Here is a 288358-nt window from a genome sequence, read left to right as displayed (position 1 = left end):
TGCGCGGGATAAGATGTCTATATTAATGTTGAAAGTATATATTATGATTATGTATAACATGAGGTATACTTTAAGCGATAGTTAGATAGAACTAAAGGTATGATTGTTATGAGGGGCGAAGCCATAGACTTTTTATAATGAGTTTACTAATATTAAAATTTAATATATGGTGTTTGCAATTTTGAGAAGAAGCTTTGAAAAATATTTTTTTTATATTTCGCCTATCACGTTGTAGTAGTTATGAACTTAGGGATTTAACAAATAAAATCAGAAAAGGTGGATCAATAACATATTATAATCAAAACAATAATTGAGTGAAATAAAAGAAGTGTAGATCCTTTAAATTCAGAAAACATAGTTGCATAATAAAAGAAATTTTTGACCCTCTAAATTAAAGGTTGTTCCAGATGCGACCATCACGTGAGACTTGCCGGTGGTTCGTTCCTGGAAGTCTCATCTTCAAGGTCGTCTAATGCACAGCTCTCATGACGGCGAAGGTGGTGACACTTACATGCTTATATTGCTTGCTCGGGAAGACTAGTACACTAAGCCGAGACGATTTATAGTGATTCAGTCTCCTCGAAACAGAGATCACCTCATCGAGCAGTAACAAAACCGAGTACGACAGATTTATCTAGAAATAGATTTTCAACGTCCTCTTTCAGTAATGAGAGGCGGTTCTCAAGAACGTGAGTACTCTGTTAAATGCATGAAAGTAGGTATGGAGAAAAGGGTTCTTTCATTAACATTTGGCATCGTACTAAAGTTTCATCGCTTTGTCGTCTCTACGGATCTGTCGACTTAATGGCGATAGATCAGATGGGTTACCGTTTTTAACAGAAATATATAGAGGAATAAGGAATCTTTATTGAAGCTATGATTATATTGAGAGGACTGATAAATCAACTAATCGAACTTGAAGCTGAAGGTTTATCACGTAAAAGTGTTCGTCAAGAAAAGTATAGATGGTATGAAGTTCTTTTAAAGAAATGTTAGTGTGAACGCATTAAATTCACAGTTTTGGTGAGAAACGTTTTCTGCGTGACACCTAAGCGTTTTACTAAATAAAAGCTTCTCATGAAACCACGTCACCATGTCACATTCCTTGCTAGTAAACTTTTAAGGTAAGTTTTGAAAGTGATTATCCTTTAATATATAGGGGATTTTTTTTAATTACTAGATTATTGTTGATGCCCAAAATGTCCTTATTTTCCTTGTTAACAAAAAAACTGTTTACACAAATGCCATTAATTTTTTTTTACCACATCACAAAAAAATAAAATTATTTTCTAAATATATAAATAAGTCTGCTATTAAAAATCTGCGATACTTGACGACAGATTTATTAGTATCTAACAGATTTGTTTCTTTACGCATACCTATTATGGCAAACTTAAAATCGTTACAGACTTTCCGCAATAAGTTTACCACACGTAATAGTAGATTTAATTACGTTAACAGGTTTATTTTTAATTGACAGACTTTTATGGTAGGTTTTTTTCTTATGATGACAGGTTTATAATATGTGGTAGACTTTCATAATAACATTTCGTACACTTTTTATAATTTGGCAGATTTTCCTATTCATGAGATCGCAGACTTATATTTTCTTCGTTCATAAACAACAAACTTTCTGAATAAGTATGTTTCATTGTAGACTTATTAATTACAAAACTAACTTTTATCCGATAGCAGACTTTACTGTAAGTTATGGCAAACTTTCCAGGAGTTATATGTTGTAGCAAACTTATTTGCGTCAAAATCGGTTAACTAATTAGAATTAACAAAATCCGGGTTACTAAAGGGACCAAAAATTCGAACAATAACCACAACTAGTTACTAAAACCTAGTTTACCCGTGAAACTTCTTCTCCAAACCGTGATTTTATATTTTTGTCAAGTGGCAATTTTAGGTTAATCCCAAAAAAATCCGATGGAGCAAGTTATAGTTGTTTGTGGCCAGTGGTTATTCAAATACCTTAGTTTGGGACATTCACTCGCTATGTAGTAGAGTCTAGTGACAGATTTAAATACTTTTTAATTGCATTCGGTGCAAGCATCAAGAATTTTTCATTCATGAGAATAAAGTTCACATACTTATCAAAAACAAAAATTGTTGTTATTATTGTGTAACCGACCACAACTACTTGCTTATATGTTAAGTCAGAAGGTTCAGTTGCATGAAAAGTTCCCGATGGTTCCTGAGTTCAACGGGAAGATGTAACCAATCAAAACAAAAAGAAAAGTTCTGCTGTTTATAACTATATGCCTTGAACTTTGTTTTTGTTCTCTATGTTCTGTCAATGTTTTCAATCTTGGTCTGTAATATTAAAAAGCTTATGTTTCTTATAAGTACACAAACAATATATCAGTCTATAGATTTGACGTAAAAGAGGTTCTGTTGGCTCAAAGCTCTCACTATATCATATTTTCAGTCGCTCAATCACGGAACATAACTCAGATATCAAACCGGAGAGAGGAGCTTCTGGTTTCTTATTTTAACAACCACAGCTTCTTGCTCATCTTTCTCGCTCTTCTTTCTCTCTAGAGCTACGTTTCGGGTTTTTGGTCTTTCTTCTTTCTGATGTGTCGAAGATCACCATGCATGTTGAATAAATCCCTGGAGTAGCGGCCTCCTAAATTTATCTGCAATACATCCAACAGAGAAAGAATTGGAGATTAGAAGGCCTAGAATGGTAAAGTAATTCACCAGCAGGTACCAGCAGCCTGCTAATGATTCTATTACCTTGCGTGGCATCATTCCAAGAAGCTCCATCATCAAAGCCAAATTGTCCTCTTAGATACAAACAAAATTTTGGACATAAATGTCACCAGTAACAACAGGCTATAGCTACATAAATGATAGAATCAGGAAGCCAGACCACATTACCTCATTTGTGTCAGAATTGCCTTCACTGTGAGGATCTCGATCCGTGCAACCGCGCGGTTTTTTGTTTTCATTTATTATTAGATAAATATTTTGTTTTCATTTATTATTATATAAATATTTTGTTTTCAATTCTAAATTGGTATATATTATAATATATATGTGTCTATCAATTTTTAAAACATAACATATATTTTTTTCATTGAATAGATTGTTTCACATTTTCACATGTATTTGTATCTTCTTCTTCTATATATATATATATATATATATATATATATATTCAGATTATCATTTTATTATTAAAATCGTAACTATATATATAAAGATTAGTAAAATATTATTTTATTATCATATTCAAAGATATTGTAACATTTCACAAATTTAGGAAGTTTTTAAAAAATTAAACTTTTCGCTTCATAGATTTATATTATCGAGTAAATAATTAAACATTTAGTTTTTGTTTAATTTTTAAAATAAACTATATAGTTTAAAATTTGTTTTCATTGGTTTAAGGTAGTAAAAATTAATCATTGTTAGATAATATGATTTTTGTTATTTAAAAAAAATCTTTATAATTTTAAAGTTAACATGGACAAATATTTAAATATTTAGCATATACAGATATAGTATTACAACTTTAAATTATATCTATTTAATTTATACTATCTATAAATCCAATGAATCATCTATTGTTTAAATCCAATTATTGATAGCCCAATAAAAATTTATGGTAGGCCCAAAATTTAAATGATAAGATTAGATATTAAATGTAACATGATTTTTATGGAATAGGTCCATTTTTTTAAAAAATCATACATGAATCAAGGTTGTGACTTCTGTTTTAATATATAAGATGTTTCCTAGTGTATTTTTAATTTAAATTTAATTCATCGATGGAGTATTTTGGACTTTATATTATGTTTTTTTTCTTTCTTGGTTTTTGTATGTTATTCTAGTCATTACACAAAAAATGTGTGTTATCATAGGTAATCTCTCTAGAAACAATACTTTGATTATTGGCAAATTATGATTTAATAGTTTCCAGAAGTCGCGGATCGAGGTGAACACATTCAGCTAAACCATATATGAAGTATATTATGCGAAACACAAATGTTTAAAACAGTTCCTGCTTTCATAGAGAAGGTTAAATTGGACTACAATAGTGATACTACAGAACTACAACTCGTGGTATGAATTACTTATTCGCACCAAAAATCAGTTACTTTTTTTTGGCATCAAAGACTGTTCTATATCTCAATTCCGAGGTGGTCTGGAAAATCTATGCCGGAATATAACAACCAACAAAATTTATATTACGATGAAAAAATGAGCTATCCTAGGTAGACCATCAGCTGTCCTATTCCACTCTCTTGGTATTTGGAGAATCTTGAAGTTTAGAAACGTCTCCTAAAGACTGTTATCTCCCCTAGCTCCGTCGAGAAACTCAGCCATCCTTTCGGATCTTGAATCATTGATACAATGTCTTTGCAATCTGTCTCAAAATGCTGGCAATTTGTATGTTGAAGCATGATTTTCATTGCTCAAATTAACGCCTCCAGTTCTGAGTTCTCGATTTTACTTTCTTCGCAAATGTCTCTTGATGCTTTTCCGTGACTCGCTTAGTTCAACGGAAATTGAGAGCAATGCTTTGATGCTTGAAGATTTCTCATATAATTTTTTACTTTTATAAGAAACTTGTTTATTAAGTTGAAAAGGTCTTCAAGACTTTGGCTAATCATCGAATTTCAATTTGATATTAGTATATGTTTTCTATACGCATGATTGAGACAAGAAATGGTGTATAGTCCTCGAGATTATGTTCGTGATCGTCTGGATACGTTGCTAGCGTTTAGACGAATCTTAGATTGTCGTTTGCCTTTTTGGGACGATTTAAACGAGGCATCGCATTGCCTAAGTGTTTTTCTGCCTTTTGCTGCGAGAGTTTGCTTTGCTTTGTCAAAAGCGTTTTCTCGATGCCATGGGAGTATGAGAGTATACGAGTATAGTATACGTACGTACTCCCCCTTTTTTTACGAAAGAAAACGGTTGAACCGATATTTTGAATGGTTGTGTAAGTTTCTTCTTCCGGGGATTGGAATGATCGACAATCTGGGTCGATTTAAAGACGACGCTGGGACTGTGATTTGGTTGACGACTTGGAATATGCCGGTTTTAAGAAAATCGCTAGAAACGAATCGGTTTTAAGACGACGTTCGTGTCTTTAGTTCTTTCTTTCTTTAGGAAGCAAGCTGAATATGTGTGGCGATCGTTTCGCGATTTTCAGAGAGTTTAGATCGGTTTGCAAGATCTGGCTGATCAGTTATGGAACGATATATCGAGACAGGAAAAATTGCCTAAGACTGAGTTCGCTAGACTATCCACATAGGTTTTAAGTTCCCTAAAGTTCAATGGCAGTCTTAGTTCTCTCGAAGATTTTGGTTTACCTCTTCTCCATTTTGCTTGCTCACTTCCCCTTACTCTTCTCGTGTCTGTGCGCCCCTTTGGATATTGGTGTTTATCCTTTCAAACTTGACAATTATCTTCCGAACTTGACTTTTATCTTCTCCATTGATACAACGTCAATTTTTATAAAAAGGTTCAAATTACTCGTATAGTTGAGGCGGCTAAGGTGTTTTACAACATATTCAACATATTCAACGGTCCATAAAACATTGTCGAGTTTAATTTTACAAAACTTGTTTTCAAAAAATGTTGTCGAGCTTTTATGAAAGTTATTCCGCAAAATATCATGAGTTTAGTTTTGCGAAAGTCGTTTCGTAAACATGTTTTTGAGTTCGGCTGTAGAAGACTCCTTTTTGAAAAAGTCATGTTTTGCGGCTCTTCCGAAACTTTAGTTCTGAGTTCAAGTATCAGAAACATTGGCTGTGACGAGTTATTATTGGGGTCAAACTTCCTCATTTCCCTAAGATCGATCTGAGGGAGTATTGAGTACTATTTTCGAAATAAGCTTGGTAGCCAAGTATCAAGAATTCGCTGAATATGTTACTATAGAATCAAAGCTTGAGTTTTTACGAAACCTTAGGTTTCAGAAGACGTTTAGCAGTGAGGAATACGATCTCCAGTTTTGCTTAGTTTAGTCTTCGTCAGCCGTTTTAGGTTTCGAGTGATTCAGTAGGGATCAACTTCGTTTCTTCGAAAATTATTCGAAAGAAATACAACAGTGGGGAGTTGGCAACTCGATTTTCTGTTCTTCTATTTCTGCGAGTAACCTAGATTTTCTCCACGACTTCGGGAAGTCAAAGCGATTTCTCAGAAGGCTTTTACGGAATTTATTTTTGAAAACGTTCAGCGGTGAGTTACGAACCCGATTTGCTGTGCTTCCTTTTCCCGAGGGTAACCTAAGGTTTTTCCAAGGTCTTGAGGAGAACAAAATTTTATTTTTCCGAAAAGTTCTCGGAAAACGTCTTTTGCTCAAATTCTTATGCGCTGAGATTTCTCCAACTCGCTAATGAGACAAGTTTTGCGGGGTTTGGTAGATTTTATCGTTGCCCTTTCTGTTTAGATAGAGAAATCGCGACTAGGTTTTCGATTTTTTTTAGCGCTACGGCGTTTGCGTAAGCGTTGGCACTAGAAGCAGTCGCTGCTGGAGTTGTTTTACCAGCGTTGTTGCGAACTGCGATTTTGTCTTTCGTATTTCCAGACATCGTTTTGATTAAGCGTTTTGCGGCTATGAGTTAGATTAATCCGTACCCCCTACTTCTTGCGCCAAACTGTGGGAAACAAAATCCGCACTCTCGATTTCCGTTTAAATTAAGAAAGTCAAGAAACCCTAACTTTCCCAGAGGTCCTGGATTCTCTGCGAGAGCCAACGGCAAGTGACCAAATAAATGCGGAAAATATGTAAAGACAATAAATAAGTTTAGAAAAAGTTGATCTTATTTCAAATCCGCGTAAGAGTGTTGCGATCATTACAAAAGATGAGATCGAACTACCTGGGCGAGTTCGTCTAGTAATCGAGTGCCAGTCATAGAAATAGAACATGTCGAGAATAGTGAGAGTTCTAAGAGTAAAAACAATTGTCTTTAGCATCTTCAACCTCGACATCCTTATATACTCTCCAAGAGGCGGTTTGCACTTTTCCTTTCTGCCCTCGGTCGAGTTTATCATTTCGCGAAAATATTTCATTTTCCTTCGATATTCATGTTTATCTTTGGAAACTTCACATTTATCTTCTGAACTTGACATTTATCTTCTCCTGCATAAGAAAAGGATAAACCGTCATAACGATTGGGCTCGATTTCGCATAAAATCATGAGTGGGATTTTTGCCGGGTTATGGATCCTTTCAGACCGTTTTTCGACTTAAGCATTTTTATGATTTTATAGAAATAGCGTTTTCAAAACGACGTCAATTCCGAAGAAAATCAAAATTCTTCGTATAGCGTAAGCAGTTAAAGGTGTTTAGTTTAATTGTTGCCGTTTTATACATCAATCCAAATTTTCTTCGAGAGAACGAGTTCTTTGTGGTTTCCAAGCTGTAAAGTTCCGATGGTGACTCCGATCGGGACGAAACAAGAGTCAGTTCGATCCGATCAGAGAAAAGGGAGCTACGAGTATGGGATGAAGGCAGCTTACGCAAAACGGGCGAGTTGGATGTTGTGGTCGGTCCAACTCGCTCATTTGACGAGTTGGACGGCGTGGTCGGCCCAACTCGCTCATTTGACGAGTTGGACGGCGTGGTCGGCCCAACTCGCTCATTTGACGAGTTGGACGGCATGGTCGGTACAACTCGCTCATTTGTCAAGTTGAACGGCGTGGTCGGTCCAACTCGCTCATTTGGCGAGTTGGACGGCGTGGTTGGTCCAACTCGCCCATTTGGCGAGTTGGACGATGGGTGTTTTGCTTCCCGGGATCCGTTGTCTGAGGCTTTGAGCACCCTTTCTCGAAGATTTATTGCATGAATCTTTTTCGGATTTGTTACGAAACTTGACTTAGTTTTTCTCGCTTCTCTATTCTTTTGAATTTTATCTTTCTTTTTTCGAAGAAGATATTTCTCGGGAGATTTCCGACATTGATTCCGTCGTGACCGATTTTGACCCCAACAATAATTCCACCCCAACATCTTTCATTTACCTAGCATTTATGCCAATATGGACTCTTTCTTCTGGAGAAAGAATAACAATGTTGAACAGAACTGGACATGGATCCTTAACTTTGGATAATATGGTATACCTTCAACGTTCGGAATGACAAACGTTTTAGGGGGATTGACAGAGATCCTTTGGAGCTAGTCAGATATACAGAAAGTGAATGTCAAACATGGTTTAATGCAAATGAGACGGTCACTCCCGCTCCACAATAGCATAATAGTGAAGATCTCAGATCATAAGCCTGGATAATATATGTATCGTGGATGGTAAATGGACCTCAACAGAACAGTTCAGTGGTTGTGGCAGTGTTGTAAGGATAATCTTGGAAAGATTCAGCTCATGGGAACACGAAACTTAAGGAGATGAGAGGCTACTTTACATTCGGAAATAGAAGCGATGCGCTGGGCAATGGAGAGCATGCTACAACAGTCGTTATGTCAGCGCGTTGGGACAGACTGTAAGGATCTGATCACAATGATAAATGAACCTCAAGCTTGGCCTACTTTTGTAACAGAATTGAAAACGATAAAAACGCTGCAGATATGTTTTCTACGGTTTGAGATATCTCATATCCCAAGGGCACATAATGGAATTACGAATTCTTTAACTAAGATTGCGACATTTCAAAGAGAGCTTTGTTACATTGATTATTCTATTCCGGTCTAATTATCCAGACCATCTCAAATTTGGAGTAATAAGATAGTTGTTGGTAAAAATAAAAAAAACTAACCAAGAAAAAAGTCTTCAATGTAACTTTTCTGTTTTAAACAAATGCAATCGTTGGTCACGTGGCTCTAACCACAACTTTAAGTCTTTAACTAACTAACTAACTAAGCACCGTCGATAGAAAACTCAGACCAAACAACAAGACATCGGTTTGGTTTCTCTCAATGGCGAATCCCAAATCTCACCTCTTCTCTCTCCTTCTTCTCATTTCTTCTTCTTCACTTCCCCACCGTTTCCTTAGCACAGACGTTATTCTTCTTCGGCGATGGTCTTTACTGTTAGAATATATGATTAGATATGATTAGATATGTAAATATCTTTGTGATACATATCTAATCATATCTAATCATATATTCTAACAAAGACGAGCTACTCTCACTTAGGGTGGAGTGGTAACATTTGGTTAGGACATAAGGCTATGGTATCGCAGATTGAACTCTCATCCATCAGAAAATTAAACCTTCTTAGTTACTTTACAAGGTTGGGCCGCCTATAGCGACACTCTTTCTCCCTGAAAAATTGTCCAGAACTCTCTTGTCTTCCCAGCCGTTCGTTTACGACTGCAAATGTCTGTTTTAGTGGCTTCTACATTAGCCACGAGTGTCAAAGGCTAGTGAAATAGTGGGTGAGCATAAGATAGTTTCCATATTTTGGAAGGATGAGGCACAATTTTCTGTATGGATCTTTATAGCTCTTATTGGGACAAGAATTGGTTGTTTAATAAGATCCCCCTCTCTGCAACTGCTGAGACTCAGAACTTTGCACCTCTACTCTTGGGGAAGAAGGTTTTACCATTAGAACTAGCAGCTTCGGATAAATGTTTTGTAATGCCTAAGTAATCATGCTCCACCAAGAGTGATGTGTTCGGAAATTATGTTGAATATGAGTGAAGAGCATCGTCTGAAGATTAAAATTCTATATATCGTATATTTAGAAAGAGGATGGTCGATGATTTACCCTATAAGTTACATTTCTCTTGTAATCCGATCATTTATTATTACCGAAAGAGTTAATAGCTGAATTACAGTGTGAATTTATATGTGTTTACAGTTTAGACCCAAAATACCTCTGATAATCTTAGATCTTGATATATTATATGTGTGAATTTATATGTGTCAGTCTTTTGATGATTTTTATATAGGTTAAGTGATATTTGAACAATACCTTTTAAACAATATCATTACAAGATTGGTCTTTTTTTGGATCAAATATTACAAGATTGGTCTATGCAAAACATATCACTATATTACTATTTTATAAGATTAATAAAAAATAAATATTTTTAAAACATACTATTCTTTTGTCCAACTATATTTTATTTAAAATGGTTTAATTTAATATCAAAAACATTTAACAATTTAAAATGATTTACGTAATTACTTTTAACACTCTGGTTTGTCAACCCCTTTTAACTCTATTATGCTTTGTCAACTACGAGTTAAAAAGGAAATTATTTTGAAATATAACATAATCGCAAAAATGAAAATGTAATGAGTTATTAAATTTTCAAAGATTAACTAAAAACATATATATAATTACTAGAATTTAAGAGATGGTTAAATTTTGGGTCCGTTAAATTTATGAATAGTTAAGTACAAGTCACAAACAAAAAAACAAAAAAACAAAAAAAAAGTTAGGTACGCGTGGAATTAGTTTCAACCAATAACACATATCAAAAACGTGAGACTGAATAGTGAACACTTCACATTCACACCGCTGTCACTTTGTTTTTTATATATAATTATATTTTTTGTCAGCATATATATTACAAGCATTATTTCTTTTCTGCAATTTCACATGTTTTAGACATGTTACATTCAACAAAACTTGTCATTTAAAACTGTATTATTTATACCTATTTTTGCTTCAAATATATATATAAATCTAGTAGTGGACACGGGAACTTATCAAACATATCTTACCAGCCTCTGTTCCACAACAATGGCAACCACCTTCAGTTTAGCGAGTGTTTTAGGGGTACTTCTTGTATACACACTGTTCCACAACCCTATCATCGTCGCCGGACAAAATATTCCGGCGGTGGCATTGTTCACATTCGGAGATTCCAACTTTGACGCCGGAAATAGAAAGTTCGTTACAAATGGTACACTTCCTCAAAACTTCTGGCCTTACGGTAAATCCCGAGATGACCCCAACGGCAAGTTGTCGGATGGAAAAATCGTGCCGGACTTTATTGGTAAGTTTATTGTTTTTCTTTTTTTTGAACAACATAATTTTATTGTTTTTTTACTTAAATATTATTGTTTTTGTTTTTTCTGTTTTCACCTTTAATCCTAGAAACAACTATTTTTTTCTGATCGAAAAAAAAAACTGGGAAAACATATAATTTATGGCGTATTTATTTTAATAAAGAAAAAAAAAGCCATAAATTATATGGCGTATTTGTGAGCTTATATATTAAATCAATAAATAATTTAAAATAGAGTTCTAATGCGAAAAGATCAGAGACATAGAGTAGTTCATGTTTTGCACATCATCGTATAAATATGTGTAAAAATAGATTTGTAATTAAAGTACATAACATTAGGCCTCGGACTTATTATCCGAGATCCGGATTCGATCCGAGATCCGCTCCGAAAATAGGATATCCGGGGTGCCCGGATCCGAATCCGGATAGTAAAATCTTGGATCCGTGCAAACCGAATCCGGATCCGGATATCTTAATTTTTAGGTCCGGATATCCGGATCCGGATCCGTATTTTTAAAATACATTAAATTTTTATATTTTATTAATATTTATATTTGATATATTAATATTTATACATGAATTAATCTTATAATATTATATTTTAGTTTTCACAATATTATAAACATATATAAATATATTTATAAATATTTAATTTATGTATTATATTAAAAAAAAATTGTATTTTTTGTTAAAAAAATTATTTTTATTTATTTTGACGGATCCGGATCCGGATCCGGATATCCGCGGATAATAGAATATCGAGACGGATATCCGAAACCCAGATATCCGGAAACCACGAATCCGGATCCGAATATTAAATCCACGGATCCGACGGATCCGGATCCGGATCCGGATACCCTAAATTTCCCGGATATCCGGATCCGTCCCAGGGCTACATAACATTAATGAGGGGTGAATAAAATGACAGCAAAATTCATGGGGATTTCACACGATTTACCGCCGGCGCTTAAACCCGGCGCCGATGTCTCACGAGGAGCTAGCTTTGCCGTAGACTCCGCTACTATACTTGGGACTCCCAAAGACTCTGTAAGCTTCGTTAGTTTTATATATATATATATATATAGGTACAGTGTATTACTATTATAATTATTATCAGTCATAATTGTCATAAATTATTGGTTAAATAATTATAATCAAAATTCTAGTACCTTTTGTAACGCATCGTTTAATTTATTTATTTTTTTTGTAGTTGAATCTGAATCAACAAGTGAGGAAATTCGCTCAGATGAGATCAAACTGGAACGATGATTACATTCTGAAATCATTGTTTATGATATTCATGGGTATGGAAGATTACTTAAACTTCACCAAAAGCAATCCTACTGCCGATGGCTCTGCTCAAGAAGCTTTTGTCACTTCAGTCAATAGCAGACTAAAATACCATATCGAGGTAATTAAGTCCTTTTACACTTAAAAATGAATGGGAAAATTAGTTAATACTTAATAGTATCCATAATATTCGTTACTGTAAATAATTTATGTGAATATTGCAGATGTTGTATTCATTCAGAGCTAGTAAGTTCGTTGTATATACGTTACCGCCTCTAGGTTGCTTACCTATCGTGAGACAAGATTTTAACACTGGTAACGACTGTTACGAGAAACTCAACGATTTGGCTAAACTGCACAACGCTAAAATCGGACCGATGATGAATGACTTAGCGACAGCCAAACCGGGTTTCCAATTCACCGTCTTCGATTTCTACAATGTCATTCTTCGCAGGACACAAAGGAACATGAATTTCCGTAAGTATTATAATATATACATACACTAGTAATAGTTAATATCGTTATTTAGAACTAGTGTTTGATCATACTTGTTGTGATTGACTAGGTTTCTCCCGTACCGATGTATCGTGTTGCGGTACTGGGACTCACAACGCATATGGTTGCGGTTTACCCAACGTGCACTCGAAGCTGTGCGAGTATCAAAGGTCTTACCTTTACTTCGATGGACGTCACAACTCAGAGAAGGCACAAGAATCATTCGCTCATCTTCTCTTTGGAGCCGACCCAAACGTTATCCAACCCATGAACATTCGTGAACTTATTACCTATCCTGTTAATACAAATATGACTGAGGTTTGGAAAGAACCAGTGGAGAAGAATTCATCGTTAGTCCACGACAATGTCGTCAGTGCCAGTGAATCTATGTAGCTCGTCTAGTTCGGAGCTTAATAATTTTCTCTAAATAAAATGTTATCCTGTGCTTTCTGTAATAAATAAAATGTTCGTGGTTTTGTTAAGGGCGTCACTATTTTTTTTTTGAACACAAACAACTTATATTAAATCAAACCATGAAATAAATCATGTGGTGAGTGCAGCATTATAAAGGGCTGATTTAGCAAGTAGATCAGCCTCCAAGTTTAGGGAACGAGAAATAAAAGACAAAGTGCAATAATCAAACAAGGAGGATAGAAGTTCGATGTCGCAGACTAATCCGTAGAGTTCGACCGGTGATGACTTCGAACAGATTGCTCTCACGAGCACTTGACAGTCTGAAAAAACACAGACTCTGGTGTATCCCAGTGAAAGGGCGTGTGAAAGGACCAGACAAATCGCTAAGGCTTCGCCAGTAAGGGCAGACGCGGTGTTGTCGAAGCATTTAGACCCATGCTGAGTACTCTGGCGGGTTGAGTCTTTAAAGATCCACCCACATCCAGTAGCGCCATCAGAAGCTCTCCATGCTGCATCTGTAAACACAGAGACACAGTTGACTTCTGCATTTAAAGTTGGAATTATCAGGTTGGGTTGACGGGGTGCCTTCATTGCTGTGGGTTGCGCCAGCCACCATTCTCTTGCACTTGTGATCGAGAGGGACAAGACCTCAGACGCTGAGAGGACCTTGTTCTCAAAAATCAACTTGTTTCTTGATGTCCAAAGGCACCAGCATATCCAAGGGAAGATGGGTTGTGAAACACCCGTTGGTGGTAGGCAAATGGTTCTCATTCCCGACAGTAACGCCTCGCTTAAGGACGAGAATTGATCAGGGTCAAAACTGTACTGGAGGGGAGCGTCAGTCCACACTTGCTGTTTCTCGCTCTCCACACCTTGGGCAGGTAACAGTTGAGCCGCATCCTCGTTTCTCCAAGTTCGCACCAAGCGGCAGAGCCCCCTGCATCAGTTTCCACATGAATAATTTGATTTTCGGGAGACACTGAGAGGCCCAAACCTTCTTACTCCACTCGAGAACTGGTAGTGGGGATCCTCCGTTTTCAAGTAGAGAGTTATACTTTACTGCACTAGTGTACCCTGATTTTGTGGTATATTTACCATCTTTGTTAGGTATCCAAATAAATTCATCAGGAGCTCCCAGTAAACTTGGGATGATGCTTGTAATGCATGAAGCTAAGGAGGGGAAGAGGTCTTTAATCTTTGCAACATTCCATTCATTAGTCCCTCTAGTCAACAGGTCCGAGACCATGAGGTCGCGATCCATTTCCTTCGGTGGACCTACTGGTGTGCCCGTATTGTTACTCAAAATCCAACGATCTTTCCAGACTCGGGTTGAGTTTCCGTCTCCTACATCTTTTCCCAGTTGGGTGATTAGTAAATCTCGCCCCTTAAGTACACTTCTCTAGTCGTGAGACGCATTTGACGTTGGTAACACATCTACAAAGCTGCTGTTCTGGCAATATCTTCCCAGGAGCACGCGTGAGAGTAGACAGTTGGGGGCTGTGACGATTCGCCAGGCTTGTTTGGCTAAAAGGGCGACGTTGAACAACTGTATGTCTCTTACCCCCAACCCTCCCATGAGTTTTGGCAGCATTATTTTACTCCATGCTATCCAGCATATCTTCTTTTGATCAGCCGCGTCCCACCAGAATCTTGTAAATGCGGATTGGATCCTTTTGCATAGACTTAGCGGGAGTAGGAAGCAAGAGCTAGCGTGTGTAGGGATGGTCAATAAGACTGCCTTAATCATGATAAGCTTCCCCGCCGGGGAGAGTAGCCGTGAGGAGTAACTATTGGCTTTAACTCGAATTCGATCGACGATAGATGTGAATAAGTCTTTCTTCCTCCGGCCAAAAAGTTCGGGAAGGCCAAGATACTTGCCTGTTCCGCCTTCTTTGACAATCCCAAGGAAAGATTTGACACAATGTCGTGTCTCCTGAGACGTTTTTGTCGCAAAGGTGATGGAAGATTTGGTGACATTTATCTTCTGTCCCGAGGCTTGTTCATAGCTGTGGAGAATATTAATCAGAGCCGTGCAGCTATCCTGGTATGTCTTGAGAAAGAACATGGTGTCGTCAGCGAACAGTAGATGATTTATCTTTGGCCCTCGTCGACCTGCGCTGATTCCCTTGAGATGGCCGCTGTGCTGAGCCTGGCTGCATAGGCCGGACAAGACTTCGCTACAGAGAATGAATAGATACAGGGAGAGCGGATCCCCTTGTCTAATTCCTCTAGTCGGGATAATTTTGCCATGAGCCGAGTCGTCGAGCAAAAAGGAGTAGGACACCGTGCTACAACACTGGATAATGAGCTCTGTCCAAGTATCAGAGAAACCCATCCGTAGCAACACTTTGCGGATAAATGACCACTCGAGCCGATCGTACGCTTTGCTCATGTCCGTTTTGACGGCCATGGCACAATTTTTAACAGCTCCCGATTGCTTCAGAAAGTGCAGAAGCTCATGCGTAATGAGAACATTATCCGTAATTAATCTCCCCGAGACAAAAGCAGATTGATTTTCGGATATGAGGCTCTGGAGAACCGGTTTTAAGCGCAGAGAGATCAACTAAGAGATGATCTTGTAGGTGACGTTGCAGAGTGCAATAGGACGATATTCAGCAACCCGCTTAGATGTTGTAGTCTTTGGTATCAGGCGGATATGTGTCTCGTTGATGCTCGGACGAAGTTGGCCTGAGGCAAAGAATTCTGTGATGTCCCTAGATATAACAACTGCGACAGTCTCCCAATTGGCTTGGAAGAAGCAGGCCGAGAATCCATCGGGACCTGGTGCTTTGTCCGGATGGATAGCAAACAAAGCTTTCTTGATCTCAGTGGTCGTCGGAGTCTCCAGCAATTTGTCATTAATCTCTCTCGATATACATGGTTTGATGGCTTGGGCTATTGTTGCATCAATCTCAGCCTCGTCTATACCCGTCGCATCAGAGGAGAAGATCTGTTGAAAGTACCTGACTATTTCCTGCGCTATAAGTTCCTCCTCGTAAAGGACCGTACCTGCTGCATCCTCTAGGACCGAGATTTTATTCCGGGCTCCTCTTCCTTTAGCTACTGCGTGAAAGTAACCAGAGTTCTTGTCCCCCGCTACTAGCCACATTAGACGACTTCTTTGCCGCTAGAATTCTTCTTCTGCTCGATATGCATCTAGTAACTCCCCGTTTATAGACGAAATCGTGAGGTTGCAGCCAACCGGGTTGGACATTGAGTCATTTATTTCCCGATAGATTCGGTCGATATTGAGCTTGCTGTTCATTGCTTGTTCTCTACTCCAGGTTGCTATAGCCCTTCGACAGAGAGAGAGGCGATGACACACTGAAGCTTCCGGTTGCGCTTGCCAGGCCTCAGCTATCAGTTGTTTCACTTCCGGATTGTCCCGAAACCTTCTATCAAAGCGGAACAGAGCTCTATTCTTCTTCCTTTTGGAGTCAAAAAAGGAAATGCGAGGTCGATGATCTGATCCTCGGAATTCCATGTAGTGGCAGCGTCCGTTGTGGTAGAGCTCGGACCAGTTGCTGTTGACTAGGGCTCTGTCCAGTCTACAATAGACTAAGTGTGTTTCCCTTTTACCTCTCTAAGAGAGGAAGTTGCCCGAATGTTTTAGATCAAATAAATCATTATGGGCTAGGAAGTTTCTAAACAACCCAAATGAACCTTCTGCACGTAGAGCCCCTCCTGATTTCTCGCCATTTTCTAGTATCTCATTGAGGTCTCCCGTGACGAACCAAGGTGAGGAACGTCCAGAGAACGTTTGTGACAGCAGGTTCCAAGTAGCGCTTCTATTAGTGACATCCGATTCACCATAAATGAAGGAGGCGTGAAACGTTATTCCCTTATGGGAGATAATCGTGTCGATGAGATTTTTGCTGGAGTTTAGAATTTGAACGTTAAGATCTTTTCTCCACAGTAGAATAAGACCACCGCTTCCAGAATCAGACGCGGAAACAATAAAATGCGAATCAAACCGAAGGTTTTTTAGTTTATCAAGAACAACACTATCAGCATTCTTTGTTTCCATGAGGAACATAATGTCGGGAGAGTGTTTTTTGTCGATCTCCCTAATCTGCTGGACTGTTATAGGGTTCCCCAACCCACAACAGTTCCAGCTGAGTACAGCTAAGGAAGAGGAGGACTTCGCCGGTGAAAATCCACCGGATTGTCTCCTGATGTCGTGGCATCTGATGTGGGTGGGAGAGGGGGGAGTTGCGCTGAGTTCTGTCCTGCTGTTCGAACAAGATTCCTTCTGCGCGATGTTCCTGCACCACGAGACGTTTTAGAACCATGCGGCGTGCCAGCAGCACCTCCCGAAGATGAGTGGATGCTTGACATGATCCGTCTGCAAGAGGAAGCACCAGTAAACGTTTTTGGGCTTATTCGTAGATCCCTTGTCCTGGCTGGACGTCCCCTCTTCTTACCAGTGATGCCCGTAGTAGGTTGTTGAGTACTTGATCCTATCCTATTGGTGGGTTTAGCCGGGAGTAGAATGATCGGGGCCTGAGCCAATATCTCTTCCTGAAGTTGAGTTTGAGCTGCTTGTGCTTTCTGGGCTGCGATAAAGATTCCTTGTGCTGTCTCCTCCATGAGGCCCTGAGCGTCACTGACAAGAACTCTCTGTTTACGGGCGGCGCTCTCTACGGGGTCATCACAACTTGTGTACAATCGAGTAACTAGCTGTAGTTCCTCCATGACTTCCTCCGTTGTTGGGATCAGAGGCAATGGGGGGAAGTCATGTGTCTCCAGATTCCTCCCCACAGGAGGTCTAGCACTCCTAACTAGATTTTGAGAATCCTCTTCAAGGCGTTCCTCTGTTGGTTGCTTTTCTCTCCATATAGCCGTACCCTGGATTTCGGGTGTGCCTCTTGTAGAGTGTTCTTTTCGGGAGTCAGACCGCTGGGTCTGTCTGTCTACTCTTCTAGAAGAGTAAGGGGGAGAGTTTCCGTAGTAATGTCTACTGGGGTAGGCTCTGTGTTGTCTCTCAGATTCTCCAAGATCCCCAGGACGGTTAGGGACTGGGGTGATTTTGTTTCTCACGCCAACGGTTTTGGAAACAGCAGCCACTCGTTGTCCAAACGGGTTCCCATGTCTGTCAACTCGCTGGTGGAAGTGGTCATTGGGAGCTTTGTAGTCATTGGGGGCGCCAGCTCTGTGTTCATTAACGGCATGCTTAGCGGTGTAGGTCTTAGTGGTTCCAGCCCTATCGTAAGCTGATGGAGGGCTAGGTACCTTATGACTCAAGGCCATACTCTGTTCTCGCTCTGGACATTTCGATCTGAGGTGAGTGAGACGATTGCAGTAGGAGCAATGGTTTCCAAGATTCTCATAATCTAGAACCAGATTGGTTTCCTCTCCTGAGTCAAACTCGAGGATAGTCTCCTTGACGATGGGCTTTAGCCCATCCAGTAGCAACCTGATCCTGGCCGAGGTTTTCGTGAGTTGGTATGCTTCAAGCAGACCCAGTTCGATTCCAATGTTACGGAGGACCTTCTTGTGCCAGAAGTGTAGAGGAACCCCTTTGATATTAATCCAAAAGGGTATTTGCGATGGGAAGGTGGGCGAAATTATTGGTTCCCAACGTTGTAGTATAATCATCAAACGACCAAACTGATAAGGTCGTTCGTTGATGACCTTTTTTAGTTCTGATTCTTCGTCAAAACAGAATTGGAAGCACTCATCTCCTAGCTCAGATCCTATAACCCTTCCTAGGAGATTCCATCTCTTAGGCAGATAGGAAAGAACTGAAACCATGTTCTGTTCACTGGGGTTTGTGAGCCGGCCAATTAGCGTAAGGGTGTTATCCAGAATCAGAGAAGATGGGTCGAAGTCTGGTGCTCGGATTCTGATGCGGCGAGGTTCAAATTGTTTAGTTGCTATCCCTTTACCTTTCTCCTCAGCTGTGAGACGTTTTGCCATACCTTAAACTCCGGACAAGTATCTAGTTCTCGAGGGCCAATGGAAAGTAGATCGGTATCAGAAGCCTCGTAGTTATCTTCGGATGTATACTGCTCGACGGTTGCTGTTCTACGCTCGGAGGAGTTTCAGTCGACTCCGAAGGCTTGTTTCTCTAGGTAGAGAGAGAACTTTGTCTTCCAATGAACCAGATGTTATCCATTGCTATCCGACCCTCTTTCGTTGGGAAATAGAGCTCCATTGGTGATCTTCGACGGTTGCGTACCGGAGTTCCGGCGAGGGAGCGAGGAAGAGACCGCTGGGTAATGACCGTTAAGGCCACAGCCCCGGGGATATTACCAAAAGGAGATGGGGGTTTTTGAAAGTGGGGGGTTTTGTATCAGGGAATCTTTCTAATATGGGCAAGTCAACTTCAGGAACTTTCTAAAAACCAGCGGGTAAAGACTCCTCTTGTTGCTCGAGCCAGAGAGAATTCTATAACTTTCTACTTCTTTCCTAAGGGAATGTGTCCCTAAGGGCGTCACTATTAAAAATCAAACTAGAAGTCTAACGACATCTATAATAAGCCATTAAAAGTAAAAAGCAGTCTCATTATTTGTTTTTACAACCTCGTAAATAATTTATAATTTGTCTTTGTTGGTTACACAAACCGGAGCAAAAATATTTACAAAGAAGTATTGTACAAACATGATACTGTTCAAAACGATGTTGTTGGATCATTTTGTGCTAGTGTGGTCTTAGCATTGATCGGGGATAATTATCTTCTGATGTTACTGTTAGTTCGGATTCGGGCTATATTTATGTTTGATCGATGAGAATAACGTAATGGTATGTAAATGCGTAAAGTGAAGAAGACACATAGTTTTTTTCACGAGATTCGGTTGTCCCTACATTTCTGGAACCTAATCTAGAAACAAATCCACTCGACAAAGAAAACAATTACAATTGCAAATGGTATTAAGTACACTTAGTTTGATCTACCGTTATTTTCTACATGGATTATGGAAACGGTAACAAGCACATCATGCTTGACTACCACCAGTAGCATTAGTGCATCAATGTCTTTTCCGACAATGAAGTCTCCTTAGAACTACCAGCACCATATCTCATCTTTTTGTCTGATGGGACGATGTCACAGACATTCACCGTGCATCTCAAAATAAAATCTTAGACGTGTGAATATTTTTATATTTCTATCTTACAAGAAAAACACCTAACTCTCGATGGCAACAATTCTCATAGGGTTGTTGGAATCAACTATTCGGGTAAATATTCAAGAAACGTCAAATCATCGGAGTTTGGGTCTCGGAAAATCATAGTCGTGGCTAAGTTCTTGGAATGTTACTGACATACCATGTTCTCGGTATGATGGTTCAAACTTTTGACGAAAATTTATTGGTAATTTCCGAGGTTCCAATGAAATTCATGATCACAAAATGGATTATTTGAAATCGTCGGAGATTTCTGAAGTAATTTATGAGAAAAGTTGTCAATATAAATATCATCAACACATTGGATTTGGGTTCCTGCTGAATCTGTACCCAGATTTGGGTAAGGTTGTTTTCTATGCTTCTAAGACAATTATTAAGTCTTTCATGCTCTGTTTTTGAGACAGTTCTTGAATCGATCATGATCTGTTCTAAGATAGTTCTTAAATCGTTATGCTCTGTTTTTGAGTAATCAGCAATCAATTCTTTAAGAAACAGAACAAAATTTCCATAAGCATCTAAGTACTACAACAGAGCATGATGCAGTGGAAATAAAATGTAACAACCCACCCCGTGGGAATTACAAGCTCCGTGGGCCCCATGCTGACCCTGCAGGGCATCGATCCCAACCCTTTGCTTATGAACCCTCATTGACTTCATAATTAGGTTGTTTATGCAAATCAATTGGTGACAACTCATCGCGTAGGAGTGTTGCTAAAGGGAGAGATTTTGGTTTGAGTAACGCCAAACACATCAATAACCTACATGGAGGAGTCAGTGAGCACTTACATGTGAGGGGTTAGGGTCGGTGCCCCGCAGGGCTATGAGCAAGGTTCCGAGTGAGGACGGGTTGTCACATAAAAATTGAAAGAAAATTATACATATTATAAATAGTGAGATTATAGTGACTGAAGAGTAATGAGAGGAGTTATTCTCGTGTTACGATGAAGATGAGATTATACTCATTCATGTAGCCAAGCCATTGTTACCTTCTTCGTTGTCTGTGGCTTTAGAAATGAGCGAGTAATTGAAAATTAATTGAGAAGAGATGAAGTAAGAATATTAAGAAGTTGTGGCTTGTTCTTTGTACTAGCTAGGATGTTATTGACAGACATGTTTATCGATATTCTCTCAGAAATTAAAGCACTGAATTTTAACCGGGATTTTCAAGAGTTCGAAATTTCTAAGCGCCAAACACAACTTCAGTTTCAGAGAAAATACTGAAAACCGGGGTTTAATGTTCAAGAGTACTTTCCTGCCTACAACAAGCCGTCTTCGATAATTTGTTTTCAGAAAAAGCAGTCGGAGTTGATGTATTTTTTCCAACCAAGGGCATGACACCCTAAACCTTACCGCCTTAGTTGTCTTAAACACAGGAACCCCACCAATAGAAAATATCTTCAATATTTCTAACTTCCTTTTCTCATACCATCACACTCTTTGATATGATGAAATAAACTTCTTCTCAGGGGCGAAGGCAGAACAAGGCTTATGGGGTCGAGTGCATCCATAATTTTATCGATAAAAAAAAATTGTATGTAAACGATTAAGTTTCAACTATAGCTAAAATGGAAAAAATCTTCTTGTGCACCCATGGAATCTAATGTTCGATCTCAGCTATATGTCATTCATTTATATGTTTTTTAATGAGTTGTGCATCTACCCATTAAACATTATAGATTCGCCCCTGTTTCTTTTCCAAGCTACACCAATCGTAAGCAACATACGAAGGAACATTTTGAAATATTCTTTATTGCCACATCATTTTCTCGTATTTGTCAATAATTCTACTTTTGGTACAACAGAACATTAGCTTATGTTGATTGGAGAGAGCCGTGGATGCTGTGCACAGCCTCATTTTTTTCCACAGCACCAAAACTAAAGTAAGCAAGCTGTTATTTATTTTTGGAAACCTACAGCCATAATGAACTCACTCTACAATATACGACTTTGCACGGCCATTTTCCTAGAGCACTAGTTTAAGTGCTTTGAAATTTTTTTCTCTTTCTTTTGACAAATATCTTTCTTTCTCTCTACTAATTATATAATGTATATTTACAATATAGATATAAACTACTAGAATATTATAATTATTATGTAAATATTATGTATAACATATAAATATAAATATAAATTTTACATTTAGTGATTAAATATCATATATGGAATATATATTTACACAATAACCTTTTATAGTTATACAATAATAATTATACAATAATAATTTATATTAATTTAGTTTTAATTTTGAATCACAACTTAATATTTAGTCAGCTGCATATAACAACTGTTTCAAAAAAATCATAATCGAATTTTGATAATAATATTAAAAAAATCTATAATTTAAATTATATATTAAAAAATCTTAATCTACAATTCAAAACCTACAGCTTAGATTCTACAACAAAAAAATCTAAAACTACAGCACAAAATCCTACAGCTTACATTCCACAGTAAAATATAAAGCTACAACAGTAACCAATCAGACCCGTTGTATCAACATGTCACTGGCTTACAGTGTGTGACAAATAGCTCCTTCGTCTTACGCAATAAAACATCACCTTCTTTCTATCAGCACCAACTCTTTTTGTCTTACAGACAGTTCTTCTGTACTAGAGATATCATATGTTCTTTCAGTAATAGTTGATAAACAGATAATAAACATCCGTCTACTTGGCAAAATAAGAAAATGCTTCGTCTAAAGACCCCAATAAGATCGCTTCCACTGTGTTGCTCTGACATGCGTCCGTGTTTCAAGTGAAAAAAGGTGTGAAGATAGCTCGGAGAAAATATGGGTTTCTCTAAAACGTCTTCTAATGTCTAAGTTAAACATCAATCGAGTGAGAGCGAAAGTTCAAAAAGTATATGTAGGGGTAAGATACGGGAACTACATTTATGGATCAGATTTTCTTCTGAATGTTTAGTAATATGTCGTGTGTTGGTTCATGAATCATTTTAGGGCTGTTTTTCAAACAATTTGATTTGATTTTCTTAAATGTGAGTAAAAACAGTTTTTTATCTATAAAAAGTTTCAAACATTTTTTGTTTCTAATCAGTGTTTTTAAAACCGGACCGGCTAGCAAACCGGAAATGTTTTGGGTCATGGTCATTGTTGTTCGACCGGGTTTGAACCGGGTTCGATCAGGTCTACTTAGATTAAATTAAATTTAATGATATTTTATAAATAATATGCATATTCTTCAAAAAAAAAAGATCAAATTAAAGAAAATGTTTAAATATCCATAATGCGTAGAAAAACTGAAAAATAACAATTAAAATCTAAAATCAATATGAAAATCACATTTAATCTTTTTTCGTAGATCTCATCACTCAAAATTTTCATCACCTTTAAAAAAAAATTATATACACATTAGGTAAAAAATATATTTTGAAATACAAATTTCACAAACGTAAATGTTTCAATTATTTAAAGTCTTCAAAACAAGTGATCATAAAATAAAATTTAAACAAAGTGAGAAGTAGCCACAAACAATATGTTGACGTGAATATTAAACTTTGTGAATCTTGTAATTTATGAGTTGTAGAGACGACAAAAGAAAAAGACGAGAGACGATACTTTATTAATCTTTAATAAATCTTATTTTTACTTAAAAAAGAAGAAAAGTTAATTGTTTCATTAACAAAATTTTGGCTTATATACGAACCAGGTTTGACCGGTTCATTAGGTCGCCGGTTCCTGGGTTTTTGACGGTTCGATAGGGGTTTTTAACTGGTTTGATTTTAGTTGGGTTTTATCATTAACCCAACCCGAATTATTTTTGGTTCATGGTTCAACCCGGTCCGACTGCCGGTTTGGTCCGGGTTTAAGAACACTGTTCCTAATTGATAGATTTTACTGACATAATCTTATTTTTAAAATTAAAATAATAATACTATATTAATTTATAATAGATTGTAATCTAATTACTAATTTAATTAATATAATGTGAATATTGCAGATGTTGTATTAATCGCGACCTAGTAAGAGTCTGATGGTTCAAGCGTAGCGGTTACGGTTGCTGTTGCGGGAGTTTGCGGATGCGGGTGGTTGCGGTTTCTAGCGGTTTTAAAAGATTTGTACGACTGGTACTGCGGTTAGAAATTGATGCGTTTGTGGGATACTTATGACTTGTTAACTACAAAATGCAGCCGCGGTTAAATAATAAATTAACAAATTTATAAGAGAGTAGCGACTAGGGCTTCTGGCGATGGAGAAGGCGACTTTCAGATCTGATCATCTCTGAGGGCGATTTCTTCATACGGTTCTCACGGCGGCGGCATCATCATCACAAGGGAAACTCTACGACACTCCTTGTGGCGTCTCTTTTCGTTCCTTACAATACCACCGGTGGCGTCTTTCTCAAGCAACTCCAAACACTACATGTTTCCTTTGTTCTACGCCCACACACTTTGGGTTGTTTAATTGTGTACCATCATTGTCGACACGATCTGGTTGACAGATACTTTGTCACGACGTCTCTTGACGTTTGGATCAATTGAAGATCAGAGTTTGATACGACGACATCATTTCAATAGATCGCCTTCCTACGATCCATCACACCAGTACTGTGTCGTTTTCGTTGTCTCAACAGCCATCCAAACATCAACCTTTGTTGGTCTGGATTTGTTTGATTTGAACTGTGGTAGTTTGAATTGCTTGCTTCGATCGTAAGTTGCAGCGTCCAGCTCTGTTCTCTTTATATCTCTGTACCAGAGATATCAGAACCTCGTATCTTCGTATGGGGTCATCTTACCGGAACAAGTCCAATCATCTGGCGGATATTAAGGGCAAGGGAATTCTCTATGAAGATGATGATGAACCGATCAAGCTTTCGGATCAGGATAATGCTCACAATATCAAAGAGTTCCGGTTGTCACTGATTGGCAAGATTCTCAACCCAAAGAAACAAAATGTTGAAAAGCTTCTTCAGAAAATGCCATCACAATGGGGTATGGATGATCGCATTGTTGCTAATGATCTGGGCAATGGGAAATTTCTTCTCAACTTCTCCTCAGAAGATGATCTCAACTCTGTTCTTCGATAGGGTCCTTTTCACTTTAACTTCTGCATGTTTGTCTTGGTCCGATGGGAACCTATTGTCCATGATGACTACCCTTGGATGATTCCTTTTTGGACTCGACTGATTGGTGTCCCTCTGCACCTATGGACTGAAAACAATATGCGAGAAATAGGTTCTCGGTTAGATCATGTCAATGTCGACACATTAGAGCTTGCGGAGGGCAGGATGCTCATCGACATAGATACTCGGCGACCTCTGAAGTTCTCAAGAAATGCTGAATCACCGGAAGGAGATGAGGTTACGATCGAAATCAAGTATGATATGCTGTTTAAGCATTGCTCCACTTGTGGTATGCTTACTCACGAGAAGGAGTATTACTCTTCACTGGGTATAAAGGACAAGACACTTCCCCAGCTGGACCGTCCTGACGTCTTCGCGCGGGTACAGTTACCAGCTGAGGGATCGCAGTATCAGCTTGTGAAGAAGGAATATAGGATAAATGCTAGGCCTACTCAAGCCTCGATTTCCTACAAAGATCGTACCGATCGTAACTACAACAGTTCGAGATATGGCCATAGTAAAAGGAAGCCCGAATTCGAAGCTCTGTCGTCTCGCAAGAATCACAAAGGCCATGCTGATAGGATCATTCGACGAAGGAATGAATATGAGTTCTCGTTATGGTGGAGTCCGAAATGGTAAGGGCCCTTATGATCGTCACCAGGGAACAATTTGGAGGGAGAAGCAAAGGGTGGAGCACCAAGGACCATGTTCGAGTGGAGCACCAAAGACCAGGGACCAGGATCGTGTGGAGACATCTTCTGTCGCTAGAGATGCTGTTTCTTATGGACATGCATCGGCTTCAAGAACTAATGACCCACTACTCCATGAGACCAAGAGCTCAGAGCGAAAGAGTACAAGAGAGGCTCATAGCACTAGAAGACTGGCCAGTACTATTGTCACTCCATCTCGGATTGATCTTGAAATGGAAGAGAATGCTACTAAACGTTCTAAAGGGGCTCCTCGGTCACTATCTTTTACTACTTTGGGTGATCAAGAGCTTACAAATGTAGCTGGAGATGATCAGATTATTGATGCGCTGAATGGTATGGATATTGAGGATCAGCAAGATGGTGGGATGGTGGATTGCGAAGTGCAGAATGATGATTTACTAGGCATGGAACTGGCGGAGATGGAGGATAATGACGTGCAACCTGTTTTACACAAGCCACAAAAACATGATGCTAAATTTCCGAGGAGCAGTAAGCATGGCCTCAAACAGAATGTTCCTTTGGGCATTTAAAATAAGAAATTTGAGATTCTTCTTCGGGGATCTCCACACAAGAGATCATCCTCGTCTCAATAAACTCAAACTGCTGGTGAAAAAGGGAAGTCAAGAAGTCATCACCACAGTTCAAAGAAGCAAAGAGTTAGCTCGTCCAAAAATGAGGTTTCGATGGGTTCCAAAAACCCATTCAACCTTTATCAATGAGGACACTCAGTTGGAACTGTCGAGGGATTGGGAACGACCTCACAGTTTGACGCCTTACAGAGATGTGTCAGAACCATCGCCCAGGACTTGTGTTTCTTTCTGAGACGAAAAACAGGAGGCTGCTGTTGAAAAACATTCATGCTGACTTAGGATTTGATCACTTATTTACCGTTGAGCCACTTGGTCTTAGTGGAGGTTTAGCTCTTTTATTTATGGATGAATTTCAAGTTAATATTTTATTTTCGAATAACAGAATGATTGACATTGAGGCAGTCATTGATGGAATAAAAGTCTTTATGACATTTGTTTATGGAGACCCTGTTTTAGAACGTAGGGATCAGGTTTGGGAACGTCTTACACATTTCTCAACAACACGAAATGGACATTGGTTCATGATAGGTGATTTTAATGAAATAACTGATCATAGTGAAAAGGAGGGAGGCGGAAGATGGTCTGATAGCTCTTTCTTGCCTTTCAAACAGATGCTGAGTGATTGTGGCATGCTGGAATTTCCATTTACAGGGAATATGCTTTCGTGGGTTGGAAAAAGATCGGGAGGGACAACTGTTAAATGTCGATTGGATAGAGCAGTGGGGAATGAGGATTGGCATGAAAAGTTTCCCCATTCAGCTGTCAGGTATCTCAGGATTTGGGGCTCGGATCATCGTCCGGTCCTAGCAGACATTCTAACAAAGCCAGTGAGGAGGAAAAAAAAATTTAAATTTGACAAACGCTGGCTGGATAACGAGGAACTAAGGCAAGTCATCCTGGAAGGATGGAAATCGGAGGATTTGCCTCCTGAGGCGAATATAATGGAACACATTGCTAGTTGTAGAAAAGCTTTAAGTCAATGGAGGAGACAAAACAATGTGAATTCGGAGATGTTAGTTGAAGAGATTAAAGAGAAGGTGGAGGACCTATATTCAAATGATGATGCTACCTCTGAGGAAATAGCAGATGCTTTGAAGGAATTATCTACTGCTCTTAAGGCAGAGGAGATGTTTTGGAGACAGAAAAGTAGGGTTCTCTGGTTAAGGGAAGGTGATAGGAACTCAAAATATTTCCATGCGTTGGTGAACAAGAGAAGAGCAAGGAATAGGATAACACAACTCTTAGATGAAAATGGAAATGTGGTGGAGGATGAGGAAGGATTAGTAGCCATTGCTACTAGTTACTTCCGACATATATTTAAGTCTTTCAACCCAGAGGATATAGTTGATGCGTTACAGGAGATCTCACCTACGATTACTAGGGCAATAAATGATGATCTGGCAGCTCTAGTAACTGAATGGGAGGTCAAATTAGCACTGTTTGCTATGCACCCAGAAAAAGCTCCAGGACCGGATGGAATGACAGCTCTCTTCTATCAAAAGTTTTGGGATATTGTCAAAGATGATTTAACTCGTATGGTTAATCAGTTTTTTTTTGAGGGAACAATGGCACAGAGCCTGAATGACACGAACATTTGTTTAATCCCTAAGACAACAAAGCCAAATGAGATGACAAAGTTTAGAACTATCAGTCTATGCAATGTCAGCTATAAGATAATATCTAAGGTCTTATACCAAAGATTGAAGAAGGTTCTTCAACAGCGGATATCAGAGACCAGTCAGCCTTCGTTGATGGTAGACATATTACGGATAATATCATGATAGCTCAGGAGATGTTTCACGCTTTGAGAACTAAACCGGGAGGACGGGTTAAACGAATGGCCATAAAAACTGATATGAGTAAAGCATACGATAGAATGGAGTGGTCATTCATTGAGGCAGTCATGAGAAAAATGAGTTTTTCAGAAATATGGATTGACTGGTTTATGCGATGCATCACCTCGGTCAAGTATAAAGTCCTCATGAATGGAGAACTATGGGGCTACATTGTCCTTGTGAGAGGTTTACGGCAAGGAGATCCTTTGTCTCCTTTCATATTTATTCTATGCACGGAAGCGCTCGTTAGCCTTCTTAATCAAGCAGAGAATCAAGGGAAGATAACGGGGATGCGAGTCGCATGCGCTAGCCCTTCAGTATCACACCTTCTCTTTGCTGATGATATCCTTTTCTTCTGTAAGGCAGAGCCCCGTGAATGTGAAGAAGTTATGAAAGTAGTCAGGAAATATGAGAAAGCATCAGGTCAACGCATTAATTTTGACAAATCCTCATTACTCTTTGGTAAAAAGATTCCAGCGAATAATAAACAGCAGATTAAGGATACTCTTGGTATACAAAATGAAGGCGGTATGGGCTCCTACTTAGGAATCCCATAGTACATCAGTGGATCAAAGTGTAAATTATTTATTTTCTTAAAGGAGAAGCTCTTACACAGAGTGAATGGCTGGACTGGTAGATGGTTATCGAAGGGAGGAAATGAGGTTTTAATTAAATCTATATTGTTAGCTCTTCGAACCTATGTCATGTCCAGCTTTCTGCTTCATTTGGAGATATGTGAGAACCTAGCAACTGCCATTGCACAATTCTGGTGGAGCTCGAATCCTCTAAAAAGAGGAATCCATTGGGCAAAATGGGAAAAAATGTGTGCACCTCGAGAGGAGGGAGGAATTGGTTTTCGTATGATCCATGAATTTAATCTAGCTCTTCTAGCTAAACAGCTTTGGCATCTTGTTAAATTTCCGAATTCACTAGTAGCGAGAGTTCTTCGAGGAAAATATTACCGTCTGAGTTCGCCGTTGCGAATTGGCACAGAAGATACCCCATCATATGTATGGACAAGTATTATTGCCGCGGAGAAGCTATTACTTCTGGGCATCAGAAGCAAAGTGCATTCGGGGTATGAAATTAATGTGTGGGAGGATCTTTGGATCCCTTCAACGCCAGCTAGAACGGCTCGCCCCCGGGCCCCAGCAGTAAACCCAAAGATGACCGTAAGCAGTCTTATCAATCCTGTTTCAAAGGAGTGGGATGTTCGATACTGGAACAATATGTAGCTTAAGAGGATATTTCGATGATTCTGAGTTTGGCCATAAGCCCTACCCATCGACGTGATATATTTTGCTGGAGTTACACAAAGAACGGACAATATACTGTTAAGTCAGGATATTGGGCTGCTACAAACTTGATGAGAGATGAGGAGGATATATAAGTTCTACAACCCAGCATTACAAAACTTCAAGCCTTTGCTTGGAAGGTGAATGTGCCACAGATCTGTCATCTTATATGGCAACTAATCTCAGGACAGGTAGCAGTAACAAAGAATCTGATACGCCGTAATATGCGTTGTGATAATTATTGCCCAAGATGTGGAGCGCCAGAAGAGACTGTTACTCATGCTATCTTTGAGTGCCCACCGGCCTTACAAGCTTGGGAACTATCATCAACACCGTCGAGCTCTCAAATCTTCCATGTACCAAGTATTTATGCTAACATGTACTATCTTTTTTGGAGAAAGAGTAGTATTCTGGAGCCAGAAGATGATAGAGATCCCTATCCTTGGATAATTTGGTACATCTAGAAAGTTAGGAACGATAAGTTGTTTAGAGGCATAGACAGAGACACATTGGAACTAGTCAGGTATGCAGAGAGTGAGGGCCAAGCTTGGTACAATGTAAGAGACATTGTACCGGTTCCGCCACATGTACAGACTGCTGAAGAAACACAAGCCTTAAGCTTGGATAATATTTGTATGGTGGATGGTTCATGGACCTCCACAGCTCATTTTAGTCTAATGGAATGGGTTTGGAAGAATGCCATGGGGAAAATTCAACTCATGGGGTCAAGGAACTTAAGGAGGCGGGAGACACCTTTACACTCGGAACTGGAAGCGCTACAATGGGCAATGGAGAGTATGATACAACACTCGACCTGTCAGAAGTTTGGGATGGACTGCAAGGATCTGATTGCAATGATAGAACAGCCACAAGCTTGGCCCAACTTCTCAACTGAGCTGGAAATCATTCAAACTCTTCGGTTGTATTTTTCGGACTTCAAGATCAGCTACTTTCCAAGGACGCAGAATGAGATTGCAGATTCGTTAGCTAGGAATGCACGTTCTTTTTATAGACCTTTATGTTTTATTGGTTGTTCTATTCCGGTCTGGCTTCCCAGACCAGCTCAAGCTAGAGTAATAGAATAGTCGTTTGCTGCCAAAAAAAAAAACGAAACTCTAACAACAAAGCATACAAGCTAGATGTTGAGAAACATATAAGATAGAATGACAGAGAAGCTCGAATGCGTCAGAGCAAGAAACATGGCAGCGTCGGAGACTTGAGATTTAATCACTGTGTATCGTGACGTTAATATCCAATCCGCACCTCGAAATATCATCAAAACGATATCCATTGTATCTTCAGATCCCGAATAGACTGCTATACAAAATAGTAAAATGATTATAGATAAGGATACAAACCTCCATTTTACACTAGTAGTAGTTAATATCGTTATTTGGAACTAGTATTTGATTATACTTGTTGTGATTGATACGGTTTCTCCGTTACCAATTTATCTTGTTGCGGTATTAGGATGCACAATGAGTATGATTGCGGTTCATGTCACATGTGTTTCACATTTCCGGATTTGGGCTGGAAAACAAAAGATCGGGTCGAGCAGAATTGATTCGAAGCCCAAGAGAAGCTAAAGCCGATCCTAAGTCCAGGTCTTATACTCTCCATTTCGAAGGGTACTCATGAGAACAAACCATGGACAGGCCATGTACGGCGTCCGTTACAACGACCTGAGCTGGCATATGCAAGTTCACATAGGGAATCAAAAGGGGAAATAAGTTAATGTTCGTTTTTTATGCTAGATGATGCATCAAGATGCAATTTAATTTACACACCCGTTCTCTTAAATGACTACACAAGTTTCTAAAACTATCTCATTTCTCTTTAAAACTCTTTCACTTCTATCTAATCTATTTGAATTTGAAGATGAACATTGGTCTAATTTCCTAAAATTTTGTCAAATATCTTCAATCCTATCTTGTGTTTTCTTATTCTCATTCATTGTTTTCATCTCTCTCTCTCTTAAAAATGTAAGATTTAGATCTATTGATAAATGTGTAATTTTGTGTTTATATTCAAATAAATTATAGATTCAAACCCTATGTGTTTTATTTTCCACTATTTTATCTTATAAATTCTATATTTGAAGTTTGTTTTAGATTTTAAATTTATTTTCACATTTTAAAATGTAAATATTTTTCAGATCATGATATTATCCGTTCTAGTGAAATCTACTTAAAATTTAAGACTAGTAGACCAATAGTTTTAAGAGTGCTTTATTAGAAATCTACTAAAATATAATTTTAATCGTTTTTTCTTTATGTATTTTTCATAATTTTATTTTATTTTACAGATATTATTTTCCATTGTTTTCGTCTTCAACTTCCAAGAATGTTAGATTTAGATCTACATATTTTAATTGTGTACTTTGTGTTTATACTCAAATAAAGGTATAGAATCAAACTCAATGTTTTTGTTTTCGTACTATATTAGTTTAAACTTTTATTTTCTGAAGTTTTTTTTTCAGATTCAGGGCTATTTTCACATTTTATCAATGTACATATTTTCATATCTGAACATTATTCTATACAGCAGACTTCTGATGAAGTTTATTAAAAGTTAATTCTAATATACTTAAAATTTTTATTTTATTTTATTTTGACGGTATATATTCTAGTTTATGGTTTCGTTTCCCCTTTCTAAAAATGTAAGATTCATATATATATATATATATATATATATATATATATTGATTTTAAATGTGTGTTTTGTGTTTATACTCCAATGAAGTTATAGATTCAAACTGTGTGTTTTTTCTTAGATAATATTTTAGCTTAAAATTTATGTTTTGAATTTTTTCAAATTTGAAGTACTCTTTTACGTTTTCTAAATGTACATATTTTTGAAATGCAAAATTAGTGAATATGGTAGACTTATAATGAAATCTACTTAAAAAATAAAGAAGTCTACTCAAATGTGTTTTAAACTTTTTATAGCATGTTTTCTTATATAATTTTAACCATTTATTAACATTATTTTATCTTCTTTTGTAAATCTTGTTGACATGCGGAATTTGAGCCATCAAGTTCATGAATAATCAAACAAACTTTAGAAAAATAGAAAATTTTCTTTGTAATAATTATCATCATAAAATATTTGTTTGTAAATTACTATTTTGATGCATAATCCTTAAACATAGTATTCTTTTTACTTGTGTTTGATTAATATTATTAATTTTTGTTAGCTATCAAATTTATCAGAACATACTCTAACTAACCAAAAATCTGAATCCACGTGATTGTAGTACATAAATTGTCAAACTCACTCATAAGCAAAATTATTATAAATATATTAAAAATGAATTTTTAGTAAATTGAATCGCAAAGACTTTCCAAGAAGTCTCAAGAGTATAATACAAACAAAATCCCAAACAAGTCTTCCACCACCCCTTCTCCATACACAACATGTAGCTGAACCATTTTTGCAAAAAAAAAGAAAGAAAACACGCTAAACAAAATTAGCTAACAAATAGTTTCATGTTTGATAAAATTACATAAAAGAAATTTAATGAAGTCTACACTTATTAATTTACAACCTAATCAAATAATATATTTGATAGTTCCATAATTAGAACAAATTACTTTTTGAAATTCATTCAATGAATTTACAATTCATTAATACACACTTTATAAACAATAAAATCAATAAAAAAAATGATGAATAAAACCCAATTGCAATCTAATCAAATTTGCAAAGCAGATTTTAAGTTAAGTCTACCCCATTTGCACAAAATAGATTTCCTTTTTCAGTCTACTCTGGTAGACCGCCATGAAAGTCTTTTTATTTAGGTTATTTTTTGCAATCCCATAATTTGTAGATTATTTTGTTGTATTTAAAAAGATTGAAATTTTACATATCACCCGAAGTCTTAAAAATATCTTTTCTGCAATTGATCAAAATTTACCTAGAATTTAATTTGTCAGAGCATATTTCATCTGCAGTCAACTTATTTTTTTAAAAAATATAAGAGGCTAGTTTTGCAATTGAAAGTTTGACTTTCTGGGATCATATTTTTTTTTAAGAATTCTGCAACATGAAACAGTGTAAACTCCATCTGAAGTCTATACGCAAATCAAATATTTTAGTTTTATGTTTGATAAAAATCTTGATTAATTAAACATTAGATTTCTGTTGAAGTCTACATTTCTTTTTGTAGCGAAGTATAAATCACCAGAAATTTTCATTTTAATTACTTAACAAAAAACTAACACATCTTTATAGTTCAAAATGGACCTAAGTCTACTGGATGCACATCTCGGTTGAATTCTACTTTAAAAAGCAAATGATCTAGTTAAATGCAAAACTAACCTCCTTTTTTATTATTATTTTTATTTTATTTTTTGATCGAAGCAAAACTAACCTCCTATAAGTAGATTTCTTCGTAAGATTACCTAATTGTTTTTTCAAAGGTAAGTGCGACTTCTAGTGAAGCATGCAACGCAAAATATAAATTTGGTCAATTGTAAAACTAACATAGCAGTCTGTAGTTTTAAAAATGAAGTAGATAATGATTTTTCTAGTGTAAGCTCGTTAACAAGTAGAAATGTTTGGAGTATTTATGGGTTTTAGCAATTTTTGAAATCATAATAAAAATAATTGCATTTTTTAAATATTTAGAAAAGTTAATGATTGTACTGGAAATAATAGCAAAATATAGTTGAAAGAAAAAAATACTTATGTGTTTGACTTCAGTTTTCAGCTCATTTTAGAGAAACCCCCTTAAATTATATCATATAACTTCTAGAAATCCACAAGATCTAAAATAAAATTCAAAAAGGTATATTTCAAAATAGTTGATTAATAGATTAACATTTATGTCTGGACTTATATAATCTATTAAACATAAAATTCTAATCAGACAACAAAATTAAATATAAAAATTAAATTAAATTATATATACTACCAAAATTTAAACAATGTATTATATAGTTTCATAAATACAGTTTAAATTACTACTATAAATCATATTTATTTATAATTTAAAAATAAATGTTATAATATTTATGCATCTTTATAGGCATAATAAATGTATTAAGATACAAATATTATTAAATAACTCAGTATCAATTTGTTTTTTTAAACTGTAAAAATAAACTTAAACAAATACACACAAAATAGTATGAATTCATGAATTTTACAGTATATATTATAATTTATATAAAATTTTAAAATAATAGAACATTTTCATTTATAAAATAAATTTTCTTAAGTTAAATTATTAAAATTATATCATTATATATATTTTATAAAATTAAAAATGAAATTTAATCTAATACACCAAATTACAGTTTATGTTTTTGATCACAATGTTTTTATCTTTATTAGTTTTCTTCTAATTTAATCTAATACACCAAATTACAGTTTAAATACATCAAATTACAGTTTATGTTTTCTTTGCAGATGAATCAGGCAGGCAGTCGGTCCATATCTTGAGAATTAACAAGAATCGTAGATTAGTTGAAGATTAATTAAAAAAAACAATGTTAAGTTTATTTAAATAATTTTATGATAATTTATTATAAATAATTTTGTGATAAATGTATTTTTTTTTTACGACCTTATGATAAATGTATTTATCATCAATGATGTATAGAAAAGGAACATGTTGTTTGTCGTAGACTTTGGTATCACTATATAAGTTACTCACTAAAATTCTTATTAGTTTAGTGGCTAAAATTTAATTTTAAAAATTAGTCTGCACAGGTTCGATCAACTTTCCCTCATGATTTCAACTTTCTTTTCATGTAATTCAATTATAGGTCAAATATATTTTTATATAACAAATTTGTTTTTAACATTTTAGACTTTATCTATGATACAATTTTAATATGGTTAATTATAAACTCTGTCTAAACCCTCTAAACGTCTTGGCATAACTAACTCACATTAATCATAGTTAATAAATAAGTTTGTGTCAATAATTTAAATTTGCCATTTATACAACCGTTACATTAACTTTATGATCTAAGTATTTTTGAAATATAGCTCAACATTATTTTTGTTTTTATGACCATAAAAACACATTCCAACATTTGAGTAAATACATTACAAATGAATTTTAACATATAATTTCAAAAATAATATTAACTCAACTTTTTTTTCTTATATTTTTAATAAGCTATTTAAGAGCATAACAAAACTATTTATATCTATATATTGTGCTTGTGCTATTTTCTGTATAAAATAAAAAATAAAATAAACAAAAATCACAAAAGATGATGAGTAATAAAAAATTTAAAGCTATATTGTTGTGAAACTTAGGATTTAGAACTGTAAGTTTCTGTGTATTATTAATGAACTAGATTTGGGCCCGTGCGTTGCAACAGGCTTTATTTGATATTTTAATTTAATAAAAAATATTAAAAAATCATTTTATTATTTTTTAAAAATTGTTTTTGCATATGTTATGTTAAATTTATTTTATAGTTAAGAACTCGTTTTCACACATAAGTTTCAGTTAATATTTGTTAGAGTTAAAAAAAACATCCAAAAGTAAAAATTTAAGCCAGATTCAACCCAAAATAATAATTATAATGAAATAAAAGGAAATTTAGAAGTTAAATAAGGCCAAGAAGAAATGACAACATTATACACTTTCTTATGTACTAATTTAATGTTTTATTAAGCTTATCTAATATTAAATAATTTTTTTGATTCATTATTTATTAATGATATATTTTCATAATAAAATTTTAATTAAAATGAATTATAAACTACTACATATCAAACATGTGTTTGATTTTCGTATAACCAGACACATAAATACCAATCACGACAACATCCTAAGTTTTGATTTTTGATAATTTAATAGCTTTACCATCATACTTGTCATCAAATATTTTTTTTTTAAATACTATCAAGTAGGTATGTTTACTTTTGTTAGGATTTACAATTAAAAAAATAAAAACTATCAAATAATTTTTTATATTTTTGTTTAGGATTATAGAAAAAGAAAAGTATTATCATATAAACTTTTACAATTATCTTCTGTTTAAAATTTCAGAAAAATCTTATTCCTATCAAATAATTATTTTTAGTTACTATTAAATAATTTTAAATTATGATTTTTACGGTTCATATCAATACTATTTTTACACTTCATTTTTAATTAAATAATTTTTTGTTTCATGTTGATCATCAAATTTTCTATACTATCAAATAACTTCTTACAATTTTTTTTATACATATCACTTATTTTATAGTTAGTTTTTCTATTTGATTTTTATTAAATAATTTCTTGTACTTGTACGATTTTATAATTCGTTTTTTATTTAAACTTTAAAAAAAAATATATTTTCTCTTATAATATCTTTCTTTAGTATCTTTAAAGATGAAAAATATACAAAATATTTTAAAAAGAAAAAAATACTTTCAAATAGCTTTTTACAATTATTCTTTGTTTATAGAATTTTCAAAAATTAAATTTACCATCAAATATTTTTAAAATATTATAAAAAGAGCCATACAAATATAATTGTAAAAGGCTATCTAATAGTAATTTTCCTTTTCTTAACTCATAAAAAGAATAATAAACTATATTTTTGTAATAATTTTCCTTTTCTAGTGTCCAAAATAATGTAACAATAATTTTTTTCCTAAATCTTTTTAAATCCTAATAAAAGAGAATTGTAACATATTTTTGACACATGTCACAATCTTAATAAATTAACTGACACATGTCGCGATCATGTTATTTAGAAACTTTGAAGAACCAAACTTTATATAATAAGAATTTTCAAAAATTAAATTTACTATCAAATATTTTTAAAATATTATAAAAAGAGCCATACAAATATAATTGTAAAAGGCTATCTAATAGTAATTTTCCTTTTCTTAACTCCTAAAGAATAATAAACTATATTTTTGTAATAATTTTCCTTTTCTAGTGTCCAAAATAATGTAATAATATTTTTTTTCCTAAATCTTTTTAAATCCTAATAAAAGAGAATTGTAACATATTTTTGATATGTCAAAATCTTAATAAATTAACTGACACATGTCGCGATCATGTTATTTAGCAAATTTGAAGAACCAAACTTTATATAATAAGAATTTTCAAAAATTAAATTTTCTATCAAATATTTTTAAAATATTATAAAAAGAGCCATAAAAATATAATTGTAAAAGGCTATCTAATAGTAATTTTCCTTTTCTTAACTCCTAAAAAGAATAATAAACTATATTTTTGTAATAATTTTCCTTTTCTAGTGTCCAAAATAATGTAATAATAATTTTTTTTCCTAAATCTTTTTAAATCATAATAAAAGAGAATTGTAACATATTTTTGATACATGTCACAATCTTAATAAATTAATTGACACATGTCGCGATCTTGTTATTTAGCAACTTTGAAGAACCAAACTTTATATAATAAGATAAGTGTTTCTTTTATATAAGAGTTAGAAGAGAGATAAATGGAAATACGAGAATAGGAAAGATTACAAATCATAAACATAAAGGAAAATGGGAAATCCTAATCATACAAGGAAAAAGAAATTGAGTTTCCTTTTCTCCTAAACTATATAGCCATCTCTCTCTCTCTCTAAGTCTCGCGGCCGCCGCCTCTCTCTCTAGGGTTGGGCTGTATCTCTCTCTAAGTGTATGGGCCGGTTATGGACCGGGCCGGTTATAGACATCCATCAATTGATTTATAACACTCCACCTTGGATGACATAACCATACAGGGATTGTAATACGCTTACTGTAGCCTCATTAAAACCTTATCAGGAAAACCCAGTGGATCAAAACCATGATGAAGGAAAAAGAGTACAACACGTACTACTCCCCCTGATGTGAACCTCAGTGGAGGTCTTTCAGCCTACGCATCCCAATCTGATGCGTGAGTTTCCTGAACGTGCAGGTAAGAAGCGCTTTGGTGAATAGGTCTGCTGAATTGTCACTGGATCGTACTTGGACAACCTGGACCTCACCGGCTTTCTGAAGCTCGTGAGCAAAGAAGAACTTAGTCAATATGTGCTTCGTCCTATCACCTTTTATGTAACCGTCCTTGAGCTGAGCAATGCACGCAGCATTGTCTTCATACATCACGGTTGGCTCTTTGCTCTCGGCCATCCCGCAATCAGCTCGGACGTGTTGGGTCATCGACCTTAACCAAACACACTCGCGGCTGGCCTCATGTATGGCCAAGATTTCCGAGTGATTAGCTGAAGTGGCCGCGATGGTTTGTTTCATGGAACGCCATGATATGGCTGTACCTCCATGTGTAAAGACATATCCTGTCTGTGATCGAGCTTGATGTGGATCTGATAAATAACAAGCATCAGCAAAGCCAACTAAACCATCTTTGTTATGGTTAGTATAAAACATACCCAAGTCTTTCGTTCCTTGCAGGTAACGAAGAACGTGTTTGATCCCGTTCCAGTTCCTTAGGGTCGGACAGGAGCTGAACCTAGACAGTAGATTCACGGCAAAGGCTATATCAGGCCGTATGTGAGTTGCCAAGTACATTAAAGCTCCTATGGCACTGAGATATGGCATTTCGGGACCTAGGACATCTTCATCGTCCATTTTGGGACGAAATGGATCAGTGTCCAGACCCAGTGATCTCACGACCATGGGACTGGTCAGAGGATGGCAATCGGCCATATTAAACCTCTTGAGTACCTTTTCTGTATATGCCATTTGATGCACAAGGATACTATCATTTCAGTACTCAAGTTGTAATCCCAAAAAAAAATTTGTTTTCCCGAGATCTTTCATCTCGAATTCTTTCTTAAGGTATTCAACCGTTTGGGAAATCTCTCCAGGGGTTCCAAGGATGTTCAGATCATCAACATATACTTCTATGATCACGAACCCTTGATTTTCGAATTTCTTAATGAAAATACATGGACTGATAGGGTCATTTCTATATCCCTCTTTCACTAGGTACTCACTGAGTCTATTGTACCACATTCGTCCGGATTGTTTCAGTCCATAAAGAGATTTATTCAGCTTAATACAATGATGTTCTCGAGAACTCTCTTTGTTTTTCAATTCGATACTTTCTGGGACTTTCATATAGATTTCATTATCCAGTCTACCATATAGTTATGCGGTTAAAACATCCATTAACCGTAAATTCAGACCCTCTCTCACGGCCAGACTGATTAAAAATCTGAAGGTCGTAGCATCCACCACAGAGGAGTATGTCTCCTCATAGTCTATTCCAGGTCTTTGTGAGAACCCTTGTGCAACAAGTCATGCTTTGTATCTCACAAATTCGCCTTTCTCATTTCTCTTTCTCACAAAGACCCATTTGTATCCCACTGGTTTAATATCATGAGGTGTTCGGATTATTGGACCAAACACACCTCTTTTTCTCAGTGATTCTAACTCCACGTTTATGGCTTCTTTCCATTTAAGCCAATCTGGTCGTTGCATGCATTCATATATAGACGTGGATTCATAATCCTCGTTATCCATAAGTTCAAGTGCTACTTCATAAGCAAATAAATCATCCATGTCGACATATTTTTCTGTTCCACTGTTTTCCAGACAAGACATAGTTTATTAAGATCTCATTATTATCTGCACCATCAGTATCATGAATCTTGGCGTCCCAAGAATCATTGTTTGGCACATCAGGGCCGGCCACATCAGTGGCATCAGTACCGGCCATGTCTAAAGCCGTAGGGTCGGACGCAGCCACATCACGGGCTGGATCGGCCTCGGCCTTGTCTGGTGTCTGAACAACCTCAGTTTCATTTTCTGCACCTTTCTTTGTTTTCCGAGGGTTCTTATCTTTGGAACCTGTTGGTCTACCACGTTTAACACGTTGTCTAGACTCTGTAACAACTTGATTGTGTCCCTCTTGAACATCAATTCTTATTGGTGCATTACCAGCTGGTATATATGACTTTGTCACTCTTTTCGGGTCAGCAAAGGAATCTGACAATTGATTAGCTAGCTTTTGTAAATGAATGATCTTTTGAACTTCTAGATCACATTCTTGAGTTTGAGGATCTTGCCAAGATATGGATGTTTGATTCCATGATACTTCTTTTACCATTTTACTGCTATCTCCCCCTAATGTTGGAAGTTCGGATTCATTGAAATGACAATCCGCGTATCTGACCTTAAACAAATCACCCGTAGTTGGCTCAAGATACTTTAAAATCGTGGGGGAATCAAATCCAACATATATCCCCATCTTCCTTTGAGGTCCCATCTTTGTTCTCTGTGGTGGAGCTATCGGAACATAAACGGCACAGCCGAATGTCCTAAGATGGGATACGTCTGGCTCATGACCCGTAAGTAATTGTAATGGGGAATACTTATGTTCACTTGATGGGCTGATGCATATGAGCTTGGCCGCGTGAAGGACGGTATGTCCCCACGCTGAGACCGGAAGTCTCGACCTCATGAGTAATGGTCGAGCTATGAGCTGTATGCGTTTTATAAATGATTCGGCCAAGCCGTTATGTGTATGTACATGTGCCACGGAGTGTTCCACACTTACCCCCATGGACATACAGTAATCATTAAACGCTTGGGAAGTAAACTCACCAGCATTGTCTAGACGTATAGTCTTTAAAGGAAAATCTGGAAAATGGGCTCGTAATCGAATTATCTGAGCAAACAACCTGGAAAATGCCAAGTTTCTGGTCGACAGGAGACAAACATGTGACCATCTAGTGGACACATCAATGAGGACCATGAAATATCGAAATGTCCCACAAAGTGGGTGAATTGGTCCACAGATGTCTCCTTGAATTCTTTCAAGAGAGTTTATAGTCTCTTTAGTGACTTTAACTGGTGATGGCCTAGAAATGAGTTTCCCTTGGGAACAAGCAACACACGATAGGTGCTTAGGGATAATTCATTTTTCTTTAAGGGAATGAGTGTTTGAGTTCATGATCAGTTTACGCATCATGGTCGAACCGGGATGGCCAAGCCGGTCGTGCCATAGAGTGAAATTGTTGATTGCCTCTTTATTAAAAGTGGCATTAGCCTCGATCATACTGACTTTAGTATGGTCAAGACCAGTAGATAGTGCGGGTATGGATTTTAAGACTTTCTTATGACCTTGGGCGAGATCAATGATCTGGAGGAACTCTTTGTGTCTTTCGCCCTTGGTTTCAATATGATAGCCATTCAATCGAATTTCTTTAAGGCTTAATAGACTTCTCTTAGATTTGGGTGAGTACAAGGCATCTGATATCTCAATATGTGTACCCATAGGCAACATGATATTTGCCTGGCTGTGCCCCTCTATGAGACTAGCAATACCCGCAATGGTGGAGATGGTGGCGTTTTTTAGAGTTAGGTTTATGAAGTATCTCTTATCTTTTAAGATCGTGTGGCTTGATCCACTATCCACAACGAGTACATTCTTGTTCTCGTTCATTTCTAAAACAAGATTCGAAAGGATGCTACTTAGAGACTTCATATAAAATCATTTCATTTCTTATTAAGTTTTCAAGTTCAAAGAAATGACAACATAGAAACACCAAAACATAGAATTTTTTAGATTACAAATGTCGAAATCATACTTCAGTCTTTAAGACAATCTGAAGTTTCATAATCCATAAGATCGTCCTTCTCATGATCGAAGTCTTTTTCATTGTCTTGATAGATCATGTGGGCTTCAGGATTCTTCCCTTTCAAACTCTCTTGATAGAGATCAACTAGATGCTTGGGAGTCCTACAAGTCTTAGCCCAATGATTGCCCATACCACATCTATGGCACACTGATTTACTTGAGTTGGTCGAGTGTTGAGGTTTGAACGAAGATCCATGGCCGCGACCATGGCCTCTTCCAAATGAGCCACGATCACGTCCATGATCTCGTCCATTCTGATTCCCTCGTCCGCGACCAAAGGAACTTCGGCCAAGACCGAAGGAACTTCGGCCACGACCAAGTCTGTTTCTACTTCCTCGACCATGGCCATGATAGCCGTTTCTTTGGACATGGTGGGACTCTTTATTGTCCTCAGTGGTGTGTGCTTCAGGTGGTGCTGCTGAGCCAACAGGTCTCATCTCACTGTTTCTAATTAATAATTCATTATTCTGCTCAGCAAGCAAGAGACAAGAAATAAAATCAGCATAGGTCTTAAAACCTTTCTCACGGTACTGTTGTTGTAACAGCACATTGCTTGTGTGGAAAGTGGAAAATGTTTTCTCAAGCATATCCTCATCTGTAATACTTTCACCACACAGTTTCAATTTTGAAACGATCTTAAACATGGCCGAGTTGTACTCGTCCATAGACTTATAGTCTTGGATTCTTATATCTCTCCAATCAGACCGAGCCTTAGGTAAGATCACCGTTCTCTGGCGATCGTATCTCGATTTCAATTCGTTCCAAAGATCTAGTGGATTCTCAAAGGTTAGATATTGATCCTTGAGACTCTCAACTAGATGATGACGAATGATCATGATGGCTCTGTAACGATCCTTCTCATTAGGATTACTGTTCTCGGTGATACATTCACTTAGACCCTTGGATTTCAAGATGATCTTAGCATAGACCCTTGGATTTCAAGATGGTCTTAGCATCAAGCGCCCACTGAAGGTAATTGTCTCCAGATAGATTAAGGGCAACGAAATCAAGGCTGTTGATTTTCGACATCTGAAATCATAGATTAATATTTTAGATCTTTAGTAATAGTTTTTAAGTTTAAACGATTAGGGTTTTAGGTTCAAACAATCAAACAATGCCTCACGGCCAAGATCTATGCCTTACGGCCAATGAGTAAGCCGCACGGCCAAGTTAAGCCACATGGCTATGGATGCATTCGGTTCACTCTTATGCATTTAGTTTGTTATGTAATTGCAATCCTAACATGGATTCTATCAGTTTATACGAGATGAAAACAAAACAAGAAACCTCTCGGCCAAGCAATAGAACAAGCCACATTGCTATTTGGTTTGATTCAATACCATTCCTAACATGAGATTCTAAGTTCAATTTCAATCAATCAGTTGTGGTCAGGTTTAGATATGAATGCAGCAAGGCCACACGGCCACGGGTTATGATCTAGAACAATTGACGTAGAATGTATCAAGGCCACACTGCCACAATCCAAATTTGATTTCAAAATAATCTAGACTATGTTATTTAGGGTTTCAGTTTAAACAAGACAAATTCAGATTCAAGTTTAAACAATCCTAATCAATAGTTCTAGGTGATCAATCAATGTTCAAATTCCAAACAATACAAATCGATTTTTTTTTCAGATTAGGGTTTTGGGAATTTGATTTGATCTTAGATCAAAGGAGTTTAATTTTGAGATTCAAAACCTTCAAGATTCTGATTTTAATTGATCAATGGATCAAATCTCGATTTTAAGGTTTAGATCGAACTTATAGAGCTTCGATTTACTCATAGGGGATTGATTTATTGTCCTATGGCTTTCATCTTTTAGAGATTAGGTTTTTAGGGTTTCAATCTTTACAAAACAGCCAAATTCGATTTCATGTTTTCAGAATTCGAATTACCTTTAGGTTTTGAAGATTGTAGAACCGGACCACCAAGAGAACCTCGAGCTGGACGATCGGACGCGAGCTGGAACGAGCTGGAACGCGAGCTGGAATGCGAGCTGGAACAAGCTGGAACGGTCGCGTGATGAGGCGTGAGCTGGAATGGGACGCGTCTGATCGGGAAAGCGAGCAGGCTGCTTCCTATCGTATCGCGAGCTGGCTGATCGGGGAACGCGAGCTGTAGCTGTCCGGGATGCAAGCTGAGAACGGATGGGGTCGTCTGAGCTGAGATCGTCGGAGTGCTGAGTTGAGACGGAACAGGGAACGCACCGGCTAGGTTTAGGGTTTTAGGGTTTGCGATTTTGGTTTCTTAGGCTCGGGGTGTTTAGAGACTATCGTGCTGATAACGTGTTGTGAAACTTAGGATTTAGAACTGTAAGTTTCTGTGTATTATTAATGAATAAGTGTTCCCTTTATATATGGGTTACAAGAGAGATAAATGGAAATACAAGAATAGGAAAGATTACAAATCATAAACATAAAGGAAAAGGGAAATCCTAATCGTACAAGGGTTTCCTTTTCTCCTAAACCATGTAGCCGTCTCTCTCTCTCTAAGTCTCGTGGCCGCCGCCTCTCTCTCTAGGGTTGGGCCGTCTCTCTCTCTAAGTGTATTGGCCGGTTATAGACCAGGCCGGTTATGGACATCCATCAATTGATTTATAACATATATTAAATTTTTGGCATCATGCCCCAAAATAGCACAGCATACAACTAGGCCTAAATACAACCAAGGGTGATACCAAAGTGGGAACAGTGCAGTGGTGTACATGAATGCATGTGCACCCAGTAATTTATAAATTTTTGTTTTAAGGTTAAATAAAAAATGCTAGCTAAAAAATATTTAGAGTCGCCCCTAAACTAAGCATGCATACGGTGGGATGGAGAGGGTATGAGTCGGTTTTTAGGTCTGAAGATTTTAGCCAGATCTGTTTTTCTTTTTTGAGATCTACGCCGGAATCTTCACAACTACGGCGCATGGACCGGAGTAGACGTCTCCTCAACAACGATCTAGCTTCCCTTGCGGCGGTGAGACAGTTGGAGCTGTGGTGCGATTTGGCGGCGAAGAGAGGCTCGACCTTTGGCTCCCGGAGGCGATGCGCGGTGAGGACTCTCACCGATGGAGTTGTCAACCAGAGGTGAGGTCATCGGTGGTGAAGCGCGGCAGGTTCATACTTCCCAGGACCGGCGAGTCCGGTTGTATGAACCACACACCTACTCTAGTCGCAATTTAGTGTTTGCGTAGTTAAGGACCGAACTTCAGTCCGAACTTCAGTCCGAACTTGGTGTTCGGTTTTATGGCTTAGGATCAGGAAGGTGACGGCTAAAGAATTGGGAATCATATTGGAATGCGCCAGAGGGTGTTGCTACTGTGGTTCATGTACTGAACGCGTATTAATTAGGTGACCATTAGTGTGTGTTTGAGTTATAACCGGTTTGATTCCTAAGGACTTATGCTTAGTTACTATTCTTGTATTTCGAAGTCGAATTTAGGAGTCTTAAAAGACAGCTCTTCTTAAGTCGTAGGATGAGTTTGTTGTCTCTCGGGTGGAATTACAACTGAGTGTTATGTCGGGTAGCGTAGGATCTAAGTATGTGATGCTAGGTGATATTAGACAACTCACTTTGTAAATGTGGTTGAATCACAATGTGATGTAAATCATGTAAATCCAAATATGGTGAATGAAAAGTCGTCGTTGAGTTAAAAAAAAAAAACTAAGCAATGCATTGGTAGAAGTGAACTGAGTAACCAAGTACTATTTGATCATTAGTTTGGATTTTTGGTGACTGATCACATGGTTCGCATCTGACCAAAACAAGTTTTAAATTTATTTTAATTAAATAATTTATCACTAGTACTCTATTCTGAACCCATTTTTTGGATCGGAACTTTTTCTGAACAACCATTCCATTAAAACCAATTATTTAGTACAAAACACAAGAAACAGAGCATAGGGGGGGCATTAGAACTAAAATCAGGATGTCCGCTATCGAGATCAAATCAAGATCGAAAAGGTACTCAAATCAAGATATTCATTTTAGATAATGATCCCATACGCCTACCCACGTGAGCAGAAGAAGACAAACATTTGTAAAGGATGTTACTTGGACGCACCTATCTAATAATTATTTAAACAATTCAATTTGACATAGAGAAACTATTAATTAACCCGTTTCATACGTGAATTTACTAATCATTTGTTATATAACAAATTTATCTTTCAAACACCGAAAGGCAACTTTTGGACTATAAAATTAGTTAAACCTTTAAAAAAGCTCAGAAACTACGGAATAAAACACAAAACTACTAATTAAACAGCGTGTCGCGCGAGGTTAATATTTCTGATACAACAAGTGCGCACTGTTAGAAATATTCTCATCAGGAAGAGAATGTTTCTATACCATTATGTGGTCTTAAGATAAACTTAATTATATTGAGATGGTTAAATCCTAATGATACTTGGTAACCAATAAAATGGTAACTAAAGGAGTTTAGTTTCTAATGTTGATGATTAAGTAATTGATTTTAGAAGGTTTCTCTGACTCATGAAACATGTGTCATTATAGGAAAGCATATGAAGTAAGTTCAATGCATCAAAGGAGAACAAGTTCATTGTATAAATGAATGTTTCTAGAACACTAAACACTCGTCATTACTCAACCATGATGGATGATTGAGATTAAAGAAGAAACTTGCCAAGAAAGTCATCAAGACTTGGTGAGAAAGTTTTTGATCCCTCTCCCCATTTATATATAGTGCTCTTTGGACCATCACAAAGACACATCAAGAAAATCTAAAGAGAAACACATAAAGAAAAGTTGTAGGCAAGGGGAGAGAAGATCTAACTCCAACTAAAAGATCAAGAGATCATCTTGGGGAGAGAAGGGTTAACTCCAACTTAAAGTTCATGAAATGATCTTCCATGATCATAACCGTTCAAGAAAATTTCTGCAGTCATGAATCGAGGTATTCCGAAAAACTTTCTTATAATTCTATTATGTGATTAGTCTAGATGTTAAAGATCTTAGGGTTCATGTAAAATCATGTTTTACATGTGGTATCAGAGCTAATGGTTATAAACATCTAGCTAATCCAGAAAGTGTAATAGATTATGTTTTAGAGAATTAAAGTAAATCAATTCTAAAGTAATGAAAATTAGATCTAAAATAATGTTTAAGTTTGTCGGTATAAAACCGATGAGAGTTTTCGGAAATCTTGAATCATATATTATATGTATGTATTCTATTTCGATCTCTGAAATGAGAATTAATCAATGCATAAATTTTTCTATACATAAATCGTATAGAAATTAAATTAAGTAATTTATGCATAATTTTATAAAACAATATTTTTATATAAAGAACAAAATTAGGATAAAGATATCACCACAGTGACTTTATTCTAAAATGATTTTCGAAATGAAAATTATTGTTCAAATAAGTATTTGATATTTTGAGTAATAAGTAGTTATCCACAGGTAGACTATATACACAAAATATGATCAAATAACTTATAGAGTGTTTGTATTGTGAGGATTAAGTATATCCACAGATAACCTAATCTGAGTAATTCGATACATCACTCATAAATGTTTTCGAATACTATGATTATTGATGAAAATATGGTGCTACCCACAGGAGCACCATAATTTCTTGGCATAAGTATTCAATAAATATATGTGTTGATTATGTTTAAAAGCCTAATTTAAACTTGTGTATCTCAAAGCTATAAATTTTTGAAAGATTGTGATGTTAGGAGTTTTCAAGGCTCCTAATCAAATGTTGTAGTATAAAAGATTGTCGAACCAATCCTAAGTGATTCTAAAGCAAAGGGAATGCAAGTTCATGCTTAAGTTAAGTGCAATCTGGTTTTAAAGATTGTATGAACTAAGAACTAATAAGCTAATGCAATAAAGTAATGATTTTTTTTTCTCAATATGAAGCAAGAGGACTCATGGAGCTAGGCATTTGATCTTGGGTGATGTAGATCCAATCTAAGGGTGGCAAGCTATCAATCAAACACTTTCCTTATGCCTAGACACTAAGCTAAACAAGCTCTATCTCTAGATGAATGTTCTTTTGGTAAAGCAACTCAAGCATCTAATCTCTTAGGTTTAATGTTACTAAAGCAAACATGGAGAACAAGTCTAATAGCAATCTTAACTCCTTTAGCAACTAATCTCTTAGGTAAAGCAAGCTTAAAGCATTGAAGAGTTTGTTCAGGCATTTCATCATACACCTTGTGGGCAGGAAATGCCTAGAGATCTATTTTAGTATGATCAAGACTAAAATAGCATTGAGAACCCTCAACAAGAAAGGAAACAAATAAATCTAACACTAAACACCCTAGATCTTCTCTAATCACCCTTAATACCCCTAACCCATGAATCCAAGATTAGTCTACTCACTAATAGACATGAATAACCCCAAAACAATGGATGATTCAAGGTTAAACATGATTAGAGAGCAAGATAATCACACAAACACAAAGAATATAGATGGAAATTGATTCAAGATCCAAATTTTCTTTAAAGAGGTTTATGTGTTCTTAGAGAGAAAAGAAGATAATTCCCAATTTTGTGATCTACAAAGTATTTATATGTCTTTGGCAAACCTAATGGTTTCTATTAAAAAGTCTAAAAATCCTTTTAAAAACACTAAAATTCGACCAGCTGAAAATGTGACCCGGGTAGAGGTCGGGTCGCCCAACCCGCGCTGGTCTACCCGCGCTGGGTCGTCATGGGTCGTCCGCGCAGGGTCGTCCAACCCGCGCTGGTCTACCTGCGTCAGCTTCCGTCGTCCAGCCTTCTTCGCCCACGCGGGTAAGGGAACCCGCGGTGGTCTACCCGGGTTCGACCATGGTTGATATGCCTCTAGTAAATCGATCATAACTCCTCCAATACAGCTTCAAATGACTTGAAACAAATTCCATTAGATAGCTAACTCAATTTACTATGTCCTCCCAAAATATTAGCAACAGAAGATATCGTTAAGACTTTCATCCATGTTCATCTTTCACCCTTTTGCACCAGAAATGTCTCAAAACAGCTCCAAAAACTCGATAGGACACACCAACACCTGATAAAGACTTAAGAATGCAAAATAGATCCTAAAGATGCCTAAATCTATTCTACATGATCAAAATATACAAGAATGGATTATTAAAAACATGTAAATATGCAAGATATCAACTCCCCCAAACTTGTTCTTTACTTGTCCTCAAGTGAACTTTCAAGAACTCATAGGAGAAGAGGTTTGAAGGTGGGAGCTCATAGCCAAAAGAAACACTCAATGCACTCAACTTGACATCCTAAAGAAACATAGCAAATATCATGAACACACTCTCTTATTATACTCTAGCTTCTCTAGGCCTATAAATACTCTTATGTCTCTACACAAGATGCAATGCTTTTCAACCAACATGCTCTCTCCACCAACCCTCACATTGATTCATACACACACACACAAGGTGAACTCTCACAGATGGGCGCATGATATCAATCATTTGGCTAGGTGATCAAATGGTCTAATATAGATGAAGAGGAGGGTTCAATGCAATCATTTTAAGGTGGCAAAAACTCAAGAATCAAGGAGCTTGATCATTATGCAAAATTTGTCTAAGACTAGGAGCAATTCATGCATACATGGATCCATCCTCATCATTCTACCCCATTCCTAAGTGATTACAAATTCTACACCCTTTTCATTCATCCCATAAACCAAAATGAAAAACACTCACATCACTCACCCAATGAACAACATTCTTTTCTTAAGACTCAACCACTAAGGACCTCTTATTTACTTTTCATATTTCTAGCTCTAACACTTTTTATTATCCCTTCCCCACTATCTTATTGAATCTTTTTTTTTTTTTTTTTTTTTTTTTTTATAGAGGGGGAAGGTCTCAAACAATACAATCAAGAGCTTTCTTATCTTTCTATTTTAGGTCCCTATGGCTTTTCTTTCTCATGACAATCTTTTTTTCATCAATCTCAACTTTGTCACTTCCCAAACCCAAGATATAAACATTTAAGGAACAAAGACCCCATTCACCATCCTAGAAGCTAGCTCAAATAATGACCCTATGCTAGCAAGATATGAGAACAAATTCATGTCGCTCCCAATACTCTCAAGATTTTGCACATGACAAACTATCAAAAGATGTCTCACTCATGCAAATCAATGTTGGCTTCAAAGAATGACTAGGGTTCAAGGGTAAGGAAGTGCCATTTGGGTTAACAAAGAGTGGTACAATGGGGAAAGATAACCCAAATGTGTATGAGACCCATGATCAAGTATGCAAATGCCCATATGCAAGAGCTATTAAGTTCATTAAGCCCTAGTTCATTTGGAGTTGGTTTCAAGAACAATGCCAATCATCAAGCAAACAACATGTTTCAAGAAGAGTTTTCAAGGCTCGAAGCATGCAAGCCTTTCAAATGATGCCTAAGCTACTTGATATGTTTAACTAGGGTGTCAAATTCAGTGCAAACAAGTGTTCTATACAAGGCAATATCAATCAGCTGCTCCATATGCAAGTGAATGCATCATATATGCTCTAGACTCAATCTTAAGAATGCAAGTGATGCAAATACATGATTCAAAAATTTCAATTTTTTTTTGTTTTTTCTATCCATATAAGTATAAATACAATGCAATGCATGAGACTCAAAATCATCAAAGCAAACATGATCAAATACTTGGTACCTCCTCCCACACTAAAATCACACAGTCTCTGTGTGAGTAAGGGAGAGATGCCCAAAGGAAAGCAATATAAAAAGATAAACTGGTATGTACAAAATTAAGGTGAAGGAGTACCTCTGATGGAGTGTTGGAAAAGGCAGTGGTGTCTAGGGAGAAATGTCTGGCCGCTTTCCTCCTCAGCCCAAGGGTCTTAAAAACGAAGATGCCACTGATTGTTGGGGTCAAAATTGGTCATGACGGAATCAATATCTGAAAGTCCGTAAAAATCGGCATGAACGTTTTTACGAAAAATAAATCTTCGGAAAAGATTTATTCTCACGAAGAGCCCTGCGGAAGAAACACGAGATATCGGAGAAAAGCCCAAAAAAGGTCGCACGGTCGCTACGTAGCGACCGAGCTCGAGCCAAGCTCGGTCGCTACGTAACAACCGAGCGTCCGTCCCGCCTGGTCGCTACGTAGCGAACGAGCGTCCGTCCCGCCCGGTCGCTACGTAGCGACCAAGCTCGAGCCAAGCTCGGCCGCTACTCGAGCCAAGCTCGGTCACTACGTAGCGACCGAGCGTCCGTCCCGCTCGGTCGCTACTCGAGCCAAGCTCGGTCACTATGTAGCGACCGAGTGTCCGTCCCGTTCGGTCGCTATGTAGTGCTCAAGCCAAGCTCGGTCGCTACGTAGCGACCGAGCGTCCATCTCGCTCGGTCGCTACGTAGCGACCGAGCGTCCATCTCGCTCGGTCGCTCCGTAGCGACCGAGCTCGAGCCAAGCTCGGTCGCTACGTATCGACCGAGCGTCCGTCTCGCTCGGTCGCTACGTAGCGACCGAGCGTCGACCGAGCATCCATCCCGCTCGGTCGCTACGTAGCGCTCAAGCCAAGCTCGGTCGCTACGTAGCGACCGAGCATCCGTCTCGCTCGGTCGCTACGTAGCGCTCAAGCCAAGCTCGGTCGTTACGTAGCGACTGAGCGTCCGTCCCGCTCGGTCGCTACGTAGCGAACTAGCGTGCGTTCCGCTCGGTCGCTACGTAGCGACCGAGCTCTTCCGAAACGTCGATACAACACGAATCTATGCATTCTCGTCTACCCTTCGATGCTGTCTCCCGAAGACCGTAGCGAACCCATTTCATGTTTTCCACCATTCGAAGTCATCAATCAAACTTTATGATAAAAACCGCGGAAATTTCGTTTTTATCGAAAGATGTCGTAATAAACGCTTCAAGTCGAAAGACGGCCCAAAGGGACCTAATTCATGACTCGAAGCCCACCTTACGATTTCTTAACCAGCAGCCCGTAAACCGTGGGACGGTTTATGCTTGATTCGCAAGGAAAGATAAATGTCAAGTTTCCGCAGATAAATACTAAATTTTGAAGATAATTACGAAGATTGGGAAAAATAGAATATCTCCATTTTTAGGCTATGACGGCTTAAGGGCATAAGTGGAAAAGCGTAAACCCACCTAGGAGCGAGTATATAAGGGGTCCTAGGCGAGAGGCATGAGGGACAACTTTTTAGACTCAGAACTCTCGGCACTTAGAAACTCTGAGGTATTATTCTCGACATGCTCTGTTTCCATGACTGGCACCCGATTACAAGACGAACGTGCATAAGCAGTTCGATCTCTTGGTTCACTCTTGAACTACGTTCAGCTTGATCCTCGAAAGGGGTACGTAGGCAGCCTTTCATAAGGTTCAGTCCGAAATCAATCAAAAACCTTTTATGTATTTTCTTCGTCTTTTGTTATCGTGCTGCGAGTCAACTAGGTTTGTGATTTTAGGCCGCGAGAATTAGGTAACTCGCTGACAGCCTTTGCGGCCAAAGCTTTTATGATCTCTTGTAATGATCGCAACGCTCTCTCGCGGACTCTAAATAAGATCTACTGTTTTCTCTAAACTCGTTTGTTATCATTTCATGATTTCCGCATATATTTGGTCACTTGCCGTTGGCTCTCGCAGAGATCCGGGACCTCTGGAAAATTAGGGTTTTCCTAGTTACCTAATTTAAACGTAAATCGACAGTGCGAATTTCGGTTCCCACAGTTTGGCGCTAGAAGGAGGGGGGGGTACGGATTACTCTAACTCATAGCCGCAAAACGCTTGATCAAAACAATGTCTAGAAATACGAAAGAGAAAATCGCAGTTCGCAACAACGCTGGTAAGAAAACTCCAGCCGCCACTGCGCCTATGGCCAACGCCTATGCAAACGCCACAGTTCTTGAGAAAATCGAAAACCTTGCTGCGACTTTTCGCCACAGGAAATGCAATGAAACGAGCTCGCGATTTCTCTTTTTAAACATAAAGGGAAACGATAAATCTTATCAAACCCCGTAAGTTTAGCTCATTACCGAACAAAAGAAATCTCAATGCGTAAGGGTTTTACCAACACACGTTTTTCGAAAATATTTCGGAAGGGTAAAACTTGTTCTCCCAAAAACCGCAGAAAACCCCTAGGTTAATCGCAGAAAAAGGAAGCGCAACAAATCGATTACACAGCTCGGTTGCTACGTAGCGACCGAGCAAGCACACGGCTCGGTTGCTACGTAGCAACCAAACTCAAGCCAAGCTCGATCGCTACGTAGCGACCGAGCACGCACACAGCTCGGTCGCGACGTAATGACCGAGCTCCATCCAAACTCGGTCGCTACGTATTGACCGAGCACGCACACCACTCGGTCGCTACGTAGCGACCGAGCACGAACACAGCTCGGTCGCTACGTAGCTACAGAGCACGCACACAGCTCGGTCGCTAGGTAGCGACCGAGCACACACACAGCTCGGTCGTTACGTAACGACTGAGCACGCACACAGCTCGGTTGCTACGTAGCGACCGAGCACGCACACAGCTCGGTCGCTACGTAGCGACCGAGCACGCACACGGCTCGGTCGCTACGTAGCGACCGAGCTCAATCCAACTCACCACTCGCTACGTAGCGACCTGTCAGGCCTAAAAAGGGTCCTCCTTTGCGTTCTCTTTTGAATCCTCATCGTAACGCATTTCATTTCGTCTCAATCGGAGTTTCCGTTGAGATTTTACGATGAAAACAAGTAGGACTCTTCTTGGCTTGCTTCCACTCGCTACGTAGCGACCTGTCAGACCTCCACTCGCTACATAGCGACATGTCAGGCCTCAGATAAGTCCTCCTTTGAGTTCTCTTTTGAATCCTCATTGAAACGCTTTTCGTTTCGTCTCAATCGGAGTTTCCGTTGAGATTTTAATTCGAAAACAAGTAGGACTCTTCTTGGCTTACTTCTACTCGCTACATAGCGACCTGTTAGATCTCCAGATCGCTACATAGCGACCTGTCAAAGCCTCAAAAAGCTCCTCCTTCGTGTTCTCTTTTGAATCCCGATCCAAACGCTTTTCGTTTCGTCTCAATCGGAGTTTCCGTTGAGATTTTACGACGAAAATAAGTAAGACTCGTCTAAACTCCTTCGCTTACTCCTACTCGCCCTTACCTCCATCTTTGTGTTCTCCTTCAAATCTCAATCGAAACGTCTCTTGTTTCGTCTCGATTGGAGTTACCATTGAAACTTTACGATAAAAAAAAAACCCGCAAAGACTAGTTTTCTCGCGTGGATTCAGATTAATCGTATAATACGGCAACGGTTAACTTAATACCTTAGCCGCCTCAACTATACGATTACGTTGAACCTTTTTATTGACTTCGTATCAGTTAAGTTTGGAAGATAAATATCAAGTTTCAAAGGATAAACACCAATATCGAAAAAGGCGAACATACACAAGAAGAGGAAGGGGAAATGAGCAAGCAAAACTGAGAAGAAACAAAACTGCATCTTCGAGAGAACTAAGGTATTTGCGACTTGAAATTTTTGAAATCGTTACTTGGAGTTTTCGTAGGAAATTACTAAGAAATAAAAACGCCTTTGAGACTGCCATAGAACTTTAGGAAACGTAAAACCTAGGTGGATAGTCTAGCGAACTAAGTCTTCGGTGATTTTTCCTGTCTCGATATATTGTCCTATAACTGTTCGTCCAGATCTTGCAAACCGATCTAAACTCTCCGAAAATCGAGAAACGATCACCACGCATATCAAGCTCGCTTCCTAAGGAGAGAAAAAACTAGAGACATGAACGTCGTCTTAAAACCGATTCGTTTCTGGCAATTCTCTCGGAACCGACATATTCCAAGTCTTCAACCTGGAAACAACCAAATCACAGTCCAAGCGTCGTCTTCAAACCGACTCGGACTGTCGATCTTTCTATTCCTCGAGAAAAAAGGGACGGAGTAGGTGCGTATACTATACTCGTATACTCCCATACTTCAAAAACATATTCAAACAATGCGATGTCTCGTCAAGATCAAGAAAACGCTTTTGACAAAGCAAACGACAATCTGAGATGCGGAAAAATATTCATACAATGCAATGTCTCGTCAAGATCATCCTAAAAGCAAATGACAATCTGAGATTCGCCTAAACGCTAGGAACTGATCCAAACCATGTTGGAAAAATTCTCAAAGACTATACAGCATCTATCATCGCAATCCTTCGTTTAGAAAACCTCTGCCAAACTTCAGAATGAAAGTCGATGATTTGCTGAAGTCATAAATATCTTTTCCGATTTGATAAATCGAGTTTCGTATAAGAATCATTATACGAGAAATCTTCAAGCATCAAAGCATCACTCTCATTTTCCGTTGAACCAACCGACTCACGGAAAAACATCAAAAACATTTGCGACAAACCAAAATCAAGAACAAAAGTAACAGAAAATACGACAAAGAGAACACGTCCTCCCCGCTCGTCGACTAAGCCTATCGCTGTTTAACTGATTCATTCAAGAAACCTACAAAAACGTTTTGCGACTAAATCTCGGTGAAATAACCTTTGGTAAAACTCCTTGAGTGACTCAGAGAAACTTTCACCGAAAAATTAAAACAAAAGCGAAAACGTTTCTCAAAAATCTGCGGAAACATCGTTATTTTGACATCTCCATATGTCGCGTCAATTTAATAAATTCGTAAAAACCGGTCGTCCGTTACTTACGCAAAAAATCCTTCGTATAATCAGATCATATCATACGAAGTAACTTTCGAAAGTAAACATAACAGGTTTTACGAAAAAGTACTTTCCTTATAGCAAAAAACCAAGCTGTATGATCCGACATTGGACGACCAATATAAACTTTACTTCCTCGCACCACGATCTGAAAGGTCTCATTCTTTAGCCCCGCGACTCACTGGCATCCGCTCTCATTCCACTTGGTCACGTCCGAGCAGGAAATCACCCCGCAACTGACTCCGCACGGGCTCTGTATCGAGCTTCTTAGGCTTTATCTCCCTCGGAAACAAAGGAAACAAATTCCATACGAATAAAGGAAACATTATACGAAACTTTCATCGTATAAATTAACCCTAAAGTGGAAAAAAGTTTTCTACCACCATGGGCATACTCGGCCTATTAATCTCGATAAACGCCATTAGTCACTCGCCTAATTACGCCTTTCCTTCGAAGCCGAACTAGGTTACAGCATTTCCTTTAAGGACGATTCTAACCGACTTGACCTTATTGACAGCATGAAAGTGTCATGGTCTAATCCTTTGGCAACAACGTCCTTGGCTATAAAGCTGAGCACACCCTTCATGCAAAGCCAAAACAATTGAGCGACCACCGCTCCAATAACTTGAAGGCTAAACGCTAATCCGGAATTTGTCTTGAAACGCGAAGTAACGATTACACAAACAATTATCGTACCACCCAAAAACGGGAATCATACGGTAAATTCGTCATAACAAAACTCAGTCCTAACAACCAAACAGTTAACGGAAAGGTTCCACTTGTCAAAAATTGACCAAGTTCCATATACTACGATTCACTTTAAGCCCGCTGTGTTTTACTCGTAAAATGCGGCATGTAAGGAAAACTCGTAACAGAGCTCCTATAGCTATACGGAACATCCTCAAATAGACACGAAAGAAATCTCGGAAGGCCAACACCACACAAAGCACGGTAAAGGAGGATGCCTCTTTCCGGGGACAAATTTACGCGACCCCTTGGTCCTAACTCCTCGATCGCAAATCAAATCCAAACAAGAACAACAATTCTGGCTGCGAACATCCGTAGTCAAACCAGAATTTTTCCCAAATGCAAGGCAAAGACTAATCCCTTGCAACATCGCGAAACATCTTCAAGCCCGCGAACATTTCAAGCACGAAACGCGGCATACGAAAGAATAACAAATCTTCAGCATCGCGAGACGTCGCAGACGCCTAAAGATTCGTTCTTCGACGAAATTTTCTTCCTCGATAAAAACACTTTCTTGGAAGACCAGACAGTCATTCGCACTAATATCTTCTCAAAACATATCCTTCGCGAAGACTCGAAACGGTAATTTTAACCATTAAGTTTGTTTCTGATCACAACAAACTCTTAACGTCCTAAACAGACTTAGCCATCTCGTAGAGTTGACTCTCGTACATCCGACACAAGGATAATAGCGCTATAAAAGAAACCCAAAATTTTTGGTCAGCACTTTCAGGAGGCTTAAAAATTGTCCTTGGAGAGATGCTCGGTTCCAACCATACAAGTCGTATAAGCCGAGAACCTATCGCGGACTTTAAATCGATATGGAATCAGGATGAAACTGAAATGGGATACGTAAGTCGAATTAGTCATCGCACCCTCTAAAACCAGGAGTAAACCTAGGTCTTGCCCTAAACCCAGCGCACTGGTCTCTAACATCTCTAGGCATAGTATCAAAAACCTTGATGCGAGATCCCAAAATTTGTCTCATTGCCAATATTCGAGCGTCTTCAGAAATCCCGCAAGTTTACACACTGCAGAAAACTCTCGAAACAGATCACGGATATAGCAGTTCACACAGAGTTAGATTACGAGATGACAACTCGTAGTCTTCCTTCTACACCCATATAAAATGCCATCGGCAGCAACACGCCTGATAACCTCTACATAAAAACCAGACCGTAAAGGTCTCGCTGGAAAACTAGTCATACAAACCTTAACTCCAAGACGAACTACAAAAGGCTTGATCCCTTCAACAAGGGTACGTAGGTAGCTGTCATAAGGCGCAGTCCCAATCTTATCGCGTTCTACTTATAGAAGAGCGAGAAGACCACTTACCACAGACCTTTTCAACCATAAATTCCGCCTAACTCACCTAACTTGCCTAACTTGCCAAGCCACTCGCTAGAACCTCACGCTAGAAGCTCATGGTTCTAACAAGCTGGGGGGCTAACTGTTGGGGTCAAAATCGGTCACGACGGAATCAATGTCTGAAAGTCCGTAAAAATCGGCATGAACGTTTTTACGAAAAATAAATCTTCGGAAAAGATTTATTCTTACGAAGAGCCCTGCGGAAGAAACACAAGATATAGGACAAAACCTCGAAAAAGGTCGCTACGTAGCGACCGAGCTCGAGCCAAGCTCAATCGCCACGTAGCGACCGAACACACGTCCCGCTCGGTCGCTATGTAGCGACCGAACACGAGCCAAGCTTGGTCGCTACGTAGCGACCGAGCACACGTCCCGCTCGGTCGCTACTCGAGCCAAGCTCGGTTGCTATGTAGCGACCAAGCGTCTGTCCCGCTCGGTCGCTACGTAGTGACCGAGCTCGAGCCAAGATCAGTCGCTACTTAGCGACCGAGCGTCCGTTCCGCTCGGTCGCTACGTAGCGCTCAAGCCAAGCTCGGTCCCTACGTAGTGACCGAGCTCGAGCCAAGCTCGGTCGCTACGTAGCGACCGGGCGTCCGTCCCACTCGGTCGCTACGTAGCGCTCAAGCCAAGCTCGGTCGCTACGTAGCGACCGAGCGTCCGTCTCGCTCGGTCGCTACATAGCGGCCGAGCTCGAGCCAAACTCGGTCGCTACGTACAACCGAGCGTCCGTCCCGCTCGGTCGCTACTTAGCGAACGAGCGTGCGTTCCGCTCGGTCGCTATGTAGCGACCGAGCTCTTCCAAAATGTTGATACGACACGAATCTATGCATTTTCGTCTATCCTTCGATGTTGTCTCCCGAAGACCGTAGCGAACTCATTTCATGTTTTCCGCCATTCTAAGTCATCAATCAAACTTTACGATAAAAACCGCAGAAAGTTTGTTTTTTTCGAAGGAAGTCGTAATAAACGCTTCAAGTCGAAAGACGGCCCAAAGGGACCTAAGGCATGACTCGAAGCCCACCTTACGATTTCTTAACCAGCCGCCCGTAAACCGTGGGACGGTTTACGCTTGGTTCGCAAGGAAAGATAAATGTCAAGTTTCCGCAGATAAATACGAAATTTTGAAGATAATTACGAAGATCGAGAAAAATGGAATATCTCCATTTTTAGGATATGATAGCTTAAGAGCAGAAGGGGAAAAGCGTAAACCGACCTAGGAGCGAGTATATAAGGAGTCCTATGCGAGAGGCATGAGGGACAACTTTTTAGACTCAGAACTCTCGGCACTTAGAAACTCTGAGGCATTATTCTCGACATGCTCTGTTTCCATGACTGGCACCTGATTACCAGACGAACGTGCACAAGCAGTTCGATCTCTTGGTTCACTCTTGAACTACGTTCGGCTTGATCCTCGAAAGGGATACGTAGGCAGCCTTTCATAAGGTTCAGTCCGAAATCAATCAAAAACCTTTTATGTATTTTCTTCGTCTTTTGTTATCGAGCTGCGAGTCAACTAGGTTTGTGATTTTAGGCCGCGAGAATTAGGTAACTCGCTGACAGCCTTTGCGGCCAAAGCTTTTATGATCTCTTGTAATGATCGCAACGCTCTCTCGCGGACTCTAAATAAGATCTATTGTTTTCTCTAAACTCGTTTGTTATCATTTCATGATTTCCGCATATATTTGGTCACTTGCCGTTGGCTCTCGCAGAGATCCGGGACCTCTGGAAAATTAGGGTTTTCCTAGTTACCTAATTTAAACGTAAATCGACAGTGCGAATTTCGGTTCCCACACTGATATGTACAGGGATAGCCATGGGACTTCCTCCCAAGTGAGCTTGTTTTAAGTCTCTAGCTTGACTTTCCTTCCTTTGGCTAGTGAGAGGGAGGGTTCTTCCCACCTTCAAGAGTGATGGTGAGGACGTGGGAGAGAAGCTCTTGAAGCTTGATTGGATCATTTTGGAGCTGAGGAGTGATGATGGCCCTTGCACTTGAGAATGGCTTAGACCTTCCCTTGCACTTGATTTTGTACTCAATGGCCCATCCTTAAGCTTCATTGGGTGGAGAGTGAGAGTGTGAGGAGTCTTATCAAGAGGTGGAGGATGAGGTTCTTTCACAATCTTCTTCTTATCATGAGCAGCCTTTGTGGCGCTACTCACCTCCTTTTTAGCACTTTCCAAGTGCTCAGCACACAGCTCTTTAAAGGACTCTCCAGCAAGACCTTCTTTCTCAATACTAACCCCTTCAGCCTTGTCTTTTCAATGGAGGATGCTCCACAAGTGATTGTTCCACAATACTCAGCATTCATCTTTGGGGATTGTAGTGGATAGGAGACAGCTTTGTTCACATTTAGGAGTGTGACCTTCTTGTTGGCAAAGTCTATGCAAGCTCCCACTGTTGTGAGGAATGGAGTGCCAAGGATCAATGGGACTCTCTTCTCAGTTGCCATCTTCAGAACAGTGAGGTCTATAGGAATGGTGCATGCTCCAATCTTCAAAGGGAAGTCCTTGATGAGACCAATAGGAGTTGTAGAAGAGGAATCTCCAAACTGTAGGGAAGATGTGTTTGGCTCCATGCGCTCAATCCCTAGACTCTTCATCATCTCCATTGAGATCACATTCACACTTGCACCAGAATCAACAAGAGCATCATCAAAAGTGAGCTTACCAAGGTAGCAAGGCAAGGTGAACATCCCTTGAGACTCAAGCTTAGGGAGGGACTTTGGAAGGATTGGTGGATCAATCTTCAGAATGGAGATGTCCAAAAGCTCGGCCACTTCCGCTTGGTGGTCTAGAATGTCGTTGATGAGCATCATCTGGACATGAGCTTCACGCATACCCGAGATTTCTGGAAGCCTGACCCCAACATCACTAAGATCTTTCCTGAACTTTGAGAGCACCTTCTTCTGAGCTTTGGTGAGAACTCTTTGGGGGAAAGGGAGCTTATCATAGGGTGATATCTCAACCTCAGTTGCTTCCTCTAGCTTAACCTCTTTCAGCTTGTTGTCAGCTCTCTTCTCAACTTGTTTCTCAGCCTTGTGCTCAGCTCTTTGCAGATTCGTTGCTTCAACCTTCCTGGCAGCGTACTTCACAATCTGTGCTTCAGCTGTGGCCACAACAAATCTCTTAACTTCCCCAAACTCAGTTCCAAATACCAGTCTTTCAATCTCATCTTCCTCTTTCTTATGATCACTCAGCTCAATCTCTGAAGAAGTAGTGGAGAAGACAACATTGCAAGACTCCTTGAAGTTCTTTTCTGGTTTCCCTGGTAGAGACCCCATTGGCTGCTTGGAGGATGCAGGCATAGAAGCAACTTGACTCTCGAAATCCTTGAAGTGAGAGGCAAGTTGTAAGAACTTGTTCTTAAGGTCAGAGTAGTTCTCATCAATCTTTGTGTGGATGTTCTTGAACTCAAAAACCATTGTCTTCTCATTTCTGGTCTGAAATTCCAAGAGTTTCTTGAGCATGGAGTCCACACCTGAATCTGGAGCTTGAGCTTGGGAAGAGCTTCCATGAGTCTGAGGAGACTGGTTGCCTTGGTTGGTGAAACCTTGAGGATAATTCTGCTTGGCTTGGTAACCTCTTTGTTGGTTGTTGTAGAGTGGCCTTTGCTGGTAGTTGTTTTGGTACTGAAAGTTGGGTTCTTTCTTGTACCATGTGCCATTAGCATTGATGACGCACAGCTCCTCTTGGCCTTGTAAACCATCAACCTCATTGATCACTGGAGGTGCCTCTTGTTTCTGGTCACCAACAAAATTCATCTTCTCCTGCTTAGCCTTTTCTGCAAGAAGTAGATCCAACTTGGCTTGGAGAGACTTCAGCTCTTTCCTGGTTTGCTGATCATCACCTCTGTTGCTTCTATCATACTCCTCACTGTAGACTGAGTCACTCTTAGCCATGTTCTCCACCAGCTCTTATGCATCCTCTTCAGTTCTACCCAAGAAGAAACCATTGTTGGATGTGTCTAATCTGCTCCTGAACTCTGGAAGAGCACCTCTGTAGAAGGTACTGAGCAAACTCTCCTTGGTGAAGCCATGATGTGGACATTGAGACCAATAGCCCTTGAACCTCTTCCAGGCTTCACTAAAGCCCTCTAGGTTCTTCTGCTGAAAGCTAGAGATCTCATTCTTGATCTTGGCCGTCCTTGAGATAGAGAAAAACTTCTCTAGGAATGTCCTCTTGCACTCATTCCAAGTTGTGATAGAGTCACTTGGAAGAGTCTTCTCCCATTGGTGTGTTTTGTCTCCCAAAGAAAAGGGGAACAGCTTGAACTTGAAGGCATCTTCAGAAACACCATTGGTCTTGGACAAGCCACAATACTTATCAAACTTTGTCCAAGTGATCAAATGGATCTTCAGCAGCAAGGCCATGATACTTGTTGTTCTCTATGGTGTTGAGCAGCCCTGACTTGATCTCAAAGTTGTTGTTCTCCACATCTGGTGCTCTGATTCCCAACCTATGACCACGAATGTGAGGTTGATCATAAGCTCCAATGGCTCTAGCTCGGCGCTGTAGATGTTGTGGCCTAAGGTTTGCAGCTCCTTGGGCCACTCCATCATGAGGCTGATTCTGATTGTGCTCCATTTCAAACCCCAATCTTTGAAAGTGAGCTTGTTGCTCTTCTTCTCTTCTTTTTCTTGCTATCTCCCTTTCAAGTGCAACTATGTCTTCAACTCTTGGAACTAGGCTTGATGAACCTCTGCTCCTCAAGTTCATACACCTGAAATGCAAAGGGAGCGGAAGAAAGAGAGCCAGTAACAAAATAAAAGAAAAATGACTTAGTCTCAAGCAAGTGACTAAATCCCAATGTCACAATCAACCTAGAACTTGGCAACGGTGCCAATTTGATGTTAGAAGTTTTCAAGGCTCCTAATCAAATGTTCTAGTATAAAAGATTGTCGAACCAATCCTAGGTGATTCTAAAGCAAAGGGAATGCAAGTTTATGCTTAAGCTAAGTGCAATATGGTTTTAAAGATTGTATGAACTAAGAACTAATAAGCTAATGCAATAAAGTAATGAACTTTCTTTCTCAATATGAAGCAAGAGGACTCATGGAGCTAGGCATTTGATCTTGGGTGATGTAGATCCAATCTAAGGGTGGCAAACTATCAATCAAACACTTTCCTTATGCGTAGACACTAAGCTAAACAAGTTCTATCTCTAGATGAATGTTCTTTTGGTAAAGCAACTCAAGAATCTAATCTCTTAGGTTGAATGTTACTAAAGAAAACATGGAGAACAAGTCTAATAGCAATCTTAACTCCTTTAGCAACTAATCTCTTAGGTAAAGCAAGCTAAAAGCATTGAAGAGTTGGTTCAGGCATTTCATCATACACCATGTGGGTAGGAAATGCCTAGAGATCTATTTTTGTATGATCAAGACTAAAATAGCATTGAGAACCCTCAACAAACAAGGAAACAAATAAATCTAACACTAAACACCCTAGATCTTCTCTAATCACCCTTAATCACCCTAACCCATGAATCCAAGATTAGTCTACTCACTAATAGACATGAATAACCCCAAAACCATGGATGATTCAAGGTTAAACATGATTATAGAGCAAGATAATCACACAAACACAAAGAATATAGATGGAAAATGATTCAAGATCCAAATTTTCTTTAAAGAGGTTTATGTGTTCTTAGAGAGAAAAGAAGATAATTCCCAACTTTGGGATCTACAAAGTATTTATATGTCTTTGGTAAACCTAATGGTTTCCACTAAAAAGTCTAAAAAGCCCTTTAAAAACACTAAAATTCGACCAGCTGAAAATGTGACCCGGGTCGAGGACGGGTCGCCGAACCCGCGCTGGTCTACCCGCGCTGGGTCATCCTGGGTCGTCCGCGCGGGTCGTCCAACCTGCGCTGGATCGTCCTGGGTCATCTGCGCGGGTCATTCAACCTGCGCTGGTCTACCCGCGTCAGCTTCCGTCGTCCAGCCTTCTTCGCCCGCGCGGGTAAGGGAACCCGCGGTGTTCTACCCGGGTTCGACCAGGGTTGATATGCCTCTAGTAAATCGATCATAACTCCTCCAATACAGCTTAAAATGACTTGAAACCACTTCCATTAGAAAGCTAACTCAATTTACTATGTCCTCCCAAACTATTAGCAACAGAAGATATCTTTAAGACTTTCATCCATGTTCATCTTTCACCCTTTTGCACCAGAAATGTCTCAAAACACCTCCAAGAACTCCATAGGACACACCAACACCTGATAAAGACTTATGAATGCAAAATGGATCCTAAAGATGCCTAAATCTATTATACATGATCAAAATATACAAGAATTGATTATTAAAAATATGTAAATATGCAAGATATCAGATTGTCATATAAAGTCTCGTCTATTTTAGTCCTAACCGGAACAGAATTCTCAGAATGAAAAGAGAAAGTTGAGTTCATATTAAGAGTACTATACAGTGGGCATAAGGGAATTTCAAGACATTACAAGATATTGTTCTCTCACAGATATGAGTTCACATGGGCCTCCTTTCACTTGGTGTAATAAAAGATAGGAAGGGCTAATCTGCAAAAAACTTGATAGGGTGCTGATAAATGATGTTGCTATGCATGGGTTGACAAATGCATATAGTGTTTTTGAATCTGGAGGCTGCTCGGATCACCTCAGATGTAGAATTCATTTGGATGAAGTGGTACAAAAGAAGCGGAGACCTTTCAAGTTTACAAATATTATAGCAACTATGGAAGAATTTCACGCTACAGTGGAGGGATACTTGAAGGAAACAGAGAAACTATTTCACTCTACATCAGCAATGTTTCGGTTGGGGAAAAAATTGAAAGGTCTGAAGCCGGCTTTAAGGGCTTTGAGCAAAGAGAAGCTGGGAAAATTACCAAAGAGGACAAAAAAAGCTTATTTGGTTTTATGTGAGAAACATAAAGAAACGTTGGAAGGCCAGCTTCAGAAGCCATCAGAGCAGAAAGTGAAGCATTGGAAAGATGGCAAAGGGTAGCTGATTTGGAGGAGGAGTTTTACAAACAAAAATCATAAATGCACTGGATGGAGGTGGGCGATAGAAAAAAATAGATTCTTTCACAATGAAGCAAAAATAAGAGAAGTTTGAAATGCAATTACAGAGGTACATTGCCCGGATGGTAGTATTGCTATTACGAAGGAAGACATTAAAACGGAAGCAGAAAGGTTCTTCACAGATTTATTAACTTTCAGACCACCAGACCTTGAATATCCTAATGTGGAGAGACTACAAAGCCTTCTACAATTTAGATGTAGTGAAGAAGATCAAGCAAAGTTGATCAGTGAAGTCACAGCAGAGGAAGTTAAAGCAGTTGCATTTAAAATGCCATCAAACAAATCCTCTGGTCCATATGGCTATACTGTAGAGTTCTTCAAGTCAGCTTGGCCAATCATTGGTGAAGATGTAGTTGTAGCAGTACAGTCATTCTTCATCAAAGGTTTCCTCCCAAAAGGTATCAACTCCACTATACTGGCACTTATACCTAAGAAGGAAACTGCTAAGGAGATGAAATACTATAGACCGATTTCATGTTGCAACGTTCTATACAAGGTGATATCCAAACTGCTTGCCACAGTTCATATCCAACAATCAGTTTGCTTTCGTCAAAGACAGGCTGTTGATAGAGAACCTACTACTAGCCATTGAATTGGTGAAAGACTATCACAAAACAGAGATATTGGCTAGGTTTTCTATGAAGATTGATATCTCCAAGGCTTTCGATTCAGTTCAATGGCCTTTCCTCCTTGCAACTCTGGAAGCACTTGGGTTTACGGCAACATACATCCATTGGATCAGTCTGTGCATCTCTACAGCATCTTTCTCCATTCAAGTAAATGGAGAACTGGCGGGTTATTTCAATAGCAATAGAGAACTGAGGCAAGGTTGTGCACTATCACCATCTCTTTTTGTGATATGCATGAATGTGTTATCCAAACTACTGGATAAAGCAGCATTTGAGAGACTAATTGGTTATCACCCAAAGTGTAAAAATGTTCATCTGGCGCATTTGTGTTTCGCGGATGACATAATGGTTTTCTCAGATGGACAGAAGATATCAGTTGAAGGTATATTTCTAGTATTTGAAGAATTTGCCAAGCTATCAGGGTTGAAGATCAGTTTAGAGAAATCTACACTGTATATGGCTGATATTACGCATGAGAATCAAAATGCTATCCTGATGAATTTTCCCTTCGTAGCAGGATAGCTTCCGGTCAGGTATCTAGGCTTGCCACTACTTACACGGAAGATGACAGTAGCTGATTATACATCATTGATGGAAAAAGTCAGGATAAAAATGTGTAACTGTAATTGGAGGTTTTTATCTTACGCAGGTTGACTTCAACTAATCCAATCGGTGATAATGAGTTTGACAAATTTCTGGCTTACAGCTTTCAGAATTCCTAAGAAATGTCTCGGAGAAATTGAAAAAATGTGTGATGCATTCCTTTGGTCTGGCCTTGAGATGAACACAAAGAACTCGAAAATCAGATGGATGGAGGTTTGCAAGAAGAAAACTGAAGGAGGTTTAGGAATAAGACCTCTAACTGAAGTAAACGATGTAGCATGTCTCAAGCTAGTATGGAGGATTCTCTCAGGCAAGAACTCGCTATGGGTGAAATGGATTCAAATATATTTGATACGCAAAGGTTCATTCTGGGCTATTAGAGAAAATACAACAATTGATTCCTGGATGTGGAGGAAAATTCCTAAAGTAAGGGCAGTTGCAAGGGGTTTTCATAGGGTTGAGGTCAAGAATGGAGAAGCTACCTCTTTCTGGTATGATAAATGGAGTTCTATGGGATGTTTATGGAAGTTGCTGGGAGCAAGAGGATTTATTGATTTGGGCATATCAGCTACCTCAACTATGGCAGAAGCAATGCAGAATCATAGAAGAAGATGTCACCGTCATGCAATTCTAAATGAAGTGGAAGATGAAGTAGAGAAGCCAAAAAATGAGAATCACCAAGCGGAAGACATAGCTCTATGGAAGAGTAATGCTGGGAATTATAAGTCATCTTTCTCATCAAGGAACACATGGCTAGAGATAAGGAAAGAATATGCGACTCATGGAATGGAGTAAAGGAGTGTGGTTCAAAACCGCTACACCAAAATATTCTTTCCACATTTGGACAGCAATGAGAAATAGGTTATCAACATGTGACAGAATCCAGAAATGGAACCCATCTATTAACCCATATGTTTTTTATGCCAGCAACATGAGGAGACAAGAAATCATTTGTTCTACTCATGTTCATATTCGAGTTGGATTTGGCAGAGTTTGGTGAAAGGTCTGCTTCGATATAGATACACATAAGATTGGGAGGAGATTGTAGCTCTGTTATTGGAGAATAGTCTGGACAATATAAAGATGTTCTTGCTGAGATACGCTTTTAAAGCATCTGCTCATGCGATATGGAGGGAAAAAAATAGACGCAGGCATGGTGAAAAGGAACTACCGAATACACTTCTGATCAAAACCATTGACAAAAATGTCAGAAACAGATTATCTACTATCAAAAGACAAGGAGATCATAAAATGAATGCAGGGCTGTCCGTATGGTTTGGATCAAGAGAATGATTTTAAGATAGAAGATTAGTCAAATATTTTGCTTTTCTGTCTCAAAGTTACATATAATGTACAAAAAATTTGGATAAATAAAATTTAACATTTATTCAAAAAAAAAGATTGTATTAATTTAAGTTATCTCCTATAAAATCCACGTCTAGCAGTAATCATTGCAATATGTCGAAGATCTTATGTAAATATTTTTCATTAATTATGTTTTCTATGATTCAAAATGCCGATTGTTTTTTTTCTTAAACCTCAAAATGCAGATTGTTTTAGTCAAACTATTGAATTATGTGGATTTCCATCGGTGAAAGAATTTAGAAGATCAATAAAATCAAATGGAAAAATTAACAATAAACATATCAATATAAATAGTTTTAAAATAGGAATTTAAATTAATAAAATAGATAAAATAAGTATGAAAGTTTTTTTAAGTATGAAAAATATATATAAAAGAGAAGTCTTTCATACGAAAGATTCAAAAAAGTTTGAGATACTGCTTGTAACTTGTCTTACTATATTGGTCGTAAAAAAAAAAACTTGTCTTATTATATTGGTTCAGTTTTATTTTCAGAAATTAATTATAAATATTACTCTCTCTCTGTTTTTTAAATAATGCATGTTTTAAATTTTCACAAATATTAATAAAATTTTAATATTTAACCATCAATGCATTAAGTTTAAAATTATAAAAATTTCCCATAAATTTAAACCAATAGTAATTTAATAAATCCAAAATTGATAATTAATATTTCTTGAAGTTTACAATTCACTATTAAAAATACATAGAAAATCTAAAACATTGATCTTTTAGAAACAAGTAAAAAGTGCTAGAATATGGATTATTTAGAAACAGAGTGAATAAGTTATATTAATATATTATCGTGTGAAACGGTTCTTTTGAAAATAATCAAAATACCAATGATGGTGCCCTAATGACACTTACAAACTATTACAAGGAAAAAACAGTACCATTATTCAGAGTGTGATGGCGAACTCAGGTCCGTGTTCTTGCTTCAGCGATGGTGGTGAATGTATATTCAAGTGCTCGCATTGCTCAGGTTATATACCCGTATCTCTCCCTCCTCTATCGTCTTGTTGCTATTTGATGGAGACGATTACAAGCCTTATGAGTTCATCGGCGGCCAGTTACTCCGGAAGCGGCATGGGAAGTCCGGCATCCGAGGCAACGAGGTGAATATCTCACCTTCCCCTAGTCCCGATAATGGTTGATTTCTGCAGTACCTCGACGTGACATGAGCGTGAAAGGAAGTCGGAATAGGAGAGCACTAATCTTGGGGTGGGCTTACTACTTAGATGCTTTCAGCGTATCACTCCCTTTAAAAAAACGGCCATTTGATAAGACCCATTTGGTAGCATATTGTATAACACTGATACAACTCAAATTACCCTAAGGAGTGAATTACTCTCTCAAATAAGAGGTTCAGTTGCAGTACTTAGGGATCGAATCCACAAGGAGTTAGAGAACCTATTAAATCTAGTCAGGTTATTAATTCTAGGTGTTTGTTGTTTTATGGTTTAAAAGTAAATAGCAATCCTAATTGAGCAAGTCTATTGCTCGACTAACAAGATGATTGGGGATGTAACTTTATTGGAAGATATTAGATGCAGGGTTTCTATTCAGGTGTTAGAGATTATAATCCTATAGATGCCTAACAGTTGCATGCATGATATATTAGAGCTCAACTCCTTAATCACAATGATCAGCGATGGCAATGTTTCACTGGTTAACTAACTAGATCGTGGATCTCAACTGTCTTCTTTTGATCACAAGACAGTGTCGATCGATGATCCTATATGGATATCGATCGATACACCTTTCGCAATATGGATCGATTGTCAGAAGATAATATCGATCGATAGCTTTTAGCTAAGCCCCTAGGCGCGGGTTGATAATGCTCACTAGTCTCCTAGATCAGCGGTTAGCTCTCTCTAGCAGTCCTAGCATGACAGATTAGATTCAGGATAGGATGATCAAGGATGCTTGACACATGGAAATTCCTAGGTTCATTTTCTAGTTAGCAAGGTTAAAACAAGCATTAAGAACAATCAATCAATGAATATCACAAGTCAGCAAATCTATAGTTGGGACAAATCCCTCTAACCTATTTGAACCTTGAATCTAACAAGTAAACTACTCAGACATAGCTAAGCAATTCATGACACAAAATATAGATAAAAACTGCACAGAATAGAATAGATGAATCAATGGAGTTCCAATCACAAATCTCTCTATGATTTTCTCTCCTAAAACTCTCTCTCTCTCTCTCTCTCTCGCTGAAAGTAAGAATACAATGGTCGCTCCCAAAAAAATCTTTGCCTCCTAACACTTAGGAAACTATATACCTATTAGGTTAAAAACTCGTCAGTGGTAATCTTGTAATTTGGTGAAGCTTTGGGTTTAAAGTCGGCTGGAACCAAGTCGCGCATCTCGCGTCTCGACATCGATCGATAGTACATGATGTACATCGATCGATCATAATTTTCAATCGTCGAGGCTTCTCTTCTGTATCGATCGACGGCAATGGATGTGCATCGAATGATTGCTTCTTCTTCGTGTCGACCTCTAATGGTCAGCTCGGATGAAATCTCTTTTAAGCTCCTAAATGCTCCATAATCATCACTTTACTCCAAGATACTGCTGAACCTGAAAACATATCTAATAGGATATAATATATAATATATAGATAGTAAAAGACTTACATACCATACCATAGATGAAAATGGGTAAAATCCATGGTATATCAAACACATAGATTCCTAAAAACATGACAGCCGCCGATTCCTTAAAATATTGGTAATACACTAGTGGAACGCGTCGGGAGCGATGGATCGAGCGAAGCTAGTTAGAAACCTTTAGATTCAGGGTATTTTGTTTGAGTCTGTTTGTAATCGAATCCTAAATTTCCATTTTCAGATTGATTTATAATTTTATATTATTTTTAAAAAATATGTTTCCTTGATTGTTCTATTCTGTTCCGGTTATCCAGAGCACTTCTTGCTTTAGAAATAAAATGACCTTTTGCTATAAAAAAAAAATTATATATATATATATATATGAACTTATACCAAGAAAACTTTCGGATAATTCTATTGTGCAACAAAGTACTAATCAAACACGAAATACTGACAATTCTATTGGATACATGTCAAACTAAATTAAATAGTTGAATTATATACATAATCAAATCGAAAACAAAACAAAAATTTCTTTAAAATGGTACATATATATATATATAATTATACCTAAATCCGAATAATAACCTAAACTATCCATTATTGATTCAATTCTACTATCAACTTTATACAGTAAGAGTTGGAACAAAAATCCATATTTAGCACACCCCTGGCTTTCAGAGAAAACAAAACTTAAGAGTTTTAACTTTAAAAACAGTAAAGGGCTTTAATTTATATAATTCTAAAAAACAGAGAGTCGTTTATTTCACAACGGCAAAAAAAATCAAAATGGAAAATCTGTTTTCTATAGAAGAAAAAGGAATATCAAATAAATAAGGGAAAAAAGGAGAAAACTAAACTAAAAAGAAATTATGAAGAAAAGGCAAATAAGAAAAATGGAAATCAGAAAATTAGGAAATAGAACTTGACAAAAAAATTATGAAATAGAAATTAACTATTATTATTTAAGATTACAACTTTATAAATAGAGAACTAAGCTTAAGGTTATTGTCTTCGGAACAATAATCATAACCAAAGAGAAAGATCAAAGAAAGAGAGTTTTAATAATAAAAGCTAACACCACATAAGAAATCCCAACAGTGTTGCGATGAAGATTTCTATCAAGACTCAGAAGGGAAAGAGCATAAACCTAGAGGTTGAGGATAGCTTCGGACCCATTGACATCAAGATCCATGGAGAGGCGATATGTGAAGTGATTCTTTGTCTTGAATCGGGTAAGGGTCAGGGTGGAAAAATGTGTAAATGCAAGAACTAACCCACAAAGTAAAGCACATAGTACATCAGAGAATATCTCTACAAATATGTGTGTTATTACTAGTATTCTTTTAAAGTGAACTTACAAGTCTCTCTTTAAACAGAACCCGAAGATCGAATACAAGATCTATAGAACCTTTACCCCTTAGCTCTTAGTGTTATTCACTCGCTTACGAGCTTAGTGAACTCCACTCTTATGCTAAGAATACAATTCTCTCGACTACCCTAATCCACAGGTCGAGTATGATTATATATACAATACAGCCAAGTCGGCTATCCGCGCCTATCTACCCAATATTCACTATCTACCCAAATAAGGTCAGTTCCCTAAAAACCTCTCCAAAGTTTTTAAGAACTTCCCATCGTGAGATCTCCCTTCTCCAAGGTGAATCTCTTCAAGCTTGCTTCCCAAGATGTCTTCACATTAACTTCGCCTTGGTCCGCAATCCATTCTTCAAGTCGCAATCTTCATCTTGACGTGTTCATCCGCACGTAGACTTCTCTGTTGCAGACTCTGCTCCATTCGCTGATGTACTTACGTATGTATCAGACGTCCATATGATCTTTGCATCTACAATCTCCCCATTTTAGCTTTGGATGCCTCTCAAGTACCTGCACAGATCCGCTCAAACAACCACACACATTCGAACACATATATCCTGAATAATACGTGCATTAAACACGAAATGGAAGTTCAAAACACGTGAGTTCAAGAGTTAGAGCTAAACATAAAGCCAAAACCAAAAACCAGAAACATTGTTTTATCTCTAACCCCCCCCCCCCCCCCCCCCCATAATTAAAAACCCAAGAAAACTAAAAATTTTCTCCCCCATAATCCAGTTCTCCTGGTCATCCAGCTGCTGCGGATCGTCTGCCTCTTCTTCTCCCCCTGCTTGAGAGCATACATGGTTAAAACTCATAAAGATCAGAACAAATAAAGAACCAGATAGAAGACTTAATTGGGTACAGCATGCTTGCAATCTGTCCAACGACGTTCGTCAGGGTTTGCATTGCAGTTGCAAGCTGTTGGATTGCTGCATAAACCGTATCCAGAGCCAGCTTTGCCTCGTCAGCATCGATCGGTTGTCCTGGAGCTGCAATAGTTCCAAGATGAAGGATCTGGAACTTTCCAGCAGACCGCGGAGACTGTCTTGGTGGCACATATCCAGATGGATCAGTCCTTTCGGGACGAGGAGTGTTTGGAGGTGGTCCAGATGAGGGTATTGCTGTTGATGTTGATGCATATTTTCCTTTCTTCTTGGCCTGCCTATGAGCCTTCTTTGCAGCTTCTCATGCTTCCTTTTGATTCTTGAGATAAATCTCCCCCAGACGAGAATCCTTCATGTATGGAATTACAGCAGAAAGTTTCTCCCTTGGCTTTCTCTGCAGCTCGAACTGAGTCTGAAGCACACCAAAGATGGTGCGAGGAAGAATTAGCCAGCGTGTGTCTTTCTTATTTCCCTCCTTCTGAAGTACCGCTAGGTTCAGAATCTGTGAGTAGAACATCTCTCCAACATCAACTCTTATTCCTGAAACATCTTGTAGATGAGTCGAGCACGATCAGCTGACATAGCATTCTTGTCAGAGGATGGTACCCAGTTGTATGCTGAGAGGATCACAAGTGCAGCCTTGCACGGAGACAGATAGCGCGTTGTGAGATTCCTGAGACTCAATGTGCCTTCTGTCAAGAAGTCTGCCAACTCATCGATCGTGAGTGCATCAGCCTTCTCATCAGCTTTCACTTCTTCTTCTGATAGTGGCATAAGGTTCAAGTACTCATTGATCTTGGTTGGAGAGAATTCAAACCCGTAGCCTCGGATGGTCACTTCCACCCTGTCCTTGGATGCTCTGGTGATTTCTCCAGGCAATGCAGCGTAGAACTCCTTCACAATTTCTGGAATATACCCAACGAGACCCGTGACAGTTCTCTCAAGATGACCTTTCTTGATGATATCATGAAATCCCCAGGTGTCTTCAGCTTCCAAATCAACAGATCTCTCTGGTATGATTTCTCTAGAGGAGAAACTTTCATACCTATGCTCAGCCACAAGTTCTGCATTCGCTGATCTCCTTGTTGTCCTCGTTGAGGATCCTTCTGCTATAGTTAGTGGTGCAGGTGTTTGAGTCTCCGCGACTGATGGGGTAGACTTTCTTACTGTCTTCCTCACTGGATTATTCTTTTGTATCGATGTTGTGGCCTTCCTTTTCTTGTTTTTGGCATTCTTTTTGATGATGATCAGCAACTCCACATCCTCAACTGCAACTTCTTCAACTTCTTCTGACTCAGTTTTCTCTGAATCATCTTTTTCTTCAGTTTCGTTACCATCAGTCGTCTTGACCTGAGTTGATTCGAGGATTTGCTCTGCATGGTCCGATTTCTCTTCCATCTGTTCATCCTCGGTGTTAGGCTCTGCTGGATCTGATTCAGCGTCTGATTCAGTGTTGAGATTCTCAGCCGCAGTGCCGAATACATCCGATCTGGATTGGGATGTCTGACTTCCCTTCGGAGTCGTTTGCTCCTCATCATCGGAGTAATCCACGAGACTCAACGGCGGTGGGCTCGAGGCTTCACCGGCGGCGGAAGTGTTTCTGTTCATCGACATGGTTTCTTGGGAGAGAGAGAGAGAGAGAGAGAGAGTTTTCTTTCTTTTGGGACTTTTGAGCTTTGAGAGCAAAGAGAATTGAGAGAGAGATAAGTTGGCGTCTAGGGTTTATCAAGGGATAATTATTTCCTTTTCGGTCCATTACCCCATGATCTCCTAGATATTCGCCATATCTCACACTCTCTCTAAAATGGAAGTTTTTCAAATTTCAAAAATTGAAATCTTCCATTTAATCTCACACGATCTCTCTTTCCTTTTCTCTGATGTCGGCACGTATTATCCAAGCAAGACTTGATTGAGCCGAATCTTCACTGTTCCACTGTGACACTTGATGACATAGACTCGTAGCATTACTCAATGGCTTTCGCTGACACAACCACTTAGACAAAAGAACATTTAGTACGTCAAACATGCAAGCAATGAGAGAACACGTGTCACACAGATTAATTATCAATTCTTTAAGTACAGAAGGATTTTTGTTTTATCTTTTCCCATTGACAACTGTTCGTCGAGTGATCCAGAGGCTGACATAGCTTCTGCTACAGATGCACCCTTCTTCTCTACTAGATCATCATCTGATCATCAGGCTTATTTCATGTCTAGCTTTCACACAAATATGCCTTTATCATGTCCTGACTCAGTTTTCAGCCTTTATTCGTCATGAGAGAGCTGGGGGTTGTTACTTCTTTTCTTCTTTTTCTTTTCTTTTCTTTTTCTCTTTTCTTTTCTAAGAGTTCTCTTGTGCTCCTTTTTTGATGATGGGAAACACAGAACATGTTCTTCCCCTTGTTATTTGATTGCTCTCTCGATGCGAAACATGTACCTTTTGAGATCATGATGGCATATCTGGCAGCTCTTTTCCACTACTCGCTTCTGATGTAAGACAAAATCTGAGCTTTGGGTGCCTCTGCATCAGCCCTTCCGTCATCCCCTCTACACTTACACAAACTTGTTACATCTCACAAACCCCAATGGAGTTTTGAAGATTAACAAAACGGTTAAGATCTAGAGGTTTAGTGAAAAGGTCAGCTAGTTGCAATTATGTGACAACGTGTTCAATCACTACCTGTTGTTCATCGACTAGTTCTCTGATGAAGTGATGTCAAATGTCAATGTGCTTGGTCCTTGAGTGTTGCACCGGGTTCTTTGATATGTCGATTGCACTCTTGTTGTCACAGTAGACCATGAATGATCCAGTATTCATGCCATAGTCAGCAGCCATTTGCTTCATCCACATCAGCTGCGTGCAGCAACTCCCCATAGCAATGTATTATGCCTCTGATGTAGACAATGATACAGAGTTCTGCTTCTTGCTCAGCCATGCAACCAAGTTGTTTCTGAGAAAGAAACATCCCCTATTGGTACTCTTCCGGTCGTCTACACTTCCCCAGTCTGCATCACAGTATCCAGCAAGATTTCCATTCGATCCCTTTGAGTAGTAGATCTCAAGGTTAACCGTGCCTTTAACATATCGAATGATTCTCTTAGTTGCCTCCAGGTGAGACTTCTTCGCTTTTGCTTGATACCTAGCACATATCCCCACACTCAGACTTAGATCTGGTCGACTAGCCGTAAGGTAAAGTAAGCTCCCAATCGTTCCTCTGTACAGCTTCGTGTCCACTGGTTCACCCTCATCATCTTTGCAACTTTTGTTAGTAGAGCTCATCGGAGTTTTTGCCTCCTTCCAGTGATCCAGTTGAAACCTTTTCAGTAGTGCCTTTGCATAGGTACTTTGCGAGATGAAAACACCTTCCTCTGTCTGCTGAATTTGCAACCCAAGGAAATATTTCAACTCCCCCACCATGCTCATTTCAAACTCTTTAGTCATGTCTCGAGTGAAAGCATCTACAAGTCGTTTAGATGTTCCTCCAAAGATGATGTCGTCAACATAGATCTGAACCACCAGCATCCATGTTTCATTCTTCAGCACAAACAGTGTTTTGTCAACACTTCCTCTGATGTAGCCTTTGTCAACCAGAAAGTTTGTCAGCCTTTCATACCATTCTCGAGGTGCTTGCTTCAGCCTGTATAGGGCTTTGTTGAGTTTGTACACATACTCAGGATTAGTTGCATTTTCAAAACCCTTAGGCTGATGAACATACACTTCCTCAGACAGTATCCCATTCAGAAATGCACTCTTAACATCCATTTGGTACACTATGAAGTTCATGATACACGCCATACCAATGAACAGTCTGATAGATTCCAATCTAGCCACTGGAGAAAATGTTTCTTCAAAATCAACTCCCTCGATTTGCGAATACCCCTGGGCCACCAATCTTGCTTTGTTTCTGACCACAATTCCATTCTCATCAATCTTCTTCTTGAAGATCCACTTAGTTCCAACTATGTGACCATCAGCTGGCTTCTTCACCAACTCCCATACATCATTTCTGATGAACTGTTCTAGTTCCTCCTGCATGGCTTGGATCCAGAACTCATCCGAGAGTGCTTTGGTGTGGTCTTTCGGCTCAATATTTGAGACAAAACACGCAGACTGCACCATTTCTCTGAAGTTGATCTTCACACCTCTTGTTCTTCTTCCTTCATTCACCTTGCTAATAACATCACTTGATGAGTGATTTCTGTGCACATTTGGAGTACTCATCTCCTGAGTTAACTCTGAAGGTGGCGATGTGTCATTCTTTGATTCAGTTGATGGATCCTTTGATGCATCCGATGATGGATCCTTTGATGCATCCAATGGTGTATCCGTCTTCTGTTCCTCATCGTTTTCCCATTGAACTGTTGTGACATCATTGAACACGACATTTACTGACTCCATGATCATCAGGGACCTCAAGTTGTAGACTCTGAATGTTGGGCTGTTCGTTGAGTACCCCAAGAACATGGCTTCATCGCTTCTTCCATCAAACTTGCCAAGATGCTCTTTGTCGTTCAGAATGTAACACTTGAACCCAAAAACTTGAAAGTACCCCAAGAACATGGCTTCATCGCTTCTTGCATCAAACTTGCCAAGATGCTCTTTGTCGCTCAGAATGTAACACTTGCACCCAAAAACTGTGTTTTACCTTTCCACAGTTCATACGGAGTCTTGAAAGTTCCTCTCTTGACATATACACGGTTTATGATGTAGCATGCGGTGCTAATAGCCTCAGCCCAGAACCTCTGCTGCACATTGTTACCATGCATCATAGCTCTCGCCATCTCCTGAAGGGTGTGATTCTTCCTTTCTACCACTCCATTTTGTTGAGGAGTTCTGGGTGCAGCAAATTGCTGAACTATTATGTGTTGTCCACAGAAGTTACTCATGGCTTCATTCTGGAATTCTCCCCCATGATCATTGCGAATCTGCTTCAGTCTTCTCTTCCCATTTGTAACTTGAAGAACCCAGATCTTGAAGCTTTCCAGTGTATCAGACTTTTCACGAATGAATCTGACCCATGTGAACTTTGAATAATCATCAACCAGAACTAGAACATACATCTTCCCTCCTATGCTTTCTGTCTGCATAGGACCCATGAGATCCATGTGTATCATTTCAAGCATATCCTTTGACTGAATATCTTGAATCATCTTCTGTTGAAATTTGACCTACTTTCCTTGATTGCACGATCTGCATATTGTCTTCTATGTTTCCTCCTGCTGAGGAATGCCTCTGACTGCATATTTCTTGATGATGTTAGTCATATGCCTCATATTCATGTGACCAAGTCTTTGATACCACAGATTTGTTTCATCATGTGCAACAAAGCACTGCTGTACCTTCTGCCATACATAGCAGTTGTTAGCATATCGTACTCCATGTAGCATGTGAATTGGACCATCAACCCTTCATCACATAGTTGACTGATGATGATTAGGTTTGCTTTTAGTCCCTTGACTAAGAACACATCCTTCAGAGGCGCTCTGGATTCAACTATCTTCCCTTTGCCTTTTATCGCTCCTTGGCTTCCATCTCCAAATGTGACTCTTCCTCCTTTCAATGGCTTTATATCTCTGAGATTCTCGCGTGCCCCTGTCATATGGCGAGAACATCCACTGTCGAAATACCATGGTTTTTCATCTTTGGACACCAATGCCACTGCTTCTGATACAAGTGCCATGCTACATCTCAGACCTCTGTGGATAGGTCGTTGAGTAGGTTTCACTGTCGTATGTCCTAAATCAGATTTCCTGATCCAGGCTTGATTTCGAGAGCTATTCCACCAGTACTTTCCTTGTCTCAGCAACTGATTTACTTTCTCCCGATAGTGATAGCATTTCTTCTTGATGTGACCTGGTTTTCCACGGTACTAACATCCTCTCTCATGCTGAATCTCTGGTCGTAGCACCTTCTGGAGATTCTTAACTTTCTCAGCAACAGTCTTTGAGGTAGTACCTTCACTTGTTATTCTTCCCTCGGAGTTGGAGCTTGGGACAAATTCGATGGGTCATGTATCACTCTTTCCATACCCAATGTATCCTAGACCTCGAGGAGTCTGATCCTGTCTCCCCAAACTCAAGATTTAATCAAGTTCCTTTGACCCAGTGAGCATCCTGACAGTCTTGTAATGATGTTCCAGCTTGGCATTTAAGTCAGACGATCGGGCCTTCTCATTTTTCACTTGTTTCTCTAGTACTTCAATTTGGACAACAAGCCGTTCATTCTCCTTCTTCAGATCTGAGGTATTTTCCTCATTTTTTCTTCCATCATCGAGTTCTTTTCTGAGATTTATCACCGTGTCTTCCAACCAGCTTTTCTCCTTTTTGAGACATAGATTCTCCTTGCCAATCTGAACTACTGTCTGACACAGTTCTTGATAGTCAATTCCATCATCACCGTTTGCGCTTGACTGATCATCGTTAGTTTCAGTTTCTCCTTCCACGAACTCTGTGATGCCAATGAATGCTACGAAGTTAGCCAGCTCCTCTTCATCATTGTCTTCTTCTGAGTCTATCTCATCAATTCCGATCATCGATTTCTCACGTTTCCTCTTCTGATCATTGACACATTCCAGCTGAGTGTGTCAAATTCCTTTGCACTTGTAGCACTTGATTTCTCTCCTTCGGACAGTTGGACATTCAGTCTTGTAGTGTCCATACCCCCTTACACTCATGACACTGAACCTCCGCTTTCTGATCGTTCTTTTCTGACTCAGATGTTCGTTTCTCACCTTCTGCAGCATATCGTGATGTACTTCCTCTTCTCTGACCTGATTCGGCTCTACGAAGGACTTTGTCAAAACGCCTGACTAGCATACTTACTGGATCATCGTCATCTTCTTTGTCATCTGATTCTTGTGATACCAGAGCGACTCCCTTTCCTTTCTTTCCTCCGTCAATCTCCATTTCATGTGCTCTCAGCATCCCCACCACTTCATTAAAGCTTATCTCATCTGTGTTTAGAGAGACTGACATAGCTGCCTTGTACGCGGTATACTTAGATGGTAGACACCTTAGGAACTTCTTGACCAGCTTCTTATCCTTGTACTTCTTTCCCAGTATCAAGGATTCCTGAGCTATGCCACTGAGTTGTGAGCTGAATTCTTCAACTAACTCATGTTCTCCCATTTTGAGATTCTCAAACTTGGATGCTGGATAATCCAATCGTGAGCTCTTCACTTTTGAAGTTCCTTCTAAGTGAGTTTGCAGTATTTCTCATGCTTCCTTGGCTGTCTCACATCCCTGAATCAGCTCAAAATGCTTCTTCGTAACACTAGCATGTATAGCTGAAAGTGCTCTGGAGTTGAACTTCGCCATCTTGAGTTCCGTCTCGGTCCAATGTTCTTCTTCTTTGTTGGATTCAACACCATTCTCGTCCTTGACCTTTGGATCTCACCATCCAGTTGTCACAGACTTCCACGCCATGGCATCAATCCTTCGAATGATAGATCTCATATGTGACTTCCAAAGTCCATAGTTGGATCCATCCAACATCACCCTTGTGCTTAACACCAGCTCATGATAGTTCTCTATTTCTTCCGCAGGATCTCACCTGTTATATAATCGAACGGGTGACCGCTCTAATACCACTTGTAAATGCAAGAACTAACCCACAAAGTAAAGCACAGAGTACACCAGAGAATATCTCTACAAAGATATGTGTTATTACTAGTATTTTTTTAAAGTGAATTTACAAGTCTCTCTTTAAACAGAACCCGAACAAGATGAAGACCCTTCTTGACTTGTCCCCCTACCCTCACACGTCCTAAGATCGAATACAAGATCTCTAGAACCTCTACCCCTTAGCCCTTAGTGTTATTCACTCGCTTACGAGCTTAGTGAACTCCACTCTTATGCTAAGAATACAATTCTCTCGACTACCATAATCCACAGGTCGAGTATGACTATATATACAATACAGCCAAGTCGGCTATCCACGCCTATCTACCCAATATTCACTATCTACCCAAATAAGGTAAGTTCCCTAAAAACATCTACAAAGTCTTTAAGAACTTCCCATCGTGAGATCTCCCTTCTCCAAGGAGAATCTCTTCAAGCTTGCTCCCCAAGATGTCTTCACATTAACTTCGCCTTGGTCTGCAATTCATTCTTCAAGTCGCAATCTTCATCTTGACTTGTTCATCCGCACGTACACTTCTCTGTTGCAGACTCTGCTCCATTTGCTGTTGTACTTGCGTCTGTATCAGAACGTCCATCTGATCTTTGCATCTACAAAAAGAGGCCCGCCAGTGAAGGAGCAGAAGCTGATATTTCAAGGCAAGGAGTTCGAAAAAAGTCACAGATTAGCTGACTACAACATGAAGACGGATGCATGTACATATTCTACTTCAACTCGAACAATGTTTTGAGATTACAACGTGCAGTAACATTAGACGGTCCACTCCAAATAAGCTCTGCAATCTGTCGATGAGCCTTCTCCGTCAAATGAAATGAGTCGAAAAATAAGTATTCGGTATCGTTCTCACATAACCCATAACCTTGTGATAGTCCCGAAACTCCACAGTCCCACAACATGCTTTTTTCCCTTCTTTAAACCCTTTTTAACAAGAATAAAAGTCTTTTTTGCGCAACGGATGTGGTTTCAGTGTTGCCTACTCAGCAAATATTTCTCATGTCATAAAAATGTTATTATTTACTGGTTTGGTTCAGTTTTTCGGTTTGGTTCATTGATGTAATTGAATTAGATTTGGTTTGATTTTAAGTATTAGTAAACAAATCATTATTTTTTTTAACATTATAAACTAGAGAAAGTTATGTGTCGTTATTATGTGCTAACATGAAACTTGTGGTTTCACTGTTGTTGAACCGTGTCGTGTTTTTTTTAATATGTGCAATCGAAAGGTGTGATGCCCAATCTATCTTGGACCCAGAGCCCAATATCATGAGAACAGAAAATACCCATTAGATTAGCTATATTCAACAACGACTCTTTTTAAAATCCTCGAATAAAGTTACCGTTTTACACAATTCTCAACAAACAAACAAAAAAAACGCTCTTCTTCCTCCGACTTGTATCTCATTATCTCCCACAAGATATCACTCAGGCTTTTGAAGGTAATCCGTCTGATTTAGGTTCGGATGAACGCAGCTAAACACACAACACACACTAGTTCTCTCTCAACATGTATTGTTGGATACATCTCAAAGTGAAGGGGTTTGCCATCACTTTTTTTTCTGTGAAACTATAATGTGTTAGATTACGTTTATGTGATAATGATGTGGGCCTCTATCTGTTCACGCCTTTTGTAAACTTTGTTTAAATCGTCTTTACTGCCATAGTGTCATCTTTTAATTGTGACATTATGATGAGGGTTTAAGTGTTGAAACTTTTACATTATATAGTTTGAATATATTGTTATAGACAGTTTGTAACTTTTTAAAAAATGTTGCAGTCTCGATAGCCTTATAATGGAAGCAATGTCCACTAGGAAAGAGCATGGTTGCTCTAACAAAACATCAATTGGTACTTACATTGAGGTATTCAGTAGACATTATGTGTTGTCAAATTGTTGAGCAGCTAAGTCCTATCGTGCTACATTCCAATCTGATGATCCTCTGTGAATTAATATGCTGTTAAATAGATTTTGTGACGTCATTGACTGTACCTGTGTTCCTTTTATTTGGTTGTATAGGAACAATATCAAGCTCCACCTGACTTCAAACATCTTGTCCAAAATTTATCAAGGTAAGAGTTAAATACAATCAATTGACCGTAGGTATCATTTGCATATATTCTTTGTGAAATCAACTTGGAGAGAGAAACTAAATGTGTTGAGAGAGAACTATATTTATAGCCACCGGAGAAGCAACATTCATGATTTTGCACGCCGCTCTGGCTGGAGTCGAAGGGGAGCATCTGTAAGGCTCTTCCCTTGGACCTGACCAAGTCACATCTTCTCCGACAAATACACAGTCGCATTCCGTGAGGTATAACTAAGTAAGCATACCCGTTTTGGTGTTTTTTACGGCATATGTATAATTTTTTATCTTTTTCTCCTGAAAAATTCTAACATTTTTCAAATTTCTATATCTATTTTTTCTTCTTTCATTTTAAAAAAATCTTAAGTTTTGGTGTGTTTGAATCCGGAAGCTTAAACCCATAATGTAAAATCAAACATGATATCCTGTCAATTTTTTATCGTTAGAGATATCACGTATATTTTGTCATCATATTCTGTTCATTTAGCTTCCTAATAGATCTCAAAATGTTTATTTCAAGTTTTTTTTTCTTTAAAAGTTTTTGATTATTTTTAAAAAAGGTATTTTGTATGATTGATTACGGAAGCAGAAATGCATAATGTGAAAAACTATGATATCCTACATGTTTTTGATCGTTAGATATATAATGTTTGTTTTGTATTCATAATATGTTCATTTAGCTTCCTAATCGATCTCCCTGGATGTTTTTCCAAGTTTTTTCCCTTAAAAGTTTTGATTTCCAATTTTTTTTACTTTAAAAATATTCGATTTAAAATATTTTGTAAATTTTTGTATGATATGCTTAATTTGAAACTAACCGAACATCGTATCCTGTCATGTTTTGATTGTTAGAGGTATCACATTTGTTTTGTTTTCACATTATGTTAATTTAGTTTCCTAATCGATTTCAAAATGTTTTTCCAATTATTTTTCATATATACTAGTCTTGTTTAGCGTTTAAGTCTTGACTCCTATTTAATTTGACCGAAGGCTCTGTAGTTATGTAAATTTCTTTATTGTTCATATTATAAGTAACATTCATTAGTTTTTATTATTTGCAACACAACAAAAAAAAAGATTACAAGTAAGACTTGACAAGATAATGATCTCCTCTCTTATTTTTCATACTTACCTATGCATGGACAAATTCTACTTCAACTCAAACAATGCTTTGAAATTATAAGGTCCAGTAACATTAGACCATCCACTCCAAATAAGCTCTGCAATCTGTCGATGAGCCTTCTCTTTCAAATGAAATGAATCGAAAACAAATATTCCGTAACGCTCTCGTATAATTCATAACCTTGTGATCGTCCCAAAACTCTGCCTCCACAAGTATTTATTCCCCTCAATGGTCCAGTCCCACTACATGCCTTCACTCCCTCTTTAAACACTTTGAACCAAAAATATATACAAATCAGAGGTTTCTTACATAAACAGTTACATGTAGTTACCATATGAGTTGACTTACCATATTTCGATTCTTTCGGATAGAGAAGTGTGCTAATCGTGAAGGACGTATTTGAATCCAAATAGGTCACTCTCTAGACCCTCTAACACATTAAGAATCTTCTTGTTGTGTAGATCGATCAGATCAGTGATTGCCTTAAAACTAGATCCTATATTTGTTCGGTCTATGATCAATGAGGCTGGTTCACAATCATACGATCCTATATTCAAGAATTCAAACTTCCTTCCTCCAACTTTATACACGTCCTAGAAACACATAAACTCACTCTCTCATTTTCAAACAAACATACAAATATTATAAAAATTAGATTTTAATCAAGTATCACTACAAGAAAACATATTTTTTACGAGGGAAATATTCGTTGTAATTTCATCGTAAACGGGGTTTTACGACGAATTAACCTCGAAATACGTTTTGTTGTAAAACGTCCGTCATAACGGAGATTTCTTCGTAAACGACTTGTTATGTTTACGACGAAAATAATTCATCGTAAAGCGCAGGGCAAGGTTTCGTCGTAAACGAGACGTAACTTTTCGTGGTAAACTCCACGTAACTCTTTCGATGTAAAGCAGACGTAAATATTTTTGTTGTAAAGGACACGTAAACCTTTCGATGTAAAACCCTCGTAAATCTTTCGACGTTAATCACTCGTAAAAATTTACATGAAGTTTACATCGATTCTTATTATTAATATATATATTGAATTTATTTTGAATTTATTTAATATTCAGAATTTAAAATAATTTAAATTTTAAAACGAAATATGAAAATGAAAACCATATTTTTAAAAAAGCATTTAAAAGTCATACAATAATATTTAAATTCATAATACAAATAGAAATATAAAAAAACTACATATTCTCGAAGTAGTCGGTGGGGTTGCTCGGCTGTTGACGGGTTGGATCGGACTCTTGGGGATCTCGTACTTGCAACCCAAGAGTGGCTCGTCTCTCACTCAACATTCTCTGCATAACCGGGTTTCCCACGGCCATCACGTCTAGCAAATCCTCAAGAGAGTCTAAACGAACATGCTGGCTATCCATTCGAGCTTTCATCTGAGCAGTCTCTTCATCCCGTCTCGAAGTGTATGACGAAGTTGTCCTTGCAACTTCCTTAACAGAGCCTATACCGACTATCCGTCCCTTCTTTTTAGGAGCCACCTATAAAATCAAAACATATATTAATATAGTTAATTATGTTAAAATATTAAAAATAATGTAAACAAAAATTTTAAGTTGTACCTCTTCGAAGATTCTGTCGGCCTCTTCGGTGGACAATGTGACTGGTAATCCATCGGGAGACTCCTGGGTTAGTTGCGTCTCCTGTTCTTCAATCCGACCAGCCACTGCTTGGAAGAGTTTCTCAGATGTAGGATCCACAAAAACTCCGTCGGATGTGGCGTGAGTCATCTTGAATAGGTCAGACAGAGATGGTAAGACTCCAGTCTTCTCGAACTACAAAAAAAAAATTAAATTAAATATTAAAAATTATATTAATTGAATATTTTAAAATATATACTTAAAACAAAACTTGCGGCTTCTAGACGGACTCATGCATGAGATTTTTGTCCGGTTCTGCGAAGCATGGGCAAATGACCATCTTTATCCTTTGTCCTTCGAGAAGCCGAGCACGAATTGGCCTTTTTGATCGAAGAGGGTGCTCCCAATAGCCGATGAGGCCATCCCACACATCCGTCGTGAGCTCAGTGGGCTTTCCCTCATACCCGTAGATCTCCCACTTGTCCTTCCAATCGAAGACTGTGCTGCAGTGGCGGATCTTTGCCTTTGCAATGAATTCCGCCTTCACCCTCTCGGTGATTCCCAAACACCAATGCCACTTTTGCTGAAACACAAATATTTTGAAAAAATTACAATTAATAATAAATATTAAATATATATATATATATATATATTTATATATTTAAAAGTGAAAATTTAATTAATTTTAAAAATCTTACCGCAAAATATTTAAACCACGTGATCTTAACGTGATTTGGTGTCTTGCTCCAGTTCAGATATGCCCCGTCGTAATAACCCTTAATCGTCGCCGAAACGCTCCGGCTAACACGGTTGTTAGCCCCAAACCTGAAAAAAAACAATTTAACCGTTAGAAAATAAAAATAATTTAAATTTTAATGTAATAAAAATTAATAACTTACCAATAAGTTCCTCGGGGTCTATCGGGGTCTAGAACATTCAAACCCTCCCGTCCAGGCTGGGCAAGCAAATCCTCCACCGTATATCTTGCGAATGAAGCATATGAAGGCACACGCAAATCCGGATGAACTGCACCTTCTGGGACAGGCTGAGGTGCAGCCGCTGGAGGAGGAGGTGGAGGCATATGCGGTGGAAGAGGAGGACTCGAAAAACCTCTTTGAGAAGTTTGAGAGTCTGGAACTGCATCAGAAGACGATGGACCAGAAGAAGATGTACCGGAACCATCGCCAAACAACTGGGCATAAGTAGGTGCTGTTGGTTTCGCATCTAAAAAAAATTAAAATAAATTTAATCAATTACGACGACATAATTAAAAAATTATTCCGTTACCTAACTAATCACCTAAACTATAGTAATCCATCATCTAACTAATCACCTAAACTAATTACCTAAATAATCACCTAAACTAATTACCTAACTAATTAATCACCTAAACTAACTTTAAAAAAAATAGAAGAGGAAAGGGAGTGTACCTTAGAGGGAGAGCAGAAGAGTATGGGAGGAATGAACGAGGCAACCTCGTTCTCGGCGTCTCAATATATAGAAAATGGTTCATCGTAAACGCGACGTAATATTACGACGAAGTTACCAGACCCGCGTTTTTCCATTTACGACGAAGTTACCAGGCCCGCGTTTTTCGGTTTACGACGAAATTACGTCGAAACGTCAGTTTACGACGAAGTTACCAGGCCCGCGTTTTTCCATTTACGACGAAATTACGTGGAACAGATTTAACGATTTACGATGACTTTACAACGCTTAACCCTAAACACCGAGAATGAAATCCCTAAACCCGAAAATCACGTATCATCTAACATCATATCTTCTTCTCTACTACTTCTTGCTCTTTCTCCAACTTAAACTCTAAAACCCTAAAACTCCAAATAATTTTTTAAAAACTAAAGAAATACATATTATATAAAACAACATTTGTTACACATAGATTAAGATGGTAAAAAAAATATTTCTTTAAACATACGTTACAATAGAGAAATACAACATTTGTTACATATATTACATCACTCTAAATCGTTTTCGTTCTCATCAATATTACATCATTCTAAATCGTTTTCATTCTCATCACTATCATTACAATCATCATCGTCGCTTCTCTCGAACTCGTCTTCACGTGCTTCATCTGTCGCATCTTCGAGAATATCTTCATATTGAAAGTTTTGCGGGTCGATCAAAAGGATTTCGTCAGTTGGTTGTTCTGGTACCTCAACTTCATTGATAGCGTCTTCTTCTTGCAAGGGCGATTCTTCTCCAGCGACAATGCGTCCACGAGGTGTAATTTTGATAGCAGCCAAACAGTTTATCCCGGAAGTTCGAAGCCGAGGATAAGGAATGAAGCTAACTTGCTCGGCTTTTGAAGCTAAAATGAAAGGCTCAAATTTGTTGTATCTTCTCCCAAAATTGACATCCACAACACCAAATTTGTTATGTCGAATCCCTCGGTTCACAACAGGATCGACCCATTCACATTTGAAGAGAACGCATTTTAGCTTCAATAACCCCGGAAATTCCACTTCAATAATATCCTGCAAGATCCCGTAAAAGTCTGTTTCACCTTTCACACATATTCCGTAGTTACTCGTTTCCCGATGTCTCCCATACTCGTATGTGTGAAAGGTAAATCCTCGTGTGAAATACATAGGTGATGTGGTGACCTTTGCAACTGGACCTTGAACCAATTCGTGAAACCATACGGGATAATAAGGATCGTCATAATCAACCAGCAAAAAGCAGATATTCTTAATTAATATTGAAGTATCAAAACACTTACTTAATTAATCAATGTATGAGATATATTACGTACCTGTGATTTTAACCACTTGACAAAATGCTTATCTTTACGTGTGTCCACATCAGTAGCAGATATTCCTGGTATTGCTTCTTCAACTTGAGATACAAACATGCTGCAAATTAAACAAATAATCAAGTCATACATAATTAACTTCAATTCATATAATTAACATTCACAAAAATATTTACCTTTCAAAGTAACGGGTCACTGCATCCTCGCAGTTGAGCAGAATATAAGTGTGGGCACTATGTTTATCCTCTTCACATGACCACCATACTTCTTTCGTTTTACCACCAAACCGTCCAATTTCGCAGAAAATGTCAGGAACACTATCAATTGGATATGATGTCGGTACTCCACCATCATCATATCTTCTAGGAACTCTTTTTCTCGTACGAACAGTTGGAGCAAAGTATTATGATGTGAAGTTAGATGTTTCGGCTGTCAAACTCCCCGCAACTATTGAACCTTCCACCTTTGCAATATTTCTTGCTTTCCCCTTCAAATGTTTCATCTGTCGCTCATATGGATACATCCATCCGTTGTGAACAGGTCCACGAAGCAATGCTTCATACGGTAGGTGGACAACTAGATGCTCCATGACGTCAAAAAATGAAGGAGGAAATATCTTCTCCAGGTTGCACAATATGATCGGAATGTTCTGATGAAGTTGTTCGATGACTTCTTCCTTGAACGTATGTGTGCTCAGATCTCTGAAAAATGCTCTGATTGCTGTATATTGCAAAAGTAATCAAATTAATAACATTTCATAACATATGTATATATATTATAAAATTATAATTACATGCAAGTGCTTCATGGACATTTTCTGGAAGGAGCTCGGCAAAAGCAAATGGAAGTAGTCGTTGCATAAACACATGACAATCATGACTCTTCATTCCGGAGAACTTTTGACCTCGTTCAACACATCTTGATAGATTTGAAACATAACCATGAGGAAACTTAACTTCTGATGCAACCCAGTCAAACAAGGTTGTTTTGCCTTCTGATGACAACCGGAAGATGGGAACAGGAACGTTTCCATTGCTCTTGATATGTAACTCACTTCTTGAGAAAATATCAGGTAAGTCAATCCTTGACTTTTTGTTATCTTTTGTCTTCCCAGGGACGTTAAGTAATGTATTCATGATGTTCTCAAAAAAGTTCTTCTCAATATGCATGACATCCAGATTGTGGCGTAAGAGAAGATCATTCCAATAGGGTAGCTCCCAAAATATACTCTTATTATGCCAATTGTGAGAGACATCATACCCATCAGGCATATTTCCAGGAACATGCCAATTACCTCCAACCTTAATTGTTTCATGAGCTCTGCAATAATCAATGTCTGCTTCGATCTGCTGGCCGGTGAGATATGGAGGAGGACCGTCTCTGACAATTTTTTTGTGCCGAAACAATGTTTTACTAGGATAAGACTTGCGCCTTGCGCAGGGTGAGTTTATTTGTATATATTATCGATAGTTTCTTTTATATATTTGATCATTTTATTTATATATATAATATTTTTTGTTGTTATTATATAATTTCTTTCCGATGGATCGGATCAATTTTTATTAAAAATAATGGAACAAAACTATAATTAATACATCATAGGTTGATCGGATTGGACATTAAACAAATTATGACATAAAACCTTATTTTTTCCATCAAACACATTCTTGAAAAAAGTGAACAGTATTGTTTTCACCGTTGAATTATTTTGACTTTTATCTTCCATATGGTTTTGAAAGCTTTCAAATCAACCATCAAATTGATACATGTCATTTTAATATTTTTAGTCGTATACTTAAAGAAAACTTACATTTTTGTAGTTTAAAATCATTTTAAAAAATTCAAAATATAACATATAAGAAAAAATCTAACATATAAGAGAAATATAACATATAAGGTGTCCTAATTTTTGTATTTTAAAGTTGTTTAAAAAAATAACATATATGGTTTCCTCATTTTTGTAATTTAAAGCTATTTTAAAAAATTCAAAATATAGCATATAAGAAAAAATCTAATTTTTTTATTATATGGTTAATGTGATTGTTTATTTTTTTAATAATATAAAATTAAACAAAATGAAGAAGGATGCAAATTTTTTTATCAAATCTTTATTATTCATAATCATTAATTGTCATATATATGTAAATCATATTAGGTAATTTTGTAGCTTTTATTTAGGGAAAGAATACACACTTCTTATATTTTAGGTTAATATAATGTTCTCTAGTGGACATTAAACAAATTATGACATAAAAACCTTATTTTTTTCCTCGAACACATTCTTGAAAAAGTAAACAGTATTGTTTTCACAGTTGAATTATTTTGACTTTTATCTTACATATGGTTTTGAAACATTTCAAATCAACCATCGAATTGATACATGTCATTTTAATGTTTTTAGTCGTATACTTAAGGAAAACTTACATTTTTGTAATTTAAAGTCGTTTTAAAAAATTTAAAATATAACATATAAGAAAAAATCTAACATATAAGGTGTCCTCATTTTTCTATTTTAAAGTCGTTTAAAAATATATAACATATAAGGTTTCCTCATTTTTGTAATTTAAAGTCATTTTAAAAAATTCAAAATATAACATATAAGAAAAAATCTAATTTTTTTATTATATGGTTAATGTGATTGTTTATTTTTTTAATAATATAAAATTAAACAAAAATGAAGAAGGATGCAAAAATTGTTATCAAATCTTTATTATTCATAATCATTAATTGTCATATATATGTAAATCATATTAGGTAATTCTGTAGCTTTTATTTAAGGAAAGAATACACATTTCTTATATTTTAGGTTAATATAATGTTCTCTAGTGGACATTAAACAAATTACTCTAGTGGACATTAAACAAATTATGACATAAAAAACCTTATTATTTCTATCGAACACATTCTTGAAAAAAAGTGAACAGTATTGTTTCCACAGTTAAATTATTTTGACTTTTATCTTCCATATGGTTTTGAAAGCTTTCAAATCAACCATCGAATTGATACATGTCATTTTAATGTTTTTAGTCGTACACTTAAGGAAAACTTACATTTTTGTAATTTAAAGTCGTTTAAAAAAAAATCAAAATATAACATATAAGAAAATTCTAACATATAAGAAAAATATAACATATAAGGTGTCCTCATTTTTGTATTTTAATGTCGTTGTAAAAAAAATATAACATATAAGGTTTCCTCATTTTTGTAATTTAAAGTCATTTTAAAAAATTCAAAATATAACATATAAGAAAAAAATCTATTTTTTTTATTATATGGTTAATGTGATTGTTTAATTTTTTAATAATATAAATTTAAACAAAAATGAAAAAGGATGCAAAAATTGTTATCAAATCTTTATTATTCATAATCATTAATTGTCATATATATGTAAATCATATTAGGTAATTCCGTAGCTTTTATTTAAGGAAAGAATACACACTTCCTATATTTTAGGTTATTATAATGTTCTCTAGTGTTATATAATTATGGAATAATGTGACACCATTAGATTAAACTATACTTTATATTAGATGCTCTAGAATTCTTTGAAATAGAATTTAGAAGGCATTTAGAGTGCCACCTAGGATTTGGGGTTTTTTTTAATTAATACAAAATTAAAGTTTTAATTTTTCAAATGCTTCTCAATTAATATATAGGGGATTTCTTATGTACGGATGGGCAAGTGGAAGAAAGCGACGATGACAATCTAACCAACAACTCTTCCTACCATTCTTCAGTTGAAAAGCATCCGTCGATCCAAGACAATATGGACAAGATAATCTTCCATGTGCTGTCCAGCCAGACAACATCCCATAAGCAGGGAAATCACTTATCGTCCACAGCAGAACTGCATCGTAAAATTGTTTTTCAAGGAACAATCGTACGTCCTCACCCCTTCTGACCACAATTGCTTTAGCTCTTCTATCAACGGTTGAAGAAAAACATCAAGAGACCGTTTTGGATGCTTCGGCCCAGGGATTAATATGGTCAAAAATAGAAATTCTTGTTCCATGCACATATCCGGCGGTAAATTGTACGGCGTAAGAATGACTGGCCACAAAGAATATTGTCTACCAGACATTCCAAATGGACTAAATCCATCGGTGCATAACCCAAGATAGACATTCCGAATATTTGTAGCAAAATCTGCGTGTACCTTGTTGAAATGTTTCCACGCTCTTGCGTCTGATGGATGTGCAACCTCACCATCTCTCTAGACATGTTCTGCATGCCACCTCATCGACGCAGCAGTCCTCTCAGATTGATATAATCTTTTCAATCTGTCTGTAATTGGTAGGTACCACATCCTTTGGTACGGTACCCTATTTCCTCCCACGGGCTTGCGGTTTGAATCGTGGTTTTTTGCAAAATCGACACTCTTCTAACTTGTCATCTTCTTTCCAGTAGATCATGAAGTTGTCGATGCAAACACCAATCATCTCCGAAGGTAACCCAAGACTATAAACCAATTTCTGAATCTCATAATAAGATTCAGCAGACACGTTGTCTTCTGGCAAATACTCTTTAAACAACTCTGCCCATGCATCCATGCAATTCTCAGGTAAATTATGATCCGTTTTAATATTCATCATCCTAGCTGCTAGAGACAATTTAGAGAGACCTTCTCTACAACCAGTGTAGATTGGTTGATTTGCAGCATCTAGCATTTCATAAAACCTTTTTGCATCCAAATTATGTTCTTCTACATTTCCAGTTCTATCAGCTATTGTTGTAGTTGTTTCTAAAAATGCATCACTAATCATATCTTGAACCCTATCATGATCTATCATCTGCTCCTGATCTTGATGAGAATTATATTCATTATGCAAATGATTCGGTTCTTCACTATGATGAGCATCCTCAAAATTATTATTACTACTACTAGCTTCATTTCCTCCATAACCCTCTCCATGTTGATACCAAATGTAGTAATGTGGTGTAAATCCTTTGTTTACTAAATGCTTCCATACAGTTTCACTACGTGCAAATTTTGAATTCTTGCATTTCCGACAGGGGCAGAACATCTTACCGCTTTCATGCGTGATACGTGTACAGCCCGCCTGGTGCATGAATGTCTCTAGCCCGCTCAGAAATGCGTTCATCACCCTCCCGTCGGAATCTTTGTGCAAATACATCCAACTTCATAACTCGTAAATACTACCGCCACCGGCCATTTTTTTCTTAGATTTTTTTTTTGAAATTTTTTTTTTCTGTTTTTTTTTCGGATTTTTTTTTTGTTTGTGTGTTGTGAGGAAGAGAGTTGTGGGAAATGACATATATATAGAGAAATTTTCGAGTTGGGTAGTTGAAATATAACAACGATTTTACAATGAATGTTTTACATGGATTTTACATGGTTTTAACATAATATTTACAACGACTTTACGACGAAATTAGGTAAGTTAAAGCGCATTGAATACACGTTTTCACCTAAATATAACGGTAACATGTTTCGTTGTAATGTCGATGTAATGATTACGACGTATTTCTCATTCCAAGTACTTTCGTCGTAAACTTACATGGATTTTACGACGAAAATATTTCGTCGTAAATTTACATGGCGTTTACAACGAAAGTTGGTCTCCTCGTAACTGCGTTGTAAACACCATGTAAATTTACGACGAAATATCTTCGGTCTTATGGAAACGTTTTCTTGTAGTGTATTATTAGCTAAAGTAAACTGTAAAGTTTAGAAATCACATGATCAAATGATGACTGAGAGGATCGCTTTATCAGCAGACATGTGAAAGACAACATCTTGTGATATTATTACAAAACATTCATCGATATTATTATTATTGTGAACACGAAGTATATATATGACCAACAAGATTGGATAAGCTATATATTGATGATCTCGACTTTATTTTCCGTGATACATTGGCGATTCTAATTAAATTCAAATAAAGCTTTGAGATTATAAGGTCCAGTGACATTAGGCGGTCCGTTCCAGATCAGCTCTGCGATTTGTCGATGAGCCTTCTCCGTCAAATGAGTGGAATCGAAAAACAAATAATCGGTAACGTTTTCGCATAACTCGAAACTTTGTCCCATACGGTTCCCACAAGTATTGATTCCCCTTAACGGTCCGCTTCCACAACATCCCTTCTTCCCTTCCTTAAAACCTTCAAAAACAAAACAAAACAAACAATGCACAAAACTTTCAAAAGCTACTAAAGGTCAATGTCTTATATAGATTTACTTTTAGTTAATACCGTATATCGAAGGATTGTTGATTCTTTCTAATAAAGAAGTGTGATAGTCATGAAGGGCGTATCTGAAACCGGATAGTTCACGTTGAAGCCGACTTAGAGCATCCGCAAACTTTTTGTTGTGTAAATCGACGAGCTCGGTGACTGGTTTGAAACATGATCCTATGTTTGTTCTGTCCAAGATCGATGCGCCTGGTGCACAGTCGTATGCTCCTACATTCAAGAACCCGAACTTCCTTCCTCCCATTTTATACACTTGCTGAGAAACATAACACACACACACACACACATATATATATATATATATCAATTTTAGTCCAAATGTTCATATACTTGAGTAAGATTAGGTTTTAATTTTACCTTGATCACGGATGTTGTGTTACCAATAACAAAGTCAACGAATTTTTCTATAGAATTTGATTGAAAGAGTGACGAGTTTGCACTAAATGGATAAAATAAGTCGTTGCCACCGATATGAAACAAATAAACAGCTCTTGAAAAAATCTTCTTGACCTCTGCGTTTCCTAGTTCAGATCTCAGCATCCTTTCAACGTTCATGAAGCTATTTAGTTGTGTTCCCAAATTTATCACCTTGAACGGTTAAGAAGGCAAACAAGGGAAAACGAGACAGTTAAATTAGTCAAATAACTATATCATCGGACACCAGTTAAGTTACTTAAGTAATAGTACTAATGTTTAATTTATACATGTATATATCTCAATTCTATTATTTCTCAGTTTCAATAAATTTTCTGTTTAAAAGTAATTATCGCTTTAAAATTTTATCTAACTCTTTATCACAAATATCTAGTTTGTATATTCATAATTTATATTTGATTTTATAATTGATAGTTTGTATATCTATCTTTAAGACTGAAAGTATAATTTATTTAATCAAAACAGTTTTATATCAATTACTAGTTTATATATGAGGCTTAACAGAATATAATTTTCTTGTTAAACTACACATTGCTCCGTTTTGAAAGCTCGTGCTTCAAACCAAGTAACTAGGCCATTGTTATTCGTTATATAATCTTGATTTCCCATTGTTTTGATAAAAGCAGCATGTTTCTAATATCTTTGTATATTCATAATCTCAATAATTGATTCTTTAAAAAAAGAAAAGTTATTATAAAATATCAGTAAAAAAAAGTTGTTATAAATATGGAATAGGACGGAATTTCATAAGTTCATTGTTTTCTAAAAACATGTTGACATATTTAACCTTTTCATTAATTATTCGCATGGAAATATTAAAACATTGATGGAGTTGTAATAGTTGATGCTATGTACCGTTCCGGGAAAGGTTTCGACCAAAGATCCGGCACCGGCGGAAGCAAAACTAACTCCATAGGTAAATTGATTGTTACTGTTGCTTGGTTGTAGATTTGGTGGGATCAACGGTAACCATGCGTTCTCAGCTATCACGTCAGAGACCATTTCAAAAGAAAGTGTTTAAAACTACAATTCAAAAGAACACAAGTTTTTTTTTTTTTGTAAACTGCATTCAAGACAAGTTTCTGATCGAGTCAAAAAAAGTATGTTACCGATGAAGTCAGGAATCAAACGTCCGTCAGAGATTCTTCCGGTGGGGAACTTGAAAGTGGTTTGACCGTAAGGCCAGAAATTAGATCGGAAGGTAGTATCAATGTAGTTGTTGTTTCCGGCATCGAACAGAGAATCTCCGAACACGAACAAAGCAGTTTGGTTTGTTACCAAATTATTATTATTTCCTTTGCAGTTGATTGAGCTGCTAGATAAGATTATTGTGTAGATGAAGAAGATGATCGAAATTGATCGAGAGCTTGCCATGTTTAATGTTGTTATGTTTTTTTTTATGTAAAGCTTTGGTTGACTTATATAGATTATCGGAAAAAACGTTTTTATTCCACGGATTGTTTGTTTTCTTTTCCTTATCTTGTTTATTATGGAACAGTGTTCTTGTGGTCAAGTTGGTCTTTCAAGCAAAATTTTCAAATGCATATATTTAAATGAAAAAGGACGTGATGTTTTATCTTACAGATAAAAAATTATTAAATTGACCAAGAAAAGTTCTATATATAATAAGTGATTGTAGTTTTTGTATACTGTAGTACGAGTGTGAAGAGTTACATGAAGATTTAAACTGGTCAAATGAATTATACAAGTTAGATCAATGGAAAAGAAAACAAATTTTATCAAACAATAATTTTCTTTTTCTGGAAATAAGTGTCCTTATACTTTTTCAGCACCTATGTTAAATATTTGGTATGTACCCGGCTTTTGGCATGTCAAAAGATCCATTTGCACGGGATCTCAAAAAAAGTACAGCTTTTTAGTTAGAATTTAAGGTCATTTTCACAGTTTTAGGGTTCTTTTTTACCAAACTCTTGTACTGTTTTCTTAAACTCAAATTTGGACCGAGTCCAGACAAAGAATGAGTCATGCCGCTTTGGAGGGGTGTCTTATAGGAGTGGGTCGTGTTTAGTTTTTAATTGTAGAAGTGGATCGGCCCAAGTTTTTATTTGTGTTTTGTATATACTTAGTGGAGAGATAAATAATTGATGACACTTTTAATTTTTTGACCCATAAACTTTATGTATTTGACCCACTATTTTAACTTTTTGACCCACAAACTTGTTTATAGTATACGTATAAAATTGACCCTAAAACTTAAGAGTGGTACGTGCGAGAGAAATCAAGTCGATATTAAACCTCAATTGACCACTTTGCCAATTTTCTCCGCCTTGGAGTCTTTTTCTTTTTTTCTTTCGACCGCCTTGGAATCTTAGAGGGCGTCAGCCAAGACTTTTACATGTTCTTCCCCGCAAATTATTACACGCTGATTATTTACAATAATATTAAGACAACGCTTGAAGGCTGCCTCGGAAAGACCATGCCACTAAAATTCTCAGATTTCGATGCCCTTTTCACTCTTTAGGTGTTGCGATGAAGATTTCTATCAAGACTATGTAGGAAAAGAGTATAAACCAAGAGACTGAGGATTGTTCCGAACCCATCGACATCAAGATCCATGGAGAGGCTAGTCTTGTTTAAAATCACCTTAGTATTAAAAAGGAATCCCCTTAGTATTAAAAAGGAAGCACAAAAAATAAGAAACCTTCAGATGGTAATATATTTACAGGAGTACCATTATGTCAGACAGATAGAGCTTTTCAGACTCCTTTTAAAAACAGCCACAGTCACCCTAGAAATTTACTATTACTGCCATTGGACAGACATTCCATATTTGTATCTTGATTTCTTAAAACAAGAATGTCATTTCGTCAAAGCTGTATACATTAAATATAACATATTTAGGTGCTTGGTAGTTGCTGTAGGTGCTGTCCACAGCCTTATTTATTTCTAAAGCACCAAATTCAGAGCAATCAAACTTTAAATTTTTTTTTGAAGCAACAGCTCTAGAAATAACCTACAGCTGTACAAGTGCTCTGCAGAGCCAAATATCCAAAGCAAATTTTTAGTGCTTTCATAAAATTCTACAGCAATAAAATTTAAAGCCACAGCAAAAAATCTACAGATTTTTTTCTACAGCAAAAATTTTAAAGCTACAGCCATTACCAATCGGACCCATAGTTTGATATAGTATATCTGCTCCTTCTTTGCCGTCTTTATATAGTTTGATATAGTATCTTGATCGCTATTATGACTCATTTTTATATATCATTTGGAATATTCACATACCAAGAATCTCCTACTTCCTATCTCCTATCTCCATTTGATATTTTTTTTTCTCAATTATGTTTTTTTTATGATCATTTGTATTTACTAATACAAACAAAATTATTTAATTTCAAAATTATTTCAACCAATGAAAATCCTATAAATTAAATTTGTTGCTAGTCAAAAATATTGAAATAAATTCCGGGAATTGAAAATCAAAATTTCTATATAAAATATATGTAAAATATGGGTTCATTTCATTAATTCATAATCAATATTTGGAAGTTTATGATGTTTGAAATATTTTTTAAAATAAAAAAAATTTATGCGATTATAATTTAGGATAGAAATTAGTGTTATTTTTGGAAATATGGTGATCTCAAACGAAAATTAAGGTATTTATTTTGGTCATTTTTTATAGTAAATTTGGAAATACTTGATTGCAATTATACAAATTTCAAAGATTTCTACAATTAATGCTAATTGCCGTGAATAATTATACCTTCTCAATCATTATATCAAAAACGGAATCCTTTATTTTCAAGTTTAATATTAACCTAAAATAGTCCTAAAAGTAATACATTTGAATATATCTAAACTTGCAAATTGCCAATTAGTATGATCATAAGTATATTTTGCGTATCTTTCGAATTTATGTCGTAATAAATTGAAACTTATATAAATAAGGAGATGGCCGTGTTTCAACGATATCGTTGTCTCTCTATTTCTTTCTCTCTAAGTTTCTGTGACTTTATATTTTATTCTATTTAAAATTACCATGCTTACTGTTACTTTGGATTACTTACGCAAGCTGTCCGTTTTAACGTGAACCATTTATTATCTCATCGGCCAGATCTGTATGGAGAAATGGTAGCGGTAGGAGATATTGAAGGAGCTGAGATAGAGAAGCATAGTCTGCACTTCTCTTTAGTCAATATGGAGTCCGTTTCCTTTATCCTTTGTTTCTAGACTTATCTTCACTGTTTTTTCGTATGAACTAAAATGGTGTTACTTTACTCTAACTGACAGGTATGAACACATTAACTGTATAGCATATGCAGAAGTTGCTCTGTTCTTAGATGATTACTGGAACTCAACCAATGCCCCTGTTGCCCTATGTGTGTTACAATTTTGGGAAATTGATTGGGGTGTTGGTAACTTTCAGTTCTAATTCTATCAAACATGTATTTGTTGATTTTGGTATTCATTTATGCTGACGTTTACTTTTTGGATCATGATCAGGTGGATTCAAGCACGTGAGAACAATTGATGGATTTTCGAGAATTTTATTTGAGCCTGATGATGTTCCAGAGATCCAGTCTTTCAGAATGAGGTAATATAATTCGATTGTTCAATAGACATTATATTTATGCTCACTTATTTCTATATTTTTTTAATAGGATTCCATACTATGACTACTGAAGAAAAGAATCATGGATGAGCTGAGCTGGTTACGAACTAAGTTATAATGGTGTCGTTTAATTATGTTTTGTTGCTTTCAAATATGATTTTTCGCTTTCATATTTGGTGTTCTCCTTATGTTTTCTTTGAATTTAAAACTTGAAGTTATAATATATTTTTCCCAGATTTAATTTAGTAATCACAAAAACTATCTAAACTGCTAAAAGAATAAAAATTTAGCGTTAATTATTCAATGACTCCATACTATACGTATGTAAACTGTCGAAGATGAGATGTAAAATCATTTCAAATGGACACATATCAAAACTGGGTAAATTATTGGTATTATAATCTTACTTTGTAAATAGAGAGATAGATAAAAGAAATTTTTTTTTTTACATTATCAAATCTCGAACCTGAATATTTCCAACAGTTAGGATTGTAACCTTCAATCAACCCAGCTACACGGATCAGAGTTTTTGCATGTTGGTGATACTTTCTTGAGACCTCCGCCTTCGGTTTAAATTGAAACAAAAAAAAATAAGTTATTAGATGTTTCAATGAACAGAACGACATTGTCATTGAAGAATCTCAAAAGCTAATTAAACAAGGAGATTTAAACGATAGGAAATCACCTGGATGATGTACTGCCAATTGCAAATCATGAGGTACGAAATCCTAACCCCCCCCCCTCCCCCTCTTTCGCCATCGTCTCCGCCTTTTTCTTTATCAATTTATTTTTGTGTTGGTGATTAAGCTAAAAAATTTTACAAAATTACAACTTCTGGGTCAATAAAATTTTGGCTTATAATTTTGTCACGAAAGCCCAAATTAAAGATGATTTAAAAGGCCCAAAATATAATGACGTATTCTCTGTGGGTTTCTTTTCAATCGTAATAATAATTTTGGAAAAATTAAAATTTAAAGATCAACGTGTTATTTGTGTGGCCCTTAACCTATTTCACGTAACTTGAATTTTTTTTTAAAGAAAGATTACTTTTCTTTTTGATTTTATACTATTATGAAATAAGGCCCAACAAAATAAAATTATTCTATACACCAAAGTTAAAACGAATTTGATTGTATAATTTTAAGAATTAATGTGTATTACATAAAGTCCACTATATTTGCTTTTTATAAAATATATACTTTTAAGTTCTATATAATACACTTTATATTATACAAACCATGCAAAATACAGTTTCATAATTTTAATATTTCATTTTTATAAATCATTTTTATATTTATCTCACTCCGCGCAGGGCGCGGATTTAATCCTAGTGTATGGTATAATAACTACATACTGGACATGCAAGTCTTATTTAGCGTTTAAACCTTTTCGTTGACTCCTAGTTAAATGTGATTGTAGTCATAGAAATTTGTTAATTTGTTCAAATTTAAGCAATATTCATCAATTTTTATTATTTGCAACACACAAAAAACACATTACAAATAAGACTTTGCAAGATAATGATCTCGTCTCTTATTTTTCATACTTATCCATACATGGACAAATTCTACTTCAACTCAAACAATGCTTTTAGATTATAAGGTCCAGTAACATTAGACGGTCCACTCCAAATAAGCTTTGCAATCTGTCGATGAGCTTTCTCCATCAAATGAAATGAATCGAAAAACAAGTACTCCGTAACGTTCTCGCATAATTCATAACCTTGTGATAGTCCCAAAACTCTGCCTCCACAAGTATTTATTCCTCTCAATGGTCCAGTCCCACAACATGCCTTCTTACCTTCTTTAAACCCTTTGAACCAAAACAAAATACAAGTTAAGAGGTTTTTTACATAAATAGTTACATGTAGTTTACCATGAGTTGACTTACCGTATTTCAAAGGGTTGTTGATTCTTTCAGATAGAGAAGTGTGGTAATCGTGAAGGGCGTACTTGAATCCAGATAGGTCACTCTCTAGACGCTCTAACACATTAGGAAGCTTCTTGTTGTGCATATTGATCAGATCAGTAATTGGCTTGAAACATGATCCTATCTTTGTTCGGTCTATAATCAATGAGGCTGGTGCACAATCATACGCTCCAATATTCAAGAATCCAAACTTTCTTCCTCCAACTTTATACGCTTCCTAGAAACACATAAACACACTCTCTCATTTCAAACAAACAAACAAATATTAATATAGAACTGTTTTTAACCAAGTATTATTAGCAAAACTGTTAAATAATCAAAGTAAAGTTTATAAGTCACATGATCAAATGAATACTGAGAAGACTGCCTCTTACTAAGGGGGTTCTATTCAGATTCTTAATATTATATGATGTGATTTTAATCTCGAGATTATAGGAGTCCACAACCTCCTAATAATAAAAAGCAGTTTGAGATGAATTTCCATATGATTTTTACCTCGATTACGGCGGTTATGTTACCAAAAACAAAATCGCTGAATTTCTCTTTGGAAATGGATTGGAAAGTGGAAGAATTTGCAAATAAAATGGGATAAACGTAGTCGTTGCCTCCAATATGAAATAGATAAACAGCTCTGGATATAATCCTCTTGGCCTCTGAGTCTCCTAACTCAGATCTCAACCTTTTTTCAACGTTTTTAAAGTTATTTAACTGTGCTCCCAAGCTTATCACCTTAATTGTCAGAAACAATAATAATGTTAATTAATAGTCAACGACTTTATATTTGATGTAATAAGCTGTCAACAGTATGTACCATCCCGGGGAAGGTTTCAACCAAAGCTCCGGCACCACCTGAAGCAAAATTTACCCCAAAGGTAAATTGATTGTTACCGTTACTTGGTTATAGATTTGGCGGGATTAACGGTAACCATGCATACTCAGCTGGCACGTTAATAATCAGTCAAACTGAAAAATGACAAACAGAGAGTATAATCAAGAATCAAGAACATATTTAGTAGTGTTACCGATAAAGTCAGGGATCAAACGTCCATCGGAGATTCTTCCTGTGGGCGATTTGAATGTTGTTTGACCGTACGGCCAGATATTAGACTTGAATCTTGAGAAAGTATCTATGTAGTTGTTGTTTCCGGCGTCGAACAGAGAATCTCCGAACACGAACAGAGCAGCTTGGTTTGTTACGAGATTGTTGTTGTCTTTGCAATTGATGGAGACGATGGATAAGACTACGGTGTGAACAAAGAAGAGGATCGAAACTGATCTAGAGTTTTCCATGTTTAAATGTTGTGTTCTTGGAGGTTAATTATTGTAAATGATATGGTTTGTTTATACAAATGCCTATGTTTCGTCTACAGATTAAAACAAGTGATCATTCCTCGTGGAAACTTCGAGTAAATGTATTTTTTATGTTGTGAGCTTTGACCTTTCATATAAATATATTGAAATTTACGTCGTCAGTTAGTATTAAAATCTAAAATCACCTTTCGTTTCAAAGTTTATCACAATTGAATAAAGCTATGAATTGGATGGAAGAAGCGGTTTCTTGTGGATCATTCTTGTGGATAAAGTATTTTATCAAACATGACAAAAAAAATTATGTTTTTACTGTTTAGTAATGTAGAAGAAGAAAGATTGAACCAGAAGACACAAATACATAATTAATTCAATGAATATAGAGCCCACCATAAGTAAAAAAAAAACCAGAGCGGAAGAAAAAAAAAAGAGTCGTCGTCTCTCCATCTTTTCCGATCAACGGCGTCTTTCCGTTACTTGGTACAGTGAGAAGGTGAATGATTTTTCTTTCTTGTTTCAGTCCACTTAAGTAGCCTAGATGGTTCCAAATCTGGTCAGAAGTTTCAGTCTTTCGGATTGAAACGGAGAGTTTCAAATCGGATTCCATAGACATGGATCTTGTCAGATCTATGATATGTGGTGGTTGGTTTATGGTTACTGGCTGTATTGAATAAGAGCGTGTCAGGTAAGGTTCGGTTGGCCTTGCTGTAGTGTGGAGCGTAGACGGCACGTGGTGAGCCTGTACGGCGTCCAATGGCGAGTTTAGTTGGTTTTGGAAGGTTTTAGTGGAGCATATGTGACAAAAAAAAAAAGACACAAATACATACTCCGGATTAAAGCCACATTATTATAGCATTTTCACTGAAGGTTTTCAGATGAAGTTCTAATTACTACTAAAATAAAAACAAGAATTAAATAATACTTTGGAGATATTAACTTATGATTTCGTTGACAAAAAAAAACTTATGATCTCAATAAAATAATTGTTAACGTCCATCGCCCACGGCTAATAGATCACCCATGCCCGCTTTCTCGGTCCGTAGGCCCCATCTTGTTCCAATGGTCGGTTTGTTAATTTTTTCCGAATGTTCGAAATCATTGTTTACGGATCCTGCAATCACCACATGACTTTTCTCCGTGCTTTGGCCTCACTCGCACACGAATGATTTCCCGATATGTCACCCATCATTCTACTACTCCAGCTTAAACACGCTTAACTCTGGAGTTTTTAACGGCTGTGTGATGGAAAAGGTAAGTCAACTTTAGTGACATAGGTAGCCAAGTCAATCCTCTTAAGTCTTTCCATTATCACAACTCGGGATGTTACAATTCACCATTTCTCAAAGAACGTAACGTCCTTGTTGCGCCCCATGACAGATCTCAAGACGTCTCTCGGTTCAGAAACGAGAGGCTAACCAGCTCTTACACACTTATAACGTCCCGACCGCCAACGACTAAAGGGCCACCCACGCCCGCTCTCTCAGCCCGTGGGCACCATCCCGTTCCAACGGTCGGTGCATAAATTTTTCAAAGGCTCGAAAGTCATATTTACTGACCTTTCAATCACCACATGAAATTTTTCCGTGCTTTGGTCTCACTCACACGGTATCGCAAATTACTTTCCGATAGGTGATATCTTGTATATTTCCATTATCTTATCCATTCATCCATGTGCATTTTGATCATATAGACTAGGATTTAGCCATGTTTAGGTTGCATTTTGCATACATAAGTCTTTATCAGGTATTGGAGTACCACATGGAGTTCTCGGAGACATTTGGGTGTGTTTGGAGCTCGAAAGAGGTGTAAAGATGATCATTGGACGAGCAGAGCGTTGGGAGCGACTTCCCGGAGCGACACCAGCAAGTCGCTCTGACCTGCCTTTTCAGAGCGACCTTACCAGAGCGATGCGGAGAAGTCGCTCGCCATTTCATCCCGGTGGAAGCCGAAAACTGACCCGGAGCGACCTATCAGAGCGACCACTCCAGGTCGCTCCCGAAGCCCAGAGCGACTTGGCCAGAGTGACACCCCGAGGTCGCTCGCATTTCTATCGCATGACGACAACACAATGGAGCCAGAGCGACCTCTCGCAGCGACACAGCGAGGTCGCTCCCGAAGCATGGAGCGACTACTCCGAGCGACGAGCGGAGGTCGCTCGCATTTTCATCACTCGGGAATGCGAGAACGAGTCCGGAGCGACCTCTCGCAGCGACACAGCGAGGTCGCTCCCGAAGTGTGGAGCGACTACTCGGAGCGACGAGCGGAGGTCGCTCCGCGTCTTATTTCTGCTCGAACTTATGATTTCTCAAGGGCCTTTTGGTCATTTCATGATGCACGTTTTTATTTTCTAAACCTATGTTTTAATACTCTGTAGCCACCAGAGAGATTATCTTTGGATCTATTGAGAAATACACAAAAACTCTCTTGAGAAGTTCATCTCTTGGATTTTGATTGTTATGTTCTTGTGTTCTTGTTGATTTCTTATCTATTTCTCTACATGATTAATCTGAAATCCAATATGGGTTTAAGAGGAATCATGGAGATTAGTGAGTAATCACCTTTTGAATTCATGGGTTAGGGACATCAAGGGTGATTAGGTTAGTTCTAGGATGTTTTAGTGTAGATCATTCTTGTTCCTTGCTAGTAGAGTATTCTTAATGCATCTTCTGAGTTGGCCACTCAAAAGTTGATCAATAGGCATTTCCCACCCGAAAGGTGTTTGATGAAATGCCTGAGACAACTCTCCTAGGCTTTTAGTATACTTTGCCAAAGACATTTGTTGCTAAAGATGCTAAGATAGCTAATAGACTTGTTAGTAATGATTGCTTTCATATTATTCAACCAAAGACATTTGATGTTTGAGATATGTTAGCAAATGAGCATTCATCTAGACATAGAGCTTGCTTAGAATTGTGTCTAGACTTAAGGTTGATAGTTTGATTGATCATTTGCCATCCTTAGTTTGATACTTGATCACCCAAGGTCTGATCCCTATGCCCATGAGTTCTCTTTTCCCTTAGTCAAGAAAATATCATTCTGTTATTGATTTCTAGTATTAGTAGTAGTTGAAAACACATCTAAATCATTGGTTGCACTTAGATTAAGTGGGTACTAGCATTCTCGGTGCTTTAATATCCCTCAGAGCTGGTTCGACAATCACTATACTACAACATTTGTCTTAGGAGCCTTGAAAACTCCTAACATCAAATTGGCGCCGTTGCCAAATTCTGAGTAGATTTAAACATTGAGATTTAGTCACTTGCTTGAGACTAAGTCATTTTAATTTTGTTTTGTTACTGATTCTTCTTCTTCACCTACCTTTCACTTTCAGGTGTATGAACTTGACGAGCAAAGGTCCATCAAACCTAGCTCCAATAGTAGCAGACATCAGAGCTTTCGAGAGGGAGTGTACTAGAGCTAGAAGAGAAGAAGAACAACAAGCCCACTTGCAGAGATTGGATATTGATATGGCAGATCCACCGCAAGGGGCAGAACACCAACCGCGGGCAGCTCGACCCATTGGTACTTATGACCGGCCCAACATTCATGGTCATAGACTAGGAATCCGAGCACCGGCTGTGGCAGCCAACAACTTTGAGGTCAAGTCAGGACTCGTCAACGTGATCGAGAACAACAAGTATCATGGCTTAGCTCTAGAGGACCCATTTGACCACTTGGACAAGTTCGACAGCTACTGTGGGTTGTCAAAAACCAATGGTGTGTCCGAAGATGCTTTAAAGCTCAAGCTATTCCCTTTCTCTTTGGGGGATAAGGCACGTCAGTGGGAGAAGTCTCTACCCAGCGATTCTATCACCACTTGGGATGACTGCAAGAGAGCATTCTTGGAGAAATTCTTCTCATCCTCAAGAACTGCTAAGCTGAGAAATGAGATCTCCAGTTTCCAACAGAAGAACTTGGAAGGATTCAGTGAAGCCTGGGAGAGATTCAAGGGCTACCAAGCTCAATGCCCACACCATGGTTTCTCTAAGGAGAGCTTGCTGAGCACATTCTATCGTGGTGCTCTTCCTAAGTACAGGGCCAGACTGGATACAGCTAGTAATGGGTTCTTCTTGGGGAGAACTGAGGAAGATGCAGAGGAGCTGGTTGACAACATGGTAAAGAGTGATGCAGTCTACAGTGGAGACCACGACAGAAGCAGTCGAACAGATGATAAGCAGACAAGGAAGGAGTTGAAAGCTCTACAGGATAAGATAGACATCCTCCTTGCTGATAAAGCCACACAAGAGCAGTTGCACTTTGTTGGTAACCCAAGCCAAGATACACCACCTGTTGTCCATGAGGTTGAGGGTTTGGAAGGTCAGGAAGAGCTGTGTTTCATCAACAACAATGGTAGCTGGTACAAAAAAGAGCCAAACTTTCAGTACAACAACTACCAACAGAAATCCTATCCCAACAACCAACAGAGTGGTTATCCGCCTCGAAACAACCAGCAAGGCAGCTATCAACCTCAGCAAAACCCCTCATCTGGTTCCTCTGCTCCTCAAGAGAGCAGCACTGACACCCTGCTGAAACAAATCTTGGAGTCTCAGACTAGAAGTGAGAAGCATGTTGGATATGAGTTGAAAAACCTTCATTCCAAGATTGATGGGAGCTACAATGAGCTCAACAACAAGTTCTCACATCTTGCTTCTACAGTCAAGAATTTAGAGAATCAGTTTGCTTCCATGAACACTCACCAGACTCGCCAGCAAGGATCTCTACCTGGAAAATCTGACCAAAACCCCAAGGAGGCCAAAGCTATCACCCTTAGGAGTGGTAAGCAGTTACCTCCTACAACCCTCACCAGGGATGCTGAGAAACTAGGTGAGGAGGTGGCCATCAACTTAGATGATGAAGTGGTGATTGTTGATGAGAAAATCAATGATGAAATCTTGGAGAAGATTGTGGAAGCCAAGGGTAAAGGAAAGGTTGGGGAAGAGAAGAAAACAGTGAAGGATGGTGAAGTTCTTGCTCCAGCAAGTGAGAATTCTTTTGTTCCTCCTCCCTATGAACCCAAACTACCATTCCCTGGTAGATTCAAGAGGCAGCTGCTAGAGAAGTACAAGGCTTTGTTTGACAAGCAAATGAGTGAAGCTCAGGTTGCAATGCCCATCATCGATGCTTTCATGTTGATTCCTCAATACAACAAGTTCCTGAAAGATGTTGTAGCTGCAAAGAAGAAGGAAATGGAAAGCATGATGATTCTTACCCATGAGTGCAGTGCCATCATCCAAAGGCTTGATGTTCCAGAGAAGTTAGAGGATCCAGGATGCTTTACACTACCTTGTGCTCTTGGACCTATGGTATTTGAGAAATGTCTCTGCGATTTGGGAGCTAGTGTCAGCGTGATGCCTTTGTCTGTTGCAAAGAAGCTTGGATTCACTCAGTACAAGAAGTGTAAACTCTCTCTGGTGTTAGCTGATCGTTCAGTGAAGTACCCTGTGGGCATCTTAGAGGACCTACCTGTGAAGATTGGAAGGTATGAGATACCTACAGATTTTGTGGTGCTTGAGATGGGTGAGGAGGCTCAGGACCCATTGATTCTTGGAAGGCCATTCTTAGCTACAGCAGGAGCAATTGTTAAGGTGAAAGAGGGCACGATTGATCTCCATTTGGGTAAAGGGCATGTTCTCCACTTTGACATCAAGGAGAAAATGAAGAAACCAACTGTGTTCGGGCAAGCCTTCTACATTGAAGAGATGGGCACTCTTACTGATGAGCACCTTGAAGAGTTACCACCTGAGGACGACGAGGAGGGAGCATCTCCCTCTACTCATTCTCCATAGAAGGTAACCCACTACTTTCCCTTGTATATACCATTTCGTTTTTGCATATTAGTTTTCTCTTTTTGGGTATCTCTCTCTCCTTGACAACACAGAGACTGTGTCATTTAAGTTTGGGGGAGGTACCAAGTATTTGATCACGTTTGCTTTGATGATTTTGAGTCTCATGCATTGCATTATACATATATATTTGCATAAAAAAAAATTCATTCAGTTAGCATCATTGGCATTTCTAGGAGAGTCTAGAGCATATAGGTTGCATTACTTGCATTGGGAGCAATGATTTGAAATGCCTTGTAAAGAACATTACTTTGCACCTGAATAGCTTATGCACCTCTCAAAAACACTTGTATGCTTCGAGCCTTGAAGACTCTTCCTGAAACTTGTTGATTGCTGAAACTCAGTCTTTGAAGCCAACTACAACCTTATTTGAACTAAACGAACTTAATGCTTCTTGCTCATGGTCCCTTGTGTACTGAGTCATGGCTATACACACCTGAGTTGTCACATCCTTTATGCCAATCTTATTCTGACAAACTCTAGTGGTAGACCACTCCCAAAACCTTTCCCTCCTTTTAAGCTTTCATTGTTTGATGAGTGAGGCCTTCTTCGGAAAGTCTTACATGTGCATAATGTTGAGAGTATCGGGAACGACAATGCTTGATCTTCATTCTTGCTAGATTGGGCACTCTATTGTCTAGCTATAGGTGGGAGGTGAGAGTTGTGATTATGATTTGGGAGCAATGAAAAAGGAAAAGAAATGACTCTTTGTGTTTAAGTGAATTGTCTTATTGGGATAAGTAGAAAAACCTCTAGCTCAAGTTATGAAAAGTCTTGGCCCCCATCTAAAAAAAAAAAAAAAAAAAAAAAAAAAAAAAAAATAAAAAAAAAAGAAAAAGAAAGAAAAGGGGGCTAGCAAAGTTGTTAGGAGCTAAGTAATGTTTTGAGGTTGTGAAAAATCCCTTGTAGATTTCAAAGAGAAGGAGTTAATGTTCTTAGGATCTTTTGGTGAGAGATGTGAGTTGGGTTTGGCATTTGAGAATGATTGTGTAATTGTATGTTTGGGAAAAGGGTAGAACAATGGAGATTGAGCATTGTATGCATGAGTTGATCCCTTTCTTAGATATATTATGTGCAATGTCAAGGCTACTTGTTTCGAGAGTAAACCACCTTAAAGATTTTATGTTTCGAACCTCTTGAATCACTTGAATAAAAGTCTTCCCTCACCCAACCAAATGACTTGGACCAACTTACCATTTGCAAGAATTCACCTGATGTTTTGTGCTTAATGAATGTGAGAGTTGGTTGATTTGAATGTGTGGATGCATGATGATGAGTGTAGGGATGAAAAGAGTTCAGATAGACCTAGAGAAGCTAGAGTGTAATAAGAGAGTGTGCTCGTGCTGGATTAGATGTTGAATCGAGTACTAGTTGTGTTTCTTTTGGCTATGAGCTCCCACCTTCAAACCTCTCTCCCTATGAGTTCTAGAAAGTTCACTTGTGGACAAGTAAAAGAACAAGTTTGGGGGAGTTGATATCTTGTATATTTCCATTATCTTATCCATTCATCCATGTGCATTTTGATCATATAGACTAGGATTTAGCCATGTTTAGGTTGCATTTTGCATACATAAGTCTTTATCAGGTATTGGAGTACCACATGGAGTTCTCGGAGACATTTGGGTGTGTTTGGAGCTCGAAAGAGGTGTAAAGATGATCATTGGACGAGCAGAGCGTTGGGAGCGACTTCCCGGAGCGACACCAGCAAGTCGCTCTGACCTGCCTTTTCAGAGCGACCTTACCAGAGCGATGCGGAGAAGTCGCTCGCCATTTCATCCCGGTGGAAGCCGAAAACTGACCCGGAGCGACCTATCAGAGCGACCACTCCAGGTCGCTCCCGAAGCCCAGAGCGACTTGGCCAGAGTGACACCCCGAGGTCGCTCGCATTTCTATCGCATGACGACAACACAATGGAGCCAGAGCGACCTCTCGCAGCGACACAGCGAGGTCGCTCCCGAAGCATGGAGCGACTACTCGGAGCGACGAGCGGAGGTCGCTCGCATTTTCATCACTCGGGAACGCGAGAACGAGTCCGGAGCGACCTCTCGCAGCGACACAGCGAGGTCGCTCCCGAAGTGTGGAGCGACTACTCGGAGCGACGAGCGGAGGTCGCTCCGCGTCTTATTTCTGCTCGAACTTATGATTTCTCAAGGGCCTTTTGGTCATTTCATGATGCACGTTTTTATTTTCTAAACCTATGTTTTAATACTCTGTAGCCACCAGAGAGATTATCTTTGGATCTATTGAGAAATACACAAAAACTCTCTTGAGAAGTTCATCTCTTGGATTTTGATTGTTATGTTCTTGTGTTCTTGTTGATTTCTTATCTATTTCTCTACATGATTAATCTGAAATCCAATATGGGTTTAAGAGGAATCATGGAGATTAGTGAGTAATCACCTTTTGAATTCATGGGTTAGGGAGATCAAGGGTGATTAGGTTAGTTCTAGGATGTTTTAGTGTAGATCATTCTTGTTCCTTGCTAGTAGAGTATTCTAATGCATCTTCTGAGTTGGCCACTCAAAAGTTGATCAATAGGCATTTCCCACCCGAAAGGTGTTTGATGAAATGCCTGAGACAACTCTCCTAGGCTTTTAGTATACTTTGCCAAAGACATTTGTTGTTAAAGATGCTAAGATAGCTAATAGACTTGTTAGTAATGATTGCTTTCATATTATTCAACCAAAGACATTTGATGTTTGAGATATGTTAGCAAATGAGCATTCATCTAGACATAGAGCTTGCTTAGAATTGTGTCTAGACTTAAGGTTGATAGTTTGATTGATCATTTGCCATCCTTAGTTTGATACTTGATCACCCAAGGTCTGATCCCTATGCCCATGAGTTCTCTTTTCCCTTAGTCAAGAAAATATCATTCTGTTATTGATTTCTAGTATTAGTAGTAGTTGAAAACACATCTAAATCATTGGTTGCACTTAGATTAAGTGAGTACTAGCATTCTCGGTGCTTTAATATCCCTCAGAACTGGTTCGACAATCACTATACTACAACATTTGTCTTAGGAGCCTTGAAAACTCCTAACATCAATAGGTCATCCATCCTTTCACTATTCCAGCCCAATCACGCTTAATTCTGGAGTTCACGGAAAATGTAAGTCAACTTTGATAATATAGATAATCAAATCAATCCTCTTGAACATTTCCATACATCCCAAGTTGGGATGTTACATAATATAATTCAGTAAATTCTCACCAATTAAAATATTCAAAAAGAAGAAGATAAGTTTACATATTTTGTCAATATACTTTTTGATATATATTTGTTAAGATACTTTTTTGATAAGTTTCTATCTTTTTGGTGATTCAAAAAAAAAGAGAGATACGTTTGTATCCTTTTTTTATAGGGTCTTGACATAATACCTTGTACTATATATATTCTGCTTAATATCAATATACAATCAAAGAATTCCATTAAATTTGGCTAGATTCAGAATAAAAGTTGGATCATCTTTGGTCTTACAATTCGATTTTCTGTACGTTTTTCAAATTATCTTGTTCTTAAACTTTTATTTACGTACCTTCACTTGCGAGTACTAGGTTAAATGCAGATTTCTATTAAGAATGTGGATGGAAAAACAATGTTAAACGTAGAAGTCGACAGCTCCAAAGCCATCGACTTCAAAATAGACGAAGACACAACCCTTATTCATGGTAAAGCCACGAAGATTTCCAAAATGATTGTGGATGGAAAGATGACGATAAACCTAGAGGCGGCTAGCTCCAAAAGCATCAACCTTAGGATCAGTTAACTCATGCAGATTTTTGTAAGGAATTTGAATGGAAAGAGCATATCCATAACAGATGTGGCCAGCTTCGACACCATAGAAAACGTCAAGGCTAAGATCCAGGATAAAGAGGGCATCCCGCCGGACCAGCAGAGACTGACATATGAGAGCAGAACGCTCCACGATGGCTTCACCGTAGCAGACTATAACATCGAGAAGGAATGACCCTTTACTTGTCACTGCGTCTGAGGTCTTGTTTTTGTTGCGAGTCTAAATGAGATTAACTTCAATTTCTTAATAATCGTCTGAGAAAGAGTTTTTGACAGCTAAACCAGCTTTGATACATAGTTTATGGAAGTGTTTTTCACCTTTTTCAATCTAAATATTGAAACTAACAAATAGCTTGCCAAATATACTACAAATAGGTCAGGGTACGTGTGTCATTGTTATCTTACCTCCGCCTTCTATCATCTAGGAGCTTTACGTTTTTCTTTTCGGTATTGTTAAATGACTTTTTCTTGGGTTCACCCCCTAGGTTCACCAACCAATAGAAAATTGTCATTTTAGATCTACTATCTTTTAATTAAGGAAACAAAATAACTTGCCAAATTATATTATGTTTTTAAAATAAAAAATAAAAAATTAAATAAATAAAAATAACAATAGTTCTAAAAAAAGATTATTTAAAAAAAAAATATTTATTTTTAAGATTTAGAGTTTAGTGTTTAAGATTTATAATTTAGAATTTATCCAAATGTTTAGTGTTTTTCCAAGGGTTTAGGGTTTACCTAAGGGTTTAGGGTTTACCCAATGGTTTAGGGTTTACCCAAGGGTTTAAGGTTTTCCCAAGGGTTTAGGGTTTAGGATTAGAGTTTAGGGTTTAGTGTTTTGTTGACAACATGTTTAGTGTTTTCCAAGGGTTTAGGGTTTACCCAAGGATTTAGGGTTTAGGATTTGAGTTTAGGGTTTAGTATTAGAGTTTAGGGTTTAGTGTTTTGTTGACAACCTTTTTTTTTTGAATTCGTTTTTTATATATTATTTTTATTTATTTTTAAATTTTATTTTGAAAAAAATAATATAGTTTGCCAAGTTATTTGGTTTCCTTAATTAAAAGATACTAGATTTAAAATGACAATTTTCTATTGGTTGGTGAACGTAAAGGTTCATCCTAGGGGGTGAACCCAAGAATAACTCTTGTTAAATTTACTGGATTTTAAATTCGAACCAATTATATATCGTTTCGACTAACAAGAAGGCGAGCGACGTTGATCAGCCGTTGGTGGAGGCGAAGATTCCGTTTAAGATTCATATCGTTAATAGGCCTTACCACTTTGCAGAAAAGGGAGGTTCGAGAGCGTTAGTGATTACTCTGTTGTGGTTGTTAGGATTCCTGATGATAAGGACGGTGAAGATGAACATAATTTTGCAAAAGTTTCGGTGAAAATGATTGGCGAAATAATTGGCGATACGGAAGACGACAAAAAGTGCAATAATGGAGGCAACACGAAGGCTGAGGGCAGGGCGAAGGCGGACGTCGACGTGAAGGTTGACGGCGGGGCGAAGGTGGACGAAGGCGTGAGAGACGGCGGAGGCGCTGGCTCATCCTCTACGGCAGGGGCAGGAAGAAACAACGAAATCGACTTGGAGGAGCAGCTCCGTTCTCCAGCGGCATGGGCGGGGACAAGCAAGAAGATCGATCTGGAGGACCGGATCGCGTCTCCACGAACGGATGGTGGAAAGGGCATCAAGGATCTGAATCCACCTAAATCGGATTCCAGTAAAGGGAAGGAAGAGATAGAGGAGGGAAAGGTGTCTTACTCCTCTGCACTTGTTGCGGGGTCATCAATGGCTAACATAAGCCTAGAGTTTGTAGTGGAAGATGGAGTTGCAGAAGTGGAAATTCCAGAGGAACTTTTTGAAGGTGTTGATCCTTTATGGAGGTCTTTTGTTGTGGGTTACTTTATGAACGATGCTCCCCACATCGGTCCTATTCATGCTACGGTTAACAGGATCTGGAACACACCAGGGAAAAGATCCAAGATTGATATTCAATTCATAGGAAAAAACGACAGTTTTGTTCAGAATCGAGGATGCAGCCACGAGAAACAGGATTCTTAACCGTAAATTCTGGCATATCTCGGAAGTGCCTTTGATGGTGGGAGAGTGGACTCCAGAGACAGCCCGTTCCCCCCCGGATCTATCTGCAATGCCTTTGTGGGTTGATCTATTGAATGTTCCAGGTTATCTATATTCAAAGAAGGGCCTGAGTTTCCTGGCCAGAACATCAGGGAAATTCATCAAGCTCCATCCCAACACGGAACGGTGTATACGTATGGATGTGGCTCGAGTTCTTGTGGAAGTTGATTTGACTAAACAGTTACCTAACAAGATCAGTTTCAAAAACAGAGAAGGTGCCCCCGCTCTAGTCTCTATCAGCTACCCTTGGCTCCCTCCTCGCTGTCCAGCCTGTTCGCGGTGGGGACATCGTGAAACGGATTGTCAAGCCCAGAACCGGAGAGAAACAACTCCACCTGGGAATGAGGAAAATTTGATAGTAAATGACGCTGAAATATCTGAAGATCCCTACAAGAATGAAGACACAGGGAAAGCTAGTAAGGAGATCGTAACAAATCTCCTAGCAGAGCTTAAATCTCTATCGGAGGAGGGGAACCTATCTGGTGAGCGGGTCTCAGTATCTCCAGGTGTTGCGACAGACTGTGAGGAGAAGGGGGACTCCACTGATCAGGAGAAATGGGCCTTAGTGACGGGTAACGGTGGAAAAACTTCACCAGCCAGAGAAGTGGAAAGTTGCCACTCACCAAACGGGTTCCAGCTCCTTCGAGATCTACAGGAGGAAGGTGAGATTTCTGATGATGATAGCTCTCAGAGTGATACTGCAGAGGAGACTTTGGACGTTGCATTGGAAAAGAACCCACAAGGAGGTGATGTAGTTGGTCTGACGGGGCAGACACGGCGACCAGCAAATGGCGGTTCAAAAACGTCAAATCAAAAACAAAACACCGTGGTACGAGGTCGAGGGAGAGGTTCTAAGCGACACACAGTTAAAGCTAGGGATCTGGTACTGGTCGCAGCACAGCAACAGAAGGGTCAGCAGCCAAGCAAGAAGGTTTCCTCCCGGAAACTATGATGTCCTCAATTTTTGCATGGAACATGCGTGGGTTCAACAAACCACGCAAACAAAAGGCAGTTCGGTATTGGGTAAAAGATGCTAAATTGTCTTTCGGATGTCTGATTGAGACTAGAGTAAAGGAGGAAAATTTTCGAAAAGTGTTTGATGCTACTTTTCCGGGCTGGAAATTTGTTCACAACTATTCCAACCATCGGCTGGGTCGCATCTGGGTTTGTTATTCTGATGAGGTTGATGTGCACTTGGTTTCTACCAGTGCGCAAATTATCACCTTGTGGGTGAAATACAAGGAGTCAGGAGACACGTTCCTCTGTTCCTTCGTCTACGCGTTCAACAAAGCAAACGAGCGTAGGGAACTATGGCGTGAGATGGAGATTATTGGGAGGTCTGTCGGGCAAAACCCGTGGATCATACAGGGTGACTTTAATGTAGCACTAACGTCACAGGAACAATCTGGTTCTATGAACAACGGAGTGGACAGGAATGCGATAAAGGATTTCCAAGATGTGGTGCTGAAATGCGACATGATGGACATCGCTAAGGTTGGCCCAACTTTCACCTGGACAAACTGCCAAGACGACAATCCCATTAGTAAGAAGCTAGATCGGGTCATGGCAAATAGCAGCTGGATAAATGTTTTCCCCCAATCATTTGCTACGTTTGAAGCGGGAGGAGTCTCTGATCACCTACGTATGCACGTTCAGCTGCGTGATATATCTCCGAGTAACGCAAAGCCATTCAAATTCTTCACTCACGTTACCAGCCATCCTCGATTCCTTGAAGTTGTTGGACGGATATGGAATGAGTCTCCACCTCTCTTCCACTCACGCGCTGCACTTGGTAAACTCCAGGAGAAACTGAAAGCTCTTAAAATGGAAATGCGAGGTCTGAATAGAGATTTATATGGTGATCTACCCGAACGGGTCAAAATGGCTTACGAGGATCTGTGTGCTAAACAGACGGAGGCAATGGAGAGTCCCCAAACGTCCACTTTTGAGGCTGCATCAGATGCGTGGGAGCATTGGCATCATATATCGGGTATTGAGGAGCAATTCTATTATCAAAAATCTAGAGTACAATGGTTGGGGCTTGGAGACAGGAACTCAAGATTTTTCCACAAGGTAACTCAGAGCCGGAACATCGGCAATACGATCAGAAGAATTGTAACTAATGACGGTGAAATCCTAACAACACCCTCTGAAATAAAGCGTGAAGCAGTGGACCATTTCAAGACTTTCTTAAATGGATCCCATCAGGTGGAGATGAGAACTACGCATGAGGAGCTCAGTCAGTTGATTGAACACCGATGCACTAATGAGGACGCAATAAAGATGCAGGCTCCGGTGCAACCGGCGGAAATACAGGAAGCTCTCTTCTCTATGCCAACAAACAAAGCTCCGGGACCAGATGGCTATCCGATGGAATTCTACAAAGCAGCTTGGGCAGTGGTTGGAAAAGACTTCATCACCGCTGTTCAGTCTTTCTTCATCTACGGGTTCATGCCTCATGGTATAAACGCTACGATCCTCTCCTTGGTTCCTAAGACAAAGGACGCGATAAAAATGACAGATTTCCGGCCTATTGCGTGTTGCAATGTCATTTATAAAGTTGTGTCCAAGATCATAGCTCGTAGGCTAAAGGTTACACTTCCGGAGGCTATTGAGCTTAACCAGTGTGCTTTTGTGGAGGGACGGTTGCTACTGGAAAACGTCCTCCTAGCGACAGAACTGGTGAAAGACTACCACAACGACTCGGTTTCACCGCGATCAGCTATCAAGATGGATATAGCCAAAGCCTTTGATACAGTCCGCTGGTCATTCATTGAGGAGACATTGCGAGCAATGAACTATCCGGATCTTTTTGTCACATGGATTATGAGATGCATAGACACGGCGGCGTTTTCGGTATCGGTGAATGGTGAGTTAGAGGGTTTTTTTACGAGCAGCAGGGGTTTAAGGCAGGGATGCTCCCTGTCACCGTATCTATACGTCATAGTAAGTAATGTTCTCTCGAAGCTCCTCAATAAAGCAGCAGCGGAGGGACAAATTGGATACCACCCGTACTGCAAAGAGATCAGGCTATCACACCTGAGTTTCGCTGATGACATAGTGGTTTTCACCAACGGGTCTACAGCATCGCTTCGAGGTACACTATCAGTCTTTGATAAATTCGCAGGTATGTCTGGCCTGGAAATCAATGCTGCTAAATCGACGGCATTTGCAGCGGGACGGGGGAAACATGCTCTGGAACATGAGGCATTGGCTGTGGGGCTCTCAGTTTCGGCTTTGCCAATCCGATACCTTGGACTCCCTCTCACTACAAAGATAATGACAAAGCAGGACTATGAACCTCTCCTAACCAAAATATGTGCGCGTCTCCATTCGTGGACAAGCAGAGCTCTTTCGTATGCGGGTAGACTTCAGCTCATCAAGTCTGTCATTGCCAGCATCACAAATTTCTGGTCAGCGGCATTCTGCTTGCCACAGGCTTGCATTGACGAAATAGAAAGTATGTGCTCGGCGTTTCTTTGGAGTGGTTCACCAAATAACACGTCCATGGCTAAGATAGCGTGGGTGGAGATTTGTAAACCGTTTGAGGAAGGAGGACTTGGCCTTAGGCGTTTAACCGATGTGAATAAGGTATTTATCTTGAAACTAATCTGGTGGGTAATGTCTCAGGGTTTATCTCTATGGGGCACTTGAATAAATACCTACTTCGTGATGAGACCCTATGGGACGTCAAGGATACTGGTCTTGGATCATGGGTGTGGAGGAAACTGTTACGGTTCAAAAATCACGCACGCAGTTTCATCCGTATGGACATAAAAAGTGGTATGACAGTGAGGTTTTGGACAGACCTATGGCATCACAGGGGTCGATTGATAGAGATTACGGGAGAGATTGGCACGCAAAAGCTGGGCATTCCTAGGAATGCAACAATAAATGAGGTACTCGTTGACAGAGAATGGAGATTTAGAAGATGCAGAGACAGACAAATCCAAACGCTAGTGCAAGAGGTGCGTAGGTCTCAGGTGACACTCTCCGCGGGTGTAAATGATGGAGTTCTATGGAAACTCGGGCCAGATGACTATGGAGATAGTTTCAGCTCTAGCGCAACATGGCGGCAGATAAGACAGCAACATGATAAGGTCCTATGGACTAAACTGGTTTGGTTCGCGCAAGGCGTTCCCAGATTTGCGTTCATCACCTGGCTAGCGTTCAAGGACAGGCTCGCAACTGGTCAGCGTCTCCGTAAATGGGGCCGCCTTCAAGGGTGTCTATTCTGTGGAGAACCGGAGGAGTCGCGCGATCATCTTTACTTCGCGTGTCCGTATACGTTCACTCTATGGCTGCAGGTTGTGGGGAAGTTGATAGGAGTGGAACCGAACCCGGATTGGGAGACAACTATTCTACAGATGCTCTCTGGAACGCATGACCGACAAACGTTTATATTGCTTCGATTGGTGCTGCAAGTTTCTATTTACTTCATCTGGCGGGAGCGTAATGATAGGAAGCACAAAATCACGGCAAAGCCGGTGGCACAGCTGGCTCGAGTGATCGACAAAGCGGTGAGGAATTGCATCATGTCTACAAAATATCATATGAACCCAAAGTTGCGGGAACTAATGGTTCGTTGGTTTGAAGCTCACATGGCATAGGAAGCCAACAGAGCTGCGATAGCGTAGCGTACCCTTTTATTACATTAGTTTAAAAGAAAACACAGTCATGTAAGCACTTTTCCAACGTTGATCAATAAATTGAAAATTTCATCAAAAAAAAAAAAAGATGAGATATCCGGCGTCGATAATGCGGTAGAAGATGACCGTAGTGAGATAGTGATAAGCTGAGGAAGAAGGAGACAAGGGTGAGTATCATAGATGCTTCGGATGAGCAACAGCAAAGATGACTTTGATGAATGCCGGTGAATTTCAATTTTTCTTTTGCTATACTGAAGAATGTGACATGTTAGAGGAAATGTGTTTAGACTAAGATTTTACCTTTATAATATCTTCTGTCTTTTAAGTTTTGTAGAATGGAGATTCATTTTTTTTTTTTTTTTGATAAGTATGTGAATGGAGATTCATGTGTTTGTTGATAGACTTTTCCTGAAATGGACTTTGCTTGCATCTTTCAGAATCACTGTTTTTTTTTTTTTGCTTTGTCCTCTCAAGGGTGGTTTGTTACCAGAGTCTAGTGTTTCTTTCATTTAAGCATTTCTAAGGAGTGTAGTGCACAAAGATGATGTTAGTTGTAAGCTGTGGTTTATTATACATTCGTTCTTTGAATCTCAGAGTACGTAGTTTTTCTATCCATATGTAAAAAGCTATTTATCTACAAGCTGGACCAATCAATGATGTTTTTTTTTTTTTTTGTAACTTGGCTTTCATATATTAAAATGCATGAGAATTAAAATGTTTACAAGCCCAAAGCTAGTTTAAGTAGGTAAGACCAGTTTTTGTTAAACAGAAATCAGAAATCAAAAGAGTAATTAGGCCCATTAAACCAGTTGATGCCCATTAGGTAGGAGGTTACGGAGAGTGAAAGTTACGGAGTTTGCGAAGGGCAGAGCGATCGTGAAGAGTCTCGATCATTCAGTTGAAAACCAAATTTGCATCAACTTGGAGCTTATTGCTGGATTAGATGGTCTGAAGGAGGAGATCCTGTTTGTGACTTGAGTGATGATGTTTTTTGTAATGGAGTCAGTTGAGCGGAAGACTGAGCGGTGAAGACGAGAGTTGCGTTATGTCCAGATCGCATAGGTCGTTGCTTGCCAGGCTATGATTACAAGACGACGATGGAGCTTACCCGTTCGAAGAGAAGTCAGTTGTAGGATGGTTTGGTCCCAGTCAGGTAGCGCTTGAAGAGAGCATCGACGGGATAGGGCCGTCCAAATTGAGAGGGAGAAACAGCAGTTGAAGAGGAGATGGTTCCTGGATTCAGGCTCAGTAGAACATAGGAGACAGGTTGGGTCTGTTTGCAATCCCCAGCTAAGTATACGGTCCCTAGTAGGGCATCACTGGTTCATCACCAATCAACGATGTTATCTTTCTGTTACACGACTGATTCTGAGTTCATAACTTTTGAAAAAAAGGCTGAGCTATACTTTCCTACTTTTAACCGTTTATATGTAGTCTTATGGTTTTCGGAGTTACATTATTATCACAATTCTTTGTTATAATTATTTTATTCTATTAATTATATATTTTTATTTAATACTATTTTAATCAATTTAAAGATATTTTCAATTACGTTTTCCACAATAAATACACATTCTATATGTTTAGACATAACCCTTATCAACAATTAAAAATGCTATGGGTTTATACGGTTGTAGCAATTTCTCATCATATATATATTTTTGTTTGTTTCCTTCTTTTTTTGTAAAAAGACATTAATATTAAAGACATTCATATTGAAGACAGGATAAATAAAATGTTTTACATGCCTAAAGGCCATAGTTTAAAAGGACAAGGTCCAGTAGAGTTAAATTAAAGTACATGGAACTTTTCCGGCCCACTTCATTAAAAAAGGCCCAGTGGTAGAGAGTTACGGTGGGAAAGGAAACGACGATGGAATCTATGATCTGAGAAACCAAAACCAAAGTTGCATCATCGCGGAGGAGGCTCGAGGGTTTGAGTAGCGAAAGCTCTGGACACGATTCCTCAGCTGTTTATCAATGGTGGAGAAGATTTTGTTTGTTTCCTAATAACGGCAATCTTGCAAAATAGTTTGGAGTCGTACTAAAACATTTTGGTCTGTAACAAATTTCATTATTTTGTGTATATTTTTGTAAAACATTTTATTTTATTAATTTCTTCGCTTCCTTAGACCATGATTATCGCAAGGGATCCTTAAGTTTTTTTTTGTGTTTTCTAAAAAAAAAAAAAATAAACCAATCGCGGGCAGTCACGTGTCGGTAGGGCCCGTAAACAGTACCAAAATCCCCCAATTACCGATCTTTATTTGGTGATTTTAGGAAGTGGTTTTTAAATTTTTATGAGATCCACGCGTTAGTGGAGCCCATATTTTGTCAAAAAATCTCCCTAAGAACCTTGGGATGTTCATGCTCTTATAAAAGGTTTCAAAAGATTGGCCCTGGAAGTCCACTGGATCTTGCAAAAGATAAAAAAGGTATTTTTTGAAAAACGAGGAGGTATACTATATATCAGTTCGGGTTCGGATCGGGTATTTCGATATAGAGATATAGAACCCGTTCGGATATTTCTGTACTTCGAATTGGGTTCGGGTATTTTTAGTTCGGGCTCGGTTATTTCGGATCGGGTTCGGATATTTAGATTTTGAAAAAAAAATTTAATTTTTCATTTCTCAAATTTCTTGTATTTAAAAATATAACTTTCACTTTACTAATTTTTTATTTTTAATAGATTGAATGGTTAATAGATTTGGACATAACATTTTGAAAACTAAAAAGACATTAATTTTGTTATTGTTTTTAAATTTTGGATGTAACTTTTTGTTAATTCTTTAAATAAAAAGTTTGACAAGCATTTTAAGTGAGTAACAAATTATTTTCTCGTATAATTATATGTATATCATATGAACTTAAAGTATGTGTAGTATCAATATAAATATTTTATATAAAATGAGATATGTAAACTAGAAATATATGGTTAATTATACATTAGGTGATTTTCCCGTGCTCATGCACGGGTATACATATTGATAAGTAAATATATTATAATAATTTATAAATATTTTATTTTAATTTTTAATTATTATGTTATTTATATTGTAATCAAAATGCAAGGCTTATTTTAAATAAAATTATGTTATTTTAGTTAGTCAATTAGACGTATAATTTTGGATATATAATATCTCGACTGTTTAGTTATTATTTGGATATATTAGAGAACATTTATTTTTCCAATTCAACTAAAATATTTTTGTTACACAGATTAAAATTTTGATTAGTTTTGTTATTTCACGTAGTTTGATTATTGTCTTAGATTTGTAAATATATTTTAGTAAGATTATTTATAATTTAATATATGTTATTTTGAGAATCAAATAGTAAAAGTACACTAAAGTGTTGATTGATGCAAAGTCACAATAATAAATATATCAATTATAGTCTTTTGACACCTTATGCATATATATAAGTCATACAAAATACTTAACTGTAATAGTTGGTTAATATATTTATAATATTATTTCAGAATTTCATATTTATTTAGTAATATGTTGAGTCGTTCCATAATTTATAAGTAGAAAATATTTTTTAAATAAAATATATGATTTATTATTTGACTTTGTATAAAAAAATTGGATTGATTTAGTTACTCATTTTGTGGGTATATTTTGTTACATATATTCCGTCAAATTCATGTATAATATTTCTAACCTAATTCACCAAATTATATTAACTGTATTCATTGTATTAGTTTAGTTTTACAGATGTGTAATTATTTTTTTGATTTCTTAGTAAGTTTGTATATGTTGATTTGAATAAAATTTTAAAAATAAAGTGAATATAGATACAAAGTTGCATAAAAAAATAACCGATAAAGTTTAAAAGGGAAAATTAATTATTTACTTTAATATCAAGTTTATTTTTCTAAGCTCTCCTTTTTATGACATCACATTATATATATATATATATAATATTTTCGTTTAAGTTTTAGAAATATTTTATTTATCATATATGCTATTTGAAAAATATAAAAAGGAACTTAAATTAAAAAAAAGAAAGATTAAATAAAATTTTATTCATTAAAGATATCTTAGTTTATGTTAATTAAATTATTTTGCAATAAATTGAGAAATAGATTGATTTAAATAAAAAGCTTAAATAAATTTAAAATATGTTTTATGTTGTTTAAGATTATATTTTAAAAGGGAATATTATTTCTTTACTTTAAAATAAGGATTATTTTGTGAACTTTCCGTATTATGAATCTCTATAATATTATTTGAGAAGTCAGTTTCCTACGTGTCGCGCTCACGTTGGTTGATTACGATGATACCCTTAATGAATCAAATATATCTAATTATCATTATTAAATATTTATTATATTTTTTTCTTTTTATATATATTTCGTTTTTCTTTAATTTTTTCAAATAACCAATATAACAAAGAAAATTTATAAATTTTAAAAACGAAAATATCTTTTATATATATAGTGTAATTCATAATAAGGGAAGTTCACAAACTAATCTTGATTTTAAAGTAAAGAAATAATCTTCCATTTTTAAAGATAATCTTAGCAACATAATATATATTTTAAAAGTATTAAGCATTTTATTTAAATCAATCTATTTATCAAATTATTACAAAATAATTTAAATAACATAAATTAAGATATCTTAAATGAATAAAATTTAATTTAATATATCTTTTTTATTTAAGTTCTATTTTATATTTTTCAAATAACATATATGATAAATAAAATATTAATAAAATTTAATTTTTAACTTTTAATTTTTAATAAAATATTAATAAAATTTAACATATCTGAAAAATAAAGAAAAAGGAAAGATAAATAAAAAAAGGAAAAATAAAATAATATTTAATAAATATTTAATTATTATAATTATATATATATTTGATTCATTAAGGGTATCATCATAATCAACCACCGTGAGAGTTAATGTGAGTGCGCCACGTAGAAAACTGATTTCTTTTAAAAAAATTATTAAAAAATATATTATATAGGTTATTTGGAAAAATAAAGATAAAGGAAAGATAAATAAAATAATATTTTAATGAATATTTAATAATTATAATTATATATATTTGATTCATTAATGGTATCATCGTAATCAACCACCGTGAGAGTTAACGTGAGTGCGCCACGTAGGAAACTGACTTCTCAAAGAATATTATAGAGATATGTTCTTATCTTCGGATATCCATTCGGGTTCAGATATTACCCGTTCGGGTTCGGATATCCAATCTCTCCTAATTCAATACTCGTTCAGATATTTTGCTACTTCAGTTCGGATTTCGGTTCGGTTTTTCGGATCGGTTTCGGATATCGGGTAAAGTGTCCACCCCTAACATCAGTATATATTCCTTTTTGATATGTATATATATTTGTCAATATACTTTTTGATAAGTTTGTACTATATATATTCCGTTTAATATCAATAAATACAATCAAGGAATTCCCTTGAATTTGGCTAAGATTCAGAGTAAAAGTTCGATCTTCTTTGGTTTTATATTTTGATTTTTTTTACGTTTTTCAAATTGTCTTAAGAATGCATATTTCTTTTAAGAATGTGGATGGAATTAGCAATGTTAAACCTAGAAGTCGATAGCTCCAAATCCATCGACTTCAAAATCAGCGAAGAAGCCACAACCCTTAGTCATGGTAATAAAGCCACGAAGATTTCCAAAAAGATTGTGGATGGAAAGATGACGATAAACCTAGAGGTGGCTAGCTCCAAAAGCATCGACCTTAGGATCGATCAAGTCATGCAGATTTTTGCAAAGAATTTGGTTGGAAAGACCATTGTCATAAACGATGTGGCCAGCTTCGACACCATTGACAACTTCAAGGCCAAGATCCAAGACAAGGAAGGTATCCCACCGGACCAGCAGAGATTGATCTACTCTGGAAAGCAGCTTGCGGATGGTCACACCTTGGCCGACTACAACATTCAGAAGGACTCGACCCTTCACTTAGTACTGCGTCTGAGGTAGCGTGATGCAGCGTTGGAGCACGTTCCTTACCATTGGGCTTTATTTCAGTTGTTGCTTTCAGTTATTTACGTGGCCTTTTTCTTCTTGTATACTTTACATTTTTTCCATTACCTTCCCTGTTTAAGGGCTTGTTGTGCGTCTAAATGGGATTCAATTTTTAATAACCGTTTAAGAAAGAGTTTTTGGTAGCTAAACGAGCTTTGATTCTTAGTTTATGGAAGAGTTTTTAGTTCAATCTAAATGGTGATTTTCTTCATTAAAGTTCAAACCAGATCACACACCAAACCATCAAATATCTCTTGTGTCGTTGTTAACTTACCTCCCCCTATCTATCAGTAACGTCTCATCTACGAGCTCTACATTTTTCTTTTCAGCATTGTTAAATTTACTGGATTTTTTATTCCAAACTCATTACAGTGAATGAAGTGGCTCATGTATTAGTATAAAGATCATCTCCAGTTTCTGATGTGCAATATTTCTCACAGTCTAATGATTTCCAATACATTTAAAAGGGTTCTTCTAGGCCATTAATAACGATATAAAAATCATTAAGATTTAGATCAGACAATTGAATAGTAGAAAGACCCGTTGGTTTCTCCATCACATGGAAACGAATCACAGAAGAAATGGTCATTTAAAAACTTCTAATGCTTTTATATTAACACTGAGTCCAGCATAAAAAAAAAACACACACACACACACACACCTAATTTCCCATTCCAGTTTATTAAAAGCGAATCACGCCCATCACCATCTCTTTAGCAATGTCAATATATGTCTAACCTAACGTCAACACAAACATCTTACTGACCTGCGGAAAGGTTGAGAAATTATGCTAACAACTTTTCTCAACCTTAAAGTAATGTGACTTTAATAATGGTATATATGTGGCGTATTTGAACTGGTAAGTTAAAAATGATATACGGTCTGTTTTATTTTTACAATTGTTTACAGAATAGTAAAATCTCGGATAAGGAACCGAAGAGGCACCATTTTCTTCACAACGGTCGACTCAAGACTACGTTTTCCAAAGACAGTCATAAGAATAAGGGTTTTCTGCGAAAAAACCTTCGAAGATGATTTTTTTTGCATATTAAACCGCGAACTTGAAAGGTCAAACCACTAAGTGACGGTCAACCCGTAATATAGCCATCAGTCGTGTATAGGTGTATAAGAATGTGAATGTGTATATTTTTAACTGAAATAAAAACCACCTAGTTTTGAGCAATTTATTTTTTCTGTAAAAAATACGAGAATCGAATCCGGATCACTGGTAAAACCAGGATTAACCAAACCATTTATGCTGTCATGTTTCTTTTGTTAACCGTTGAACACTTTCTTATTTGATATATTTATTCTTCTTCTTCTTTCCTCTGCACATGATTCTCGAGTCTCGACACAGCCACTAAATCTATCTCAAACGTAATTACAGAACAATGAACATTTTAAGAAACATGAACTAAAATAATTAATTAAAGAATACCGCGTTTCACACATTCCCAAAAAGTATCTTCTAAAAGTCTTTAATTAGCATCATTAAACATGAACTAAAATTCGCATGAGCACGTATTACAGACACTGCTTCTCTCCCAAACACAAATACAGGCCCGGCCCAGAGCACAAGCAGCATAAGCCACTGCTTAGGGCCCCAAGTCGTTTTTTGTATTTTTTCTTCCTAAAAATTTTGTATTATTTTAGTTGGGCTTTAACAATGGGGCACATTTTTCTCATTTTGAGTAGGGCCCCAAATGGGGATGTACCGGTCCTGACAAATACAGAACAACAATATTGAGAATTCGCAACTCTGCACTCAGATCCTAAGTTTTTCAATATTCAATTTCAAAAACTTATGTAGTGAGAGAGACCATGATTAGCGAGATCTAGAGAGGAGCAAGGAGAGCGAGGTGGAGCGAAAGAGCGGCACGGAATCAGAAATCTCCACAACTCCTCCTTCATCCTTAGGGCTCATTTGACAGACGAGGAAGGAGGAAGAAGAAGAATACAAGTAGTATAAGTGAGTTTGTGTTCAACTGTTAACAGAAGAAACATGACAGCATAAATGGTTTGGTTGATCATGGTTTTACCAGTGACCCGGGTTCGATCCTCATATTATGCATTTTTTACAGAAAAAATAAATTGCTCAAAACTACGTCGTTTTAATTTCAGTTAAAAATATACACGACTAAGCTATATTGTGGGTTGACCGTCACTTCGTGGTTACCTATGGGTTTTCAAGTTCGCAATTTAATACGCAAAAAAAATCATTTTCAAAGGTTTTTTTCGCACAAAACCCAAAGAATAAATGATATCATTATGGGAAATTGGTACACAAATTAATTCCTCCAAACGTCTATAAAAAGAAACCTAAGAGTTGTATCTTCTTTAGTCTCATATTTCAATTTTGTTTAGCATTTTGCAAATTATCTCGTCTTCAACTTTTTTTTTCTTAGTACATATAATAAAATGCAGAGTTCTGTTAAGATAGTGGATGGAAAGTCAACAAACAGCTTACAAGCCGATAGGTCCAAAACCATCAACCTCAAAGTCGACGAAGAGCCAACCCGTCGAAACATTGAACAAGACCCTCCTCATGGTGATGTCACGCAGGTTTCTAAAAAGACTGTGAGTGGAAAGAACACTATCAACATAGAGGTGGATTGCTCCAAAATCATCGACCTTAAGATCAGTGACGACCAAACCCGTCGAAATTCTCGATCAAACGTTCATAATGGTCAAATCATGCAGATTTTTGTAAGGATTTTTACAGGAAAGTTAATCCCCTTGAATTGTAAAGACGTCAACACCATCGAAAACGTCAGGGCTAAGATCCAGGATAAAGATGGCATTCCGCCGGACCAGCAGAGACTTATCTTTGGTCACAAACAGCTTGAGAATGGTTGGACATTGGCTGACTACAACATCAAGAAGGACTCGACCATTTACTTAATTCTACGTCTCTAAGACTGGTGGCGATGTTGGTGCTTACTGTTCTTCGTGTTTCTTTCGTAAGACCTATGCTAACTAGTGGAATTAGCACATAATCCTACTTCTTGTGACTTGCTTTTGTTAAAGTTTTCATATTTTTCCTGTCTTATCTTTCTAATTTAAGCGTCACTTCAGTTACTATTTGTGTTGAATTGTTTTAAATTATTGGTTGCTTTTCGTTCTCCTTCATTTCTTGTTAGGGTTGTAAAAGCAAACCCGAAGAACCTGTCAGCATCCCATAATCCCTTATATACTAAATCGCAAATCGCCTATCGAATCAAAATCTGCCACGTAATTACTATTTAATTTAAAAAAAAAAAATCAGTCAAAACTAGAAAACGCCTAGAACAAATATAATAACTACCTACTATTTTTCTTCTTCATCCACGATCTCTTATATTTCCATTTAAAACCGCTAATTCAAAATTAGCATAAATCATTCACTTTAAAATCCCGAGTTTTTCTCATCCAAAACCAATTGATTTCACGATCTCTAAAACCGTTCCGGCTCCTTCTATTATAAAACTCACCATGAACTTCATCTTTCCTACCTTCTCTTATGTAACTTTTTCTTCTATTCATGGATTCTAGGTAATTGCAGTTGTAGAGGTTTAGACACGTCTCTTTTTTCATCTCAATTCAATCTTCTATACATATTTTCATCCTAAATGTACGTGACCCTTTTTTGTAGGAAACATATCAAAACTTATACTTAAGTTTCCGTTCTATAAGAATCTAAGGAGAAAAGCTTGAACGTTTTCAGATATTCAACTTATAATGTTCAGGTGAGTTATGAAATTAGCACTATACATATGGATCTCAAACCATGTTCTAACAAGTAAAATTCATTTTGAATAGGAAAATACTTTACACTGATTGATAATTGATCCTTCATGCTTTGTCTGCAGCAGCCTCATGAAAAATAAAGCTTTAATTATGTTTGGTTTTTAATATAAAACCAGGTTATAACCTGATATGAAGTCATTGTTAAATCCATTCCGGAAGTGTATTTAATTTTTGTATATCAAAACAATATGCGATTAAAAATACACTTATAGGATATATATGTTCGTATTTATTTAGGTGTTCTGTTCCAACTTTAAATCTGAAAAGTACATAGTTGTATTGTATGTCTTATATTTAGGTGTGGTTTGTCATATTAGGAGGATTCCATCAGGAAGATTTGAGGAGCAATAGAGGAACAAGATACGTAAGCATGTATATCTTTTTACAATTTTTAATGCCATTTTGGATCTTGCTATATGTTTTGGTTTTTACTTAATCATCCCGAGTCATTATTAACTACAATGTGCATGTTGTGGTTGAGATAGATTTTGTCTCTGTTCTGCAACTATATGTGTTCCTATGGTTCATCTTCACTAAAGCTGGAAAGATAATATACAGTGAGAAAGGTAATGTTTCAAAGCCCATAACGTTCAAAAGAGGGATATTTATCACGGAGAATTTTTGTCATACTTAGAACATTTCTAACATATTTTCAGGCACTATGTTGGCAGTTGAGCTCTTAAAGAATCATGTCGTTCTTCTAACATAGAGCTGCAAACAACCTTTGAATGGAGTCCCTAATTCCCTAGATCAGATTTCTTGTCAATGTAAGTGTCAATTAAGAATACGCTTTGATATGTGTCAACTAAGAACAGATTTCTTTCATAAAGCCATTTTGATTCGAGTTTTTAATGGATGTTTGATGTTTGATGTCTCAATCATATCTTGTGTATAATTTATCATTTGTCAGTTAGAATTTAAAATTATAGCAGCATACTTTGGTAGTAAAGATCACATATTCTCAAACTAATGTGTAAAGTAGTTTAAATTACGTGTTACATGCTGATTTTTTTTTAAGGTCTTATTGTTTTGATTGGATTTGTAAAATTGTTTTTCTGACCTTTGATTTGTAAAATTGTTTACAGGGAGATTTTTAATGAAGCACTAGATTGAATTACTGGAAACAAGAAGGAAAGGACATAAATTGCTCATAAACATGTTAGGAATTAGAGAAAATACAAGAAAATCCTAAGAGCAAGAAAAAATGTAGTTAAGAAAGCTTCAAATTAGTATTTGCCTTGGACAAAGTAATTTATGTCAGTATTGAACTTAAAACGATCGAAAGTAATATTTATGTTTATTTTTATTTTATTCTGCTACGTTTTATATATGTAAATGATGTGTGTAATATATAGTTTTTTAACAGTTTATAAATTTAACTAATCAGTTTTTTTTGCAAGAAAAATTATTTCCGTGCTACGCACGGGGCCTAAACTAGTATAATTTGAATACCGAAGTAATTTTTTGCTGTATCTTTAAAACCATTGATGAGCAAAATATGGTTTACCAACATGCAAAAGAACGAAACATAGATATGCTCAGATAAAATATTCATCAGAGCTGCATGCCATGGAAAAGAGTATTACATAAATATGCTTAGATCAATTCATTTTTCTTTGCATATTCTAGAAGCCACATCATATTTTCAGTGATTTTGTATTTAACTTTTTGAGTCCAGAAAGAAAGAAAAAAAAAACTAATTTACCCTTCCAGTTCACCATCTCTTTAGCAATGTCATTAAAACTGAATTTCTCTAACCTAACGTCAAAGCAAACATCTTATTGATCTGAAGTAAGGTTGAAAAAATTAAGCTAAAAACATTTATCGACATTAATACGGTCTGTGTTACTTTTAAAATTGTTGGCAAGTAATTTGTAAAATATTGGATAAGGCACCGAAGAGGCATCAGTTTATTCACAACGGTCTCAAGACTACTTTTCCAAAAGGCAGTCAAAAGAATAAATGATATCATTATGGGAAATTGTTACACAAATAAATCCCTTCCTTTCCCCAAGCCCCAAACGTCTACAAAAGGAAGCCCTAATAAGAGTCCCAAGAGTAAACAATTCTTTAAAAAGAAAAAAAAACTCTAGTGAAAGTTAGATCTTCTGGTCTCAGAATTCGATTTTGTTTGGCATTTTGCAAATTATATTAATTTTTTTATCATTCATCTAGTAAAATGCATAGTTCTATTAAGATTGTGGATGGAAACACAACGATCTGCTTAGACGCCGATAGCTCTAAAACCATCAACCTCAAAATCGACGAAGCTCCAACACGTCCATACATTGGACACGACCTTCCTCATGGTAATGTCATGCAGATTTCGAAAAAGAGTGTGGATGGAAAGACCACTATCAACATAGAGGCGGATTGCTCCAAAATCATCAACCTTAAGATCAATGATGACCCTACCCGATCAGACGTTCGTAATGGTCAACTCATGCAGATTTTTGTGAAGACTTTGACAGGAAAGTTCATCTCCTTGAAATGTGAAGACGTTGACACCATAAAAAACGTGAAGGCCAAGATCCAGGGTAAAGAGGGCATTCCGGTGAACAAGCAGATGCTGATCTTTGCTAGCAAACAGCTTGAGGATGGTTGGACTTTGGCTGACTATAACATCAAGAAGGACTCGACCATTCACTTGATTCAGCGTCGTTAAGACTTGTGGAGATGCTGGTGCTTAATAGTGTTCGTGTTTCTCTCTTTTTTTTGTAAGACTTATGTTAACTAGTGTAGTTAACACACGCAAAAATCAAGACTTCTTGTGTCTTGTTTTTGTTAAAATTTTCATTTTCTTTTCTCTTTTCTGGTGGCGATGTTGGTGGTTGATGTTGTTCGTGTTTCTTGTCTTTTTTTTGTTAATGTTATGTATTTTTTATATTTTTTGGAAAGACCTACGTTCACTGGCGGAGTTAACAAATTAAAAATCAAGACATTTTGTGTCTTGTTTCTGTTAAAGTTTACGCTAGTTTTTTTTCTTGTCTTGGTTAATTTTCCCATCAATCTATATGGTGATTTTCTTCATTTAGTTCAAACCCAATCACACACCAATCCATTGGATATCTCGTGTGTCGTTGATGTCTTACCTCAGGGGCTCAGTGAAAGGACCCGACCCATTTTTTCGTAACATCAGTACGAGTCTGGCTTGACTTCCTCGATCAGACTTGGGTCATTTTCATATTTTTCTTTACTTAGAATTATTTCAGAGTGTTAGTTCTTTTTCACACAGTCAAGTAAAGAATAATACGATTTGAATAAATAATCTAAGGTTCTAGTTAACAAGTCAGTTTTCTATAGGCTATTACATGTTAAACTCGTCCTATATCTATCCAAACCCACCATCCTTCCTTCCTGCCTTTGTCTCGCGTTCAAGCTATGTCTTTACCCTTTCGGGTCTGGTCCTGATCTGCATCCAAACAAGGAGGCATAAGCAAACAGTATGCGTAGTGAGAGCGGTCCACTACAAAAAATATCGGCATTAGTAGCGTCGAGAATGTACTACCATATCGTTTTCGTAGCGTTTCCATGAACGCCGTGACAGCCGCAGCTATAATAGACCCCCCACTTATTATAGCGTTTTTCGTGTGCTATAATAAATAGACATATTATAGCGTTTATCGTCAGCTATAGATTAATTTTCTATAACATTTGATTCTTGCTATGATATAATTTTTCATAGCTTATTTTTAGTGTTATAAAATATTTTATAATGATGTAGATATAATGCTATAATTATAAATTAATTAATTAAAAATAAATAAATTAGTTGATGAAAATTAATTAAATTAATTGATTAAAATTAACTAATTAAAATTAATTAATTAAAATAATTGATTAGAATTAAATCAAAACTCAATTTACAAATAAAATTTCAATTTTATTTATTAATTATAATCTTTTTACAAATAAAATCAGTTTACACATTAAACCAAAACAACATTAAACCAAAATTGGTTTAATTGTAAACCAAAAAAATTAAACCTAGAAATCCCTAACTCTTTGCCCCTCAGCCTCCTTTGCCGTAGAGCTCCCACCTCTGCCACCTTTACCGGCTCCTTCACAATCGACTCCAGCACGTTCCGACTCCACTCCCTCTTCGACTCCGGCGCGTTCCGACTCTGGCAGGATATCTCCTTGGAATGGCATCGAGACAAAGACAAAGACTTTCTATGAGAATATCACCTTCACACCACGCTTGACGGGAGACATTGCTATGTCCCACCACTGCTTCTCCTTCCCTGCTTCTTAATAAATCAGTACACAAAACAAAAATTAATCACACATTTATAAGAACATGATGAGAACGTGAAGTTGAAATGTGTGGTGGTGAGGAGGTGAATACACACGGCAACAACAACGGTGGTGGTACAATAAACCCTAATCTCATGAACCAAACCGGATCCCTTGGACGTAATCCCTACCTCAAGGAAGATTATCATCAACAACAACATGATGATTCGAGAGATCTCGAAAAAAAAGAGAATGAAGAGGATTTGATTCCTCATAACAGAGATGGAGGGTATAGATTAAAAGTTATGAAAATTTGTGAGAGAATCAAAAGAAGAATCGTAAGAGAAGGAGAAATGATTTTTTTGTAGATCTAGAAAGAAAAATGAAAGATTCGTAGAGAATATTGTAAGAGAGAGAAAAGTGTTTCATCTTTGTGCATTTTTGTCCATTGGATTCACTTCTATCGACGGCTATTATTTTATAAGGCTTGATCCTCGCACTTAAACGTGACTGGCCGATATGTGTTGACCAATCAGATTGTTTTGTTGTTTTTTTTTTATTCTTTTTTTCTTGGAACACCATTTTTTCCTTTTCTATTTTGTGTGTTTAATATATAGAATATTTATGATAAAATTTTGAGAAAAAAATAAGATTTAGATTTCACAATTTAAATGTTAAAAATTAATCTTTAGAATTAAATTTATAGTTTTAAATTTTAAATTTTAAACTTTGTTATTGATATTGAGGTATATGAAATAGAGTTTAGGGTTTAAGTTGAAAATCAGAAATTAAAGTTTCGAAATAGATTTAAAGTTTACATTTAAGATTTTGAGTTAAAATGAAAATAAATAAATTTGGAGATTAGATTTATCATTCAGGGTTTAGAGTTTGGGGGATGATTGTTTAAAGTATATATTTAAAATATGAAATTAATCTTTTAAAAAATAGGATTTTAACTATTAAATGTTTTTATATATTGGATATAAGTTCTATTAGGTACATGGTTAAGATTTAGGATCAAGTATATGGTTTGAGTTTTTGAATATAATTGGAGTTTGGTTTTTAAATTTATATCATAGGTTTGAGGTTTGGGGTATTAGATGTAGGGGGTAGATTAAATATTTAGTGTTTGAGATTTAGAATTTAAATTTAAGATTATATTTTATAAATTATAAATTGCAAATTGCAAATTGATTTATAACTAAAACATATATTGCATTAAATTCATAATAGATACATCTTACATAGAATCTTTCCAAGTATTACACTGACATCAAACATTAGGGTTTAGGTTTAGGTTTTGTTTTTTTTTTTAAATTACATGTTGAAAATTTATATATTTTTTAAGTAATATGCTTTTGTTTTAGTTATAAATTTCTACAAATGTTCATTTTGAAGTTTATTGTAAGTGTTGGATGTTGGAATTTATGGTATGTTTAGGGTTTAGAACTTGAAGCAAAAAAAAATTTCTAGTTTATTATTAGTGTTAGATTTTAATTATATCATATTATTTGTTGGTATATTTGGATTTTATGATTAAATATTAAAAATTAAGGGTTTAGAGTATGATTAATAGTATTTTAGATATACATTTATATATCTTGTATGTTCTTGAATAATTAATAAACTAAACCATCTCAAGTGCTGCAGCGTGCACTAAAATATACATAAACCTCCCCAACGTGTAATACATTACTCCCATCCGTGAATCAGTTGTGAATGTTTAAGATTCCTAATGCTTATAAAAGATATTACATATAAGAACCAACTGCATGACATATTCAGCTAGAGTCTTTAGCCTTCTGGTTCTTCTCACTGTTGCAAACCCAATGTTCAAAGCAAACAGCTCACGTGTAGAAACACCACCAATCAACTCCAAGTTTCTTCAAAAACTCAAAGTTGACTCTCACTGTAGTTTCAACATTAAAAATTCAGGAACACTTTCAATAAAGAGAAACGAGCAAAGATAACATATATATGTACTTACTTCACCTCTTTATCCATAGCGACAGAGTTAGTACCATCTTCCAAGTTCCAATGCCCACTACTTGGTAGCAGCACCTGTAAGCAAGCGGGTTAATTAATCCAGTTCTTGAATAGAAAAGATAATATCATCCATAGAAATGAAACGAAACAGAGGCAGTGCTGCTCTAAGATTTCATTCATAGATTCACGCAAAGACACAAAGTAAAAGAAGAAATACAAATGCAGAGACTTAACCCCAGATACACACACTCCAAACCAAACATACACTACTCATGAAAAGAGCACTTAGAAGGCCAATGCAAAGCCCTGAAACCTCCTTGTCACTTGTCAAACCAGCTCGCTTTTTTCCTCGTATATAAACCTCTCCCTGAGAAATACCAAGCATTAGAGACAATCCAAGGCTACGGGAGAGAAAAAGGAAAGACTTGCACACCTTGTCTGGAGGAAGAAGAATCATCCTCATGCTCTAAATTTTTAAGCAAACCTCCTCCTCCTGACTTTGATAGACTCTGCAGATATCAAAATATTAGCCAACACTGTCAATTTGCAGAAAAAGGCAGCAACTTTGTGAAATTACAACGAATTTGGTGGCGGTGGAACAAGGTGATACTTCTTCTTGCTGTAACAATGGATTGGTGGGAAGAAGCATGGAAGTGTAAACTTGAACGAAGCAACAAAGGGGAAGATAAAGAAAAAATCATTATGGGTTTTGCGATCTTGAAGATTGGTACCGATTTGGAGAAACTGAACCACAAGAATCAACACTGATCAAAGGTTATGAACCCTAATTTCAGTGAGGAGTTGGCAGTGAGGAGAGAATCCTAGCAGCGGCGAAGCGGAAATCTCCAGTTGCAACACCGTAGTAATGGGGTTTCAGTCAATCCAAGCAACGTCGAAGCAGAGAAGGAAAAGGAAACGACTTTTTTTTGTCAAAGTTGAAGAAAGAAACCCAAATTAATTAGAGAAATAAGTTCGACTATGGAGGAGGAGAAAGATGAGAGAATAGTTTTTTTTCTATGAATTAGAATGAGTGATTTTTTTTTGTAAAGAAGAAATAAAAACTCTACCTAAATGGCACAAAAGCTAAAATTTTCGCTAAGTGTTTTGCCTCCAACATGACTTTTCCGCTATAGTGGTGATTTTTAGGCTTTATTAAGTGAAAATATCCGTAGCCCGTTTTTAATGCTACGATAGAGTTAGGATCCGGATTTTGACACTTTTAGTAGCAGTTCGTGAATTCGTGCTACCGCGAACTGCTACCAATACCTATATTTCTTGTAGTGGTCATTCCGTCCCACTCAGCCAAGTAAAGCAATCGAGTCAATCAGTCAATAAACGGACATGCATATCATCAGTCAGTTACTTAGCCGACACAATCGTTCCAAGCCAGCACGCCATCAGATTCAGTCAAGCCTTAGTAGGCCAATACGGCTCTAGGTGAATGATCTGATCCAGATGTGTCGATGGAAGGAACCGACTGCTCGGACCAAGCCAGAACTTGGCAGATAATTCGAATTAGACAAGCAATCAGTACATAGAATAATTCCTATCAATCAGACTATGATTCAGTACGATAGGCCACGGTCACGCACTCACCTTTGTCTTAGAGTCGGTTTGTTCTGTTTGATTCGGTCTCTTCTGACACCTCTTGAGCGGTTTCCGTCGGATCTACGAACGTTCAGACAGTCGGATTCACCCCACAGACGATCGTTCTTGACTTGGACTTGATCAATCCAGCCAAATATCAAAAACTCTCTCTTAATCGGACTTTTCTCTCTCTGAGTTTCTCTCTGGTTCTTTCTTCCCGTTTTTCGTACATAAATGGCGGAATAAGACAAATGAGACTATTAAAATGGGCAGTTGGGCGGTTTAGGCCCGAGAAACTGCCAAGATAACCATTCCCGCTTATTTTACACGTGGCTCTTAATCTGTAACCGCCACCCCGCGCTCCAAAGCGTTCCAGCGCGAGTTTTCCCCCTTTTCAGACTTTAACTGTTTCCGCCAGTTTTACTTAGACGAAACTCGAGCTAGAGCTGACTGATCCAGTCGACAACTCTAACTGCCTTGTCCCAATCAGACTGATACTACTAAATCAGCTCAGCTTCGCCGACAGTCTTAACCGCCTTGTCTGATTTCCGACAATCGCTGTCTAGCCGACCAGTTCAACCGTCTTGTCCGAATCCAACAACACTTGTCCGGATCCGATCATCGCTGTCCGAAAATTCCGCTTTGTCTGGATTTTCATCGAGTTGTCCGAACATCCTGAGTTCCACAAACCGAACAGCCTGTCCAATAACCCGAGCGTAAGACCGACTGATGGAGCTTTGTTTGGCTCAAAAACAGATCCGTTCTTAGCTTTAATCGGGTACATGGTTCCGCTCTAGTCACTACTAATCAGGCACCGATCCAAGTTCTCCCATCCACCCACGGAAAGTCCTTTGAACTCTGATCAGCTCTTTCTAGCATCATCCAATCCATTCAGTACGTTCTCACAGTTCGGCCAGTCAGTCCTCAGATCATCCTAACATCGATCTTCGGAACACGGTCGCTACAAGTTCTCCCCCACTTGGCTCAGACTCGTCCTCGAGTCTTTCTTCCTGAATCTTCCGTGAGTTTGTCAAACCACTTTGGAAACTCAGCTTTCATTCTCGCCTCTGGCTCCCAAGTCGTTTCTTCCTCTCCATCGCAGTCCCAAACGACTTGGATCATTTTGATATTCTTTCTGCCTTCAGGTTTGGTTTTTCTACCAATGATCCGAACTGGTCGTCCCTCCACAGTAAGGTTCTCTCTCAAGTCAGATGGTGGTTCAGGAACCACATTGTCTTGATTCCTTATGCATTTTCGTAGCAAAGATACATGGAAGACGTTATGGAACTGAGCCATCAATGAGGGCAGCTCCAGTTTGTAGGCGACCTTTCCAATCCTTTCCAGGATCTTGTACGGCCCCATGTATCTTGGACTCAGCTTGGCATTCTTTGAGGATCGGTCCTTGCCTTTGTAGGTGACGGTTTTGAGATATACCATGTCTCCTACTTCGAACTCAAGGTCTTTTCTGCGTCTGTCTGCATAACTCTTCTGTCAGTCCTGAGACTCTTTCATCTTCAGTTTCAAGACTCGGATTCTTTCAGTTGTCTCTTCTACAAAATCTCGGCCAAATATGTTGCGCTCCCCCACTTGGGTCCAGCATAGCGGTGTCCTACACGAACGTCCGTACAATGCCTCGTAAGGCGACATTCCAATGCTTGCATGATAGCTGTTGTTGTAAGAAAACTCTGCCAGATGCAAGTACTGAACCCATTTGTCTCCCCAATCTAGAACACAAGATCGCAGTAAGTCTTCAAGTGTTCGGATTGTCCTCTCTGACTGTCCATCCGCTTGCGGATGATATGCTGTACTCATATGGACCTTGGTCCCCATCGACTTCTGCATAGCTCTCCAGAAGGCCGAATAAAACTTGGAGTCTCGATCTGACACTATGCTTACCGGAACTTCATGAAGTCTGACGATCTGTTCCACGTATAACTTGGCTAACACCGCTGCATTGTCTGTTTTGTTGATAGCCAAGAAGTGTGCGGACTTGGTCAATCTGTCCACTATCACCCAGATAGCGTCCTTGCCATTCCTGATTGGCAAGCCAGTCACGAAGTCCATCGTGATCTTATCCCAAGGCCATTCTGGGATGGGTAAACTCCGAAGTAGTCCACTCGGAACTTGATTTTCTGCCTTAACCATTTGGCAGATTGGGCACCCAGCTACCCATTTTGCAACATCACGCTTCATTCCAACCCAATGATAGTATCTCTTCAAGTCTCGGTACATCTTATTGGCTCCTGGATGTATCGAAAACTTTGACTGATGTGCCTCCTTTAGGATCTCATCCCGCAATCCTTTGTCGTTAGGAACACACACTCGGCCATTAACCAGAATCGTCTCATTGTTTGAAGTCTGATACTCCATCTTCTCGTTCTTGGAAGCTTTGATCAGATCTTCATCCTTTTCCTGTGCAAGGCGAACTCGGGACAACAAATCCGCCTGATCCGCTGCACCAAGACCCAACGGTTCCAATTCGTCAGCCAAGGCAGCTAATCATAAGGTTCCAACCATGTGAACCAGTTCCTCCATGTCTTTCTCTGAAGTCGAAGCTACTCTCTTCCAGCTCAAGGCATCCGCGACCAGATTCGCCTTTCCCGGATGGTAGGCAATATCCAAGTCGTAATCCGCAACCAGCTCCATCCAACGCCTCTGTCTAAGGTTCAGCTCTGGTTGAGTTAAGATATACTTCAAGCTCTTATGGTCCGTGAAGACTTGGACCTTAGCACCATAGAGATAAGACCGCCATATCTTCAGCGCAAACACGACAACAGCCATTTCTAAGCCGTGTGTTGGATAGTTCCCTTCGTGTTTCCTTAGTTGTCTAGATGCATACGCGATCACTTTGCCTTGCTGCATCAATACGCACCCAAGTCCAACTTTGGATGCATCTGTGTACACCATGTATGGCTCGCTGTCCATAGGAAGAGCCAATACTGGAGTAGTCGTCAACATCTTCTTGAGTTTGCTGAAACTCACCTCACAGCCTTCTGTCCACACGAACTGAACATCTTTCCTGGCCAACTTTGTCAACGGTTGAGCCATGCTGGCAAATCCCTTAACAAACCGTCGGTAGTATCCAGCCAGTCCGAGAAAGCTCCTGATCTCTGTTGCGTTCCTTGGTCTGGGCCAGTCCGCAATGGCCTTGATCTTCTCTTGGTCCACGGATACTCCCTTGTTCGAGACCACGTGACTCAAGAAACCAATTTCTCTTTGCCAAAAGCTGCATTTGCTGAGCTTGGCGAACAACTTATGTTCCCGCAGCTTATCCAAAACCTTTCTCATATGGTCCTTGTGCTCTTCCTGATTCTTTGAGTAGATCAAGATGTCGTCTATGAAGACTATAACAAATTCATCCAGGTAATCTCTGAAAATGTTATTCATCATCTTCATAAAGGCTGCAGGGGCGTTGGTCAATCCGAAGGGCATGACCACAAACTCGTAGTGGTTGTATCTCGATCTGAAGGCTGTCTTACGGACATCCTCTTCAGCAATCGGAATCTAATGGTATCCCGAAGCTAAATCAATCTTGGAGAAACAAGTAGCACCTCGGAGTTGGTCCAATAACTCGTCTATCCTTGGAAGAGGGTACTTGTTCTTCACTGTGACTCTGTTAATCCCCCTGTAGTCAATGCATAGCCTGAAGCTACCATCTTTCTTCTTCACGAACAGAACCGGTGTGCCCCAAGGTGAACTGCTTGGGCGCAAAAACCCTTTCTCCATCAGTTCATCTAACTGTTTCTTAAGTTCTGCTATTCAGCCGGAGCCATCTGGTACGGAGCTTTCGAGATTGGCTTTGTGCCCAACTCAAGCTCAATCGTGAAAGGATCAGAACGGTCCGGTGGTAATCATGTCAAGGATTCAAACACGTCATCATACTCCTTTACAATCGGAATCCCTTCCAACTCAGCATCAGGTCCGACTTCCACAGTTGTGATTGCAGCCAGATAAGCCTCACATCCTTTTTCTAGCATTCTTTCTGCTTGAAGTGCTGAAATGATCATACTCCCATTGGTCGGTCTGACCCCTTGATAGACAAGCTTTCCATTGCCGATTTCGAACTGAACTCGGCCACGATGACAATCAAGATGTGCCTTATATTTACTCAGCTAATCCATTCCAAGGATCACATCGTATGATTTCACTGGGCAAACGACCAAGTCGGCTGGCATGTTCACTCCTCCGATCATCACAAAGACGTTTCGGATATTTCCTGAAGTGTACATGATCTGACCACCAGCCACCCGAACCAGTCTTACTTCTTCTTCTGGTTCTTTCTGGAATTCCCCAATTCCAATTATCTCGGGTTGCACAAAGCAGTGAGATGCACCGGAATCAAACAGAACATGGGTTGCCACTCCACCCATGACTAAAGTCCCTACATATTCACCCAGAACACTAAGGACCTACTCTACAAGCAAGCAATTTCACACAGAAATTCTTAAGGCAAAGGTGAGAGATAGGATGACTCACCAGTGATCGGACGAGACGTGCTTGGGTCCATTGACTCATCACCGATTGTGTACACCCGCGGCATGATGGCCTGCCTCTTTGCTACCAGCTGAGGCCCATCACTCGGACGCTTCCCAGCAGATTGCGCGTCCTTCGGGCACTGATTCTTGTCGCTTCGCCGCAGTTGTAGCACACACGTTCCCCAGCACCCTTGTTTTGGCTCTTCGGCCTTAGATCTTCCTCAAGGCAATCACGCACCTTGTGATCCACACTTCTGCAACGGTGACAAGCACCCGTAGCAGCACGGCAGACACCAGAGTGCATCTTCCCGCAAGTCGAACACGCACTGCGACCTGTTGCATTCGGCTTGCTGGAAGAGCCAGCCTTCACTGGCTTTTGATTCTTTCCCGCATGCTTACCAGGATGGACATGTGCCACTGTGCCAAACACCTTGGCTTCCTCACTGATTCCAGCTTCCTGTTCTGCGGCCTTTTCCACCAGTTCGGCCACAGTATCATAGTTGCGGATCTTACAACGAGTTCAGAGATCAACCCTGAGTCCGCGAATGAATTTGCGGACCAAGGAGATTTCCGACTCAGCCTCACGCCCAGCATACTTCTTGAGGCTGTTGAATTTCGCTTCATACTCCCTTACAGTCATAGATCCCTGTTCTAGTTTGAGAAAAGCTCCCTCGAGCTGGTCAAATGCTTTCGGCGGAAAATACTTCCCACGGAATTCGGTCTTAAAGTTGGCCCACGTGCAATGCTCAGCACCAATCCGAGCCGCTACACCTCGCCACCAGATGTGCGCATCACCGTCCAAGTAGTGGACAACAATGTCCTTCTTGTAAGCAAGAGGACAACGGATCGACTTAAAGTTCCGCCATATCCTGTCAATCCATTGATCTGCTTCCTTTGGTTTGGAACCATCCGAAAAGAACTTTGTTCCCAGTTTCTGCATGTGGTCTATAACCTTGAGGTAAGACAGATTCCTAACAATGTGTGCTTCTTCTCCATCAGGCACCACGTTCTCCACTTCCTCCGCAACAGGTGGAGCCACTGGAGGTGCCGCCGCAGCAGGCAATCTTGCCAAGACTTGCACCAACATAGCCAAAACGGCTTCCAATCCCACCGGAGCAGCATCAGCTCCAGCAGCAGCTCCAGCAGCAGCACCAGCCGCAGCAGCATTGTTCAAATTCGCTGCATTCTGAGCAGCATTACGAGCCTCTTCCGTACCAGCTTCTTTCCTGGCCACGTTGCTCGCAGACCCCTCAGCGGTCTCATTCACAGTCCTTCTTGTGTTACGGTTACTTTTTGCCATCTGCAACAAGATCACAGGCAAGTTAGTCAAAACTAACTTGGGATCAGGACTCGGAACACAAAATTTACAGCGAGACGTCAGGCTTGGAAGGATGGTTTACCCCAATAACCCACTATACTTAGATTGTCCTAGATCTCGACTCCGCTCTGATACCACTTGAAAGGACCGACCCATTTTTTCGTAACATCAGTACGAGTCTGGCTCGACTTCCTCGATCAGACTTGGGTCATTTTTATATTTTTCCTTACTTAGAATTATTTCAGAGTGTTAGTTCTTTTTCAGACAGTCAAGTAAAGCATAATACGATTTGAATAGATAATCTGAGGTTCGAGTTAACAAGTCAGTTCACTATAGGCTATTACATGTTTAACTCGTCCTATATCTACCCAAACCCACCATCCTTCCTTCCTGCATTTGTCTCGCGTTCAAGCTATGTCTTTACCCTTTCGGGTCTGGTCCTGATCTGCATCCAAACAAGGAGGCATAAGCAAACAGTATGCTTAGTGAGAGCGGTCATTCCGTCCCACTCAGCCAAGTAAAGCAATCGAGTCAATCAGTCAATAAACGGACATGCTTATCATCAGTCAGTTACTTAGCCGACCCAATCGTTCCAAGCCAGCGCGCCATCAGATTCAGTCAAGCCTTAGCAGGCCAATACGGCTCTAGGCGCATGATCTGATCCAGATGCGTCGATGGAAGGAACCGACTGCTCGGACCAAGCCAGAACTTAGCAGATAATTCGAATTAGACAAGCAATCAGTACATAGAACAATTCCTATCAATCAGACTACGATTCAGTACGATAGGCCACGGTCACGGACTCACCTTTGTCTTAGAGTCGGTTTGTTCTGTTTGATTTGGTCTCTTCTGACACCTCTTGAGCGGTTTCCGTTGGATCTTCGAACGTTCAGACAGTCGGATTCACCCCACAGACGATCGTTCTTGACTCGGACTTGATCAATCCAGCCAAATATCGAAAACTCTCTCTTAATCGGACTTTTCTCTCTCTGAGTTTCTCTCTGAGTTTCTCTCTGGTTCTTTCTTCCCATTTTCCGAAAATAAATGGCGGAATAAGACAAAGGAGACGATTAAAATGGGCAGTTGGGCGGTTTAGGCCCGAGAAACTGCCAAGTTAACCATTCCTGCTTATTTTACACGTGACTCTTAATCCGTAACCGCCACCCCGCGCTCCAAAGCGTTCCAGCGCGAGTTTTTTCCCTTTTCGGACTTTAACTGTTCCCGCCAGTTTTACTTAGACGAAACTCGAGCTAGAGCTGACAGATACAGTCGACAACTCTAACCGCCTTGTCCCAATCATACTGATACTACTAAATCAGCTCATCTCATCTTAGCCGACAGTCTTAACCGCCTTGTCTGATTTCCGACAATCGTTGTCTAGCCGACTAGTTCAACCGTCTTCTCCGAATCCAACAACACTTGTCCGGATCCGACCATCGCTGTCTGAAAATTCCGCTTTGTCTGGATTTTCATCAAGTTGTCCGAACATCTTGAGTTCCACAAACCGAACGGCCTGTCCAATAACCCGAGCGTAAGACCGACTGATGGAGCTTTGTTTGGCTCAAAACAAAATCTGTTCCTAGCTTTAATCGGGTACATGGTTCCGCTCTAGTCGCTACTAATCAGGCGCCGATCCAAGTTCTCCCATCCACCCACGGAAAGTCCTTCGAACTCTGATCAGCTATTTCTAGCATCATCCAATCCATTCAGTACGTTCTCACAGTTCGGCCAGTCAGTCCTCAGATCATCCTAACATCGATTTTTGAAACACGGTCGCTACACTCAGCCCCATCATAGTGTCATCTACGTGGTTAGCTTAGCTTCTTTGACGAATAGAGCAGAGTTGTTGTTGATAAACGCAGAAGAGATGTCCGGAGTAATTGGAACTTATCACTCCATCCAAACGCGCGCGTTGAGTTACTACCCCTGGTCTAAGCTAAAATACTGATGACACCCATCACCACCAAACTGACTGTTGTTGTATTTACATTTAATTAGTTTAAGTTATTGGGCATTTAAATTGGAGGGCTTTTAACGTATACTAGATGATAACCCGCGCGCATGCGCGGAGTGAGTTTTTAAACTAATGTTTGTTCATAAAATGATTTTAACATTTTACAAAACTACAATCTTTATCGATTGTAAAATGACGAATACAAATGTTGGTTTCTTAAATGTATCATTGTTGTTGAAGAGTTAACGTATTGCAGCTCATCTTAATTATTTTTACGACTTTATATGCACAAAAGGAAATTAAGTTTTATGGATGACACAAATCACCAAAACCAGATAGGCAACATCGATTGTAGAATGACGAAAGGGGATTAGGTTTTCTGCTTTCGATTTGTTTACTATTGACTCTCCATAAGTGATTTCATTTTCTACATCTATAAAATTGTGTTTTCGTCCTCGTTTCTGTTTCATTGATATGAATTTAGTTTTTTTTTAACTTCTTCTATGAATTCGGTGAATTACATAAGTGTCAATTTAAAAAGATGGACATGTGTAAAAATTAGTTTCATTCCAGATACATATCTAAGAATAAAATTTTTAAAGAAAAAATCACTGGGAAACTCTATTTACAGGTTAGTGGTCAAATCTAATATATCAAACTGATATACAATATAAGTGCAGACTCAAAATATAAATGGTTGTCTAGTATTTATTCTAGAATAACAAAACAAATTACTTATTTTATTAACCTATGCTTTTGAGATTTAGTTACTTAAGAGTATACCGGTAAAAAATATATATATATAATACTTTATCATTCTATTATATGTAAACTATGTATAAACAAATAACTACTTGATTTATTAAATGATAAAACAGAAAACTTATAATAAATAGTTCAAATCTCTCATTCTTACAATGATAATAGCTGGATAGTATATTAGGGAGAAACAAATATTAGACAAATGATCAAATCTCTCATTCTTCGAACAAACTCAAGAGGTGATTGGAGTCTTGTCATGATATTTCATTAAAAGCTTTTTAGGAATAAAAATCAAGACTAAATTATTTAATCTGAACGAAATAAAAATATAGTGCTTCCATTATTAAAAATTACTTCGATTTTAAGAAGTATATTTCTGCGATTGTTAGGATCAAATAATATATTAAAACCTCTTATTTAAAAAATAATTTGTATACATAAAAATATATACATTAGAGTAAGCACATAAATCAAAACCAATACCTTTTGTTAATTTACAATCATGTTTTTGGTAAATAAATAAAAACAATCATTTTATTTACTTTATATGATATATAAAATTTAGTGATATTGATATAGATGCATATAGTATATAGTATATATTAATATAAATATTTATTATTGACAGTTCCAACTCATATGATTTTATTAACATTTGTATATTTTCTAGGAACAAAAGTTTAAACTGTTAATCACAAAAAATTTAATTTTTGATTTTTCAAGATAAATTTTAAAATTAAAATACTATGATCTCGATAAATTTATCACTGCAAATTTTGAAATTAACATATTTTATATAGTATCTAATTTATTTTAAATGATATTAATATATATATATATATATATATATATATATATATATAAATATCTATTAATGAGACTTCATATTCATATGATTTATGATCATTTGTATCTTGATTGAATAAAAACAAGTTAAACATTTGATCACAAAATTTTCAATATGAGACTTTTACCATTTTTAATAATTTATAGCCGTTTTAAAAAATTCAAAATATAACATATAAGAAAAAATCTAATATTTTTTTATTATATACTTAATGTGAGTTTTTAATTTCCTTTAATAATATAAAATTTAGAAGAAAAGAGATATGATACAAAATTGTTATCAAATATGTCTTGTTCATAATCATTAATTATCAAATATATATTAATCATATTAGGTAATTCCATAGCTTTTATTTAAAAAATAAAAAATAAATTTGATAGTTAGTTTAATAAAAACTATAATATATATTTATATGGATCAACTTATTTTTCTAAGGATTCTGAGAATTATCCCCGTGATGACATGTGGCTATGAAAACATGTTCTAATGCATTTTGAGTAATATCTGAATCCGAACGGGCAATATCTGAACCCGAATGGATATCCGAAGATAACCAAACATATGTATACTTAATTCTATATTTCTAGTTTATCTCTCTCATTTTATTCAAAATATTTATATTCAAAATATTTATATTAATGATTTTTATTTCTAAAAATTAGATAATATACATATAATTAGGACAAAATCATTTTCTACTCACTTAAAAACATATCAAGTTATTGTTTCTTGCATTAACAAAAGTTGCATCTAAAATTTCAAAACAATAACTAAATTAGTGTCTTTATATTTTTAAAGTCTTATCTCCAAACCTATTAATAGTTTAATCTTTTGAAAATTAAAAAAAAAAATAGTTAAGTTAAAATATATTTTAAATACAAAAAAAAACTTAAATTTATTCAAATTTAAATATCCGAACCCGACCCAAAATATCCGAACCCGAACATAAATATCCAAACCCGACTCGAAGTGTAGAAATATCCGAACGGGTTCTATACCGTTATACTGAAATATCTGATACAAACCCGAACGTGTATCCGAACGCACACCCCTATGAAATATGATCATTTGTATCTTGCTTGAACAAAAAAAAGTTAAACCATTGATTACAAAATTTTTAGTGTGAGATTTTTACCTTTTTTAGTAATTTATAGTCGTTCTTAAAAATTCAAAATATAACATATAAGAAAAAAATTAATTGTTTTTGTTATATGGTTAATGTGATTGTTTAATTTCTTTTAATATTATAAAATTAAACAAAAAAGAGAGAGCTTAGAATTTTTTATCAAATATGTAATATTCATAATCATTAATTTATCATATATATGTTAGCCATATTAGGTAATTTCGTAGCTTTTATTTAAGGAAAGAAAAAATATTCTTTTGTACACTATTAATTAATTTGATAGTTAGTTTAATAAAAGTATAGTATATGTTTATATGGACCAACTTATTTTTCTAACAATTCTAAAAATCATTCTCGTGATGATCCGTAGCTACGAAAACATGTTGTATATTAATGCTTCGGGATTAATATACAAGGGATTGTAAGCATGTCCCAAAGTAGGTATTCACACGTGACAAAATCGATACATATCTCAGACCAAGGTTTGTCTACGTCCATACATAAACAAATATCTCCATGTCTGAAAACAAATCGAATCAGTAAGTGTCTTTCCACGAAATATATATATTCTATCCACTTCATATCCGTCACGCCGAGATCCAATCTAAATATGATATTGCAAAAATCATAGTTGGTTGTGGTTTGTGAATATGACTTTTAAAAAATTGATTCTCCTTAATATAAGTTCAACTGCAAACAGTCTAACATTATTAACAGAAATAGATTATTATAAATTATTATATTATAAATTGTTCATTATAATGTTTGTGAATTAACTAATACGAATATCATTATCTCAAAATAATAACATGTACCTAGAATGACGTATATCATCTATACGTGTAATGCAATTAATAAGACTCATTTCATTGATATTCATGTAAAAACATATATCATTATCTAATAATTCATTAATAAAATATTAACATTTATTTGTTATTATCTTTCTATTGGTAACATTAGTTACGATGATTTAGCACAAGATTAATATTACTTGATGGCATAGTTCCTCTTTTCTTACATTCATGCGATGTTTTTCACTGTTGACAAAGCTCAGAAAACACTGAAAACATAACTAACATAAAAGAAATTTCGTGATGTTAGCAATTATTTAACAATAACCATCAAGCAACTTATTAGTACTTCATTGTTGATTCTCATGATGTATGTAATATTAATTTTTTTACAAAGGTTATGCCCACGTACGCGGGCAAGGGCAATACATCAGGGGTTATACGTATATAAAATAAGTAGTTATCCCATTCCCATTTAAGATCACCCATACATAAACCATCCAATTAACAGTTGACAAATGAGATACAATTTAATCAATATATATCGCTAGCTTTCGCTATGTTTTAATTATGTTATTTTATCAGCTTACCGTTGAGTATTTCTCCGGTTGTAATCCATCGACCGTTTAATTTAAATATAAGTATTTGTTGTTAAAAAAAAGATACAATTTAATTTATATATATGTAAGTTGTCATCCCACCTAAGATCATACCATTATATAAATCATATGATGCATCAAGTAAACATCTGACGATGGAAATACAAATTATTTAACAAATATATTTTCTTTATATCTAGAAATGTATTAGTATGTTGTTTAAAACTTAGTATAATGAAGTTGATGATTGCTTCAAGGGACTATAAATAGCCGGCATGGCCGCCGGAGATCATCCACCAAGTTACGATTCCCAATTTTTCCGGCGCCAGAGTTACAACGTCGATAAGATGCAATCATCATCTTCGTAGAAGCCTCTAATTCTTTCCTCTCATCCATCAAAATCTGACTTTCTCTACACTCTTTGCTACAAAATCCCAAGTCTCCTCTGTTTTCACCAAACAAATAAAAAAAATCTTTAGATTATCAATGGGTTTACATAGTCTGATCAATCATGATAAAGGTTAGAGAAATTCGTACTTGTACATGTAAACATCTTTGTCTTGAGCGAATTGTTTCAAACACAGATGACATGTTTTGAGAAAGCAGAGCTCCGAGATGTTTGGAATGGACCGATTTGGTCTCAGTGAAGATTTGATGACTATGTTGTTTAGCTTTTCTTTAGAATCAGTTGTCACAAGTTGCAATCCAACAGAGACTTTCGTCATTCTCTCTATCTCTAGTTACAGAAAGGAGAAGGAAGAAAGAGATATGAAGTGGGAGATGAACTAGAATTTAGAAAATATATAAAAGAGGAAAGTGACTTTACAGACTGTACTGTTTATAGAGTAATGTGTCTTTTTATGTCTCACTTAAAACGTGGTATTTAACTATTTTTCCGACGTGGACCTTTTTCTTCTCGGAAATTACTATTTCTAGTGTTTGCTATCTATGTTTTTTTTTTTTTGACTAAAGTTTGCTATCTATGTTATTATAAAAATATATAGCAAATAACATACACTCATATACCCTAGTTGAAAATAAATTGAATACACAACTATCATCTATATATTAATTGAGCAACATTTGAAAAGATGTAACTTCAATTTTGTAATAATTTAAAAAGATCTCTCGCTTATGTATCAATCAATTAGGTAGTTAATTAGTCTTACGCGTCAGCTTCACATTGAAATTGAAAAACATGTTGGTCCAATTCAATTTTTATATCTCATTAGAAACATTTAATACCAACTATATGATATCATATGATATTAAGTAAAAGCAAGGTGACTATTTATTATATATTATTTCTTTAAATAAAACTTACGGAATTACCTAATGTGATTATGATATATATAGTAATTAATGATTTTAAATAATGAAAATTTACTAATAATATGTATGTTTTCTATCATTTTTTTAATTTTTTACTGTTAAAATAAATTACACAATTACATTGTTATATATTAAAATTTTAGTTTTTTTTATATATGTTGTATTTTGAATTTTTCAAAACCAGTATAAATTACTAAAACTGTTAAAAGTCTCACATAAACTTTTGTGATCAATGTTTAAATTTTTTTCTATAATAAGATACAATGGTAATAAAATCATATAAATAAATAATTTTATTTTAATAGGTTTTTATGTTAATATATATATATATATATATATATATACTTCATATCGTTTAAATTTAATTATATATCATATATGATAGATAATATTGATTGTTTTGATTTATTTATTCTAAAATGATTGAGAATAAACGAGCGGTCATTTGATTTATATGTGCAAGCCAATTTATTACATAATAGTAACTGATTTCTTAGTTATTTAATATATAATTATTATTTTATTATTTCACAATATGTAGAAAAATATAAAATAAGTATTTATTCTGTACAAGGCGCAGATCTTAACCTAAGCATGTATCTTTTTAATAATTTTGAATCTTAAACATTTTCTAAATCTCAGACCAAAATAAAAGAAAGAAATGAAAATAAACTCAAAAATCAATATTTATATCGAGCAATAACCAAAACGACACAAAAAGGAAAAAAATATCGAAAGATAGATAGGATTGGCACGTGAACGTAAATTTTTCATAACCATAATTAACTTTTAAATTGCTAAATCATGATATAAAACCGGGCTGACATAGTTTCATTGTAACCAAATAGTAGAAATGAGATTCTTCGTCCTAAACGTTAGGTTTTTATGCGATAAATAATTTTTTGACCTAAAATATTTTAAAAATTGGAATCAGTTCATTAGTAAACAAATTATGTAATTAAAAAAAGGTTTTAAAAAATTGTTTAAGAGCCAAATATATTAATTCAATCAATAATATAATTTTTTTCCATACGATATTTCTTAAATAATTTTCATATAAATTTACCCTGCGCAAGTCGCATGTCTTATCCTAGTTTTGTGTTATATTCAAAATTCCAAATTAACACCAATGATTTTTTAGTTTAGCACGACTACTAAAATCAATTTTTTGTTAAAAAAAAAAGACTAGTAAAAGCAAAACTATTGATTTTGTAATTCAGAAAACGTGTTTTGTGAATCGTACATCTAGGCTTTGCCGTAACTTACAACCCGAGCACTAAAACAATAATTACAATCTTTATTTCAGTCACGTTTCTCATGCTTTCTTTCTCAAAACAGTCATATCATATAATAATGTTTATGTTACATGTAACACATTATAGGGTCATCTACCACTTCACTACAACAATAGTTGGTAAACATCCATTGTGTATCAATCACTTCTGTTCAACTTTTAAAATAAGCTAATAAGAAGCCAACTGATTCTATAAAGAATACACTTTTATATCAGTTTTGAGTGAAGATTACAAGTCACAATCTCTCTGTCACACCAAAACCTTCTACATAAGCAGTAGAATCAGAGACAAGCTTATGTCTATGTATAGCCAAAAAAATTGGTGTTCTAATTTTTATACAAAGAAATGAAAGTTCCCAGACGAGCTTTTACTTACAAGTAAAGCTGAATTAGCTCATCACTAACTACAGAGGGAGTGAGAACACCAAGATCAGTGAATAGCATAGTCAAGTACTGAGGTGGAGTGTAGTCTCTCGCAGATCTTTCTACCTCAACCTTAGGAGGAACAGGAACACCAAAATCAACAGGTCTCAAGGCCGGTTCCAAGTCCTTTTGATCCAACGGGTAGAGGCGTGCAAACTGCAAGAAAACAACAACTTAGATGATGAATCACATTCAAAAAATGTTAAAGCTTTGAGGTGTTATACCTTGTAACTCTCTGCAGCTACATAGACTGGTTTGTTCATAGTGTGTGCAACGAGAGCGATTTGGTAAGTACCCATCATGTTAATCACCCCGCCACTTTCAACTACTCCGTCGGCTCCAAAAATCACCATGTCTACTTCATCCATGCTATAGGCCACAGCTGAATCAATCAGAAGCTTCACTGGAACATCTAGCTTTGCAAGCTCTTTAGCTAACAGTACACCTGTTTTGTCTGGCCTTCCCTCTGGACGAATCCAAATGAGATGATCAGAAAATGACAGAGCGGATCAATCTCAAAGTTTTAAAGAAGGCACCTACCTGTGCACAAAACTCGAAAGAGTTTCTTGTTCTGAGCTGCTGTCTTTAGTATTTCAAGAACAACTCTGGAGAAGCCATGAACCAGTATAGTACACCCATCAAATATGAAATCTTGACTAAGTACTGCAATAATCTTCCGGGCCTGGAGACGAAACAAAAATGCAGTTCCCGTTAAAACTCTCCTTCTGTTTTTTTTTCACCAATACATCTAATCTTTTCTATAGTAAACCACTGACCTTGTAAGATATTTCTCCGAACTTCTCAGCACGTCCAAGTACGCGGGCTTTTGCTGCATTGAAATCTTCAAATTCTAAGGCAGATGTTCGAGTCACGTAGCGCATGAATAGATCACATCCCGCTGTTAAGGATATAGAAGTTGTGTCCCATGACTGAAAAAGTGAAGATAAAACATACATGTTTAGAGTTCAACGAACCTTCTACTGTGCAAAATCACTTGAAAGCTACAAGATGAGCGAGCAGGACTCAGATATAGAAATCCACATTTCCAAAGAGGATATAGCCTCGCAGAAGAAGTAACTACAACCAGAAACTCGCAGAAAGAAATGACAAGAAGAAGAATTCACAACTCTACAAGATCACATCTAACATACACGCCACACGCTAAACTCGAAGCTAAGTTTCAAAACATTTATAAAAGATTATCATACATCTGTAGAGTTCAACGAACCTTCTACCATGAAAAAAGCCTCGCAGAAGAAGTAAATTACAACAAGAAACTAGCAGAACCCAATGCCAAGAAGAAGAATTCAAAAAAAAACGCCACAAGTTCTCATACAGCAGCAGTGCAATGCCACGATCACATCTACCATTTACGCCACAAGCTAAACACTCGAAGCTAAGTTGCAAAACATTTCAATGAACCTTCTACTATAAAATAAGACTTGAAAGTTAGGAGATGGAGCAGGACTCAGGTATAAAATTTGCATCTCCGAAGAGGATATAGCCTCGCAGAAGAAGTAAATTACAACCACAAACTCCCAGAACGAAATGCCAAGAAGAAGAATGCACAACTCTACAAGTTCTAATACAAGCTCAATGCAATGCCACAATCACATCTAACATTTACAGGTTCAAGATTAGAGATTAGAGATTAAAGCTTTCTTGATAAAGACTCAAAGCTAAGTTGATCCTAGTAGCAGAATCGTTAAAGATTAAAGCTTTCTTGATAAATAATACGCAGTGCAATGCCCCGCCCACATCTACCATATAAGCCACAAGCTAAAACCTAAGTTATCAACAGAGGGCACTGAAGCAAAACACTCAAAGTTAAGTTGCAAACCTTATAGCATATTCCTTAAAGATTCTTTTTTTTTTTTTTAACATTCGTTAAAGATTCTTACTTTCAATGTATCCGAAGCTTTCTTGAGTTCGATCTCGAGCTCCATCATCGTAGTCGCCTCGCTAGCCCTAATAACCGCCGCAAGAGCCCGAATCGCCGCAACCGCCTCCGCCAAATCAGGCTGCTGCCTCCAGTTGTCGAACTCCTCAATCACGCTAAACGGTCTTCTTCCCGCGACGGGAGAATCCTTGTCGGGGTAGCGAACCACGGCGGCTTGTGCCTGCTCTAGCCAATCGCTCGTCACGATCCCGTGGTGCTTCGCTCGCGTTTGGTAGTAAGCCGAAACAGGATTAGGGTTAGGGTTTACCTCCGCCATCGAATCGGAGAGTGGAGGAGGAGAATCGAGGGAGGGAGTTAGAGAGATTGGTTTGTTGTTGTGGTGCTTGTCGAGGACGAACGACGCCGATCTTCTCCACATCGTCGTGAATGAGAATTCGATTTCGAGCGAGCGAGAGAGAGAGAGAGAGACTCAGAGGGGCTTTGTAGTGACTCTTCTTTAAACGTAATTGATTTTAAACAGTATATATATCCTGGCTCCCTCAATATTTGTGTATCTTCGTTTACTGCTCTAGATTTACAAAATGAATCAATCTCACCCACAAAGGAGCCCACAAAGCGGAACAATACCAAAACCCCTGCACTCTCTGGGCTCCCACACTCCATTCCCTCGACCTCCTCGTGAAGGGGACGTGAACCACAGATCAGCCTCAACAGCCTCAAAACAAAGATCAGGGGAAGGTAGTATAAATTCTCAAGAGAGAAGGTCAGCTCTCGAACGGTTTTCACTACCAAAAGAAAGGGTATCTCTGCTCCAGGATGGTGCTCCAAATGCGGAATCTGGCAGACTTCAAGAGGTCCCAATACAACAGTTGGAAGAGGTGCTACCGCTGCCCCATTCGGGAGGAAGTAACCTGCCTTCTAGCTCAAGAAATCCAATTAGGACAAGTGAAGAATTTGATCCAACCCAAGATAGATCTCCCATCCGGACCCTCAGTGAGGATAGGGTACATGTCTTGCTCAGACGGGGACCGCTGTTCCCAGATGACGAAGATGATCAGCAAGACTTAGGTCCTAAGACAGAAAAAGAACTAGCATCCTCTTCTCCTCCGAAACCACCGCTGGCTAATAAGCGGGGCCCTCGAAGCCCGCCTCAGTGAGTTGCTGTAAAAAGAAGAAGAGTCACAAAGACACAGAGCTCTCCCAAAAGAAGAGGGACTACAGAGACAAGGAAGAGTAAAACGGCTCAGCCGCGAACCTCAGGAGGACAACCGCGAGTAAACATCATTCCAGCATCGAGGAAGAAGGGAACGGATTTTTGGTCCGGTCCACTTCTTCTTCCTTAGTCAATCTGAGCTGGAACTGTCAGGATATTGGGAGCGACCTGACAGTTCATCGACTCCGAGAGTTTCGCACAAAAAACTCTCTGGAGATCATGTTTCTGATGGAGACAAAACAGAAAGATGAAGAGATCTACAAGATGTATAAGGGGATAGCATTTACAAACCACTATACTGTACCGCCCGAGGGACTCAGCGGAGGCTTGGCTCTCTCCTGGAAAGATACAGTTCAGATCGAAATCTTGTTCTCTTCAGCAAATTTAATTGTAATTGATACAAAAATTGTGTTCAATGGAAAAACCTTTTTTGTGTCATACATCTATGGAGCTCCAAATAAGGAAGATCGACCAAAGTTCTGGGAAACCTTGACAGATATAGGAGCACAACGGACCGCACCATGACTACTCACGGGAGACTTTAATGACTTGCTTGACAACTCGGAGAAAATAGGCAGTCCGTTGAGATGGGAAGGCTCCTTTTTATCCTTCCGGAACTTTGTGTCCCTAAATGGCTTATGGGATTTGCAATTCTCGGGTAACTCCCTTTCATGGTGAGGAACCATATATACACACTTCATCCAATCTAGACTAGATAGAGCAATGGAAAATATTGAATGGATGGAGATGTTCCCAGCGGCCAGAAGTGAATACTTGAGGTTTGAAGGTTCGGATCATCGCCCGCTGTTAACCCACTTTGACCAACACCTCAAGAAGAAAAAAGGCTTGTTTCGGTATGATCGAAGACTGAGTGAGAAACCGGAAGTACGCGAACTAGTGGAAACAACCTGGAACTCCTCTAGTACTGACTCAGTCTTGACAAAGATCAGTCGGGTACATCGTAACCTGATTGAATGGGCGAAGATACAGACAGCCGCAGCAAAAGAACATTTACTCTCCCACTAGACGCTATTGGAACACGAGATGTCTAACAGCAACCCCAACACTGAACGTATCGAGGAATTGAATGCGATCTTAAAGAAAACTTATGCGGAGGATGAAGAGTTCTGGCGCCAATGGAGTCGCATCCAATGGCTAAATGGAGGCAACAGAAACTCGACCTTCTTCCACGCGGTTACTAGAGGACGCAGAGCCTGCAACAAATTTTTGATAATTGAAAATGAGGCAGGGCAAGCTTTCTTCGAGGAGAATCACATAGTCCAGACCTTTGTTCAGTTCTACCATCAGTTGTTTACCTCCGGGAACACATATGCGAGATCGGTGGTAGAAGAAGCTCTCTCACCAAAGGTTACTACTATGATGAATGAGGATCTAACAAAAATCCCAGATATGGAAGAAGTTCGAGCAGCAGTATTCTCAATACACCCGGGGAAGGCACCAGGGCCAGATGGCTTCTCGGCCGGATTCTATCAAACGTTTTGGGACGTAATTGCTGCTGACATTTTCCGAGACGTCAAGGCCTTCTTTGAAACAGGTCAGCTGAACCCCCGACAGAACGAGACTCACCTTAGGCTCATTCCAAAGACTATGGGAGCAAAGGAGGTATCGGACTACAGACCCATTGCACTATGAAATACACTTTACAAGATAATTGCGAAGACCCTATCTAGACGACTCCAGTCACTCCTACACTCTCTGATCTCGCCATCTCAATCAGCATTTGTTCCCGGGTGGGCGATATCAGATAACGTGTTAATCACGCATGAGATACTCCATTTTTTGAGAAAATCAGGAGCAAGGAAATGTGTGGCCATGGCTGTCAAGACTGACATGAGCAAGGCGTATGATAGGATCGAGTGGAGCTTTCTACGAGAGGTACTGAGCAGATTGGGCTTCCATGACACGATAATCTCTTGGCTAATGGAATGCATCTCCTCGGTGTCGTACTCTTTCCTGATAAATGGAGGACCGCAAGGAACCATTAAGCCCTCGAGAGGCCTCCGACAAGGTGACCCACTCTCACCGTACATGTTCATCCTATGTACGGAGGTCCTCTCAGGACTATGTCGACAGGCGCAAGCCAAAGGAACCTTACCGGGAGTAAAAGTAGGACGACACTGCCCACCCATAAACCATCTCCTCTTCGCGGATGATACCATGTTTTTTGGGAAATCAAATGCCGCTAGCTGTTCAGCTCTACTCTCTATTCTACAGAAGTATGAGATGGCTTCCAGACAGTGCATAAACCGTGGGAAGTCTGCTATAACCTTCTCATCCAAAACCTCTCAAGAATGCAAAACGAGAGTGAAAGCTGAACTCGATATAAAACAAGAAGGGGGAATAGGGAAGTACCTCAGTTTGTCGGAGCATTTCGGAAGAAAGAAACGGAAAATTTTCTCAAGCATTGTTGATCGTATCAGATAAAAAGCTCAAGGTTGGACAGCGAGATACCTCTCGGAGCAGGGAAGATGGTGTTGTTGAAGGCGGTGTTGGCAGAGATGCCTAACTATGCCATGTCGTGTTTCAAACTTCCGAAATCACTATGAAAGCAAATCCAATCCGTGCTCACAAGATTTTGGTGGGATGTCAAGCCGGAGATTAGGAAAATGTGTTGGATCTCTTGGGATAAGCTTACTCTCCCGAAGAGCGCGGGTAGTCTTCGATTTATAGAAATTGAAGAGTTTAATGATGCTCTCTTGGCAAAGCACACATGGAGACTGCTGAAAGACCCTTCCTCCCTGCTGGGACAAACCCTCTTGAACAAGTACTGTTGCTATGAAGATTTGCTCACGGTATCAGCCCCAAGCTCTGCCTCGCACAGCTGGAGAGGGATATTAGCATGTAGAGAGATCATAAGGAAGGGAATGGGTTGGGTAGTAGGAGATGGAGAAACTATCAAGATATGGAGGGAAGACTGGCTATCTACGGAGGAGCAAGCACGCCCTGTTGGACCCCCAACTCTCTCATCACAAAACCTGACAATCAATGAGCTATTCCGGAGGCACTCGACGGAATGGAATTTAGAGAAAATCAAACTCCACTTACCTTAGTATGAGGGAGAGATACTAAAACTGGTGCCTAGTTCACTTGCGATGAAGGATGAAAGGGTCTGGCTCCCTGAAAAATCTTGTGAATATACCACACAATCGGGCTATGCACTGGCGAAGATGAACAAGGGTAATAATATTGATTCTTTCAACTGGAAAAAATGCGTGTGGAATGTCAAGTGCTCGCCCAAACTGCAGCACTTTCTGTGGAAAGTAAAATCAAATGCACTTGCCGTGGGTGAGACACTAATCAAGCGTGGGATCCAAATTGAGGGTAAATGTAAGAGGTGTGGAGCTAGGGAATCAATACTTCATGTGATGGTATCATGCCCCTATGCACAAAGAGTGTGGAAACTAGCACCAATCTTAACACCTCCCAGTACCAGTAGTGATGCATCTATGGCGGAGATACTACAAGCATGCACTAGGATGATCAATCTACTACCCACAGGTCTGGTAACTCCCCTGTACCCATGGATTTTATGGGTCTTATGGACTAGTAGGAACCAGTTAATGTTCGAAGATAAGCCTTTCTCGGAAACAGAGACGGTGCTCAAGGCAATAAAGGCGGCTGTGGAATGGCAGGAGGCGACCAAACTCCTAACCGCAACCAAGCTCCCTACCAAGAAACCAAACTCTGTCGTTGTAGTATAGTGGTAAGTATTCCCGCCTGTCACGCGGGTGACCCGGGTTCGATCCCCGGCAACGACGTCAATTTGATGTTAGGAGTTTTCAATGCTCCTAAGACAAATGTTGTAGTATAGTGAATGTCGAACCAGTTCTGAGGGATATCAAAGCACCGAGAATGCAAGTACTCACTTAATCTAAGTGCAACCAATGATTTAGATGAGTTTTAAGCTATGACTAAAACTAAAAAGCAATAACAGAATGATACTTTCTTGACTAATGGAAAAGAGAACTCATAGGCATAGGGATTAGACCTTGGGTGATCAAGTTTTGAACTAAGAATGACAAACGATCAATCAAACTATCAACCTTAAGCTTAGACACAATCTTAAACAAACTCTATGTCTAGATGAATGTTCATTTACTAACATACCTCAAACATCAAATGTCTTTGGTTGAATAATATGAAAGCAATCATTACTAACAAGTCTATTGGCTATCTTAACACCTTTAACAACAAATGTCTTTGGTAAAGTATGTTAAAAGCTTAGGAGAGTTGTCTCAGGCATTTCATCAAACACCTTGTGGGTGGGAAATGCCTAAAGATTAACTTTTGAGTGGCCAACTCAGAAGATGCATTATTACTACTCTACTAGCAAGGAACAAGAATGATCTACACTAAAACATCCTAGACTAACCTAATCACTCTTAATCTCCCTAACCCATGAATTCAAAAGGTAATTACTCACTAATCTCCATGATTCCTCTTAAACCCATATTGGATTTCAGATTAATCATGTAGAGAAAATGATAAGAAATCAACAAGAACACAAGAACATAACAATCAAAATCCAAGAGATAAACTTCTCAAGAGAGTTTTTGTGTATTTCTCAATAGATCAAAAGATAATCTGCTTGCCGGCTACCAAAGATGTTTAAAACATAGGTTTTCGAAATGTAAAACGTGCATAATGAAATGACCAAAAGGGCCTTAAGTAAAATAGAAATCGACCCAATAATAGACGCGGAGCGACCTCGGCATGTCGCTCCGACAAGTCGCTCCGGCCTTCGGAAGCGACCTCAGTGGGTCGCTCTGCGAGGTCGCTCCGGGCTTCGCTTCGTGTCGTCTCGCCATAGAGACGCGAGCGACCTCGGGGTGTCGCTTTGGGAGGTCGCTCCGAGAGGGGTGTGAGATGCGAGCGACCTCGGTGCGTCGCTCTGGGAAAGTCGCTCTGGGCCTCCAACGGGATGAATATGGCGAGCGACTTCACGGGGTCGCTCCAGCTAGGTCGCTCTGAGAGGTGCTTTGGAGCGACCTCATGACGTCGCTGCGGAACCTCGCTCCCATCCTCTGCTCGTCCAATGATCACCTATTTCACCTCCTTTGAGCTCCAAATGCATCCAAATGCCCCAAGAACTCCATGTGGCACTCCAACACCTGATAAAGACTCATGTATGAAAAATGTAACCTAAACATGGCTAAATCCTAGTCTATATGATCAAAATGCACATGGACGAATGGATAAGATAATGGAAATATGCAAGATATCAACTGTCCACTTATGAACTTAGATCCGCAGATACCAGCGAAAGCCTCAGCACTGTATACGGATGCGGCTTGGAACAACACATCACTGGCAGGAGGACTAGGATGGGTAAGCACAAAAGCTGACGGCTCGGTTCTGTTCAAAGGAACTGAGGATCGTCGAAATGTAGCTTCAGCGCTCCTGGCAGAAGCGATGGCTCTAAAAACAGCACTCTCGGAAGCTGTCTCTCATTGTATAACAGACATAATATGTTTCTCAGATTCTAAGTGTCTAATTGACCTCATCACAGGAAAGAAAACTGTGGTGGCTCTGCAAGGATTACTCCATGACCTCGGCGTGTTGAGTGACTCTTGTAAATCTATCTCCTTTTGTTTTATCCCTCGGGGCCGCAATAAAGTCGCAGACTCTCTTGCTAAAAATGCCATGTTTCATATGTCTAACAACCCGTGTGGAGTTAGCCACTCTGTTGTAAACTCTGTTACTTAAGTTGAAATGAAGTAGGCTTGGCCAAGAAAAGAATCAATCTTACCCAAATATAATAACCACAATTTACTTCTCTTTTTTCTTTATAATAAAATTGATTTTTAATTCAGTGTGCATCTTTCTAACTTGCTCTGATGTCAAATATTGCAAGTTTGAGTTTAAGTTTTTCAGTTAAAGATGAGTGGATATCTGATGCTTATATTTAACTCTTCTTAGATATATTGGCCCTTGAATGTTTGTGTACTTTCATTTACAGCACTACATTTACAAAGTGAATCGATCTCACTCCCAAAAGAGCACAATTTACATTTAAGAAGACCATAAGCATTGTCCGGTTGAGTTGCATCCTTCGCAAATAATCCAAAACTTTGTTGAAATTCAAACAAGACTTCTCCGTATAAGTCCATAAGGTACACTTCACCACAGCTCTTGGAATCATAGTTATCCACTTGATAGATTAAGTTTCCTTTGGAATCATAAACTGTGCAGCCTTTGCTATGGTACACCAGTGATCTCATCCAAATCGTGAAACTCTCTTGCTCCGTCGTCACGTACGGCGAGCTCTTGACTTCTCCGACGCCGGAGTCTACCGGTACTGCTTGGACAGGATGAATCTGCACCATGTTTCTCAGCTGGACAAACCTAGATACTGTCGTTGCTAAGTATTTGTATGTTTTGAAAAACTTCTATATTGATAATATGTGTCCTCTTCGTATATATACTGTCTACTTTATCATATAAAAAGGATGAGTCTCTGGTTATGATTAAAAAAGGATATATACAAAAAAAAAGAATATATACGAAGGTTACATCCACATGTTCAATGTGAGATACAACCAAAAATATGATAAACTATAATTTAACGACGTTAACTAATTAAAATATCTATAACAATAAAGGGGAGTTTTCTCACCTCATGCAGCCACGTCACCCTATAGAGTGAGGCATTTCGCGACACGTCTCAATCTTCCATTGGCTGAAGGGTGTTTTTAACTTGGTCTTCGGCTTCGATTTGGGCTTGCTTTTTATTTGTTGTTTTCTGAGTTAGGCTTGAATTTTATTTTTATGAAATTCGTGAGGCTTTAGTAAGTTGCCCAGTTTGAATAGGTATAGCGTCTTCTTGCGTTACCTATTACGATGATCTGCATTTAAGGCCTAAGGTTATCCGCCACAACCATCAAATTCGTTGAGGATGAAGCGAGTTCTAGGGTTGTTCGAGTTCAGCAAGATGACCAGAGAAGGAGAGGGAGGAGCGAGAGAAGATCGGGTTCGGTTCGAGTGACCAGGTTGAGAAAGCTGTGATGAACCTGGTGGGCTCAAATGGATCTTCCTCGTCGACCGGAGACGGTTGCGGCGGCGTATGGAGATCGGAAGTGACGAGGCAGAGAGGAGTGTCTTGGGCGCAGAAATGAAAGAGGTGGTGGTTTTGCGTCTGACGTTCTTCATCTACGCGACCGCATGAGGAGCACTCAGTTATCGATCTGCCAGAGCTCGTAGTGGCGCACCATCCTTGCGTCGATGAACAGTACGGACATTTTTTTTTTTTCTCTTTACTCTTTTTGGTTCCTCCGCCTGTGTTGTTTCGTTGTTTGTCTTCACGATTTGATCATGTATAGCTCAGTTCTTTGTTTTGATTGTGTTTTCATTACATAAAGTAGATTGCAACAATGGATATGTGGACAAAAGATCTCAAAAGAACAAGTATATCACAATTTCACAAGGATCCGATGTTTCAGCACATCATAAAAGTATTTGTATGTAATTACCAATCGATAGAATTCAAAAGGGTCATCTTTTGGCTTCAGAAAATAGAAATGACCTGAGGTTTATATGTCAACATGTTGTTGCCAATCACCATCAGCTACTTGCTACTAGGTTTGTGTAGAATCTTCTTAAAGCTTATTCCCAAATCCCTTGCTCTACTAACAATCCCAAATGTAATAAAAAGAGATCTTAGTCATTCCACTCAACAAAATCGAAAAGAAGAGACATCTAAAGAAGAATTATTATGTTTATCAAGAAATTAACTTTGGAATGATGGAAAGCGCTAACATATGTGACCAACCAACTTCTTTTTTTTTCCATCTGAATTTGATTTATAAAACTGAGTAACATACAATGGTGGAATCCAAACCGGCGGAAACACTTTAAAATCCTCGGAAACTTAGCCCACAAAAGGAAAACTAGAACCCAAACAACAGGCAACACATAACAACTACAATGATCACTAGATAAAGCCACACTCCTACATTCAAACCCATAAACAATCCTAGACAAGGAGAAAGAAGAAAGTCGTCTAATCATTGAAACAGCTGGAACTCTTGCCGAAAACCACACAAGCACAAGAGAGAGTAATTGATGCAGTGACCAACACAACGAAACCAAACTCAACATACCTGAACCTCTACTTCACGGTACCAAGCCAGAACCACAAAGCCTACCAAATTCGAGAAGAAACAAACACCTGAGATTAAACGCCCCTTCTCAACCAAACCTTCGTCGGCAGGCCTAAGACCTCAACCTCTCTGTATTGCTTAAACAAACGAAGCCACCGAGGAACGAGAAAAACATAAGACCAACCAACTTCTCAAGTGGTATTTTAGAATAAATGCAAGAAACAAAATCGGAAGATATTATGCTATTAGATAAAAACCTATTTTTATGATTTAAGCATGAAATCTAAAGAATCATTTGTTGTTCCAAAAGTAGAATAATGCTTTAGCATCATTTTACTTTTTTTTTATTTGTTTCCCACTATGAGTTCTTTTAACTTTCGATATAAATATAATTCAAGTTCTTCATAATATTGGGATATGTTCGGCGATAGTTTAAAAATAAAGAGATCATGAATAATATTAATTAGTAACAATCTATGAATAACACTGAATAAGCAGATTATATATTAATTTAGACATAGACGGCTCTAAAATTATGTGTAATTTTCTTTAAAATTTTTGAGATTAGAAACTAATGTTTCATTGGACTTTTCCAGAACCGGCCATAATCTTAGAGCAACGGTTTAAACCAGCCAGACGCATACTAAACTTATTGTCACAAAATCAGCTTTAAACTTATACACTCATCTCATCTATGATTCCAACATAAGAATAAAACAATAAAAATCTGTTGAAATTAGATTTGATGAATGCGTAGAAGAGATCCTTCACTAAACCACCTTTTAAAACCTTCCTATGTGTAACGTTGACATTACAATATTACATGAATGATATTGTATAATTTAAATTGTTTTAGTAAATTTGTTAAAATTAGCTTTCCCACATAAGTTTTACATGAAAGCAAACTATACACCATAATATTATCATATTACATTATATTTTAAACTGTTTAGTTTCGAGATATATTAATTATTTATCGTGAGAAAATTAATTAGTGTAATAATATTTAAATTTGAAATTCTTAAAAAAATGTGTCAGTTGTTTTTACTTTAGATTTTCTTCAACTATATCAAAATGATATAAAAATCAAAAGAAGAAATATAAATTATTACATTTTTCTTAATTTTGTAAATAATTTTGTGTTCACAGTGGTTTTTCAACTCAGACCAACAAAATTTAATAAAAATTACAACATGATCTTTGAATTTTAAAACATCTGGTTTATTATTTTTAATTTTAAGTAATTTTTAAAAATATTTATAAAATAAAAATGTATTTTAAAATAAAATAATTTTACTGTAGACTTATCCGCCCGTAGGGCGGACCAACCTTTAGTTATACATATACGTGCAGAAAGGTCGTTAGCACAGCACATGGATAATGCGAGATTCGAATAATTTATAATAAAAATTCTAGAGGATAACCATCTTTTAAAGTTTTTGGCACAAAATAACCTTTAAACCAAAATAAATTTTACTAAAGAATAAAAATACATTTTTACCCTATGGTTAACTAGTCTAGACTTAGAGTTTAGAGTTAAAGGCTAGGGTTTTGGGAAAAGGGTTTCAAATTAAAAATAAAAAAAAAAAAAATTCAAAATAAAAATGGACTATTTTGGTCATTTTTTTAGGGTTATTTTTGTGACAAAAACTTAAAAAAGCTATTTGAGAAAATTGCTCTTTTATAAATATAAATGCATATATAATACAACAATAAAATAGTTTCAATTATTAGTTTTTTTTTACAATTATTAGTTGTGAGCCTTAACTGGTCTTTGGTTTGGGCTCATTGGATTTGCATTGTCCTCGTTAGTAAATGCTGACAGTTTCTTGGAATGATACTGCATTCACACAAAACAGTTATGAGTCATGACTAGCAGACTAACTCCTGTTTACTAATGTTTTCAACTTTTATTTGTTGCAAATAATTAGCATTTAAATTTTGTTTTTGCATACAATAGTTAAATATAAATAAGCTATCACATAAACGTTCTCAAAAGCATAATGTATTTCTTAACAAGTTTTATGTATACACATCTAGTGGCAGACCTAAGTAGGCCAATGGGATGTCAGGTGACGCCCCTTAAATCGTTATAATGTTTTTTGTTCATAGAACAATGTAAAATTAGTAGTTCTCTTAGTAAAGTTCATCACCTGACACCCTCCTAAACCATGTATCAAACATAGTGACACTTTTTACTTGTTTTCCTTTTTTATGTAAATAGTTTGACCCAGGTTAAATTCAATCACAGGGTTCGATTTTCAGTTTTTTTAAAAAAATTTATTCGAGTTTATTAGATTTAGATAATATTTTGACCCCAAAAAATATTTAGATGATACACGAAACTCAGAATATTGTCCTTTAATCCATTCATATATGTTTACTGCTCGAGTCAGACAGAGATTAAGATCTTTTGGATTACATACAAACTGAGTTACAAAAAAAATATACCTAGATTAAGTTCTTTTTTGTTAAAAAGAAAGCGTTTAAGTTTATTTGTGTTAAAAAAGGAAAAAAAAGTTTAGGCTCTTTTAACTAATAAACTAGATCTAGATCTCGATCCGCGTAACCGCGCAGGTTTTTGTTTTCATTTATTTTTATATAAATATTTTGTTTTCAATTCTAAATTGGTATATATTATAATATATGTGTATATCAATTTTTAAAACATAATAAGTTTACTATATATTTTTTCATTGAATAGATTGTTTCAAATTTTCACATGTATTTGTATCTTCTTATATATATATTTCGGATTATTATTTCATTATGAAAATCGTAACTATATATATAAATATTAGTAAAATATTATTTTATTGTCATATTCAAAGATATTGTAATATTTCACAAATTTATAAAGTTTTTAAAAAATTAAACTTTTCGCTTCATAAATTTATATTATCGAGTAAATAATTAAACATTTAGTTTTTGTTTAATTTTTAAAATAAATTATATAGTTTAAAATTTGTTTTCATTGGTTTAAGGTAGTAAAGATTAATCATTGTTAGATAATATGATTTTTGTTATTTTAAAAAAATCTTTATAATTTTAAAAGTTAACATCGACAAATATTTAAATATTTAGCATATAGAGGTATAGTATTACAACATTAAATTATATCTATTTAATTTATACTATCTATAAATCCAATGGATCATCTATTGTTTAAATCCAATTATTGATAGCCCAATAAAAATTTCTGGCAGACCCAAAATTTAAATGATAAGATTAGATATTAAATGTAACATGATTTTCTAAGAATAGGTCTATTAGGTCAATTTTTAAAAAAAATCATACATGAATCAAGTTTGTGACTTCTGTTTTAATATATAAAATGTAGTATGTGATATTGGGTATATGTATTGTCATATGTACCGATTATGGTTTTATATCTGAACCTATTTGAATTTTATAAGTATGGTTATGTAAGTATTAGTAAAGATGAATATAATCCGGTTGGATCTCATAAGAATATGTCAATTTTCTCCCAAAGTTAGAGTATGGTAATACATGTTTATAACGTTCAAAACTTGGTTTATATGAATATAATTTTTTTAACACAGAGAACATGATAAATTGTCTCCATTATTAATCATGAACTGGTTTGGTCAGAATTCAATTAAAGGTTAATGAATTATTTAAATACAGATTTGCTAGTTTAGGGGAAAGAAATATTATTTAAATTAATTTAAGAAGATTCTCGTTAAAGGTGAGACATACATGAAATGTTTTTAATTAATGATTTTCTAAGGATTGTACATTTTAAAAAACATCACACGTGAAAAGAAGTTGTGACTTCTTTTTTAATATACAAGATCTAGCATCTCTTGGCTCTCTCAATAGTTGTACTTGTATATTTCATCTACAACACTAAGTTTACAAATAACTCAGTCACGTCCAAAAAATAATCAATCACAATTTACATTTGAGAAGACCATAAGCTATAACAATACCCATGATGAAAGAATGGTCTACTTGTGGCTCCACCACCATTGTCAAGACATCTTCTCCAAAATCCAAACCATTAACGTTCGATTGTTTCTTTTTAACTTCTGCCATTAATCTTCCCGATCCATCTTCAATAATGAAAACTGATCTGTGGTTTAGAATCTTATAACAAGATTGTTGATCATCTTTACTAGATTCCATTACAGCTTTGTAAGACGAAGATGAACCTCTTGGCGAAATCTTGAAGTTCTTTCTTAGTCGAAATCTTGTCCCGTTTGAGTTGCATCCTTCACAAGATTTGAATAATCCAAAACTTTGTTGAAATTCAAACAAGACTTCTCTGTATAAGTCCATAAGGTAAACTTCACCGCAACTCTTGGAATCATAGTTATCCACTCGATAGATTAAGTTTCCTTTGGAATCATAAACTGTGCAGCCTTTGCTATGGCACACTAGAGATCTCATCCAAATCGTGAAACTCTCTTGCTCCGTCGTCACGTACGGCGAGCTCTTGACTTCTCTGACGCCGGAGTCTACCGGTAATGTTTGGACAGGATGAATCTGCACCATGTTTCTCAGATGGACAAACCTAGATATTGTCGTTGATAAAGTATTTGTATGTGTTGGAAAACTTCTATATTGATAGTATGTGTCCTCTTCGTATATATACAGTCTACTTTATCATATACGAAGGATATAAGTCTCTGGTTATGATTAAAAAGGGATATATTCGAAATTTTCATCCACATGTTCAATGTGAGATGCGACCAAAAATATGAAAAACTATTATGTAACGACATTAACTAATTAAAATATTATACATATACGTGCAGAAAAGTCGTTATCACATGGATAGTGTTAGATTCGAATAATATATAAATGCATATACAATACAATAGTAAAATAGTTCCAAGTTATTAGTTTTTTTTTATATAATTAATCGTTCTTGGTCTCTGGTTTTAACTGGCCTCATTTTGCATGCTCCTTGCTGGTGAATGTTGACAGTTTCTTGGAACGATACTGCACACAAACAGTTATGACTAGCAGATTAGCTGTTGTTTACTACCCCCCAAGTTTTATATTATATGTCGTTTAATTTTCACATATATGAATGTTCTTTTTATCCCTAATTTATATATAAACTAGAACGCTTCATACGCCACACACAGTGATAATAATTTTTAAGAAATACTAGATCTCGATCCGCGCAATCGCGCAGATTTTTGTTTTCAATTATTTTTATATAAATATTTTGTTTTCAATTCTAAATTGATATATATTATAATATATATGTGTCCATCAATTTTTAAAACATAATAAATTTATTGTATATTATTTAATAGATTGTTTCAAACTTTCACATGTATATGTATTTTCTTCTATATATATATTTTTGGATTATTATTTCATTATTAAAATCAAGATTAGTAAAATATTATTTTATTGTCATATTCAAAGATATTGTAACATTTCACAAATTTATAAATTTTTTAAAAAATTAAATTTTCGCTTCATAGATTTATATTATCGAGTAAATAATTAAATATTTAGTTTTTGCTTAATTTTTAAAATAAACTATATAGTTTAAAATTTGTTTCCATTGGTTTAAAGTAGTAAAAATTAATCATTGTTAGATAATATAATTTTTGTTATTTAAAAAAAATCTTTATAATTTTAAAAGTTAACATCAATAAATATTTAAATATTTAGCATATAGAGATATAATATTAAAATATTAAATTATATCTATTTAATTTATGCTATCTATAAATCCAATGAATCATCTATTGTTTAAATTCAATTATTGATAGCCCGATAAAAATTTCTGGTAGGCCCAAAATTTAAATGATAAGATTAGATATTAAATGTAACATGACTTTTTAGGAATAGGTCCATTAAGTCCATTTTTTTTTTAAAATCACACATGAATCAAAGTTGTGACTTCTGTTTTAATATATAAGACTAGGTTAAGATCTGCGCCTTGCGCGGAATAAACATTATATATAAAAATTATTTTATATATTATATGTTTATAACATATTATGAAATAATAAATATATATTGAATAATTAAAAAGTCATTATCTACTACTTATATAATTAAATTGGTGCGAACATATAAATAAATTTTATAAATCGAAAAAATATTTTTTCTATTTGATATGATATATAATTAAATTTAAATGATAGTAACATATATATATGGTATATTTTAATATTAATATTTATTAGATGATGCTTTGTGCTCATATTTTTTTTTTATCATTTGTATATGTTATACTAAAACGTCTAAATTAGTGATAACAAAATTTTCACTGTGGGATTAATGGTTTAAGTAATTTATAATATTTAAAAAATTAAGTTGTCAATATTTTTTCAAAATTTTTATCAAAAAATGTTCAAAGTAAATTTCAAAATTAAGATATTTATGTATTTTTATTTGGCATATAGTTTAATTTAAAATGATACATATATTTATATATCTTTTATTTTTGATACTTATTAAATGAGATTTTCAACTTATATTATTTTTTAATTATTTGTATCATGTCATAACAAAAGTTTTAAATCATAGATCACAAAATTTGAATGTGAAACTTTTAACAGTTTTAGTAATTTATACTCGTTTTTAAAAGTTCAAAATATAATATATAAATAATTTTTTTAATTTTTATTATATGGTTACTATGATTATTTAATTTATTTTAATAGCTTAAAATTAAACAAATATAATTATAATACACACTTATTTTTATCAAATTTTTATTATTCAAAATCATTAATTGTCATATATACTTTATCCACATTAGGCAATTCCGTAATCTTGTTTAAGGAAATAATGAAGCACATTAATAATGTATTTGTGGTTTAATAAAAAGCTTATTATATATTTAGACCTATTTCTCTAAGGATTCTAAGAATCATTATAGTGATTGACACGTGGCTACAAAAAAATGTTGCAATGCTTCTCAAATAATATATAGGGGATATCATTTTCTAAAGTAAAATTTTATAATAATTTATCTTTTCAGTATAAATACATAAACTAAATTTATAAGTTATATTTATATTTGACTTATCAATTTTTATTTTTTTAGGTTTTGTTAAATTCAAATTAGAAAATAAATTTTATTTATATTATGTTCTATTAATGATTATGTTTATTTTAATATGTAAAAATTTAAATGTATAAATTTTAGTTTATGCATTGCTGGTAAGCTATAATCAAGTCTATACAATACACATGATGAAAGAATGATCTACTTGTTTCTACCATTGTCAATACATCTCTAAAATCTAAACCATTGTTTCTTGATATGTCTTCATCGCAAATCTTGGGATCAAGTTTTTCAAAATTTCAAAGTTTTTTTGTGTTTTAAGTTTTAGGTTCTTTATTGTTTCTCCGATTTTCAGATTTTTGGATATTTATTTTGATTTTATGAGATTTAGATGATACACGATACTCCGAATATTGTCCTATATATATGATCCGTTCATATATGTTTAGGGTTTCAGATTTTTCAGTTCAAGTTAGATCCAAACAAAGTTAAAAAAATATACCTAGTTTAAGCTCTTTTAACTAATCAAAATAGCATCACCTGGCTCCCAAAATAGTTGTGTATTTTCAATTACATCATTAATTCTACAAAAATAACTCAACCACAGCCAAAAATAATCAAATCACAATTTAGATTTGAGAAGACCATAAGCTATAACAATACCCATGATGAAAGAATGGTCTACTTGCGGCTCCACCACCATTGTCAATATATCTTCTCCAAAATCTAAACCATTAACGTTCGATCTTTTCTTTTTAACTTCTGCCAATAATCTTCCTGGTCCATCTTCGATTGTGAAAACCGACGCATGATTCAAAATCTTATAACAAGATTGTCGATCATCTTTATTGGGTTCCATTACAACTTTGTAAGACGAAGATGAACCTCTTGACGAAATCTTGAAGTTCTTTCTTAGTCGAAATCTTGTCCCGGTTGAGTTGCATCCTTCGCAAGATTTGAATAATCCAAACTTTTATTGAAATTCAAACAAGACTTCTCCGTATAAGTCCATAAGGTAAACTTCACCGCAACTCTTGGAATCATAGTTATCCACTCGATAGATTAAGTTTCCTTTGGAATCATAAACTGTGCAGCCTTTGCTATGGTACACCAGTGATCTCATCCAAATCGTGAAACTCTCTTGCTCCGTCGTCACGTACGGCGAGCTCTTGACTTCTCCGATGCCGGAGTCTACCGGTACTGCTTGGACAGGATGAATCTGCACCATGTTTCTCAGCTGGACAAACTTAGATACTGTCGTTGCTAAAGTATTTGTATGTGTTGGAAAACTTCTATATTGATAGTATGTGTCCTCTTCGCATATATATTGTCTACTGAATCATATACGAAGGATATGAGTCTCTGGTTATGATAAAAAAGGGATATATTCGAAGGTTTCATCCACATGTTCAATGTGAGATACGACCAAAAATATGATAAAAGTATTATGTAACGACTTTAACTAATTAAAATATTATGCATATACGTGTAGATAAGTCATTATCACGTGGATAGTGTTAGATTCGAATAATATATAAATGCATATACAACACAATAATAAAATAGTTTCAAAATATTAGTCTTTTGTACAATTATTCGTTGTTGGTCTTTGGTTTTGGGCTGATTTTGCATTTTCCTTGCGGGTGAATGCTGACGGTTTCTTGGAATGATACTGCACATAAACGGTTATGACTATCAGATTAATTGCTAACTAGATTCTGACCCGCCTTTATATTTTTTGTTTTACATCTTTTTAGATCTTTTCAATTGGTAATTTAAATATAGGTCTAATGGCATAAAGCATAATAAATAATATTCTAAATAATGATAAAGATAAAAGAAATAATAGTTGGACCATACTTTTATCAATGGGTCACACTGCTATTTTAATAGAATAGATTATTAATATTTTCAATTTTTTTCTCCCCCCATCATTGCAAATAATTAGCATTTAAATTTAGATTTTTTCATATAAAAGTTAACAAAAAAACATAGCTGTCGCATAATAAACGTTCTCAAAAGCAAGATATTGCTTCTTGTTGCCATTTTAAACCATTGGTATCATATCCCTAGTTTAACAGGTTCTATGATCAGTTTTTATGGGGCTTTATACTTGTTAATAGCCCACTGGGCCTTAATAAAATAATTTTGATGATAATAATCATTACATTATACGAATATAGAGGTAGAGGAGCCACATCTTTTCATGCAATTGTACTTCTCCCGAGAGTCCATGACCACTCTATGCACTACTCTAATTCTATAACATAAGAAAGAAAGAAAAATGTAAATGTAAATGTAAATGTAAATGTGTAACTGTATTACATGAAACTGGTACCCTTTAGACAATGGTCCACTCAGAAAAACTGGTCAAGGCTTTTTCCTTCTATAGACATCTAAAAAGCTAATGCCATTTCCCTACAATTTCTCTTTCTATAACTCTTCCCAAACAATATAAACAACCACATTAGATGCAGACAGCTACTAACCAAAAATAAACACACACAATAGAAGAAACAAAAACAAAGAAAACTCCATGGACATCACAAGAAACAGCATCACCAAGCTCCATCTTCAAACACAGTCTCTATTTCCTCCTAATATGGTAAAAAGAAACAATCTATTTTTCCTTTCTTTAATGCTTCTCTTCTTTCTAGTGTTGTTGAATGTCTCTTCATTTTTCGGTTTTGTAGGAGAGAACTTTAGATGTTGAGCCAAGAATGAGCACAAACCCATTTGCAGAAGATTTCATCAAATCACTGCCAATTTCATCAAACCAAAGCAGTAACAGCAGCAGCAGTGAGATGGTAAACGAAAGAAGACAGAGTTTCTCAACACAAAAGAGCATTGGAGAAGGAAGAAGCAGTGGACAGAGAAAAGTGATGTTAATGGAGTCTCCTTGCACTCCAGGCAGAGGAGTTTTCAGCTTCAGTAGCAGCCTCTCTGGTAGAAGAAGAAACTTCCCTTCTAAATGGGATGATGCCGAGAAATGGGTCACCTCCAGTCATGAATCTCCTGCACATTCACTCAAGAGCCATCACATCCTTAAAGGTAAGAAGAAGAACAAGAAGCCCTTTAGATAGATTCTTGAAAAGTTTTGATCTTTATAGTTCAAATCTGTGGTTCTGTTAGATAAGTTAGCAAACGAAGTGCTATCAACGGAAGGGTTTATATTCAGAGATCTCGAGGAAGAAGAAGAAGCTCAAGTCCAACACAGAGACATGGGAACAGAGATGACACCGGTCGGAAGCGTAACGACTTCAAGATGTCACACGCCCTTCGAAAGCACGTCTCCAGCGAGACACAACACGCCTTCGAACATGTCCGGTCCGTTGACAGAAACCAAAAACGTTATAGACATCTCCGAGTTCGCCAACAAGTTACGACTCAGCGGGTCAGCAGCGACTCAGTATTATAACTCAGTGACGAGTCACTGGAACTCGAGGGAAGAGGAGGAAGAAGAGATATCCAAGAGCTTAAGACATTCCGACATGGAAAGCGAGTTACGGAGAAGTGTTTCAGTAGCTGTATGGGATGATGAAGACGACAAGATCAAGTTTTGTCAAAGGTAATAAACACAAATCTTGAAATAAAATAAATTTATTATAAAATAGATTTAATATAAAATATAAATCGATTAATTTTTTTTGTAGATATCAAAGAGAAGAAGCCAAGATCAAAGCATGGGTGAATCTCCAAGATGCTAAAGCCGAAGCTCAGTCCAGGAAACTCGAGGTATGTATGTGCATGCTAATACGTATATTCTGTAGAGAGAACCGTATAAAAATACGTATGATGTTACGCTCTAGTAACATATTTGTGGAGCCACGCACCAAAATTGACTAGTCTTTGTTACGTAACGAAGCAAAAAGTCTTCGAGTTTCTAAAGTGATGATGGTATCTTTGTAGTTGTACTTGTAGTTTGTGCAAGTCCCATGTGACAGTTATTGTTTATTTTTTTAAGTAATGTCCTCTCTTGTGAAGTTGTAGAGTGTAGACTTAGATTAAGCTATTAATCATTTTATTGTGTAGCTATTTAATCATGCAAGTCTAGGGTTTATGGTTGAGAGATGAATTTTTATTGTTTTTCTAGGTGAAAATACAAAAGATGAGATCAAATTTTGAGGAGAAAATGATGAAGAGAATGGATACGGTGCACCGGAGAGCAGAAGAGTGGAGAGCTACGGCGAGGCAACAACATGCTGAGCAGTTGAAGAGAGCCGCTGAGACGGCGAGGAAGTTGAGTAACCGCCGTGGCTATTTGGTTGCCGGCCGTAGCTCATGTGGTTGTCTTCCCTGTAATAATAGTGGTTCTTGTCACTAACTGCTTTATGTGTTTGGATTAATCAATATTCTTATGTTATTTTACTGCTTTATTAATGAAGTTCAAAGAAGGAAATATATATAGTCTTTTCTGATTACATACTGAACAGTCTTAAAAATTTGTGAATTTAAGACTGGATAATATACATTAAGATTCTAAAGATTTTGAAAAGGATAACACGAACTAGTGGAAGCTTTGATTATTTTTTTCAGTATAGTAGAGTTTTGTTCTTTTTGTTTTTTTGCTTAACTAAACTCGAATTGTTGTTGTCATGCAAAAGTTTCAAATCCAGACAAAACTTTTGCGTCTGAAAGGAGTAGAAACAGTCCTCACAACAAGTCACAGCTTTTCTTTCTCCCCATAATTTTACAAGACAACACTCCTTCGTTTCTTTTGTTCTTTTCTGTTTGGCTTTATATGTAAAACATTTACTTCATGTATTTTAATTAATACTAATGTTTTTAGCTTTTCATACATATAAGAAAACCTAGATACTATTTAATAATGAGAAAAAGACAAAAATAGCACTAAATCAAGTTTATGTTCTCAAACTAGCAATCAAGGTCAAAAGTCACAAAAATAGCACTTAGTATTTTATCAAAAGTCACAAACTTAGGGTTTAGAGTTAAAGGGTGGGGTTTAGGGTTTATGGTTTAGGGTTTAGAGTTTAGGGTTTAGGGTTTAGATTTTAGGGTTTAGAATATAGGGTTTAGGGTTTAGAGTTTAGGGTTTAGGGTTTATGCTTTAGGGTTTAGGGTTTAGAGTTTAGGGTTTAAGGTTTAGAGTTGAAAAATGAGATTTTGGGGATAAGATTTCAAATTTTGAAAAATAAAAAAATTAAAATTTTCAAAGGATAAACTTAGAAATGTGCTATTTTGGTCATTTTAGTTTTTGAGTGCTATTTTTGTGATATAAACTTAGAAAAGTGCTATTTTGGAGATTTGCTCTTTAATAATTATAAATAATATTATTTTATATAGTTAATAAATTTTCAGAAACCTTGAACCAACAATAATTCAATAATTTTTTAAAAAGTTTGTGGTTTTTGTAAAAGGCTTAGTTTGTGATTTGTTATCACTAAAATGATCAATAAATAAATTTAAAAACTACTTTTGAGAAATATTTGTAAAAATATATTATAAGTTAAATTTAAACCAACAATGTGGTGCTTGCCTGAGGATGTACATCAATATTCATAGACGACACACTTTATTATTCTTATAGACAAAAAAATATTTTGACAGTCTATTCTGTCTTCTCTCTTGTTGAATTCTGCCATATGAGATGAAAAGGACATGTAAAATTCCAGTCCCATGTTTGTGAAATATCAATTCACAATTTTACAGGTACAAGTCCCGATCCAAGTTAAGAACAAACCAAAAGTTAAGGCCTACTAATGGCCCATTATTAAGATAGTTAGGCCTTTTAAAGCCCGTAATAAAACGAAGCGTTTCGGATCCATCTAACTTGTTGTTCAAGAAGCGAACCTTTACAAAAACTTGTAAAAGCCAATCCCAGTTTCTTCCAATTCGCCGATCAATCAGCTGGTATGATTCTCTAATCTCAGCAAGGGTTTTGATTGTGATACTCCTGAGTTTCTGGGTTTCACCCAGATCTGTTAATTGTTCTAGGGTTTTGATTCTGTTGTGCAGACTCTAACAAGATCGAAGTCGAGGAAGAAGATGTTTCTCACTAGGTTTGCGTATCAATCTACAATCTTATGCTTTTGGGTTCACTTAAATGTTCGTCCTTTTCGTGTTTCGATCGTGGGTTTTTGCTTATCGTAGTTACCGATTTTGTTGTTGCGAAGGACCGAGTATGACAGAGGAGTCAACACTTTCTCTCCTGAAGGCAGGCTCTTCCAAGTTGAGTATGCCATTGAAGCTATCAAGGTAACTCTTTTGTTAACTTTTCTGAAGTATCAGAATCGAGAAAAGTTGGGGTTTTTCTTTGATTGATTATGCAACTTGGGTTCGTATCTCCTTGTTTAAACGCTTATTAGTTCTTAGAGTTGTAGCCACTGGAGCTATTGAGAATAGATAATAGCAGCAGCTTTGAGAAAAGTTGAATAATGATTTAGGGGTTTTATTTGATTGCTTAGACTATTGCATACACTAGCTTGTGTATGGATTGTATTTTTTGAGTCTCTGATGAGTGTGGAATGATTGCAGCTTGGTTCCACTGCAATTGGAGTGAAGACAAAAGAAGGAGTTGTGCTTGCTGTGGAGAAGCGTATCACCTCTCCTTTACTGGTTTGTTAGCTTTCACTGAATATTCTGTTTTTCAAAATTTTCTCTGATTCAACAAATTAAGTTTCGGAGTCTGGAGCTAGGATGAAAATATAAGCATTCTATGTTACATATGTGATATATGCTATCTCAGTCCATGTTAAATTACTACTTATAAATTTGTAATGAATCATGTTAATTATCACCTTTTATTTTGAAGAGAGGATGAAGTATATGTTACGTATAGTGATATCTCAGTATATGTTAAAATACTACATTTTATTTTTCAGGAGCCGAGCAGTGTGGAGAAGATTATGGAAATTGATGACCATATTGGTTGCGCCATGAGCGGTTTAATTGCTGATGCTCGTACACTTGTTGAGCATGCAAGAGTTGAGACTCAAGTGAGGTTTCTCTTTCTTGTTTTCTTAGCGTTAAAAGACCTTTTATGTTATTGACTACTTGGTTGCTGTTGTACAGAACCACAGATTCTCGTATGGTGAGCCAATGACCGTGGAGTCCACAACACAGGCGCTGTGTGATCTGGCTTTACGGTTTGGTGAAGGAGATGAAGAATCAATGGTAATATTACCTGATACTCAAATTGGAATCTTTAGTTGCTGTCACATCTCCTCTTTATGATTCAAATCACTGATTACATTTATTACAGTCCCGGCCATTTGGAGTATCTCTTCTCATTGCTGGCCATGATGAAAACGGACCGAGCTTGTAAGCACTTATTCACTAAACCCTTCTTCTACAGAAATGATTCACTTGTGGGAAAGCTGCTTGCTGATCACATTGTTAAACGGTTCGGTCTTATTACAGGTACTACACGGACCCGTCTGGAACATTCTGGCAGTGCAACGCAAAAGCAATTGGTTCAGGGTCAGAAGGAGCTGATAGTTCTCTTCAAGAGCAATTCAACAAAGTAAGTTTAGCTTCTATACAATAATACCTCAGTATGATTGCATCAGTTGCTCCTCTGCTGTTATAACCTTTAGTTTCCTTAACAGGATCTGTCACTCAGTGAAGCTGAGACGATCGCTGTGTCTATCCTGAAGCAAGTCATGGAAGAGAAGGTACAAACTTTGAAATCCAAAACCTAGTTTTAGAATCCAATCTAATTGGTCTTGTGTGTGTAGGTGACTCCGAACAATGTGGACATTGCCAAGGTAGCTCCAGCGTACCATCTCTACACTCCAGAGGAAGTGGAAGCAGTCATTAGTCGTCTTTGAGGATGATGCTTATCATGGGTGATGTGTTTATCCCCGCCTTGTTCTAGTTCAGATTTTGAAACAAAAGACTTTCTTTCACTTCTGTCTGTTAGATTCGATGTTTCATGTGACATTCTAAGTATTGTTTTTATGTAAGAGAACCTTTTCTTTCCCATTTGTCATTCAAGAACGGTCGCATCCGAAGTTTTCAGTCTCAGACTCTGCGGGCTTCGTTTTGTTAGTTGCTATTGGGTCTGAATCGTGTTATGGGCCTAGCTTTTGTCTTCACTATAAACCCATTCGGCCCGAGTAACGACAATCAAACAAGTATCTCCTAAGTCAATGGTTAATAATTTGAACTCTACAAAATATGGCTTAAATTCAGTGTACTTGTGTTAAGCTGAACTTGTTTAACCTTATTTCCTTTAGTGTTGGTTAGACAATCAAACAACAATTATCTCCTACGTCAAATAATTTGCATTCTACCAAATCCCTTATATACTAAAACACAAGTCACTTAACCAATAAAATTCTAACACATGGCATAAGCTTTACAATTTTTTTTTAAAAATGTCGATAGAACAAATTAATTATGTTCCTAAAATTTCTGAAATTCCAAATAACTAAATCTTAAATCCCTACATTTTCTCCATTATCATCCCATGTTCAAAACTAATCACGATTTAAACTGTTTTATTGTCGATCTATTTGACAAAAAAATAAAATCCCTTATATACTAAAACACAAGTCACCTAACCAATAAAATTCTAACAAATGGCATAAGCTTTACAATTTTTTTTAAAAAAATGTCGATAGAACAAATTAATTATGTTCCTAAAATTTCTGAAATTCCAAATAACTAAATCTTAAATCCCTACATTTTTTCCATTATCATCCCATGTTCAAAACTAATTACGATTTAAACTGTTTTATTGTCGATCTATTTGACAACAAAATAAAATCACTCTCTATTTGGCAAAAAATACTTCATCTCTCACTTTCTGCTATTCCATTGCTTCGTATTCTTCTTTTTTACGATTGAGATCTTTGACCGAAACAAAAAATATACATATGGTTTATGATTACTCTTAATTAATAATCATTTCTCACACATTTCAAATTGCAAATAGCCTCTGAGTGTACTCATGTTTGCAAATCAAAGGTTCCTCGGCAGCAAAGGTAACAACGATAAGCATCTCCAAATCTATTACACAAATATGAGTAGTTTTATGACATTTTAGCGTTTAAAACGTCAATAGATACTATATTTTTAAAAATTGATACTATATTTCTTTTCTGACATTATTTTAGATATTGGACATACATCATACTCTGTGCTGAAAAAGGTACGTAAATAAGATCGGTCAATAACATTTTTATAATGGACTAAACTAATTCTCAGTTTGTTGAACAGATTTCTTTGTTTTGGTGATGATTTAGGGAAGGAGAGTTAGAGCTCACCTTTAAATCATACGTACATGATCCCTAAAACACTTGAGAAGTACCAAAACAAGAAGAATAAAATGGTGATAGTAAAAGCTCTGTGATAGAAGAACAAGGATTTTATGTCTATTATCTAGATTAAGACCTAACCTCAGGTTAGTCTTCCATATTTTTCTTTTTGTGTGTTTATTATCTTATAAATAGGGGTGTACTTTTTTTTTCTTTACTTTTGATTCAACATGCACTTCTGATTTGATTTTTCTTATATAGTGTTTATCAAATTTGTAGATTTGTTCACAAACGGAAATGCCGAAGTAAAAAAAAAAAAAGAATGACTAGAAAACATAATAATTAACCTCAATTATCTACATAATTGTGCATGTGCAATATATATTCCTTTGTTGTCATATTTAATGATTGTGTCGGTTTGGAAAAATTATAAATTTAGGTCAACTATCGTAAGATATGAACATCATAATTTTAATTTTCTTTTTTTAAGTTTGCAAACAATAATCCTCAAAAATGTTAAAAAACAATAATCCCCAATATAATATTTATTTTAATTATAGATTTAAAATGTATATATAATATGTTCAACATAAACATATAATATATATTTATAAAAATATAAAGCCCCGTACGTAGTACGGGAGATAATACTAGTTTGGTTTAAATTCAGTGTATTTTAAAAATTAAATTTTATAAAATAATATAATTGTATAATTGATCTAAAAGCCAACAATTATCTAATACTATATGACCAAAAAAAAAAAAATTACACCAAGTAGAACACCAAAATACAGTACAACCGTATCAAGTAAATTGGAAAATAGATAGAAATCGAATGTTCAAGTAAAAAAAAAAAAGTTAGAAACTCAAGTACTGTGTTATTATTATGTATAAATACATTAAGATAGCTGGTGCGCCACTCCAGCCGATTGTATCCAACCACCACCATGTAACATGGAACCAACCGTAAACCTCCCAGCCTCGGCATCAGACATAACCGGTTTATACCCGGCCCATTTAACTCTCTTGCTCACATCCGCCCCAGGCCCAGTATTCCTATACTCTCCGTACACTATACTCGCCGGCGGGTCAACTCCCGAAACCCACGACATCCACCCGGAAGCTCGAACCACCGGTCCAATCTCCGTCTCCATGATCACCGTCGTGGAAAACGCCTTCCACGGCCGGCCTAAATACGTCGGAGCAGTCACCTTGCCGTTGCCGGAGATATTGCATCGCTGGATCGACATACCGGAGTTTTGGTTCGGATCTTTCTTGCCCTGAGCCGTTATGGTGTTGAACTGTCTCGGAAGAGGCTCGCGCGGCATAATTTTGCAGCCTTGGAAGACGACGGCGGCGCTTCCGAAGATGAAGTCGATTGTTCCGGTGACGTCGCAGTCGCGGTAGAACTGGCGGTTGGAGTGAGGGTAAAGAGTGTCTTGGAATCCGTCGAAGGAGCATTGGTAGTAGACGGAGAAGTCGGAGCCTGATCGGAACGCCACCGCTTGATGTTTCGCTGCTCCGGCGGTGTTTATGATTCCGATGTCTTTCATTATGAATCCTTTGCCTTGTATAGCTGCAAAAACGGAGCAGTTTTAATAATCGTTGTGACAAAAATACAAAAATAAAAAAAGTAGCAAAAGAGGATAGGCGCGTAAAATCTGTTTTTGGTTCAGTTCGGTTTGTTCTGATTTGTTTTGGTTTTCTTTTGTTTTTTTGGATTTAGAAATATACTGTATGAACTATATAGGTTTTTACAAAATTTAGTTTTGTTTCACTTCAGTTTTAGTATGTAAGGGATTAAGAAACGGTTAAGACCTGAAAATTTTAGATCCAGTTTGGTTTCAATTCGTTTCAAATGTTTGAATAATTTCATATAATTGACAAAAATATAAAAGTTTCGAGAAATTAGAAATTTTAGATAATAATATCAAATAATCTGAACTGTTCAGATTTAGATATCATATATTTTTATATACTTCTAATAAAAATATTTGGGTGTTTTGATTTTTCAGATAACTTTCTGTTCATAAATATATTTTAGATATATAATTATTGTAAAATTAAATATAACTAATATTTTAAGTAGATGAATTATATTTTATGTATTTTCATATATTCATCTGTCTTTCGTTTTGATTTCTATTTCCGATTTACAGAAACATAAACCATTTGTGATTTTGTAAGTTTCGGTTTGGTTTTGGTTTTGGTTCAGATTTTTAATTTCAATCCGGTTTTAAGTAAAAGGTCCAGGTCTAGGAGAGGACTTACCAAACGTCGCCGTTTCATAAGTCGGAGTCCCGTCCACGAAGTTCTTACTGCCGGAGATAATAGTCTTCGTCTTCCCGTCTCCGTAGATCATCACATTCCACTTACCCTTATCCATCACCACATTCTCAACGTACGTTCCAGCCTTCACGTATATCACAAACACCTTCAAACTCTTCTTCGGCACTCTCGCCACCGCTTCATTCACCGTCTTCACATCCCCCGTTCCATCAGCAGCCACCGTCACATCAGGCTTCAAACCCGCCGTCTGCAACAGCCTCCGCCGCGCCCACCCCGGCGCACCCTCACTCACCAAAAGCCGTCTCCTCCGGTGTATCGGAACCCCGAAGTCACTCAACGCGGCGAGGATCTTGGCCAAGATGGCGAGGCTGTTGCTAGTGAACTCGGTGGACCGACTCATGGCGGACTTCAGGCTCTGAGTGATGTTCGAGTTCGCGTACTCCGTCTTGTTCTTAGCCAACTCGTCTAGCGAGTCGAAACACGTCTCGTGGTCCGTCACCGTCGCGCTCAGCCAAGTCTTGAGATCGTCGACCATCGACGAGTTTAGAATCTTCTTATTGCTCCCGTCGTCGTCCATGACCGAAACGGTGTCGTTTAGCCGGTCCAACGCGTCCTCGATCATCTCCCCGCATACCCTCAACGAGGATTTGATCCTCACGTCCTCCGTCTCCTTCGACAGCTTCTCCGGCAAGTCGGATATCCCGTCGAGCTCGTCGATGATGACTTTTAACGAGAGCTTGAAGAGGATCGCTGGATCCGTCGTGTTGGAAGCCGGAAGCTTCGAGATGCTGTAGAAGCAAGACTCGGGGTAACGAGTCACGCTGCAGATTGTTTTAAGTGAGGTGGATGGTGTTAACTCGGGAAGTTGACTCAGTGCTGGCTCGGAGGAGTTCTTGTTCTAGGTGTGAACCACGGCGGCGACTACGGCGGCGATTATTACGGCGAGGAGGATTAAGCCGGAGGCTGATAGTAGGATTAGACGTGTTCTTGTCTTTTTCTTTAATGCTAGATCTTGAGCTTCGTCTACTTTTCCATATCCTTCGAAGGATTGCACCGAATCCATAATGCTAAAAATGGGTTAAAGCTAAACTCCTTTGAGTTTGGTTTTTGAGTTCTTACTAAAGACACTTTTGGGGTTTGTGTTATGTTCTGTTGTTGCTATGTGTTGTTGTCGTTTTATATTAAGTGTGGAGGCAAAGCAAATGTAATGTGAATCTATGAACGTGACTCGCTAGTTCCATGGGGCTTTCTTGGTGTGTGCAAGTGCGCTAGTGTGTGACAGTTGACCTCTCTGCATGTGGAGATTCATGATTAGGTTGTGATTATTTAACTACGTAACTTGATTATAAAGTATAACATCCATCATGTGGCTTTTAATTTTTTGTCTTCCCAATCAATGGCAACAATTCCATGTCTTATAAACCGCATTCATAGCAATTTAAATTTTATTTGAGATGGATTGTACGGAGTTTATTGGGGATCATGTGGGTTGACCTAGTTTTAAATCATGATTATTTATATAAACTTAGAAATTTGTTTGAAGCTTTTTGGTTTTGTTCTTTTTGCGTAATTTGAATGTCTATGTCAATTTTTTATTTTTAAAAAATATATATATACATAAAAGTTTCCGTATGAACTATAACTAGTCGGTAATACGAATTCTTACGATGGTTCTTAAGATGATTGATTGTACTTGCGATAATTATCAAGAATTCAAGATAAGGTACTATCAACTAAACTTTATATAATTTATGAAGGTGGAAAAATCAAGCTACTATTTGGTACACAAAATTCTTAAGGACAATAATAAAAAAAAATACAAGTCAAAGTCAGTATTCTTCACAAATTCAATTGATTGTTGGCGCAAATTTCAAGTATACACATTGGAAATAAAGAAAACTACATATGAAAATATACACAAACGAATAGAAAATTGAAGTCAGAAGAACATTATCTGGCAAAGATTGAAATGGCCATGTGCTTGTCTAACAAGTGGCGTCTCCTTTTATATTAAAAATCTTGTATTGACTGGTAAATCTGCCGGGACAGAATAGCCTAGTGGTAAAACACTAGAGTGAACTGGATCCCAAGGCACACGGGTTCGACTCCTCCAGAATTCCAGAGAGCGTCCAGTGACAAAAAAAAAAAAAAAAAAGATTAGTACATCTATTTTGCTTATCGATGACTAAAGATTTTTCTAGTTTTATATTAATGACTAGTGATTTTCCCTACTAGTATATCTCCTTTTACTAGCACAATATGGCTCTTCAGTTCTTGAATCAGGCCGAACATAACTTAAACAACAAATAACCAATGAATCAGCCATAAACAATCTAAATGTTATGTATCCATGCAGTTTAGCTCTTGCTGCCCAACTGAATCGGAAACATGTATTGAAGAATCATGTCTCGACTTTCCCCAAATAGTTTTTAGTTTCTATGGGGTCTTATCCATCTTACACAAATATTCTGCATAGCCTGCTCACATACATAAGGAAATCAATTTTAGAATCTACAGTTCTTGATTCTGATTTATCTACCAAGTTAGCCTCGTCTATGGAGAAGCAAGCAGAGATCCTGATTCTCAGCTCGAGCCAGAAGATGCAAATGGATGGTTCAGCAGCTCAGCCGCAGTTGGCCGCTCCTCCGGGTTCACTTTGAGACATTTAATTATAAAATCTCTAGCATCTAGTGATAATGTGTCAGGTATGTCCGGAAGCTCACCCCTTCCGATCCTAAACAGAGCTTGAACCTGCGCGTTTGCACAAAATCTGACATCAACTCTTATTTTACTGGGAAAAACTCATGAAGAAATAAACAATAACCTTAAATATGAAAAAGTCTAATACAACACAGACACAGTAATGAGACTGAATAGTGCTTTGTCATGATTTTTCACCAAAAGCATTTCCTTACTTTATATAAAGAAAGTTTGAAAAACTTGACGACTTACAGGGTTTTCTAGATCGGCGTAGGGGATCTGACGAGTCAGCATTTCTAGCACTGTGCACCCAAGGCTCCATATATCAGCTGAACTTTCATACCCGTCAGTACGCTTCAGGTTAATAACCTATACAAATTGTTATGTTCCATTTAGAATCAATCGTACAAGTTCTCATTATGTACTGTGAAAGTGAACTGAATCCACATATATGTTAAAGTATGGGCAAAATAAGTATGGGCATCAGTCCCAAAAAAAAGTCTGAGCAACCAATGTCACACATCAGTAACAATTACGTTGAAGTTTAACATGTCTGTCGATCATTGTAATCATATAAATAATAGAAAGGAAAAGTGAGATAATCTCCTAAAACAGTACCTCTGGAGCCAGCCAGAATGGAGTCCCTTTGCAGGACTTGATGTTGTTCAATTGTGACACCTAAATAACAAAATGACAATTATCAAGAAAGGGGTAAGCTATGAACCAAGTGGTATCATCCATCTATAAGGGAAAAAAAAAACTATAAATGGAAGGAAAAGAACCTTTGCCAATCCAAAATCTGCAAGCTTAACAGATCCACTGGCATCCACCAATACATTTGCACATTTGATGTCCCTTTGTCGGATCAGATGAAAAAGTCAGGGAAACAAGAGAGTTTGTTGAAAAAACAGAGGAGACAAGTTTCTATTAGTCTTACCGGTGGATAAAACCTTCTCCACGGAGATATTTCAAGCCATCAAGGATTTGTCTTGTGTACGTGGACACTAGAGAGTTCGGGAGCTGGTATCTTTGGTAAACTTTTAGAAGAGAACCTTGGGTTACAAGCTCAAGAAAGATGTACAAATTCGACCCATCCTGCAAACACCAAAAAGGCCTCTTATTCATTGAGCAAAGAAAATGCCTAGGCAGCTGCATGCAAGTGTGTACAGTGACGTCATAACGGGATCATACCTTGGCTGTGCCACGATATCTCACGATATTCTGATGCTGAAGCTGACTTAGTAATGAAATCTTCTATAAAAATGAAATAAGGCAAAAGCAAGGAGGATAAGCATAGCAGCCAACATTTAACAGATCAATGAGAATATGCTACAGTCGTATAAGCTTATATATATCATCACCCTTTCGAGTTCTTGTATGCACTCTTGTGCCTGACTTCCATATTCAAGTAGTGAAACTTCCTTGACAGCAAAGAAGCCTCCATCACTTCCATACAAAAAAAGTATCTCCATCATCAAAATGCAAAAAAAAAAACATGACCGGATCTAGGCCAAGTCTAATGAAATATTGGTCCTCACCCCAAAATTTTTGAAAATTTTATAGGACAATTCTCCTAAATAGACTATTTTCAAGTTTTGATTACAAAAATAGACCACAAAGAAGAAAATAAACAAAATATTACATTTAATAGGTAAAAGGACCCTAATACCCTAGATATAAAAAAAATAAAAAAAATATTTTTTTTATAGTTTTAGATTATATGTTTTCAAATTCGAACTTTTTTATAAAAAAAAAATTCGAATTTTTTTTTCAAATTTTCTTTTTGTAATTCGAAAATACTTTTTGAAACTATTTTAAAAAATTTTATTTTCAAATTTTTAATATTTATTTTTTATTTTATAAAATTTTAAATCTCAATCCCAAACCTCCATCCCTTAACTCTAAACCCTAAGGTTTGGATTAGTTAACCCTATGGTGGATTAGTTAACCCTATGGGTATAAGTGTATATTTACCTCTTTAATAAAACATTTTGGTCATTTTGACCCTTATAGTCTATATTTCCCAATTTTATAAGCACCTAAACTATGAATTTTTTTTCTTTATAATTTTTTAAGAAAATATATATTTATAGAGACTAGCGACGGAGGAGGAGGTCAAAGAGGCTTTGTTTATGATGCATCCAGAGAAGGCGTCAGGACCGGATGGCATGACTGCTCTTTTTTTCCAACACTCCTGGCATATTATTAAGAATGATTTGGTAGAGATGGTGAATAATTTTTTTGGCTTCGGGAGAAATGGATGCAAGATTAAATATTACTAATATCTGTATGATTCCAAAAACAGAAAGACCTACAAGGATGACGGAATTGAGGCCAATCATTCTTTGTAATGTAGGTTATAAGATTATTTCCAAGGTTTTGTGTCAGCGATTGAGAATCTATCTTCCCTCACTCATATCTGAAACTCAATCGGTATTCGTAGCAGGAAAGTTGATTTCTAATAATATTCTTATCTCCCAGGAAATGTTCCACGGATTGCGAACAAATAAAGCATGTCAGGGAAAGTATATGGCTATTAAAACGGATATGAGCAAAGCATATGATAGAGTGGAATGGGACTTTATCAAGGCCCTACTACAGAAAATGGGTTTTGACATCCATTGGATTAAATTGATGATGGAATGTATATCGTCGGTTCAATATCGGGTTCTTATAAATGGTCAACCATTTGGCCTCATTATTCCACATAGGGGCTTACGTCAAGGGGATCATTTATCGCCTTATTTATTTATTCTTTGCACTGAGGCCTTAATTGCAAATATAAAAAGGACAGAGAGGGGGCAACAACTAACGGGAATGAAGGTTGCTAGAGCTTGTCCATCGATATCTCATTTTCTTTTTGCGGATGATAGCCTCTTTTTTTGTAAAGCTCAAAAAGAAGAGTGTCAAACCATTCTTAGGATTTTAAAGGAATATGAGGCAGTTTCAGGGCAGCTAATAAATTTTGAAAAGTCCTCAATTCAATTTGGACATAAGATTGAAGAATCTGTAAGACAGGAATTAAGGAATATTTTGGCATCCAGAATCTTGGAGGAATGAGATCTTACCTTGGTTTACCAGAAAATATGGGGGGTTCAGAGATCCAAGTTTTTAGCTTTGTTCAGGAACAATTAAATAATAGAGTCAATGGGTGGACTTTCAAGTTTTTCACAAAAGGAGGAAAGGAAGTGATCATTAAATCAGTGATCACGGCATTACCAAATCATACGATGTCGTGCTATCGTTTACCTAAGGCAACCGTGAAAAAACTGACGAGCGTGGTATCACAGTTCTGGTGGAGTTCAGGTGGAAGTACAAGAGGCATGCACTGGAAATCATGGGACAAAGTATGTATGGATAAAGATGAAGGAGGTTTGGGGTTTAAGGACATCACTGATTTCAACACAGCGATGCTTGGTAAACAGTTATGGCGCCTAATAAAGAAGCCAAACACATTATTCTCTCGAGTTTTCAAAGGTCGGTATTACAGGAATGCTTCACCTGTGGAACCGATTCGATCATATTCTCCGTCATATGGCTGGCGGAGTATCATCTTTGCTAGATCTCTGGTAAGCAAAAGAGTAATCAAAAGGTTGAGATCAGGTTCTTCCATATCTGTATGGAGTGATCTATGGCTCCCAACCACTCGCCCGAGACCAGTAAATAAAAATCAACACAATTTATATCCAGACCTTACAGTGGAGTCTCTCATTGACTCTACCTCACGTACTTGGAATTCACAGGCAATTCGTTTTTTGGTGGATCCACAAGATGCAAAACTTATAGAAAGCATACCACTGAGCAGAACTCAGAGGGAAGATATAGATGGATGGCACTTCACAAAAAATGGGAAATATACGGTCAAATCAGGATATCAGGTAGAACAGATTTATCCAGAAAGGGAGAGACCACCACTACTGATTGGCCCACAGTGAATGTCTAGAAGGCTTTCTGTTGAAAATACGGTGCCCGCCAAAGTTAAAACATTTTCTATGGCAATTGGTGACAGAATGTATAGCAGTGATGAAGAATTTACAAGCAAGGGGATTCAAGGGGATCTTTGTTGTGCAACATGTGGAGCCCAAGAGGAATCAATAAACCATGTGTTTTTTGAATGTCCTTCATCACTCCAGGTTTGGTCTCTTTCGAAGATACCATCAAATCCAGATATTTTTCCAACAAGGGCTCTCTTCACAAACATGAATCATCTATTCTGGAGAGCGACTCCGCAGCTGGAAGATCATCAGTTTGCATGGATACTATGGTACATCTGGAAAGGTAGGAATAATAAAGTCTTCAGTAATTTGTATATGGATCTCAGGGATACGCTTAAATTAGCAGAAACAGAATCAACACTGTGGGCTGCGGCACAAATATTGAATGAACAGAGGACAACACCACAAATAGTGTATACGATTTTGCCGTCAATTCCAGGAAGATGGTGTTTCACAGATGGCTCATGGAAAGAGGGCGATATTTTTTCACGACAAGGTTGGTTCAGCACCTTAGAAGGATTTGAAGGATTGTTGGGGGCGAGGAATGCTAGGGCTAGTATCTCTCCTCTTCATGCGGAGATGGAAGCGCTTCTCTGGACAATGGAATGTATGAGGAATTTACGTCAGTTTCAGGTTACGTTTGCAACGAATTGTTCTCAATTGGTGAAGATGGTTTCAGAACCAGATGAATGACCAGCTTTTGCAAATTATTTGGATGATGTCAAGACCCTAAAAGAGAGCTTCATCCGATCAGCGATTATCTATGTACCAAGGACGCAAAATTCAACGGCGGATAGACTAGCACGCAGTGTTAGGAAGTAACCGTCTTTTGTCATTCACATGGATGCAGATCACCCGGTTTGGTTTACAGATTAAGTATGAGTATGTAAAAGTTGATGACAAAAAAAAACTCTTAAAGAAAAAAATCGCTTAGCACTATATTCTTTCCAACCAAAAATTCAAGTTTTAATCCGTACGACTTACCCTGAAATGCCTTCATACACGGGGCCAAACGATCCTCGTCCCAGAAGTTCACACTTCAGCCAAGACGCGATGACAGATCCAGAAGAATAGACGGGTGAAGAAATATTGGATACTGTGGTAGAGGAGTCATCCATTTCTCCGGAAGAATAAATGTGCGAAGTATGGGATACTGTGCTAGAGGGGTCACCACCCTCGTTTGTATCCGCAGACTCGAGAAGCCTCCCTTCATTCAAATCCTGAACTGGATACTTGTGAATCTTCAACTTGAAAGCTTCCCAGGCGTCAACAGAAATAGCAAAATCGTAAGGATCCATTTCTCCATATTCAACTCTAAAGTTGCGGAAACTGATTCGATCTGGGAACTCTAGAGAGCGCGTCATCAGAGCACTCCAGCGAGAAGAATTCGAAACCGAGAGATCTTCAGATGACGAGCTAGAAAAAGACGCTGTGCCAGCATTGCTGTGCTTCATCACGTCACTACGCTCAGATGATTTCTTCATACGAGCTTGTAGATTTTTTGGTGGCTAAGATTCATATACACGATAATGTGAAAACTGTATGGCTAAAAGTCATGAGCTGCATTATAGTCAATGGAGACCTTATCGTACGTCCACACCTAACCCTATTTAAGATTAAGACAACGTGACATTTTGTCTATTTCAAGTTTTTTTTTTTTTTACATTGAATAATTATATTATTACAAATTATGATCTCTATATAAGTATAAACGACTCTACAACTACAATTTTAATTGTAAATGAAGAGTCATGGTGTATACGCTATTCAATGAAATCCACGTTTGATAATGTTTTTATTCTATGATGAAGATCGTTTTACAATTTTAGTTTGGGAAATTTGAGCATATAACCAAAAAAAAAATAGTTCATCAACTAACCATTTCACTTTATTTCTCTCTTTTTTTTCATCCTATCTTTTTCTTCCTACTCTCAACTAAAAATTAACCATTTTAGTTTTGATTTGGTACAGTTAAAACAAAAAATTGAAAAGTCAATTTTTTTAATATTAATAATTTTTAATTTTTTTATAAGAACCATTTTTTTCAAAAAGCTCTATAAGCAGCTTCAAATTCTAAAAAAATATTATTGTTATCAAAGTTATAAATTTTATATATACAGAAAAAATTATTAGCAAAAGTATTTAAATGTGAAAACGTTAAATTAAAATTGTTCCGTGAAATTATATGTTCTAAGAGCATCTCCAAAAAGACACTCTATTATGAAATTTCAAAAGCTCTATATTTGAATTTTAAAAGTGTTATTCTCCAAAAGTAAAACTTCAAACTTAACTTCAAAACTATTTGTATTTTATCTTATGGTCATTATATTTGTCATAATTATTTTAAACTAGATTTTGACCCGCGCTTTAAAAGCGCGGGATTTGTTCTTTATCAAAATCATATTCGAAAATATTATTTTGATAAATTGAAAATAAAAATCTGGTTTGATAACTGAAATGTAAATTGTTTGTTCGTTTTGTTAGAATTTTGTTAAGATAGTTATTCAAATATGGTTAGTATAAAAGTAAAACTCGTAAACCAATAGCAAAACAGCTTTTGTTTAAGGTTTTAGGTGAAAAAAAAAATATTGAAACTACATATATTGTTCGTTTCAAAAAAATAAAAAATAAATGAAACTACATATATTGTTATTTTAAAATCTTATTCTAAGTAGTTGTCTAAAATATTATAAAATTTATAACTATCTATTATCTATCAATAGAGGGTTTGGAGATATGTTTTAGGGTTTATATTTTATGTTGAGTTATGATTTTAGGGTTTATAGTTTATATTTGAATATAATAATGATTCTTCATATTATAGTATATTTGTTACAATATACTAACAATTATTCTTATTTTAAAACCCTATATTGAAAAGCACTGCTTAAAATAACTTGTTAGGTAAGGAAAAATATTTTCTTAATATTTCTATATTTTAAAATGATCGAAGATAAGTTAGTATAGAGTCCTTCATATTGCAGTATATTTTAACATATATGAAGGTTGATCAGCTTTGTTTGTTTGGCCATAACGTGAAGCATTTTATAAACCATACGATGGATGTCCATAACCGGCCCGATCTATAACCGGCCCGGTCTATAACCGGCCTAGTCTATAACCGGCCCAATATCAAGAGAGAGAGAGACAGTCAAACCCTAGAGAGAGAGAGAGAGACGGCCGCATGAAGAGGAGAGAGAGGCGGCTTAGGCTTTAAAGAAAAGGAAACCCTATTTCTCTTTCCTTGTATTTGTACACTTTCCATATTTATGTCTTTCCTTTTATCTCTTTGTATGTCTCATATATAAGGGCATCTTATGATTGAGTAATAATACACACAACTTACAGATTCCTAAACCTTAAGTTCATAACACGTTATCAGCACGATAGCCTCTAACACCCTGAGCCTAAAACCAAATCGCTAAAACCCAAAAACCCTAAATGAAAAGGAATCTGCCTCGGAACTTCGAAGAGGCCGTTCTCCCAAACCGTGAGGACCCAAAAAACGATCAAGATATCAAATCGAAGTCCTGGCCGAGACGAATCAGTCAGTGCAAACCGCTTGTCGATCTGACCACCGACGCGCCCTCACGCACAGATACAGTGCGCGCCGATTTGCTTTGGAACCCTAATCCGAACCCGACGAACCCTAATCTGTTTGCGACTCCGTTCCAGCTCGTGTCCACCTGATCAGCTCCAGCCCCAAGGCGTTCCTGATCCTAGACGAACTCAGCTCCATCCTACATCAAGGACAGCTCGCGATCCGACAGCAACATCTCCTGTTCGCATCAGAGCCGCTCGCGATCCGATAGAAGCAGCTCGCGTCCCAGCCAGCTCGCGTCCCGATCGTGTCTAAGCTCGAGGTTCATTCTTGGTGGTCCGGTACAAACAACTAAACTAATGGTATTTCGAATTCTAAGAACATAAGGAATCAAATTTGGTTGATTGTAAAGAATGAAACCCTAAAATATAATCTGTAAGATGAAAGCCAAAGGATAATAGATCAATCCCTAAGCGAGTAAATCGAAGCTCTATAAGTTCGATCCCCAAACCCTAAAAATCGAGATTGATCCATTGATCAATTAAAATCAGAACCTTAAAGGTTTTGAATCCCAAATCAAATCCCTTTGATCTAAGATCAAATTTTTGAAATCCCGAAACCCTAATTCGAAAACTATTGATTAATTGATTGAGATTGAATTTGATCATCCTGAAATTGAAATTGCTTGTTAATAAAATCGAAACACTAAAACCCTAATTCTGAAAATCGATTTTGATTGTTTGAAATGAACATTTGAAGGATTGTTGGGGGCGGGGAATGTTAGGACTAGTATCTCTCCTCTTCATGCGGAGATGGAAGCGCTTCTCTGGACAATGGAATGTATGAGGAATTTACGTCAGTTTCAGGTTACGTTTGCAACGAATTGTTCTCAATTGGTGAAGATGGTTTCGGAACCAGATGAATGACCAGCTTTTGCAAATTATTTGGATGATGTCAAGACCCTAAAAGAGAGCTTCACCCGACCAGCTATTATCTATGTACTAAGAACGCAAAATTCAACGGCGGATAGACTAGCACACAGTGTTAGGAAGTAACCGTCTTTTGTCGTTCACATGGATGCAGATCACCCGGTTTGGTTTACAGATTGAGTATGAGTATGTAAAAGTTGATGACAAAAAAAAAACTCTTAAAGAAAAAACTCGCTTAGCACTATATTCTTTCCAACCAAGAATTCAAATTTTAATCCGTACGACTTACCCTGAAATGCCTTCATACACGGGGCCAAACGATCCTCGTCCCAGAAGTTCACACTTCAGCCAAGACGCGATGACAGATCCAAAAGAATAGACGGGTGAAGAAATATTGGATACTGTGGTAGAGGAGTCATCCATTTCTCCGGAAGAATAAATGTGCGAAGTATGGGATACTGTGCTAGAGGGGTCACCACCCTCGTTTGTATCCGCAGACTCGAGAAGCCTCCCTTCATTCAAATCCTGAACTGGATACTTGTGAATCTTCAACTTGAAAGCTTCCCAGGCGTCAACAGAAATAGCAAAATCGTAAGGATCCATTTCTCCATATTAACTCTAAAGTTGCGGAAACTGATTCGATCTGGGAACTCTAGAGAGTGCGTCATCAGAGCACTCCACCGAGAAGAATTCCAAACCTAGAGATCTTCAGATGACGAGCTAGAAAAAGACGCTGTGCCAGCATTGCTGTGCTTCATCACGTCACTACGCTCAGATGATTTCTTCATACGAGCTTGTAGATTTTTTGGTGGCTAAGATTCATATACACGATAATGTGAAAACTGTATGGCTAAAAGTCATGAGCTGCATTATAGTCAATGGAGACCTTATCGTACGTCCACACCTAACCCTATTTAAGATTAAGACAACGTGGCATTTTGTCTATTTCAAATTTTTTTTTTACATTAAATAATTATATTATTACAAATTATGATCTCTATATATTATAAACGACTCTACAACTACAATTTTAATTGTAAATGAAGAAACATGGTGTATACGCTATTCTATGAAATCCACGTTTGATAATGTTTTTATTCTATGATGAAGATCGTTTTACAATTTTAGTTTGGGAAATTTGAACATATAACCAAAAAAAAAATAGTTCATCAACTAACCATTTCACTCTCGTTCTCTTTTTTTTTCTTCCATTCTTTTTCTTCCAACTCTCAACTAAATAATAACCATTTTAGTTTTGATTTGGTACAGTTAAAACAAAAAATTTAAAAGTCACAAGATTGTAATTATATATTTTAAAATGACCGAAGATAAGTTAGTATAGAGTCCTTCATATTGCAGTATATTTTAACATATACTAGAGAATAACCCGTACTCCCGTGCGGGTGTTAATTTTATTTGTTTAGTAAATTGATATTTTGTTTTTTTTTATGATTAGTGTTATATTTTAAATGTACCATCATATTATTAATTATATAAGTATTCAAATATTTTTAAGTTTCTATACATAAGAATCAAACCCGAATCAAACCGGGTAATATAATTATTTTTGGTTATTTTTAGTTTGAATTCAGAATACCCGAACTGAATCGGTTAATATGGTTACTTTTGGCCTAAATATCCATACTTGTTAACAGTTTTTGGATATTTTTAGGTTTTTGTACATCAAAACTGAATCAATCCAGACTTGAGAACACCTGAATTGAAAACCTCATGAAAATTTATAATACCAAATAAAATTTAATTTCAAAACCCAAAAAAACTGATACCCGAAAGAAACAACTCGTAGCTGAAGAGGTACCCGATTGTCTGTGCATAACTGATTATGCAAACAATTTTTTTTAAACTCTTTGTTAACTATTTTGAATTCTTGTCATAAATAGAGAAATTTCATTCAAATATATTGAACTCTTATGGTTAATATATAAAATAAATCATATAGTAAATATAATTAATAAAGTAGTTAAAAGAGTGAGAAAATGAATGTAAACGATATAATAAACAATTGAAAATACGTAAGTTTTATTTTGTATTTTGTAATAAATGATGTCGATTTATTTAGAAAATATAATAAAAGAAGTGGTTAAAATTATTTAGAAATAGAGTGAAAGTCTATAAGAAATCACTTAAAATGGTATACAAACACGTAAACAATTGATATATAAAAGTTTAGAATATAAAAGTATAGAATGGAATTTTGGAGTGATATGATTTTATTTTGTAGACAATATTAAACCGATAATTAATTGGCTATGACTCACGATAAAGTTGGTTTGCGATGTGACTATAATTTCGCTGGTTTAGTTATTTTGTAAATTGAAGCTATTTAAAAACAGTGGCATAGAGTTGTAATTATAAAGGTGAATTAAGGGTTAAGTCAAACTTGTACTTCAGTTTTAATAGTTTAGAGCTTTGTTTGTTTGGCCATAACGTGACACAGTCATTAAGTAGTCATATATATATTTTTTACTTAAGGTAAATATATAGATCCTACGATTTTGGTAAGTAACAATATTTTTTTTTTTGATTAAAATTTAAACGTAGTGGCACAAGATTGTAATTATTGAGGAAAACTAAGAGGTATTTCAAACTTGTACTTCTGTTTTAATAGTTTAGATTCATAAAAGTTTCGTAAATAACTAAGCACATATATAAAAATATTATAACAGTATGAACTTATAAAATTTTATATTAAAATACAAATTTTAAATAGAAATAACATAATTAATATTAAACTTCAAGAAAATACTATATTATTCTATAAAACTATTTTCGTAATGCATATGTGATCAACTAATGTATTTCGAAGTAAGAAGTGACTCTCTTTATTTTTAATTTGTAGATCACAAACTAACAATTGTTGAAATCAGGTGATCTTAAACTTGTAAATACATTAAATCTAAACAAGAAAATAAATATTGTTAAAAGACTTAACTTCTATCAATGATATTAAAACTCAGTGTCGATCTGAATAAAAAATTAAGAATCTTATAAACTCTTAAAAGAAAAAACTCGCTTAGCACTATATTCTTTCCAACCAAGAATTCAAGTTTTAATCCGTACGACTTACCCTGAAATGCCTTCATACACGGGGCCAAACGATCCTCGTCCCAGAAGATCACCCTTCAGCCAAGACGTGATGACAGATCCAGAAGAATAGACGGGTGAAGAAATATTGGATACTGTGGTAGAGGAGTCATCCATTTCTCCATCTTCACCTCTAAAGTTGTGGGAACCGGTTCGATCTGGGAACTCTAGAGAGCGCTTCATCAGAGCACTCCTGAGAGAAGAAAGTTGAAACCGAAAAATCTTCAGATGACGAGCTAGAAAAATCTGTATTATAAGAGACACGATAATGTGAAAAGTACTGTATGGCTAAAAGTCATGAGCTGCATTTTAGTCAATGGGAAACCTTATAGCACGACACACAATATAAGATTAAGAGAACGTGTCGTTTTAATTTTTACTTTTCATTGAGGAGTTATGGTGTATGTACCGTGAAATCCACGCTTGACAATGCTCTATGCTGAAGATAGTTGCATAATTTTAGTTTTTATTTAGCGCGGTTAAATATAAGCCGAGTAAAACGAATACTGAAAAGTCAAAATTAATCTTTTAATATTGACTAGATCTCGATCCGTGCAACCGCGCGGGTTTTTGTTTTCATTTATTTTTATATAAACATTTTGTTTTCAATTCTAAATTGGTATATATTATAATATATATGTGTCTATCAATTTTTAAAATATAATAAGTTTACGGTATATTTTTTTCATTGAATAGATTGTTTCAAACTTTCACATGTATTTGTATCTTCTTCTATATATATATTTTCGGATTATTATTTTATTATTAAAATCGTAACTATATATATATAAAGATTAGTAAAATATTGTTTTATTGTCATATTCAAAAATATTGTAACATTTCACAAATTTAGAAAGTTTTTTAAAAATTAAATTTTCGTTTCACAGATTTATATTATCGAGTAAATAAATAAATATTTAGTTTTTGTTTCATTTTTAAAATAAACTATATAGTTTAAAATTTGTTTTCATTGGTTTAAGGTAGTAAAAATTAATCATTGTTAGATAATATGATCTTTTGTTATTTAAAAAAAAAATCTTCATAATTTTAAAATTTAACATCGACAAATATTTAAATAATTAACATATGAAGGTATAGTATTACAATATTAAATTATATCTATTTAATTTATACTATGTATAAATCCAATGAATCATCTATTGTTTAAATCTAATTATTGATAGCCCAATAAAAATTTCTGGTAGGCCCAAAATTTAAAAGATAAGATTAGAGATTAAATATAATATAGCTTTCTAGTGAATAGGTCCATTAGGTTCATTTTAAAAAAAATCACACATGAATCAAGGTTGTGACTTCTGTTGCGCGGGTTTTTGTTTTCATTTATTTTTATATAAACATTTTGTTTTCAATTCTAAATTGGTATATATTATAATATATATGTGTCTATCAATTTTTAAAATATAATAAGTTTACGGTATATTTTTTCATTGAATAGATTGTTTCAAACTTTCACATGTATTTGTATCTTCTTCTATATATATATTTTCGGATTATTATTTCATTATTAAAATCGTAACTATATATATAAAGATTAGTAAAATATTATTTTATTGTCATATACAAAAATATTGTAACATTTCACAAATTTAGAAATTTTTGTAAAAATTTAACTTTTCGTTACACAGATTTATATTATCGAGTAAGTAATTAAATATTTAGTTTTTGTTTAATTTTTAAAATAAACTATATAGTTTAAAATTTGTTTTCATTGGTTTAAGGTAGTAAAATTTAATCATTGTTAGATAATATGATTTTTTTATTTAAAAAAAAATCTTCATAATTTTAAAATTTAACATCGACAAATATTTAAATAATTAACATATGGAGGTATAGTATTACAACATCAAATTATATCTATTTAATTTATACTATGTATAAATCCAATGGATCATCTATTGTTTAAATCTAATTATTGATAGCCCAATAAAAATTTCTGGTAGACCCAAAATTTAAAAGATAAGATTATGGATTAAATGTAACATAACTTTCTAGTGAATAGGTCCATTAGGTTCATTTTTTAAAAAAATCACACATGAATCAAGGTTGTGACTTCTGTTTTAATATATAAGATAATTTTGTACTTGTTTTTATATAACCCAAAACTATTTTATTAATAAAAGCTCCACAGAGAGTGATTCAAATTCTTAAAATATTATCAAAGTTATAAATTCTATTTATAAATATTTATAAATAAATATTAACAAAAGTATTTAAATATAAAAAATAAATAAAAATTGTTCCGTTATATTATATGTTCTTAGAGCATCTCTAATATAACTAGATCTTTTATCCGCGCTACGCGCGGATTATGTCCTATTAGTTACGCGCGGATTATGTCCTATTAGCTTGTTCTATATATTTTTAAATTATTTAACAAACTTTGTAGGAAATAAATTGAATGTTAGATTTTGTCGAAGATGATAACAATTGACATCATTGAATATGTTGGCGTTACATACAATACTTAATTTCTTTACTGAAACATATTTTGGAAGAGGAATTCTGTTGTCAACAACATTATAATAAAAAAATTATAAATTTTATTTATCAATTAGTTTGTGAAACTTTGTTTTTTTTAAGTATTTCCAATGGTTGACTTAATTTTTATCTTCAAAATTCATTTACTTAAAATAAAGAAAAAAAATGAAGCAGTATTCAGTGCAATAGTTCGCTTAATTTATTTCTTAAAGAATATTCCAAATATATTTCATCTCCACTTTATCAATAATTACTAATGATATCTTATACTTTCCCATATTAACTAATTTTACTTAACTATTTTTAAAAATAGTCCAACACAACAATTATTTAATATAAATTAAACATTATGATATAATAAATTTATTACATATCATGAATAAACCAACAGAAAACATCATAATTTATAAAAAAAAAACCATATAAATATTTTTTCTATGAGTGGTTAACAAAAGTGTTTAGAAATAAGAGATGAGCTTATTTGTCTTTGATTCTTTTTAATCGAGTTTAAATTTCTTAGAAATGAATATTCATATGCTCTTCGATATAAATATTTGATCATATGAAAATAATAGTCAAAATTTGGTAATTAACTGGATAATGTTAACATATATAAATTTATTTTGGTAAACAATAAGAATAATTAAAAGTTAAAGACCAATTTTACAGTTAAAATTTTATCTTCAAAAGTGAAGATGTGCACACCACATCTTCAAATGTGAAACAACATTGTTCATTATTTCATTTTGAAATAAGAAATTAAGTAATGTTGGAACAAAACTTACTTAAAAAATGAAGCAAATATTGAAAAATGAAATTATCTAAACTCAATTCCATTGTCTTTAGGTTATAATCTTGGCAAAATATGGAAAATTTGGAAAATTCTGACATATATATAAAAACTGTTATATAACAGTTCATATTTTAAAGTTGGTGTTACATACAATACTTAATTCATTTACCAAAAAAATATTTTAGAAGGAGTATGCTCTTATGTCATAGAAGGAGTATGCTCTTATAAATATAATTAATAAAATGATTGGTAGAGTAATTGATGATTCATATATAAAATTATCATATAAAATAACTATATAATATATAATTTTCTTATTTTAAGAATAATATAGATATATTATAAACATATATGTATATTAATTTTTATATTTTATTGACAATAATAATCAGTTTCTCTAATTATATTTAATTATATTTTAAATTTAATTATTTTTTTCTTTATTTTGAAACTAAAAAATTATTTTTGGATATTAAAATAATGTTGTGATATTGTTAATAAAATAGATAAATTATATTAAATTTTTATATATTCCAAATGCAAATACTTTACCAAAAACTTAATTTGAAAACATTGGGTAAATAGCATTTCAAGAGCATTAGTACATCAAATGCTATTATAAATGTTTTTCTAAAATTATTGATTGTATAATAAAGAACAAAATGCTTATGCTAATACTCTTTCAAGCTTTAAAACATTTAATGTATTACTTCTTTAGTGTTGTAATTATATATTGACATGCAATTAGAGAAACTGATTCCGGAAAACAATTTACAAAAGTTTAGAAAATTTCATATATGTAATGAGTATATTTGTAATGAATACCCGGGAGAGGACATGTCGTGGACATGACATGTCGTGTGCAACACTTCTCACCCATATTTTAGGTCTTATTTTTTAATAGATTTGGGTTTAACCTTCTTCTTTGAAAAAAAAAGTGTGACTATATTAAATTTGCAACTATCGACATTTTGCATAACCCCATCGGAAAATATATTAATCTTTCCATTTGTGTGAATAATAAAATTCAATTTATCATGGGCGGAGCCAGCATCATTTTTTATAGGGGTCTTTATTAAAATAAGTAACTTTATTAAAATAAGTAAAAAATACTAAGATATCTGCAAGAAAAATTTAGAACTTGTGATATGGGGGTCAAGCTAAAGAATTTTAACCAAATGTTATAGCAAAAGGCTAACGTACATAAGCTATATTCATTTCTTTTGTAAAAGGTCAACTGATCCCCCGCCCTCCTCATTACATGGCTCCGCCACTGTGGACGTCTATCAATGCATGCACAAAAATAAATAATATTTGTGGGATGGTATGATGGTTAAAGTAAGAAATTTCACATCTCTGTATGAATTGGAGAAAAATTTGTAGTTTGTATTTTTCACTCGTGCCAATGCCTTTCCTTCTTATGTCATTACAATTTACAACCTACTTCTATCGTGGGGAAAAAAATAGAGACTGAGAGATATTATTGAGATAAAACGAATGTGCAGTGGAGTTACTCTAACAAATATCCTGCACGTGAATGACTTCCTTAGGAAATGAAAAGTTTCTTCATTACATCTAGAGTCCCACACAACGTTATCAATGGTAGCTATGCAGTTAAAAGGGCTGCATACAATTAGGAAAGAGTAAGAGCATTGTACGTACTTAGTATTGTATTGAAACTAATTAATAATTACCCGAGCTGGTTCATGTTTCACCTCAGATGCATTGACCATAGCAGCAACGTCCTGGTTTTGAGCCAATCTAAAACATATTTTTGAGTCAGATGGAGTTCACAACTGTATATTAAAATGAGCAAGTAATACAGACCAAAATAGATACTCAATGGTCGGAGGCACATCGTTGTCAATAAAAACTCTAGATAAGGACATGAACAGAGAGCAGCGCTGACTGCGTATTTTGAAATTAGGTTTACACAGGGACATTACCACGATAGTTAAGGACTGGCTTGTAGAAGTGGAATCTAATGTAGTATAAATAACTTACTAATAAGTGAGAAATCGTGCAGGATGACAATAAGTTACAAAGTGCGTAAAAAGGGTATTGTGTATCTCATATACGTTTTATGTTGACTGTTGTGATTAATAGATCGGTTGGAGTTTGTAGGCTTGCGATAAAACTCATTGGCATCATGATCCCACACATAAACATTCAGCACATGGCCACTGCACAAGTTCATCCAAAGTTTGTTAGAAGGGAATAAATATGTATGTCAATTGTTAAATGAGTTTGCAGGTAGAATAGTTTCAGTCAGTTAGAAAAGAATCATATTTTAAAGAAAGAAAAGACGGTGGAGTGATGAGATTAGTGTCAAGCAACGTGTCTTTTTCTTCTTCTGCTGAGGTCAATAACAACAACGCTTACGTTGTCGCTGCTATGCTTCCCTAACGCTAGATTCGTCAGCAACACTGACGCTTCCGCACATGCTTTGTCCGTGATCTCTCCCCTCTTCCCGTTCTTCCTTGACCCCACCACCTTCTCTTCCTTCCTTTCTTCACACTCCGTAGCTTCTCTCCGCCTTCCTCCTCCACGTCCACCTTTTTTGTTAAGATATATTTGCACCGTCGCACACGCCGCATCGTTCGTTACTACGTCCCATAGCCCATCGCTAGCAAGAATCATAAACTCATCTTCTTCACTCCGTTCCGTCACCGTAACTTCCGGCTCCGAGCTCACGTACGGTTTCAAGTAATTGTCTCCGATGGCTCGTGACGTGGCTAAAACGCCTAAGACTCTTGATCCCAGTATATCACTCGCCCTCCTGCTTCTTGAATCCTATCCAACTAGTCCGGACGATCCGGCTGTTAATTTGAAAACGTAAAACCAGATCAGTTCAATCCACCAAGATCATTTGACAGACTGTTCTTAAAAACCATTATAGGTGGCATAACGATGTTTTAAACGATTTTATTATATAAAAAAACAGGTTTAGATATTGAAAAAATAATCAATAATTTTCTATAAAACGCATAATTATCGCCTAATTACCATAATCAATAATTTTCTATAAATTATTATAAAACGCATAATTACTACCGTCTAGCTAATTCTTTAACATTGGTTTTAGATTGGTTTTACGTATCAAATTAGATCTCTCGAGAAAGAGATAGAGAGACTGACCTTGTGATCTGTAGATAGAGGAACTGGTTTTCAATTCCGACAAAGAACTGCCCTAGAATCACCACAGTTCGCTACAATGATCTTCTCCGGGGTAATAACGGAGACAACAGCAGTGGATCCGACAGCGTCGCAGTTTGGTGTTTGAAGCTCGCATTTGCAGTTAGCATTCATCACGGTTTCCTCCCAACGAACAGCTTCCATGTCCATGCGCGTGAAGCTACGCTCCATCATCTTCTTCCACTCTTCGTTCTTGTCGGAGAGGCTTCCTCTTGCACTAACTCGTGGAGCCTCTCCTTACATCTCGAAGCAACCTAAAACCGATGTCGTATTCAATAAATTCAATCAGCTAACACACAAACATTAAAAAGAGAGATTTGTGAAAACGGCGTCGTACATGAGAACAGCCGTGACCGTCGTAAACTCCGAAATAGTGCCACCTCGTTCGAGAAAACTCCGTTTGTTTCCGAACAAAAGAAGGATGAATCGAAACCGTATCCTCCATATCTCTTCTTCTACCGCACACTGATGCGACACCGTACCTAGGCCTCGCATCAGTCTCTCTCACCGTTAGCTTAGACGGAACACCTCCAATAACCGATGAATTTTCGCCGGAGATGTCGTTCACATCTCTCCTAATCTCCCCGTCAAGTAATTAACTCTCGTCCGCTTCTGAACAACCTTCAGGCGAGCTCCGAGGAGGTGAAGTAGAGTTCATAAAATCGTACTCATCTTGCTTATTACGCTTATAGATCCCCTCTGTATCTTCCGCCGCCGCCACCGTCTTATTCATCTTGGCCGGAGACATCCTGCATCTCTGAACACCGATCCTTCGTCTCCCGCTCGTCCACTGCAGATGTTCATGCAAAGTTTGTTAGAAGGGAATAAATATGTATGTCAATTGTTAAATGAGTTTGCAGGTAGAATAGTTTCAGTCAGTGAAATTGAATCTTAAGGAGCATGACGAAATATGAGTTCATACGTGTTCATCAATAAGAAGAAGCTCTTGAAGAAGAGAGCCATGGGGCCTTGCCGATTGATTTCCCTGTCTATGTTGCCTCTCTGATAAATTGATTTATCCAACTGTAATGAAGAGGAAGGCAAAAATAGATGAGGGATATATATAGTGTAGAGTTGGTGGGATGGAAATCAATTCATGGCGTTAGGATATCTGCAGTCAATGATTGAGCTTTATGAGGCTTAGCATGTTTGAACATATATGTTCAAAAGGAGAAAGGGAAGCGGAACAGATGAAGGTGGGGATAAGATGAGACGAAGATGTGAGAACTCTTTTTTGACAGGTATTAGGTTTTAGACCATAGATTGGGTCATTGTTGGGCTAAGAAAAAGGACTTTTAACCAAATAATACCAAAGACCAGGGTTTTATCTTTAATCGACCTAAAATATCGACCTGGCAAAATGAAGTTTTTCTATTGGTAGATTTTTTAGAGTGACGTGGACACCTTCTCCGTTGAGGATATTCAACTTTTAGTATTGTATTGATAATACTCCATTTTCTCTAACCCAATTATATTTCTCACTCCATAATGAAGTGATGAACAAACAAAAAATAGATTACTCGATTTATGAAGTAAATTCTATTACTCGATTTTTTTTAACACTGGATAATTATGCTATTACAACTATGAAAAATATTACAGACGATTCTACAGCCGACAATTCTACCTGCCGTATGAGGATTCACGCCTGACTGCATCACCTGAGCCGCCCTATCAAATCCACACTAGACGGTATTCCTTGCGCCATGTTGTAGATCTCTTGTAAGCCTTTTATCCTTTAATTCGCATAATTCCGCTTTCTCCGAGAATTGAAATCCAGATCTCCTGGTGTAGAAGCATTAATGAACCCTTAGTCAAACCACTGGACCAAGGGGGCTTCCACCTATTACTCGGTTTATGAAGTAAATTCTATTACTCGATTTATGAAGTAAATTCTATTATGGAGTGAGATACGAAGTTAGGTTGGAACATTGTTTACTCCATAATCACTTTTATTTCATTTTAGAGGAAAAAATGGAAAATGGAGTGGGATTGGAAACGGTCCAAGTAATCCTTCTTTTCTTTACCGTCGTTTGATGAGGTTTTTAATACTTCAATCCAACAATAATGGAAAGCTATGGATAATTGTTAACTAACCTGAAACTCTTGACATACAATCGAGTTATTATAGATACAACTGCCACACCTCAAACTGGAAACTGCTTCTCTCAAGCATGAGACCAAACAAGAAGCCAAAATTTCGAATCACTAATTGAACAATATGTTTTTCTTCTCTGCTACATCACTACAACATCACCTCGTGTCCACTTGATAAAATAAGTTTAAGTTGCTTCTGTGACTTCCACTAGCCTCCCACGAACCCACTTCTTAGTTACATTCCCTGATTCCAAAGATTCACCCTTTTCTTCCATTCCATGGCAAACGTCAGAACCATTTGATAGATGTGGACTCTTAGTAAGTTTGATAGCTCCATTAGACTCTGGTGGTGGTGGATCAATTCTTGTCCCATTTGGCTGTGGCAAATCACTACACCTCAAGTTCAAGTGAAGACTCTCTCCATTGATAGAGAATGTGTGCGTTCCGTTTACCTCTCCTGGTTGTTCTGTCTCGGATTCACTGCAAACCTCCAGAAGAGTATCACTAGGCTGATGGTAAGTCACATCTTCATCTGAAGCCACCTGGCTAATTTCTAAAGATTCAATCAGCTGTGTTGCTTCTGCTATAAGCTTTTTACTCTCTAACAAAGATGCATGAGCAACAGGGCTTGTCATAGCAGCAACCTCAAGAACCTTTGCAGCTTTCTCAGCCTCAGAGATCAAAAGCCTAACGAGAAAACAAAAGGTTTAGTTACAATTCCAAAACAGAGATATATTAAACAGTTACTGACCTTGCTCGTTGCACAGCATCCATCTTCTTAGACTCTTCAGCAACTCTTTTTGCTCTGATGCTTTTTATCATCTCCAGCTTTGAACTCGCTAAAGGATCTTTATACACAGGTGTTCTGCGCTTCCTTACTTTCACAACTTGAACTTTGCGTACAGTCTCTGAATCTCTTGTAGTTTTAATTGTAGGACTCTTCTTTCTAGGCTCTGCATTTCCACTTGGTCTTCTACGACGTCTCTCAGCACCATCAGGTATACCGTGATACTTTGCCAAGCCAGAGCAAACCCTTTCACGGTAAGCCTGACAAGAGAAACCAAACCAAGTTAAAGAACACAACTGATGACATAGGCTTGCAGGTTCTGGTAATTTGGTTCGGGTATTTCGGTTTTTGGGTAGTTTGGTTTGCCTAAAATCTGCCGAAATGAACCGTAATTGGTTCGGTATTCGGTAATTTGGTTATTAAAATTTTTACTGAAACTAACCGAAGTTTTTGGTTTCGATTATATTTCGGTTAAAAATTTAGGTACGGTTAGTTCGATTAATTCGGTTAATTTTTTTGGTTAATTCGGTTTGATATTTCGGTTATTTTGGTTAGTTCAATTCAAAATTTGGTTAACAAATTTTCTTTACGACCGAACTAACCGATTAACAAACCGAACTGAACTAACCAAATTGGGTTCAGTAGGTTAGGTTAAAAATCCCAGCCCTAAGTGATGTGATCATATTACAAAACACAACTTACTGGATCAGCCCATTTAGCAGCTATTGCTTCAGCGATCTTCCTTCTTTGTTCAGGAGATTTTGGAGCTCTTCTGTTACCTTTAGCTGCTCTAACTGCTTTCCTCTGCTCTATACTCTCAAGCCATTCCAGCTGATTCTGCTGATCCATGATCTTGTAAGAATCCCACTGAAACTCTTGTTCATCTGTAAATCCTTTTCTAGCAGCTTCTGCTAACAAGTTTTGCCACTCGAAATGACATGTCTCCTGCACTTTTCTCCTCTCCTTTCTCCTCGCCCACCGCATCCTCACTCCCTCCCCAATCTTCAACCGTGTCTCCTCGCTGTTACAAATCATAAAAGTTAAAGCTCCAGCAAGTGAAAACGGCATAAAACAACAGAACAGTACTTACTTTTGTGCGTGTCCGAGATTTGATAACTTCATCTTGATCTGCCAAAGGATGAAGACACAAAAAAGGTTCTATGAGGGATTGAGAAAAGACATAAACGCCCTAACATAACATAAGTTACCTCATGACTAGAGTAACACAAGGGTAGAATCTATAACAATACATATAGGTACTGTGGCCAACTCCTCTAAGAGGACATATATAAACATTCTTACATGACATCACCTTAGGGTCTTGCATTGCAATCTTTGTCCTTTCTCTAATCTTCTGTAGGGTCTCTGCATCAATGCAAAATAACGATTATTGTAATGTTAACCAGCTAGAAGCAAGTGTAGATAGATTGATGAGGAAACGTCAAAGCTAAAACTACCCACCCGGACTATGCTTCCTGCCTTTGTTCCAAGGAGTGTTGCCTCTATTAGCCTTGGAAATCCTCATCCTTCTTAGCCTTTCTCTGTCATCCACCTCTTCTCCATCATCAGAACCTCCATTTAGACCATCAGAAGGTTTTGAAGCACCAGAAGAAGACAAGGAAGAGCTTTGTTGGTGTTCTGTCTGAGCAGGATATTTGGTTTCAACAGCGGCCACTGCAGTTATAAGGAGCCTGCCTCTTGGTACATGAAGATGGCCATTGTAGAATTTCAAACTCTTGGAGAAAGTGGATTGTCTCCATGGGTTACGTAGGGTTTTGGCATGGATGATAATACTCTGAGCCCCCAATGGAACAAGATGAGCTTGCAAAGAAGGTTGGATGGTAGCAATATCTGCAAGATTAAACAGTAATTTTAAGCAATTAAAGGTAAATAAGCATTTTTTTTTAATTCTAAAACAAGGACAAAAAACAAGTGATCAAACCAAAGAAGCATCTTCAGGAACTCAGGAAAACATAAGTAAACGTTAAACATTCTCTACAAACAATACAAATCAATAGTCTTTGTCACATATGCATGCATTAAGCAACCAAGAGTTACTACGAATATGTTAAAAATCTTAGCTTTTCTCAGACATAAGACCGCAAATGCAATTGAATTATATCACTCAAGAATGATACCCAATAGACAAGAAACAAACTTGACAAGAGAGAGATGCTCAACACTGAAGTAAAATTCTAAACAGTAGTAACCACTAACCAATCAAAACAGAGAAAACGAGTAAAACGCATGTTAAATGTTGGAAGAATCTGAAATTCTTTACTAGAGAAGGTACCTAGAGAAGGCATTGGGAGCTCATTCAGACCAGGAGAAACTCGAAACTCTCTCTTTTACTTCGCGACACAACCAGAACTGTATTGTAAGATTATACGAAACAATATTTATGTTTGGGCGTGGGTTTTTGCAGGATTTTTAAAGACAGACGAGAAGGATAAGCCACACAAAAATAGCAAAACTTCAACCCGAGATACTTTTGTCTGGCTTTCACGCTGGAGATGGAAGATAACACGACCCGGGTTGTTTAAACAACCCGACCCGTATCAGATATTATTGGGCTGATGGGCCTTCTTAAACCTTTGTTGGGACAATTAAACGGCGCCGTATTCATAACCACGTGATTGCATTATATAACCACTTACCCGACCCGTATCACCTGTTGTTGGGCTTATAAAGGGCCTTGCACATCTTTCACTTCAAACGCCGTCGTATTGATTAACATCTTTAAATGTGGATTGAGAAAAGCCACGTGTTATCTTTACCAGATCGGATCCGATCCGAAAATCAAGATATCCGGAGAGACCGAATCCGGATCCAGATAGTAAAATATTGGATTTCGTCAAAGCCGGATCCGGATCCGAATATCTTAATTTTTAGTCCGGATATCCGGATCCGTAAATTTTATTAATAAATATTTCAAAAATAGTAATACTTATATATAAAAATTAATTTTATTTAATATATTTTTATTTTTATAATAATATATATAAATTTTATGTAAATTTTGTAATATTATACATAGAACATTATATATTTTTTTTATTTTTAAATTATTATTAATATCATATATATATATTAATATTATTTTTTATTTATATTAACGATCCAAATTCGGATCCGGATATATGCCGGATATTATAATTTTTACAAAGATATCCGACGTTCGGATATCCGAAAACCCCGGATCCGGATAAAGATAATAAAATTATGGATCCGCCGGATAAGGATCAGGATGCGGATACCTTCAAATTGCTAGGATAATCCGATCCTTCCTAGGCCTAAGTAGTACTATATGGGTCGGCGGTTCCGGGTTGATCTCCGGCAGTGACTGCGACGCTTCACTAATGGAGAGACCTTCCTCGTCTTCCTCGTCGTCATCCTCATCGCCTAACGAAGAAGAAGACGATCTCCAAAACCTACTCGACGAATCAGATTCCCAAATCGAAGCGGCGGAGCAACGACCACCACCTACCTTCGACGTGGAGACTCTCCGATCACGCTTACGACGAAGCTTCTTCAAGCTCAACCTCACAAAACGGCAGTGCATTGTCATCTTCCTCCCTCTACTCCTCGTCTTAGCCTACCTATCCACCGATCTCACCAACTACTTTTCCTCCGTCAAGGTCCCGGATTCCGTTTTCCGACCAAATCATGGCCCCGCGGAATCGGATCTTCGAGCGCTCTATCTTCTCAGGAAGCAAGAAACCGATCTCTCCTCTCTCTGGAACCGAACTCTATCAGTCTCCGACATGAAGTCCGCTCTTTTCCGACAGATGTCGTTGAACAGACAGATCCAAAACGCGTTACTGTCGCCTCACAAAGCCGAAAGTCTCGGTCTTTACGGTGGGGGTAGTTGCCGGAGAGTGGATCAGAAGTTGTTAAAGCGCAAGACGATTCAGTGGAAGCCGAGGAGAGATAAGTTCCTGTTCGCGATCTGCTTGTCTGGTCAGATGAGTAACCACTTGATCTGTCTGGAGAAGCATATGTTCTTTGCAGCGTTGCTGAAACGAACCCTCGTGATCCCTAGTCATAGATTTGATTACCATTACAGTAGAATTATCGATATCGATCGGACCAATACATGCTTAGGGAGGAAGGTAGTGGTTTCTTTTGAGGAGTTTTGGAAGAGTAGGAAGAAGCACCATCATGTCCATATCGATAGATTCATATGCTACTTCTCGAAGCCAGAGCCGTGTTATGTAGACAAAGAGCATATTGCAAAGCTTAAAGCTTTGGGGATTACTATTGGAGGGAAGGTGGACTCGCCGTGGGAGGAGGAAGATATCGCGAAGCCGAGTAATAAGACGGCTGAGGAAGTGGAGAGGAGTTTCAGATCCGATGATGATGTTATTGCGATTGGAGATGTGTTCTATGCTAACGTTGAGAGAGATTGGGTGATGCAGCCTGGTGGTCCTTTGGCTCACAAGTGCAAGACATTGCTTGAACCAAACCGGTTGATATTGCTCACTGCGCAGAGGTTTATACAGACTTTCCTTGGGAGGAACTACGTTGCTCTTCATCTCCGCAGGCATGGGTTCTTGAAGTTCTGGTATGGTGCATTTCGGTTATTTTGTTTAGTTCGGTTATTTCGGTTCAGATTTGGTTAGTTCGATTCGGAATATTGGTTAGGATTGGTACTGTTTGCTAAGTAATTTTCTTGTATGTGTCAGTAATGCCAAGAATCCAAGTTGCTTTTACCCCATACCTCAAGCTGCTCACTGCATCACTCGTCTGGTTGAGAAGGTCGATGCACCTGTTATTTACCTCTCTACTGATGCAGCTGAAAGCGAAACTGGTCTGCTACAATCACTGTTGATCATAAATGGAAAGACTGTTCCATTCGTGAAGCGACCACCTCGTGACTCAGCTGAGAAGTGGGATGCATTGTTGTACAGACATGGTCTCGAAGGCGACTCACAGGTAACACCCTGCCTCTCTTATCTTCTTCATGTTGAGGATTCAAATGAATAGAATCATAACTTGGATTTTTAGGTGGAAGCAATGTTAGACAAGACGATTTGTGCAATGTCAAGCGTGTTCATTGGTGCCTCAGGTTCTACTTTTACAGAGGATATACTCAGACTCAGAAAAGACTGGGGAACTGCTTCAGTCTGCGATGAGTATCTCTGTCAAAACGAGCAGCCTAATTTTATAGCCGATCATGAATAGATTAGGAACACAATCTCACTTTTTTGTGAGTTCCCATCATATACAAGCAGTCTAATTCTGTTGTTTTTGTGGTTTGTGCATAGTTTATTAGTGTATCAAAACAATAAAGGCATACTTCTCTGTAACCCATTACTGGTCTGATGCATCTGATACAGTTCCTTCTAATATAATTTGAGTCTTAGTGATGTGTGAGTTTCTATCACTGATCCAAATGGCTAATAATTTAAAATTAAACACTAACCATTTGTTTATTTGCTTATAATCTGTCATTGTCATATCAATTTATAGGTCAAGGCGTTAGAGTTCAGCTTTTTAGATCCTTGTTCGAATTTTATATACGTTTTGATCAATTTTAGATAACAATACTTCGGGTTCAGGTAGAATTTGTAACTCTTTTTTTTCTTTTGACATGAGAATTTATAGCTCTTTGTGAGCTCTATTTGGAATAGTAATACTTTGGGTTAGATTGATTTTTATGGCCAGATAAAAAAAATATGAAATTTATTTAAAGTACTTATTTAAGTTTTTTAAAAAAATTAGTTACAAATTTTGATTTCTTATGTCAAGTTTTTCAAGATTTTTGGTTTTCTGTTTTTGAAGTACATGTTTCATTTTATATTTCCAGAACTGAAAAGTCGAAACCGAACCGAATAGATATCCAAATATGGTGGTCGAAAATCGTTCGAACTTGATAAAAATTATGGTTTTCTATAATATAATGTATATACTTACAAAATTAATTATATTTAGTTTTAGAATAATCAAATAATTTAAAAATATTATTTATAAACCAAAATATCAAAAAAAACGAATTACCAGAATATTTTTTATTCGAAATACGTTAATACTTTTTATTAGAAAAAAAAAGATAATGTCCAAACTAAATTCATGAACATTTATTCGAACTATTAGATTTTTATCTAAAAACTCGAAAAATCTGATATTAATTCATAAACGTCACTTTTTAAGTTTTTTAAATTGAATTAACCGAAAATCGAAACTAAACTGGAACTAAATGAAATCCGAAATTATTTCGAATATTAGCCGATTTCTAACTTTGTTACTGAACCGAACCAAAAATAGAAACATCCGAATTAAACTTTTTGAATATCCTAACTAAATCTTTAGAACCAAAGAAACAAAAAATAAAAATAAAGGCATACTTCTCTGTAACCCATTACTGGTCTTTTGCATCTGATACAGTTCCTTCAAATATAATTTGATGAGTCTTAGTGATGTGTGAGTTTCTATCACTTATCCAAATGGCTAATGATTTAAAATTAAACACTAACCATTTGTTTATTTGCTTATAATCTGTCATTGTCATATCAATTTTTAGGTCAAGGCGTTAGAGTTCAGCTTTTTAGATCCTATTCGAATTTTATATATGTTTGGATCAAATTTAGATAACAATACTTCGGGTTCAGGTAGAATTGGTAACTCTTTCTTTTGACATGAGAATTTATAACTCTTTGTAAGCTCTATTTGGAATAGTAATACTTTGGGTTAGATTAATTTTTATGGCCGGACCAAAAAAAATCATGAAATTTATTTAAGAGAAAAAGACAAAAATAGCATTAAATCAAGTTTATGTTCCCGAACTAACACTCAAGGTCAAAAGTCACAAAAATAGCACTTAATGTTTTATCAAAAGTCACAAACTTAGGGTTTAGAGTTAAAGGGTGAGGTTTAGGATTTAGAGTTTAGGGTTTAGGGTTTAGAGTTTAGGGTTTAGGGTTTAGGGTTTAGATTTTAGGGTTTAGGGTTTAGGGTTTAGAGTTTAGGGTTTAGGGTTTAGAGGTGAGAAATGAGGTTTTGGGGATAAGATTTCAAATTTTGAAAAATAAAAAAATTAAAATTTTCAAAGGATAAACTTAGAAAGGTGCTATTTTGGTCATTTTAGTTTTTGAGTGCTATTTTTGTGATATAAACTTAGAAAGGTGCTATTTTGGAGATTTGCCCTTTATTTAAAGTACATATTTAAGTTTTTTTTTTTAAATTAGTTACAACTTTGGTTTTCTTATGTTGAGTTTTTCAAAAAATTTGGTTTTCTGTTTTTGAACGACATGTTTCACTTTAGACTTTAATTGGATCGAGATAATGTCCAAACCCCAAAATACTTCTTACAAAATCCTTTGAAGTACTTTTACAATTTGGTTTGGATATGGATGCAAGATTTTCGGTTCATGTTTGGTTCGATTCTTAAATTCTGGTACAAATGTCTAAACTAGGTTTATGCACATTTATCCAAAATCGAACCAAAAAACGAGGCTTATGCACGTTATCCGGAACTGAAAAATCGAATCCAAATCTGGTGGTCAAAAATCGTTCGAACTTGATAAAGGTTATGGCTTTCTATATTATTTATATACTTATAAAATTATTATATTTAGTTTTAGAATAATCAAATAATTTAAAAATATTATTTATAAACCAAAATATCAAAAAACGGATTACCAGAATACTTTTTATTCGAAATACCTTAATATTTTTTATTAGACAAAAAAAAAAAGATAATGTCCAAACTAAATTTATGAACATTTATTTAAACTATTAGATTTTTATCTAAAAACTTGAAAAATCTGATATTAATTCATAAACGTCCCTTTTTGAGTTTTTAAAATTGAATTAATCGAAAATCGAAACTAAACTGAAACTAAATGAAATCCGAAATTATTTCGAATATTAGCCGATTTCTAACTTTGTTACTGAACCGAACCAAAAACAGAAACAACCGAATTAAACTTTTTGAATATCCGAACTGAATCTTTAGAACCAAAGAACAAAAAAAAAAAACAAACCAGAACCGAGAACCGAATTTCAAAATTATGTATTACATACATCCTTTTGTAATGTATGTATTCATTTGTCGATTTATAAGGATAGTGTGTATATATCCCAAGAGACGCGCCGCCGCTTCTTCGCCTTTCCTCGTGAAGTCTTAAAGCTTCGATCTTTTCCTTTGAATATACAAAACCCACGTCGTGTTAAGCAATACCCACATGACAGATTGACTAAAGATCAGAGCTTTTTTTTTGCTATTCTCTTATTCGGGGTTTTGACTCGCTTTGAAGTGTGATCATCATGAGAGCGAGATTGGTTGTTTTCCCGATTAAAGGGAGGAAGTGGTGTTTCAGCAGATCCGTCGATCCTCTCGCTGCTCAATCTCCGTCCGGTGTTACTCCGACCACTGTGCGAGGTTTATGGAAGAAGATATCGTCTGAATCTAAGCCCATCAATGCCAACGCTGAGCTTCTTGTCGATTTCATCTCCGACAAGGTATAAAGTTTCCTTCTTTATATAAAAAGCGAACATACCCGTGTGTTTATGTGGCGCCTAGTGAGGCTTTAGCTAGAGGCTATCTATTAGTGTAGAAAAAGCTGTGACCAATAAGCTTTTGTTTTGTTTCTGTTCAAAGTAAAAAGAAAATCAAGAAAAATGGTTTTTTTTTTTATGAGTTTGATGAGTTTTTGTTGTTTGTAATGGTTTTAGATGAATAAGGCGTGGATGGGTCTTGAGATAGCACCTGAAGGGTCAATGAAGAACAAGATTCATGGGTTTGTAAAGTCCCAACCTTTTTGTATATGAGACGGTTCTTGAGGCTTTCTTTGGTCTATATTACTTAATGTTCGAAGTTGTGGTCTCTGTGGTTGGGTGTATAGGTTAGGATTGAAGCTTCTGGCTCGTGTGAAGCCGTCTGAGATATTCTTGAAGTCTATATCTAAGGAGGTCACTTCCGTACAAGTCTCTTACCCTCCTAGGTTCTATTCTCTTTACCTCTTCTTGATTTTTTTGTTAATTTGAAGCATTCTTGAGTATGTTTGAGTGGTTACGGTTTTAGCTAATCTGTGTCAAATCTTTCAGTTTAGATCCTAGACTTGTACGCAGAAGACTACGCCACATTGCTATGAGGTAAATTGTTTTACCGTTTTCACATTGTCTCTTGAGTGATTTTGGGTTGAGAATCTCTCATTCTTCTGATTGGATCTCTAGTGGAACAATCTTGCACAAGAAGTACCTGATTGGTTCAGTAACTTTGCTTCCATTGACCACTGCATTCACGGTATGTAACCTTGACAAGTCGGTTTAGTTTCTTCAAAGTCTCTCCCATAGCCAACAAAGCCTGTGTTGTTTCTGTTTAAGGTATTGCCATTACCAAACATACCATTCTTCTGGGTCTTATTCCGCACTTATTCTCACTGGCGAGCTCTTCAGGTCTGTGAATGTCACTTCCTGATGCATCATAAAGGTTTTATTATAAACTCAATGTCACCTTTTGTTGACGTTGCAGGGAAGTGAGAAGCTGCTTAAGCTCCTCTCAAACCATTCAAATCCCCAAACTGATACTGCAGATGAAAGCAATAACAACAAACTGGAACAAGAGGCTCAATCTCCCACATGTGTAAGCAGTTCTTCTACTCATCAAACAACGAAGAAGTTCTTACTTCGTGTTTCTTATGTTGTCTTGTGTTTCTTATGAAACAGGTTTTGCTGCCATCAGAAGAGTTATACAAGCTACTAGGTGAAGCTAGTGAGGAAGGTCTTGATGAGGAGACTATAGTAGAGATTTGCAAATTGTTCCATCTCAATAAGATCGATGTTCTTAAATATCGCAATCTAGTCTAACTCTTTTTGTCATTTTAGGCACTTTTTCGTTGGAACAACTGTTTCAGATGGTTGGGAGATAACTTACGAGCCAATTCTTTCCTCGTGTTTTGATTCGTTGGAACTTTTAAAAAGGTCTTTTTTTTTTTTTTTTTTTGGCTCATCAAATTCTTATCATTCTCCAACATAGTTCTGATACACATTGTTATCATTCCAAACCTTAAACCTTAGCCATAATGGCACTACAGAATATAACTTAGGAACACTAGACACAAATGTGAGAGACTTCTTTGCTATTCTGTCAGCTGCCTTATTCCCACTTTTTGGATAGTACTGCACTTTAAAACTCTAAATCTGCGACAAAGACAAATGGATCACCTCAATGATTGGTTGTAAGACTGGCCATATTGCTTCACTCCTGTTTATCATCTTAACCGGAGTTAGAGAATCTGATTCAAAGATGACATTCCTATAACCAAAGCTCGTCATTGTCTCTGCGCTTCATTGCTTCCGCAAGAATCGGTGATGCCGCCTTTATCAAAGCTCTCGCCCCCGCCCATATCATACTACCCTTCTCGTCTCTGCAAATCCAACCTAGACCGCTGTTATCTCTCTCTTTATGCCAAGCACCATCGGTATTACATTTCAGCCAGTCTGTAGGAGGATGAGCCTACCGTGGAGCTCGGGTAGAATTCATGGGTCTCTTGTCCACATTTCTCTCAGCCTCAGTTGTTTCCTCCACCCTCCTTCTCTGCCATTCCTCAACATCCTCATGTGCCCTTCTTACTAGGCTCTCGGCTTTATACTCTTTCCCCCTGAAGAACAGCTCATTACGCGCTTTCCACAGTCACCATAGTAATCATGGGACTATCTCATGTTGCACATCATCTTTGGGGTATGCTTTTTGTATAGAGAGCGCATGATATACATTAGAGTATAAAGACAAATTCAAGATACCATCATGAGGAGTTGGAACATGAGAGAGAGCCCACACCAGCCTTGCAAACGGACATTGAAAGAGCACATGGTTTACCGTTTCCACCTCACTTCCACATCTGAGACAACCTGCATCTTTTGAGATGTGTCTGCGCGCCATGTTCCCTGCCATAGGCAGAGAGTTACTGATGCATCTCCATAGGAAGTGATGAATCTTCGGGCTCGTGTCTGTTTGCCATGCTAGCTGATACAAACGATCCAAACTCGGTTGATCCTGCTCTGCATTCTTCGGCTTGTTCAAAACATTAGTCTGGACCCAATATCTGGACTTGACAGTGTAGGAACCCGTTTTGTTATAGTCCCATATGTAGAGATCTTTACTGCTCTTACCACAAGTTCTAATCTTCATAATCTCTCTCACTTCCTCCACCAGGAATATGTCAGACAGAAGTTCCCGGTTCCATTCTTTCCCTTGGTTGATCAACAGGGCGCTGACTTTCAGGTTCTGAGAAGCACGCTGTCTCCAAAAATCACTGGTTCCTTTAACTGCACGGACACATCTCGCCGGTTTCCGCTCTAACCAGGAGTCTAGGAACAACTTCGTATTGGCTCTGTTGCCAATTAAAACTCTTGCTCCCTGTTGGATCAACTTTTTCGCAGCATGTATGCTTCTCCAGGCATAAGATGGTCTTGACCCTAAGCTCGCAGAGAGAGGATCAGACTTGGCGAAATACCTGCTTTTAAACACCTTTGTAAGGAGAGAGTCCTTGTGGGAGAGCATTCTCCAGAGTTGCTTGCCAAGGAGAGCTAAATTGAAAGCTTCGATGTCTCTAAAGCCTAGCCCTCCTCTATCTTTTGGTCTGATTAGCTGCTCCCAACTTTTCCAGTAGATACCTCTACCCTCCTTCTTGTTCCTCCACCAAAACTCAGACATGATTGAGACAATCTTCCTACATACAGTTTTGGGAAGAATAAAACATGTCATTGTGTAGGTGGGAAGAGCGAGGGCCACTGCCTTCAGCATCACTTCCTTCCCTGCTGGGGATAGGAACCTTGTCTGCCAACCTTGCACCCTCTCGCTCATCCTCTCTTTTTAATTGGTCAGAATCGAGACTTTGGAGCCACCAAATGCTTTAGGTAGTCCCAAGTAGATCCCCTCTCCTCCTTCCTGCTCTATGCCCAAGTTGCTTTTTATCTGCGCCCTCTCCTTAAGTGGGACGCTTTTCCCAAAGTATATGCTTGACTTCTGGTAGTTGATTCTCTGCCCCGATGCCAAGCTATAGCTGCTCAGTATCTGATTTAGATGGTCCAGTTCCCGTGTGTTCCCTTTACAGTAGAATAGGCTGTCGTCGGCATATAACAGATGGGAGATTGGGGGTGCTCCTCTAGCCACCTTCAGGCCCGTGATTGCTCCTTTCTCTTCTGCTTTCCTCAACATCTGCACTAGCATTTCTGTGCATATGACAAAAAGATACGGGGAGATGGGATCTCCTTGGCGCAATCCTCTTGAGGGTCTAAAGTCTCTGTGAGGCTTCCCATTTATTAGCACTTGATACTGAGCCGATTCTACACATGCCATAACCAGCTTACTCCATTGCTCCGAGAATCCTAGCGTCTTCATCGCCATCTTCACAAACCGCCACTCAACCCGATCATAGGCCTTTGATATGTCAGTTTTCACCGCAATGAACTCCTCAGCGCACTTGTTGTTTGAGTTTAGGGCATGAAGAAGTTCATGGGCCACGAGGATGTTATCCTGGATTATTCTACCCTCTATGAAAGCAGCTTGAGTTTCTGAGATGATCTCTGGAAGTATCCTTTTAAGCCTCTTAGCCAAGATCTTTGTTATTATCTTGAAAGCCACGTTACAAAGGCTTATCGGTCTGAAGTCTACCAGCTTGTTTGCATTGAGCTTTTTGGGTATCAAACATATATTCGTCCTGTTGATACCCTCCTCTAGCACTCCAGACCTAAAGAAGCTCTGCACCATCTCAGTCAAATCTCCACCGACTGTCTCCCAGAAGTGCTGATAGAAGTACGCACTCATACCGTCAGGACCAGGGCATTTTTGGGGATTAGTCTCGAACACTGCACGCTTCACTTCCTCCATAGTCACCTCTTTAAGTAGTTCTTCATTCTGATTTTGGGAGACTTTTGGAGGCATATCTTCCCACTCTTGCATATGTATCCCAACATCCTCCGAGGCAAACAAAGACTTGAAATAGTCCTCTGCGACTCTCCCCATATCATCCTCCTCGAACCATTCTTTTCCTTCAGCATCCACCAAGCTATGTATAGTGTTTTGCGCCCTCCGGTTCTTGGTGATTGCGTGGAAGAATTGTGTATTCCTATCACCCGCCTTCAGCCAATATAGCATGCTCTTCTGCTTCCAGAAGATCTCTTCGTTATAGTACTCCTCACTAAGTTCCTTTCTCAACAGACTGATCTCTCCAGGGATATAGAGGGTCCCGTGAGTCGTCACATCAAGTCTGTGATGGAGCTCTTGAATTTTGATTGCTGAGTTTGGTTTAACACATCTCTTCCAACTCGATATCGCCTTCCTGCAGTTTGAGATCTTCTGCATGAGTCTCGTCTGCCCAGTCTCTCCACTGCTCCACCCTCGCTTCACAGTGTCCATAAAACCATCTCTTTTAATCCAGCGTTGATCATATCTGAAGGTAGCTCTCCTCCTCCATTCTACTCCATCAAGGAAGTTCATGATCGGGCTATGATCTGAGCAACCTTTTTGGAGGTACTGTGCTGATGCGTGTGGAAAGAGATCTAACCAAGCTTGGTTTGCCATTGATCTGTCTAGTCTGCACTGGACAAGGTCATTGTTTCTTACCCCATGCCATGAGAGTTTATAGCCTTTGTGTTGGATTTTCCAAAGGCCACAATTCCTTATCATCTGCTTGAACTCAGCACTCTCATCCTCGGTGCGTAAGGCGCCACCCATCTTCTCTGTTTGATCCAAGATCTCGTTAAAGTCCCCTGTCAGGAACCAGGGATCCTTCCTGATAACTCCGATTCTCGTGAGTTTCTCCCAAACATTACTCTTGTTTCCCTTAACCGGCTCTTCGTATACTCCAGTCAAGAAGAAAGACTTGTCTTTCCAAGTCATCTTGAGGTCCATAATCCTTCTGTTAGACTGAAGACATTCAACCTTGCATGACTCCTTCCACAGTAGTGCTAGACCTCCACTTTTGCCCATCGGTTCCACTGTCCGAAGATCATGATAACCGAGCTTCACCAAAACATCTTCCAGATACCATCTCTTGTTCTTTGTTTCACTGAGGAATAATATGTCAGGAGAATACACCCGGTATTCTCATATTGGACTCGAAGGGTTGGTATCAACCATCAACCCTTCTTCTACAATTTTTCCGCTTCCTAACACCATCTGCTGCGTAGAACGGTTAGGAGCATTGGCTGCCACATAGGCATAATGATTTTTATCACCCGAGCTTCTACTTCCAGAGCCCTTTTCATTTGAGCCCATTCTCTCAAATACAGACGGAGTAGTCTCCTCCTGCTGTACTCCAACCTTAGGTTTCTTTGAGTTCCTCTCATCGCTTCTACTAAGGCGTCTCCGCTTGTTATCACCTGGTTCTACAATACCAGTTCTCTTCTCCAGCGGTGAGCTCGACTCTGAGGCCTCAAGTCTTTTGAACACTGAGGAGGACAGCCTCTCCTCCTTTCCCCGACTCCCAGAGTGAGATCTCGAGTGTCATGATATCTCTTTATGACCATTCAGTCTATTAAAGACTAATGGCGAATCTTGGCTTCCCCCTGATGATGCTCCAACTCCTCTCTGTCTTTGAGAATGACCCCTGGATTTGGGGTGTGCTGATGATTCCTCTGTACTCCTAGAGCCACCCACTCCCTTCAGAGACCCACTATGTGGATTTTTTGGTAGCCAAACTTGTGAAGATTCAGCCGTAGCATTCTTTTCTTTCCTCTCTTCCATCCTTCTTCTGGTTGGGTTGGTTGTTCTTCGTGGGGCTTGCTATGACTTGGACGTTCTACTACTCCTCTGCCCCCTCTTGGTTTCCTTCTTTCCCCCAGCTCCTCAACTCTCTGCCTACTTGAGCCAGCCACTTCTGATCTCATCACTTCTCGGTGTCTTTCTCTCGAGTCTCTAGACTCCCCTGCTGGGGCTTCTTGCATAGGATAGTAGAGTTGATCATGAGTCAGCCGTTTGCAGATGAAGCACACCTTAATTCACTACAAGAAAAATACGTTTTAATAGCAGACCAGGATAGCGTTTTTTCGCTTTTTGCTATGGTTGATATATCCGTTAGTTTTAGATAGCATTTGTATTTTTGGAAACGCTATGATTGAGCGGCATCAATCGAAACGCTATGATAGCATACATTTAATAGCACATAAAATAATAAACGCTATAATAGCGTACTTTTTGAATCCCTAAACCCTAAACAAACTTCTGAACCCTATACTCTAAAAAGCAAAAGTTAAACACTAATACACTAATAGTCTTTATAATATTTTAGAACTTAAACTCCAAATCTTAAATATAAAATTATCAAATTAAATATTTTAAAATTAAACACCAAACCTATATACATTAAATCCAATATCATGCATAATCTCAAAATCTAAAATCCTAAACTTCATATTTGATAGTTCTAAAATTTTAATACTAAAACATACACGTTAAAACCAAAAGAAATTTATTATATGTAACTTCCAAACATACAAACTTTAATTCCTCAATTAAACTTTATACCTTAATTCCTAACATCAAACATATATAAACCATACATCCACTAGATATAATTTTCAAATCTAAATTTTTAAAATTGTAAAAATTCTAAATCTTTTTTTGTCAACATTAAGAAATTTAAATCTAATCTTTAAATTTAGGAATTTTAAAAAGAAATCTAAAATAAATGTAGAAACAGTTTTAATTGTCTTTTTAATGGTCTTTAATTGATTCTAATCCAATGGCTAAAATTAATATTTTATCTATTTTTAACCTTCTTTCTTATTAGTTAATTTTTTTGACAAGGATCACACTTTTTAGCCTTTGATTCTTTTTGATATGAAAGGCCTAAATCATTCTCCCTCTTTCTTTACTCCCAATAGATCTGAGATCTACTATTCTTCTATCCTTTTTTTTTACGTTCTCATTCTCTTTTTTCTTCTTCTTCTTCTACGATTTTTAATTTGTCTCTGTACATTCACTGAAACAACAAAGTAGATCTGATTTTTATTTGAGTTTGGGTCCAAGAAGTGAAGAAAAATATTGGAGAGGAGGATCGACGCCTATATTCAATAGCCATGGAAACTCTGTATGCTTCCTCTCAAGCTCCGTGGAGAAGAAGACCAGGAAGACGGCGAGCAAGCTCCGTGGAGAAGAAGACCACGAAGACGGCGAGCGACTATGAAGGTGGCTGGATGCAACGACGAGTACGCCTCATCTCTGAAGCTTGACTCTCAAATCCCACAGCAAAGAAGAAGAATCAAGGCGGATGTAAAGAGCATAGAAGAGACAACGACGAAGGTGGTGGTGGGGCTGGTGAGGACTGGAAGATGAAGAAGACCACGTAGGTGGTGCCATGGTGGTGTGCGGCGGCGTACAAGATGAAGAAGGCGACATATGGTAGTTAATTAGGAATTAGGTTTAAGCTTGGTTTAGGGTTTTGGTTTATTTGGTTTGGTTTTAGTACTTTTTTATCTAATTAGATTTTTTTTAATATTTTTGTAAAACAATTAACTGTAAATAAATTTAAATAATAAAAAAATCTTAAATATATAAATCAATTTTAATTTTTAATTTTGTTTTTATTTTAAAATAATTAAAATAAAATAATTATAAAATTACCAAATTTAATGTTAATACTAGCAAAAAAAATATGCTATTAAAGAATATTTAATTGCATACAAAAAAACGTTATAATATATAACAATAAGGTAGCACTTCAAAAAAACCGCTATCTAATGTGTCTGACCTACTATCACGGACGATGATACAGCGCTTCATAAACCGCTATCGTATTGTTAGATAGCGTTTTTCGTCCGCTATTAAAACACATTTTTCTTGTAGTGATTAGCTTCTCGTACTCTAGTTCTGTTGGAACAATCTCCCCTGACTTGAACCTTGCGGTTCTCCAGAATTGAAGAGGCTCTTCTGTATTGATCCACACCTGCGCCCTTACGTATTCCACAGAAGAAGAGTTTTTTGCGTGGAGTTCCACCTTCTCAACTTTCCCCAACGGACCCATCAGACCTTCTACCGCTTCTCTCTTGAAGAGGTGCACTGGAATGCCTCGAATTCTAATCCAGAACGGAATTCGACAGAGGTACCCACTCCTCTTCCTTTGACGCTCCCCAGATCGGAGGAAGCAGCTGATTTTCCAAATACAGCATTAAGAAGAGAAGAAAAATGAATGTCATTTTTGGATAGAAAGAGAAAAATAACGGGAAATAAATATAATTTTTAAAAATTCATTTATTCTAAGAAAATTTAAAAGATTGATTCAAATTTTTAAAATTGATTTGATTAATTTATATTATTATTTACGAAATTATTTTACGCTTTAGAGTTAACTATTCATTAGTGTTAATAAAAACTTAATAACACAATAAAATATATTTTAGATAATGACTATTATCAAATCAATGAAATTCATTTTAATTTATGGTAAATTAAATATTAATAAATTTGATTATTCATTAAGGTTAACAAAAACTTTATAACACAGTGTAATATTGATAGTTTGTATAAATTTTATTTTTAAATAATATTATAGGTTTCATTTTTGTAAAACTATTTAAACTATTCTATATTGAACGGATTATAACATTGGATCGTTGATTGTTGATATTATATATAAGTTGTGGTCCGCAGTGTCGGCCCATTTAAGTCTCTCATACTGGTAATATGGGCCGAGCTTGAAAAGCTTTCCTACTCACAGTAGAAGAAGAGCTTTCCTCTTGGGCAAGACAACTCATTTTCTCTCAAAGATGACGAGAGACATTGAAGATGAGATTCGAGACGAGAAGAATCCTCGCCCCCTCGACGAAGATGATATCGCTCTCCTCAAGACTTACGTAAGCCTCCTTACTCCCCTCCCAACCCTAAAATTCGATTGGAGATTCGATTTCTTGACTCATCGGAGATTACGGATCCAGCTTTAGCTTTTAGTTTCTAAAAAGTCCAATTGTAGTCAAGTTCGTTAGCTATGGTTTCTCGATTAAGTGAAATTTGATGTTTTCGAGCTAGATTCGTTCTTTAGGATTGACTTATTGATATTGATGAATGTGATAGGGGTTAGGGCCTTACTCTGCACCGATAAAGAAAGTTGAGAAAGAGATCAAGGAGCTTGCCAAAAAGATCAACGATCTCTGTGGTATGATGTCCAACACTCTTTGTTACTGGTCCTGCTTGCTTGCTTACTTACTTTTGTTAGTAAAAGGATAAATCTTTGTGAGCTTTCATTGCAGGTATCAAGGAGTCTGATACTGGGTTGGCACCACCCAGTCAATGGGATCTCGTTTCTGATAAGCAGATGATGCAAGAGGAGCAACCTCTCCAGGTTAGTACCCTTACTTCTCTCTTTTATTTTTTCTTAATGCTTCTCTAACAACTTCTAATTACTGTCCAGGTTGCTAGATGCACCAAGATCATTAGTCCCAACACTGAAGACGCCAAGTACGTCATTAACGTCAAACAGATTGCGAAGGTACATTGACTTCCGTTCCAAAGCTGATGTTTGTCTCTCTTCATAACTAGTTTTTTTTTTGTAGCCTTATCTGGTTTTGTTTTGATCCTTAATTGTAGTTTGTCGTTGGTCTTGGTGATAAAGTTTCTCCTACTGATATTGAAGAAGGCATGCGAGTGGGGTATGTTTACTGTTTATCAACTCACTGAGATTGTCTCTTGTTTAGTTATCAGTTCCTTCTGCCTTCTACGTATATTTCTCTTGTTGTTTAGTCCCTTTTATCATTTGAATGATAACTGACAAAAAAAAAATTAACAGAGTTGATAGGAATAAGTATCAGATTCAGATTCCTCTACCTCCAAAGATCGATCCTAGTGTCACCATGATGACTGTTGAAGAGAAACCTGATGTTACTTACAATGACGTTGGTGGCTGCAAGGAGCAGATCGAGAAGATGCGGGAGGTATGTTGAACTTTGTCATCTTCCTGTGATAGGATAGGTCCCTCCTCAAAGCTAAGAGATTTGTGTAGACACAAATACAAATACAAAACAAAAGTTTCTTTTGGCAAATTCAGTCTGCCTTTTTCTTTGTTTTGTTTTCTATTTATATTGGATATGGAACTACACATTCCTACAATTGTTGAACCAACTACATAACTTGAAAGGAGAACATGTGATACTCTTATCCTTTTATCTCTGGAACAGAGCATTTGACAATTTAATTATTTGCAATATCAAATATTAAAAGAAAGATAAAAGACATAACAAACTAACGTCACTTACAGTCTCATCATCCTGTGTCATTATCTTATCTCCTCGCCTGTAGTTATAAGCTTATTGTTGTGGTATAGTTTTTCCAAGAAAGAGAATATTAAAAGTTATGTTGTATTTGTTGATTATAGGTCGTTGAATTGCCAATGCTTCACCCAGAGAAGTTTGTGAAGCTTGGAATCGATCCTCCCAAGGGAGTTCTCTGCTACGGTCCTCCTGGTACCGGTAAAACCCTGTTGGCTAGAGCTGTTGCCAACAGAACCGATGCTTGCTTTATAAGGGTTATTGGTAGTGAGCTTGTTCAGAAGTATGTCGGTGAAGGTGCTAGGATGGTTCGTGAACTGTTCCAGGTAATCAATTTGTCAACATTACTGTGTTTTGTCTTAGCCAAGATATATATATATTCTGAAACGTTATTTACGTTGCTCGCTTTGCAGATGGCACGGTCCAAAAAAGCATGCATTGTGTTCTTTGATGAAGTTGATGCCATCGGTGGTGCAAGATTTGACGACGGTGTGGGAGGTGACAACGAAGTCCAGCGTACTATGCTTGAGATCGTGAATCAGCTTGATGGGTTTGACGCACGTGGTAACATCAAGGTTCTTATGGCAACAAACAGGTCAGTCCACAATTCCATGACCAGTCTTAAGTAAACTAAACAACACAGTTTTACTCATTGGTTATTTCTGTATGTATAATATTCCAGGCCTGACACGCTGGACCCTGCTCTTTTACGTCCTGGACGTCTTGACCGTAAGGTTGAGTTTGGTTTGCCTGATCTGGAGAGCAGAACGCAGATCTTCAAGATTCACACAAGAACCATGAACTGCGAGAGAGACATCCGTTTTGAACTCCTTGCTCGCCTCTGCCCAAACTCAACCGGTAAATGATCTCAACCAGTAGACATCTCTCTCACATACTCGCTTTTCTATTTTTCTAACTTTCAAGTATTTGGTTTCTGCAGGAGCTGATATAAGAAGTGTGTGCACTGAAGCTGGAATGTATGCAATCAGAGCTAGGCGAAAGACAGTAACTGAGAAAGACTTTCTGGATGCAGTGAACAAAGTCATCAAGGGTTATCAGAAGTTCAGTGCAACTCCCAAGTACATGGTCTACAACTAGTGAGAGACCGAGAGTGAGAGAACTCGAACATTGTTGTTTGTCCTTTTCCTTCTATTTTGCAAGAATTGTTTTGTTTATTCCAGTTATGTCTAATACTTTTTTCACTCCATAATTCTCTGTTGTTTTTTTTCTCAAGTCAATCATCATTCACAAAAATTTAACCAAACCCAATCGAAATCAAATGTAAAAGGAAACAAAGAAGCTCTGTTTGTTGCTGTCTTTGTGACTTCATACAACAGACCAAACTGTTACCATGAGTTTTACATGTAATCATTAGTTGCGTCGGCACTACCGGACCGTTTGGAAGTTCTCTTGCTCATGTTAGCTCTCTGCACTAACACAACCAGTGACTGCACAACTTCAGACATTGGTGGTCTAAACTCCGGCTCCGCCTGTTACAAAACACCAAACCCCAAAATCCGTTAAAACAAAAATTCCTTGATCTGCAAGCTACTTACAAAACAGTTCATTATGTATATACCTGGACGCAGAGAGCGATAACATCTGCAAATCTTGAAAGAGATTTAACCGGATAAAGCCCTTCAAGAGCTGGATCAACCATTTTGCCTAAAGCATCAATATCATGAAGCTGTGGTGTCGCCCATCTAACCAATGACTGCTCAGATCTTGACCTTGTGCTGCTCAAAAGTTAATAACCCTTCAGAAAACACATTCCTCATCTCAATGATCATAACTAGAAGTTTATTTACCTGTCGAATGGTTTTCTCCCGGTTAAAAGTTCAAGCATCACTACTCCAAAAGTGTACACGTCACTCTTCATAGAGTATTGTCCTGACATTGATACTTCAGGCGCGCTATACCCTTCATCGGTTTGGTTTAGTAACTGCACGTTTGCTGTGGGGAGGAGGCTTGCGAGACCTGAATCTGATAAGTGAGGATTCATCTCCGAATCAAGTAAAATATTGGATGATTTGATGTTCTTGTCAACTATAGATGGTGAACAAACTTCGTGCAGGTACTCTAATCCGCGTGCAGTCCCAAGAGCAACCTTGACTCGTGAGTTCCAAACCAGTGCTTTAGTCTCCTCATCTGATAAGTGTAGGAAGTCATGTAACGATCCTTTACTGTGGAACTCATAGAGCAGGAGATGCTGTCCATGCTCAGCACAGTATCCAACCAGTTTCGTCACGTTTGGATGATCCAAAACGGCGATTTTCGATACTATTTCAGTGAAATCATCGGTCGTGTCATGTGGAAGAGCAGAGGAATCAATCTTCTTTACAGCAAGAACCTAAAAGATAGATTGTTTGCCAAGAAAACACATTATGACCATTTTCATAAAGAAACATTAGGACTACATAATAATGTAATTGGGCATGGGCACCTTTATCCGGAACCGAAGAACCAAACCGAACTAAAAAACGAGATTTGGGTTCGGATCCTATCAGTTATCTGACTGGATTATATTATAGAACCAAATTTCTATAATATAGTTTATATTACTTAAAATATTAACTATATTTAGTTTAAATAATCAAATATTTTTAAAATATTATTTATAAACCGAATTACCCAAAACAATCGAATTATCTGAATATTTTTTTTATCAGAAATATTTAAAATTATCCGAATTTTATCCTTAAACTCAAAAGAAGCTGATCTTTAATCCAAAAAGCCTTAAATTTCTGACTACTTAATCTGAATTAACAAAACAACGGAACCGAATTAGACCCGAATTATCTAGGATATTAGCTAGTTCCCAATTTTATTACCCAAAATGCCAAAGCCTAAAATATAATATTATTACCTTTCCATCTTCAAACTCAGCTCTGTACACTCGTCCAAAAGTCCCTTCTCCAAGAAGATTATCTACACTGAAACTGCCAGTAGCAATCTGAAGATCTGCAACTGAGTAAGCTCTCACGTTAGAAGGAACCACCACTGTGGATTTCTTGACAACGATAGGCTTTCTTGTAGCATCTTCATCATCAAATGATTTGTGCCGTTCAGCTGGTGGAGGCCGGAGGTTAATAGACAAGGAAGTATCAAGTTTCTTTGCCTCAACTGATGAAGAACTCTGAAGAATAGAATTGTTTTCTGCAACCATATGAGGCTGGTTATTGGCTTTCTCAATATCCATGGATGATGATGATGATGATCTCTTTGATCTTCTTCTTCTTTTGACCAAGAAGAAAGCCACAAGAGCTGTAACGACTAGTACTGAAATGACTATGCCTGCTATAACACCAACTCCTATCCCTGATTTCTTGGAATCTCCATTGCTTGTGGAATCAGTACTGGATCGGTTTGTGGATTTATGGCTCGGTGTGCCATGAGTTGGAGGTGTACCATGTGGTGGTGGTGGAGGAGGTGTACCAGGTGGTGGTGGAGGTGCAGGTCCAGTACTGAATGAGTTACCATCTTTTCTGTTTTCAAAGAACAAGAAAAGTGAGATCAAAGGTTCAAGAAAACAAAAAAAAAAATAGCAAATGAGAACTTACATCAAATCAATGCCCTTTAAAGAACTTGGGATCCAGCCAGTGAAATCATTGTTTGCAATGTTCCTGAGGGACCAATTTTAGCAAGAACCAACATTGTTAATGGAAAGAAAAAACAGTTTGATGTGTGATAAGGTTAGGTTACTCACAGAGTATCAAGAGGAAGACCGGCTAAGACATCAACAGTTCCTGAGAACTGATTGTTCTGAAGGTATCTGTGAAGTTAATATCCAACATGTTTAGTAGCTGAGACACTTTGAAAATCTATGGATAGCTTAAGAGTCAGATGCTTACAGTGATTTCAAACTTGTAAGAGAGGTGAAAGTTCCCGGTAGCGACTCAGTGAAAGAATTGAAAGAGAAGTCCCTGAAAACACACATGGACTTTTGTCAAAATGTATTACAAAGACTAAAACTGCAGAGAACAATCTTAATCTTGGCTACAAGATCTTACAAGGTGGTAATAGAGGTGAGCTTGGAGAAATCAATAGCTATTTGCCCTTTAAACTGATTGTGACCAAGATTACTGTTTTTTTTTTGCCAAAAGACAAAACATTAATTATTTACATAAATGTCTATAGCAATGTGAAGTGAGGCTGTTACTTACAGATACTTAAGTGGCACTATCTGAGAAATCGAGTATTGAGCAGCTCCAGTGAATTGGTTGAATGCAAGATTCCTGAAACGCTGAAAATAATAAAATTCCAAAACACAGATATCAAGTTAGCAAATATCAAAAGGATCAATGGAACTTACAATCGTTCTAGATTTGGAGGAAACTGATATGGTAAATCACCTCCAAGGTTATTGCTGCTTACATCACTGCAAGTTTCCATCAAATATTTCATAAGACCAAATAAAAAAAGGAAAACATATACAGTTGAGAGCATTAAACAGATTGGTCTTACAGCTCTGTAAGATTAGTCAGGCTATCAAGCTTGTATCCAAGTGTTCCAGAGAGCTCAAGACCTGATATCTTTCTGCAAAGTAGTTTGATGTTAACAATGCTAAATCATAGCTAACTTGAATAGAAGAAGAAGAGTACTAACATTTGAGTAACTCGTGTTCCAGAGCAAGTGACGCCTCTCCAATTTTGGCCACAAGGGTCACCAGCTGATGCAGTCCATTGTGTTAGCTGTGCTGGTGAATGCATACTGCTGAACAATGTGTTCAGTGCTGAAGCTGCAATAAAAGTTTTAAAATAATAAAAAAATTACAACAGAATCCAATCATAATCAGTTTCTGCTTACAAGTATCTCTTTTTAATTCAAAAGCTTATTACTACTAGTAAGAATAAAGAAGAATCTTGAAAACACACAGAGAAGATAAAGATTCAAGATTTAACCCCAAAAAAAATATAAAAAGATTTGAGATTTGGGTATGAAGAATAGAAGCAGAATCAAAGCTGAGAACTTAGAGAAACCAAAAGTGAAAGAAGAAGACGAAACTTACTGTCTGATGCATCAGTGGCTCCATGGATGAAGCTAAGCTCGAATCCTACAATGCAGACTGTAAACAGAACCACAACCACCACCCACTTCTCCATCATCTTCTTCCTCTTTCTCTCTCTCTCTCTCAAGTTGCCAAAACTTTATAGTCTTCTTGTGACAAAGAAAGGAAAAAGGAGAAATTTATAAACTTTTGTGTTTTCTTTGTTTTTATTTAAAATATAATATATTTTGGAAAGTAAAGTTTTTCTTGACTGGTTTCTACAAAGCAAAGCTACTTGAAAATCCAAAAATGTTATTCTTTCCATTTCACAAAAAAAAATATTTTGACATTTTTTTGTTAATACATAAAATGTTGTTTTAGAGTTTAATAAAATTTTAAGTATTCGATTTATTTTAATTTTAAATGTATTTGAAATTTATTTTAATTTTTCAACTATACTTAATTCTCACAGTGATTATTGACTCGATTTATTAAAAGTATAAATGAAATTTAATTTAATTATAATAAAGTGAATAATATCAAAATAACAGTTTTTGTGAAATCGATGAAGTGTATAAAATAAAATTTAGGTTCATTTGTTTTATTGTTTATATGTATAATTCAAATTCGTTTTTAATGTTAAAGAAACAAAAAATAATAAATCGTTTTATATCCTTGTTTACTTTTCAGTAATAAGACCGTTGGTTAGTATTATTATTATTCTACTTTCACATTTAAATTATTCAGCGACCAAATGAACTGTTCTGATGATTATGGTATGTCCCATGATAAACTAGTTGATTAATGATAACGCTGCCTGTAGATTTCATACCGTACGCGCTTATGTAGGGGTTGTGTCTTTATTTTCGTTCGTATTTTGAATTTTATTCAGTGAGAAAAATAATAAGGTAGCTTTCATACAATGGAGACCACTCTGAATATCACTAAGAAGGATTGTATATGATTGGGTCTTTAAATTGTCCCATCATATTCCTTTACGTTATTTTTTCTTATTTTACTTTGCGCCTAAATACAAAAGAAATGAAAAGAGGAAGATAAATAATATTTATTTATATTATCTGAAATAAAGAGGAATGTGAAATAAAAACGAATTTGTAACGTAGTTAGCAAAGGTCTCGTGTGTTTTCTGTATAACAAATAGTTTTCTTCTACGTAACTTAAAAACATACATTTTAAAGGGAGAAAAACATGTTTTACGTTCTTCTGTAATCAAGTTGTACAAATGTGCACGTAAGAAAATGCCAGATTGTAACACTAAGAACACCTTCAATCATGGATTGTAGAGGTGTTCTAAGGAAAAATAATAATTTAGAAAGAAAAAAAGTGAACAGTTGAGATTAGTCCTTTATCTAGAATTTGAAGAATCGTCCTCTGATTAAAGTGAGTGTTTAATTTCTAGTGGTTTATACTTTTTTAACAAAATAAATTTTAATGACATAACTAAAAAGTATTAAAATACTATTGTTATGTTAGTTAGAACCTCTTTTGTACATATTCACGGTTAATGTTGCTAAGTATCATTCTTCATGTACAGTTTCTGTCACCAAGGAGCTCGTGAACCCAATCCTCGTAGTTTATGTGTATATATATTGCTAACTACTGCATAGTAATTTCATTGTTTATTGACTACCGTACGTGTTAGGGCTGGGACTTCGGATATTCGGTTCGGGTTCAGATAAGATCCGATCGGGTCCGGGTTTTTCGGATAAATGAATTCTATACCCAATGGGTACTTAGTAAATTTCGGTTCGGGTTTCGGATCGGGTACTACCGGTTTCGGGTCGGTTCCGGGTACCCGTTTCTTATGTGAATTATATAAATATTTACAAAATAAAATAATTATATACCAGTTTTTTATTTATTTATTTTATTTTTTTAAAAAAAGTTAATAGAAATCGTATATATATTAGTAATATGTATTAAATACAACGAAGTTGAACTAGTCTAGTGGTATTGCAGTTGTTGCTTTGCCTATCCAACCCGGGTTCAACCCTCGAAAGATACAAATCTATGTTTTTTAAGCATAGAATTCGGGTTAAACGGGTACCCATTCGGTTTCGGGTAAAAACCGGAACCGAACCGATACCCATGGATAATTAACACTAATACCCATCGGATAAATTGCCTAGAACCGAAACCGAACCGAACCGGTCCATTTCGGGTCGGTTCCGGTTCGGGTATTCGGTTATGGATAAAAATCCCAGGCCTAGTACGTGTGGTTGATTTGCACGGTGTTGAGCATCATTATCCGCAATATTGTTTCATTGAATATTTAATTAATATGATATTATTAAAAATAATATAATTATTACATAAAGTAAAGCATAAAAATATAAACCAATAAGAATTTATTTATTGATTAAAACATTCTCTTAATTAAAAAACCCTACCTTATCTCTCTCTCGCGTGAAAAGCAACATCTGCTTCATCTTCTAGATCTGAGGCATTTTCCGGCCGGCGGTCTCCGCTGAGCTATGAGAAGGCCTCCATGAGCTCTCTTTACTAGTAATAGTTCTTATGTAGCTTATTAAGCTTGGTCTGTGGTGGTTGGTGATGAAGCTTCTCTCCGACGGCGTTGGCGTTTGGGTGTGGTAGAATTGTGGTTGGGTTTGGCTCGTTCTTGGTGAGGTTGGCTTCGTTGTCATGGCGGGATTTCACTACAAAAAAAGATGGATATTGTGACTAATTTTTGTGTCAAAATAGTTTGTCACAATATTGTGACTAATTGTTAACTAACTTGTGACCATTTTATTGTGACTTTTTATAGTTTGTCACACATTGGTCACAATAGAAAATTTATGACGAAAAAAAATATATTGTGACAAATACTGCGGTAGCAATATTCATATTTTCTTGTAGTGTTTCTCTGTCTGTGGCGATGGTGAAGCTAATTATAGATCTGATGGGTTTGAGTCTGGTTCGAAGGTGTGCCTTGCCGTGCCGTTGGGTTGTGGGTCTCCGTCTTCGACTTCTATCAGTTTGTACCGTTCCGGTCTCTTTTAGTAATGGTGTGTGTGTTTGCTGCTGGTGTGTTCAGTACTGTGAGCCACGTTTAACCGATCTATGTGATGAGTTTAACTTTGGTTTTATGCTCGATTGAGTTGTTTCTGTGTAGTTGCTCTTTTTCTGTTGATGTTCTTCTGCTTGGGTTGGTCTGCCAGTGTTAGACCTTATCTGGTTTCTGGTTCGCAGTGGTAATACTTTGCTGGTTCAGATGTGGGTTCTTCATTGTGTGGGCTTGGTCTGGCAGACTCTCAAGCAAGGCATCAGCAGTTTCTTGGCTCTTCCTTCCGGTCGCAGCACTTCATCATCGGTTTTTGGATGTCTTATAGGAGCTATTGTAAGCCTTGTTCGTGTGTAAGGTCATGTGGAGTGGCTTCTATTGTGGTGTGTGTTAAGGGCTTTCATCGGGTCTCTTTTGAAGATCCACTTGTGCTCACTTGTGTTACGATATGGATGGACTGATGTAAGTACCGGCTCGTTGCTGCACAAACTTTAAGAATCCTCCGCCTTTGTGTTTTGGTTCTTTGGATAGGAGTCCATTTCAGGTCCTCTACCCATTTCTCTGAAGTTTCTTCGACCTGTTTCTATCCTTCTTCTGGAGATCGATGCGCTCTTCATCTTGGAGTGCAATCATCACGTCTACTCCCTCACCTTTGTCTCGACTTTTGGCTTATGTTTGAACTCCTGGTCATCCTTTTTCCTAGATATCTAGTAGTTTTCTTTTATGACTCCGGAAAGATTTCGATCTTTGCCTCTTGTGGCTCCGGAAAAAAAGTGTTTCTTGCCGGCTTATGTGTATTCGACTGAATTTTACCAGTTTTAATATAATCTATCAGATGACAAAAAAATAAATATATAAACCAATAAAAATATACAAGTGGCATTAGAATATTTTGAAGGGTTTAATAAAATAATCATGAAAAACTTGTCCTCATCTTCGAAGCTCTATTATAACTTGATTTTCAGCATCTCTGATCATGTGTGTTTCGTTTTATTGAGGTCTCATACTTGACCAACGAAATATAAACTTGCCATTTACATTTTATCTGGCTAGTCAATGTGTGGGAAACTTCTTGTTGGTCTTATTTTGGGCATGTGGATATTAACTTGAAGTCTTGAACGATCAAGCAAGTGACATAACTTTACATCTTCAACAGGTGATTTTGCTCTGTACGAAAAGGTATTTGGATTTAAAAAAACGATTTGTTATACGTACAATCATGATGTCATAGTCATTGCAGCGTTCAACGTTCCCATTTACATGATGTTTCTTTTCAAATACTGGATCTAGCAGTATAGCGATCATAGACATGAAACTTTGGACTACGAAAACTATGGTCAGTAGGATTTGGGATCTCTAGATGGCGAAGAGTGAAAGCTCTTGTTGTATTATTAAAAGATTTGAGATAGTACAGAAGAATACTTTTGTCTACATGGTTCAACAATACCATAGACTTATTTTTCTTCCCAGGAAATGATGCAATGAAACAAGAAATGAAACTGGAAATGTTACAGAAGATATGCCACTGATGAAACCAAAACAGTCTTCTCCTGTCAAAGTGAAACCAACCAAAGGACTTCAAAGATATTCAGTTTCTTACATAATATCAGCATCTCTAGTATGCTTGACTGGCGGTTAAAATCTCTTGCTATCTCTCTCTCTCTCTCACCCATGAAACAAACCAAAAAATAAAACCTAAAAGTTTGATCTTTCAGGTTAAAAAACGTGTCGAGTGTAAAAGGATTTAGCATCAGAACAGATGAGAAAGAGAGAAATAAAGTTTCTTTGTAGGAGATGCCAAACAGCCAAAGGAGAGCTTCAGTGTTTATGGAGCTTCAAGAACTAGCGATTAGCGACATGTAGATATATATATAGCATTTAGGATGATAATTAAGGAAAAGATTCATCTCATTATTACTCATCGCCTTGGATGTACCAGCAGCAGAGCATTGTAGCGCAACGACGAAGAATATAGAGACGAGCACGTTGCTCCTTCACCAAGGAAGCACATTTGCTTGTAAACGCGTGACCTTTATTTAACTTACTCTTTAACTCAGCCATTACTACAATCAAGATTTTTTTTACTATCTATATAAAATAAAGAGCGAATAGGAAGAGGTTGAAACTTTCGGTATGTAGAGAATGTGATGATGCTGATGAAGAAAAAACCCTTTTGTGGGTCAAAGAAGAGAGAGTTGTGAAGAAGATTGTAAAAGGATTGAAGAGTATGTATAGAGTGAAGGAAGGAGAGAGATCTTGGGAGAAAAGTTGAATTGGATATGAAGGAAAAAAGGAACAGATGAACATGGTCTGAGTTTTGGTTCATTTATTGACATTGGGATTTGCATGTATCAATCTTTTTGATTCTCCAAGGAAGTATACTTTCCTGGAATCATCAAACATCACTACTTTATTATTTCCTATAAATAATTGTTTAAATATGTGTGCGTTTGATAACACTCTCTTTCAAAATACTCTATTCGTATTCAAAAGATGATGCTTCACATTTTATTTACTTTGATGTTTTAAATTTTATTTAACGCAATTTTCTTTCAACTTAAATATTAATTAAATTCTAAAATTAGGAATGGTAGATTTTTATTGTGAAGCAAAACAAAGACTACAAACAAAATAAAAATAAGAAACATATGACAAGTTAAGATCATGTATAATGTTCAACTTGTTATTCACGGACCATAAGGTCAAGTATATATACAAGTAGAGAGATCCTAAACCTAATGAAATAAGGAAATACAATATATCGGTTTAGGAAACATAACATATTCCAATATCCCTCCTCAAGTTGGAGCATGCAAATTTAAAATGTCCAACTTGAATATGAAGTTCTCAAATTCCTTTCTTCCTAAAAGCTTTGGTCATAATATCCACCATTTGATCCTTCGTAGAAACATGATATAGCTTGATAACACCCTTGAGAATCTCATCTCTAACCGCATGACAGTCAACTTCAATGTGTTTCGTTCTTTCATGAAAAACTGGATTGGAGCTGAAATGAATAGCTGGCTTACTATCACACCGTATTGTCATTGGCGTAATATGATGAACTCCCATTTCAAACAAGAGAGCTCGCAGCCACTTAAGTTCCATTGTAATCTCATTCATGGCTCGATACTCCGCCTCCGCTGATGAACATGATACTGTGTCTTGCTTTTTTGTCTGCCAAGAGATAGGAGAAGAACCGAGTTGTACAATCCAGCCGGTGAGTGAACGCCTTGTCAACGGGCAAGCAGCCCAGTCGGAATCACACCAACCCGTAAAGTGAAACGGGGTTTCTGCACTTAAGAGAATACCCTGACCAAGAGTACCCTTTAGATAACGTACGACCTTTAATGCGGCAAGCCAATGATCAGACCGTGGAGCATGCATGAACTGAGATAAAGTATGTATCGCATATGTAAGATCAGGTCTTGTTGCAGCAAGATAGATAAGTCGCCCAACAAGTCGTCTGTACCTCTCTGGATCATCAAGAAGAGGACCCGTAGCAAGACTCAGTCGATGGTTTTGATCAATAGGAGAACCTGCAGGTTTACAGCCAAGGAGACCGACTTCAGTAACGATATCAGTCGCATATTTGCGCTGACAAAGATAGAATCCTTTTGGACTTCTTGCAATTTCGAGACCAAGAAAATACTTAAGCAAGCCAAGGTCTTTCATATGGAAACATGTCGACATATACTTTTTGAACTCAATGATTTTCACCTCAGAATTTCCTGAGATGATCAGGTCATCAACATACACCAACACCCGAAGAGATACTCCCTTCCGCGAGTAAATAAACAAAGAATAATCTGACTTTGTCTGATAAAAACCATACTTGAGCAGAGCGCTGGTAAGTTTAGCAAACCAACATCGAGGAGCTTGTTTAAGTCCATAAAGTGATTTCCGCAAACGACATACTCTGGTTTCATTCGGAGAACCAAAACCCTGAGGTAACTTCATGTAAACTTCCTCATGTAGATCACCATGAAGGAATGCATTATGAACATCCATTTGGTGTACTTCATAATTTTGTTTAGCTGCAAAATCAAGAAACACTCGAACTGTAGTCATCTTGGCTACTGGTGAGATAGTCTCAGTGTAATCCAATCCCTTTGTTTGATGATTACCTAGAACGACCAGTCTTCCTTTGTGGCGTCGGATGGTACCATCTGAATTATATTTTTTGGTAAAAATCCATTTGCTGCCCAAGGCTTTCTTTCCTTTCGGCAAGTCAACAAGATCCCACGTATGTTGATCTTCTAAGGCCCGTATTTCGTTTCCTGCTGCATCACGCCAAACCTTATCTTTCATAGCTTCACTAAATGATCGTGGTTAAGCATAAGTGCTGATAAGGCTGTAAGAAAATTACGGTGGTTTTCCGAGAAGTTAGCAGAAGACAAATAATCAGAAAGAGGGTAAAGTGGACCTGAGAGATGCTGTGGAGCAGATGATGGAGCAACGAGAGAGGGAGGAGAGAGACGTATTGTATTAGCCACAAAGCCCTGAAGGCGCACTGATGGTTTCTTAACCCTGTGACCTCTGCCTAGTAATTCCGGAACCGGTTCAGTTTGTGTATTTGCAAGAGTGATGTTTTCAGCTGGAGCAGTCGTAGGAAGGTCATTATCTGGTTGGGTACCTGCGTCGTCATCATCATCATGCAACACACCAGGAGACGTAGGTACGGGTTTCACTATTGGATTAGTAGGAAGCAACTGAAAAGGGAAAATCTGCTCTCGAAACACAACATCACGTGAAGAGAACACCACTTTTCTTTCTAAGTCATAAAGTTTCCACCCTTTTTTTCCATAGGGATATCCTAAGAAGACACACCGTCGACTACGAGATGTGAACTTATCTCCCTTATGATCTAAGTTGTGGGCAAATGCCAAACATCCCAACACACGCAGATGTTTGTAAGACGGAGCATATCCGTACAACCGCTCGAACGGTGTCTTGTCATTAAGTAAAGCCGAGGACGTGCGGTTGATTAGGTGACCCGCAGCAAGGATACACTCGCCCCAATATTCAATAGGTAAGTGTGCCTGAAATCGCAATGCTCTAGCAATGTTGAGAATGTGGCGATGCTTACGTTCAGCTCGACCATTCTGTTGCGGAGTGTGTACACAGGAGGTTTCATGAATAATCCCATGTTCCTGAAAGTAGCTCGTAAGACACATGAACTCAGAACCATTATCACTTCTCAATCTTTAACTTTCTTGGAAAATTGGCGTTCAATCATAGAGAAGAAATCACACAAGTGCTGAGCTAATTTTGCTTTATCCGGCAACAGATACAACCATACATCACGTGAAAAATCATCAACGATGGTAAGAAAATAGCGAGATCGACAGAACGCAGTAGTACGATATGGTCCCCATAAGTCACAATGAATTAAATCAAAAACTGCATTAGCATTATTTGAACTTTCGGGAAAAAAACTATCGAGTTTGTTTAGCTCGTAAGCACACATCACAATTCTGAAATAAAATATCACTATCACTAGGTGAACTACGCAATCCAGGAACCAAACTAGTAACACGCGGAGACGGTTGACCTAAACGACTATGCCACATAGTAAGATCGTCTTGAACACTTGTATGCAATGCCGTTGAAGTCTGGAGTCCCCGAAACCAGTACAGTCCCTCTCTCTCTGGTTCACACACTCCAGTCAGCATCCTCGAAGTGCGGTCCTGCAAAATCAGAAGCTTATCTGTTACTTGACCAACCATAGGGTTATCTGTAACTAACTGACCAAATGAGATCAAGTTTGTATGAAATCCAGACACATAATAAACGTTCAATAGAGACAAATGTGTCGTAAGGCGAATGGTGCCCTGTTTCGTAGAGGACACATTTGAACCGGCAGGTAAAAGAACTGAGATTGGATCAATGTCTTTGATCTCATCTAATAGATCAATACGGCCTGTCATATGGTGTGTAGCACCGGTATCTAAGATCCAAGAAACGTCATCCTTACCGCTTAAACGTTCATTGGTATTGCCTCCATTGATCACACGTTGTATGAGTTGCCATTGGTCATCTGTGATGCCACTGAGACCTTGACGATCACTCTCAGTTATGACCATATTCGAGCCAATCGCAGCAGAGTTGGCATTAATAATCTGAGTCGAGTTCGCACGTGGTGTTGTACCACGACCACGATCCATAGAAGACGGTTTGTTACGAGTATTATCACCATACCAATCCGGATAACCAACTACCCGAAAGCATGTTGCTGCCTCATGACCTTTGCAACCACAAACTGTACACTGACGAGACATATCACGGTTCCCTAGTCCCTGTCGAGGCTTAAAACCCTGAATACCACTCTGCTTGGAGATATCATGAGAAGAAACTGTAGGAGTGTTTGGAGGATAACGTGTTGTTTGTGCTTGTGTGGCAAAACTCATAACCGCTGCTTCTTGGTTCACCGTAGCACGAATGGTTTCATTCTGCAGTACCGTCAGATACACGCTATCAAGATCAGGAAGTGGAGAAATCGCACACAATTGAGAACGTACAATGCCATGGACTGAATCATCAAGCCCAGCTAGAAAGTCATGCACACGAAGTATCTCTGCCTCTTTTTCGTGTGCAGCATTAAGATCACATGTGCAAAGTCCACACTGACAGCGCTTAGTATTTAAACACTCTGATATGCCATCCCATATTTTGATCAATCTTCCTAAATACTCATCGACCGACGAGCCATTCTGTTTACACGCAGCAAGAGAGTTACGAAGTTGTTGAAGACGAGCCCCGCTTTTAAAGGAAAAGCGCTTCTTAATTATGTCCCACAAGTCTTTAGCAACTTCACGAGTTGAGATTGTTGAACGAATCTTTGGCTCAATCGTTTGTTTTAATATCCAGTCGACAAAGAGATGATTATTCGCAACCCAGTCTTCGAGATAAGCTGAGTCTGAAGCTGGTCTTGGAATACTACCGTCGAGAAAACCAAACTTCTTACGGGAGCTAATCGCCATACGCAGATTAATAGCCCATTCATCATAATTGTTGCCGTTGAGAAGCGGGTGAGAAATCACAGCACCCGGATTGTCACCGGACGTCAAGTCATACGGAGAGATTATCTTTCTTTTTGGTGCATCGACTGTAGCCGCCATAGTGAGAAGGAAGGATAGAAGCAGCCGAGGGGCGTTCTATTTAGTTAAAGAAAGTACTCTGTTTCTAGATAAACAGAGGATAAAGATGATGTTTTGCCGAGGGGCGTTGAACAAGTAATTATTTTAGGGTTTTTAGATCGCTTGCTCTGATACCATGACAAGTTAAAATCTGTATAATGTTCAACTTGTTATTCACGGACCATAAGGTCAAGTATATATACAAGTAGGAGGATCCTAAACCTAATTAGATAAGGAAATACAATATATCGGTTTAGGAAACAACATATTCCAATAACATATGTATTTTATTTTTGTTAATATATTAGCAAATTTTTAAACATCAATCTTACATATACTGATGGAGTATAATGTTTTGGTTAAAATCATAAAAGTAAGACATGACTTTTTTAGAAAATCATTATTAAATATTTTATCCGTTCCCGAAAGTAAGATTTTCTAGAGTTTATTATTAAATATTTTATCCGTTGCCGAAAGTAAGATTTTCTAGAGTTTATTTTTGTTCCACAAAAATAAATTTTCTATATGTTTAAGATACTATTGTATATTTTTGAGAAACATTAATTGTAAATATTTGAATTGATTAAATTTTATTGGTGGATAGTTATTGGAATTGTATTTAAAATAAATTATAAATTAAATTATAAACATTTATTATATTCTTAATAAATGTAAAAACTCTAAAAAATCTTTCCAGAGTATTTAAATTTAAATGACTCAACTAGTTGTCAAAAAGCTATAAAATACAATTATTCATAATAAATAACATTTGTTTAAATATCAAAATATCTTATATATTAAACATTAAATATTTTATAAAACATTGAAATGGAATGAGTATGTTCTTATTTCTTATGTTTATTTATGAATTTTTTTTTTGAGAATTTACTTTTGCATATATATTACCTTGTTACAGTGACAGTCATCGAAATTATTAAATGATCCACACAAGTATGGAAGAGCAACTATACATCACTTCGTTATCTTATCATGGTAATGAAAAATTATCAACATTTTGTATGTTTGTGAAAAATGAAAAAAAAAAAAAACGGATGATAAATGAGAGGAATACAGGAAAGAGTAGAAAAGTGGAAAAGTTAGAGAGCACGAAAAGGGGATAATTACTTAAAAGAAAACCAAGCATTGAATGTTTACTTTAGATTTATGTGCTAAGCTAAACTCGTAGATATATAAATTATAGAAAAGTTGCAAGTTGCATACTTCAAAATAATTTGAAGCCACCGATCTTATGGAAAACACATATCTTCCATAGTATTGTGACAACCTAAAATTAAACACCATATATACGTAACTCAAGTTTTATATATTAGTGGGGTTTGCTTCTTTAAACTAACAACATCTCCTATCAAATAATGATGATCTCTTATTACAATTATCATTCATGTTGTGCGTGTGGTTGCATTTTGTCGCTACTAAGATTACTGCAAGAACAAAAGAAGCTTTCTCTCATCTGCAAGCAGTGCAGCATTCAGTCCTTACCTCGCCTACTTCAAAGTTATTTGCGGAAGAAGAGGCAGCGAGATCTGCATGGTTATTTCTTTCAGCAGCAGAGAAGTCTTTTTTCAAGCAAAAGTCGAGGGTCCGTTGGCTAAGTGAGGGAGATGCCAACACAAGGGTTTTTCATAAGTCTGTAAAAGCGAACCTCTACAGGAATGTAATTCACTATCTTCAGACAGAGGAGGGCTCCAAGATTTATGACCCAGGTATCTTAAAAGACATGGTGGTGCAGTTTTATTCTGATCTTTTGGGTGTAGAGAATGGTTCAGTTACTCCGATGACGGTGGATCAGATTCAGCAATTACATCCTTTTAGATGTGAGGCCTCTGCTAGTGTCAAGCTTTCGGCAATCCCTACTGATGAGGAAATTCGATCAACGCTTTTCTCTTTGCCTAAAAATAAAGCTCCAGGGCCCGATGGTTTTTCTGTTGAGTTTTTCACATCAGCATGGGATTTGGTTGGTAAAGACGTCATCTCTGCTGTCAAAAGTTTCTTTACTACATCAGTGTTGCCTCGTCAAGTTAATGCCACAGTCATTTCATTGATACCAAAAGTTCCGGGGGCGGATAAACTCTCAGATTTTCGGCCTATTTCCTTGTGTAACACCGTATACAAAGTGATTTCCAAGATCATCGCCTCTAGACTGCAGGATTTAACTCCTGATATTGTTCAGAGAAATCAGGTTGGCTTTGTTAAAGGCAGAATCCTCAGTGAGAACGTCCTGTTAGCTTCGGAGCTCGTCTCAGACTTTAATAAGGAAGGGACTGTTACTAGAGGTTGTTTGCAAATTGATATTACAAAAGCTTACGACAATGTAGATTGGAGGTTTCTGTTTAATGTCTTGGAGGCCCTTGAACTACCTCAAAATCTTCGGAATTGGGTTCGGGTATGTGTCTCATCTCCTCACTATTCGATAGCGTTGAATGGAGAATTGGCTGGTTTTTTCCCGGGAAAGAAAGGGCTTCGACAGGGAGATCCCATTTCTTCTTCCCTATTTGTTATTGTGATGGATCTGCTGTCAAAGCAACTGGATCGTGCTGCCTTAGCTCACCAGTTCATTCCCCATCCCAAAGCTATTGATCCCTTAGTGACTCATTTAAGCTTCGCTGATGATATGCTGATATTTTTTAATGGCGACTCGGATTCGTTGGAGGGAATTCTCAGAATACTTCAATCCTTTTATCTTAACTCTGGGCTGGGGTTGAATTTGGCCAAATCGTCTTTGTTTCTGGATGGTGGGAATGCAGAAATTTTAAAGCAGATGGCTGACAGGTTTGGTCTAGCTTCTGGTTCTCTACCGGTAAAATACTTGGGGTTGCCTTTGATGCCGAATAAGATGAATCGACGCGACTATCAGCCATTGATTGACAAGGTTATTAAGAGGATTTCTTCTTGGACAAATAGACATCTCTCCTTCGCGGGAAGACTTGAGCTGATAAAGTCAGTCTTATATAGTATCTTCAATTTTTGGGCTGATGTGTTTCCTTTACCACAGGGGTGTATTGATTGTCTAGAGCAAATTTGCAATGCTTATCTATGGAGTGGTGCTTCATCTTCAGCTAGGAGTGCTAAGGTTTCATGGGATTCAGTATGCACCCCTAAAAAGGTTGGAGGACTTGGCTTGAGAAGACTGCAGTATGCTAATCAGGTCTTCTCTTTAAAGCTCATTTGGCTCTTATTTGCTGGAACGGGATCTCTTTGGGTGGCGTGGGTAAAATCTTATGTAATTGAAGGTAGACCTTTTTGGACCACAGACTTCACGGGAATAGGTTCTTGGATATGGAGAAGGTTGGTTAAACTTAGAGATTTGGCGAGGCCTTTCTTGATATGTCAAGTTCGCTCGGGGAATTTGGCTTCTTTTTGGCATGATAATTGGACCGGTCTTGGACCTCTGATACACCTTACAGGGGCTAATGGTCCGAGAGTTTCTGGATTATCCATTGAGCTTACGGTTAATCAAGCTGCTTCAAGGGGTGCCTGGTCTGTTCCTAGAGGTAGACATCCCATCTTACTCCTGCTGCGCGCATGTCTGCCCGAGATGCCTGCTGATCTGAACTCTTCTCTACCAGACATTTACTTATGGCGTAATACCCCTAACACGCCTTCTACTGTCTTCTTATCATCTATGACTTGGAATACCCTCCATCCAACTCCTCCGGCTGTTGATTGGTATTCATCGGTTTGGTTCCAACGTAACATTCCAAAACATTCTTTTATCACTTGGGTAGCTGCTCGTGATAGAATGCCAACCCGTGATAAGCTGAGAAGGTGGGGAATTCAGGTCTCTTCTGTTTGCCCCCTGTGTGATTCTGCTGATGAAAGTCGGGAGCATCTATTTTTCACGTGCATGTTTTCACTGGATTTCTGGAACAGAGTGTTTGCTACTGCCCCGCATTCACCTCCAAGTACATTTGAACACTGCCTTATATGGTTCAGGTCTGTTTCTGCCGATGCAAAGCTCAAGATTATTTTTAAGATAATTTTTCAGGCAGTGGTATATCTCCTTTGGAAAGAGAGAAACTCAAGAATCCATAATTTTGTCTCTAGGTCTGTTAATTCTTTACTGAAAGAGCTGCATTTAATCCTAAGAGCAAAACTTCTTGGTATGGACAGAAAAGATTATCTTCTTCGGCCTACCACTCAATCCATCTCTACAGACAGCGTTACATATCTTCAACATTGGTTCCGATATTTCCAACCGTAGGTCGTTCAACTCCTTTTGATGCTGCGAATGGGTTTCATTTAGCTTCCTTACCAGCGCTGCTGTCTTTGTTTAAGTTTTTTCATTTTTTACTTGTACTAACTTTTTGAAACAATGTCTCCTTTGGAGAGAGAGAGGTAATCGATGAAATTCAAAAAAAAAAAAAAAAAAAAAAAAGATTAACAATTATCATTCATGTTGTGCGTACTGCGTATGGCTGCATTTTGACGACTAGACAAAAACCCCTCTCATCATCAATATATGTTTTTTTTTGTTAAAGGGTTTATCAATATATGTTTATCGTCTCTACAATATTAGTTTTGGCCATAATTAAAAACCATGCATATAAAATATACGCGATGTGCAATGTACCTTTCAAATATTTTTATTATTATTATTTTTAATAATGAAAAATGGAGAGTTTATATCTTAAGAATAGAAATAACAACAAATCGTAAAAGGAAAGTGAGAGTCACTGTTACTCTCAAACTTAGTTGAATAACCTGGAAATATCCATTTCTTGAATTGCATCGGCTGGATTAGACGCATACCATTTTCTCCAGCAAGAGATTTTATATCCGACATATTAAATGGGTAAATTGTCTTACAGGTGAAATGAATCTCCCCACCTTCGTTAATCATCTGGCGGGCACTCTCCATGAATCCTCTCTCCAGGGATCTCTAGGCATGCATTCCTAGTCTGGCTTGCGATTCAGAATAGGCTATCTACAGGGGACAGAATGAGAAAGTGGGGAATCCTTCAGGGCTGTGTGTTATGTGGTGAAAGAGATGAGACACGAGATCATGTGTTTTTCGCATGTCCATACTCTTATACAGTATGAGATCGTCTCGCTAGCAGACTGGTTGGAAGGAGGATAAACCCGGACTGGCATGATATGCTAAGGTATATTCAAGCAGGCACGTCCAATGAGATGGATATGATTCTCATTCGTCTAGTGTTCCAGGCTGTCGTGTACCATATTTGGCGAGAACGGAATACACGAAGACACCAACAAGGTCAACAGGAAACTGAGCAAATGATCAAAACAATTAACAGAGGTATCAAGAATCGGATTAGCTCTCTTGGTTACAAGGCGGGTCACAAGTTCAATGGACTTCTTAGGAGATGGTTTGAAATCTTTGACTAGAAATTTACAAATTTAGCTAGTATAAAGTTTTATTCTTTTATAGGTTTAAGTTCCAATTTACAGCTAGCCTATTCTTTGTAAATGGCATTTTCTGATTGATCAATAAATTGAAAATTTCATCAAAAAAAAAAAAAATCCTCTCACAACATATTTGTGTTTCCTGTGTTATACATGCAAATATAATATACGCAAAAAAATTCAAGGTAAAAAAAATATTGAGATTAGGAGTAACTCGAAATTGGATACTCTCTAATTAATAGTGTATGTTATTAACTACACTAACAATAACTCAACAGATGTATGCATATCTATATATATAAAATGGATCGTTAATTAAGTTTTAAGAATAAATAAAATTATATTTCAAAGAATAATATTATATTAATATAAAAGAAAAATTGCGAGGTTTGGTCAAAACCCATCACACATGTTCAATATTGGGCTGGCTTGCACAAGTTACGTGCAGACAACATATGAGCCTAATCGTTGAAGCCCATTAGGTCAAGTGCTGATACAAAGAATGAGAGATCACGACATAGATCTCTAAGCTCAAGCTGAGCCTCTAGGAGACGGGAGCTTCCATGGCGTCTCTTGGAGAGATAGAGTAAGCTAGTGATAGATATGTAATCCTAGGCTTAGCTCTTAGCCATGTACTTCTCTTGTAGTATCTTATATACTCTCTAGGGTTTACATACCCAGGAACAGAGAGAGTCTATGATCTTGTGAACCACATCAGACGTGTTTTTCGATACTTCATAGTGGATGTTGTGGATCCTGGATCCACCCCAGATGTATCGCGTTGCGGCCGTGAACTGGATGAAAAATTCTTGAGTCATGAACAAGGATTGAATCGTATGAGTAGTGAAAGGGACTGAGGTATTATGAGCTTGTATTCCGTAACAAGTGGGTATCATAACCCACACAAGTGGTATCAGAGCGTATGAATACCCCACAAGTGGTATCAGAGCATAAGCTCATTGATTCATGGAGTCCACGTCTCGAGGAGGAGAGACATATGAAGAAGTTTCCAAGCGAGACAGAAGAAACTCACAAGGTTTAATGGAAGCTGGTGGTCATGTGGTTTTAACCTAATCAGAGTTAAAATCAGAGGATAAACCAAGTTACAAGATCAGGTCAAAGAGATTTTCGGTTTACAAGAGAAGAAGGAAAACTGTTGGACGTTCTTCACTGCAGGTGCACAAGTTTATGGAGGAATGATTCACAAGTCAGTTGAATCAGTTGAGATGATTTCGAGTTTATGAAATCAGGGTCTCTCTAGAGTTCTCCAGGGGTGCAAGAATCTGCTACTGTGTGAGAAGGACTTCGGGTTACTCACAAGTCAAGATGGTGGCAGGATGCTAGCATAAGAAAGAGAGGTTTCAGAGATGTCTTCGATCTGCAGTCACAAGGAGTGTGTGACAGTCACAACGTGTGTGTGACTATATGCATTGGAGTTTCAGATTTCTTCATATTCTGCAAGTTATTGAAACTGAAAGCATAGTGGAACACAAGGGGTTTCGCACTGGTTTTGTATGGGATTGTCTGAAGATTTAGTGAGGGTTTTCACGGTGTTCTTGGATTGAATCTACATGGTATATCAGTCGCAGGTGGTGTTCTAATCTATGTGGGTATTTCAGCTCGGTATCTCATGGAATTCTTGGAACTAGGGGACGCCTTAAAACCTTGAATGATATGAGTGTTTCATGGATGTTTCAGATGGTATTCTTTAGTCAGCGTGAAGGGTGTTGCATAAGGGTTGGAGGAGATCGACTCATGCGGGCTTGTCTATGTGTGATTATGAGAGTCTACAGTCGGGAAGAGGTTCAGAGAACAAGATACTACAAGACTGCTATTTTCAGAGGGAATGCAGTGTGGTTTTCTAAGCAGATATGTGTTTGGCGTAACACATATTTTTTCTGCTGGGATGGATCTGCAAGAACAAGGAGTTTACTTTGTTCAAGGCAGAGTTCGGCTGAACAGGTGGCGGTGTCAAATCGAGATTGATTCAGGATGGAAACATGTATGTTTCGGGTTTTCTGCATGGGATTCAATAGTAGTTTGTTTTGGCTTCTTAGGGCATATGAGGGGGAAACAAATGGGTCTACATGGTATCACGGTTGCAGAGGTAATGATTTGTTTGAGCAGAGGTTGAGCAGAGATTCTTTGCGTCGAAAGTCTTCTTAGCAAGTTGTGCTAAGCGGCGGGATCTGTTGGCAACATCAGCGGTTCAGAGTGATGTTCAAGGCAAGGTGTTCATTCAGATTGTTACAAAGGAAATTCTCAGGTTGAGAAGTTTGGTGTCTACGGGCTATTGAGGTTGTATAAGGATTGAGTCAAAGGGCTTCTGGTTTGAGGCAGTGGTGTTTCAGGTTATGCAGGAGCTTCCAGTTAGCATCGACATTAGTTGGAAATTCTGGAGAAGAAGAATCAGTAGATTTGTAGTCACGATCGCATTAAGTGTGACAAACCAAAGATGATGTTGAACAGGTAGCATCAAAGAAAGCAGATGACGTTCTGTTGAGGTAGACAACAACGGCGTCAGAGACAGAGGAAGAAACGTTTACAAAGGATGATCTCAAAGCACGTGGTGGTTTCAGGTTGGTGAAATCATGATGAGAGACTTGCAAGGGATGCATCGGTACTTGCAAGAAAGGGAAGACTCACGTAAGCTGCAACAAGAAGGCTGCGCAGGTGGGCGTGTTCGTGATCAGCAGTGTTGGAGATTGATTTGAGTCGTTTGAGATGGAGGATAACTCAAGGGAAAACAGACTCACAGTAAGTCAAAGCTATACTTAAGGAGATGGAATCAATGGTCATCAATCTCACAGAGACTGAAGGTTTTTCAGAGATCACAAGGAATGCAGGTTATCTTAGCGAAAGATGACCAACGGATCTTGCAGCTGCACAGGTTGGTTATCGTGTGACAACAATATGACGAAACAAAAGTGATTTGTTTTTGGTCAGTTCAAGTCAAGCTCGTGGGTGCATGAGAGGAAAGGTTTCTGGCAGATAGAATAAAGCCAGAAGAGTCACCAAGTTAGTGTGACTGAAACAGTGTGTACCTCCACGAAGAGGAAACTAGAGCAAGGGAAAAGTGTGTAAAAGCCTACACAAGTATATGCTGGAGCAAATGGCTATTTGTGGTAACATCATGTATCAGCTTTAGTGAGGTCATGAGAGTGACACAGAAAGTTTCTGGCTGTAAGAAGAAAGCCAAAATAGTCACCAAGTCAGTGTGGCATGAATAGGTTGTACCTCCACGAAGAAGCAACTAGAGCAAGGAAAAAGTGTGTAAAAGCCTACACAAGGGTATGTTGGAGCAAATGGCTATTTGTGGTAACAGCATGTAGTAGCTTTAGTGAGGTCATGTGAGTGACAAGAAGAATGTAAAGGGAAAAGGCGATTCAAGGTTAGACTTAGCTTGAAGATTCTGGTCAATGGCAGAGAAAAATGCGCATGCGGAATCGGGTTGAACAGGTTGTTACGACTGGTTGTACTCCTGAGGATAAAGGGTATGAAACAACAGTCATCAACACTTGTTCAAGAAGCAGAAAGTCGCTACCACAGCTAGTAGAAGCGTGTGTGAGTTATACCTTAGAGGAATCGTCGTGGATGTCTGAGTTGGAAATTCAAGATGAATAGACTCAGAAGAGGAGTAAGGGACACCAGTCTAGTGTAACGATCATAAGTGTCAAGGTGGAGCTCTCGGACAATAATCGAAGCTCATAAGCAAAAGGAGAAATTTTCAAACTTGACCGGGTCGGAACTTCATGCTTGAACAAGTCAGGGTTCATGTATGATTACAGCTTGAGAAACTCGTCATGGGTTCGAGTTTTGACACAAGAGAAGCTGTAAGGGAGTATCTCAGGAGCATCACAGGGTTGGATGATGAGAGATACAGTGAAAGGCCGACATGAACAATGAACAGTTGCAGAAACTTAGTTACAGAGACATGGTACTTCTAAAGGGTTATTTGATTCAGGTGGAGCCACTGAGATTATATAAGGATTGATGCATCAGGGATATATATAATCTGATTCCAGGTGGAGTGAGTCACTGGTTAGAAGACGTCTTGATTGGTTCAGCTGAAGGGGTAAAAGTTTCGGTTAGCAACATGGTCAGCTGAAGGGAGTAAGAGCTGAAAGGAAAGGTTATTCAATGACAAGAGGGTCATGGATATGTTCAGTATGTCAAGGCCAGGAGTGTCAAGGTCAGTTAACAAGTACAAGGCGCATCATAAGGAGATTTGTAAGATGAGTCTTACATAAAGTAACTTGTAGGAAAAAAAGTGAAATCGGCATTTGTATCATGAGTACACTGCAGTGAGGTTGATACAGAGGACCACAAAATCATAGCCGAGTATGATGCAAGATAACACGTGGTGAGGTACTTGGTTAAACTGAAGGGAAGTAAGTATCAAGAGATACTGAAATATTGAGCAGTGAAGATGAAACAAAGTAAGAAACTGTTAGAAGACATTGCAGGGATTGCAGAGAATTGTCCCACAGTTAGTCCATCTCAAGAAGGGTTTAAATGCAAGGAAAAGCCGATTGCATTTAAGGGAACAAAACAAGTGTGGTTCTGGATATATGGTCGCATCACAGGAAATATTGAGGCAGTGTCCTCATGAAAGTCCATTAGCAAATGGCCATATACTCATCGATGGCCAGGTACTCATCAGGCTAATGGCGGGTTCAATGACTAACAGGCATGTTCAAGTCGTTGATGGTGATGCACATGTTTTGGTGTTTGGAGACATCTTAATACAAGAAGGGTATTGAGATATTGAATTCACAGCTGAGAAAAGGAGGGATATCAAGGATTCTAGATAAATATATCACAGGCAGCTCGTGAGGAGAGCCAAGGCGTATCATGGATTCGATGGTATGAGGCTCAGTTCATTCAACTAGCAGTGGGGTCTAAATCTGTTAGTGGATGTTCTATTATTGCAAAACAATTTTATCAGATGGTGGAGAAAAGATATTTGTGTCGATAGTCTTCCTAATCATGTGATTTTAGGCGGCGTGTCCTACTTAAGTGTGAAGAAGTGATGCTCAAGTGTAATATGTTTAAGAACATCAAGGGTAAGTCAAAGACTGTTTCAGAGATATGGAGCATGAGTGACTTCAAGGGTTTGCAGTTGATTCAAGGAGAATTATGTGGTATCAATTTATGTTAACAACATGAAGGGTGGACCAAAGTTGTGTCGAAAGTCTGTCCAGCAGTGATGATTGGATGGCAGGTCCTGTTCAGAGTAGCAGCGGTACAAAACGTGTTCAAGGCTAGAGTGTTTTAAACAAGTAGAGAATCAGAGGTTGTTTCAAGTTTGAAGCATATATGGTTCGAAAGTTGTTGCACAGTATTCAAAGAATTTGATTCAAGGCTCAGTGCACATGAGTGAAATCGAAAGGCCAAGGAGGAACTCAACTTGCAGAAAGATGTTCAGGTTTCTGTTCAAGCACTTGAACAAGTTCGTGATTTTGACAACAAGGTTGTGTTGTTGATAAGTTCACGAGGAGTAAAAGATGAAGTAACACGACATCAATGAGGAGTTGAGCTTGACATTTGGAGGGTAGCAGCTGGGTTCGCAACTCAAGACACTAGATGAAGGTGATGGAAATTCAGAATGACAATGAGATTGTCACATACCTTTCATCAGGCGTGATGTCTATGTTCATTGATGCAGCTAAGTGGATTTAAGTGTTTAATCTACTTAAGCAGTTGTGGTGTATAAGTTGAAGCTTATGCAGGTTTAAAGAAGATCATGAAATAACTTCAAGCTTGGCTCAAGGTGGAGCTGAGAGAAGTGAGAAGAGATAAGAGAAGATAAGGAGATGCAGAAGATGAGCAGGCTTGCTCAAGTATTAATAGGTATCGGCACAAAGTAAGGGCTATGAACTTGGACCAATTAGGTGAAGTTTTGTGAGGTTTGATTAAAGCCCATCAGACATGTTCAATGTTGGGCCAGCTTGCACAAGTTACGCGCGGACAACATATGAGCCTAATCGTTGAAGCCCATTAGGTCAAGTGCTGATACAAAGAATGAGATGTCACGACAGGGATCTCTAAGCTCAAGCTGAGCCTCTAGGAGACGGGAGCTTCCATGGCGTCTCTCGGAGAGATAGAGTAAGCTAGTGATAGATATGTAATCCTAGGCTTAGGTCTTAGCAATGTACTTCTCTTGTATTATCTTGTATACTCTCTAGGGTTTACATACCCAGGAACAGAGAGAGTTTATGATCTTGTAAACCACATCGGAGGTGTTTTCCGATACTTCATAGTGGATGTTGTGGATCCTGGATCCACTCCAGATGTAGCGCGCTGCGGCCGTAAACTGGGTGAAAAATTCTTGAGTCATGAACAAAGATTGAATCGTATGAGTAGTGAAAGGGACATGGATATTATGAGCTTGTATTCTGTAACAAGTGGGTATCATAACCTCCACAAGTAGTATCAGAGCGTATGAATACCCTCACAAAAATAAACCATCATCAAATATATACAATCAGATTTTTTTGAGAAGTTTAAAGTTCCGAAATATATTATAAAAGAAAGCCTTACTTTTGATAAATTTTAGGGTCAAAATTTATATTATTTTCAAATTTCAATACAATTATGTATAGAATATTATTCAAAAACTGTATATGCCATATTATTAGAGCAGATTGATTAATTGAATCTCGGATCTCATATAATTTGCCTCTCTAATTCAATACATGCACAAATACAAGATAAAAACACTGTTTCTAAGGGTCAAACCTTACCCTGCATGAGGAAAATTAAAGACAATTCTGTCATATCGAGACAGGCGATATCTGAGGACATAGTGTGTACGTTGATACCATGAACCACGGTGCAACCAAGCCTCTCCAGTTCTTTCACGTTCGCATTTCCATTGTTGTACTGACGCCCTAGTCCAACTATATACCAAATAAAAAATTAATACAGAACACTGAGAAAGAATTTGACAGGCTAGCTATTTGAGTTTTCTTGTGGTGATTCAGATTGTAACAATAGCAAACAATATAAGAATATTGAAAATGATTTAGCATTACCTCGAACATCAAGTGATGCCGCAGTGATTTTTGTGGCAGAAGCAAAGGCTTTAGCTAGAGACAATGAAAACGAAAGATCTCCTTCTCCAACCAGAAGTAATTTTTGCATACTGCTATATTGGCTTAATGTTTTAGACTCATGAACTTCCATTTTTTCATCTGGATGTTTTCCAATTAAACACTATGTCCTTATATATAAGGAGTTAAATTAAGAGGATCGATAGTCTCATTAAATGTATTCCTCTGTAAATTGTATTAATAGGTTTCTTCGACCTTTGTGACCGTTTATGTTCTTTGAGGACGATTCATGTTCCACTAGAAGAGAGTCAAACTTCTTTTACGGCTATAGTTAATTGGCTAAATATACATGTATCATTCCAATAAACGTCAAGGCGTGGTATCTTCTTAGAGCAACTCCAATTGTAAGAGTCCATTAAAAGTTCTAATGAATAATTTAGTAATTAATTTTGTGATTTGAAAAATTTAGTACCCGTGTTACTTGTTAGTGTAATTAAAATTTTCATGGTCCAATGGGAGAACCTCTTTAAGGTTCTTAAATTTTTTTTTTTTTTTTTTTTTTTTTTTTAGAAGTTGAATGATTGGATTTTATAACATGAAAGAAAAGCATACATAAAAATTTAAATAAAAATGATATAAAAGCATATTAAAAATATAAATACAAATCATAAACCAGAAAAAACCGATTAGTTGAAATCTTGATTTGAAACAAAATATTTTAGGTGAAATGGTAACTCATCACTTGTGCTTCACTCGAAATAGTAAGAGAAATGGTAACTCATCATTTGTGAAATGGTAAGAGAAATGGTTAACAAAATAATCTTATAATGCATGTAAAGAAAAAAAATGTTTCACTCGAAAGAGAAATGGTTTTCATAGCATCAACTCATATTGCAAAGCTTATAAAGAGAAATGGTTTTCAACAACCGTGATAACCAATAGATCCGACTCTCTTGATAACCAATATTGCAAAGCTTATAAAGAGAAATGGATTTCAACTAGATAATGTATTTGAACATAATTAACTATAGTAAAGTAGTTTTGCCATGATTTGTAAGTGGTGCAAACTAGCACACTGAGTGATTTACATCATGATCTTGCCTATGAATTAGATACGTTTAACAAAAACAAAAGTTTATGATGAAAGTCTAGCTAGAAGTAAGAAACGAAATCAGTCTAGCACTTGGATGCTGCAGCTCCAACGAGCGCCATGAGTTTGCAATATATTACCATCATCACGCATGCCTCCACTTTTTAGCAAGTACAGATGTTGATGCGGCTTGTTTCGTCGGAAGTAAGGACAAGATGCTGCCTAGAACCTCTTCAGGAAGCCAGCTGATTAAATCTCTCAAGCCAGCGTCTTCTTCAATAGGACCTGAAACATGAAGGAAGGAAAATAAGGTAAGGCAACCAGATTCTTGAACACCGGTAGAGGTAGTCCGCGTTTAACACATCGAGAAATCACCTAAAACATCATCACACACACATATAAGCATCAATAATGAGAATGTTTTTTTTTAATGAGTTATGTTAAGTAAAAACTTACATCAGCATAAGCAGGAGTAAGAATCAGATGACATGCCAGGCATATCTGTAATCACAGTCTCAAAGTTGTAGTAAACTGATAGTTTGTTGATGCTCCTACTGGATATGCAGAATGGGATTCTTTCACAATTCACGTGACGTACAGACAGCTCCTCGAGTACTGGGCAACCAGGAAGAAGCACATTACACAGATCTCCATAAGTGAAAAAGATGGTGTTGATGAAGAGACTCTTGAGCGCTGGAAGAGACACACCTGGAGGAATGTTCCCAAGATCAATATGTGATCCCAGTGTCAGCTTAACCAGCGTCTTGCTCGTGAAAAGCGCACAAGGCAGAATTTCAATTTGGATTGGGACACAACAATAGACAGTAAATCTCAATTTGGATTCGTACGAGAATACGGTAGAGCAGCTTGGGTTCATTTGATTTGCAGAATTTGCAAAAACCAAGCATATAAATAAAGGTTTGAAGAGGAAAAATTAAGTTTTTAAGTGATTGTGAATAAACTGATACCTCTTCTGACATATTCTTCCACACAATGAAACATATTCTGCTAGCATCAACCATGTTCCCATGGTAGCTTTTCAAAATCCTCTCTAAATAAAGGAAGATACTACTCAGAGAAGTAACAGAGGAAGGTTTTGGGTACCGTACAAGAAGAATACAAAAGGTGATCTAGGTTCGTCTTCAAAGCTTGGTTTCGATATATCATCATCGATATTTCCACTCGAAATGCACTTGAATCTCTTCACTTCCCTTCACGATCATAACTCCACATTTTTCACTGGAATCAAAGCCCAAAACAGAGTATCACGAATCTAGATTGAACCCTAAGAAAACTCGAATCTACGAATCAAAAAAATTAAGACTTTAAGAGAGAGGTGAGAGCAGTACCATTTCTCAAAAGCGCTTCCATCAGCAGCACGACGAACAGCTTCAACTCTTTTACGTGTTCTTGGCCAAAAGAGAAAGAAGAAGAGAGAGAGAGAGATGGGAGATTTTTTCCCCTTTTGAATAGCCAATACAAAATGGCCAAGTATGGGCTGTTTAGTGATTCTCAGAGTCCCATGTTTGACACCGGTTCTGCTCCTTTAATACATTTTTGATTTTTTTTTTTTGTGTTTTTTCTAAGAACCTCTTTACTGGATCCTCCAATGGAGATCGTCTTATCATTTAATCAACAGTTTATTATTATCTGCCTCCAGTAAAAATCCCTTTAAATTTGAAAATACATTAAATAGCTAATTTCACTAACATATAATCTTGATATGCAATGTAATAGCTACTAGATTGGCGCGGCGCGGGTATGAATTTTTGGTTTTTGATTATGTATTTAACTAAATGATGTATTTGTAATATTTGATGTATTATATTCACCAAGTAAATAATTTTTTTGGCGTCTTAAACCATCTATTTACGACGAATATTCGATACCATATAAAAAATTGAACAAATATACGTAATTAGAGAATTATAGTAGATATATATATAAATAATGGTTATTAATGTAAAATATGAAGAAATATTATATTATGACTTAGTATGGCATAAAAGATTATAAATTAGTTATACATGTTAAAAAAATAAAATGATTTTTAAACTTCTGTGAAAAATTTAACATATAAAAAAGGTCGATGAATTGGTCATCAAATTGTAAATAATTTCATAATTTTATTAGTAATAAATTATTTATAGTCTTTGTTTTGCGTTAATATAATTATTAAATGTCCATAACATTAATATGTTAAAAAGCCATATTATGAAAGCCCATGTTGTAACCGTTTATTTCCGGGAAGTGTAGCAAAAAAAATTGTCTTTAACTCTTCGTTTTGTTTAAGTTCTGTGTCGGTAAAAGATAAAAAAATCTCTCTATCTTTTTCAATGTTCAATCCGAAGCTTATTATGCGAAAATCATACGCAAATATAGGCAATTGGTTGGAATCTCTATATCTTTATATTCGTACAAATTTTAAATTTATTGTTTCCTCTTCTGTAAGCAAATCAATTACCGAAGTAATAGATCAATTGGTTGGAATCAAATCTATTCTTATAATTAGTGTAATTATGGTTACAATTTCTATATTTAATAGGTACATTAAAGATACAACATTGAAGATATTATGTTTTGATTAATAAAATATATTGGATTTTGAGTTTGTATTTATTGATTTGCTTTTTATAAAGCTTAGAAAATCAATAGGATTATTAGTTGGTTGATACATCCTATAAAAAAAACGAAAACTATAGGTGGTTTGAATATTGTACATCGATCGATGCATGATGTAAGTTGACTATATAAACTTGAGCATGATCATTTCAAACTAAAATATATGTAGGTTATAAGCATTTGTTATATTGTAGTTAATATATTTTAAATATTACATACGTCAAGTGATTCACGTTTTCGTAAAAATAAAATTCAAGTTCGTTATTGGGCCGTACTCGTTCGTAATAAGCAACGATAAATATAATGTATTTTTTAGGTTCATCTAATGACATTAAGTTTAAATTTGATTAAGGAAAAAATTCATTAATTTAACTGAAAAATCCAAGCATTATTAAAATAGATAGGTTCATTTAATGACATTAAGTTTAAATTTGATTAAGGAAAACTCATTAATTTAACTGGAAAAGACAAACATTAAAATATGTAGTTTAATTTAATTCTCAATGGCATAGAAGTGTAAATAAGTTAGAAAACTTAAAAGTATATTTTAAAGGGTACTTCTCTTTTAATAATATTAGATGGGCACGCAATCACGTCCTATATACATTCAACCAAATATGTGCTTCAACAAAACAGTTTTTTTTTTTAACATTCACATTGGCTTCATACTTACTTATTTTCGGTTTATTAAAAGTAATATGTATATGTCAACAAACAAAAATGTTATTGGAAGATACAAAATATTGACAACATTAAAAATTATAGAAAACTAAATGGTCATGAAAAATCTTATAGTTTAATAAATGTCAGAAAATAAGAATTTAATTGTATCTTTAATATATTATTTCAATAATAGTCTAAATAGACACATGAATTTTACAACAAATTTACAAGCCTAAAGTTAATCAGTCGCAGTTGACTTGGCTGGGCTTTTATCAGAAGCCCATATATTAATTGCTTTTATACATAAGCCCACACTTAGGGTAAATGTTAAATCCAGACACGTCTCTCGTCTCTTCGCTCGTGTTCGAGATCATCGCATAAACCCTAATTCTTCAGAAACCTAAGCTTTGTCTGGTAAGTACAAATCCAATCTCTTTTGTCTAATTTCAGTCGCGCAAAAAGATTCGATTTTGCAATATTTTCCGATCTTGTTTCGAATCGCTTGAAATGATCCAAAGACTCAGTTCAATCTCTGTGTGTTGAATTAGGTCAGATTCGAGTGGATATAATGGATCAACAGCCCGAACCAGTTACTTACGTCTGCGGAGGTATGCTCAGATCCATCTTCTGTTAAAGATCGAAGCTTTATGCTTTGTAGTGTTAAATTTATTTATTTATAAGCATGCCTCTTTTGAGTAGCCTTATGAACTTTTTATTTTCATAATTGGGCTTAGTTAGGAGGCATTAAATAATCTGATCTTTTCAATACTTTTCTGTATTGGTTTGATCTTAATTGACTTGAGGTCTTTTGAGGAGGAGCTCTGCTTTCTTGCTGCTTCTCCCAAGCAGCCTCAGACATTATACATTTAATTTTTTTTTTTCTGATAGATTATCATTGCCCTTTATCTTTAGTTTGGTTCACTTGTTTTGTCTGAATGATTTTTGGTTTTGAAGATTGTGGACAAGAGAATACTTTGAAGTCTGGGGATGTGATCCAGTGCAGAGAGTGTGGATACCGTATCCTATACAAGAAGCGCACCCGTAGAGGTGAGAGTTAACCTTATTCCTTATTTTGCCTTGGGTTTCTTGTACTGATCTTTTGGTCTTGTTCTTATGTTATATGAGTTATTATGACACTGGTGGCATGATTTTTTTAATTATGTTTGTTTAACTAAACACAATTGTGCTAGGGATCAGGTTTCCGTATTTATAAGTTTGTAACTATGTCCCAGTCTAGTTTGTGTGGATCAATCTCTTTCCTCATAATGGTATGAATGTTGATCCTCTTGCAGTTGTTCAGTACGAAGCTCGCTGAGAACCACAACTCCGCCTGAAAGATGATTTGAAGTCTGTTAAGATGTCATAAAGACTTCTCCTGCCTTTGTTTGTAATATAATCCAGTTCGACTTGAAATTATGTTTATGTTTTTTGCTAAGTGACTTGTTTTTGTTTGATTTCGTTAACAATATGACTTTGTAACCCATTATGGAATGTCTCTCTTGAAGCAGAAAGGGCCGTTTCAGTGTTATATATCACTCTTGTCAGTGCTCGACATTAAGAGAAACCGATGCAAAGTTATCTCTTAAGTAATTAATTAGCGCGCTAGTAAATCATTATATATATTTTTAATGTTAGTGTTTAACTAAAACCAAACGGTAATGATGAATAATTAAGCACACATAACTGGAGTGTGACAAAAAAGAAGACAATGAAACATAGTCCAAGTCAACTTTGCCAGTATGATTCTCTTATTTCTCCTCTACGTTGCACGGAAGCTTCGGACGTCTGCACGGAAGCTTCATCGGATATCTGCTTCCCGCTTCGGAACTGGAATCGGAATCGGAACTTTGTGGAAGCTTACGGAATCTCGCTTCCAAAACGCTTCCAAAATATTCTTTTTAAAAACACGTTGGAAGATTATGATTCCGTTTTAGAATCACGCTTCCGTTCTTTAAAAAAAAAATACAAGGTTGAATATTAATAAAAATATAATCGTAGTTATTAATTTCTGTAAAATCAAAATTTTAATAGTAATGAATAGAGAGGATATAAATATATAAATATTAAAATTAATACTATAAATTATCTTTATGTATTGAGGTTTTTACTAAACATATATCATATATTCAAATATATTGTGTCAATTATTTATGAAGCATTAACAATAATTAATATAATAATTTCTTTTAAACTTAATTTATGTCTATTTTCACAGTTTTAATATGAAATCATTACAAAATTATTACAAATGAATAAATAATTTATTTAAATTTATAACTTATAATTTTTAGTCCTAATTTTTTTTTAAAAAATCTTATATTTTAATATATATATAGATATACATATATATACATACATATGGATATACGTTTCCAATACGTACCCGCTTCCTAATTTTTCAAAAAATCTCGCTTCTGCGCTTCTATAAGCTTCGCTTCCGCGCTTCCATACGCTTCGCTTCCGCGTACCCGCTTCCGTTTCCATGTAACATAGCGCAAGACTCGTTTTACCATCATAGTCCAAGGGAGATAAGCATCAAAACGACAGTGTCAAATAAGAAGAATATACAGGAGCCAAAAGCGGTAAAAAAAAAAAGAAAAATAATTGTTATTCAAAATCTGACTGTCGTGATATTAGGGCAACATTATCGGTGGTGGAGAGGGTCCTTACGCGTGGACCCCACCACCTTTTATCAATTATTGTGTCTAATGTCCCAAAATAAGAAACGTTTGCACTGTGTCCTTAGCACTGTTTGCAGGCCCCACGACATGTGGCGGCCCGCGATTAGTTTAATTTTTTTTTTTTTTTTTTTTAAACCGAAAAAAAAAAAAAATTTAAGGACCAAAAAACGTTTTGACCGATAATGTTGCCCTTAGTATATATACTCGTCCCTTGTCCCTTTTTTTTAATTCAGATTACAAATACATTCCCTCTGTAAAGAAGGAACCAAGAAAGTTCCACCACCACTCACTCTCTTTTTTAGCTAGCTCTTTGATTCGATCTGATAATATATCATGGAAGGAACAACTGCGATGGTTGACCAGATGTACGAGTTCTTGGCTCCTGCGATGGTTCGATGGAAGACGTACAACTGCTGCTCCGTTGATCTCACAGCAGTTCCAAGGTTCTTTATTTTTATCTTTCTTTTGGGAGTTTTGTAATAAGATGAGAGGCTGTTGTTCTAAATAATACTCTTTCTTCTTTTGTTCATTCAACAGGGACAAAACAAAACGCCTAAGCAGATAGAAAACAAGGACTGAAACTGTTTCCTCCTCCTAACACAGAAGCAGCAACCTGCTAGAAAGGTAGCAAGCTAGCTAACCCTTCTAAGGAATCCATCTGCACAGAGGCCGAAAAACCAGTCACATTCGTCTCAACCGAAAGGAACTAATCAGAAAATTGTGAAAAAGGTACACTCTGAATAACATTTCGATACCCGAATCCGCTTTCACGTTCCTATAGTACTCGTTTTGTTATGCCTCCTTGCAGGGAAACGAGTCCCAAGAACATAGCTCTGGGCACTACCACTCTGATGATGGATAATCAAGCCAGGTGAGCCAAATTTTTCAATAACAAGCAAGCGTAACTACATATCTCACTGCATGACTGAGAAACTGTTTCCTCTTCATCATTTTTTTTTCCAGATTCTAAATCCAAAAGCAACAACTCTGCTCCACACGACAAGACAAGACAAGGTCTCGTTAACACCGGTTTCAAACTCCGCAGGAGAACAGAAAAGGTACGTTCTGCTTCATGGATGTTTGTTTATATAAGTTTTTTTGACAGGGTTCTCAACTATTATTATTGTTCACTCGTTAGGTTTCTCAACCTTACACCTTTCATGTCAACTGCTGAACTGAATAACTGATGAAAAAGTTCCAAACAAGACTTGTCACTGCCTCATGCCAACCACTTGTCCTCCACAGGTAAAACTCTTGATACCTTCTCTGATTTACGTGATTCGACCTTCTAGCTTCAGATACGTGTTTGCTAAGTTATTTTTTAATATATATATTTTACAAAATATTTTCACTTTGTTTTCTAAGCTCTTTTTATACAAATTTTACAAAACTTTCACACTTTGAAAAGGTGCAGGTGATAAATTTTCAATACCTTGATTAAAAAAACACACAAGCTTACCATCTTTGATTATCCATTCAATTCCAAGAAACTTTTGATCTACCACATTTCTCTACATCTTCCCGTCTTTACTCCAACCCTCACTTATGGTAGTGTTTTGCCACCGAAACGACCCCACTCATTATATATTGTTCCTAGAACAAACCTTAAGACCCAAATCTCTGATAAATTCCTAAATCAAACCGTCGCCGCTTCCAACCAACCCTTGAAAATGTCAGCCTCTAATGATATTGTTGCTCAATCGGCAGTTGTCCCCGCAACCTTTTGACAAGCTCCGCCTAGGTCGTACTAGCCAGTTCGGTTGCCTCCTCAGCTTCTAGGATTCTCGGAAAATCAAGAAGAACCGTGAATTTACGGGAATCACCCTCCTCTTCCTCTATGTAAAGGTATAGACATCATATTCTCTGGACTAATATATATCATCTATTTCTAATCAGTGTTCAAATTATCTGTTTTAAAACTTTACAATTCTGTTTGTCTGTGTCCTTGATCCATTGGTTTCATCCCAGCTGACGTGCTAATCGTGAAAGTTGATCGCTTTGAGTTTCCAGATGCACTAATATCATCTACTGATCTACTGATACTACGTTTTCATTTCATTCTTCGAAAATACTTCCCTTTTCATTTGTAGTTGGACAAATCTGTTGAACAACTCTGAAGCGACACCTCGAGTTGTTTTCACAGTTTTTCCTATTGCTTGGTATAAACTAACACACATGTTCCACTTTTCCTTAGAGTGGCAGCAGCAACCAAGCTGCAATTTTGGATGTGGAATTTGGACTAGCAACATAATCTGCCTACTACACGGGTATCACTTGGAGTTGCTGAAGCAAGTCAGCTAGGTTATGCGGGGGACGAGAAAACCCACAAACGTCCCAATTAGTGAAATTGTCGAGGCCATCCAATCGTCAACCCACTAAGCTTTCGTCTCATTTTTTTTTTGGGTCAAAGCTTTTGTCTCATTTTTATATTACTGTTTCCTACTACGTACCTCCGTTCCTGAAAGTAAGATGTTTTAGATTTTTTTTTGTTCCACAAAGATAGATTTTCTATATTGTTAAGGTACTTTTTTATACTTTTGAGGAACATTAATTGAGAATATTTGAATTGATTAAATTTCATTGGTGAAAAGTTATTGGAAAGTGTATATTAAAATAAAAAGTAATTTAAATTATAAACATTTATTAAATTCTTAATAAGCGTGCATACTCTAGAAAATCTTACTTTCAGGAACAGAGGGAGTATGTTTTAATATTTGGCGGTTGTGTTGTCTTTTTTTTTTCTTTTTATGCAAACTCTCTTCTTAGATCATTTCCAACCCACCTCTATTTCTATCTCTATATTTTCCTCTAAAATAGAGAAACTCTGTTATAGAGGTGAAAATGTTCCAATGTATGCCTCTATAATAGAGTTCTTCTATTTATAGAAGAAAATATAGAGATATGATATTTCTACCTCTAAATATAGAAGCAAAAAGTAACTTTCCTCTGTATTTTCCTCTAAAGGCATATATTGGAGCATTTTTAGAGGAAAATATAGAGTTGTACATTGTGCATTAGAGAAATTATTATGATTTTAAATAATAAAGTGAGCGTGTTGACGTGCCTTTGCTTATTGACCAATGTCCCTTGCTTTATGAAGCCGTAGAGTTTCACAGTGACACGGCCTTGACGTCAACATTGCATAAATGTCGGTGCTGTTAACACGCATAGTGTTTCACACATTCTGTTTATAAAGATGCAGCCAAAAGTTTACCCCTCAATTGATATGGGCTTTCAAATAACTCTTTGAAATGAAGGGTTTTATGTGTTATAAAAAAGGGGTTTTGTTTACCTAATACTACACATTCTTCACTCACGATTACTCACCCGATAGGCCATTAAATAATCGGGTTCTTAGACCATGATTAATCCGGAGTTCTTAGAGTGGGATTCTTAGCGGAAGTTAAGAAACTGTTTCTTAACTTTTAACTAAAAAAGCTAAGAACCGGCTCTTAAAGTCCTTATTTAAGAACCGGTTCTTAGTTTTAAGAACCGGTTCTTAGTTTTTTAGTTAAAAGGTAAGAAACAGTTTCTTAACTTCCGCTAAAAACTTCATCCTAAAAACTCCGGGTTAATCATGCTCTTAAACCTAATATTTTACTCGGCGACCCAATGATTCCCAAACAGTACTATTACAATAGTCGGATAAATGTACCCAACTAAACTAATTGTCTATAGACAGACATAATCTGCATCACAACATTTGTTTTCGCAACACAACACAACATTATTCATTTACCAACTAAATAATATTAATTCAAAAACACATTAATCTAATTTCGCTACACATTGTGTCCACAAACAACGCTTTGCAAAAACATGTTGACAAAACACATAATATGCAATTCAGCCCAAAGCTACTGCACAATTTCAAAATCAACTTCTCAAACTTGGGATAATACTTGAGACTTTTACCAAACGTATCAACAACACATGGTAGACGTCCCCTCACTAATCAATTTCTGATGACCGAAATCGTCAGAAATTCGTCGGAATACACCGATTCTGACGAATTTCTGACGAACCAATTCGTCGGTATCATTTTCTCGGAAAAAAGTATTCGTCGGAATTTCGTCAGACCTTCCGACGACTTTCTGACGAATACCAAGAAACGTCATTCTGACGAACTTCCGACGATATTCCGATGCGGACACACGAGACCAGAGTTCATCGGAAAAACTATATGCCGACGGAGCACATTCCTTGGACTATACTAACGAACGTATTCCTCAGAAAATACCGACGGACTATGGTTCGTCGGAAGATACCGACGGACAATGGTTCGTCGGAATTTTTCGAGGAACCTTCTCCGTCGGTATTTTCCGACGAACCATAGTCCGTCGGTATAGTCCGACGCCCTCAATTCGTCGGAATATATCAATTTTAAATACGAATTAATTTTGAATTTTTATGTATTTTTTTATATTAAAAATTAATTAATAAATAAATAAAAATCTGAAATTTAAAACTAATAATATTATAGAATTTAAATTCATACAAACCGAAATAGAAAAAAAACATTCAGAATGTTTAAAATTCTTACAAACCGAAATAGAAAAAAAAAACATTCAGAAAGTTTTAAAAAGCAGAAAAAACTAAGAACTCGAAGACATCAAACGATCTAGCTTCTGCATTATCTCGGCGTTGAACTTCTTCTGGGATGCCAGCTCAGCAAGGATAGTGGCATTCTCCGAACGGATAGTGGCATTCTCAGAAAGGATAGTGGTGTTCTGCTCCTCCAATGCCCCAATCCGTTCATCTTTGTCATGTAGCTCCTCGAGAATCATGGGATCGGCATACGGAGCTTGCGAAGAAGATGCCGGATACAAAGAAGCACGGCGGACCAACCTAACTAAACAGTCTCCTTTCCTTTTAGGAACCATCTACAAAAATATTTAAAGTTAGTAAATAGGGACAAGTTAGTAATCGACATTATAAAAAAAATATATTAATAAAAAAATTACCTTTTCAACCATCTCATTTATTTGTAATAGGGACAAGTTGGTTGAAGCTCCCGTAGAATCGCCGTCATCAGAGAGAGGCTGAGATTGAGATGCTATTTCAGCTTCTACCAAATCAACGACACCTTTGATCACGAGGTCCTGAATTTGACCCGTCTTCTTATTAGTGTGAGCCACCTTAATGAGTTGGAGACGATCAACGGGATTACCGTTATTTGCTTCGATCTAAAAACCTGCCATTATTAGCCAAGGAATATATAAAATATTTATTTAAAAAATATAAAGATAAATAATAATAAAAAACTTACAAGTTCATCCTCCTTAGTAGACATAGAGCAAGCGCCGAGGTTGTGTACATACATACCTTTCCCGCCACGATCGCTCTTCCGGTTCTTGGAGTTCCTTGAAGACGTCTCTGCAGTTTCTTCCTTCTCCCAATGAGCTATCAACTGCTCCCACACCGTCCCGTTGATGAACCGTGGCCTCTTGTTCTTCTGCCAAACTGTCTTCCACGCGTTCATCTGCTTCGTATAAGAGTCCATGACCTATTCGTTGAATTTCTTACGGACTGTTTCCGTGAGATCGGAGTGCCAGTTGAACTCTTGCTAAAAAACAAACATAATTTAATAAGTAAATATATTTAAAAAATGTAAATACTTTAAAAAAAATGAAGAGTTACTACCGCAAACTGATGAAACCACAACTCTCGTTCGTCGGAAGGGATCAAACTCCACTTTGAATATCCAAAACGGAGCATGGAGTACATCATCTGGTAGATGCTCCTGCTAATGCCATTTCTCGACTTGGTGAACCTTTAAAAAAAATACAAGTTAGCAAGTTAATTAATGGAAAAAACATAATGCTACAAATAAAAAAAATACTAACCAAGTGCTATGTCCTCGTCGTGGGTTGGGTTGGAGAACCGGGAGTAGCTCTCGACCTGGTTGTTGAACCAATAGTTCAACTGGCATGACCCCCGGATCCTGTTGAGCAGCAGCGGGAGGGGCAGCGGGAGCTGGAGCGGGTGCTGGAGCGGGAATATATGCGGGAACCGAGTTTTGTTCGTGAGACGATCCTGATGCACGAGAACTGCTCACCGAACTACGTCGAAGACGGGCTGCGGGGCGGGGTTCATCCTCGGACCTAAAAAAAAATTAATACATCAAAAATCTTTTCAAATCATTTCTATTTTTAATGTTTTCATTTATATATTTACAAAATGTTTTATAAATGTTTTAAAAAAACTATAAAAACCTTTTATTATACATAGTTTATTACTGGAAACTTATAAAAAATTATAAAAATTTTGTTAAATATTTTAAAAAAATTTTAAAAACGATTTATTATACATAGTTTATTACTGGAAACTTGAAAAACGTTTTTAAAAATCAAAAAACGTTTTAAAAATAGTAAAACGTTTTGAATTTTAACAAAAACACAAAATAATTTCAAAAAAAACTAAAACAACAATCCAAACAACAATCCTAACTTATATATCCTAAACTATCCATTCAATCCTAAAATTTTCAATCAAACAACCTAAAATCCGAGATCTAACTTCCAAAACCCTAAACAATTGAGATAAAACAAGGTTGGGATGATTCTTACATGATTTGGGGTTTGGGGAAGAGATATGAGGGTGAGAAGAGGATTCGCCGGTGATGGGAGCTCGAGAATGGCCGGAATCGCCGTGAAAGGGAGAGAAATCACGGAGAGGATTGAGAGAGAGGCGGAAATAACGAAAAAGGAAGAAGAAGGGTAATTATATTTAACGTTTCCGACAGACACAGGTTCGTCAGTATTCCGTCGGGATAGTTAAATATATACCAATTGGCGGTTCGCAAAAATTTTCACGCGGTTTGGTTTTCCCGGGTAAATTGAAATTCCGACGGAATTGGTGTCCGTCAGTATATTCCGACGGAATACTGACGACCTTTTCCGACGGAATTCCGACGACTTAGTGTTTAGGGTGTTGATTACAAGTTTCTAAATGCAAAATCCAAATCTTTGATAATATATATAGTATTTGCATAAAGATTTAACAATAAAAATGTTTTTATAACACGATTTTACACAACAACATTTTTTGTAGTGTAAGATTAGATGAATATGATTGTATAAGTATATGAGTGTTAAGATGAGATGTTATGAAAACAATGATATGCATACATAAATATTTTAATGAGTTGTTATATTTGAACGGTTGCGATCTAATACTATACTAAACACTTATTATGTGTTATTTTCATAGTTTTGGCATCTAAATTTATAGATTTTTATGTTTGAATTTTTTTAGAAACACATGTCCTCGGTAATTCGTCGGAATATACCGACGACATTCCGACGAACTCATCGGTATATTCCGACGAATTACCGAGGACATTTCCAAACTTCAATGAAACCCTGTCGTCGCTATGTCGTCGGTATTTTGCGAGAGATTTCCGACGGACCAATAAAAAAAAAAAAACTAATCAGAATCTTCCGAATCTTCATCAAACTCCCCAACCTCAGCTTCTGGCTCCGAATGTACAACATCATCAAGTCCAAACACAATCAAATTCTCAACGAGTTCAACATTTGCCAAATCTTCAACTGCCTGGGCGTTGCTGGTAGACTCTGGTTGCAAGGGTTTATCATCATCAGAAGTTCCATCCACTCGTCCTCTTGGGTTGATTTGCGTTACAGTAACCCATGAATCGTCTCTGTACGTCACCCGAGGGTAACTGATGTAGCACACCTATACATATCAATTATACAAGTATTAGTAAAATATATAACATTAATTAATTATATTGGTAAAAAATTATGAATAAATTGACATACCTGATCAGCTTGCGAACCAAGAATGAAGGGATCATAATATTGAAGTTTCCGCCGCGAATGAACTGATGTAACACCAAACGCATCAATCTTCACTCCTCTATCTGGGGTGGTGTCATACCAATCACAATAGAATACTACACAACGCAATCCAACCATTCCAGGAAATTAGATTTCCAATATTTCTTTTATGTTGCCGTAGTAGACATCGTCACCGGAAGAAGATGAAACACCAGCATCATATGTTGTCTTAGAATGACCTTTCCTTGTGAATGCATATCCTCGAGTACAAAATTTTGGATATGATTTGACCACATAGTTTGGTTTCTGCACAAATTCGCGTATCCAATCATCGAACACAAAACCTCTGGCCAAACCATCATTCACCTATAAATTAAAAACATATATGATTGAAAAGTTAATTAGTTTATATTAAATTTAAACTACTCATTTGCATAGGGTAATATGATATATGACTCATATAACTACGAAGCCACGCAGCAAATCCGTTATCTTTAAATTGTTGAAGCTCATCTTCTGTTGCATGTCTGTGAGTCATACGCAACTCCGCCATATATACACTATATACAAAAATATTATCAATATGAAATAAATTTATTGAATATTAGTCTAACAATAAATGAATAAATATTTTTACCTCTCATATCGCAGAACATCTTCACATTTGGTGAGCAAATATGTTTGCAAATGAGCGTGCTCAGTGTCCGTAAGTCTCCGCTTCGTGAATTTTCCACTAAGTCGTCCTATTTCCTTGAACATGCTTGGGACAGTAACATGATATGTTGCTCTCTCCCCTCTGTCATCATGTCGGGCAGGTCTTCGGTGTTTTGTATGCACTTCTGGTGGAAAATAATTTTCAGCAAAGATTGCAGTTTCTTCATTGATCACCTGTGCCACTATAGATCCTTCCACCCTGCTTTGATTTTTGACCATCTTCTTCAGATGATGCATATAACGCTCAAAAATATACATCCATCTGTACTGCACAGGACCACCAAGTTCCAATTCTCTTGCGAGATGAATAGAAAGATGTTCCATTACATCAAAGAATGATGGAGGAAATATCTTCTCAAGGTTGCACATGCTGACTGGTGCGTTTGTCTTCAAATTATTAATACCCTCTTCAGTCACTACTCTGCTGCATAATTCGCGGAAGAAAACACTTATCCCTACATAGATAAAAGACATAAATTTCATAAGTATTAAGTTTATATAAGCATAATTGTTAAATATAAAAATAAATTAAATTGTAAAAATATAAGATACCTGCAATTGCTTCATGAACATTACGTGGCAATAATGCTGAAAAAGCAAACGGAAGGAGGCACTGCATAATTACATGACAATCATGACTCTTCAAGCCAGTAAACTTTCCTTCGCTTCTATCTACGAAGTTCCGCAAATTTGATGCATATCCGTCAGGAAATTTCACTTTATCTGTAATCCAATCAAAGAACTCTTCTTTTCTAGCACCATCCAGCCGATAAATGGGAAAAGGGGCCGTACCGTTCTCATCAACGTGAAATTCAGAACAATCAAAGATATCGACTAAATCCAACCTTGACTTCAAATTATCCTTCGTTTTACCTTGGATGTTAAGGACTGTGTTCATCAGATTGTCGAAGAAGTTCTTCTCAATATGCATGACATCTAAATTATGCCGCAATAGATGACTCTCCCAATATGGCAGATCCCAGAAAATACTCTTTTTGTGCCAGTTATGTAGCTCTCCAACCGCACTGAGTCGAATGTTTTCATGTCCACCTACATCTGGCGTCCTTTCTGCATCAAAATACCTAAACTGCTTCAACAAATCTTTCCCACTAACTTCCTCAGGTGGACCATCAAACACCTGCTTGTTCTTCGTAAACGAAGTCTTACTCCTGCGGTATGGATGATCAGGTGGTAGAAATCGTCTGTGACAGTCAAACCAATACGTTTTCCTTCCGTTCTTTAGTTGGAAAGCATCTGTGTCATCTTGACAATATGGACATGATAGCCTCCCATGTGTTGTCCATCCAGATAACATACCATATGCTGGAAAGTCCCTTATTGTCCACATAAGTACTGCCCGCATCTGAAAGTTTTCTCTGCACGAAACATCGTATGTCTCAAAACCATGAGCCCATAGTTGTTGCAACTCATATATCAGTGGTTGAAGAAACACATCTAGTGATATTTTAGGATGATCTGGCCCGGGGACGAGAATTGAGAGAAACAAAAACTCTCGTCGCATGCACAAGCTCGGCCGTAAGTTGTACGGTGTCACAATAACTGGCCATAGAGAATACTGTCTTTCATGCTTTCCAAATGGGCTGAAACCATCAGTAGATAATCCAAGATAAATATTTCTTCTCTCTTCCGCAAATTATGGATATGTTGACTGGAAATGTTTCCAAGCCTTCGCATCTGAAGGATGTCTAATCTCACCATTTGTGGAATGCTCTGCATGCCATCTCATTGCTTTTGCCGTGCGCTCACACTGATACAACCTTTTCAATCTTTTTGTCAACGGCAAATACCACATTCTTTTGAACGTGATCGGAACTCTTCCCCTCGTCTCCTGATAACGAGGTTTCCCACAAAATTTGCATACATTCCGTGTCTCATCCGCTCTCCAGTAGATCATGCAGTTGTCAATACATACATCTATCACTTCATACGGTAGTTGAAGACCGGCAACAAGTTTCTGAACCTCGTAGTATGAACCCGGTACAAGGTTATCCTCAGGTAGAATACCTTTGACAAAATCAGTAATCGCATCCATACATTCTTCAGCCAAATTATAGTCTGTCTTCAGGCCCGGCCCCGAGAATGTCAAAAACAATTTGGGCCGGAAGCAAAAAAAGTTTGTGGGCCTGTAAAAAAATAAAAAGGTTAATAATGGGGGTTGTAACAGCTCGAACCTGTTACATTTAGCTTAACCTCTCAAGTAGGGCTGTTCAATATGGTAAAACCGAACCGTACCGAACCGTACCGAACCGAACCGAACCGAAATAGACAATATGGTTTGATTTTGGTATATACCATATAAACCGAATGGATATAATTTTATAAAAACCGTAGGATTTGGATATGGTTTGGTATATAACCGATTAAACTGAATAAACCGAACAAAACCGATTAAAAGTAGAAACATGTAAATATGTATATATTTTATAACAATACATGAAAATCTATTTGTTACATAAGTTAAATTTGTGTTAATAATTATTACCATAATTTTATAGTAATAAAGAACCTTAATTTGTAAAACACTTGATCTATAATTAAATAATAATACAACGCAATTCAGATATCTTATTTTCTAAGTCTTCTTTTGATCTTTTTGCTTTATTTTAGTCTTCACTAAATTAATATGAAGATTATAAATTTGATGGACAATAATTAATGAAAAAATTTCACAATTTTTTTCTTATCTATAAACAAACAGAGTTTCGTGTTCGATTGAAAAAGCATGACTTTAATGAACACTAAATATGGAAGAGTGGAAAAACTTTTCTTTCATGTTTCTGTTTTGTTTCATATTTTTATTTTCAAAATTTCAAGCTTTGATTTTAGTTATAGATTTGATTATTTTATTTGATGGTTGAAGCATTTTTACTTTTTTGTTCATTTATTTGAACATGTAATATATTTTTAATAAATGACTATGTTGACAATATGACTCTAAAATTCATATAATATGATCTCAAACTAAATAATTATGTTTTTTGGTATAAAATCGAATAAACCGAAAATCGACGGTATATAAACCGAACCGAACCGAAGTAAATATGGATTTAGATTGGTAGTTATATTTTACTAACCGAAATATCGAAAACCGAAAAAACCCGAACCTAAACCGAACCAATATCCGGATTGAACACCCCTACTCTCAAGCTTTAACCGACTGAGCTGCTGAAAATACTTGAAATTGTTGGCCGGAATTTTATTTAACTTTTACAAGGCCGGAAGCATATGCTTCCATGGCTTCTACCCATGGCCGCTACTGTCTGTCTTAATACCCATTAATCTAGTTGCAGATGATAAGGCTGAATGACCATCTCTACAATTTTGATACAAAGGCTGTTTTCCTGCATCCAACATGTCAAAAAATCTCCTAGATTCGGGATTTGGTTCTTCCCCTCTATAATGATCATGTACATTTGCTTAGTACCTACACCATAATCTATATCCGTTCTAAATTCTTCTAACCTAATATCAGGTTGAAGTTCACTAACAGGCTGAGGTTCGCTAGTACTACCATATTCATAACCAGTTTCCCCATGAAGGTACCAAACTTTATAATTACGTGAAAACCCTTTCATATACAAATGAGTCCAAACATCAAATTCTTTTATAACCTTATTATTATTGCAAGTAGAGCATAGACATCTTAACATACCACTTTTTGCATCTGGTTGCTGTTGAACAAGCTTCATGAATTCTCTAATCCCTTGAACGTATTCTTTCGTAAGCAAATTGGTGTTGGGATCCAAATAAGGTTTATCCATCCACGAACGATAATAAGCTCCTGAAGACATGATTTTCACGGAATTGTTATGACTAAAGAAAATGAAGAGAGAATGAAGTGTGAATGAGTTGAATGAGGAGGGGTTGCATTTATAGGAAATTGCTTACGGCCATCCGACGACTTTCCGACGGAATTTCGGCGGATATAAAGCAGTCCGTCGGAATACCGTCAGTATTTTCCAATCTCAAACGGCTATAAAACGGTCATATATATTTGTCGGCAACGGTCACATGGTTCGTCGAAAATTTATTGGAAAATTCCAACGGAATACCGATGACGGTAACGGTTATATCTGTTAATCGGAATGTCGTCGGAAGTTTATCGGTATATTCCGACGAATTTCCGACGACTACAACGATTATATGTTTTATCGGAATGTCGTGGAAAAGTCATCAGAAAATTCCGACGAGCCATGTTTCCTCGGATATTCGTCGGAAATGGCCGACGGAATTCCGACGACTTCAAATTTTTTGTTTTCGTCAGAAATCTGTCACAAACGTCCGACGACATTGAAGTCCGTCGGAACCTCCGTCGGAATTTGGCGTGTTTTCTTGTAGTGCCTACACCAAACTACACAACACATTAACAACGTATCGAGCCATTAATATCCTGTACACTAGACTAATTAACACAACAACAATGTATCCGACCCCGCGCTTGCGCGGAGGCTATGTGTGACAACTCGCCTAGTGGGAACTACCTGCCCCGTGGGCCCCATGCTCACAGCGCTGCAGCGCACCGACCCCAACCCCTCCATTATGAGTTCTCTCTAACTCCATAATTAAGTTGTTGGTGAGCCTCGAACCCAGGACCTCACCCTTTAACAGCATTCCCACTGGACAAGCTGTCACCAATTGACCTGCAGATCAATTGGTGACAGCTTGTCCAGTGGGAATGTTGTTAAAGGGTGAGGTCCTGGGTTCGAGGCTCACCAACAACCTAATTATGGAGTTAGAGAGAACTCATAATGGAGGGGTTGGGGTCGGTGCGCTGCAGCGCTGTGAGCATGGGGCCCACGGGGCAGGTAGTTCCCACGGGGCGGGTTGTCACACTATGCCTCTAGTATGTTTAATATTACACTTAATGTAAATTTGACACTTTTTAATACATTATGGAAATTATTTTTTGCATTGCTTGGGAAATATTTTTATTTCAGAAAAGATATTAAGTGTTGAATTTTCAAAATTTTGAAAACAAATCAAACTTTTTTTTTTTGGTAAAAAACAAACATTGGTAAAGTTTAATATTATTAAGTCTCTACTTTCTTTGTTGTTGTTAATATGTTTAACATTGAAAACAAATCAAACTTATTAAGTTTCTACTTTCTTTGTTGTTGTTAATATGTTTAATATTACACTTAATGTAATTTGACACTTACATTATGAATTATTTTGACAGATGTACATACTAAGTTTTAATTTCTTTTGAACTGTGACTTGCAAAAGTTCTAATCGAACTATCGTATCAAAGTATTTTAATGTCAATAATTTATCTTGTTGCTGCAAATTCTGAACTTAAATTAAAAACTTCGAGAAACATTGTTCAAGAATCATATAAGTGAAGAGAGATAATAATGATAAAAGGTAATATAAGGGACGACTGGATTTTTTTGCTTCCACTAATCATGATCAAATTCTAACACTTCAATTTCAACTAACTCAATTACCAAACAGTAAAGAGAAAAGTCAAAAGGCATGATGTATAAAGAACACTAACTACTAGATTTGTAATGATATTTTCTTGTTGGTTTTTTTTCCTTTTTTCGACCAATCAAATGCTAATGACAAATCTCCATCCTCAATCTTGGCCCCTTTTAGTTTTTACTACTTGTTAGTTCTATTTGAACAAAAAGGTAACGAGTGATATAGATTACTAAATCTATTTCATGTCTTGATCCAACTTGTAAGCACATAAACCCATCCAGATATTTGAAAGTAAAGGAGAGATGGGCATCTTTTACAACATAAAGAAGCACATAACCACATACCTCAAGAGTTCCACTTTGCCACAAATGGTGTATCTCTATTACTTAATCAAAATGTTCCCTTATATAGGGGTTACAAGGAATAGAAAATAGGAAATTATCCAAAACCTAATACATCATGAAATACGAAAAGATCTAAAACAGATAAATGGAAACATCCTAGATCTATAGTCGGCCAATCTCTCTCCTCTTGGGCCGCCGACTCTCTCTCCTATTGGGCCACGGTTTGGCCTTGACTTGATATGGTTACTAGCAATCCACATTGTTCATAACACTCCCCCTTGGATGCTATAACCATATGGGCTTGTATCATGCACGATGTTGCCTCGTTAAAACCTCTCTAGGAAAACCAAAAACCCAAGGTGGGAAAAATGGAAACCGTAGACAGGAAAAAGAGTACAACGCATGACACTCCCCCTGATGAAGGCATCACTGAAGATCCTTCAGCCGGCGCATCCCTATCTGATGAACCAGCTTCCTGAACGTTGAGGTTGGCAGAGACTTGGTGAAGAGGTCGGCTGAGTTGTCACTGGATCGAACTTGAACTACTTGAACCTCCTTTGCCTTCTGCAAGTCGTGGGTGAAAAAGAACTTGGGCAGGATGTGTTTTGTCCTGTCTCCCTTGATGTATCCTTCCTTGAGCTGAGCAATGCATGCTGCATTGTCCTCGTAGATGATCATTGGTTCTTCCTTCTCTTGTCCCACGGCCATACCACTCTCTCTTAAGACATGGCCGGTCATGTTCCTCAACCAGACAAGCTCACGGCTTGCCTCATACATGGCTATGATCTCGGCGTGATTAGATGATGTGGATACTAAGGATTGCTTTGTTGAACGCCAGCATATTGCGGCTCCACTATGTGCGAACACATATCCTGTTTGAGATCTAGCCTGGTGTGGGTCAGATAAGTACCCAGCATCTGCATATCCGACCATGCTCTCTCCTGGCCGGTTGGTGTAGAACAAACCAAGATCCTTTGTTCCTTGCAGATATCTGAACAGATGTTTCACTCCGTTCCAATGCCTTAAGGTCGGACATGAACCAAATCTAGATAGTAAGCTCACGGCAAAGCTTATGTCCGGTCTAGTATGACTAGCTAAGTACATTAAGGCCCCAATGGCACTTAAGTAAGGCACTACCGATCCGAGTGCTTCCTCGTCCGGTTTCTTAGGTCCGAATGGATTCTTTTCTATGTCTAAGGACCTCACGGCCATAGGACATGGTAAGGGATGAGCCTGGTCCATATTAAATTGCTTGAGTATCTTTTCTGTATAAGTTTCTTGATGTACAAGGATGCCATTTGCTTTATACTCAAACTGTAATCCCAAACAGAACTTAGTTTTCCCTAAGTCTTTCATCTCGAATTCTTTCTTTAGACATTCGACGGTTTGGGAAATCTCTCCAGGGGTTCCTATTATATTCAGGTCGTCCACATAAACAGACATTATAACATAGCCCTTGCTGTCAAATTTCTTTATGAATATACATGGACTTATTGGATCATTCTTATAACCTTCTTTCGTTAGGTACTCTGATAATCGGTTGTACCACATTCGACCTGATTGCTTTAAACCATATAAGGCTTTATTCAACTTAATGCAATGTTGTTCTCGAGAACCTTTCTTATCTTTGAGCTCAATACCCTCTGGAACTCTCATATGTATTTCATTATCCAGTGGTCCGTATAGGTATGCAGTTACTACATCCATTAGGCGCAAATCAATGTTTTCCTTCACGGCCAGACTGATTAGATATCTTAATGTAGTCGCATCCACCACAGGGGAATAAGTTTCCTCATAGTCTATTCCTGGTCTTTGTGAGAATCCTTGTGCTACAAGCCGTGCTTTGTATCTCACTACTTCTCCTTTCTCATTTCTCTTCCTTACAAAGACCCATTTATATCCCACTGGTTTGACATCTCTTGGTGTCAAGATTATAGGGCCAAAAACGCCTCTCTTTCTCAATGATTCTAACTCCACGTTTATAGCTTCTTTCCATTTGATCCAATCTGATCTTAGCATGCATTCTTGTATGGACGTGGGTTCTAGATCCTCATCTTTATCCATGATCTCAAGTGCTACCTTGTATGCAAATAAATCATCAACGTTGATATCTTTTCTTTTCCATTGTTTTCCAGACATTACATGGTCTATAGAGATCTCTTGGTTGTCCGGCTCTTGTGTCCCGTGAAGCCCAGCGTCCGGACCTCACTTTGAGGAACGGCCGGATCATCGGGTGTGGTCGGTACGCTTGGCTCGACCATTTTTGGTCGGCTCAACCGATCCATCTATGTCCTGGATGGTTTCCTTGATGCTCTCGAATCCAGCACCTTTCTTGGATTTCCGAGGCTGTTTGTCTTTGGAACCAATTGGTCTACCACGTTTTAAACGTTGTTTAGACTCTGTAGCCACTTGACATTGTCCATCTTGGACGTCTAATCTTATAGGTGCATTACAAGCCGGGATGTGTGATATTGTCACTCTATTTGGGTCAGCAAATGTATCTGGCAGTCTATTAGCTAGCTCTTGAAGATGTATAATCTTTTGGACTTCTAAATCACAATCTTTAGTCCGAGGATCTTGCCAAGATGTTGATGGTCTAAACCATTCCATATCTTTTGTTATCAACCGGCTGTTATCTCCCCCTAAGGACGGATATGTGGACTCATCAAACTGTGAGTCTTCGTATCTGGCCTTAAACAAATCACCGGTTGTTGGCTCAAGATACTTTATAATGCTTGGGGATTCATATCCTACGTATATTCTCATCCTCCTCTGTGGTCCCATCTTAGTTCTCTGTGGTGGAGCAATTGGAACGTAGACGGCACATCCGAATGTTTTGATGTGGGACACGTCTGGCTCATGACCCGTAAGTAGTTGGGATGGTGAATATCTATGCTCACTAGATGGCCTGATGCGAATCAATTCCGTTGCATGTAAAACCGCATGTCCCCATGCTGATACCGGAAGTTGAGACTTCATAAGCAATGGCCGGGCTATCAGCTGGATACGTTTAATGAAGGATTCGGCCAAGCCATTATGTGTATGGACATGTGCCATGGAGTGTTCTACTCTTACCCCCATGGACATACAGTATTCATTAAACGCTTGGGACGTGAACTCACCAGCATTGTCTAGACGTATAGTCTTAAGAGGGAAGTCTGGAAAGTGTGCTCTCAGTCTTATCATCTGAGCAAGCAGTCGTGCAAAGGCTAGATTCCGAGTGGATAGTAGACATACATGCGACCATCTGGTCGATGCATCAATGAGGACCATGAAGTATCTAAACGTCCCACAAGGTGGGTGTATTGGTCCACATATATCTCCTTGGATTCTTTCCAGAAAGTTTAAGGTTTCTTTATTAACCTTGGCTGGTGATGGCCTAGTTATGAGTTTCCCTTGTGCACATGCTGCACATGTGAGATTTCGTGGGATCACTCCTTTAAACGTGTGCCCTTGTGAATTCATCATCAATTTTCGCATCATTCCTGTTCCGGGGTGGCCAAGCTGGTTATGCCATAAAGTGAATAGCTCGGAGGCATTTGCCTCGATAATACTGATCCTTGCATAGTATAGACCAGTAGACATTGCGGGCATAGTCTCTAGGATCCTTTTATTGCCTTTGGTGATCGAAGTTATGTTAAGGAATTCTTTGTTTCCTTCTTCCCATGTTTCAAGATGGAAACCATTCAATCTTATATCTTTGAAACTCAATAAGCTTCTTCTAGAGCTTGGGGAATACAAGGCGGTTTTGATCTCTAGGTGAGTGCCCTTAGGCATTAACACATAGGCTTGGCCGTGACCTTCAATCAGGCTAGCCTCACCCGCAATGGTATGTACCTTTGCACTTTGCATTGTGAGATTCATAAAGTACCTTTTGTCTCTAAGTATTGTATGACTTGTGCCACTATCCACCACAAGTATACTCATCTCATCATTCATTCTATAAATAAAATTTTTCTAAACTTTAGAGACTTTATAAGATCTTTAAAATTCTTATTATTATAAATGTCATTACATAAAATAAAACACCAAATCAAAGACATAAAGCAATAAGACAATGTGATTCGAAAACTAGTCCTTTAGACAATCGGATGTCTCAAAATCCATTTGGTCATCTTTGTTATCTTTGTCGGATTCATTGTCAGCATCATATCCATATCCTTTGTCATCATGACCGTTTTTCTTGGATCATGTTTGCCTCCGGGTTCTTGTTCTTGAGGTTCTCTTGATAGAGTTCGCACAAGTGTTTCGGAGTTCTACAGTTCTTGGCCCAATGGTTGTCCATCCCGCATCTGTGACATAATGACTTGGACGTGTAAGATGGTTTGGATATGCCACCTCGTCCACGGCCATAACTGCCTCGGCCCCGACCGTAATTGGAACCACGACCACGGTTATTGTGGTTTTCTTTTCGGCCGGTTGAGTAGTTGTCTCGACCGTTATGATTGTCACGCCTATGCCCCTTGTACCCACCATGGCTATTGCCGTATGGTTTCCTGTTGTCTTGGGTGTAGTAGGTCTCTTTGGGATCTTTATTTTCAACCTCATGGGCTTCGGGTAATGGTGCTGTCCCGGCCGGTCTGGCTCCACTATTCTTCATAAGCAGCTCATTGTTTGCCTCGGCCAAGAGTAGACATGAGATCAGATCAGTATATGTGGCAAAACCTTTTGTTCTATATTGCTGTTGCAACACAGAATTCGACTGATTGAAAGTCGTATAGGTCTTTTCAAGCATCATCATATCAGACACTTCTTCACCACAAAGCCTTAGTATTGAAACTATTTTGAACAAGGCTGAATTATATTCATCCACCGACTTATAGTCCATGAATCTGAGGTGCATCCAGTCATGCCTTGCCTTTGGAAGCAACACCATCTTTTGGTGATCATATCTATGCTTTAAAGCATTCCAAAGATCCAGTGGATTTTCAATCGTCATGTACTGATCTTTAAGACCTTCAATGAGATGATGGCGCATAAAGCTTATGGGCCTGTTTCTATTCTTTTCATTCTCATTGTTGTCCTCGGTGATAGTATCACCGAGTCCCTTGGACTTTAGACTAATCCTTGTATCTAGCGCCCACTCTAAGTAATTGTCTCCGGAGAGATTAAGGGCTGCGTAGTCTCTGTTTGCTATTTTCGACATCTGATTCACATTATCATATAAATTTTAGATTCATAATGTGATCACGTGGCCGCAGGATATAAGCAAGCTCGGCCACAACACGTCTTACGCATTTATGATATTCAAAACAATACTAATCGACCATGGTGCTATCAATCATGAGCCACACGGCTCTATAGGTTTACTTAATGCAATTAACCTAAACTCGTGTGATCTATATGCTGGCCGATCTTGTTTCAATCAGTTATGAATGCAATATCATGTTCGGATTCATGTAAAGCGATTTAAACTCTTTCATACTTCTCTTATAATACCTAGGGTTTTTAATCTTTTAAATTATATCAACTTATGTTTAAGGTTTCAAGGCCTTAAGTATTTGCATACTCAGTTAGATTATTTCAAACAATCTAATCATTCCTAAACCTCAATTCAAACAAGAAATCAAACAAGCAAAATCAATCTTAAAATCGGATTCTAGCTTCTTTTAGGGTTTAGGGTTTTCGATTCCTTTATTAGGGTTTGTCATGTTTCAGTTTGAATCAATCAACATACAATCAAGTTCTAATTGGAATCGCATATTTTTCTAGTTTTAAGACTTGTTGATTTTAATCTTATGGTTTCTTTTAGGGTTTCATCAAGAACATGTTTTCCATAATGATGGATTAGGGTTCTTAATCAATCTAGGTTCTCAGATTATGTTTATACCTTTGTTTTGTAGGGGATTTAAGAACCGGACCACCTGAGAATGGATGAAACTTCGAGCTGAGGAGAATGGACGCTTGCTGCCTCCTATCGGGTCGCGGATGGGGTCGATCGCGGGTTGGAGGCGTCCCGGCTGCGGGCTGTGCGGGGATCGGATCGTCTCGGGTCGATCGCAGACTTTGGGTTCGATCGCGAGCTGGGTAGCGGTTCTTCTGAGCTGGATCGTGATCTGAGAAGCTTTGGGATTCAAGATGGATCTTCTAAATTCTTGGATGAACTAAGAACAAGATTAGGATTAGGGTTTAGGTTTTGAGTCGCCGGTTTAGGCTTTTAGGTTTCGATTTTGGTCTCAGGGATTTAGAGGCTGTCGTGCTGATAACGTGTTGTGAACAATAGGGGAAATCGTGTATCTCTATTACTTAATCAAAGTGTTCCCTTATATAGGGGTTACAAGGAATAGGAAAAATGAAATTATCCAAAACCTAATAAATCATGAAATAGGAAAAGATCTAAAATAGATAAATGGAAACATCCTAGATCTATAGTCGGCCAATCTCTCTCCTCTTGGGCCGCCGACTCTCTCTCCTATTGGGCCACGGTTTGGCCTTGACTTGATATGGTTACGAGCAATCCACATTGTTCATAACAATTTTCTTGTTGTTTTTTTTGTCCTTTTTTCGACCAATCAAATGCTAATGACAAATCTCCATCCTCAATCTTGGCCCCTTTTAGTTTTTACTACTTGTTAGTTCTATTTGAACAAAAAGGTAACGAGTGATATAGATTACTAAATCTATTTCATGTCTTGATCCAACTTGTAAGCACATAAACCCATCCAGATATTTGAAAGTAAAGGAGAGATGGGCATCTTTTACAACATAAAGAAGCACATAACCACATACCTCAAGAGTTCCACTTTGCCACAAATGAGAGAATATCTCAGTCATGTTCTGTCTTAGTTATATTCGACAATGGTATTGTATATTTCAACTAACAGAACCTGCTTTTATGTTCCACTGTGCTTGACAAAACTTCTTCTTGTCAGCTCTCATTGACCTCATAACTAGAAAATAACGTTTTACTTACTTGAAGAATGGTTCCTTGGTTTCTTTGAGTTGCCTCCGAATCCCGCTGCGATAACCCCTCACCATACTTCAACTTCGCCTCCTCGGGTACTCGCCGCAGCTTTGTCGCAGCAGTATTGACGGAGCGGAAGTACCGTCTAGTAACCGATAACGCGAAGATAACGTTGAGTTCTAAGAATACCCGTTATCTTAGTCTTCTTAAGATCTGTTGAATTCTCAAAGAATTTCCAGAAATAAGGAATCAAGAGTTGTTTAACACAAAGCTCTTAGTTTTATAAATCAATAATCAAAGTTGTGACTCTTACAAATCAAGAGCTCACTATTTATATTAATAAAAAAAGACCTAAGTCCTTAAGGATTAGGATCTAACCTTCTATCCTAAAGTCTTTAATCATTTATTTTTAAGAATACTAATGTTTATCTAGAAAAAAAAATAAAAAGGAAACTATAAAACTAAAGCCCAAGAGAAATAGGATGCTAGGATGCTACGCTGCATCAGGTCCCTCTCCCGTTGAGAGATTCGTCCACGAATCCGGACTATAACATTTCGCATCATCAGGCTCAAATTGGAACAAAGGTTTGACATGAAAAACATCAGAACAACACGCATCAGGTGGAAGGAGCGTCAAGTAAACGTGAACTTTAAAAATTTCTAGAACCCCCAATGGCCCTATAGTCCTCGCCGTTAGCTTATAATAAGAACTAATAAATTCCATGGCCTGCGCACAATTACTTGTGAAGTCCGGAGCAACCCCAAAAGCAAATGCTCCACACAACATTAAGCCACAAACAAGATCATCACGAAAGCAATCACAAAGCAACATGAAGGCAATCATGAAGCCAGATAAACTACTATTCTCATGTTGTACCACCCGAAATGTAGGAGATTAAACATAAACCACCATAACGTCCACTTGTTCACTACTAGCGGCAACGAACTCGAGATTCATGAGACGCACGACGTCAAACTCAGTTTTTAAAACTCCAAGGTGTAGTTCATGTAAGAATGAGGCGAAAGGCAAACTGTGAATGGTCGGATACACATATCCTACGGTCAAAGAACTCCACGAGCGTCTCTCAAAAGAAAACATTCTTTCCATGATCACAAAGAGCATACGGTTACCACGATGAAACAGGAAACGTCGAACATGATAGGCCACACAAATGCTTTTCTTGACTTGCACCAGCTGTATGTCCCCATTGTGAATGGTTAATTCCCATGAAAACACATGTGCATCATTGAAGATGTTGGAGAAAACAAGGTTGTGATTCCCCAGAGCACAAGAGAACAAAGACTCTCTCTGAAAAAGATCTTCACGAGTATTCAAGTAACAAGATGTGTGGTCATACGTCGGGACGTTCATCACATCGTCCAAGCTGAAGTCACAATCCATTAAACTTGTTGAATCCTGGAGAAAACAACAAAGACAAGTCGGTCGCACAAGATACAGCTGATCATGAAATAGGGTCACTGCCACCAACACCGTAAGTCTCTTGGATCTTGCGTCTATAAATTCATCAGCGTCCTTTAATATTTCCCACAGAAGCCGAGACCATTCAATACAATATGGTGACCAAAAGACAACAGCTCCATGCACTAAACGAATTACATGGTGGAAGATTGAACAAATTACCCACTTGCTTGAGTCGCAAGCAACAGCAGTCCACTCCATTGGTGTCGTAGATGTGTAATTAGAACCACACTTGGTACGAAGCACAACTTCTATTCCCTTCTTAAAAACTCCATAGCATACCCCAACTTGTAATGAAAAGGTATGAACGAGCACCAAAGCCTCAGTTGTGAATGTGTGAGAAAAAGGCCACAAAGACAAGAGCTGCTCGTGATAAGCTGTAAGCACGTTCGCGTCTAGCGTACGGCAAATCACACTGGCAAGAGCATAATCCCTGGCTTCTTCCTCCGCACTTGCAATATCGTCGGAAAGTGAGAAAGAAAAGACTCGTCTGCACTGTTTTCTATTAACCACATATGTGATATGTCCATGGTTTTTATCCATGCTCTCCAGCTTCACAATATCATGTGGAGAAGTACCTTCAATTTTCTTGTCAAGTTTGTTGACGACTATACCACAGCCTGATAGTGCAAACTTTATGGATTCTCGTTGCTTCCATCTTGTATTCCAACGTCATCCTTGCAAATACCATATACTGGCTCCATAGAAAATTCATTCTCTGTTGGCAGACATCTGTTTGCGTCTATACACTCCAACGAAGCACTAAACTCATCATTCAAATCAACCCTTGTTTTATTTTGTTCAGCAGATTTACCACGGACAAAAACAGATTGTGAATTTGATGAATCTCTTTGACAACCAAGACCCATTGTTGACTTCTCTTTTCTTCCCATGCTGAAAATCATGTCTAAGCTTGCAGATCCCTTGTTTAACACGCAAATTTTCTTGTGTGTCTCGTCCAATTCATACTCCAAGTTTCTGTTTTTCTCTTTCTCCAATGCAAGAGCTTCCCTATGATAAATGAACTTGTACTCCAATGCATGTTTTTTCCATGAAAGATAGTTTACTTAAACAATCATGATGAACATGGTCCAACTTCAGAACAGTCCCAGTTTCGTCTAACAACTTCGTATAGGTAGAGCCAATGCTTCTTCTTTCTTGTGTTTCAAAAGGACTTACATATGAGTGTTCTGTATTTGGATCACGATCTGGTGGCTTACGAAGCAAGTGTTGTGGAGATTCCGTTTCTCCCAAACAATAATTTATATGCAGCGTTATGTCACTTGTACGAGCACCCTTGATTACCTTGTGAATATATCCTCGAGTTTCTTCTTCACTAAAAAGCCGGTCTCTGTAGTAGTGAAAATCTCTAAATTCTTCACCATCAAGAACATCATCTGCAAAGTCTTTGTGACATCTCATCCCCAATTGGCTTGTGAAGGTGGTTCCATCTAGAAACGTATTTCTATTCATATCATGGATTTTATGAATAACTATTGGTGACAGAACCTTATCTTGAGAAGACGTGTCTCCCTCATGTGCTGTCCCGTCTGATTTGTGATGTGGTTCCCTGCAATTATCATAGACGAGTGTTGTAGATAATTCATCATCATAAACATCATATATAGGCGTGCCTACAAAGCCTCTGCCTTGATCGCAAGGATTCTCCAAATCATGAAGTTGTTTCTGGTTATGACTTGTTTCTGCGAACAAATTGTCCCTAAAAACATCATCTTCATCCCCCTCCTCACAATCTTGAGTAGTACATAGTTTTTGCTGTAGATTAAAAACACGGGCAGCAGTTTCAATGAAGTCACGTAATAACTCTTGCCGCTTATGCCTAGATTTTCCTAGTACTCCATCAACCGCAGATATTATAGCTTGCTATATTATGGAGTTTGTATGATTACGAAGTGTCATTGTTTGAGATGAACTTGGATCGAGCCCTAATAAAAAATTAAAGCTCCTGGATTCTGATACCAAATGACGGAGCGGAAGTACCGTCTAGTAACCGATAACGTTGAGTTCTAAGAATACCCGTTATCTTAGCCTTCTTAAGATCTGTTGAATTTTCAAAGAATTCCCAGAAATAAGGAGTCAAGAGTTGTTTAACACAAAGCTCTAAGTTTTATAAATCAATAATCAAAGTTGTGACTTTTACAAATCAAGAGCTCACTATTTATACTAATAAGAAAAGACCTAAGTCCTTAAGGATTAGGATCTAAACTTCTATCCTAAAGTCTTTAATCATTTATCTTTAAGAATACTAATGTTTATCTAGAACAAGAATAAAAAGGAAACTATAAAACTAAAGCCCAAGAGAAATAGGATGCTAGGATGCTATGCTGCATCAAGTATCAAGTCCGTTTGCCTTGCTAGACAAGCAATCAGCTGGAGATCTCAGCTCCACGTCCAACTTCTTACAGAACAAACCCATGTTTTAGCAAACTCAGCTGCTTCCACGAGAGCATAGAACGTGACCTAAGATACGCCGCGAGTTTCTCCGGTGAATCGCCAAACCGGATTCCACCTGAGAGATTGTACGATTAACAAATACAAACCGAACCATGTCTCCAAAATGTACATAAGAACCGGATGAATCGAACGAAACCGGTTTGGTATTCATCAATCTCGGTCACTCTGTAGAACCAAATCCAACAGATACAGCCGAAAAAAGAGGCTGCGAAAACCCGGAACGCAATCACTCCTCCAGTTCTCTTCCCTGTCACGAAAATCGGTTCACGATCGCCTTCATTAACCGAAATAAACCGGTCGTCTTCTTTAGTCATATTTTTCATTCTGTGAGGTTTGTATGAATGAAAACGGTACGTAAAGTAATTAATTATATGTTATTTTCACTCATTCTTCTTCTATTGTACAATGTAAATGTTGCTTTGCTGTCTCTCTCTCAATTGATCCATATTAAAGATTAACAAACCAAGCTGGTTTTATTTCTGTTTACACTAATGACATAGAATCGCCTACCACCATTCTCATCCTGTCTTCATATACCAACATTTCCATTGGTAAAATGTCACTGAAGTCTAGAAGTTTTAGAATGTTTGCTGTTTCTGAACCACTGTCGCATATAGTTAGTTAGTCACACAAAATTTCAGTAGAACATGCACTACAAGAAAACAATCGACTAAATCATCTGTTCTATATTGTGGCACCCTAGCCTAGTCACAAATTCGTCGAATATGAAAATTGGAAATGAACCACTTGCTAATCCATGCATATATAAAAGTTAAATCTCTCTCTTGATCATCTGTTTTTAATTCAGTGTTTGTATTCAAATAAAATGTTTGTCGCCGTTACTTACCCCGGTTTCCTCGCTCTGCTCCTTCAAAATTTCTGGATCTGTTGTCTCAAAAGATGCTTCCCAACGCTCTCATCCGCTCAAGCCCCTCAGTCGATGAACTTGGGGCCCGATAACTCGAAGACCTTGTCCGCTGTCCTCTGCTCATAGAGTCGATAAGATAACACTCTCACCATTTTCTCTACGGGACCCAAACTTCTTGTTTTTACTCTGATATAGAGTCTTCAGGCTACTAAGTACCTCTCCACAACCCAACAAGTATTCAACTTTGGTCTCAACTACAACCAGCGAAGGACATTCCTCAACGATTCTCTGTTATAGAACCCCTTTAACCCAGTAAACTCTCTTGACCTGTAGACAGCTTCTATGTCTCGCAGATACTCAAGAGCTGATAAAGAGAAATGGGTGGAAAAACCCAAATCTCTGCAGAAGAAGGCCCCGATAGTCATTCCTGCTACTAATAATGACGCCCTGATAGCACACAACAGGCTCACCCTCATCGGAAGGGTCACAAACCCACGTTTCCAACCCCCCCATGCAGTGGTAGACATCATGCCACAGATTTGGAACCTCGAAGGCAAGGTGGAGGGTAGAGACCTTGGAGCCGAGATGTTTCAGTTCAGGTTCGAGTCTGAAAACGATCTCCTTTCAGTTCTGGCGAAAGGACCGTACCACCACAAGAGATGGATGTTGCTTCTGCAAAGATGGGAACCCATCATATCACCAACCTTCCCATCAAGCATCTCGTTCTGGGTCCGTGTACATGGTCTTCCACTTCACTTCTGGAATGATGAGACTCTATATACTATTGGTAAAGCACTAGGCAACGTTTCCACCCGTGATGTTCGAGAGGCTCGGTTTAGAGTGGAAGTAAACGGACTTCTCCCACTAGAAATGAAGTCAGAGGTTCTCCTACCTTCAGGAGACACAACTGAAATAGAATTCGAGTATGTTAAGATGGAGAAACACTGTTTCACCTGCTTCTCTCTCTCCCATGAAGAGGATGATTGCCCTTTGAGACCCGCAGACGGTCAACCAGCAAAGAATAGGAAGCTCGGAATTACTCAGGCGCTGGCCCTTGAACGCATCGAAGCTAGCAAAAAGAATCACGATGATAAAAGAGGGTACAAACCCCCAGCTCAACTCCCTGTCCCTCCCTATGAGGATAGGAGAACAATTACTAGCTATGCCAATCAACCAGAGGCTCATAACGTGAGCAGAGCCACAAGTCGCCATGATCACCACTCCTCTGCGAATAAAGGCTCTTTGGAGTATGCTAGAAGACCTCCCTCTTCGATCTCGCACAGAGCGGAGACTCCAAAACATTATGGATCTCGTAGGGAGGCCATTGATCACAGAGCTTACCATCGACGGGGAGAGTATCAAAATAGGTCTATCACAACCCCGTCAGGTTCCATCTCCTCCCGGTACCAAAGTCCCCCCTATGAAGATAATCATCCTGGCCGTCAAGTAAGACTCGCATCGCCCCACCGGAGTGGGTCGCGCACCTCTCATACTCCACCCCCTGTTCCTCCTAGAGAACTGATGGACATGGGCCGAATGTCCACTCCCTCAGTTGAGACCAGCAGGTCCAGAGAACGACGCTCTGTGTTGGAAAGAGTGGCAGCGCTTGATCTTAGAGACCAACTCTTTAGAAGGTCCTCTAGCAGCAAAGACTCTCCTAGGGTTAAAGGAAGAGACTCTCTCAATGGAACAACCCATCAGACTACTCCCCCCGTACTTGAATCAGGACAACAGCCCCCTCCCCCGCCACTAGATAAGGTTTCAGACAGAGCACCAGCTACACAATGCTTGGGAGGCCTCACGACCTTAGGAATTAGGGAGAAAACTAGACTGGCTACTGAAAACGCGATAGATCATACCGCCCCAACAATACTGTCTTTCCTAGAACTAGTTGCTGAGAAGCCAACAACAAAACGCAAAACACCAAGAGCTACGACAAACAAGCGGACTGCTAGAAGCCCAATGGGACTCAAGCTAAAGAAAGCGGTCATAGTGCGGTCCACAAATCCTCCCCGAAAGCGCATATGTACTGAGAAGGCTCTTTACCTTGGAATAAGGCAGGACCGAGTGCAAATGGTGCTGCGGTAGGAACATCAAATGCGGTGAACATACCGAGCAAGAAGGTCGCGGGCACAGATTTTCGGCCCCCGCCTCTTCCTCTTCCTTAGCTCTTATGAGCTGGAATTATCAAGGGTTACAGAATCCCCTTACGATTCGTCGTCTGAAGGAGATACGCAAAAGCCTTCTCCCCGACATAATGTTCCTCATGGAGACAAAGAACAGCGATGAGTTCATCAAAGACAAACTTGATAAGTTGCAGTATCCGAACTTCTTCTCTGTTCCCCCAATTGGTGCAAGTGGCGGTTTGGCACTTTTGTGGATAAACAACATCAAGCTGGAAATTCTAGAAGCTACCGCCAACATCATTGACGCGAAGGTATTCTTCAAAGGCTCTCATTCCTTTATTTCCTTTATCTATGGCGCTCCCATTGTGGAAAATAGATCAGGAGCCTGGGAAAAGGTCTCTCAAATTGGTAAGAATAGAGAATTACCGTGGCTTCTTACGGGGGATTTTAACGATATCTTGGACAATTCGGAAAAGGAGGGAGGACCACTCCGATGGGAAGGTTCTTTCACCCGCTTTCGCTCGTTCGTCTCACAAAACGGTCTATGGGACCTTAAGCACTCTGGTAACCACCTTTCATGGAGAGGGACACGTTATACTCATTTCATTAGATCTCAGCTGGATCGCTCGATGGTGAACTGTTCTTGGTTTGAGCTCTATACCATGGGCCGCTGTCGCTACCTCCGTTTTGAGGGTTGGGATCACCGTCCACTGGTCACATACTTTAATGCTTCGGGTCCAAGGAAGAGAGGTCTCTTTAGGTTCAACAGAACACTAACGGAGAACGAAGAAGTCCCAGACCTTATCAACTCCTCCTGGAACGAGATCCCGCTTGCTTCTGTCATTGAGAAGCTCAACAGCTACCGCAGAAGAATCATTCAATGGAACAAGGAACGCAATCTTAAGGCGAACCAAATAGTCTCAGACACAAGGCTGGCGCTGGATGCGGCTCTCTCTGCTCCCTTGCCGGATCTCCCGCTCATTGAGGAGCTAACCAAAACATTGACTAAGGTCTACAAGGAGGAAGAGCAGTATTGGCTACAGCGTAGCAGGATTCTATGGCTGAAAAATAGAGATAAGAATACAGAATTCTTCCATGCTTCTACCGGGACGAGACGGCTCCAAAATTCATTAGCAGTTATCGAGGATTCTACTGGTAAAGAGTTCCATGAAGAGGCCAATATCGTCTCGGTTATAGCAAACTACTACCAAGATATCTTCGCTACAAAGAGCGTCGGCGACTTCTCTACCATCTACAATCTCCTCCCGTGCTCGGTCTCAGAGGAGATTAATGAACAACTGATCAAGATGCCTTCACCTCAGGAGATTAAGGAAGCTACGTTTTCTATTCACAATGGGAAGGCTCCGGGGCCGGACGGTTTCTCCTCCAAGTTCTATCAGGCCTATTGGCATGTTATTGGCGAGGATTTTACCCGAGAGGTGCTCCTCTTCTTTGAAACTGGCGTGCTCAACCCTCTTCAAAATGAAACCCATATTCGCCTTATCCCGAAAGGGTCATCCCCGAGACAGGTTGCGGACTATAGACCGATAGCTCTCTGCAACACTCATTACAAAATAATCGCCAAGATCCTTACAAGACGGCTCAAGCAGTTCCTTCCCCAGCTCATCTCCAAATCGCAATCAGCCTTCGTGACGGGTCGCGCCATTGCCGATAATGTACTTATCACC

General features: G+C 37.2%; 21 protein-coding genes, 2 long non-coding RNA genes, 4 other non-coding genes and 5 pseudogenes across 41 annotated transcripts; 17 read left to right on the top strand and 15 right to left on the bottom strand.

Moving 5' to 3' along the window:
• Positions 1–7017, bottom strand: part of LOC106350598 — a 14375-nt pseudogene extending 7358 nt beyond the window's left edge.
• Positions 7018–10659: 3642 nt separating this feature from the next.
• Positions 10660–13259, top strand: LOC106348442 (GDSL esterase/lipase At1g54020-like). The gene is given in 5 exon segments (NM_001316050.1): positions 10660–10922; positions 11863–11981; positions 12145–12345; positions 12449–12701; positions 12790–13259. Coding segments are annotated over 5 exon segments (1152 nt in total). The 5' UTR covers positions 10660–10666; the 3' UTR covers positions 13113–13259.
• A 48856-nt stretch (positions 13260–62115) lies between these two features.
• Positions 62116–62222, top strand: LOC125589310. The gene has a single exon (XR_007325498.1). It is a non-coding gene; the product is annotated as a small nucleolar RNA R71 (small nucleolar RNA).
• A 31017-nt stretch (positions 62223–93239) lies between these two features.
• Positions 93240–96026, bottom strand: LOC106436462 (GDSL esterase/lipase 3). The gene is made up of 5 exons (XM_013877426.3): positions 95603–96026; positions 95349–95476; positions 94416–94646; positions 94059–94314; positions 93240–93968 (listed from the first exon to the last, which is right to left on the bottom strand). Exons 1-5 carry the CDS (start codon positions 95865–95867, stop codon positions 93733–93735), a joined length of 1116 nt encoding a protein of 371 aa, XP_013732880.1. The 5' UTR covers positions 95868–96026; the 3' UTR covers positions 93240–93732.
• A 3382-nt stretch (positions 96027–99408) lies between these two features.
• On the bottom strand, positions 99409–103120 carry LOC106436463 (annotated as a pseudogene).
• Positions 103121–106181: 3061 nt separating this feature from the next.
• On the bottom strand, positions 106182–106288 carry LOC125589323. The gene has a single exon (XR_007325511.1). It is a non-coding gene; the product is annotated as a small nucleolar RNA R71 (small nucleolar RNA).
• Positions 106289–111747: 5459 nt separating this feature from the next.
• Positions 111748–112119, top strand: LOC106436457 (ubiquitin-like). The gene is made up of 2 exons (XM_022697515.1): positions 111748–111913; positions 111971–112119. The coding sequence occupies exons 1-2, from the start codon at positions 111748–111750 to the stop codon at positions 112117–112119; spliced, it is 315 nt and encodes a 104-aa protein (XP_022553236.1).
• A 12178-nt stretch (positions 112120–124297) lies between these two features.
• Positions 124298–124705, top strand: LOC111198475 (ubiquitin-like). The gene has a single exon (XM_022699125.2). It carries the CDS (start codon positions 124298–124300, stop codon positions 124703–124705), a length of 408 nt encoding a protein of 135 aa, XP_022554846.2.
• A 2463-nt stretch (positions 124706–127168) lies between these two features.
• Positions 127169–127666, top strand: LOC111203608 (polyubiquitin-like). Its single transcript, XM_022697514.2, has one exon. It carries the CDS (start codon positions 127169–127171, stop codon positions 127664–127666), a length of 498 nt encoding a protein of 165 aa, XP_022553235.1.
• Positions 127667–128240: 574 nt separating this feature from the next.
• LOC106436458 (polyubiquitin-like) lies at positions 128241–134998 on the top strand. 4 transcript variants are annotated; one of them, XM_048760505.1, is made up of 6 exons: positions 128241–128281; positions 128382–128475; positions 128854–128900; positions 129022–129102; positions 129193–129303; positions 129622–134998. In XM_048760505.1, exon 6 carries the CDS (start codon positions 130716–130718, stop codon positions 131199–131201), a length of 486 nt encoding a protein of 161 aa, XP_048616462.1. In that variant the 5' UTR covers positions 128241–128281; positions 128382–128475; positions 128854–128900; positions 129022–129102; positions 129193–129303; positions 129622–130715; the 3' UTR covers positions 131202–134998. The 4 variants fall into 4 exon arrangements, with proteins under 4 accessions (XP_048616462.1, XP_048616463.1, XP_048616464.1 ...); XM_048760506.1 differs by having other exon boundaries at positions 128854–128908; XM_048760507.1 differs by having other exon boundaries at positions 128254–128281; positions 128835–128900.
• A 13318-nt stretch (positions 134999–148316) lies between these two features.
• Positions 148317–149043, bottom strand: LOC111213993 (FCS-Like Zinc finger 17). Its single transcript, XM_022715836.2, has 2 exons — positions 148758–149043; positions 148317–148665 (listed from the first exon to the last, which is right to left on the bottom strand). The coding sequence occupies exons 1-2, from the start codon at positions 148943–148945 to the stop codon at positions 148473–148475; spliced, it is 381 nt and encodes a 126-aa protein (XP_022571557.1). The 5' UTR covers positions 148946–149043; the 3' UTR covers positions 148317–148472.
• Positions 149044–151034: 1991 nt separating this feature from the next.
• On the bottom strand, positions 151035–153688 carry LOC106436456 (translation initiation factor eIF-2B subunit alpha). Its single transcript, XM_013877423.3, has 5 exons — positions 153171–153688; positions 152046–152198; positions 151810–151951; positions 151494–151735; positions 151035–151425 (listed from the first exon to the last, which is right to left on the bottom strand). Exons 1-5 carry the CDS (start codon positions 153585–153587, stop codon positions 151219–151221), a joined length of 1161 nt encoding a protein of 386 aa, XP_013732877.1. The 5' UTR covers positions 153588–153688; the 3' UTR covers positions 151035–151218.
• A 3321-nt stretch (positions 153689–157009) lies between these two features.
• LOC106436461 (uncharacterized mitochondrial protein AtMg00310-like) lies at positions 157010–157453 on the top strand. The gene has a single exon (XM_013877425.1). The coding sequence runs from the start codon at positions 157010–157012 to the stop codon at positions 157451–157453; it is 444 nt and encodes a 147-aa protein (XP_013732879.1).
• A 636-nt stretch (positions 157454–158089) lies between these two features.
• On the top strand, positions 158090–158161 carry TRNAD-GUC. The gene has a single exon. It is a non-coding gene; the product is annotated as a tRNA-Asp (tRNA).
• A 1453-nt stretch (positions 158162–159614) lies between these two features.
• On the top strand, positions 159615–160109 carry LOC106436459. Its single transcript, XM_013877424.1, has one exon. It carries the CDS (start codon positions 159615–159617, stop codon positions 160107–160109), a length of 495 nt encoding a protein of 164 aa, XP_013732878.1.
• A 6110-nt stretch (positions 160110–166219) lies between these two features.
• On the bottom strand, positions 166220–167660 carry LOC106364816 (protein LURP-one-related 3-like). Its single transcript, XM_048760504.1, has one exon. It carries the CDS (start codon positions 167018–167020, stop codon positions 166415–166417), a length of 606 nt encoding a protein of 201 aa, XP_048616461.1. The 5' UTR covers positions 167021–167660; the 3' UTR covers positions 166220–166414.
• Positions 167661–170049: 2389 nt separating this feature from the next.
• On the bottom strand, positions 170050–171211 carry LOC106364817 (annotated as a pseudogene).
• Positions 171212–171451: 240 nt separating this feature from the next.
• On the top strand, positions 171452–174452 carry LOC106364818. Its single transcript, XM_013804311.3, has 5 exons — positions 171452–172113; positions 172202–172559; positions 172641–173076; positions 173162–173243; positions 173602–174452. Exons 1-5 carry the CDS (start codon positions 172045–172047, stop codon positions 173830–173832), a joined length of 1176 nt encoding a protein of 391 aa, XP_013659765.1. The 5' UTR covers positions 171452–172044; the 3' UTR covers positions 173833–174452.
• An 824-nt stretch (positions 174453–175276) lies between these two features.
• Positions 175277–177494, top strand: LOC106367639 (proteasome subunit alpha type-5-A). 2 transcript variants are annotated; one of them, XM_013807455.3, is made up of 10 exons: positions 175277–175379; positions 175485–175528; positions 175643–175724; positions 176004–176084; positions 176351–176464; positions 176541–176642; positions 176731–176789; positions 176889–176991; positions 177077–177142; positions 177206–177494. In XM_013807455.3, the coding sequence occupies exons 2-10, from the start codon at positions 175515–175517 to the stop codon at positions 177296–177298; spliced, it is 714 nt and encodes a 237-aa protein (XP_013662909.1). In that variant the 5' UTR covers positions 175277–175379; positions 175485–175514; the 3' UTR covers positions 177299–177494. The 2 variants fall into 2 exon arrangements, with proteins under 2 accessions (XP_013662909.1, XP_013662910.1); XM_013807456.3 differs by having other exon boundaries at positions 175339–175379; positions 175464–175528.
• A 2039-nt stretch (positions 177495–179533) lies between these two features.
• On the bottom strand, positions 179534–183162 carry LOC106367641 (annotated as a pseudogene).
• Positions 183163–183309: 147 nt separating this feature from the next.
• LOC106367654 (mitogen-activated protein kinase kinase kinase 1) lies at positions 183310–195587 on the bottom strand. Of its 8 annotated transcripts, none has more exons than XM_048760498.1 (9): positions 195272–195587; positions 188698–193093; positions 185080–185164; positions 184910–184972; positions 184656–184813; positions 184501–184573; positions 184337–184396; positions 183971–184087; positions 183310–183769 (listed from the first exon to the last, which is right to left on the bottom strand). In XM_048760498.1, the coding sequence occupies exons 2-9, from the start codon at positions 189195–189197 to the stop codon at positions 183602–183604; spliced, it is 1224 nt and encodes a 407-aa protein (XP_048616455.1). In that variant the 5' UTR covers positions 189198–193093; positions 195272–195587; the 3' UTR covers positions 183310–183601. The 8 variants fall into 8 exon arrangements, with proteins under 8 accessions (XP_048616455.1, XP_048616457.1, XP_048616456.1 ...); XM_048760500.1 differs by having other exon boundaries at positions 188698–192995; XM_048760499.1 differs by lacking the exon at positions 195272–195587 and having other exon boundaries at positions 188698–189319; positions 192473–195249.
• Positions 195588–199910: 4323 nt separating this feature from the next.
• Positions 199911–202370, bottom strand: LOC106363410 (annotated as a pseudogene).
• Positions 202371–203840: 1470 nt separating this feature from the next.
• Positions 203841–207178, bottom strand: LOC106367651. Of its 2 annotated transcripts, XM_013807471.3 has the most exons (7): positions 206953–207178; positions 206121–206510; positions 205972–206024; positions 205750–205787; positions 205362–205680; positions 204624–204919; positions 203841–204559 (listed from the first exon to the last, which is right to left on the bottom strand). In XM_013807471.3, the coding sequence occupies exons 1-7, from the start codon at positions 206963–206965 to the stop codon at positions 204058–204060; spliced, it is 1611 nt and encodes a 536-aa protein (XP_013662925.1). In that variant the 5' UTR covers positions 206966–207178; the 3' UTR covers positions 203841–204057. The 2 variants fall into 2 exon arrangements, with proteins under 2 accessions (XP_013662925.1, XP_022557094.1); XM_022701373.2 differs by lacking the exon at positions 206953–207178 and having other exon boundaries at positions 205962–206024; positions 206121–206298.
• Positions 207179–207903: 725 nt separating this feature from the next.
• Positions 207904–210028, top strand: BNAC06G06570D (O-fucosyltransferase 14). Its single transcript, XM_013807469.3, has 3 exons — positions 207904–209223; positions 209345–209594; positions 209667–210028. The coding sequence occupies exons 1-3, from the start codon at positions 208019–208021 to the stop codon at positions 209841–209843; spliced, it is 1632 nt and encodes a 543-aa protein (XP_013662923.1). The 5' UTR covers positions 207904–208018; the 3' UTR covers positions 209844–210028.
• A 2707-nt stretch (positions 210029–212735) lies between these two features.
• BNAC06G06560D lies at positions 212736–214598 on the top strand. Its single transcript, XM_013807481.3, has 8 exons — positions 212736–213122; positions 213336–213400; positions 213506–213604; positions 213708–213755; positions 213837–213906; positions 213987–214058; positions 214135–214245; positions 214329–214598. The coding sequence occupies exons 1-8, from the start codon at positions 212928–212930 to the stop codon at positions 214467–214469; spliced, it is 801 nt and encodes a 266-aa protein (XP_013662935.1). The 5' UTR covers positions 212736–212927; the 3' UTR covers positions 214470–214598.
• Positions 214599–222263: 7665 nt separating this feature from the next.
• LOC106367653 (26S proteasome regulatory subunit 7 homolog A) lies at positions 222264–225103 on the top strand. Its single transcript, XM_013807473.3, has 10 exons — positions 222264–222458; positions 222676–222757; positions 222852–222943; positions 223013–223090; positions 223189–223250; positions 223388–223532; positions 223973–224191; positions 224279–224460; positions 224548–224723; positions 224806–225103. Exons 1-10 carry the CDS (start codon positions 222372–222374, stop codon positions 224961–224963), a joined length of 1281 nt encoding a protein of 426 aa, XP_013662927.1. The 5' UTR covers positions 222264–222371; the 3' UTR covers positions 224964–225103.
• Positions 225104–225119: 16 nt separating this feature from the next.
• On the bottom strand, positions 225120–229053 carry LOC106367647 (protein STRUBBELIG-RECEPTOR FAMILY 6). Its single transcript, XM_013807466.3, has 13 exons — positions 228874–229053; positions 228471–228603; positions 228330–228401; positions 228178–228243; positions 228029–228100; positions 227876–227947; positions 227717–227788; positions 227572–227637; positions 227426–227488; positions 226732–227350; positions 225674–226215; positions 225445–225601; positions 225120–225355 (listed from the first exon to the last, which is right to left on the bottom strand). Exons 1-13 carry the CDS (start codon positions 228968–228970, stop codon positions 225224–225226), a joined length of 2163 nt encoding a protein of 720 aa, XP_013662920.1. The 5' UTR covers positions 228971–229053; the 3' UTR covers positions 225120–225223.
• A 1557-nt stretch (positions 229054–230610) lies between these two features.
• LOC106367661 (small polypeptide DEVIL 22) lies at positions 230611–234372 on the bottom strand. Its single transcript, XM_048760495.1, has one exon. The coding sequence runs from the start codon at positions 233936–233938 to the stop codon at positions 233792–233794; it is 147 nt and encodes a 48-aa protein (XP_048616452.1). The 5' UTR covers positions 233939–234372; the 3' UTR covers positions 230611–233791.
• Positions 234373–252482: 18110 nt separating this feature from the next.
• LOC106367664 lies at positions 252483–254084 on the bottom strand. The gene is made up of 3 exons (XR_001273908.3): positions 253896–254084; positions 253003–253785; positions 252483–252921 (listed from the first exon to the last, which is right to left on the bottom strand). It is a non-coding gene; the product is annotated as an uncharacterized LOC106367664 (long non-coding RNA).
• A 2039-nt stretch (positions 254085–256123) lies between these two features.
• LOC106367663 (DNA-directed RNA polymerases II, IV and V subunit 12) lies at positions 256124–257359 on the top strand. Of its 2 annotated transcripts, none has more exons than XM_022701375.2 (4): positions 256124–256245; positions 256380–256439; positions 256786–256878; positions 257124–257359. In XM_022701375.2, exons 2-4 carry the CDS (start codon positions 256400–256402, stop codon positions 257144–257146), a joined length of 156 nt encoding a protein of 51 aa, XP_022557096.2. In that variant the 5' UTR covers positions 256124–256245; positions 256380–256399; the 3' UTR covers positions 257147–257359. The 2 variants fall into 2 exon arrangements, with proteins under 2 accessions (XP_022557096.2, XP_048616451.1); XM_048760494.1 differs by having other exon boundaries at positions 256131–256245; positions 256385–256439.
• On the top strand, positions 256555–256692 carry LOC125589500. Its single transcript, XR_007325685.1, has one exon. It is a non-coding gene; the product is annotated as a small nucleolar RNA U19 (small nucleolar RNA).
• Positions 257360–258139: 780 nt separating the features above from the next.
• LOC125588757 lies at positions 258140–261090 on the top strand. 2 transcript variants are annotated; one of them, XR_007324890.1, is made up of 7 exons: positions 258140–258955; positions 259050–259241; positions 259321–259383; positions 259476–259570; positions 259651–259757; positions 259921–260357; positions 260707–261090. It is a non-coding gene; the product is annotated as an uncharacterized LOC125588757 (long non-coding RNA). The 2 variants fall into 2 exon arrangements; XR_007324891.1 differs by having other exon boundaries at positions 258146–258955; positions 260220–260357.
• The last annotated feature ends 27268 nt before the right edge of the window (positions 261091–288358 follow it).

This window comes from Brassica napus, chromosome C6 (assembly GCF_020379485.1).
Source record: "Brassica napus cultivar Da-Ae chromosome C6, Da-Ae, whole genome shotgun sequence".
In the NCBI taxonomy this organism is placed as follows: Eukaryota; Viridiplantae; Streptophyta; class Magnoliopsida; order Brassicales; family Brassicaceae; genus Brassica; species Brassica napus.
Note: the sequence above shows the minus strand (reverse complement) of the source record. Positions and strands in the feature narration are given on the sequence as shown.

What these genes read in the sequence shown, in the direction of transcription:
- LOC106367651 (XM_013807471.3), bottom strand. An exon ending in AGGCAGGAAGCATAGTCCGG is followed by an intron (nt 206,025 to 206,120) that starts GTGGGTAGTTTT and finishes GCATTGATGCAG; the next exon opens with AGACCCTACAGAAGATTAGA. An exon ending in AATCTCGGACACGCACAAAA is followed by an intron (nt 205,681 to 205,749) that starts GTAAGTACTGTT and finishes GATTTGTAACAG; the next exon opens with CGAGGAGACACGGTTGAAGA.
- LOC111213993 (XM_022715836.2), bottom strand. Translation starts at nt 148,945, where the DNA reads ATGACGAAAGTCTCTGTTGGATTGCAACTTGTGACAACTGATTCTAAA. An exon ending in AAAGATGTTTACATGTACAA is followed by an intron (nt 148,666 to 148,757) that starts GTACGAATTTCT and finishes TGGTGAAAACAG; the next exon opens with AGGAGACTTGGGATTTTGTA.
- LOC106367653 (XM_013807473.3), top strand. Translation starts at nt 222,372, where the DNA reads ATGACGAGAGACATTGAAGATGAGATTCGAGACGAGAAGAATCCTCGC. An exon ending in TGGTTCGTGAACTGTTCCAG is followed by an intron (nt 224,192 to 224,278) that starts GTAATCAATTTG and finishes CTCGCTTTGCAG; the next exon opens with ATGGCACGGTCCAAAAAAGC. An exon ending in GTTCTTATGGCAACAAACAG is followed by an intron (nt 224,461 to 224,547) that starts GTCAGTCCACAA and finishes ATAATATTCCAG; the next exon opens with GCCTGACACGCTGGACCCTG.
- LOC106364818 (XM_013804311.3), top strand. Translation starts at nt 172,045, where the DNA reads ATGGACATCACAAGAAACAGCATCACCAAGCTCCATCTTCAAACACAG. An exon ending in CTCTATTTCCTCCTAATATG is followed by an intron (nt 172,114 to 172,201) that starts GTAAAAAGAAAC and finishes TCGGTTTTGTAG; the next exon opens with GAGAGAACTTTAGATGTTGA. An exon ending in AAGATCAAGTTTTGTCAAAG is followed by an intron (nt 173,077 to 173,161) that starts GTAATAAACACA and finishes TTTTTTTTGTAG; the next exon opens with ATATCAAAGAGAAGAAGCCA.
- LOC106367639 (XM_013807455.3), top strand. An exon ending in GATGAAAACGGACCGAGCTT is followed by an intron (nt 176,790 to 176,888) that starts GTAAGCACTTAT and finishes GTCTTATTACAG; the next exon opens with GTACTACACGGACCCGTCTG. An exon ending in AGCAAGTCATGGAAGAGAAG is followed by an intron (nt 177,143 to 177,205) that starts GTACAAACTTTG and finishes TTGTGTGTGTAG; the next exon opens with GTGACTCCGAACAATGTGGA.
- LOC106367647 (XM_013807466.3), bottom strand. Translation starts at nt 228,970, where the DNA reads ATGATGGAGAAGTGGGTGGTGGTTGTGGTTCTGTTTACAGTCTGCATT. An exon ending in CCTCCAAATCTAGAACGATT is followed by an intron (nt 228,101 to 228,177) that starts GTAAGTTCCATT and finishes TCAGCGTTTCAG; the next exon opens with GAATCTTGCATTCAACCAAT. An exon ending in CTTACAAGTTTGAAATCACT is followed by an intron (nt 227,638 to 227,716) that starts GTAAGCATCTGA and finishes TTAACTTCACAG; the next exon opens with ATACCTTCAGAACAATCAGT.
- LOC106436461 (XM_013877425.1), top strand. Translation starts at nt 157,010, where the DNA reads ATGTGTTGGATCTCTTGGGATAAGCTTACTCTCCCGAAGAGCGCGGGT.
- LOC106436456 (XM_013877423.3), bottom strand. Translation starts at nt 153,587, where the DNA reads ATGTGGAGAAGATCGGCGTCGTTCGTCCTCGACAAGCACCACAACAAC. An exon ending in CTTTCGAGTTTTGTGCACAG is followed by an intron (nt 151,736 to 151,809) that starts GTAGGTGCCTTC and finishes GGATTCGTCCAG; the next exon opens with AGGGAAGGCCAGACAAAACA. An exon ending in TAGCTGCAGAGAGTTACAAG is followed by an intron (nt 151,426 to 151,493) that starts GTATAACACCTC and finishes GTTTTCTTGCAG; the next exon opens with TTTGCACGCCTCTACCCGTT.
- LOC106367663 (XM_022701375.2), top strand. Translation starts at nt 256,400, where the DNA reads ATGGATCAACAGCCCGAACCAGTTACTTACGTCTGCGGAG. An exon ending in AGTTACTTACGTCTGCGGAG is followed by an intron (nt 256,440 to 256,785) that starts GTATGCTCAGAT and finishes TTGGTTTTGAAG; the next exon opens with ATTGTGGACAAGAGAATACT. An exon ending in CAAGAAGCGCACCCGTAGAG is followed by an intron (nt 256,879 to 257,123) that starts GTGAGAGTTAAC and finishes ATCCTCTTGCAG; the next exon opens with TTGTTCAGTACGAAGCTCGC.
- LOC106436458 (XM_048760505.1), top strand. Translation starts at nt 130,716, where the DNA reads ATGCATAGTTCTATTAAGATTGTGGATGGAAACACAACGATCTGCTTA.
- BNAC06G06570D (XM_013807469.3), top strand. Translation starts at nt 208,019, where the DNA reads ATGGAGAGACCTTCCTCGTCTTCCTCGTCGTCATCCTCATCGCCTAAC. An exon ending in CATGGGTTCTTGAAGTTCTG is followed by an intron (nt 209,224 to 209,344) that starts GTATGGTGCATT and finishes TGTATGTGTCAG; the next exon opens with TAATGCCAAGAATCCAAGTT. An exon ending in GTCTCGAAGGCGACTCACAG is followed by an intron (nt 209,595 to 209,666) that starts GTAACACCCTGC and finishes TTGGATTTTTAG; the next exon opens with GTGGAAGCAATGTTAGACAA.
- LOC106364816 (XM_048760504.1), bottom strand. Translation starts at nt 167,020, where the DNA reads ATGGTGCAGATTCATCCTGTCCAAACATTACCGGTAGACTCCGGCGTC.
- LOC106436457 (XM_022697515.1), top strand. Translation starts at nt 111,748, where the DNA reads ATGTTAAACGTAGAAGTCGACAGCTCCAAAGCCATCGACTTCAAAATA. An exon ending in AAGCATCAACCTTAGGATCA is followed by an intron (nt 111,914 to 111,970) that starts GTTAACTCATGC and finishes TATCCATAACAG; the next exon opens with ATGTGGCCAGCTTCGACACC.
- LOC106436459 (XM_013877424.1), top strand. Translation starts at nt 159,615, where the DNA reads ATGCAAGATATCAACTGTCCACTTATGAACTTAGATCCGCAGATACCA.
- BNAC06G06560D (XM_013807481.3), top strand. Translation starts at nt 212,928, where the DNA reads ATGAGAGCGAGATTGGTTGTTTTCCCGATTAAAGGGAGGAAGTGGTGT. An exon ending in CTACGCCACATTGCTATGAG is followed by an intron (nt 213,756 to 213,836) that starts GTAAATTGTTTT and finishes TTGGATCTCTAG; the next exon opens with TGGAACAATCTTGCACAAGA. An exon ending in CTCACTGGCGAGCTCTTCAG is followed by an intron (nt 214,059 to 214,134) that starts GTCTGTGAATGT and finishes TTGACGTTGCAG; the next exon opens with GGAAGTGAGAAGCTGCTTAA.
- LOC106367654 (XM_048760498.1), bottom strand. Translation starts at nt 189,197, where the DNA reads ATGAAGAAATCATCTGAGCGTAGTGACGTGATGAAGCACAGCAATGCT. An exon ending in GTGTATGAAGGCATTTCAGG is followed by an intron (nt 185,165 to 188,697) that starts GTAAGTCGTACG and finishes TTTGTATGGAAG; the next exon opens with TGATGGAGGCTTCTTTGCTG. An exon ending in CATTCTGGCTGGCTCCAGAG is followed by an intron (nt 184,088 to 184,336) that starts GTACTGTTTTAG and finishes CAATTTGTATAG; the next exon opens with GTTATTAACCTGAAGCGTAC.
- LOC111203608 (XM_022697514.2), top strand. Translation starts at nt 127,169, where the DNA reads ATGCAGAGTTCTGTTAAGATAGTGGATGGAAAGTCAACAAACAGCTTA.
- LOC106436462 (XM_013877426.3), bottom strand. Translation starts at nt 95,867, where the DNA reads ATGGCAAGCTCTCGATCAATTTCGATCATCTTCTTCATCTACACAATA. An exon ending in TCGAAACCTTTCCCGGAACG is followed by an intron (nt 94,647 to 95,348) that starts GTACATAGCATC and finishes TAACCGTTCAAG; the next exon opens with GTGATAAATTTGGGAACACA. An exon ending in CAACAATCCTTCGATATACG is followed by an intron (nt 93,969 to 94,058) that starts GTATTAACTAAA and finishes TTGTTTTTGAAG; the next exon opens with GTTTTAAGGAAGGGAAGAAG.
- LOC106367661 (XM_048760495.1), bottom strand. Translation starts at nt 233,938, where the DNA reads ATGGCTGAGTTAAAGAGTAAGTTAAATAAAGGTCACGCGTTTACAAGC.
- LOC111198475 (XM_022699125.2), top strand. Translation starts at nt 124,298, where the DNA reads ATGTTAAACCTAGAAGTCGATAGCTCCAAATCCATCGACTTCAAAATC.